This window comes from Mercurialis annua, linkage group LG6 (assembly GCF_937616625.2).
Source record: "Mercurialis annua linkage group LG6, ddMerAnnu1.2, whole genome shotgun sequence".
Lineage (NCBI taxonomy): Eukaryota > Viridiplantae > Streptophyta > Magnoliopsida > Malpighiales > Euphorbiaceae > Mercurialis > Mercurialis annua.
Window position 1 is genome coordinate 38,213,894 of NC_065575.1, and position 279,443 is coordinate 38,493,336.

A 279,443-nucleotide genomic window follows, 5' to 3' on the forward strand; every position below is an offset into this window, starting at 1 on the left:
GATTTCTATTTAAAATTAAATTCTTAACTAATTATACTAGAATCAAATTCCTACTCAAAATTAAACTATTTATACTTTCAATTCACTAATTTAAATATATAAATTATCGAAAGCTAATAGAATAATTTTGCATGTTCACCCCCTTACCAAATATAGAGTTGTTATAGATTATAGATAGATTAATTACACAAAAATAATTTACATTCTATCTAGATAAATTGGATCCATTTAGAGACTTAAAAAAAATTATAAATCATCAATAAAGCATGATGGATAAGAGAGCATTTTTTGCATTCACATCTTTAGATAGAGACAGCAAAACCAAACTGAATGGTTTTCTGTTAAGGAAATTAGAGCAAAAAATAAATATTTTTGGACAAAAAAAAAAGTAACAAATGACCAGCAGAAACAGCCTCACGCATTATGAACAAATGAAATACATAAGTAATGGAAGCATAGGGTGCTCCAAATAATACACTAAGTAATAATTTTATCTTGTCCCACGGCATATTTGCATCAGAGTAGTAGACATACAGAGCGGACGGAGAGGAAGAACTAATGGCTTGGAGTGTCGCCACCAGCTGGTCCTGGCCGGGTATTTAAGAGGGGCTGTAGAGCTTTCACAACTATACTCATGTTTGGCCGGAAGTCTGCTTCGTATTGCACGCACAAGGCAGCAACAGCTGCCATCTGCAAGTTAAGCATAAATAAGGTTAAACATAGCATCTTCACCAAACCTTGTATTTGGCCACATGAAATCACATGGCTTCTTTAAATTCATAATATCTCACAGCTAATCAAAAGGTGAAGTTTCATGCTTAACAAAAGAAGAAAAGAAAAATGAATGTGCAAGTGTTGGAGACAGTAGTGCCAATGTCGACAAATGCAGAATTCCTAATAAAATTTTACTTCTTGAAAGTAAATTATAGAAATAATGAACAAATATAGCTAAAAGAAGGAAAGGTCAAACCTTCGCAACTGCCTTAGGCGGGTAATCCCCTTGAAGTCTTGCATCAACACACTGCCTAACCTTGTCCTCACTAAGTTTTGGTGTAGCCTAAGAAATTCCAAAATACAATTACCAGTCAAAGACTGAGAAAAGACACACCTATATTTTAGAAGTCCCTAACAGGGAAAACTGAAATAAATTAGTACCCATGTCACAAGGCTCTGCTGCCCTCTAGGTAATGTATGGTCAACAGGTTTTCGCCCAGTCAGAAGCTCAAGTAGGACAACGCCAAAACTGTATACATCACTCTTTGCATTCAACTGTCCAGTCATTGCATATCTGCCAAAGCAAAAGCGCAAACGTTCAATGCAAGCAATCTCACATCAAGCCTTTTAAGGCAAATGCTCAATTTGATTCCGGAGAAACAAGATAACAAAGTCAAGCTTATAATCTACCAAACCTTAACTGTAGACAAAACGGAAGGCACAATTTAATTTCCTTATATCATAGTTTCCACTTTCCAAAAATCAAATGGAGCCCCTATTAATTTCACACTCAAAGCAGTTACTCATAAATAACCACAAAAATAAATGTCAGATATTTGATATCCAAAGCACATGAAGCTATTGAGCCAAAACATTTGATTGTCCTATTTTCATATCAGGGTCGGGGCTTTCATAAGATTGTTTAGATTCCAACATTCGCAGTCTTAGACTTTTGGAGATCAGATTGCAGATTGTTAATTGCATTGACAGCAAAATTATGTTGGGAAATAGGTTTATTAATCTATGCATTTATTCCCTAATGATTGTTCTAAATCAGTAACAGCAAAGTCAACAATAACTTACTCAGGAGCATGATAACCAAATGTTCCCAAAACACGGGTAGAGTGAAGACGTGCTGCCATATCTGGAGCTTGATTTGATAAATCAAAATCTGCAATTTTTGCAACATCATCATCAAAAATCAGAACATTGCTGGATTTGATATCACGATGAATAATATGCGGATCAGCCTTTTCATGCAAGTATTCAAGGCCTTTTGCAGCCCCAACAGCAATTTTCACTCGCTGCTGCCAAGAAAGAACTGGACCAGGCTGTGCTCCTTTAACACCTTTTCTTCCTGCAGTAACAAGTCATTGACATTTAAATTAGACATATAGTATGAACCACTTTCACAAAATTTTACAGCATTAAATTGTCCAATTAGAAGAAAAACCAGAAATACCATGTAGAATATCATGAAGAGATCCATTGGAAGCGAATTCATAGGCAAGTATACGAGTATTTCCATCAACACAATAACCAAGCAATTGTACAAAATTTTCATGCTTTAGTCGTGATACCATGGAAACCTACCAATACACAAAAACTTGAAAAGTGAACACAAGAATATTAAGAAGAAATGAAGAATCAATTATCGGCAGACATAACAATTTTAGTCTTCAACATACCTGCGCCAAGAACTCATCATCAGGCTGTTTGCTTGCATCTAATTTTTTGATGGCTGCAGTTCGCTCACTTTTAAGAGTACCATAATATACTCTTCCATATGAGCCCTCTCCAATAAGAGCATTTGTCCCAAAATTATCTGTGACTTCCTTTAACTCATCCACTGAGATGGAAGGGACCTCAATAGGCTGAATTTTAACAGCTGGAGCCTTATGTGCCGTGTCTGATTGATGATAGCCGCCCATATTCCCTGCAAGGAAATAATAAATTCAGAATAGGGACAAATAAACAGAGTACAAAGCAACCCAATTGCACATTTTAATCTAAAAGCAGTCTCAACAGCATTAATAAAGACTTTGTTCATTGAACATATTCAACAATACAATTCAAAAACATATGAAGTAAAAAACCAAACTGAAAAATACGTTTTGATTTGACCAGTTCAGTTAGGATGGTACCTGCTGCACTTTTAACAGGATACGGGCCTCCATTATCAGCGGCTTTATGCATGTCATCTTCATCACAGCAGCCAAAGCAGCCCATGGTTCAAATCCTTAGGAATACCCTCCCAATTTTCTTCTCTCTGGAAATAGAAAAGCACCCATATTACCTCCTCTAAGTATCACAACACAGAACTCAACAGGGAGACTGGACACATTATAGACGAAACGAGCTAGCCACTAGAAACTTATCACTAAACACTAATTTACAAAGCAACCCTTAGTCTTACAGTCCATGTTCCTCCAGTCTACTAAATTTTGGGTTCAATCAATGAGATACAAACAATTTTAATTCAATTAACAACTTTGTAATACAAATAAACCCCGTTCGGGCTCAGATACAATAGTTCATGTAGTTTGAGCTGCAAATTTAACAAAATTATCAGCTAAATATGTTCTACAGTAACAGATTCCAATCATTTCCAGATCAAAACAACAATCAACACAGAATCAAAGTACAAATCATTGAGCTACAATTTTAATTACTAGTAAACTGAAACCAAACCAAACTAATCAAAAGTAAAACACGTAATTTCAATTAAAAAGTATGGATCCACACATGAAAATTGACGGCGGTGGTTCGGTTTTCAGACGAGTGTTAGATCTGAGACGGCCGGCCGGTGGAGTGCGCAGGATAAGGAGAATTGGAGTTTGGTTTGACTTGAAAGCTTAAAGTGAATTAAGCGTTGGATTAATTTTGATTAGTGGTTTGTTGTTGCCAGCCAGACTAGACTTGGGCTGTTTCATGTAGTCTTGATTTTTCTAAGGGATTTATTGCGTGTGTTTCGTGAGAAGGAAATGGGACTGCGTGGCGCTAACTGATTGGTTGTTTTTGGTTGGAAACAGTCCAGGATTAAAGAAGACCGTTGACTTGTTTGCAGTTGGTGAACTCAGGTGAAATTTCTCATTGCTTTCTTGAAACTTAGAATTAAAATTCAACTGTTGAATTTTAGTTATGGTTAATATTACTAATTGTTATGATATGAATTTAAATTTCAGTTTTTAAGGCGCTGTTAAAATTACAATTGTAAGTTTCATTTTATAAAATTTGGGTAAAATCTATATATACGGATTCCCTCGGTCATTTTTATTGTATTAATTTAATTTAATTAAATTTTTTTAACCTATATCATTCATTTTGTAATGAATGGTATAAATGTAATAAACATGGCCCATAATGTTCAAATAAATATGAGTAAATACTAATTCAAAATTTATTTTAACATCTGAAGACAAATTTAAAAAGGATGTCTTAAAATTTTATTATGCTAAATTTAAAATGTTGTATTTAAATCTATCAAACAAGAAACTTTAAAATTTTACATGTAAATAATCCATCTTTCATCAGAATTGGACTAAAATTGGTATTTATAAAAAAACTAACTTTTTTTAGTGTTTATATTTTTTTTTAATTAGAAACTTTTGTGCATTTTGGCTTTGTCCTGCTTTCCAATCCAGAAAGAAGAGTTATGTCGTTTTGCTAGCAGAAATTACGCATCAATGCCCACAAATACACATTTTTTATTGCACCGAATTGAATTTGTACTTTTCCTTTGGGTACTGAAGTTGCACTACCCAGTGAGGTGAGCAATCCACTTCTACAGGTGAAAAGCAAATCAAACCAAATTAATATTTTAGTTTTTTAAAAATAAATTACTTTATTTTTAAGAGAAATTAAAGTAAATTAAGAAAACTTAATCAAACTAACTAGTCATTTTAATTCACTTTAATTTTTCAGCTTAATTAAATTCAAACTATATTATTTTAACTCAATTCAGTTTAGTTTACTTTATAAAAAATATATACTTTTAAACATCAAGGAGGCAATTTAAAAGAAACTTCATATACATTTGACTATATATTACCCTCCCTACATAAAGCTATGCCCCTTCAATGAGAGTGAAGAGACTTATTATATTTTTTGAAGAAAAAAAATCAAATTGACTTCAACTACTAATTATTTTTGAGGTCAACATGTTAAGATAAAAAAAGAGTGAAATTTAACTTCTTTTTCCCATTACTCTTATGGAGAAATTTTTAGTAAACCGAGTCTATCATGTCATCCGTAGACTAAGAGCATCTCCAACAATGCTCTATATTTTAAAGAGCATTTTTAACTAAATAGAGAGCATCTTTAACAATAGAGAGTGCAAATTTAAAATAAACACAATGGACTCTTTAAATTTATCTATTTTTAATTATTTGAATTTCCCTTTTTTTTAAAAAAAAAATTCATAATTTCACTTACCCTCTTATTTTCTCCATATGCTGTTCATTCCCTTTCTCAACAGAAAACCTTACACAATTTTTTTAAAAAAATATAATATCTTACAATCAAAAGTAGAGCAGCATGGATATTGTGCCAAAAGAAAACTATTAAACTAAACCTCAAATCATATGTTTATGTAGGCATTTCAAATCTACAAGGAAACGATGGTTAAATATCTTATGAGTAAAATAAAATGAGGATACCTATATAATATCAAATGAATGCCTATAAGCTAATTAAAGTGCATCCATTTTGCATTTTAAAGCTTTTTCTTGTTAGATTATGATCCTATGCTATTAAAATCGCTGCTGCTGAAATAGATGGCAAATGCATTGATTCTGAGATGTACCTTTGATTATAGTCAATATATGAATCTTACAGTTCTTGAAACCAAAAGCCCCGATGAACATTCGTTCCTGAAGTTAATAATAAAGTAATGATAAAATTATTCTACAATCCAGTGTGTAATACCAGAAGTTCCATTATTTGAATTATTAGAATCACATGATTACTAGCACTATTATCTCCTCCATTTTTACAGCAATAGACAAACACGTCATTGATAAAAAAATAAACCCAGTCGTTAAAACTAGGTATAACTAAACTTTTGGTGTCTCAACTTTTTAAAATATGACATTTTGGTGTCTAAACTAAAATTTATCACAAAGAGGTAAGCTAACTTGTTTAAAAATTACTAGTTAGTGTTTATTGCCGGTTTCTAGCAGGTAGCCATTAAAGACGTGGGGTATGTGGCAGGTATCATTTTACACGTGGGCAATTTAATTAAAACACAAAATGACGTGGATTTTAGGGGTTGGGTAATTTGAAAATGACAAAAGAAACCCTTGCAACGGTAAAAAAATTTAGGGTAAATATCAGACATTCATAATTCTTTCTCAGCCAATTCTTCTTGTGGTGAAGCTCTTCTTCTACCTCTGCAATTCTTCACTTTCTTGTTACCTCAAAAAATGGAGCTTTGTTATTGTGACAGAAGAACCATAGAGAGAACTTCATGGACGAATAAAAATCCGGGTCGGAAGTTCATGACATGTGAGATGGGAGATTGCAGCTACTTCAGATGGATGGATGATGAGATGTGCGAGAGAGCTACTCGAATTATACCTGGATTGCTAAGAAAGATTGGAAGATTGGAAGCTGAACTTGCCAGTAGCTGGAAAAGGGAGAAATTTTTATGGGCTTGGGCAATTTTTTCTATTCTTGTTCTTATATTTAAGTGATCTGTATTGTGGTGTGTTGAAGTATGTAGTATTGTTAGATTTGTGAAATGTGTTGAACTATGTAGTATTTTGGGTGTATCAGATTTTGTTTGCTGAAATTAATGGAAATTTGCTTTGTGTAACTGTTTTTGGTATAAGTGTTTGATGAAATGTCTGAATGAGATTATGTTAGCAATAAACAGATTTCGAAGAATTAACAATGTAATGCGTGGAAAAAAAGGTACAAAAAGTCATACAACAAAATCAAATTACTCACATAATTCATTTAACAACTGCAGTTTCACATTTGAAATAATAAGTAGTGAAGTTTAATACAAAAGAAGAATGACATTTGCTGTTTGTAAGCAGTCACAACAAAATCAAAATACCTGGACATATACCCAAGGTAAGCAAAAAACTTAGCAACAACCTAAGCTAGATAAAATGGTTCAATACATAATCAAGCAATGGAGTCTTCTGGCAAAGTATCTGGAGGTGGTTTAGACCTGGTACACTCTTCAGCAGTCACAGTTGGGTTTGAAGCACTTTTTTTTGACTTCTTGTTGACTCTTGTTGCTGCAGAAGCATGTCTTTTAGTTTGTGTACTTTTCTGTGATGCTTCACTTGTAGTTGCAGCTTGTTTACCCCATTTCTTAAATGCCAGATTTCTGTTAGTCATGAAAAGAGGCTCAGGTTCACCTCCAACCCTTTTCACTCCTTCCTTATAAGTTACCCTTTGACTGGTTGTTTTTGGCTGCAAAGACATATACATTTTGCACATAATAAGTCAAGTACAGCAACAAAACACAAAAAGTTAAAGCAAATAAGTAACAATAAACAAGATAATTACATTTTGCACATAAGTGTTTGTGTGAAAGTCATTGTATACCCCATATCCCCTGGCAGGCTGTGTATGTATTCCTGGAATATAAGTTGGAGTCTTCCTCTGAAATGTTTTCACATGTTTGCCAAAATCTCTAGGAGTGATGGTTGGATTGGTCTGTGATGCTTCATCAGGGTGTGGCCTATTTCCTGCTCTCACAAACTGCAAAATAAAGAGTCCATATCAATAACACATAAAAAAGGTATAAACTACCAATTAAGCACCAAAAACAACTTACAGGTAACTTGTCAACCCTAGAGGGTAAGGTAGGTTCTGATGCACCAGTTCCTTGTGTTTGAGCCCCTGTATTACAGTCTACTGCCCCTGTACCAGATTCTTGAGCCCATGTACCAGCTTCTTGAGCCCCTGTACCAGCTTCTTGAGCCCCTGTACCAGATACTTGAGCCCCTGTATCTTGTCTTTGAGGGCATTTTTTCCTGTTATGACCCTTCCCAAAACAGACTTGGCATGTCATCACCCTACCCTTTCTAGACAATTTAAACCCACTGGATCTCTCACCCTCTTCTTTTCTTCTATTTTTGGCAGGTCTACCAGGCATTTTTTTATATGGAGGGGGCTGAGGTGGGTCATAAGGACTCTTGTTCCAAAACTTCCTACCATTCATGGGTTGCATCATATACATATAAGCCTTCAAATAAGTTTCCTTTGTAAACCACTGATCAATGTAGTTGTAAGGTGTGATGTTGGGTTTGTCCAAGTACTCTATGGCACATACTGCATGAGGGCAAGGTATCCCTGTCAAGTCAAACTGCCTACAAGCACATGTCCTAGTTTTCAAATTAACAATATATGTGTCTCCTAGGTGGCCTATTTCAAACCCATCCTCTCCATTCCACAATACCTCACATGCCTCACTCTGAACTTTGCTGTCATGTAGCTTCTTCCTAATTCTATTCCCAAAGTTTCCTATCCAATTAGATGCCAAGTCTCTATTAGTATGCAGCCTATTCATAACCAAAGACCTTATGTCCTCTAACATAGAAATAACATTTTTTGTCCTAGCTTCTATGATTTTCCCATTAAATGCTTCTATCAAGTTATTGTCTACAATGTCACACTTTACCTCAGTTGTAAAGTATGCTCTGCACCAATGCCTTGGATGTGTCACTAGCATGTCATCAAACCCCTTCTGTGTAAGAGCTCTCATTGCCTCCATGTTTTTGTCAAAATCTGGCATATTAGAGGATTTTGCACACCTCCACCACAACTTCTGCAGATCTTCTCTTCTTCCATTTTTCTTCTTCCAGTTGGCATATAAGTGTCTGGCACAACACCTATGCTCAGCTCTAGGCAGCAAATCAGCAACTGAGTCCAGCAGTCCCTACATATAAGCATATCAACACAAATAAGCATATAACACAAATAAGCATACAAAACAATCAGTAAGTCAAAGGTTAGAATGAGTACCTTTTGTTGGTCTGTGATAATGCACCATCCTGCCCCAGTACCCAATTCAAGACCATCAGCAAGCAATCTGATAAACCAATCCCATGTCTCCCTCCTTTCTGTGTCTACTAAAGCCCATGCCACAGGAAACATTTGATTGTTTCCATCCCTCCCAACAGCAGCTAAAATTTCTCCTTTGACAAGGCCTTTCAAAAAGCAACCATCCAGCCCAATCACCCTTCTACACCCATGCAGCATTCCTTTCTTCAAGCAATCAAAAGAAATAAACAGCCTCTTGAAAACTGGTGGAGACTCTGGCAAAGGTCTTTCAACCTTCATTAATGCTGTGCTTCCAGGATTAGACCTAATAATCTCCCCAAGATAGTCCCATAGCACAGCAAATTCTGCCTTAATCTCACCTTCCTGTAATATCTGAGCTTGAGAAACAGCCCTTGAAACCTTGGTCAAACTCATGTCTAGCTTAAGATCTGTCTTGATAAGGGATTTTAAGTCAACTAACCTCATGTGACCTATACACTTGTACTTATTCAGGTAATTCTTAGCCAACCACTTGGTTCCAACTCTCCTATTCTTGAATGTCACCAAACAGGTATGGTTTGGATTGTAAGTTTTCACTAAGAAAGCTTTGGTTTCTGTTTCTTCTGATGCATATATGTTCCAAGGACAAGAAGCTCTAGCACATCTAGCTCTAACTTCTGTTCTAGTGTTTCTGACAAGCTTCAATTCTCTTCTCTCTTGGATTGAAAATTTAGTAAGGGCCTCCTTAAACTGTGCTGGTCCAGTCAGTTTCATACCCAATGAGAATGATAACTTAGCTGCATTGCTCTTGAACACAGGATATGCAGATCTTCTTCTCTGTGCATGATCACCATCTTCCTCATCTGTGGTCACTGGACTATAACATTCTTCTTCTGAATCTGAATCCCAGTAGTCAGTTTCATTTCCAGTTTCCTGGTCTGCTACTTGATCCTCAGCTGCTGCTTGAACTGATGGTTCCCCCTCTGAATTGGTGTTATTTGCTTTAATTTTATCATAAATCTCCTTCTTCTTGTTCTTGAACTCCCTTAGCTTTGCTCTAGAATCTACTAACTCTTCATCACCACTGGACATAAAAGCACAGTCCACAATCTCCTCGTCAGAAGGCTCATCATATTCCACATTTTCAACATTCTCATCATCTCCAATTGCTTCACCATCTCCTACTACCTCTTCATTCTCCTCTAATCTAATAGTTGAGCCAACTTCATGGTGTTCATTCTCAGTATTAATACCCTCATTAATAGGTCCAACCTCCACATCTACAAGCCTTATCTCTTCTGCTTGGCTTCCCTCTTTGTAAATGTCATTTATGCCCTCATCATTAGGTACATTACCTATACTACCCTCTGGTCCCCCACCCTCTGGTCCCCCTTCCTCGTGATGCTCAATGTAAACCTCTATACCTTTATGCTTAAATAATAAGCTTTCCATGTCAACAAATGACCATGAACTCACCAGCCTCAACCCATGTGCCAAAGATCTGCCAGGATACCTAAAGTGCATCTTGTTCATTTTTTTTTCCTCTAACACTGTCTGTGCAACATCAGTCAACCACTCAAGAGAGAATATTCCAAAATCTACATCCACATGCCACAATTTTCCCCCAACATAACCCTTTTCACTACCCTTCAAGTCCCCAACAAAATGACCCCCAAAGTTAAGATCAACAACACCCCTACCACTGAAAAATAAAAAAGCAATTCAATATAAAATTACTGTAAATGGGTTTTAAAATACATATATTCACACATTTTCCAATCCCATTCGAATAAAACAACTATAAACACAAACACTAACATTTTTTAATTCAGAAATTCTTTAAACTACATATAAAATCTACATACCTCGTCATTATAGGAGACAACTCATACAAGAACAAGAAATTGTTCCCAAAACGCGCACAACAATTCTTCTAAGAACCCAGAAAACGCGGTTTAGTTCCTGTTCAATCTTCGTTCTTCTTCAATTTTTTGGTTCAATTCAGACAGTAATTTTAACCTAATTTTCACTTCAATTTTTTACTCAATCAGAACGCAGTCCCGTTTCAATAGTTTAGGGGTATAAGAGGTCATTTACAAGGTCATGTGTTTGTCACATGTCTCCATAAAACGAAAAATAAAAATTACAATTCCATGTCATCTATTTTTCTCTGCAACTAAAAGCCACGTCGTGCTCCAGGTCACCTATTCTGTCAGAAACCGGCACAATACACTAACTAGTAATTTTTAAACAAGTTAGCTTACCTCTTTGTGATAAATTTTAGTTTAGACACCAAAATGTCATATTTTAAAAAGTTGAGACACCAAAAGTTTAGTTATACCTTAAAACTAGCCCAAGATTGATCTTCTACAATTTGAATTTATTTTCTCAAATAACATTTCTACATAATCCTCATCATCATTAACACTGTCTCTTAAATCAATGAACACGTCCAAATCATCATCATTTTTTTCTTGTTCTTCTTCTAATTCAAGACAAGTTTCATTTTCCTGATAAAGAAAAGAGATTAATCAATTCTCCACAATATAATAAGCTAGAAAAAGAGAAAGTTGATGATGCAATTTCTTCACTAGTATCTATCTTGCAGTCTATGTTCTCAGAAAATCTGTTTTATTTTCATTTTTATCAAGAAAAGAAACTTATTTTTTTATTTTATTTTTTGTAAAATTGTCCTCAGCAAGTTTGCGTTTTTGAAGTATTAACTGTATACAATTATCAAGAATAAAGAACTGAATTTAAATAATCAATACGCAGTTGTACACAATTTTTTTTAAAGTATTCAACTGTACATTTATGGAGAATAAAAATTTGGAACTTGAATAATTAAGAAATGGAAAATTCTTACCTAAATCCGGTCTATAAATTTTCCATACATCCATCCAATGAGATGTTAGAAAATCTAACATAATTTTCTCTCTTTTCTTATTATTTTCTTTTTCTTCTTATTTCTCTAGCACCTTATTGGATAGGTCCATAAATTTTCCATGAACCGGGTCTAGATAAGAATTACCCGAAAGATATAACTGAAATTTAAACTATTTTCTCCTACAAATAAGGAAATTGGAGAAAAGGGTGATAAATACACGTGTGTTTTTAAATTAGAGAGTTGGTTTGGCACTCTACATGTGGAGAGCCAAACTCACTCTTTATTTTTATTTTTGAAAATAAAGAGTCCATTGGAGGAACATTTCGTGATTGGACTCTTTAAAATAGAGAGTTTTAGATATTTGAAGAGTCCATTGGAGATGCTCTAAGTCATTCATAATCCAACATCTCATTAAAATAATGGCATAATTGTGTAATAAATGCATCCAAATTTTAATGGTGATATTACGATATTACCATCATTTTAATGAGGTATTGCATTATGAGTGACTTAGTTTACGGATGGCGTAGTAGACTCTCTCTACCTAACAATTTCTCCTTAAGTTTCTTTTACTAGAGATATTTCTTTCCTAAATCTATTTTGTGATGGGTGATCAATGGCAGTCATTTATTAAAAAATAAAATATTTTTAAGGATAGTAGATTTTTTATTTCATAGTAAAAAATCAATTTAGATAAAAATAATTTCTTAGCTTGTAAATATGAATAAAAGTTTTCAGAATATCAACCATCATTTGATTTAACTTGAATATGTTTAGATAATAGATTAAATACTCCTTATCCTAAAATAAATAAATAAAATTCCTTCCATCCCAAAATAAGCACATTAAAAAATATGACTATTCTAGTTATAATATTGTAATTTTCCAACCCTAATTATTATTAAGTGTGGCCTTAAAAAAATTAAATAAAAAATTTATGATTGTCAAAATCAATAGTTTATAGTCATTAATTGGTTAAAAATCAACAAATGAGTTTTCCAATAGGAACAAAAGTAAATTAAAAGATACATATACTTATTATTTTGGAATAGATAAAAATAGTAAACAAGACTACTATTTTGAAGGTTACCACGCTCTCATGAGCGCAGTTGAGGGTTAACCTACTGCAGGCAGACCTCTCAAACAGGTTACCGACCCCATATACCCAGGAGGTAGCTTTGACCCCTTGGGACTTGCTGTTGATCTTGAGGCATTCGCAGAGCTTAACGGGAAATAGATCAAGAACGAGCAGATTGCCGTGTTCTCCATGTTCAGTTTCTTTGTTCAAGCAATGGTGACCAGTAAGATACCTCTGTAGAACCTTGTTGATCATCTTGTCGACCCTGTAAACAACAATGCCTGGTCTTTTCCACTAATTTTGTTCCCGGAAAGTGAGCTAGCTATAAAATAGTTTATATAGCTATCGATACTCAGATGTAGCAAGATTCTACGTTACTGACACAAATCAATTAAATTGAATGGTGACTGCATTCCAAAAAATTGGAGTTTCTACAATTACTACTCTGTTACACAAAAAATAAAAGAAAATTGGACGAACTGACAAATTTTCCAGTACCGATGGCATCTCCACCATCCAGCACTAAGATACAAAAAATTCGACCATTTGCATTCCTCTCCCAGCCACCACAATTTCATATTGGTTCCTGCATAACATACAGAATTCATAAGTAGAACAATTCTATTATTCACGTAATGTTATGGTAAAATGCCCGTGAACTACTGTTAGCGAAAAGGTATGCTTCAGATGCTAACCTTTCACGGGCTCTGACATGTAATGATTCTGGCTCTGGAACACTGATGATCAAATGAGTTTGCTTGGTCAATATACATTGTTCCTTGAGAAGCCAGCATCGGATACGCTGATCAAGCCCCGTGGAGAACACCCATGTGCCATCCGTCCAAACACCTTCATCAAATTGAAAATGAATTATTGGAAACTGAATTCAGTAAAAATATCAAAATATTAGCACTCTACATACACAATTTTTGACTCTGCTTTGAACTTTACCTTTTATGGCAGAGCTATGAGCTGACAGTATTCTGTCATGATATGACAATCTGATTCCATACTTCTTGATCTGGCATTCATGGTAAGGACTAGAATTCTTCATTCTTTCAGAATTTGTAAGTACATTTATGTTTTTTGGAATGGCAGTCTCAGATTCTTGTTGGGTTGAAAATGACTTTTCGAATTTGAGACAGTGAAGGGCTTGATCATCACCCCCACTAATAACATTAAACAAAAAACCAGAGTCAGAATTTCTCGAGTCAGAAACGTGGAGACAATTCACACCGGATTGGTGGACATTACTGAAAACATGTAAAGGCTGTATTTCCAATATCTCGGGCATGAGATCAACATTATTCACTTCTTGCTCCGGGGAAACATTATGCGAACTTTGAGAAGAAAAGTTTCTGCAGCTGTCAGTGTCACTAATATGGTTTTCCGAATTGTCGCTACTAATCTTTTCAGATTTAGGAGAAACTAAATCGCCAACTGGTTTTTTCCTAGTCCGGCAATGATTTAATGATTTCCACCATCGTCCACCTTGACTTCCTCTTCCAGTGCGTGGCCTTGTCTGACAATTTATGAGCTTGCCTATGTCGATGACTGACAACTGTCTTACAAAAGACTCAATATTCTCTGTCAGATCCCAAAATGCAATGCTTCCATCAGTTGCACCACTTATCACAATGTATGCATTTCCGGTCCAAGCGCTTTCTGTGAATAAAGTATAAAATAAGAAATCAACAACCCCATGCAAGGTAAACAATGACATCAATTTATCAAAATATGAAATTGTGATGACACAGCCTAAAGTCTGTAGTTCTGACAGATTAAACGGTTCAAATAAACAAACCTCCAGAAAGCAGATGGGCAGGAATAACGACATGCTGCAATGCCAAAACTGGCGAGGATAGAGGAACCAAAAAAGCAACATCAAACCTGCAAACAAGTAGGGGAAAAAAACGGAGTAAATTACAGATGGTGAATAAGACAACTGCAATAATTTTCTCTGAGTGCATTACATAGATAGTTCAAAAGTACCATAACCGATGTGGTAAAATAAGAGCTCGTAATGCAAGTGTAGCATCTGAACAAGCAACAACAATGAAACAGACTGTCAACCTGCAAGGGAGAAAGCAATTAGAAGTTTTTATATCTTTAACTGCATAAAATAAGTTCTGATAGATAAATTTATTCTTTAACAAAAGTTAACAAATATTCCCATCTTACCTGGAACCAGCACTCACAAGAAAAACAGTGACTGCCAGGTATCTCCAGTCATCTTCATCTTTATCATCAAGGCGACCTTTTGACTCTCTGTCTCTATTTTCTTGCAAAAGAGACCTAGATTCTACATCATTTTCCGAACTAGCAGTATTATCAGTATCTTTTATTTTCCTACTACTACAACTTTTGGCGGGCATATCAGTGGTAAGCCACTTAAATGACACCGATGGGGAAGAACCCATGGAATGCATGTTTCCGTTTTCATTGTCATCTTGATTAGCCGATGGGTTTCCTTTCTTATTTAGCCTCCTATCTCTCAGCAACCATGATGTTAGAACCCGCTTTGCACCAACCGAGATCAGTAACAATAGATTCTCATTATCTTCTTCAAAAGCATGTTGTTTGTTTCTCCCATCAGAAAAATTGGTTGTAAAAGAAGGAATTATGTGCGTCTTTGACACAAAGCATAGTGATCTCACTGCTGATCCACCCACATGCTCCCCAAGCAATATCGATGTTGTCCAGCTCTCTGATCCAGGTTCATACCTATACCCATGAGTCATCACAAAATAAATTACTCAAGTGGAGGAACAAAAACAGTTGTCAACTTGTTGAGATAAAAGAACAAAATGTGGGTGAATAAATGATAGTTGGAAGAAGCAGCAGTGAGAGAGAGGATGAAACTAAGGATCAGACTAATTCAAAACATGATACAAATATGCCGTAGACATAAAAATGTGACAGCTCTTTTCCGGCCATCACAAATTATCAAGCAGAAACGAAACCAATAATCTCTGAGGGAAGTTATTTGCTTCTAAGTATAATTGGCTGCTAGTAATTGTGTACCTAGTCAATCTGACAGTTCCATCTTCACACCCAGTAGCAATCCAACTAGAATTATCAGAAAGGCAATCCTTCCCATTTTCTTTAACAGCGGCATCATCAGATATAAAGCATAAGGAATGGAGCTCTCTCCCATGAAACTGAATATGCAAATGCTGGGGAAATATCTTCCTCTGACTTTGCGGTTTCCGTTGTCGATGAATATATATTATCTCATCCTTACATGAGAAAAACAACAGTGGAAAATTGAGCAAAAAATATAGAAGATAACAAACATAATGGTGTCTTTATGTATTGCCATGCCTATCATATGGAGGCATTTTCATATTAAATAGAAGATGCGTTTAAGTTAAAGAAACGAAATAGGAGGATACCAATCCCATTAGTCATTGTCACAGCAAATTTTCCTTTAGCTGCAATTGGCCACAAAATTAATTGATCGAGCTTTCCAAAAGTGACCATTATTTCATAATTTCTTTCTAATTATTACTATAAGAATATCTAATAAAAAGAAAATGATTGCAGATAGGTACTTGTTCCTAAGATAAGCTTCATGGAAGACTCGAGCTATGCCTTGTAACATGCATGTTAACATAGTGCTAATGATCCACTGTTTAAGCCTTTAAAGCGTCTTTTAAAGTTAGTTTCAGATGGAAAAGAGTCCAGTTAAAACAAGAAATGGGAGAAACCAAACCTTAACATATGCAAAACAAGCATCCATCTCAGGCACCTCACCAAGATAATAAGAATGAGGCCGTCGCCATCCACCACATGGAATTTGAAGAACCTATTATCAAGTTCAAGAAAACACTCAGATGCCAAGAACTATCACATGCAATGCAACCTCTCTATTATAGCATGGCGAATAGAAACTATAAAGAGACATTGATTACCTTGGCCTCAGTTGTTAAGTTAAAGATTATGAAATCTGTTGATGCAAACCCAATTGCATAGCCAGAGTTTACTGAATCGGAAGGGGAGGTATTATTGCCAGAAAATGATTCTATCAAACTCAATTCTTTCACTTGTTTCATTCCTGTAAACTCGAAACTTTTTTGATCTTGGTCATATTCAAAAAAGCATATGCAACCATCTCCTCCAATCTGAGCAAAGACCCAAAATAGAAAACAATTTTATAGTATGAGTCCTTGTGTTGTATTTTTATGTCCATTTGCACATAAGGGAACATGCATGTATGAATGCATGCCATTACTTAAAAGCTATGCGGTGCTGAATTCTAGGGGGAAAAGGAAACAGACAAGCAGTTTCTGTTTCTCATAGAGCGCATAATACTGTTTCCCTTTGAGATGATAATTCGATATGCTAGATCCCTAATGGTTATATTTTTTTTTTCTTCCGGTGACAATGAAGTAAGAACATACTGCTTCCAGTAAAATAGAGAATTATAATTACATAACATAAAACAAACTTTTGACATACCGAGCACATGTCAATCTCATTAGAACTTGAGTTAGATATAATGATGCTGGAGACACTTGATATTCCGTGGGCGCCTTTAAAGTAATTCAGTGGAGGTATTATTTTTGGTTCAGTGGGTGAGTCCAGCAACAAGCTTTTTGTTAGAGCAAAAAGAGCAAGATTACCACGTAGATCCCCACAAACCAGAACCTGAAAGATTTCAATCATAATGAGCATTAAGGTTAAAAAAAAGAAAAAAAAAGGAGATCCACGATCAATATGCACTTATCATTTTGAGCTCAAGAAGCAGATGGAGTTACATTTTGACTTCACATGATCATAATATGAAATACACTCTTTACCCTTTTATGCTCATTAACATAAACCTAGATTGTGTACTTTAAAGCATTTCACACTGATCGTTACACACTTGAAAGTCAAGTCATCTCAGCTTCGCTAGATAACATTAGAAATACAAAAAGAGTGTGTGAGAGAGAGACCTCCTTACTAGAAGATGCATCTATACACATTATGCGATTTCCAAAACATGATGTGAATTCTGCTACAAGAGACACATCAAAAGTTCTGGCAGATGTGTGAGAAACAGAGAGTGAAGCATCGTGTAACTTCCACATCTTTAAAATTCCTTTAGGATCAGCAGTAAAAATAAACCTGCAGATCAGAGACTAATAATCATCAATTTCCTTTCAGTTAGATGGTGGACCTAGAATACGATATATATTGGTTAATAGTGCTAGGTATATAATTTTAGAATGGCATGATAGGAAAACATCAAAAGAATAAATGTCAATCAGTTGCATAAAACAAATTAATGGATCACACTATCAAGGGAATTAGGTGGAAAAAGCAAAGATCTGGATGTTTTAATAATTGTAAGAAAAATACTCCACCCCACAGCATATGGGATGACAGAAAGAAAACCTGAGACATATTAGGCATTGCTATTATAATAGTCATAAGGAATACTAGAATAGCGCATACCTATATCCCAACGCCTTGCACCAATAGGTCCCCAACAGTTGTCTCTCTTTTCCAGCTGACCAGGTAAAAGTGAAGTCCGCATCAGGAGTACAAGCATTGCCAGTAACTCTAACAATTGTCAGATTTCCTTTACCATCTGCTAAAGCAACCCAGTCATCAACACTGCACGAATTACTGGGCAAGGTTTTGGACAGCAAATCCATACAAACAATTGGTACTTTTTCATCAACCTGGGCAAGTTTAGTCCATTTCACATCCTGTGTCTGGAACAATTTGGCATGATAAAGATATCCATGGTTTGTGGCAACATAAAGACTATCTTCACATGTGAAATGCAAGCAACGTATATATTCACTTTTACTGCGACAATAAAAGGCCAAGATTCATGTTAAATATCCATATTAGCAAAGAGTTTAACACGTAATGGAAACATCAAAAGGCAACGATGAACAACCAGGAATTGAGGTGTATAAAGAAGAGTAAACTAACATTGGTTGGGTTTGACAACAGAGATGTTCTAACACCCCCAACTAATACATAGTCAGCATCTATTTTAATGAAAATTCAACCATTTTACTTAGGCTTATTAAAAGACTAACTATGTGAGATGGTCTGAAACATATATACCAGTGGGTGCAAAGATTCCATCTGTCTACTGTTACTGTTACAAAAGGAAAATGAGTAAGAGATACATCTAGAAAGATTCCCCCCACCCCCAATCATCATTTTGCTACTCTTATATCCATTTATTATAAGTTAAAGTACGTGCTGTGTTAACGAGAAAGAATGTTTTAGTTGGCAATGAGCAACTTCAGAAATTATCATGGAGGAAGCTACGATTATTAACTGGAATTACCTGTCCATGCGTCCAGTATGTTCATAGGACTTTGGAATTTGACTAGTAAATATCTCTATTCTGTCAATGAACTGTTCTCTTTCGTTTTGTTCTCCCAAGGTTTGGGGCAAAGAAGCAGGCAGTTGATGCACTTTAATTGCAGAGTCAAATCCCGCAGTAATGAGAAGTGAAGAATTCGGGTCATACAAACATCTCCACACACCTCGTCCTCTGAACATTATGAGTCCACAATCAATTAATAGAAATTAAATTACGTTACATTTTGAAATATTAAAAAGAAGAATTTGACCTCCTAGGCTCCTACATTATGTTCATAGTTAGCTTGGTAATTGCAATCATAGATATGCCTATACAATGCATTTTACTTCTCGTTTTCAAGTTAATAATCCACAAGAAAACCAAAATCCAAACATTAGCTAACAATCAAGACAATTGCAGTTATAGTTCCCATGAGCAAAAGAATAGTAAGAAACAAGAACTTGGTCACCAATACAAATAGAGAAAATTACTCTCACTCTCACCTTTTTGATGTTAGGTGTGACATATTGTTTCTCTCTAAATTTTTAAAAAAATCATTGGTTTCCCCCAGCTTTAGGTACTAGATAACTGAAATTTCATTCGTAAAGGAGATTTCAGTTACATGGAGCTAAAATATCCTGACGAAACAAAATTTTCTAAAATTCTGGAGCAATAATTTTGACATAACTTCAAGAGGATAATAGTAATTTATCATACCAATATTGATCAAGTGCAGGATCAGAATTAACAAAGAACTAATGACTTTGGTGATGACATTAAGGATCATTACATTAGTAGGCCAAAAATGAAAGGATCACCTGCTGTAAGACCCGTTATGGTAAGCAAGTGTTGAACAATGAAAGTATAATACACCTCCAACATGATTATGGTGATAATTAAATTTTTTAGATAGATGTATAGACATATGATATTACATAGAATTCATAATGAATATATTAGGAAGAAAATAGAAGTAGCTCCCTCTGAGGAAAGGTATATTAAAATAGTTCAGACATATAAGACCTAATGAAGAGCGTGTTAGAAAAGTTATTAGCATAAATATAAGAAAGATGAGAGGTAGAATTAATTAACTTGGGAAATAATGATTCAAGATGGTTTAAAATTTGTCAAAATTGTGCGGATTGAAAGTAAAAAAAAAATCTACATAACAAATCCCAATTAACTTTGGAATTTGAATTAAGTTGAGTTGAATTTAATTGACTATAATACAAATATATAAATAAAAAGGCTAAACATGTTAGATTTTATGCAAATAAATATTCAAACTATAAATAAAGACTATGCTTTAAAGCAAGAAAGAAGCAGAAACCTAGTTGTAACTTACATATGCTCCTTAATCATCTTGAGCTGCTTACCATCCAACCCCCATACACGGCATGTACAATCTTCACCAGCAGTGACAATTAACTGAGAGAAAACATGATGCAAAGAGAGTCATCAACAAATTAAACATTCATGTCCAAAATGGAGAGGAAAAATAATATAGAAAATTACTGAAAGGCGATAAATAAATTTACACCGATGTCAAGAAAAAAAATCGATAGTAAAGGTGGAGCATTTGTTAATGAAACATGCATCTACTAATTCTTATATGGAGGTCTTCCTCTAGCTTCCATGAAAGGTACTTGCTGAAGTTTTGTATCCCAACCTAACTAAACAATAGAATTAACCTTGAAGAGGACTTTTTAACACAATAAGAGACATATATCCATATAAAAAGAAGAAGCTAACTAAATCTATCAAACTTACAGAATCAAAGATACAGCAGTCCCAAACCCTAGCAGTATGCCCAAATAAAATAGTGCTACCAGTCTCCATCACTTGGCTATCAGATTCTTTTTTCTCAGCTTCAACTGCCCAGATACGAGCACTGTGCCAATCAGGGAACTGTATAATTGAATTTAATCATTCCAAAACGATATATAAAAGCATAATTAGATAACTTTTTCACCTGCGATCGTCAGAGACCGAAACCAGTTTTGATCCATCAGAAGACCATACTATGCGAAATATTGAACCTTCATGTCCAATGAGTCTACCTATATTGGCTGCTTTATACCGCTGACAATGGAGCTGGACTGAGTCGGAACATTGATTGTCTAAATTCATATCATCTTTCAAGGAACTTGCCAAAGGTAAAGCACCGTCATGGGGAAGGACTTTCCAAATACTGATCTGTCCTAATCCAAATAAAACCAAACACGTCCCTCAAACGATTCCATCAAACACAGCAATGCAATTCAAATGCACGACTGGTATGCGACAAATGATAAAAGTTCTAATATATTGAGAAGAAGCATAATCCCGTTACAAGGAAATATTCATCACCTCATTAAAAATGGTGCCAGAAGCAATTCGCAGAGCTTCGAGATTATCGCCCCACAGCCGCATGGAATACAAAAGGCACTTTTCTGCAGTGTTTCAAAGTAACGAGATCTATAAGGGTTATAGAAAAAAAGAAACACAACGAGCATACTGTTAAACTACTCAAAACATACCTGGAGACTCGACTTGAATAATCAAACTAGACAATGAAATATCCCAAATAGAAACTGAGTTATCACTGCATCCAATGGCAATGCAATGGCCTTTCTTGTCACTCTGCAACCAAACAGTAACTATAGTTTAGATTCTAAACAATGTAAGAACTATAATTTTGAGTGAAAATTCAGTAAAAAGGGGCAATATTACCTTCAAGAAAGAAGCATCCAAGACCCAATGATTAAACTTAGGCAAGGAATGAACTAAACTTAACTCCACGCATTTATTATTATTTTGGGAAATAATTAAGTTAAACAATTTCACTCTTTTTTCACCAAACACAACTACATTAAAATCAATCCTTGAAAAATTCGATCCTTCTAGTTTTTCAACGGATTGACAAGTAATTCCATGCACACGAACGCCTTCAAACACTTGAAACGACTCTATAATCTTCACCTCTTCCAAATTATAAAGCAAAATCTGCGACCCTGTGCCTGTTTCAAACGTGATATTTAATCCATAAACAGCAATGGGAGCTAAACAAGTAAGTAACAAATTAACACTGTGAAAGAGCTTACCGGCGAGTAGATAAGGAAGAGAAGAGAAGTGAACCGGTAAGGGAACAAAACACAGAGCCGATATTTCGCCGAGATACTGTCCACTTTTTAGCCGCCATTGTTGCTGCTCCGCCATGGCTGCTGCTACTTGCAAACAGCCGCAAAAATTTGTGTTTAAAGTGGAGGAGGCTTGATGGGCCAAATGGGTAAGAGTTGGAAATTAGTGGGCCGGTTTCAAACCCGAAAAGGAAAAATAATATTTCGAGTTCGACATATTATCATTAATTTGAACAAAAGTTGCGTGTTTATCCGTTTGCTGCTTGATTTTGTTGTTCTAATTCTCTGATAGAATGGGGAAGACGAGCTTATTCAAGGACGAATTTACTTTTGGTAAGTAATAATTTCTCTTATGAACTGCTTCTTTATAAATGAATCAATGAATTATAACAGTCTTTAATTGCAGAGCAAAGAGCTGAAGAATCTGCTGATATTATTGCCAAATATCCAGACCGTGTTCCTGTAAGCTTATCTTTGCTACTCAACTCTCGTCACTAGTTTTGAATCCTTTTCGCGGCCTATAATTTGGCGACATGGCTTTTTGTGGCGAGAGAATTTCTTTTGTCGCTAATGTCTTATTTACTTTGAGAGTTATGAGAATTTTGGGTGTCTTGCAGGTAATTGTTGAGAGGTATTCCAGAACTGACCTTCCTGAAATGGATAAGAAAAAGTAAGTTTAATTTCTTTCATCAATTTTTATTATTTAATTGATGATACTAAAAACACTAGATTATTTGTTTGATTGTTAATTTAGTGGTACTAGTTACTTTACTGATAGAATTAATAAAGAAAAATTATTTGTTTGCTTTCCAAGATATGAGTTATATTCGTATAGTTAAACTACTGAAATTCATAAGAAAGTCGGATGTCCTTTGAGCGAATAGCGAAACTCACAGCTGAGTTTTTGAAGCTGGAGGTTTCGATAAAAGAATGGGTATTCAGGAGCTTATTTGTATTCATATCTGAGAACGAGATGTGAATGATACAAGTAGTTCGAACATCATAGTAGGTTACTTTGGGTATCTCTCGTGTATTTTGAAGTAGGTTTTGATTTCAAAAGTACTGGATGATGAAGTTTTTCAGATGCATTACAAGTTCTTAAGTATTAAATAGTAGAAAAAAGATAGATTACAACATCAGACCAATATTACCTACTAACTATACTAGGTTTAGCCAATTCGCGTGTAATTCATGAGAGTTTCAACTTTGTGCGACTGAAAAGAACAAATAACTAAGGACATACTATGTTATCATTAGTTATAGAATCTTTTCATTCATGACTCATGGCATTTGTATCATATCATGAATCCGTCCTTATAATCTTCATGGAGTTTGGATGCAACCGCGTTATTCCTCGCCACAAACAAGAGTTGTAAATAAAATTATTTGGTCCCCGCATGTTTCTAAGAAAAATGGAGTTTGGATGCAATCTTTGGTGCATTTGATATTTGAATTTGGTGATCTAAGTTTGATGCAAAGCTTATGATTGTTATAGATATCTGGTTCCTGGAGATATGTCGGTTGGACAATTCATACATGTTTTGAGCACAAGGCTTCGAATGACACCCGGAATAGCTCTTTTTGTATTTGTTGACAATACCTTGCCCCAGACAGGTAAATTTGATATGATACAATTTACCTTTGACATTCTTTTGGATCAACTATTTACTAGATTATTGCATGTCTGGTCATCTGCAGCTACTCTAATGAATTCTGTTTACGAATCCTTCAAGGACGACGATGGATTTCTATACATGTGTTACAGCAGTGAGAAAACCTTTGGGCATGATAGCGATTTTTACCTGTAACGTTTCAATGATGTTGTTGTACAGTCATGGAATTATCTGTTAACAGTATTGATTTGTGAATGGAGTCATGCTTCAATAATGATAAATGCGTGCGTATACGATTGCCTTATAAAAGAAATGAGAGTCTAATTCTAGAGTCTAATTCTAATGTGCATATGCAACACAACGCATTCTATTTGCAATTGAAAGAATATACTCTCCATCAAATTCGTCATGTCTTATTTATAATTGGGTGATTTTTCACTTTCACAAGTTCAAAATATTATCCATATAACCAAAAAGGACAGAATTCAGATTACTCATTCAGAGAGTGCGTTCTGCAGAGGTTGCTGCTTCAGAATTCTCATTTTGCTTCAGCCCCAATATCTACTATGGCATTGAACTCAAGTAAAAGACAATTAAGCAATACAATATTTCTGCAATGTAGACAAAATAAAACTACCCATATTCTTCTTTTCACGTATAGCTTTTATGAACACTAGGACCAAGGGGCTAACCCATACCCACCTGAAGCAGGATTTCAAAAAATCTTTGAACAAAAAAGAGCAAAAAAGTTTGTAATTCATCAACCTGAGTAAACTGATATTTGGTGATGCCACATATTTGCTAGCAAACCAATAGAGAATCTTCCATCTGTTGAAGCTTAAAATATCACGGCCTCATTTCTCAATACACCATCAAACAAAATCATCAATTACGGAAATAGTTTGTGACCTCCCCCTTTCCGCCAAACTCCGCGAACAGGTAAACCTTCACCTGGGTTATTGTTACCACCTGAGCGGTCAACAGCTGAGCTGGGATCAGGATCAGGATCGGGTCCAGAGTTTTTGAGATCCAAAAGGGCCGCCATGGAGCCATCACCAAGTCTCACCCTTTGAAATTTTGATGTTTTCTTTCGTTGCTTATTCACGCCGCCTCCATCCCTAACATTCTGATTGGATCCACTCCCATCAGATGTAGAATCATTTTGGCTTCTCAACTCAACTTGTCTCTCACCGGCTGTCACATGCACCTTTCCCTTAGTACCACGGTATCCGTCCTTCGAAAGCACCTCAACATCTTCATTTGAGGACTTGTAATTTGGCTGCAGTGTCCGAACAGCGCTGATAATGCTATCTGCCAATCTATCGCTTGAACTACTACTACCTTCCCCATCTATCCTTTTGCCTTTCCTCGTGCTGTTATTATCTTTAGAATGGTCGCTGCCACGACCCACACCATTCTTCTGCACATCATTGCTTCTCAAACTAGCATTGTAAGCGTCAACTAGCTCTTTTTGCTTACGAGGATCAGGACAAAGTCTAGCCAGCTCAAGAACAAGATGGGACAGGCCATAATCTTGTACAAAATGTAGGTAATTTTCAGTGTCAATTGAACCCTGACGATATTGTGCAGATACTTCTTTGAAAAAAGCATATTTATCCTCATCTTGGTCAAAAGCAGCCCGTATCTTTTCCACCAATGATTTGTTTGCAGTATGAACATCGTCCACTTTCAGCAAGACCTGGTTACTCGGAGGCATCTTGCGAATTTGAGAGGCAGAAACTGGAGGAAATTCAGAAATAGATGGTTTTGATGATCCAGCGTCAGAAAGATTAGGGGCTGATGCAGAATGGGCAATTTTATTGGTGTTTCCCAATATACCTGGAGAACTATTAGAGAGATGTCCATGAACTACAGGTCGTGTCTGAGCTTGTGACTGAATAGAACTTGCATAACCAGAAAGGATAGGTACAACAGCAGGACTTCGTGAAACCAAAGGTGCAGGAACGAGATTAGGCCTAGACTGCACTGAACTACCAGATGCATTTCCACGTCTGGGTGCCGTCCATGGCTGAGCTGAACTGGAAGTAGTTGGAGTTCTCGTTTTCCGTCGCAGATGTGCAGCCATTGTGTTATTCGACATCACTTCCGACTCATGTTTGGCCTGTTGACTATTGTTGGTATTCATGAGGAGAGGAGGAAAGGAAGATTCTTGCAAAGGCCTGGACCCATGCCCCAAGGCTTGAAGATATCTTGAAGGAGCATCAGAATCGGTTGTAGTTAATGATTCAAAAGGCTGAACTAAGGGATCAAAATCATTTGCATCGTCATAATCAGAGATTAGTTGTGCGCTGGATGATGAGGATGGACCATGGGAAGCACCTTCTGAATGAGATGTTTCCATACTTGCTTGTATAGCTGTAGAAAGTTGATTATCATATTGATCTCGTTGTGACGTCCTTCCTCTTCCTCGTCGATGATCTTGTTCAATATTTCGCCGAAATTGAAAACTAGTTGGTATCTGATTATACAATCATCGACAAGAAACAATTAGTCAAAAAGCAGAGTGTTTTTTCTTTTCTTTTTTTGAATTCAAGCAGAGTTTAAAAGAAAAAAAAACAAGGTTGAGCATTGAAGCAAAAATAGTAAGCTATCAACCAAAAAGGCAAGAAAGCAGTAAAATGAAACAAATACATTATGGGAAATTAATCATGTCCTCAAAAATGCTAGAATTAGAAAAAGCAAACATGCCTGAAGAGCAGCACTACGCTTAGCACGAGACATACGCCCTGCATGCTCCATAGTATTGTGTCGCTGAACGATAAACAAAAGCAGAAGTCAACAGCTTGAACTGATAAAGTGAGCAACTAAAGAATTTAAATAGACAGTCTACATCCACAAAGATTCACAAGCAGAGATCAGAGATCATACAATATTTACAACATTCAAATAATGAGAAAATCACCTTCATTTCTGCTTCAGCTTGAAAGACAACAAACTTTTTAGCAAGACAAGCCTCGTCCTCGCATAGGAAATGCTCCCGGCGAAAGTGAATCTAGAAACCAATTAATTTCATTTGTTTAGATAAAATATTCTTGATTCCATATCATTTCTAAAGTAGTCGAAATGCCATAATCATACAATTGAATAAACTGTGTAACAAAAGTGAATATAAAACAAAAGCAAATTGTACCTCAAGGTCATCATAATTCTTGTAATACTCGTATTGTCCAGGATGCTGCCTGTACATATTGCACAATTTTGTTGAGTTTATCCAGCATCTTCAATGCCTTTTGAACATTAAATCATAACAAACTATAGTATCCATTACCTTTGGCATATATGACATGTAAAATGTTCAGTAGACATATGAGAATACAGCTCATTATCACCATAGAATGGTGTCTTGCAGAATTCACACATGGGATGCCCAGCGAATCCACCTCTCTCGCTTTCACTACCATCGACTTCAGAATCACCTGTTCTCGTATGCTGATTCAACTGAGCTCTAGTATATAGCTTTTGCTCACATATGAATATCTATTAACATTAAACGGAACAAAATAGGAAGGGTCATAAAACCAAAATAAAACTAAGCATGAAGCAATAAAAAAAGGAACATAATCTGAGTTTGGGGAGGTTAGGAAGGTGTATAAACCTTGTGGTGCAAGCTAGGTAGCATGGACACATGGAAAACGGGAGACTTGGACACGGATATGGCGAAACAGTGTTATTTTAAGGTTTATGAAACGGGACACGTTGATTGAACAAAGTGTTTGTGCTACCTAGGGTGTAAGTGCAAGTGTGTAACTGTATATAAGGAAGTGCTGTTCACAGACTAAGTTACCGATTGATTGTGGACAATGCAGTAACAACTAACAAGTTTTAAGCTTAGTGAACCTTCTTATATCTCAGTCTACTTAAATTACAAAACCAATTAATGCGAATTCAAAATCAAAGAAAATGCAGATTATACCTTCCGTCCTTCCAAACAGAGACTACACATAAGCAACTTATGTTGATGAAACAAATGACCTTTTAACTGCTCTATATTCCTAAACCTCGCTCGACGCTTCGGCCCATCTGTCGTCCCCTCATCCTCCATCTTGTCACACACACTGCATGAAAGCCTGCACATGGCTTTTATCATTCTATACTGATCCAAATCATCAAAAAAGGCTTGCGAATCCTCATGATACCAGTAAGAACCAACTCGACCTTCCCTCGGTTCAGATGGTAAAACAGCAAAGTCACTGATTGTCCTTGTATAATCTCCTAAAGCCTACACACATTCAAATCAAAAGATAAGACAATTATAGAAATTTAGCATAAATTGGCAAAAGAAGAAGAAAATTAACCTTGGTGATGAAAATAACGGGGGATTCGGTTTTGCAGATACAGCAGGAATTGTCACCGCAGATGAAGCGGAGGCGAATGACGCAGGTGGAGCAGACGTCGCGATGGCCACAAGCGCCGTAAGCAACCCATTCTAGAGTATCGGCACACACCGCGCAACTGTCGTCCATGTCTTGAAATTGATTGGTTGATTGAAGAGCAGATGTGATCAGATAGAGAAATGGATGGGTGATTGGTTAATTGGAAGGTCTAGGGTTTAGTCTCTACAGAGAAGAAATTAAATTATGAGAATTGGGGACGGAGAGAGGAGAAACGTTTTTTTGTTTTCAATTTTGGGCCGTCTCTCTAACTTGTGGAGCTTTTCGAATTCCTCTAGTCTTCTGCTTCATTTGCGATTTGATTTCATGTTTATAATTTATTATATTATAATATAACTAAAACAAACAAAAACAACAATAAAAAATTAATAATAATCTCCTTCATCTCAATGTTTTGTATTTGTGGTGTACTTCTTTACTTAAATGTTGGCAAAATAAATAGATTAATCTGTATATAAATCAAATAAAAATTGGATTATAAATTTACAATTGGACTCATATTGCTAAATATAGAAACCCTAATTCTTAAATTAATTAAAAATTATAAAAATACATTCAATTACATTTTAAATAATTGTACATTAGAAATAAATAACAACAATAAAAAAATTATAATGATTGATGAAAAAAATTGTCATTATAATTTAAGAAGTAACTAATCATATTTGGATTAAAAACAAACATTGGGGTTATAGGATTTTAGCCTAATTTTTAAAAAATATTTGAGATTAATTTTTTTAAGAGTACCAAATTTTAATTTTTTTTATGGAACTGAATTTAAATTTGTTGATCACTAACTGGTATTTTAATAAAATCTGATTAAAAAAAGCTGATGTGAAATTGGAATACGAATGTCGTCGTCTCTTAATAAATATCATGTCCATATTCCAAGTGCTTTTCATTTCAGCAGCAATGTTTATGACCTAATTTCATTAAATAATTATTTGGTGATCAACAAACCAAAATTTAATAAACCTAAAATATAAATTAATTTCAGTTTTTTAAATTAGACCAAAATTCAATACTAATTTTAATTTTCAAAAGAAAAGCATGGTCAAAATATTGGTTCCAAAACTTTAATATGCATTTTACCAAATGTCAAAGTATGGTTAAACTTGGCGAACAAGCATAGAAGCCAAATAATTGTTTAATCAATTTTTCATTTAATATTCAAGATAGAACGTGTGTAAAGAATAATATAATATGCCTCTTCAATCCAACAATGCATGTGATGCAAAGCAGTTTTCCATAAACAAAGCTTGGCCCAGTCATCTACACCACATTACATTACATGTTCTTATCTCTTAAGACACGGTGAGTTTGTAGTCAGGACGCAACAATGGGATCTAACAATTTTATTTTCTCACTCGCATCAGGGCTTAGGCTATGAACACACAATTTAAAATGGCAGCCACATTCAGTTAAGTTAGTCAATTTCACAAACAGCTTGTCTGCAATACAAAAACCTTTACTAGTTAACAAACATGAAATTTTGCTTGGATCACAGGAATTTTGTTTCTTTTTAGACATGAAGTTAATCAAATATCTTTTTTATTTCCAACTATTGTTCAAAATCAAACAGTGCTGCATAAATAATAAATATTCCAGTCCACACAACGAACAAAACAAATTACAAACACAAACAGCAAATGAACTGCATCACTACTCAGTAACGTTTAGCCATGTTAAATCATTGAACTCCCCGGTGCGTTTCTCCTCATCCAGAATTTCATCCGCATCATGTATATCACTAGCACCAACATTTGCTGCAAGCATAATCATCCTGCTTTGCAGCTGCGGCTTGTTTGCTGAGCGCAATTGCAGCACCCTCTTCTCCGGTCCCATCAGCCTCTCCCCTGCTCGACGAAGCAGCTCATTCCCTGGATGCCACGCCGGCGTACCATTCTCATAACCGTTCCACGTCAGCCTCGTCAGTTCACTCCCATCCAACCTGCACATAAACACATCTCCATACGGCTGGATTTGACGTGGAACCGCCACTGGCTCAGCACTTAACCCGCCTAAGTTGGACGCGAACAAAAGCCACTCTCCATTGTCAGTAAAACCCGGGTGGGTTGTTCTCTCCATCCACTCCCTCTCCGAATCACTCAGCAATTCTGATCCTTCCAAGTGAACTCTCTTCAAATCAGAACCGTCCGGTTTCACCAAATACATACTAAACGGATTAGAATGATCCGGTTTATGCCTATTCGAAGTGAAGGCTATCAAGTCTCCTTTAGGTGACCAGCAAGGCATAGTATCACTACATGCTCCCTCCGTTATTTGACGGATACTACCGTTAAACTCGCCCTCAACGGCGTCCATTATGTATAGATTCTTATGACCGTTCCGGCCTGACCGGAACACGATAGACTTACCGTCAAGTGAACAAGCCGGGAAAGCATTGTTACCTGACTCTTCTCTTGTCAGCATCTTAACATCACATGGGATTTCGGTTCGATCAGGCGTGAGATGGGACAAATCAAAGGAGACACGAGCAATCTGCACCGTTCGATCAACCGGTGCAAAGACAGGACCCAGAGTAGTATAGATAACGTTATTCTCTGTCGGACTCCATGAAGTGTAGAAAGCTGTACGGCTTCTGGGGAGTAAAGTCCATCGCTTTGAACCGTCTGATGTAACGATGTGTAAGCCTTGACTTAAACCGGCATTAAAGGCTATGTAATTACCATCTGGAGAAAACGAGGCGAATGAACCGTGGAGTCTCAGCAAACTAATATTCTCCACCGGAGATTTAACCGGTTCGAGATTTGGAATCGTGGTTTCTCCTGAAGCTTCTTCGCCTCTAAACCGGTGGTACCCAATAAAGGACGAGTCGTCAGAAACAAACGGGTTGAAATGCTGGAAATTTGGGTTGACTGGCAAACTAACCGGGTGAAAAGTGTTCGAATCAAGATCGAATATTTCGATATGTCTGTAAACCGACCCAGGCCGTCTAGTGGCGACGACGATTCGTTTACCATCGTGCATAGCAGCAGGAGTTAAACAGTTGACACCCGGTGGAGTAATCCGAACCGGAGTACACGGAAACTGGGACAGATCATCCAAATTCTCCGGTAATTTAACCTGAAAAATGCTCCAAAACCCATCCTCAGCCTTCCGATGGAAATAAACGGTAGAATCACCGGACCAAGACGGCCAACCACCCAGTTCACAGACAACAACCCGTTTCTCCGGGTGGGCTTCTTCGAACACAACAATATCCGTAGTAAGATCCTGAAATTTAACATCCCAGATGCGAGATCCATAAGAAGCAACGGCGAAAAACTTGCCGCTGCGAGAAATAGCTGGACTATAATCAACGACGCCATACGGGGTTAAACGAGTAATTTTCCCATCGTTCAGATCTGTAGCGTAGAGAGCGTTCCAGCTCTTGACAAGCTTATCTTGCTTCTCATGAGCAGAGATGTAGTAGACACGGTTGTTCTTGAAGATCGGACGGTCGTGAAAGAGGCTTTCCGGCGGAGTTGGAAGCTGCTGGGGTTCTTCACCGGGTTTGGATAGGTAAATAGCAGGGAAGCAAGATCGTTCGGAGATGTAAACGACGGAGAGATTGTCGTCGGCGAATTGGGCGTTGAAGTTGAGGGATATGCCGTCGGTGAGACGGACTTCGTCGGAGTTGGATAAAGTGGAGATATCGGAGGGTAGTTTGACGGCGTAAACGTCGAAGCCGTAGGATTGACGGCCGACTGTGGTGAAGACGATGGTGCCTTTGGGTAGATTCATTGTGATTGTGTTATTGAGATTAGAAGTGAGACGCGACTGTGGGTTTTTAAGAGAGATGGTGCAATCTTATTGGTACAGGTGGCTGAATGAAACCGTGTGGAATTGAGACACGTAGCTCTAACTTCAGCTTATCATTTTCTGTTTTTTTATTTGCCAGTGTTAATAAAAACTTTTATGGAAACAATACAATATTTTAATCAATTATATAATATTATTAATACTTTTTTTTATGTCGGTAGTCTATTTCTCTGGTGTTGTAAATGATAGCACATTCTGGATGTGAATAACGTGGAAATGTGAAAAGAATCAATTTTTCAATTTTTTATTTGCATTCATTAATTTCTATATTCTGCTTTTAGACCGTTGGATGGATGTTTACAAAAATGGTTTAAATTATTTATTATTATGACGTGTTTCCTCCTCATGTTTGAATTGAATTTTCTTCATAAAATTTATACCAGTTTAAAATAATTATTCATTTCATTAGTTTTATACAGTTAATATTTTAAATTTTAAATTTATTTCTATTTTTTTTATCATATTTGTAATAAATATTATGATTAATTTACTTTTTAAAAATAATAACAATAAAAAGTGATCTTAAAATAAATTAATAAATTAATTTTAAAAATTATAATTTTCTAAACTAAATATTTAATTTTAATAAAAACAATAAACAACTAAATTGACACAGAAAGCGCATAACTATAAATTAAACGCAATATGTTTTTCAAGGATAGCAATAATATTTACACAATAGACGGCTAAAAATGGATTGTTAGTCTATTTCACAAAAATAAATATCCTAAAAAAATAATTAATTTATAAAATTAATTATTTAAATTTATATCTCAATTAAATTATAGTTAAAAATTTAAAATAAAAAAATATGCACTGATTATTACTATAGGTTAAGAATATATAAATATCTAATTATTATAATAAATAAATACCTATTTTTTTATAATGACGTAATTTGATAAAATAGACATATAATAGCACATTTTTCTATTTATAGTAGGAACTTATAACTTGAGATACTATTTTAGTCCAGTATATTCAGTCGACCGTCTAATAATTAATATATATGGTAAATTAAAAATTTATTAATTATTAAAATTACTAATTTAGTAAACTTAAGGCATAATATTGAAGTTGGTTCTATAAAATTTTATTAATTATTAATTTATTAAATATCAATTATTAGACAATCTACTTTCTAAATTCTTCGTCCCGTTTATAAAAAAATAATGTTTTTATTCATTAATTAAAATGACAATAATTTTTATGTTTTTAATTTATAAATGATGATTTAGATGAATTGTCGTTAATATTTAAGGAGAAAAATAAATAAATAAATTATATTTAAAATGACACTAAAATCATCAGATGAACTTCTTAAATGATACATAGAGAGTACATGGTCTGATTTGACTGGTTTATCATTGATATTTTAGTCCAAACCAATTATACTGGTTTGGTAAATTTTCAAACCAAAATCAAACCACACACATTATAAACCAGCAAAATTAGTTTGGTTTGATTTGATAATTTTTTCTTTAAAACTATTTTGAATCATCATCAAAAAATTATATATGTATCTAAGATAAAAAAAATATAAAAATATAAAAATATTTATTCATCATAAAAATAAATGTTATATTTATATAACAAACTATAATAGTGACTAATAAATAAATAAAAAATTATAAATTTTTTATAATATAAATTTTTATATTTTATTAATATAATATCTTAATATTATAGAAATATAACATTATAAATATATAAATAGTTGTTTTATTATATGATATTTAAATATATTATTTTGTCAAGTACACTTTTAAAAAATAGTGACAGAAATTTTATTTTTAAATTAATATTTATAAGTTTAATAAAAATATGTATGTATGTGTATATATTGGTTTGGTTTGGTTTATACTTGTTTATAATTTTTGAAACCGCAAACCATGTCAGTAATTATTTTTTTTATATTTTCTAAATTAAAATCAAACCAACAATCTTCTAAACCGTAATATTTAGTTGGTTTGGTTTGATTTGGTTGATTTGAATTTTTTCTGTACAACCTTAAATTGATACATGCAAATTTAGATAGGACTATTTTTAAACGTAAAAAAAAAAAAGGAAGGCAAAATTAATGCTCACTTTAGTCTTTGAGATGGGATCAAAAAAATAAATAAGTCCCTGAGATCGAAGTTGACTCAATTATCATTTGGAAATTGTCTAAAGTGGTTCATAATGCACCAAACGCTAACTATATTAGTTTTTTTCCCTCTAGGTCTTTAAGAAAAAATTCAAAAACATCTTTAATATTTAATATTTAAAATACTTACCAATTTTATATTTTTAATATTTTTAATCATTTTCACTTTTTTCTTCATTTAAATATATAAAATTAAATAATATTTAAATTTAAAAATATTTATTAAAACAATCAAAACTCAATTACATACTCTGAAACCTAATTAAACACGTCGAAATCGAATTAAACAAATAGAAATTCAATTAAACCAATCAAAATTCAATGTAAACCTAATTAAATCAACTAAAATAAAAATAAAAATTTCGTAAAACACTACCAATTTTTTCTCCAAATCTATTCTGAAACGACCCAATATTTTTTTGCACCGCCTTCTACCGACCGCCGAAAAAAATTATGGCGGTCTTCGCCGACGGTTCTTCTATGGAAGAACATATATGTTAAACAAATTTTTCAAATACGGGCTTCGTATAAATGTATGAAAATTGCTCACTAAATGTCGAATGTAGAATTTGTTAGCGAACTCGACCCATTCTTCTCTTCGCAGAGTATATATAATGTCGCGATGCCGATCAAATATGATATACATCTTTCGATCACCCAATATGTGCCTCTGAACACAAGTCAAAAAATACATCCAGCTTTCTGAGCTTTGTTTTTCCACTAGGGCAAAAGCGAGCGGCATGATGTGGTTGTTTCCATCCATTGCACTCGCAATCAACAACAACATTTTATATTTTCCAAATAATAATGTCCCATTAATGAGAGGACAGACTTGCAATATGGAAAGCCCTCGACCATAGGCTCGTAAGTCAAAAACATCCGCTTGAACTTTTTGAAATCAGGATCAACTTCTCCATTTCGCACGACAGGAGTACCTATGTATAACACATAATTTAATCATATGTAATTTTTCATTCTCGAAAGAAAATAGAAATAGACATTTTTTTAATAGTTCGTTAAACGATCATTTGTACCTTTAGCGTGCCACAATGTTCCCAGATCAGTAAGGGTCATATTAGCCATAAAGTTGCAGACCTCTTTAAAAGAGTCGTCCCATTTTCCGAACATGTTTGCGATGACCTTTTCCTTAGCATACCAAATCGACGATGAACTCTGTAATTATGCAAAATCTCAGCTTGAAGGGTTTTCACCCTTATATCATGCTGCTCTACCAATTGCGTCCGGATATGTTCTGCAATTATTTTGGATTTCAACTTCTTGTGGTCTTTGGAGGCAAATTGAGGAGTACATGTGTGACGGTCGTTATATTTTGTTAATTTCCACTCCCCGGTTCTTTTCAATTGCGTTGCCAACAACCTCCAATTGCAAATGACGCTGCTCCGGCATACCAAAACTATTGTTGTAAGAGTTGTACGATAAATTTTATGCTCCTTTTATTATAACATTGAATACTTGGTTGCAAAAGTCTGTACATCATATCTCGAAGTGAAAATAATCCCTTTTTCATATTCTTTCCCAACTTTCCAAATTTTATTTTTTCAGATTACGGATTCGTATTCACCTACATTTCATCGACATTTGCATGCATGTAGTCAAACTGAGGCCGATACTATGTATTTTGATCCTTGTCAATTACTGCATCAGCCTCAGGCCCCTCATCATCCTTTGCAGCCTTAGCATCCTCCCTATTCTCATTACCGTTGTCGTCGTCATCCTCGTTGTCATCAGTGCCGACCCCCATAGTGGTGAGGTTCTTCCTCTTATTCACCAATATTAATCACCAGGCTTATCTAGGTTAATATTATTAATCACTTCAATAACTTGATTGTCCATATTATACTTTACGTACAACTCTATAAATTGCATTCCGCGAGTCCCCGCAGCATTACAAAGCATGGCATACATATGCTCATCAGTCGTCATATGATATGTAAATTAACTAACAATTTGATTGTCTACAATTCGGGATACTCGTAAATAAATCTTTGTAATCTCAACTTCAGCCCTCAAACCAATAGTCCTTCTAACTATGTTTTCCAACTCTATATAATTCATTTGATTACTCAATTAAACTTTTCTTATGTAAACCCAAATGGTACTCTACCCTACCCGGAGTGTTCATTATTATACCATCCCAAGGAATCAATAACAACGGTATTATTCTCGTCATCATCCCTACATTAAAAAATTTGTCTAACACATATTTTACGACATTTAATTTCTAATATTTATATTTTTGCATTTAATATCTAATTCGTAATTTTCTGACACAAATTTTTAACATTTAGAATCTAACATTTTTCTAAACATTTAAAATCTAACATTTTTCTAAAATTAAAAATCTAACATTTTTCTAAAATCTAATCCGACATTTATAAAATTAAAATCTAACATTTTAGTTAAAATTAAAATCTAATATTTAAAATTTAAAATTTATAATATTTTTAACATTTTTTAAATTAAAAACTAACATTTTTCTAAATATTCAATATTTTTCTAATATTGAAAAATAAAAATCTAATTCATATTTTTAACATTTAAAATCTAACATTTTTCTAAATTCTAATCCAACTATTTTAAATTAAAATCTAACATTTTTCTAAAATCTAAGCCAACTTTTTTAAATTAAAATTTAACATTTAAAATATATAATATTATTTTCACATTCTTTTAATCAGTGATAGATACTGAATCCTATCATAAGTGCAATGGAGCCGAATCGCATGAGATCAGTCCTCCGAGACGATATCAGACTCTCGGGTTAAGCCGGATAAAACCAGCAACCGAGTCCATGAGATTCGCTTTGACCAGAATAGTAAGTCAAATCACGAAAATAAGGCCGAATCCCTCGAAGACTCGGACAAAGCGCATCGACCAAGGGATTCGCCCAAACGATAAGATTCATGAAAATCTTTTCTATTTGGATACAATCTCCAACTTAGGAAGATAAACTTGTTTAGTAAGATATTCCTGAATAAAACTTACACCCGAATAGAAAACTACATTCCTATTCAGGATCAAACCTTACTAAATAGGAATCATTTCCCTATCATTCAGCTACTATATAAAGAGTTTGAGGTATACTTAAACACACAATTACATTCATATACTAAAAAATGCTGCTTAAAGCCTAAAGTGACTTTAGCATGGGAGAATTAATCGGACCACCACCGTCCAGTTAACTTCTACCCTGTTTTGCAGGTTAATCCACCAGATCAGAAAACAGACTCCATTAATTAGATACTAACATTTTTTTAAATATTCAAAATTTGTCTAATATTGAAAAATAAAAATCTGATTTATATTTTTTAATATTAAAATTTAACATTTATTTAATATTTGAAATTTATAACATTAAATTTTTTATAAATAAAACAATTTAATTCTAATAACAAATTTCTCTAATTATTTATTTTCTAACATTTATAATAATTTAATAACTAAATTTTATGATAAATAAAAAAACAAAACTTACCTCTAGTTCCCGTTAGCTATATAGGAATAAATAAAAATCCTCCGTCAAACTTCTTTTCCAAAATTATATATTTTAACCTGTCCATATGTATAAAAAAAGTATTCATAAATTATATCAATATTTCAAAAAAAAAAAGTTACCTATCTAGATAAACTTCCCCACCACTTTAGAATGAGGAGATTAACCCCATCCCATCCCTTCTCAGTTCTTTCTATTTTTCTTTTAGCTTAACCTATTTAGAGGCCCCTGCACTTTATATTTCTTTTCCATAGATTTTTATATTTTATTTTTATATTATCTGATCCTTTTACTTATCTATTTTCGATTTTCAGATCTTTTTTGAGTTTTTTTCAGTCCCTTTATTTACAGTTTTTATTTCCTCCAGTCCCTCTATTTATAATATTTTCTTCCTCCAGTCACACAAAAGGACTGAAAAAAACTTAAAAAGAACCTGAAAATAAAAAATAGGTAAGTAGAATGACCAGATAATACAAAAATGAAGTATAAGGATCTATGGAAAAAAATATAAAGTACAATGGCCTTTAAATGAGTTTAGCCTTTTCTTTTCTTTCCTTCTCTCTATCTAATTTTTTTTTTTTCGTTCTCACTAAGACTGAAATTTCTTTTTTTGTTATATAGACTCCAATTCGGAGAACACTTATGTGAATTGGGTGACAGAAAATAAATCTATCATGTTACAGAAAATCCTTGACCGATTCCTATAACGGGATTAAAGCAATTTACAAAATATTTTCTGCGAATTGCTTTAATGCACATCTGTCTTCACACTGGCATGCTAGTGTGGAAGACAAACGCAATTTGCATAATACTTATGCGAATTGCGCCTTTTTTTCATGCAAATTACATAAGTGTCATGCAAATGACATAAAAAAAACAACACTAATTGAAAATTTTGAATTTATTATGCATAAAATTGAGAAAAGAAATTAAAAGAGAAACAAATAAAAAATTAATCCCATAACTAAAATTAATAAGGATAAAATAAAAGAAGAAGTAGCTAGAAGATGAAACGAATTTAAAATGACAGCTGGCGCTGTTAAATGTTGTCTCTAATCAATAAATATCATATTAATTAATAATATTTTAATTAGAATTAAATACACTTTATTGATTGGATGCAATATTTAATAGCACCACGTGTCACACATGTCATAGATAGTTCATAATCCTATATGGCGAATTAGGTTCATAATGAATAAAAGATAAATGTTGTTGCATTAAACTTTCCAGGAGTTTGCTGATTAAGTTTTGCTTTTACATTAAAAAAAACTTTTGCTTTTAAAAAAGTGACCGTTAATTTATTGACTAAACCTATTTTAAAGTCTTTAAACTATACGGTTTTGGTTCATTAGATCCCTCAACTTTTATTTGACTTCTTCAAGTTCCTAAACTTCCATTTTTTTATTTTATCAGATCCTTTAATTTTTATTTGGCTTTCTCAGATTGTTAAATTTTCATTTTTTGATTTATTAGGTCCTTAAACTTTTGCTTTTTTATTTCATTAAGTCCTTAAATGGATCTCTTTTAAGGACCTAATGAATCAAAAAAACAAAAGTTTAGGGATCTGAGGAAACCAAATAGAAATTGAGGGATCTAATGAACCATGAAATGAAAGTTTAGGTATTTGAAAAAGCCAAATAGAAATTGAGGAATCTGATGAACCAAAATTGTATAGTTTAGGGACCTCGGATTTAGCCTAATTTATTTATTAATTATATCATGGAAATGGTTTGCTGTGTATATATCAATGAAATAGGCTCTTGAGTGTTCCAGTTTATGTGTGATGCTTAATTAGTCATTTCTCATTAGATTATAATAATAAAGTAATTAAAAGATATTAGTGGGGATCTTAATGCATACCTGAATCTGATTAGGTTTGCTGCATATCTGTTCCAACACCAATCTATTATTACGTAGCCAGTGACCTCACCCAAGATACAGACAACTATAAAGATGTCAATGGAACCAAATCTTGAAAATAGACTAACGTGAAATAGTATTATAAAATATTTATTTTTTAATTAAAAATAGTAATTAACTCTTTAAATTTTCAGTAATGAGCATCTACAAAAGACTCTCAAAAATTATCAAACTTATTATTTCAAAAAGTTCGGCAATAAAATGAGAGGTGGGTTAAAAATGAAGGTTATATAGCACTATTCAGGAAAATGCTATTTAATCAATCATTTTATACCTTATTCATCGTCCCTCCTTATGTGGCAATATTTAATTCGTCCAATTTCCTCCAAAAATATATATCTTAAAAACAACTTTTAATAAATCCACTAACTTGTTGCCACGTCAGGTGTGTTAAAGAAGATGGGTCAAAAATGAAGGTTATATAGCACTAAGTCTATTTCAGAGTGATGTGCTATTTAATATGTGAATCAGGACAAATCTGGCTGTCAGGTGGCTCTCTAATAGTCTAGATATACAAAAAAATAGCTGGAAGATAAAAATGAACTACAAATTGCAAAAATAGAAAAGATTGAAATTTGTTTCATAACATTTTGAACATTGAGTTAAATTGCTAAAAAAATAAAACGTTGAGATTTGTTTGCAAATACTCCTTAATCTTACAAAGGTTCTATCAATTTTTAAGTGGCGGATAAACAAAACTCATATTTTTTCTATAGTGTTGATCGATATATTATTTTCAATCGCGACAATCTCTCTCAAAATTTTATATTTTCAAATGGGTTAATTCTGTAAAAAAATCACGACCTTTATAAGAAATTTTATTTTAATCACGACATTTAAAAATTGACATTTAAAGGCACGACTTTTTATTTTGTTTTAAATCTATTACCAAAGTAAAATTCAGTGTATTTTTTCTAACTAAAAATTCCTATCCATACATAATCTAACTGAAGGATAATAATATTTAATGTCGATCTATAATTTGGGATCTTTCATTAATGATTTAATGAAGAACTAAGTCAACAAAAATACACTTAAATGGTAGATTTGAAAAAAAAATGAAAGGTCATGATTTTATATGATAATTTTTAAAGATCGTGATTAAAATGAAATTTCGTATAAATATTTTGAATTTTATAAAATTAACCCTATTTAAATCTATCTCGACTTAGAGCACTTAAACTGCTAGATTCTCCCTCTCAAAACAAACATTTTGTTAAGTTGTTCTTGTATCCAATAATTTCGCCTTTGAATTACAATTTTCATTATTGAAAACTAATTTTGAAAGCCAAATTTGCTTTAATACAAATTGTTGTGACCAAATTACTAAGTGTAATAAAATAAAACCCACAATCTAGCGGTTTACTATCCAACACTTATACCATTTGAGATATATTTATTAGTGTTAATTCTAAATTGAGATATTTAATTTTGAATTTGATCCAACAAATAATATTGTAGCAAAATAAACAAATAATATAAAATTTTACATAGTTTGACAATTATGTTTGCATCTATGGAAAAAATTAAAATATTCACTGATAATTAAATTGACTAAAAGAAAATAAATAAAAAATCACTAAATATAGAATTAGAATCTATATGTAATGAAATATGTCATTTGAAGAAAACACTCATTGGTTAAACCTTCTAAAAAAGTTAGTCCAAAAGTGTTATTAACAAAAAAAAAAAACAACAAAGACACCTTACATTTTATATATCCACCATTAACTTTGAAAGCTAATAACATAAACATATATAGTGAATAAGATTCTAATATATAAAATTTAGGGTTAGTTATATATAAAATTATCACCTTTATACGAAATCTCAAAAATAACAATACTTTAAAACAAAACGAGTCAATTCAGAGCATCACCTTTCATTTTTTTTTAAAAACAATATGAATATATTTTTAAGTAAAATTTTGCTGACTTAGACACCCAATGCGAGTGCCATGTGTCATATCACATCAACAAAAATGTCACTAAAAATATACCCATGATGTTTTTGAAAATAAATGAAAGGTGGTTTTCTGAATTGCTACGTTTTAAAGATCGTGTTTTTTTTTTGCAATTTCGTATAAAGGTGATGATTTTATAATGTAATTAACTCTAAAATTTAAAATATCATTTTTAATTATTATATACTTTTTAATTAACCAATCAAATGTTTTTAACAATAAAATTATCATAATTTCAAATATCTTCCAAGGCACATAACATGAGTCTATCTCGTGAATAAATTTTTTTTTTTTGAGAAGATCTCGTGAATAAAATTTGCTATATAGAATTAAGAATATTATTTTCAAGTGGGATGTACTTTATATTTGACCAAATTAAAATAGAACGGTCGATTACTCACAAAAATATTGCGAACACTAAATTTAGATTTAAAGTAATTATGATGGATCATTTTTAAATAAATTTGTAATTTTTTTAACAAAATTTAAATATAGAGAAAGTAAAAGAAAAATGCAAACCCAATTATTTAAAGATGCATGTTCCTTCCACAAAATTCTACAAAACATGACATGAACATCTCATTTTCAACTCAGATTCGATTGTTTTTTCTAATAAAATACAGAAATTTGATTAAAATTCTATCATGCAATCACTTTTTTATCTGTCATAATATTATACTCACTTCTCTCTAGCAGGAGTTATGAAAGAAAAAATAAAATTAGAACGTGTGTTAGCCACACTAGAAAATGAGGCATTACTATTTTTCACGACATATAAAAATGTAGTTGGGACATATCAAATACAAACATCATCACATTATTATTATTATTACATTACACATGTCTACGCTTTGACAACAACCTCTACATACAGCAATCCTTCTCATCCGATGGATCATAACGTATCCAAAACGGATCATCAAACTTCCCAGTAAGCTCATCCTCGTCAGCTTCCTCCAATGACAAACTAAGCAACTCCACCTCATTCCCTGGATGCCACGCTGGCGTTCCATTCTCATATCCATTCCACGTCAGCCTCCTCACTCCACTCCCATCCAACCTGCAGATAAACAAATCTCCATACGGCTGAAAATTATGTGGCACCGACACTGGATCTGCTGTCACACACGCCAGGTTGGCAGTAAACAGAAGCCACTCCCCATCTTTGCTAAAACACACGTGGTTTATCCTCTCCAGCTTATCTTTATCTGCCTCACTCAGCCACTCTGATCCTTCCAGCTGGATCCTCTTCAAATCAGAGCCGTCCGGTCTTACCACGTAGATGCTAAACGGAACAGGACTATCTGTCTTATGCCTATTGGAAGAAAACGCTATCAAATCTCCTTTTGGTGACCAGCTAGGCATTGTGTCAGTCCATGGTCCATCCGTTAGCTGACGTATGTTCCCGTCATGCTCTCCGTTAACGGCGTCGGTTATGTACAGATTCTTATGACCATTCCGGCCAGATCGAAACACAATAGACTTACCGTCCGGCGAGCATGATGAGAAGGCGTTGTTACCTGTGTCCTCTCTCGTTAACATTTTAACTTCAATTGGGATTTCATTACGGTCAGATTTGAGATCAGATGGATTGAATGTTATCCGTGCAATCTGAACCGTTGCTTCAACCGGAGCAAAGAAAGGACCTAACGTTGCGAAGATGACGTTATTATCGGTCGGACTCCATGACGTGTAGAAAGCTATACGGTCTTTGATTAACGTCCATCGTTTTGAACCGTTTGATTTTACGATTTTGACGCCTCGGTTGGACTCATTGAAATCGGGGACGTATGCTATTAAATCGCCGGTTGATGAAAAAGAGGGAAATGAACCGTTGAGTCTCTTTAAAGTCAGATCACGAATCGGCGACTTAATCGGCTCAAAATTACGAATGGTGGTTTCCCCATGAGCGGATTTACCTTTAAATCGGTGGTATCCGATGGACAACGAATCTTGAGAAACAAACGGGTTATAATGATTGAAACTCGGGTTGAGCGACTCAGTCACCGGAGAAAAGGTCTGGGATTCAAGATCAAACATCTCAATATGCCTAAACTTGCTGTTACGCCGACGAGTGGCGACGACAATTCGTTTACCATCATGCATAGCAGCAGGAGTAAAACAGTGAACACACGGCGGAGTAACTCGAACAGGAGCGGTTGGAAAGCCGGAAAAATCATCCGTATCAGCCGGGAATTTAACTTGAAAAATACTCCAATATCCATCATCGGCTTGGTGATGGAAGAAAACAGTGGAGTCACCGGACCAAGACGGCCAACCACCTTTTTCACAAAGAACAACTCGCTTATTCGGGTCGGATTCTTTAAACACAACAATATCCGTGTGAAGCGTCAGAAAATCACCTCCCCAAGGACGAGATCCGTAAGAAGCAACGGCGATATACTTCCCGGAATGAGAAATAGCTGGACTGAAATCAACGACACCGGGAGGGGTCAAACGAGTAATATTTTTATCTCCTAGATCAGTGGAATAAAGAGCAGTCCAGCTTTTGAAAAGCTGACCCGGGTATTCATGGGCTGAGATGTAATAGAGACGGTTGTTTTTCACGACGGGCCGGTCGTGGAAAAGGCTTTCAGGTGGAGACGGTAGCTGTTGGGGTTTGGAATGTTGCGGACCCGAAAGAAAAATTGCAGGGTAACCGGTTCTTTCGGATATGAAAACGATTGAATCGTTATTGTTGTGAGATGGGCTGAATTGGGCGTTGAAGTTGATGGATATGCCATCGGTGAGGAGGGTCTCGTCGGAGACGGTGAGTTTGGAGGTGTCGAACTCAGGGTTAAGTTTGATGGAGTAAACGTCGAAGCCGTAGTCGGGGCGTTGAACGGTGGAGAAAACGACGGTGCCTTTGGGACTACTCATTGGATGTGAATTCTTGTTTCTGATTCAAAAAATTTGGATGTGAAATTGGAATGGATATGGCAGTGAAGTAGCAAGATTTAGAGTTTGCAAAAATGATGGATTGTTTCTTAAAGAGTAACGGTCGGTTGTGTCCAGAAGGAGAAAGAAGATGACGTGTCCTCGTGACTTGTAAGATTGCAACACGTGGCTTTGTATATTTGTTTTTTGACTTTTTCTTGTGCTCCTTTTGTCGGGAATATGGGTAAATTTGTAAATTTATTATGTATCACACATGTGAAACGAATCAAAATCTTCAAATCTGATTTTCTTTTTGCCACATAAAATGTTACACGTGTCACTTTGTTTGAGAGGAAGGAAAATTGAAATTGGTTTAGCACCAAACAGTCACCAATTGTTAGTTCGATATGTGATGTTTTCGGTTGAGTAATTTTACTTTATACGAGTTTTGATGTCAAGTTGCTAGATGGCATATAACAGGATATTAGATCTATTACTACGTGTGGCATTTAAATAAAATATTTACGATTTCGATACTAGACGGCTAAGAAGTTCGAAAATTTCGACCAAATTACATGTCCCGTTTCGGAAACATTTTAAGAAGGCAGAAGATACAAAAAAATTCTCGACTTTTTCTCAAAAATACAGATCAACCTTTTTACTTTTTTGGACACAATTAAGTTCTAATATTTTTAAAATTGAACAATTAAACCCTTATTATTTTAAAATCAAATAAATAAACCAATTTTGTTTACTTTTGGGACATTTACCCTCTCAAATTTTCGGTAAATATTTTAAACATTAAATATTTTTTTTTGAATTTTTTTTCTATATGATAATGAAAGACATGTCAGCCATTAACGAGTGTTTCTAATGATGTTAGATGAAAGAAGTTATTTGTTGTATTTGAAAACAAAAAGGGCTTAATTATAACCCAAAAAAGTAAAAGGGCTCTCTTGTATTTTTGTGAAAACTACGAGGATTTTTTTGTACTTTTTGCCTTTTAAAAACAAAAAACTCTTAAAAACTCTTAAAAACTCATAAAGAAATATTTGAGGCTATTTTCATAAATATAAATAATTATATTACTATTAAAAAAAAACCTAAAAAGTCCTCAACTAATAATCTTTTTAAATCAATTACCCATAAATTTTACTATTTACTTTATCCACAACAAAACTTATCTTCTTATTTTTATTGGATTTAGCTATTTTTGATTTATTTTATTAATTGGCATAAATATATAAATAAAATTTAATATATATATAATATTTTATAATTTTTAATATTAAAAATATATACCTATATTTTTTTATTATTTACATATTTTCTCAATGTTTTGTGTCTTTCATTTTAAAAAAAATTGTTCCCAGTTTCGTGTCGTTTCTGTTTCTCGTTTCCGAGCTAGACGGCTTATACTCCCTCTCTTCCGCCTATCTTTCCCTTCTATTCTAATTAATTGAAGGCATATTCTCAAAATCTCATTTTAGTAAGAAAATAAAAGTCCATTATATTTACCTATAAAAAGGGTAACACTTTTGTTTTACACACATACGTATATTATTATTCAAATATTTAATACACTTTTACTAACTTAAAAATTAGAGTGGAATTTGGATCCAAAAACTCAAGTTCATCTACCTTTTATCTATATTAGTTCATTCGTTGAGTTCTACTTGACAACCTACGAAACTTCACACTCATATCGGACTCTAAACCATCTTTTAAATCCATCATTTAACGTCGTATGTGAAAACACAAATTAAAATACTAAATGTTGAAAAAAAAATGGTTGAAACATTTGATATTCCACTACCGGGCTTTGAAGAAACACCACTCACACTCCCGAAAACTAATGAAAAAACACCTGAATGACATGGCGTATATGTTGTTAGGAGCAAAAGATGCAACAACAATGAAATGGTAGAAAAAAATCACAACATTAGGAAAGGATTGAGTAGGCGTTCTTGAAAACCTAGCACTCTAACGTTTGACCTAGCGGAGAGTTCGGCACATTTAATGGGTCTCTCAAGATAGAAGGAGAGAGAAAAAGGTTACAAGGTCAAAAAAGCTAATGGTAGATCAAGGCAGCATGGTGAAGGTAGTCACATGGACAACATACAAACGCATGGGAGGGATGAAGATGCGATTACGAATGAACACTACCACAAAGATTGGCGTAGTTACCATACAACCATCGAGGGGAGTAGAATTGGTAAGAGAATTCATGGACAAAGAAAGAATAACCCAAAAGGTCAAAATAATGTTTCACGTGGAGGATATGAAGCTGCTGTATTGTAATACCCCGTAAAATTAAAGGATTAAATTATTCCACGTAAGGAATAATTTATAGGACCGGGAGAACGTAAATTAAATTTAAGGATAAATTTAATTTACAGTATCTCCGGAAATATAAAATAGTTATAGAAGTTAAAATATAAAAATTGGATATTTATATTTTAACTAACGGGAAATAAGAAATGCTTATAAATTAAAATAGGGTAATTTATAAGTCCCGTGTGAATATTTTTGGAGTCAATATTCACAAAATATTTTTAGAAAGTTACCCCTAAAATTTTATAGAATTTGGAGATAGAAATTTTATTAAGTGGGTCTAATTTAGCCCTAATAAATCTTTAAGGATTTATTAAAAATAAAATATAAGTCCCGTGAGAATAAAAATTATGTTTTTATTCTAATTACGAATTATGGAATTCGTGGTTAAAATTTCATAAAAAGTGGAGTTCGTTGTCCGTTTTAGTTACGGACGAATATTTAAGAATTTGGGTTAAAGTAACGCGCGAATACCTAGGGACTAGTTTGGAATTTAACCAAACTATATATATAAACATTTCATTTGAAATGTTCATAAGTTTCAGAAACCTAAAACTTAGGTTTTGTATTCAGAGTGCGGCGACGACTTCGGACGACGGTAGGTTCGACGGTTTCGATCCAATTTCTCGTTTCTAACTCAAATTTCTTCGGTAATCCATTAATAATCGAAGTTATAACCGTTATTTTGAATTTGGATATATAGGAAATGGATTATATTCGAATATATAACGGTTACCGTATCGAATCGAACGTATACGTAATGATTTTACGTTCCGATAGTGAAAATGGATAGATTGGCATTTGTATATGTGTTTAGGATCGGAAAAATGGGTTTAGCTCGACGGAAATCGGCCCGGGAACGGAGTTCCCGTGGCTGTGCGGCACAGCCAGTGTGCGTTGCACAGTGACTGTGCGGACGCACAGCCAGGCTGTGCGCACGCACAGCCCGACTGTGCGAGCGCACAGTCTCTATGAGACTGTGCGACCGCACAGTCACCTGTGCGGACGCACAGGGACACTGTGCGGGCGCACAGTGTCCTGTGCGGGCGCACAGGGCCTCGCGCCAGCGCGTGTTTCCGACGTGCTTTCGCACGTCGGGTTCCGAACCAATGAGTTTTGAACAATTTTGAACGGTACGTTCAATAAGGACTAAAAAGAACTTGGACGTTTAAGGAAGTTCGATTAATTAAAACTTAGAAATGTTTTAATTAGGTCCTCTATTAATCAAAATGATTAATAGCTAGAGGACTATGAGTTGAGATTAAAAATGAGTATAGACTAGATATGTTATATGTTTAGTAATGTCAATAGAGAGTCTACTCTTTAGAGTTAGAATTCTTGTTTCGATTGTGTTTAATAATATTTTTCTAACTAGATCCGACGAGCAAGCAAGCTACCGGACCAGGAGAGTAGAGGGTGAACGAGAACTGTTTTGTGGATAACGGTTTTGTGAGTTCGCATATTTACTTTTGAATATTGATGCCAAAACATTTATAACTAAAAATGTGTTTGAAATTGCATTGCATAGAGTCGATTTGAAACCAATATATAGATCCACTGGAACGTGCTATCTATTGGGCAACAATAGAACTGTGTGATCACCGGTATTAATAAAACATTGCATTGCATACTAGTTGGGTTCTTTGGCCAGATGCTTGCAAAGCGGCCAAGACCTAACAGGTTATCCTGGGGAGCCAGTAATTTAATTTACGGCCCAGCAAACCTTACACAGAGATAAGATGATTGTGACAATGTGAGTTCACATTTCATCCTGTGTTAAACAAGAGAGCACGAACTGTGACATTAGTCACAGTTAACCAAATGGGGTTTCTCTTAGGGTTTCATTTGGATCGGTTATTTGGCTGCACAAAGTGTGTTTACATGCGATTTCTGCTTTTATTAATATGCTTGAGTAACTATGTGAATTCACTCATATTTGACCCCCGTTGATTTCCCTTTTCACAGGTAAATGATATTTTGACGTGACAAGACTTCCAAATCTTTTTCTGGAAGTTGTAACTAAATAAAGGTCACTCTAGAGCTGCAGAGTAGTTCTAGCTCCGAACAGTAGTTCAATTGTAAATGCTTAAACTCTGATATGAAACTACTGTGAGTATCATTTTGGGACAAAAGCATGTTTTTATAAAAAGGGCTTTTGCCAGTTGTTTATAAGAAACCTGGTTTTGATAAAAGCTTTGTGATTAATTAAGTGGCATGCTTAAACCAGTACTTGACATGATAACTGGTTTGCACCGCTGACATTGTTTTTGGGCAGGGTTGTGTCAAGGTGTGTGCAGTATACATGTATTACCCTGAGTCCAAAAATGCGATGGCATGGTTTTGATTACACGTTTAATTGAAGGTTTTCAAATACTTGCGAAAAGAAATTGAAACCTTTTATGTTTTCAAAACGCGAAAAGTTTTTACTGTTTTTCCTAGGCTTGCTACGGGTTTCGGAACAATCATTCCCATTCCCTAGCGCCGGTCTCGACACGAGTTTCTAAGCGGAAATCGGGTCGTGACAAAGTTGGTATCAGAGCAATGTTGTAGAACTGGAATGTCTACAGTAACATTGCCGATACTCGAATAGTAGAGTCTAAGGAACTACTGCAGCAATAGGATTTGAGTCATGTCCTTGATATGTCATCATTTAATTGTGAAATATTCAGCTTTTCCTTAGGTTGTGAATTTAGAATGTGTTGGATATGAGTTATATATTGTGATACGCATGAGCACGTGAGGTGTGACCATTGAGATGGTTATATGTGTTCATGTTGGATTTGTATTTGTTGTTCTTCATTTGATTGCAGTGTGGTTTGATTTGGTTAGGATGGCTGACCAAAGGCAAACTCGTGGTCGAGCTGCGATGATACGAGATGCACCTGAAGAGGCTCATGATGAGTCGTCTGTGCATATAGGGCAACATGAACCGGCCAACGTAGCAGGTAGAGGCCGTGGGCGTGGTAGACCTAGAGGTAGAGCTAGAGGTCAAGCTGTGGAGGAACAGGAACCAGTTCAGGCTCCTGGGATACCACAACAACCTAACGCGCCAGGCTTCGACTTTAATCAGTTCTTAGCTGGAGTTGCAGCTATGCAGGCTAACCAAGTGGAGAATCAGGCTATGCATAGGGAGCAACTATTGCAACAACAACAGCGTGTTGGTGCAAATGTCGATAGAGACAGTGTTTTGGCTTATATGCGGCTCAAACCAACAGAATTTGATGGTTCAGGCGATGCATTGGATTTTCTTGAGGAAGTTGAGCGTAATGCTAGACGTTTACAGGCTGACGAGAGACAGTCAATCTTGTTAGTTGAAATGTCAATGAAAGGACCAGCAAAAGATTGGTTTCGACGTATGATTCAACCTACGATGAATCAAATGACCTGGGCAGAGTTTGTTAATCGGTACAGAGAATTTTATCTGCCATTTTCTGTGACCGAGAGTTATCGTGATCAATTGCTGAATTTGAGAAGAGGAAATAGGTCAGTACAAGAATATGTGACGGAATTCACTAGGTTGGGAAGATTTGCACCTGATTTGATGGCTGATCCAGCAAGGGCGAATGCGAGTTTTATCAAGGGTTTAGGACCCGAGTTTATTAGCCTTGTTTCTGATGTGAACCGAGATTTGATCCAGTTGATAGACAGTGCACGTCAAATGGAAACTTCGTTGGTACAGTTTGGCAGAATTGTAAATTCTACTGCACCAGTGTCGACAAGGAGTGATCAAGTTGGTGCGACAGCCAATACACAAATGTGGTTTAATCCAAGTGGTTTTACTGGACCGCGACGTAAAAATTTTAAAGGGAAGAGTAATAAGCGTTTCAATACCCCTGGAGCTAGTTCAAGTGGACGTAGCTCAGGAAGTTCTGGAGTTTTAACTCCATATTGCCAGAATTGTCGGAGGAGACACTATGGAGTGTGTCACCTTGCTCCAGGAGCGTGCTTTGTTTGTGGCCAACCAGGCCATTATGCAAGACAATGTCCGATGTCAGGAGCACAAGGGTCTGCTGCCAGTGTTGCTCAACCTTTTCAGCAGCAGCGGAGACCTATGTTTCCGGCGGCATCTGGGCAAGGTTAAACTGGTAGTACATTTACTAGCCAGAGAGGAAGAGGTTTTGGTAATAATCGAGGTGGAGGAAGAAATGGTGGAGGAAGAGGTACTGGTCAGAACTCTCAAGCGGAGGGGAGTCAAGCCAGGGTGTTTGCACTAAATCCACAAGAGGCTCAAGCCTCTAATGCAGTTGTGCAAGGTATTTTTACTATAGCTTCCATGGATGCTTTAGTATTATTTGATCCGGGTGCAACACATTCATTTGTTTCACCGAGTTTTGCGATTAAGATGGGAAAGCAACCCGCTTACTTGCAAAATCCATTATCAGTAGCCACGCCAATGGGTGAAAGTATGGATGCGGACATAGTTTATTCGTCTTGTCCTGTGAATGTTCAAGGACGAGAGTTGCTTGCCGATCTAATTTTGCTAGAAGTACTAGCATTTGATGTTATATTAGGTATGGATTGGTTAGCTCGACATTATGCGAGTGTGGATTGTCGTGAGAAGTTAGTGACATTCAATACCCCTGGAATTGAGGTGGTTTCACTTCAAAGTGAAAAATTAAAATCCACTGCTAGCATAATCTCAGCTATGAAAGCTCAACGAATGATGAGAAAAGGATGTCAAGCATTCTTGGCTATTGTGTTGGATACAGAGAAAGCTCAAGGAACTGTACAGAATGTACCGGTGGTAATGGAGTATCCAGATGTTTTTCCAGACGAATTACCGGGATTACCACCAGATAGAGAGATAGAGTTTTGTATTGAGTTAACTCCTGGTACCAAACCGATATCAATACCTCCTTATCGAATGGCGCCAGCAGAGTTAAAGGAACTGAAAGATCAACTAGAGGAACTACTTAGTTGTGGTTTTATCAGACCAAGTGTTTCACCATGGGGAGCACCTGTTTTATTTGTTAAAAAGAAGGACAGATCATTTCGGCTCTGTATAGATTACAGACAGCTGAACAAAGTTACAATCAAGAACAAGTACCCATTGCCAAGGATTGATGATTTGTTCGATCAACTGCAAGGAGCAAGGTACTTTTCTAAGATTGACTTGCGATCAGGATACCATCAGTTAAAGATCCGAGAGGATGATGTTTCGAAAACTGCTTTTAGGACTCGGTATGGTCACTACGAGTTCCTAGTTATGTCATTTGGATTGACAAACGCACCAGCGGCTTTCATGGATTTGATGAATAGGATATTCAAACCCTTCTTGGATCAGTTTGTAATTGTTTTCATTGATGATATTTTGATCTACTCGCGTACGGAGGAGGAGCATGCACATCATTTGCGCATAGTTCTTCAGACATTGAGGGAGCATCAGTTATACGCCAAGTTTTCAAAGTGTGAATTTTGGTTAGAAGAAGTGGCATTTTTGGGACATGTTGTGTCTCAAAATGGAATCAAAGTAGATCCAAAGAAGATTGAAGCAGTTGTGGAATGGAAACGACCAACTTCGGTGACTGAAATTCGTAGTTTCCTTGGTTTAACAGGATACTACAGAAGATTTGTGCAAGATTTCTCAAAAATCTCTGCACCATTGACGAAGTTAACTCAGAAAAATGCAAAGTATGAATGGACAGAGAAATGCGATAACAGTTTTCAGAAACTGAAGGAGTGTCTAACGACAGCTCCAGTGCTAGCATTACCTGAAGGTATTGAAGGATTCACTGTTTACTGTGATGCTTCAAGAGTTGGTTTAGGATGTGTTCTAATGCAACATGGACGAGTAATAGCTTACGCTTCACGCCAACTGAAAAAGCATGAAGTGAACTATCCTACTCATGACCTGGAATTAGCAGCAGTAATTTTTGCATTGAAAATCTGGAGACATTACTTGTACGGTGCAACGTGTGAGATATTCACAGATCATAAAAGTTTGAGGTATATCTTTGATCAACGTGAATTGAATCTCAGACAGAGAAGGTGGCTAGAGTTGCTTAAAGATTATGATTGCACTATACAGTATCATCCGGGTAAAGCTAATGTGGTATCTGATGCGTTAAGCCGAAAGTCTGCAGGAAGTTTAGCACACGTTACAACAGAGTGGCGAAGGCCATTGATCAAAGAGATCTATACGATGTTCAGTCAGAACATTAGGTTTGAAATTTCTTATCTTGGAAGCTTGATAGCCCAATTAAGTGTGCGACCAACTCTAATCGACAGGATTAGGGAACTACAAGGTGAAGATCCTCAACTAAAGCGTGTCATGGAGGAGGTAGAGAAAGGAAAGTGTCAAGACTTCAGTGTTGTTAACGGAACACTGAAGTATGGTACCAGATTATGTGTACCAGATATTGAAAATTTAAGGCAGAGGATCATGGAGGAAACCCATGGATCAACTTATAGTATTCATCCAGGTTCTACCAAGATGTATAGAGATATTAAGGAGATGTATTGGTGGAACGGAATGAAGCGAGATATTGCAGAGTTTGTAGCAAGGTGTCCAGTGTGTCAGCAAGTTAAGCTTGAACACCAAAGGCCATATGGATTTTTACAACCCCTACCCATACCAGAGTGGAAGTGGGAGAGGATTACAATGGACTTTGTGGTTGGATTGCCTAAGACGCAGAAAGGTTTTGATTCTATATGGGTTATAGTGGATCGTCTGACGAAGTCGGCCCACTTTATACCTATTAAGATATCATATACTGCGGCGAAATTGGCACAAGTATATATTGACAAGATAGTCAGTTTACATGGAATTCCCGTGTCAATAGTTTCAGATAGAGGTTCAGTATTTACCTCTAGATTTTGGGGAAGTTTGCAAGAAGCGATGGGAACGCGGTTAGATTTTAGTACCGCATTTCATCCGCAAACTGATGGACAGTCTGAAAGGACTATTCAGACTTTGGAAGATATGCTTCGACTGTGTGTACTGGATTTTGGAGGTAGCTGGGATGTGTATTTGCCATTAGTAGAGTTCTCATACAACAACAGCTATCATTCCAGTATCGAGATGGCTCCATATGAGGCATTATACGGTCGTAAGTGTCGATCTCCTATCTGTTGGGAGGAAGTAGGAGAAAGAAAATTGACAGGAGCAGAGATTATCCAAATTACCTCAGAGAAGGTACCATTAATTAAGCAGCGATTGGAAACTGCTTTTAGTCGCCAGAAAAGTTATGCAGATTCAAAGAGAAAAGAGATAGAATTTCAAGTTGGTGACTATGTCTTTCTGAAAGTATCACCAATGAAGGGTGTTATTCGTTTTGGAAAGAGAGGCAAGTTATCTCCAAGGTATGTGGGACCTTATGAGATTATAGAGCGCATCGGAGCGGTAGCATATAAATTAGATTTACCGCCAGATATGTCACAAGTTCATCCGGTGTTTCACATATCGATGCTGCGAAAATATATCGCAGATCCTTCTCATGTGATTCAACCACAAACTGTAGAGGTTAATGAGGAACTTTCTTATGAAGAGCAGCCTGTTGAGATAGTAGATACTCAACTACGGAAACTTCGTACTAAGGAGATTCCTATGGTGAAAGTGATGTGGAGAAATCATTCTGTAGAGGAGTGTACGTGGGAGACGGAGGTGGATATGCGTCAGCGATATCCTTACCTGTTTTTACAAGGTACGTAGTTCTTATTGAAATTCGAGGACGAATTTTAATAAGGTGGGGAGAATGTAATACCCCGTAAAATTAAAGGATTAAATTATTCCACGTAAGGAATAATTTATAGGACCGGGAGAACGTAAATTAAATTTAAGGATAAATTTAATTTACAGTATCTCCGGAAATATAAAATAGTTATAGAAGTTAAAATATAAAAATTGGATATTTATATTTTAACTAACGGGAAATAAGAAATGCTTATAAATTAAAATAGGGTAATTTATAAGTCTCGTGTGAATATTTTTGGAGTCAATATTCACAAAATATTTTTAGAAAGTTACCCCTAAAATTTTATAGAATTTGGAGATAGAAATTTTATTAAGTGGGTCTAATTTAGCCCTAATAAATCTTTAAGGATTTATTAAAAATAAAATATAAGTCCCGTGAGAATAAAAATTATGTTTTTATTCTTATTACGAATTATGGAATTCGTGGTTAAAATTTCATAAAATGTGGAGTTCGTTGTCCGTTTTAGTTACGGACGAATATTTAAGAATTTGGGTTAAAGTAACGCGCGAATACCTAGGGACTAGTTTGGAATTTAACCAAACTATATATATAAACATTTCATTTGAAATGTTCATAAGTTTCAGAAACCTAAAACTTAGGTTTTGTATTCAGAGTGCGGCGACGACTTCGGACGACGGTAGGTTCGACGGTTTCGATCCAATTTCTCGTTTCTAACTCAAATTTCTTCGGTAATCCATTAATAATCGAAGTTATAACCGTTATTTTGAATTTGGATATATAGGAAATGGATTATATTCGAATATATAACGGTTACCGTATCGAATCGAACGTATACGTAATGATTTTACGTTCCGATAGTGAAAATGGATAGATTGGCATTTGTATATGTGTTTAGGATCGGAAAAATGGGTTTAGCTCGACGGAAATCGGCCCGGGAACGGAGTTCCCGTGGCTGTGCGGCACAGCCACTGTGCGTTGCACAGTGACTGTGCGGACGCACAGCCAGGCTGTGCGGACGCACAGCCTAGGCTGTGCGCACGCACAGCCCGACTGTGCGAGCGCACAGTCTCTATGAGACTGTGCGGACGCACAGGGACACTGTCCCTGTGCGGGCGCACAGTGTCCTGTGCGGGCGCACAGGGCCTCGCGCCAGCGCGTGTTTCCGACGTGCTTTCGCACGTCGGGTTCCGAACCAATGAGTTTTGAACAATTTTGAACGGTACGTTCAATAAGGACTAAAAAGAACTTGGACGTTTAAGGAAGTTCGATTAATTAAAACTTAGAAATGTTTTAATTAGGTCCTCTATTAATCAAAATGATTAATAGCTAGAGGACTATGAGTTGAGATTAAAAATGAGTATAGACTAGATATGTTATATGTTTAGTAATGTCAATAGAGAGTCTACTCTTTAGAGTTAGAATTCTTGTTTCGATTGTGTTTAATAATATTTTTCTAACTAGATCCGACGAGCAAGCAAGCTACCGGACCAGGAGAGTAGAGGGTGAACGAGAACTATTTTGTGGATAACGGTTTTGTGAGTTCGCATATTTACTTTTGAATATTGATGCCAAAACATTTATAACTAAAAATGTGTTTGAAATTGCATTGCATAGAGTCGATTTGAAACCAATATATAGATCCACTGGAACGTGCTATCTATTGGGCAACAATAGAACTGTGTGATCACCGGTATTAATAAAACATTGCATTGCATACTAGTTGGGTTCTTTGGCCAGATGCTTGCAAAGCGGCCAAGACCTAACAGGTTATCCTGGGGAGCCAGTAATTTAATTTACGGCCCAGCAAACCTTACACAGAGATAAGATGATTGTGACAATGTGAGTTCACATTTCATCCTGTGTTAAACAAGAGAGCACGAACTGTGACATTAGTCACAGTTAACCAAATGGGGTTTCTCTTAGGGTTTCATTTGGATCGGTTATTTGGCTGCACAAAGTGTGTTTACATGCGATTTCTGCTTTTATTAATATGCTTGAGTAACTATGTGAATTCACTCATATTTGACCCCCGTTGATTTCCCTTTTCACAGGTAAATGATATTTTGACGTGACAAGACTTCCAAATCTTTTTCTGGAAGTTGTAACTAAATAAAGGTCACTCTAGAGCTGCAGAGTAGTTCTAGCTCCGAACAGTAGTTCAATTGTAAATGCTTAAACTCTGATATGAAACTACTGTGAGTATCATTTTGGGACAAAAGCATGTTTTTATAAAAAGGGCTTTTGCCAGTTGTTTATAAGAAACCTGGTTTTGATAAAAGCTTTGTGATTAATTAAGTGGCATGCTTAAACCAGTACTTGACATGATAACTGGTTTGCACCGCTGGCATTGTTTTTGGGCAGGGTTGTGTCAAGGTGTGTGCAGTATACATGTATTACCCTGAGTCCAAAAATGCGATGGCATGGTTTTGATTACACGTTTAATTGAAGGTTTTCAAATACTTGCGAAAAGAAATTGAAACCTTTTATGTTTTCAAAACGCGAAAAGTTTTTACTGTTTTTCCTAGGCTTGCTACGGGTTTCGGAACAATCATTCCCATTCCCTAGCGCCGGTCTCGACACGAGTTTCTAAGCGGAAATCGGGTCGTGACATGTATAACGTCATATGAGGACATCCCTTCCTTTATATGTTAGAAGTGGAAGCCTGCATTAGATAATATAATATGAAATTCCCAACTCCGACCAAAATGGAGATAGTGAAAGGAGACCCACGCGCAACAGAAGCATGTTACGACAATAAATTATATCAAAGAAATACTTAACCTAACATGTGATGAGCCCAAGAGGGAGCCAGTAGGAGATATAGAAGCGGTGAAAGTCGTTGAAGGAAATTGGTAAAAGTGATAACTACCACATAAAAAACAACACATAAACAGATAAAAAAACCACTAAGGCATGTTTGGTTCATGGAATAGGTGCGGAATGGAATAGCTATTCCGTATAGAATAACAATTCCTTACTTTGGTTCATGGAATAGATATTCCATAGAATTGCTATTCCATGATTTTGTGGAATAAGTACTCCTCTCACAAAACTAAATAATGGCTATTCCATTCTCTATGGAATAGCTATTCTTTTCCATGCTATTACATTTCATGAACCAAACATGGCCTAAATGAATACAATGTTACTTTTGCCAATAAAGCATCGGAAATCAGGGAAATAGACCCGAAAATAGCTTGTCATGAACTTAATGTAACCCAACAATATAGCCGGTCCAGTTGAAAAAATGGCAGTTTCTTCCGAGGACAGACATAAAGCAGTTGCAAAAGAAATAGCAAAGTTAAAGGCAACAATCGTCAAAGATGTCAAATATCCTATATGGCTAGCTAATGTGGTGCTGGTAAAAAGACCCAATGAAAAAAATATTGCATGTGTGTGGGTTTCACAGACCTTAAAAAAGCATGTCCTAAAGATTGTTTTTTGTTACCAAACATCGATCAGCTGGTGGATGCCACAATTTGTTATCAATTGTATAGGTTCGTTCATATGACGCAATTATTACACAATAATTGAGGAATCAATTTCTTAAAACTCTCCCTTCTTTCTTTAAAATTTGCTCTTCCTTCTCTATAAAAACCTTCTCTTCATCTTGATCTTATAGAGGGTGGGAGAAGGTGATATACGCTCTTAACCGAAAAATCATCTTCTCTCTGTTCATATTATTACTTATCTCTACAGTATTTTTTTATATTGATGTTTTTTAGATTTTTAATCTATAAATCTTTTTAAATCTAGAATTTTATTAAGTCTTTTTATAGTTTTAGTTGAATTTTCTTGATAATCTAAGATGTTGTTAGGATAGAAATTTACCCTTTTAGATTTTTTTTTAAAATAAACATCGAAAAATATAAAATTTTAACAGATCTAGCGGTTTGAAGATAACTTTTGAATCTATATTGAAAATGAGACTTTAAAAATTTGAAACTTCAAGAATCAAGCGGTTTTAAGATTATAGTCTAAGTATTTTGAAATATTTATATATATTAGTAAACTTTTAATGGTTAAAAAACCCTATTTGATGATTGTATTAAACAACTCTCATTATTATTCTAGAAATAGTTCTTTCATATTGTTGAGAAATTATCCATTTATATAATTTTTATTATTATCAATGAAAGTTTTAACCGTTGAGAAAAAGAAAGACAAACATATGAAGAACTCAATGTAATGCATATATTTCAACATTATAGATATTACTCTTTATAATAAAGAGTAATTTTTTTGTTGATAAAGAGGATCTTAAATATGAAGGCGATAATAGATTATAGAGACTAACATGTACAAATTGTAGTTTTTTTTATCATTCGGAGATGAATTTTAACATTTGTGAGAGAATTTGATCTCACGAATAGGGATGAACACAGTTGGATTCGGCTTGGTTCGGTTGGTTGTAACTGAACTAGACCATCTCTATAAAAATCAAAACCAAATTTCGCTAATTAAGTTTACGGTTCTTTCGGTTCGTTGCACAAAAATAACGGTTTTAACCGATTCTGATCGGTCAATTCACCAATTTAAAAAACATAAACTTTTAATTACAAATCTAAATAAGGAGATATATCACTATATATATGGATTTAATTACAAATCTAAATCAGAAGATATATCACTACATATATGATTCTAATTATAAATCTAAATCAAGAGATATGTTACTGATGGATCCGGTAAAAATCGTCATATCTTTCGGGTCGCTCCAAGTCCATCTTTCTTTGGGTTGCTCCATAATAATTTTTATATATAGTGAACTCTGAGTTATGTCTTACAAGACAAATAAGATCAGATAGGATTTCAGACTCTTGATTTGAAATCTACTCTGAAGTTTAAGTTAGTATCAACTCATATAGAAAGATACTATACAAAAAAGGTAATGAAACTTAACTTACTATACTAATAGGTTGGCTTACCCGATATATAGAATTGTTGAGTTAGCTTCCTTATAAACTAAAAATCTAAAATACCCTAAACACACTAACATCCTAAAAATAATAAATATAAAGACCAAATGGTCAAAAAAGGCCAAACTTTTCATAAAAGTTTCACAAATGTCCAAACCTTTCCATTTCATCATATTTGTCCCGTAACATATGATTTTATTTTAATTATGTCCAATTATGTAATTTTACTCATCTGGCGCCTACGTGGCGCTGATGCGTGTATAGTTGGACAAAATTGAAAAAAAATCATGTGTTTCAAGACAAATTGGATAAAATTGAAAGGTTTGAACTTTTATGAAACTTTCATGAAAGGTTTGGCCTTTTTGATCATTTGGCCAAATATAAAAAACCATAAATATAAAAAACCACCCGCAATAACTAATCATTGTCGTCGCCATCATCCACCGTCACTAAAGCTCATTGCTGCTACTCACCATCAATAAAGATTCGACGGAAGACTATCCACCGCTGGTCCCTTAGTCTCTAGGAAAATCCAGCTGGATTCATCTAGATACGAATACTGTAATACCCCAAAATAAGTAATTAGCTAATTGGACTACGTGTCCAATTTGGACTCGCCAAGAGGCGTTATCGGAAAGTCTTTCGATAAAATAAAGATAAATAAGTTTTAGTAAGTCGATTTTGGAAAAGATAATAGCGAAGAAATTAATAATACATTCCAATTCTGAAGTTAGAATTGGAATTAAAAGGAAAAATGTCAAGAAAAGCTCAAAATACAGGGACCAAAGTGGTAATTTAGCCACTTTGTGCCGAAAATAGAAATTTGTAGGTTTTGACGGGAAAGTATTAATACCGAGTTTCGTATTATTTATTGGGTATAAATAATACGTATAAGTTATTATAAAAGAAGTTAACGGTTTAGCTATGGACTAAATCGTACGATTGAAAAGTTTAAAAGATAAATGATAATAAATAAAAAGAAGAAGGACTAAAGTGGTATATTAGCCAGATTATATAAGGTTATGATTGTGAATCATAATCAGAGAAGGATCGAGAGAAATGGAGAGATTATCGACGATACCGTCGTTTCGCCGCCGTTTCGCCGTTCGACGTCCGATTCAAGTGATTTTTGCGGCGATTTCTTCAGAATTGAATACTATACGGATCCCAAACTTCGTTTTGAGGTAAAGGTTTGAGTATTTTGCTGAAAATTGGAAGTTATGGTGGTTTTAGTTAAAAATTAAGAATTTAACGTTTTTGAATCGGTTTCGACGTTTTGAAGAAAGTAAAATATGGGTGTTATAGATGTAAGTGTTTATCATGCATGTGAAAGGTCGTAAATCGCCGAAACGCCCGGAAAATAGGTTTTCTGGGGCAATGCGTGAACTGCACTCGGTGTGCGATCGCACATCGAAGTGTGCGAACGCACACTTGCAGTGTGCGAACGCACACTGAAGTGTACGAACGCACACAGTGAGTCCGCAGGGACCTAATTGGGCTTTTAGCCCTAGTTGAACGGGATTGTAATATTTTTGAATATTATACCCTAAAAATAATTAAGGACCCCGATAATTCGAAAAATAAAGTTTTAGCTCGACGTTTTACGCGAGCAGCGATAACGAAAAACGTTAAGGATATTATACGTTTTTCGAATACGAGAAACAGAGTCCGAGATATTGTGATTATGATAAAGGAATATCGAGATTACGAATAACGTTAAAAATGAAACTAGACCCTAGAACTTAAAAGTATTGTACGCATTAAAGTACGAGGTGCACGTCTAATCATTAAACAAATTGTCAGACGTGTCAGCGAATAGTGGGGTCAGTAGACGCGGACTAGCGAGAGCGTACTATCAGATCGACCACATCACTACTTGGATATCGGTCACTATGAGTTGTATTTTACTTTCGTGTATTATATATTAAAGTTATTTTATATATATAATTAAACTGTTTATCGCATCGCATGATATATGGTTTGAGTAAATAATAGATGTTTCTATAAATTTTATAAATGAGAACTAGTATGCGATCCGAAGAAACTAGCTACCTATTGGGTGTCAATAGGCTGTGTGATCACCAGTAATGGGTCAGTCTAGTGTGTTTGCATTTGAGGAACGATGAGATATGTATGATATGATATGAATTCGATACGAGAGTGAACTCGGCTACGGTGTAGTCTGGAAGTCCCCGTATCTAGTGGGCTGAGCCCACCAGTGAGTTGGACTCACAACTGGAAATTTATGATTGGGTTGAACGATATATGATTATTCAAGAAATGTGTCGCATGCTAGGATATTAGTTTGGTATGGATCAAATACCTGTTTATATATTTTATATTATTGTTTTCTTGAGATGCGATGTTATATTTTTATATTAATACCGTTAGTAACTTGCAAGCTCACTCAGTATTTCCCAAAATACTGACTCCCTCACAGTGTTTTATTTCAGGTGATCGGAGTCGGATCAGACAGACCATCTCCTTTGTGTTGGAAGTCTTCTGACTTGCACAAAGTGCGAGTCCTTAGAGCTGTAGTAGTCAGTAAGTGTCAAAATAGGATTTATGATTTGATTTCAAACGGTATTTAAAATGTGAATTCTGATATAAATTTTATAAATAAGTTGTTTAGAAAGATGGCGTTTATCCGCTTGAATTCAATACCAATTGCCGTGAGTGGAATTGGTGATGTTTGTGATCAGAAACAGGGCGGTGCTGGATATGAGATATCGCTCGGTAAGACCCTGGTTTCTAAGAATTGTTTCGCGAATGTTTCAGAAAAGGAATACGATATTTTAATAATTGAATTATATTATTTAAAAAAGATTTCTGATAATGTATTACATATAATAATATGTTTCAATCGCAAAAAATTTACAGTGATTTTACGCTTGCTACGGGTTCCGGAGCTACCACTCCCATTCCCTAGCGCCGGTCGCGGCTCAATAATTTGGGTCGTGACAAATACATACCTTATTCTAGAAATGAAAATACGTCTTTGTCTCGGACGAATCCAATTGGGTTTGTCAGAAAAGAAGTTGGGTTCGTCTAAAGACGAACCATACCATCGTCTAAAGACGAACCATACCATCGTCTGGAAACGAAGATGTCTCTTAGTTTGAGACAAAGACGTCTCTTTGTCTTCGTCTCAGACGAACCGATCATGGATCTTCGTTATAGAGGCATGAGAATGTTAGAGATGAGAAGGCTAGAGTCGAGGAGGAGCGGCGACACATGTAAGGGAGGTGGTGGCAGAGAGAGGTGCGGTGGCAGCTGCATATTAGATTTAATTTTTTTTCTAACTTATGGGTTTTAATTGAGGGTATTTTAGGTATTTATAGTTTCTTTAAGAAATTTAGAGTGTTTTTGATGGCGTGACACTGACTGTGTGATATATGTACCATCTAAAAATGAAATTTAGGACGTAGTGACAAAAGGCTCAAAGTCAAGTTCAATTGGTAAAAATAAGCCGTTTTTTATTAACGGAGAAACATGAAGTCGTAATTGAGATATAAAAATGTAAAAGATCAAGTGAGATTTGGAGTAAACATTAAGGTCTATTTTGTACATTTTTTCCTTTCAAATTGAATATTTAGCTACAACTAAAATATACTTATAACAAATAGACTAAAATTAATAATTTTAAAAGTTTTGGTTTGAATTTAAACCTTTAAAAATATATTTTATATATAACTTAAATATAAAAAAATAAAAAATGATTATTTTTGTATTTATAAGTTATTTTAGATATTTGTTTGATATTCTGACATTTAATTTAAATTTAAATAATAAATATTCAAAAAATGATAATTTATTAAACTATATGAATTTAATACTACAATTTTTTGAACAAGAATTTAATACTACATAAAACATACATATATATATTTATGATATATATACTGAAAATAACCTTATAAAATATTTTTTTTTATTGTGGAAGCTATGCTATAGAGCAAAAATAATCTTAAAAAAAGAATTGTATAAATTTAAAAGTGCAGTCACTTTTTACTTTATGTCCATTAAATTTTAAGTCATTTTTATAGTGTTTAACCGCATAGTAATCTAACATTTAATATGAATTTTATTTTTAGTTACTGTGATTAAACAAATTGTTATTTTTAGGGTGGCGATATTTCCGGATCAACTTTTTATAGGGTTAGGGCAGTTTTTTAGTTTTGGACCTTACTACCCCTTTAATGATTATGCATCTGTTTTCCTGTTTTGATTATTTTTTTCATTCCAAAATTAGGCTTATTTAATAGGAAACAAAACACTTAAATCTTAAAATAATTTTTTTCATATTGATTTCTATTTTTAACTGAATTAAATCCTTTGATAAACTTAGAAAATTAATTTTACAATAGAAGGCACATAGTAAAAATAAATTAAAATAACAAATTCTGTATACAAATGAAAAACACATATTTTATGGGTTCCAAATTTTTTTAATCTTTTATAATTTGATGTTACAAAACTGCTTGAAAAATAAAAATCACAATTTAATATTTGATTTGAACAAATTGACTCAGAGTTACAATGAGAATAGAAACATGTGAGCATTTGAGATCAATGGGAAAAATAATACAGTATGTTAGAAGATGTATCAGATTTTAAAAGAGTAACCTTAACATACACGGCCGCTATGATGAATTCATGTTCCGTCAAAAAAAATTGATTTTACAGCTTTTTCGAAAGAATTTGGTTCAATTACATGGAAAAATTATTTGATTCGGTTAAAATAAGAAATCAATATGGAAAAATTATTTCAAGATTTATAGTGTTTTGTTTCCTATTAAATAAGAATAATATAATAATAAAAAAAATAAAAAAAGTTAGATGCCTAATTATTAAAAGAATAATACAGTCCAAAACTAAAAAACTGCTCTGATTCTATAAAAAATTGATCTGAAATCGCCATCCTATTTTTGTAGCTTGATTTGCACGTATTAAACTTCCATTATCATATTGAGAAGATCTCTTAGGCAAGACTACGACTGCTATCATACGGAGGACTACTGCATTCGTATCATTTGAAAACATTACCCATCTTTTGTTTATTAGAATAATGCAGATCGAGACTAACATGGTAAATTACTAATGAACAGCAAATTTTTGGACTTCAAAATTAATTATATTCAAAGGTAATATTCATAAATTTGCATTTTTTTTCTTGTAATTAGATCTCCAAAATAAATAAAAAATGACGGGAATTTTCATTATTCAATAGTTAACCATGGTGGATCATTAAACTGGCCGGTAAGCTTATCCCCAGCATCTTGTTCCACAGACAAACTTTTAGTGACCAGAGCTGACCGGTGACTCACCATCAATGGTCTATCTCCGACGTCGTATTGCTCACTCCCTGGGTAGTACCACGCTGGAGTACCATTCTCAAAGCCATTCCACGTCAGCCTTCTCAAGCCACTCCCATCCAACTTAGCCACATACAAATCTCCATACGGCTGCATCTGACGTGGCAGCGACACCGGCTCAGCACTCAAGCTCCCTAAGTTAGCCGTAAACAAAAGCCACTCACCATCTCCACTAAAACACACGTGGTTTATCCTCTCTATCCTTTCCCTTTCATCCTCGCTCAACTTCTCCGTTCCCTCCAACCGGATCCTCTTCAGATCAGACCCGTCGGGTTTTACTACGTAGATGCTAAACGGGTTAGCATGACCCGGATTATGCCTATTTGAAGAAAAAGCTATCAAGTCTCCTTTAGGAGACCAGCTAGGCATAGTATCAATCCATGGCCCCTCCGTTATTTGACGTACGTTGCCGTTGAACTCGCCTTCCACGGCGTCAATTATGTACAGATTCTTATGGCCATTCCGGCCAGACCGGAATACAATCGATTTACCATCCGGTGAGCAGGACGAGAAGGCGTTGTTACCGGAGTCTTCTCCGGTTAGCATCTTAACCTCGCATGGAATTTGATCAAGACCCGACTTGAGATCCGATGGGTCAAATATTACCCGAGCAATCTGGACTGTTTTATCAACCGGGGCAAACCCAGGTCCTAGAGTTGTATAGATAACATTTTTCTCCGTTGGACTCCATGAAGTGTGGAAAGCTACACGGTCTCTGGGGAGTAGAGTCCACCGCTTAGAACCGTCTGATTTAACGATGTGTAAACCTTGACTTACGCCGGCGTTGAAAGCTATAAAATCACCGTCAGGGGAGAATGAAGGAAATGATCCGTTGATTCTCAGCATATGTAGATCGTTTTCCGGAGATATAACCGGTTCGATATTAGGAATGCTGGTTTGTCCACTAGCTGACTCCCCTCTAAACCGGTGGTACCCAATATACATAGAATCTGGAGAAACAAACGGGTTATAGTGATGGAAACTCGGGTTCACTAACTCAGTTACCGGATAAAAAGTATTTGAAGCAACATCAAATATTTCAATATGCCTCTGATCCTTCCCACGCCGTCTCGTAGCAACAACAATTCTTTCAGTGTTATGCATAGCAGCCGGAGTGAAGCAGTGAACACCCGGCGGAGTAATTCGAACCGGAGCAATTGGAAACCCAGAAAAATCATCCATATTTTCCGGGAGTTTGACTTGGAAAATGCTCCACCAGCCATCATCAGCCTTGCGATGAAAATAAACGGTGGTATCGCCGGACCAAGAAGGCCATCCGCCTCTTTCACAAATAACAACTCGTTTATCGGACTCAGACTCTTTGAAAACAACAATATCAGTATAAAGATCCTGAAACTCACCGTCCCAAGGGCGAGATCCATAAGATGCAACGGCAATATAATTCCCCGAAAGAGAGACAGCAGGGCTGAAGTCAACGGCACTGTTAGGAGTCAAACGAGTAACGCCGTTATGATCGTTATTTAGATCGGTTACGTAAAGAGCGTTCCAGCTTTTGAAAAGCTGATCTGGCTTTTCATGAGCAGAGATAAAGTAGAGGCGGTTGTTCTTGATTATGGGGCGGTCGTGGAAGAGGCTTTCAGGTGCAAATGGGAGCTCTTGAGGTTTGGGAAGGTCTGGTCTGGTGAGGAAAACTGTGGGGAGACCATTTCTTTCGGATATGTAAACAATGGATTGGTTTTGGTGAGAAGTGAATTGGGCATTGAAGTTGAGGGATATGCCGTCCGTGAGGCGGTGTTCATCGGAGTTGGAGAGATTGGAAGTGTTAAGATTGGAAGGGAGTTTGACGGAGAAAACGTCGAAGCCATAATTTTGACGGCCGACGGTGGTGAAGACAATTGTGCCTCCTGGAGAATGAATTAGGTTTGGAGTTTTTTGGGTGGATATGGAAGAAGAACTGAGAGAGGAGGCACGCAAGTTCCAGAACTTGGAAACGACACTGTATCGATGTCGTAGTGGGACATGCTTATGGGGTAAGTTGATAAGAGGGAGAGTGAGATTACGAATTAACATAATTTTTTTGAATTGCGTTTTTGGACTTGCTAGGTGTTGTGCTTTTATTTTATTTTCACTTACTCAGGAAACCGAAAGCAAAAATTAGAAAGCATGACTGTTTGTGTTGCGTTGTCCTCACAGTCATGGTTGATGATTTTATTTATTTTTTTGAAAAAATATCTGCTGCAAGTCTAGATAGTTTCTCAAAACAGCACACACTTAAATTGATTCTTGTCGTGATGTTTACATGGTTGGACCACTAACTTGGAGCGTAAGCCCTATCTATGATGGTGCAGCAGCATGGGCTTGGTGTTCTTCACGAAAGCCGACATCATTAATTTTGTTTAAATCAACATCATGACTTTTAGAAAATCAAAAATAAATACATTTAAGATTCAAAACAAACATAACCAAAAATAGTCTTTACTACAATTATAAATATTTTAATAATATAATTCTAAAATTAAATTTGATAAATGAGATAAAACTAACAAAACTTGATTCTTTAAAAAATACTATGCACCAAACAAGCTTGAGACATAATAAAAAAATTGCTGAAACAACAATTTGCACATGAACAGTAACAATCCGAACAAATCAGTAAGAATCAGAATAGATGATCGGCCAAAAAATCATCAAAACCACACTAAAATACAAACATATCTTTCTAATAAAAATAAATATTCCCTCCGTTCCATTTTAATTTAACAAATTTTTTATTTTAAATGTCTCATTCTATTTGATAACTTCTATTTATAGAATACTTTTCACTATTTTTCTTCTTTTACCCTCCTCAATTAATGCATTTTTAAAACATATTTTTTAAAAGTGGTGAAGTATTTTGTCACGACCCAAATTATTGAGCCGCGACCGGCGCTAGGGAACGGGAGTGCTAGCTCCGGGACCCGTAGCAAGCCTAAAATCACTGTAAATTTTTCGCGATTAAAACATATTATTGTATATAATACATTATCAGAAATCTTCTTTAACTAATATAATTTAATTATTAAAATATTGTATTCATTTTCTGAAAACATTCGCGAAACAATTCTTAAAAACCAGGGTCTTACCAAGCGATATCTCATATCCAGCACCGCCCTGTTTCTGATCACAAACATCACCAATTCCATTCACGACAATTGGTATCAAATTCAAACGGATAAACGCCGTCTTTCTAAACAACTCACTTATAAAATTTATATCAGAGTTCACATTTTAAATACCGTTTGAAATCAAATCATAAATCTTATTTTGACATCTATTAACTACTGCAGCTCTAAGGACTCGTACTTTGTGCAAGTCAGAAGACTTCCAACACAAAGGAGATGGTATGTCTGATCCGACTCCGATCACCTGAAATAAACACTGTGAGGAGCTCAATATTTTGGGAAATACTGAGTGAGCTTGCAAGTTACTAACGGTATTAATATAAAAAAATATAACATCGCATCTTAAGAAGACGATAATATAAAACATATAAACAGGTATTTGATCCGTATGAAACTAATATCCAAGCATGCGACACATCTCTCTAATAATTATATATCGTTCAACCCAATCATAAATCTCAAGTTGTGAGTCCAATTCACTGGTGGGCCCAGCCCACTAGATACAGGGACTTCCAGGCTACACCGTAGCCGAGTTCACTCTCGTATCGAATTCATATACCCAATCGTAAATTTCATAATCATCATCAGCTCCCAGATGTGTCACATCATTTCTCAAATGCAAACACACTAGACTGACTCAATACTGGTGATCACACAGCCTATTGACACCCAATAGGTAGCTAGTTTCTTCGGATCGCATACTAGTTCTCGAATATAGAAATTAAGTAAACATATAACATTGCAATCAATTATATATAATGCGATGCGTGTAAACAATATATATATGAGATGATAACAAAAATATCCTAAAATAGCCCCTAGATTTCACGCGCTGTTTTTTATTTAACATCAATTACATCAGCACTAATATTATACAAAAAAATTTCATCACCACGTGAATGGTGACGTCAGTAGCCGGATGCTGACGCGTTGTGCACCGGCTCTTTACTGATCCGCGCGTGTTTGTATCAATATTTCTTTTTTGTTTTTCTTTTGATAAAACAAAACACTTATTTGAGCCCAGGTCCAAATAAAACCAACAAAATGAGTCTGACATATTATTTGGGCTAAAAACCTTTGAATCTGACATATTATTTGGGCCAAAAACCTTTCTATTTAGTTATTCTATATGTCATAATATTTTTTAAAAATGTCACAAATTTATAAAACAAAAATAGTAAAAATAATATTAAAATACATCCATGGAATATAAATATAATATAAAATTCACATCTTTGATACATATTATATACAACTCAAAAATATACTGGATACGGTTCAAACAATATTTAAAAAACATCTCATAGTCGTATCAAATACATATTTATTATATATTATGTATTAAAAAATGTATATATTAGATATAAATTATATTCGATGATGTATCAATGAAAAACAATATTGATACAAGATACACTCTTAATACATTTTTAAAATTATTCATATAAAATAATACATCAAAGATACATAGATAATACATCTATGAAACACTATTGAAAACAGAAGATATACATCCTTGATAAATATAATCCACAACTCAAAGAAATATCAAATATAGCTCGAACATATCAAAAAAAATATGTATAAAGAAATACAAGAAATAAAACTTAAAAAATGGTTTGAACGATCACATATATATCAGATGTACCAAATATGTACCAGAGATGTATTGAATATGTATCGAAGATGTATAAATTTTAATAATCCTCTATTTATAACAAAAATTACAATATGATAATAAATGTATCAGAGATGTATTAAATATTTATCGGAGATGTATTAAGTATCAATCATAAATGTATCTGTTATATTAGTACAATAAATATACACGAGATGTATCAAATATATACATGAGATGTATCAAATATGTATGAAAAATATATATATAATAATACGAATCAAATTAACTAAAATCTTCAAAATATAAAAACAAACCAATTAAATTAGTCGGTTAATTCAATTAATGTATCTTATACGTATCTATTATGTATAAATTATGTATCAGGGATGGATGTAATAATATTAATCAAATTAAGAATGTATCCATCATGTATAAATTATGTATCATCAATGTATCTATTAAGTCTATTTTAAAAAAGAATATTTATCGTGTATAAATTATGTATCGGATATCGATCAAATATATATAAAAATATATATACAATACATGTAATAAAATTTCAAACAATTAAATATATATCAGAAATTTATTAAATATGTATTAGAAATGTATCAAATATATATCGGAAATGTAGTTATATTATACAATAAATGTATCAGAGATATATCAAATATGTATAGGAGATGTATGTAATAATATTAATCAAATTATCTAAAATCTTCAAAATATAAAAACGAACAAATCGAAATAATCACTTAATTCAATTAATGTATCAAATGTGTATGTATCATGTATAAATTATGTATCGACGGTGTATCTTTAATATCAATTATAATAAATGTATCAAATATGTATCGTATATGTATCTGTTATATAAAATTTAACAATAGTCTATTAGATATATTTTTTCAAATTCTTTACTATATGTTTGACTATTTTTTAATTTTTTGTACCTAAATTAATTTTTTTAATTTAAAATAATTATTTTAATAGCTATAATAAATTTATATAATAATATCTATATGATAATTTTGATTTCACATCAAATAAATATAGAATGCATTGGCTTTAAAATATAAATTCAATTTACATACATTAATCTGCATGAGCAAAGCCTAATAAGAATTTTGTAATGTTCAAAAGAAATGAACAGATTTAGACAGCTGAACAATTATTCTAGCTGAAATGTTGTTGGAAAGGTATTAAATTTCTTTAAGACTGCAAATTGCTCTTTGACTTCACTTTCTTCTTCCTTCTCTCATCTTCACCCTCTTACTATACCTCACTCTGCAACCTAACCTTAAAAAGAACCTTGTTATCTCTTTTTCATGGCCTTCCAATATTTGATTAATTTAATTCATGTGAAATTAAAATTAAAATAAAAAATAAGAAACAAAATCAGAGACAGTTCTCATGACCTGCCCACCGATGAACCCCTACCAAATTGACATACTAGAAAAAGGTCAAGTTGAGCCATTGCCGGGAACTCCGCGTTCGGCGCCGATGCGGCATTGATAGACCGACTTTCGAACCTGGAGTTAGTATCAAGTCACACGATAATGGTGGTGACCCATCTCAGCAAAATTTACCCAGACCTGTCATCGCCGATTACAAGCAACTGCCGTCGCCTCCTCTGAATCTGCCACTTCTTCTTCAACAGCCGTTGTTGTTCCCTCCTTTTGTTGTCTGATGTTGAATATGTCGTATTGTAGTGATGTGATTTGTTGCTGCCGGTGATGTTTGCTGCCGGTGAGATGGCGAGGGTGACTTTTGTTGTTGCCGGTGGAGAGGAGAACTGATGCAGTATATACAATTTCAGGACACGTGTAGGCATAGAAGAGAAAGCGTGGTGATGAAAATAAACGAAGAAAAGCGATAATTTAGTAATAAAAATGGTGTATATGTAAACCTCATAAGAAAAATTGTACCGCATGAAAACTGGGATCAATTTTAGCCCTTTTCTGTAATTTTCTCTATATATATTTATATAAAATAACTTTAATATTTAATACACGAAAGTAAAGTGCAACTCACAGTGACCGCTATCCCAAAATTGCATTATCGTCAATTCATCACGTAGGTTCCATGTGTCATTCAATCTCGTAGCTATTTGTAATACCCCAAAATAATCAAAAAGGTAAACTATTATAGCAGTTTGTAAGAATACGATTGAACAAGGTATTTAAGGAAGGTATATGAAAATTCGAGGACGAATTTTTATAAGGGGGAAGAATGTAATACCCCAAAATAATTAATTAGCTAATTGGAAAACGTGTCCAGTCTGGATTCGACAGGGTGACGTTATCAGAAAGTTTTCAGATAAAATTTAGATAAATAAATTTTAGTAGGTCGGTTTCAGGGAGTTATTTATGAAGAAATTAAGGTTGCAGTTCAATTCTAAAGTTAGAATTGAAATTAAAAGGAAAAATGTTAAGAAAAGTCTAAAATAAAGTATAGGGACCAAAGTGACAATTTAGCCACTTTATGTCGAAAATGGAAATTTGAAGGATTCGACAGGAAAATGGTAATATCAAGTTTGTATTATTTATTGGATATAAATAATACGTATAAGTTATAATAAAAGAATTTATCGATTTAGTTATGGACTAAATCGTACAAAAGAAAAGTTTAAATGATAAATGATAATAAATAAAAAGAGCAAGGACCAAAGTGAGCATTTAACCTTAATATATAAGGATTGAAATATGAAGAAAGGAGAATCAGAAGGGTGATCTCCAGAAGCTTCAAACGCCGATTACGATCGTTTCGCCGCCGTTTCGCCGTTCGACGTCCGATTCGAGCGATTCAAGCGGCGATCTCTTCAGAATCGAAAGCCCTATCGTTTCCGAACATCAAATCAAGGTAAATCTTCAAAAATTTTGGTTAGAAATAAAAAGGGGCTGTTTTAGGTATATAGAATATTAGGATCGAATTTAACGTTTTTGAAGTATTATAGCGTTTTAATGAAAACCGAGATGCGGGTTTTGTATAGTTGAATGTATAGCACGTCGGGATGGCTGAAAAGCCCCGGAAAACGATTTTCCGGAGGCTGTTAAGGGTGTGCGTTCGCACACATTGAGTGTGCGTTCGCACACTCCTTAAAAATTAGGGTGTGCGTTCGCACACTCGTCAGATTCAAAATTCCAACGGTCAGTTTATAGATTTGCCTCTTAGGAACGCCTCTGTCAAATTTCATCTTGATCCAACGGTTTAATTGGGAGAGATCGTCGTTTTACTAAACAGTGTCAGTGCGCAGGCAGCACCTGCGCATTGTCCTGAAAACTACTTGAAACTTCATCGGAATGAAACTAAACCCTAAAGTTTGAAAGTATCATACGTATAGGAATGCAATTAAGAGATATATCAAGTATCTCGACTAAGTTTTAGGACACGATCAAAGTTAAAAGACGTATTTAGAATAAGATCGTGATAACCTAAGTTTACAACTTAGGATTTCGGTACTAAGTTTACGTTTATGAATTAAACGTACAGGTAATTTGGATAAGTAACGGACGTACCGACGAGCTACCAGACCGACAAGTTGGAATAGCTACAAGATCGAATAACGCATGGAACCTGCATGACAAATTGATAACATTGCAGTAGATTGGATAGCAGTCACTGTGAGTACATTTTAATTACTCGTTAATATTCATAAAGTCGCGTATTTTCATACACGGACGACTATATGAATACTTATATGTTTAATAATATGTTTGAAAAAGTACATGTATGTATGTTTTGAAAATGATTACTTTCCGTACTGCGTTATTTTAAGAATAACATAAATAGATGAAAAGAACATATATATTTAAAATACTGGGAAAGGGGTTAAGCAATATGCAAGTATCGAACCATATATAAAGTAGAAAAGTATAGTACATTCCTATATGTACTATTATTCATATGTTATAAAGAAACATAGTACGTCCCCGTACGTACTTTTAATTATAACGAATAACCATACGTGCGTGTGTTATAGATGTATGATTGTAGATTGGAATGTGCATGTCATGATCCATAAAGGATCAATATAACAGAACGGAAAATAGAATTAAATAATAAACGTAAAACGAGAATTTGTACGATGGTACAACCAAATATAAGAACTGAGATACAAGGTTGATCTCGGTAGAGGTATCCCGAGACCTGTATTTACCCATTATCGATAATAGTCCTCGGGACTCATATAAAGATAAAATCAAGCATAATATATATATCGAGAATCAACATGAGACAAGAACAATAATGAAGATATGATATAAGACACATCGGTTGGCGTGGCTATCGATGTCAGATGATTAAAGACACATCGGTTGGCTTTGCTATCGATGTCAGATATTAAAAACACATCGGTTGGCTTTGCTATCGATGTCAGATATGTAAAACACATCGGTTGGCGTGGCTATCGATGTCAGATGATTAAAAACACATCGATTGGCTTTGCTATCGATGTCAGAAAGATAAAGTCAGAGAAACTTAATGAGAAGAATAAAGACAATCAAAATTATAACAGTAAACAAAATATGTTAAGTATATACGTAGTATAAACGTACGTAAGACATAAGAATGAGGCAAAGATATTAATTACGTCTATAACATGAATGCTTAGTTTATGATACATACATGACCTATAAAGGTACGAGTGAGTATACATAGTAAGATCGTATGAAGTATGATTCAAAAAGAATATGTTCTATATAAAGAGGTTTTCAAACGTTTTCACTCTTTATGTAATATTGCTTGTAATTAAATGTATTCACTTAGTTTTATACTGACCCCGTTGTTACTCCAATTTTTACAGGTTGAGTTAGGTACGGTATGGAGAACGAAGCTTCCGAAATTTTTAATTCTCGGAAGTAGTACGAGTCATGAGACTAGGTTCTCATTCTAGCAAGTCCGCAGTAGTTTAGAATAGTCAGACTCTATTTGTAAAGCGCTTTACTCTGAGGTGTATTTCAAACAGGGGTCGTGTATATTTTGATATTATTATGATATACGAAATATAATTTATTTTGCGAAAAATTAGTACGTATTTTCAGGCTTGCTACGGGTTTTGGAGCTACCACTCCCATTCCCTAGCGCCGGTTGCGACTCATAAATTTGGGTGTGACACTATTCCAGTGCGTCAGCCTGGTAGTTCGTCGATACATCCATTTCCTATTCAAATTACTCGTACGTTTAATTCATAAACGTAAACTTAATTCTAGAACCCTAAGTTATAAACTTAGGTTAACACGATCTTATTCTAAAACGTCCTTTAACTTTGATCGTTAACTAATACTTAGTCGAGATACTTATTATATCTCTTTTTAATTTATCGGGGTCCTTAAACGTTTTTAGGATCTAATATTGAAAATATCGAAATCCCATTTCTTTAAGGCTAAAAGTCCAATTTAGTCCCTCATGAACCCGCTGCGCGCCCGCACAGGGTGGTGTGCGTTCGCACACCTTGGGTGTGCGTTCGCACACCATCACTGGTGTGCGTTCGCACACCACGGGAGTGCGATCACACACCACGTGTGATCCGCACGCAGCCCCCAGAAACGTCGTTTCCGGCTTCCCGTTGTGCTATCACTCGCCATACACGTATAAAACCTCATTTCCTTCAAAACCCGTAACTTCGTTTTTCCAAAAAACGCTAAAACCGGGTTTAAATCGATAAATTTCTATTTTATACTAAAACCATCCTTTAAATTCGAATTTATTACCAAACATCAAGATATTTACCTCAAAATGATACTTAGGATCGATAGAGGACGAGATTCTGAAGAAATCGCCGCGAAAATCACTCGATTCGGACGTCGAACGGCGAAACGGCGGCGAAACGACGGTATCGCTCGTTTTTAGCTTCTGGAGCTTTCTTTCTTCCTCTAATCACTCTTCATTCATCTTTCTCTTCTTTATATATTTCGGTTAAAGTGCCACTTTGATCCTTGTTCTTTCTATTTGTTGCAAATTATATTTCAAACTTTTCTTTCGCACGATTTAGTCCATAGCTAAATCGATAAACTCTTCTATTATAACTTATACGTATTATTTATATCCAATAAATAATACGAAGCTCGATATTAATACTTTCCCGTCAAAATCTACAAATTTCCATTTTCGACACAAAGTGGCTAAATTACCACTTTGGTCCCTGTACCTTATTTTGTACCTTTCTTGACATTTTTCCTCTTAAATCCAACTCGAACTTTTGAAATTGAAATATATTATTAAATTCCTCGCGTATAATCCTTTCCAAAATCGACCTACTTAAAATTTATTTATCTTTATATTTTTTTTTTGGAAAACTTTCCGATAACGCCTCTCGGGCGAGTCCAAACTGGACACGTGGTCCAGTTAGCTAATTAATTATTTTGGGGTATTACACATTTAATGTAATATGAAGATATAAAAATAAAGTTACTAATTTTTTTAAACAATGTGTCATGAGAATTTTATCAATTAGAATAAGACAAAGGGAGTATTATTTTTCAATAAAATAAAAAAATAGATACTTCTTTTGTCCCATAAAAATAAAAAAACTTGTCATTTTTTTATCTCATAAAAATAGAAACAATAGTCACATTTATTGTCAATTTTAGATAAAATTATTAAACTACCCTCATAGTTTTATTATATGAGTATTAAATGTACCGGCTTTCTAGTGACTCACTCTTAAAAGCTTTAAAGAGAAGAGAATCAATTTTTGCACTCCACTAGCTTATAATTGCACTCCAAACTTTTATCAAAGTACTAATATACCCCTTCATTGTTTTTATCCTTTTATTTTGTCTGACCCGTCAATTATTATTTGTTTTCCAATTTATATTCTTTGGAGCCGTTTTATTTATACTTTTATATCTTTCCTGTCAACTGATAAACAATCTAATATATTAATATGTATTTTATAATATAGTTTAAAATTTAAATTTTTTAAGTTTAAGTGTTATGTTAAACTTTTTATTACAAATTAGTCAATTTATACTTGATTTAATATAATTTTTTTATAGCTATAGATGATTTTAATTTATCATCATTTATTCACGACAAATTCTATGTATACTGATTATTAAATACTTTCATGTCTATTGACATATTATGAAGTCCATCAAAATCTTAAACTTACTAACACAAGTTTTTATACTAAATTTAGTAGCTAAATCAAAATAGTAGTAATAATAAAAATAATTCATACATTTTTAATACTAAATTACAATTTTAAATTAAAATATTAAAATAAAATATTTAATTAAATTAAATTAGTGATATAAATGACATACATATATTTAGGTCATCGTAAAAGAAATAATTTTTGTTGTAGGTGTTTCTAATCTAAACTCATTTTTATATTTTGAAAAAATAATTAACGAAATAATTAACTTTAGATTCCTAAAACAAAAGTTTAAAATTATATAAAAGTGTGAATATTAAGTATTGGAGTGCATAAATCGCTACCCTAAAAAGAATTAAAATACTATTTTTTTTATCGTTATTAGAAAGAAAGAGTATAAATTTGAATGAATGAAGACAATGATTTTTCAATTAGAAACCGAAGATCACCATCCATTAAATTGAAACTGAAGGTGATTAAAAATAAATTGTTGAAAATATAAATCCACTATTAATAAATTTGAAAGACAAAGTAGGTATGAAAAAGAAGCTCATTTAGGCTTGCTTGCTCGATTTTACTAAATCGATTTCGAGTTCGAGTTAATTTCGAATAACTCACGAGTAGCTCAACTGGTCTATATCTCGACTCACACAGATACAAGTATAATTAATCAATTTGAAAGATTAAATGGATAAAGACATTTCTATTTTGTTAATTTTGACCAAATTGCAAGTATGTTTTCATTTACCAAAACTAGAGTAATATATTAAGGAAAAATCGAAATACATGGGAATTGCGAATATGCTACTTGACTTGACAAGTTTCATAAGCATATTTCTTTCTTTATTTGATTTATTTATAAGCAAATCAAAAATCACATATCACACCTTATCCAAAGTGGATCATCAGTCTTCCCGGTTAGCTTATCTTCATCCTCTTCATTCAAACACAAATCACCCAAATCCAGCTCACCACCTGTGTGCCACGCCGGCGTGCCATTCTCGTAGCCATTCCACGTCAGCCTCCTTAACCCACTGCCATCCAGCCTCACCACAAATAAATCCCCATACGGCTGAAAATGATTGGGCAACGACACTGGCTCAGCTGTCACACTCCCTACGTTTCCGGCAAACAAAAGCCACTCTCCATCTCTACTAAAACACACGTGGTTCAATCTCTCTCTGTCAGCATCATTCGATCCTTCTGGTCCGGCCACGTGGATTCTCTTCAAATCAGAGCCGTCAGGTTTGACTACGTATATGCTAAACGCTTCAACATTATTCGGAATATGCCTGTTCGATGAGAACACTATCAAATCTCCTTTTGCAGACCAGCTAGGCATTGTGTCAATCCATGGCCCATCCGTTAGCTGACGTATGCTGCCGTTAAACTCACCGTCAAAAGCGTCCATAATATACAGATTCTTATAGCCATTCCGGCCAGACCGGAACACAAGAGTTTTCCCGTCCGGTGAGCATGATGCGAAGGCGTTATTACCTGTGTCTTCTCTTGTCAACATTTTTACATCACATGGGATTTCGTTGCTGTCGGGCTTTAGATCAGATGGATCGAAGGTGACGCGTGCAATCTGAACCGCTGTTTTGGCTTGCTCAAATATTGGACCGACAGATGTATAGATGACGTGTTTCTCTGTTGGACTCCATGAGTTGTAGAAGGCTACACGGTCTTTGATTAGAGTCCATCGGTTGGAACCGTTGGATTTCATGATCTTTAAACCTCCATTTGAATTGATAAAATCAGGATTGTAGGCGATTAAATCACCGGCTGGAGAAAACGAGGGAAATGATCCGTTGAGTCGCAGCATTCGTAAATCTTTGATCGGAGATTTAACTGGTTCGAGGTTGCGAACCGTGGTCTCTCCAGGTCTTGATTCACCTCTAAAACGATGGTACCCGAGAACCAGAAAATCGGAAGAAACAAACGGATTATAGTGGTGAAAACTCGGGTTGAGTAAATCAGTAACTGGATAAAATGTGCTTGAACCAACGTCAAATATCTCAATGTGTCTGTAATTCTTGTTACGTCGTCTCGTCGCAACAGCGATTCGTTTGCCATCCTGAAATGCTGCCGGGGTGAAGCAGTGAACACCGGGTGGAGTAACTCGAACTGGAGTGTTCAGAAACCCGGAAATATCATTCAAATTATCCGGGAATTTGACCTGAAAAATGCTCCACCAGCCATCATCAGCTTGGCGGTGGAAATAAATGATGGAATCACCTGACCAGGAAGGCCAGCCACCTCTTTCACAAACAACAACTCGCTTCTCAGGATCAGATGCTTTAAAAGCAACAATGTCCGTCTTCAGCTCGTGAAATTCACCTTCCCAAGGACGAGATCCATAAGATGCAACAGCAATGTATTCGCCGCTACGAGAAACAGCAGGACTGAAGTCGACAACTCCACGGGGTGTCAAACGAGTAATGTCTTTCCCGTTTGAATCATTAAGATGGAGATGACAGGAGTAAAGAGCAGACCAGCTTTTAAAAAGCTGATCTGGATTTTCATGAGCTGAAATGAAGTAGAGTCTGTCATCTTTTACGACTGGACGATCATGGAAAATACTTTCCGTTACAAGTGATAGCTGCTCAGGTGTGGAGAGTTCAGGCTTGGATAAGTAAATAGCTGGACAGCCTAATCTTTCAGATATGAAAACAATGGATTGAGTTTGATCTTGGTCTTGTTGGTGGGTATTAATGAATTGGGCATTGTAGTTGATAGATACACCATCGGTAAGACGGTGTTCATCAGAGTTGGAGAAGTTGAAATCAGAGGAGAGTTTGATAGAGAAAACGTCGAAACCATAGGTTGGGCGGGCAACGGTGGTAAAGAGGACGGTGCCGCTGGGATTATCCATTTATGTGTAGTATGTAGCTAGTGAGTTTACAGAATGAGTGAAAACTAAAACAATGGGATGGCATATAAAGAAAAAGGTTGGTGGGAGAGGATAGATTGAAATGCATACGTATGAGATTACGACTTCTTCTTTTTTGACTTATATGGCCATAAACATACAATTTATGAACTTGGCGAGGAAAATCAGATAATGATGCTGAGTGGAAAGATAGATAGTCCTCGTGTTTAAAATAAACAAATTGTTCCAGTCCTGTGCCTTGCTTGGCAAGTAGTAAACTTGAACTATTTAACATGGAAAAGTCACCAATTGATATCTTATCATTGAAAAAACAAAATTGATTACCATTAACCCATTCTTTAGAATATGAGTTGTTAGTAAATCAACATGAATTATCAGAAATGTTAAACACATAGGACAGAGGATAGAAACATTATTAACTCACGGGCGCTTGGCGATCAATAAATGGTTTTCAGGAGAGATTACTGCTGGGACATATTTCACTAGCGCTGCGTCTAATCCACACTCTTTAACCCACATCATTCTTCCCATGTCAATTATCTGCTTACACATGAACCCCAAGATGGCCCTTTCAACTGCTTTCATATTTTTTACTATGCCTTCAACTCCATTTGCATTTTGATCGCATTGCTCTCCCTCCCTGTAAAAATAAAAAGGCAAAACACAAATAACAGACGATCATACACCTGTGAGTGAAAACATAGCCGCGTCTTGTTCCAATTACTCGGTACATCAGAATTTTGAAAATAATTAATTCACTTAAATGATAGAACCGGAATATTACATCGATTGCAGATGCAATATGCCATCTGTAGAGAGATCAGAACCATGGTCGGCGTCCACTGCCCAGCTGGTGAACCAAGTAATTGCATGAAATTCTTCCTTTGTGATCCCTAATTCAGTTATGAATTTTTTATCTGCAAATTGGCCAAGATTTTATGGTCAGCAACAAAACACATAACTTCACGAGCATTGCAGAAGCGTATATTTAGGTAAAAAATATAACAAGTACTTATATAATGCTTCCACTGGCACAGATGATGGCAACATGTTGCTATAGCAAGGCCCTTCAACGAAGCATTGCCACTAAACTGGTCCACCTTATATTCACTAGATTGCTTCGGCAGACAACATCTCAAAGTCAAATCTACAAAGTAAACATAATAAAAAAGACAAATGGGATAATGACTTATCAGTTTTTTTCCATGAAAGATCAGTAATTTCAAGCTGTGACGAAGGTTATTTGAATAAAACTCGATATTTGAGCAAAGTTAATTTCAATAGCGTTGAGCTCACCAGTAGCAGGACCGCAGAGGTGTTTTCCAATAGCTAGATAAGGAACTCCTTGCAAGGACTCGACGCCATTCAAGTTCAAATCCTCAACTACAAATACAGAAGCAGAATCTTACAATGCAATATGAGGTAATAAATAAATAAAATATCTTTCCCACAATTATAGCCTGTAAATGTAGCATGCCTTATAAAAATAAAAAGAACATGAAATAAATTTACTAAATCCCTGGTCCAAAGTTAACAAAAAGAGAGAAGAGGCAAAAAACGAAAAGGAAGCTCAAAAAATGGAATCAGAGAGACCATTTTCAGCATCAGGATTTTGAGAAACCTTACTATCGATTCTCAAACGCTCTAATATCAAGTTCTCTTTTTGTCGCAAGGATCGATCAGCCTAAAAGTGACAATAGCATGAAAATGAACATTGTATAAATCAAAAAACAATCAAGTTCCAATACAGTTAATGAAATCATTAACTTTTGATTCTACAAATCTGTAAGTAATTCTGACTACAACCTATAGAGAATGCGACCATAAATAAAATGAAACTAACCTTAAATTTGTATGATTTTCTCTCAACTAGATAAACCCTTTTAATCCCATAACAATCTGCAAGCATCTGTGTCAGGTACCCTCTCCCTGCTCCAAATTCAACAACCGCAGGGACAGGATCGAGAATGTCACCATCAGATTCTTCATTTCTACAAGAACCATTCAACACCCCAAAATCCTCCAAGTTTCCAATAATCGACGCTTGTTGCTTGACATGTTTCTCTTGAAACGGTAATTTACTGCACCGAAAAAGTAACTCATTTTCACAATCCAATTCCACCAAACCTACAGAAAACATAACAGAACAGAATACGCAATTTTCGAATATACCTATCGATTTCTCTCTTAATCCACATATTACAAGCTTCAGGGAACTTTGTAGAATCCACAATATTATTACACAACGAATCATGAAGAGACGCGATCTTCTCAATCAATTTATTAAAGTCAGTTACCGTCAGGCTATAAACAGCACTCCTCTTCATTTCAGAGGTGATAACATCATGATCGTCTCCGACCTTGTCGACCGCATTAATCCCTTTCTGAAAGAACGGTTGAAGGGACAGTGATTGCTTTTGTTTCAATAGAGGACATACTTTTAAATGTGCTTCAAGATTTTCTTTAAGAACAGAACTGCACCAAAAATCACAAGCTTGAAACAAAGAGTGACACAGAAAACTAGTGCACAGCAGTTGAGTAGAGAGTATGCTTACTGAGAAGGATCGATAGGGCAAGGGGACCAGTCTCCATTGCACCTTGGCATGTGATTGCCGCAGAAGCTGAAGCAAGTTCAAAATAAAAATGGAGATTAGAGACTGAATACAATGAGAGAAGCGAGGTTAAAATGGTTACCCTGAATCACTGAGTTGCGAATTCGAACAGAACCGATTCTTTTTCGGAAGCCAGAACTTGCAACGGTGATCTTCCATCGTTGGATTGATCGGTAACGGAGAAGTTTGAAACCCTAGTAGAATTTCTGCAGTTCAGTTTGTTTGGATACCAGGGGTTTTGCGCTCAGGACAGGGATAATCGTATCCGTCAATCGCGTTATGGTTCAACTCGTTTTTTCTTCATTTAATTTTTTAAAAATAAAATTTATTTTTATAAGGTAATTCGATAATTTGATTGAAATTTATTTATTGATTTTAAATTTATTTAAAATAATCATTAGATCTGAAAAATGTTTATCAAAGTCACTTTTACACCTTCCACTCATTATTACATTATTACTAATAAATTAAAATTTTGTATTTCTATATTTTTCTTTATTTTTATAATATTATTAACTATCACCATACTATTATATGTATATAACTACATAGAAATGATATATGTCATATGTATTATTTTTAAATTATTTATTTATAATTTTAATTATATATTTTTTTTAAATGAAACTTCAAACTTAATTTCATGATATAGTTAGTTAAAACAGTTAAATTTTTTTAATGACAAAAGTTATCAACAAATTATTAAATTTAGAATCTAAAATGTCAGTATTATTTATTCATCTTTTAAAATTTAATATTTGATTTTTTTCAAATTTAATTTAAAATTATCAAAATAAATATATTATCAACTGATAATTAATCTTAAATTTCTTTCCAGAATTATAAGGTTTTGTCTAACACTGAATTAAACGAATTGCACAAAGCATTTTAATTGAAATTGTAACTTGTGAATTGTGATATTGTCAATTATTAGGCTATTTGTTTAGATGAAATGAGCTAGTTTGGAATATTCTTATAAGTAACTATGTACATTAATAAGCCTTCAGCTAACAAATAATTTGTTCCTTCTTCCTTACACTTGGTATTATTCCTAATCCTTTTGTTTTAATTACTTCAAGGCAAATTTAAGTAGGTGCAATTTTAGACACATTTGGTAGTTGGTAACTACAATTGTATTAGTACTAATATTATCGTATAAATGATTATATAAAGTTTGTTAATTAGACACAAAGCAAACTACTAATCAAGACTATTTCTGTTAATGAATGCTAAAAACTCAGTAAAATGCCATAAACTGCTACTATAAGAAAGTGATTGAGGATCGAAGAGCTTGTGACTACAATATATATATTCAAAGTTAGAAAACTTCACCATGCAGCTGTAATGTTTAACCATTTTTGGGGGTTAATGACAAAAAAAATACTGTGTGAACACTTAGAATTAATTATGATATTTTTGGGTGCAAATACCGCCCATGTCCGTAGTCATTGCCTCAATTAATTCGGACCGAGCTAGATAGGATCAGTTCAGGTGCGAAAGCTTTCTTGTAAAGCTTTTATTGTTGTTCTCTTGTTAAAGGCATAAGAGTCTTTGTCACTCCATCCCAATTTCGCTATAGTTAGAATTTTGAATTTTTCATTGTGTATAAAATATTTATTTTTAAATTGAATCTTCAATTGTACTTTCTTAAATATATTATTTGTAAAAGTTTAATTTACTCATTGGAGGTGGTTGACCATGAATCCAGGCTAAACAAAATATTTCCTATATAATTGAAAAGTTCATTATTTTTACATTCAAATACAATTTTTCAATAACGACAAGCCAATCCTCCATGTTTCTCCACCTATAAATCACTAACATTTACCACCAAAATTTTCTCCATCTCCAATCATTCAGTAGTAATTGACTCCACCATATACAACTATTATACTTGAGGAAATCATACAATGCCTTGTTGCATTATTTTGCTTCTTCTTTGCTCATTCTTTACCACTGTGTCACCCAATCCAGCCCTTAATGTTGGATTCTATGGCTCCTCTTGTCCTTTAGCAGAAGTAATAGTCAGAAAAGCAGTGAACCAAGCCATATTTCAGAATCCTGGCATTGGTGCTGGCCTCATCAGAATGTATTTCCATGATTGTTTCGTCAGGGTATATCAATCTACAATCTCCTATATTATACCGAAACTTGTCGAATTTTACATTCCAACATTTGGTTTTCGTTTCCATAAATGCTTGTAGAAAATGTCATTTCGCGGTTTCAGTTTCAGCATTTTCGTCTCCGTGCTATACAAATGTTGATTGCTATGAACTTGTCCATTTCTTTTTCAGGGCTGTGATGCATCTATTCTGCTAGAATCCACACCAGGAAGACCATCAGAAAGAGATCATCCTGTGAACAAGCGTAGCATGCGAGGATTCGAGGCTATCAACGAAGCCAAGTCCGCAATTGAAGCCATATGTCCAAACACAGTGTCATGTGCAGACATTCTTGCATTCGCAGCCCGTGATAGCTCCTCCAGGCTCGGAGGCATTACCTACGCGGTACCAGCAGGTCGCCGCGACGGAACCATCTCAAACTTAAATGAAGTCAATTTGCCATCACCGTTCAGCACAGCTGACCAAAATGCTCAAATTTTCAATCAAAAAGGACTGACCACTGAAGAAATGGTGACACTATCAGGAGCACATTCAGTTGGAATTGCACATTGTACTGCAATTTCTAATAGGCTGTACAATTACAATAACACCCATGACCAAGATCCTTCATTAGATCCACAATTTGCAGCATTTTTGAAGACCAAATGCCCATTAACATCCAGTAATAATGATTCCTCTGTAGGACTTGATAGTATTTCGCCGAGCCGTTTAGACAATTGTTACTACGCTGATTTAATGAAGCACCGCGGATTATTTACGTCGGACCAGACATTATTCAGTAGTCCTTTGACACAAAAAATGGTGATAGACAATGCATGGTATGGTTCAACCTGGGCTGCTAAATTTGCTAAGGCTATGGTCCATTTGGGTTCAATAGATGTTCTTACAGGAGAACAAGGAGAAATAAGAAGACAATGTAGTCTTGTGAACTAAATTTTACTGAGCAAAGGGTAAACTCAGATCTCCAAACTTGTGCTTCGGTGTTAAATAAATTATTATTCTTTTACTATTTTAGCAATTGGGTTTTAAAACTTGTGTTTCGAAATCAAATGAGTTGTTTTAATTTTTAAATCCTAAAACTTGTATCTCAAAATCAAATAACCTCTAATTTGTATACCTCAAACACGTGATTTATTGGACTAGATACAAATTTAGAAATCTAATTGTCTAAGATCATATGCAAGGATAGTCATCAAAATGGAAATTGATAATTCCCCATCTCCAAAAAAATCGTCTAAATGCACCTTCCTTCTCCCATGAAGGATTTTTTCCTTCACCATTTCACTTTTAAATTATAATAATGGGATTAATTTATAATTTGACACTTATAGTTTGTGGTTGTATTTAATTGATTGTTTACTTATTAAATAATTATAGAGTAGTTTTACATGTAATAATATTAAAATATATTTTTCATATATTTTTCATAATAAAAGCATTAAAATTAACATAAAAATATTACATAACTATTTTTACGAAATAATAACATAAAAACTTTACATAAATATTATTGCGAGACAATTAACTAAAAATATTACATAATTAATTTTACGAGACAATTATTATAAAAAAGTTACATGGATAATTTTACGATATAGTAACCTAAAAACAAAACATATTATTATATTACATAATAAAGAACTAGAACACATCTTATATCAATAATCTGGTAGATTGGTATCAGACTACTAATATTAATAAAATAGTCACTAAAAGTGTTTGAATTAGAAGATAATTGTTGAGCTCTTTTTTGAAATATTCGTATGTGTTTGGTTTCACGTGTATTTAGATCAACAACTGAATTCAAGTCCATCATCAAATTCTATTTTTTTCCCTAAATTCTTTGAGGGCCATATTTGTGGTATTACTTTTCATGTATATGCCTCTGTCTGACTGATTTTTCTTCAGCATCTTCATTAATTATTTATTATCTTCTTTGATGGATTGAGGACTTTTATAACTTCCTCATCCTTTTTTCCATTCAATTTTGATTTCTTCAACCTGATAGGTCGTTCAGCTGATGAATTATCCGCGCCATCATCATTTAAATTCATAGAAGATTTTGACAAACCTGGAGATCCCGTAGGATAGTCAGAATAGGATTGTTCGGCTCTGATGATACAAATTTTGTACTTTTCTTACAAATATTTTTAAAATTTTCAAAATCCTTCATGATATTCCAAACATGATCAAATTTAAAATCCATATTGTAGTCGGAGTCTTGCATAAAATATCAGATTAATAATTTTTTTTTAAAAAAATATAAAATTAATTTTCAATTTTTTTTTTAAATTAAAATATAAAATTACATTTTAAATACTTATAATATCTTCATTTGATGCTTCACTGGAATTCATTGCTTTGATTTGTCTCATGACCTACGCATTTAGCTTATAGTCACTTATCGTCCTTGATTTTCAGGCTTTTATCATTGACCTTTCTAACTTTTAATTTGGCCCCGTGAACCCCTAAATTTTAATTTAGGAGCCAGTAACATCATTCCGTCTAATTTTGTCTAACATCATTAATGTTCGGTGACATGGCACTTAAAAAAAAATTAAACACAATCCATATTATCTAACACACCAAAATTCTCTTAAGTCTCAAAGGGTTCATCCCTTTCCAAGGATTTATCTCTTTCCAAAAGATATAAACACCAAGTGAATATTTTTCTCTAAGGATTTATCCTTTTCTCTTTTTTTTTTCACAACATTGCCGCCGCCGCTGTCGCAACTACTTCTCCTCAACAATAAAAATTGGTCCTGCCGGCCCATCAACAACGGTTTGTCGACGAGCAGACTGTCCGCTGTTTGCTCGTGCAAATAAGTTTTAAATAGAAAAAATTACAAAAACTCAAAAAATGGTTAAAATACGCTCTTCTGATTCTTTTGTTCTAGTATCTACAAATTTTTCACTGAATATCTAAAAATTTTCGCTTTATATATTCACGAATTAGAGTTGTATTAACAATGTATTTTTTAAAATATCAAATATGTATAGAAAATAAATACATAAAATGTGGAAAGATTTTCATTTTTAAAGTAAACTCAGAATGTTTTTGAATTAGAGTATACTTTTAAAAATTAAGCGATTTTTTGAGATAATTTTGTGGTTAATCCTTTAAAATGAGGTAGATTAGGTAATTTTGTCATGATCACATACCATCTCCGTCCAATCACTTATAGAACAAGAAGGCCAGGGATTGAACATCTCAGTTGAGAAGCCCAGCCCATAATACACCGAGGGATTAATTCGTAATTGTAGTAACGCATCACCTATATCAAAACCCTAAATCCCCCTCCTTATCAACAAACCCCCGCACATTTCTTCCAAACCCTAGCCGAAAATTTTCTCAAAAAGCTCTCTGCATCAGTCGCCAAAGATGCAGATCTTCGTGAAAACCCTAACGGGTAAGACCATAACCCTAGAGGTAGAATCCTCAGACACTATCGACAATGTGAAAACGAAGATCCAAGACAAGGAAGGAATCCCACCAGACCAGCAACGTCTCATCTTCGCCGGAAAGCAGCTCGAGGATGGTCGCACGCTCGCCGACTACAACATCCAGAAGGAGTCGACTCTTCACCTGGTGCTCCGACTGAGGGGAGGGGCGAAGAAGAGGAAGAAGAAGACTTACACCAAGCCCAAGAAGATCAAGCACAAGAAGAAGAAGGTGAAGCTTCCGGTTCTGCAGTTTTACAAGGTGGATGATAGCGGCAAAGTGCAGCGTCTGAGGAAGGAGTGTCCGAATGCCGAGTGCGGTCCCGGTACTTTTATGGCTAATCATTTTGATAGGCATTACTGTGGTAAGTGTGGTCTTACCTATGTTTATCAGAAGGCTGGCGGTGATTGATTTAATCGTCGGTATGCACTGAGGCCGATAAACAAGCTTTTATAATTTTATCAAGTTTTGGAGTTACTGTTATGTGTTTGATTTTGTTGGACCTAGTATTATAATTTTATGTTGGGACAATATGTTTTAATTTTGGATGGTAGTTATCAATTCTGAAGTTTAATTTATAATTAGTTTTATCTTATATCTATTTTTGTGCTTTTGTTGTTTGGCTTGTTAATTGGGTTTAGACTTAACTGTAAGTAGTGTTGTCTGCATAATTTCATTGTTGTGACGATGTGAATGTATGTTGAATTCTGTTTTTGGGAGTTCTTATTTTGTTTTCGCCGATGAAGATGTTTTGTGTATCAATGAAGGGTTGATTTATGCTCTTTAGGATTGTATCACATTGAATTTTTTGCATCGATGATCTGAAGTCTTGTGTAATGGGATTAACCATTTATGTAATTTAGGTATACCACTTATGTGATTGTTCAATGCAGTGTGATTGATTCCTCTTGGTATGTTGAGTTTAATTGTTACAATTTATCTTTTGCTTTGAAATGATTTTGATTTTGAGTTGTGCTTCTCTTGCTTATGTATATTAGTAGCTCCTGAGTCAGCATGCAATTAATAATGTATTCAGCGGGTCTATACTTGCTATAAGACATTTTTCTTTAGCTTTGTGCTTTAATATCCCGTAACACAATTTCTTTTATTGATTCCACCATTTCTGAAATGTTTTGCCCAAGTAAGGAATTATTTATTTTTGCTTTCTGTTCCGCCATCTTTACTGTCCGGCTTGTTGCTTTCTAGATGGATATCATTTTTTTTTAATCTTTCCCCTCCTCAATTTGATTGTGAAGTGTAATAGATGTCATATGGTCCGGTCAATCTCCTAATGTTCCTTTTTTAATCTAAATCTCAAGCTTTAATTGCATGTTATGCTGTCTTGTCTCTATTGCTCTTGAAATGCAGCTCTGACAAGGATCTGGATATGTGTCCACTTTTAAGGTTCTACCCATCACTGTATTTGGGGTCTGATTAATGAATTGTTAGAAATGACTAGTTGTACAAGTTCGGCTTGTACCCTTTGTACTCTTAGCAAAGCTATAATTTGTTTGCATTAGAATAAACATTTCTGTGTTGGCAAGCGATTATGCTCTAGTTTATCAATTCTTATGTTGTATTTGATTGATTGATCGTGTGGTATTTGATGGATTTGATTGATCATTGGGGGGATTTATGTTGTGTTTGATTGATCGGTGGTGCGGTATTTAATTGATTTTATTGATTTGATCTATCAGCTGTATGGTATCTTGATTTATTATTTCAAAGCGTACAATAAAATCAAAGCTAGTATTTTGTTTTTGCCCAAAGTACTTTTCATAGTGTAAGAGTATCTAAATATTCATTGGAGCAAAAACAGTGTTGCTATTAAGCACTTAAAATGGTTGGACACTTTTGCATCCTCTTCGAAATTTATACAAAGCCACAATTTAAAGGGAAGGTTGAGCACTATTATATACTATCAACATTCAGAACCAGTCGGTTATCTGAGCCAATTCTAAGAATGATAAATTAGTATAGCCTCACAAAGCTATATGGAAACGGTTTAGATATGTGAATTGCAGCCAGAAGAAAATAGCTGTATATTTAGCAAAAATCATTATTTTTGCTGTATGTTGCGGTTACAATATATGAGATAATCTCATTAGGGTATTGAGCAAAATCTGAAGATGGAAGAAACAATATTTGAGCTGAGTCACATTATGCTTACCACTTAAAACCACAAGCATGAATCACCCATTGGAACACAATATAGAGGCAGCTCCACAGCACAAAATATGTGAGCCGGAACCAAGAAAAGAGCTGAAAACAAAACCTGTTAATACACTTGAACTACAAGGCTATTCAATCAGCTATCCAGCAGAAGGAAAACTGCATTCAGAGAGTCCATGCATCCCATCAGCTGGGACAAACAAATCAGTTGTAAAATTCATCATTTGTTACAGTCATTCATCCATTAATGAATGGATAGTTTCAAAGGTATAATGAACAAGTCTATGTTATTTACTGATAAACCACAGTTTCACTTTTCATTTCATCACAGTGCACTTCCGAAACTTGTCAGGAGCTATATTTCGGCGTTCCATTTTTGTTTATGTAATCAAGTTGGCAAATTCCGTATGGGCGATGTGCATATAGTTTGAGATCAGATGAAGACAGTAGACTCACCACATCCAGTTGAAGATGTGTAAAATGGGACAAAAACACACCAAATCATCAGTTAGAATGACAGCACCTGCACAAGTCTGATATAAACATAGAATAATAACCTTACAGTTAGCTTTAATCAGACTTTAGAAAAGCAAGATTTCAGGAAATGGTTTTACTTACTTAATAATATAGCCATCAACATGGACTAACCTGATAAATAGCCTGCATAACATTCCCCAACATTACCTTAAATGCATCTTCACCATACTGATTCTGCAGCTTGGCAGATTCTTCCATATCCCTTCTCAGAAACTCAGCAACTTTCCCATTTTCAGATCTTGAAAATACCCAACATCCATATCCAGAAATCACAGTGGCAAGTCATGGTAAAGAGTAAAATTCACATCTAAATCACCAAAATAAAAACTCTTATTGAGATAGAATTAGATGAACGTACCGCAAAATACAGCATTACTAAAGCAAATGTCCATCTGCACATCAATTTAAAAGTAAAACATAAAGTTAGGAACCATTCATTTTGAGTATACTAGTGATGATGAGCAATAAAAAATTTATCTTACTGAGTGTAAAAGTAATAGGCAAAAGCTCCATCATTGGCTATAATCTCATAGAGCATAGTTGTTAAGTAATGAAATTTTTATGTAGACTCAGTTTACCACGTTATCCGTAGACCAAACTAATCATATCATAACACTTCATTAAAATGAGAATGTTTTTGTAATTTCATTTGTTATTTGCATACACTTTTGAATAATGATATTACAAGAATACCCTCATTTTAATGAGGTGTTATGATATGATCGGTTTAGTCCACGGATGACGTGATAAACTGAGTCTATCTAAAAATTTATCTGTTAAGCAAACAAAAGCACAGACTCTGAAGAAAAGAAGCCAAAAAGTATTAAGGAATCTCCAACATGAAGCAAATATATATTTAAAAAGTTGACTCAGCAATATATTTTTGAGATATCAAATATAGATAATATATGTATGTATCCTTTTATAAAATATATATATACATAAAACGTAGATTTTGTTTTTATAGTATTTAGGTAAAAGTAATTTTTTTGGATTTGAAGCGCATTTTTAAAAAGGTCTAATGTCTTAAAAAAAATCACGGCCTTTCATCTCCTTTTCAATCCTATTCTGACGTTGAAAATTAGTCAATTTTACCCTATTTTGTATTTTTTCATTTCAATTGTACCCTGGAACATAAAATTGACCTTTTTTTATTTAGCAAAAATTCAAAAAAAATTCTCTCAATTAACCCTTTTTTCATTAGATTAACTTTATATATTAAATTGACCATTGTTGAAGAATTTTTTTGAACTTTTGTCAAATAAATAAAGGTCAATTCTATACTTCAGGCTACAATTGAAATGAAAAAAATACTAAATATGATAAAATTAACAAATTTTCAACGTCAGGGTAGGATTGAAAAGAGAATGAAAGGTCGGATTTTTTTTAAGGCATTAAGCCTTTTCAAAATTAAGTGACTTTTTGGGTAGTTTTATGGTTTACTCTAGAAAAATGTGAATATGCCCTTAATATTAAGGTTCATGAACCAAATTGGTGAGAAATAAAGATGGAATGACATTAAAAAGTGGCTGGATTTAAAAAGTGGTTTAAACATATTAAAAAGAAGTTAGTTTTATTCTAGATTATGATTAACTTTGGTTATATGAGATATAAGGCATGTAAGGTTACATGGTATATAATGTTTTGTTTGAAAATATTTTAGTTTCAAGTTGAAGGTAATATATTTAAGTGTACTTTGGGTGCTACTTGTCAAGTGTTGGCAAGCTTATTTGGTTTTGTTGCTTCTTTGTTTATGACATTATTAAGTTAGGGAATGAGTTTTTATTTCAAATGGCTTTGAGTTTTATTTAAGGATTGATTTAAGATTTTGGTTTTCACTTTGGTTTATGGTTGGATCGGGTTAGATTTGTGTCGTCCGACATGTTGTGTTGCGCTAAACTTCACTTAAGGCTAACACACTACTTTGAAAAATCTATTGATTTTAAATAAAGTATTTAAGATGTGAAAGGACTTTAGTTTTGTTTTAAAGATAAGAACTCAGCTAAACTTAATTTGCCTAACTTGTTATTTGGTTTGAATGAAATACTTTGAATATACATTGGTTATACTTTGTTTACCTTGGTTGTACTTTGTTTGTGTTCTGAGATTCTAGTCTTATGTGGTGTCTAGTATTCTTAGAGTTAGAGGATGTTCGGATTTTAATTTATATAATGTTTTAGACCCACTAACTGCTCGTGCTTCGGAGTCTACGCAGAGTTAGCTGTTTGCCAAGATTCACGTGGATAAGCAAGCAGTGAGTTTATAGTGTTATTTACCGAGTTAATAAGTATCGCAATTTATTTTAGTATATCAACTGTTTTTAATGATTATGGATCTGGATTGAAACGAGCTACTCGATAGACGAGTATTGAGACTGTGTGCATCGGTAAGTACTTTGGGATTGGCTGACCAATGTCTGGCCTACTTTGGGAATTAATGTGGATTTGTTCCCATCTACTTTGGAATATACTTTGGACTTATATTTTGGGATTTCATTTCGATACTATATTTCCATAATCGAATATATAGTAGTATAAAAGGATTTGTTTTAATGATTTTAAACTTAATAAATGTAAATAGCATTATGAACTCATCTCACTATAACTGACCCCGTTGTTTTCCCATTTTTCCAGGCTTATGATTTTGAGAGCGTTGGTCATCTCCGATTCTTTGTTTCCTCGAAGGTCTTTTTATGTTATTAGACTAGTCAACTGTTTTACCTCTTATACCACAGTAGAACCAGTACAGTGTTTGATTGTCATACTTTGCTTTGTCGTAGTGGTACGACTTTTATGTTATCATACTTTGGCATGTTACATTGAATTATTATATATGAGGCATGTTTCGTAGTTTCAGATTGTTATCAAATGAATATATTAGAACTGCTATATAAACAGCTAAACATAAGTTGGAGTCTCGGTTTCCCCCGAGCAGTGGTTTTCTTGCAGGTTTATATGGTTATAAATTTATCCGTGAGGCTTGCTACGGATTTTGGTACGACCATACCTATACCCTAGCGCCGATCGCGATCCATGAAATTGGATCGTGACGGCAGGCTTCCGTTCAACGAGGGGTACAAGAGTAACGAAATAGAAGTTCCAAGCACTTGTAAACGTTAAATCGAAGTAAGAGGACCCAATGAAAAAATGAAGAGTAGAGGGATCTGAGGATGAATTTGGTCTAAAAGAAATTTAAGGTTTTATTCTTTGATACAATAAAAAGTGAAAAGAATATTTTATGAATATAAGAGTTCACTGCTCATATATATGTATATATATATATATATACAAGCTTGCTTTTACTTTTATTCTTCTAATAGAATTAAAATTTATAATACAATTTCCAAATAAGAAATTTTTAGGTAAATTCAGTCTATCACATCATCTGTGGACTAAACCTATCATATTATGACACGTCATTAAAAATGGCACTATCGTAATATTAATATTCAAAAGTGTAAATATTTAATAAATAAAATTACAATAGTGCCACTATTTTAATGACATGTCATAATATGATAGGTTAGTACGCAGATGATGTGATAGACCGAGTCTATCTAAGAATCTCTCTTCCAAATACATGTCGTTTAGCACTACGCAAAGTTTGAGGAACTAATGAATAATAATGCTTAAAAGGTAAATAGCATTCAAATTAGAGTTATAAGGGTTAATTCCTAAAAAAATCACGAACTTTACACGAAATTTCATTTTAATCATGACCTTTAAAAGTTGCCATTTAAAGGCACGAACTTTCATTCTGTTTCAAATCTATCATTTCAGTGTATTTTTGTTGACTAAATTCTTCAATAAAACATTAATGAAAGACCCAAATTATAAATCGACATTAAATCTTATTATCTTTTAGTTAGAGTATATAGGATTAGGAATTTTTGGTTCGATAAAATACACCGGATTTTACTTTGGCGATAGATTTGAAACAAAATGAAAGTTCGTGCCTTTAAATGACAACTTTTAAAGTTCATGATTAAAATGAAACTTCGTGTAAAGTTCGTGATTTTATTTGGAATTAACCCGAGTTATAAACGAGTTGGGTTACTCAATATCGTCTCGAAAAAAACTCGAGAACGTCTCAAAAATATCAAATCAAGCTCGAATTACTCGAGCCGAGCTCGAGTATGAATTACTACTAAGGCTCGTGAGGCTCGCGAGCTTAAACGAGCTTGTTATTAAAAAATAATAATAATTTTATTATAATTATATTAGTTTTTTATATTTTTAAATTTAGGTGTGTATCATATAAATGGGTTGAATTGCTTATTACATATTGAATATAATTATTTTAATTTTATTAAATTTAAGTCGAGCTCGACCTCGAGCTCCAGTAGTTCGAATATTGTTCGAGCTCGAACTCGAACTTAAGAATTTAAGCATGTTCGAGCTCGATCCTGTAAACCACAATCGAGCTCGAGTTCGAGCTTGGCTAACTCGGACTCGACTCGGCCCGTTTACACTCCTAATCCAAAGGCAATGTTAGCGGAAATTAAATGCACATTGTTCAATAGAAGTTCAAAATTATACAAGGATGTTTTAAAGAAAATAAATATATTATTGTAAATCAAGCTTAAAATGTTATGCATATAATTAAATTTGAGATCGACATAAAACATGCTACTACCCTATTTATAAGATGCACCATGGTATCTTCTAGCTCCTAATAAAGTCGTTTTCCAAAAAATTTAATCAGCCAATTATCAACAACACAAACTCAAAAAAAATAACTCTAAATTTCTCAATCTTAGTAATAAATGTGAATGGTTTGATCACTAATCTTGTGATATCATGTATATATTCATGTGTATATTGGTTAGATTCAACGATTACCATAACCTCAGGATGTAACCTTAGTACTCAAAGCATCATAATTGTGTGACCACCATAAATTATTGGGTGTATGTTTCTTTTTAAGCAATATTGAGTGTGTTTATTGGTTGTTATTTATCATATAACAGATAGAATTTAGATTGAAATGCTTATTATTGTTCTGCAATGCATTTCAAATTTTTAAATAAGTTCTCTTTTATTTGTTGCTAATTACATAAAATATGTTTTGTGGCCTTATATTGCTCACTAAAGAGTTACCTGTACATATAATGTTTATAAATTATCGTAATTTTTTTTATTTAAAAAAACAAAGGATTTTTTTTTAAAAAACAAATTGGACATACATGTAGTATGAGATAAAAAAAATTGAATAAATAATCATTTAGCTACTTTTTTTTGAAAAAAATAAATAACTAAAAAATATTGTCCGGCTTCCGCCCCCTTAAACAATTTTCCTGTCGCCATGTGACCAGCTAATGTCTTTCTTTCAGAATATGAATTTCCAATCTACTACATATTTTTCCCACGGCCTTTTCCTTACACCAAAATATTTGCTTGATTGTTTTGAGATTCTTTTCGGGTTCCTAAAAAAGATGGAGGCACAATTTTCATTCTTTACTTCTTTAATGTATTATGTTTGCTTATTATATAAAAAGTTAATTATTCAATTCTTTTGTACGTTTAGTTATGAAATTGTAATTCCTTATTCGATTTTTCCATGGAGTATGTTTATGTTAGTCATTCGTTGTTTAACTTTATATATGTGTAGTTGAAAGGATAAGATAAACTTATTTTATCAGAAGAACATCATTGTGAGATTACAGAAAGCATGCGCTTAAAGATAGAGTATATATAGAGAGTATAATGACTAAGTATAATAATATTTTTTCAATTAAACTTGTTGTTAAGCTAAATTTCTAATTCGAATGACATTTCCTTTTCATCAATATGTCTTTATTATATTATCTTGTATTTCTTTCGGCATTTGTTAATGTTTTTTTTTTCATTATTTTTCCAGTAATTTTATTTATATGTTCTTTTAAAATTCAAGCAAAGTGTTGTTTAATAAATCAATCTAGAAATAATGGTTTTCTCATATAATTTCTTTTACGATATTACTTTTTTACACCATACGAGTTTTTTTTCATGAATTTAATCATAAAATTATTTAATTTTGTTCTATATTAATGAAGTTTGATTCCATTCACTATGTATGAGAGAGAAGAAGGTTGCACAGTGTTTGATGTTAGATAACTCTTCATATTATGTGAAGATGATGACTCGTTCCATATAACGAGGCAAAATTTGTTAAAAGACTAGTATGGTTAAAATGTTTAGTAAAATATTTAGTTCTCTTTCTATCTCTAAACGTCAACTCGTTTGTACTGCTGACGTTTTATACCTATTAAAGTAATATTTTTTGTGGTCTTATATTGCTAACTAAGAGTTACCTATATTTTTTTAAAATTATCGTAAATATTGTTTCTGTAAGTTAAAGAAACTAAGGATTTTTCTTAAAAATAAATTGGACATGCATGTAGTATAAGATAAAAAATAGAATAAAAAGTCATTTAGCTAAAAAAGAAAAATCAATAAATAGTGTCCGGCTTTCGCCCCCTTAAACAATTTTTTTGCCTCTATGTTATCAGCCAATGTCTTTATTTAGAATATGAATTACTAATCTCTGCTGTATATCTTTTCCATGACCTTCATCTTACTCCAAAATATTTACTTAATTGCTTTGACATCTTTTTCAAGTTCTTAAAAAATAATGGAGCCGCACTTTCCATTCTTCACTTCTTTAATATATAATGTTTGCTTACTATATAAAAGAGTTGATTATTCAATTCTTTTGTACGTTTAGATTATGAAACTGTAATTTCTTATTTGCTTTTTTCATAAAATATGTTTATGTTAGTCATTCGTTGTTTACTTTAAAAATGTGTAATTGGAAGGAGAAGATGAACCTATTTCATCAGAAGAACATCATTATGAGAGTACAAAAGCATACGCTTAAAAATAGAATATAATAATTGAGCATAGTATTATTTGTTCAATTAAATTTGTCGTTACTGATAACTTAACTAAATTTCTAATCCGAATAACATTTCCTTTTCGTCAATTTCTCTTTATTATCTTGTATCTCTTTCCGCATTTATTAATATTTTTTCATTATTTTTCTAGTAATTTTGTTCTTGGTTTTTTCTAAAATTCAAGTAGAGTGTTGTTTAATGTATCAATTTAGAAATAATTTATATAATGTTGTTTTGCAATGTTAATCCTTTTAAAATTATATGATTTTCTTATCATGAATTTTATTCTATTGACGAAGTTTATTTTTATTCGTTGTGTATGAGAGAGAAGAAGGTTGCACAATGTTTGACGCTGAAACTCATCATTTTATGCACAAACTAGTATATACTATATTTTGGTCGGTTCGATTTTCTTAGATTTTTCAAATAAAAAACCAAAACCGAACCGAAAATAGTTAAAACCAAACCGAACCTATAATTTCAGTTTGATACGGTTTTTTAATTTTGGCCAATTTTTGCACATCGCTAGTTATTGTTGATAATGTTCGGTGGGAGAATCAGCAACTATTGAGATTTCAAGCAATATGGGGTACTGAAGTCCACACTGAGTTTGATAATGAAGAAGAACACAATGTTTTTATGTTTATTTTTAAATATAAAATTAAAGTAGTATATAAATATAAAATACTTATATCAAATTTAGTTGTTCATTATTTTTATCATTCAATAATTAAAGTTAAACTAATATATATTTGTTAAGGTAGTAAGAATTAGAACGAGCTATTTGAATGACACTAAACAAAGTGGAAGATATATCATAAACAATAACAACTTCTTCAACAGTGTCGTCAAATAAAGAAGCGGAGCCAGGGGTGGCGAAGGTAGGCAGCCGCCCCTCCTCTGCCGAAAATAGTACCCATAAATGGTATCCATAAACATCTCGGTCTTTTTTCTGTTCTCAATATTTCAATTTTGTTGAGCAAGTAAAATGTTAGCTTAATTTCTTAAAAAAAACTCCATCTTGCACTTTTTTTCGTTAATGTCCTGATCTTTTAAAAAAACCATTTATACCCAATTTTTGGTTTTTATGTTTCATCCCTACCCAAAAGCATTAAATTGTATTCTTTTCATTTGGAAAAGAGTTTAAAACATACTTTTTTCTATTTTAAAAAATACAAATAAACCCTTAAACTTAAAAAATAATCAAATACATCCAAATAATTAAAAAAAATTTAAAAAAATATTATTATTTAATTTTTTTGTCGGAAATATTTTTTTAAAAAAATTAAAAAATAAAAACAATTAAAAAAATTAAAAAAAAATCGGAAATACTTTTGAAAAAAATTAAAAAAAATTATTATTATTTTAATTTTTTTTGAAGAAGATGGTATTTTTGTACTATTAATAACATTAATATCTAATTAATATATAAGTTATAAATAAAGGATTGTTTTAAACTCTTTTTCAAATGAAAAAAGTACAATTTAATTTTTTTTGGGTAGAGATAAAATAAAAAAACTTAAAATTGGGTACAAATGGTGTTTTTACAAAGTCAACATATAAACGAAAAAAGAATGCAAGATGGGGCTTTTTTTAAGGAATTAAGCCTAAAATGTTAGGTTCATATAGGTTAGGGAGAGGTTTATTATATTATTAGGCATCTTTTATTCAAGTTCGAAGAGATGACTCCAGAATGACGCTTACTCAAATAAAGAGGCTGTCTCAACTTACTGCTCATAATATTCGATGAGAGGATTGACAGTTATTGAGATAAGGAGTAATACGGGATACTGAAGCCTTACACTGGGTTTGATAATGAAGAAGAACACAGAGCATTCTTTTTATACAAGATAATAATAAAAAGAACAAAATGCTTTTGAGTTGATTATAATTAAAATATAAAAGTAAATTAGTATTAATATATAATAATATACTTATATCAGATTTAGTAATTTTTTTATGATTAGTAATTAAAGTTATACTAATAGGTATTTGTTAGGGATATTTTTCTATATGCCTATTTTGTTTTTAAATCCAGATTTGTGCCTATTAAAAAAACATATAAGATTTATACCTTTTTTCTTTTGGATCCATTCATGGTTTCAATTGATGTATGGATTTTCTTACAATTTTTAATAAAATAAAGGGTCAATGCGTCCCCTGAACTTGCGACACAAAATAATTTATTTCAATTGTACCCTTTTGAACAATCAACCGCAAAATTCTTCATTTTTAGATCAAAATTATCCCATCATTTATATTTTTATTGTAAAAAATAAGTATAAGATAATTTTATTGCAATAATTAAAAAATTCTCTAATTTTTTTCTGTATCCTTTACCTCCAATTTATATTTCACGAGTTCTAAAAATACGATTATGGGACAATCTGATCTTAAAATGAAGAGTTTTGAGATTAGTTATTCAAAAAAATACAAATTGTATTAAATAACTTTGTGTTATAATTTTAAGGAGCGAATTGATCTTTTGTTCATTTTTAATATCTTATGCGTCACTTCAACATATAATCAAGAGGAAATTACACCATTTATCAAAAAAAAAATGAAAATAATTACAAAACTATATGTTGACTTTTTTCATTTACAAAAATATTAATAATATTTATAAAAGTACAAAAAATAAAAAATAATATCAAACATACGGTGTATACTGTGGGTATAATATCAGTATACTAAAAACTAACATTATATCAACATTATATTAATATTATACCCAAATTATACCAACATTATACATACTGAAATTTTATTAATATTAAATAAAAATTTACCAAAATTACATCAAATCGTTTACTAAAAATTAAATTAATAATATACCAAAATTATACCAACAGTATACCAAGAGTGTACACATCAAAATATACTGAAATTATATTATTACATCAACATTACAACACATCACATGCTAAATATTAACCTAACAATATACTAAAATTATACCAACAATATACAAATTCTCTAGTTCACTACCAACTATAGTGAAAAGTACATATAAAAAAAATATACATGTTATCAACTAGAAAATATATATAAAAATTTATAATCGATATACCGAAAATATACTGAAATTATACCAATAATAAACAAAAAATTATATTTAAATTATCTGATTTATAATTTTAATATTCTAAAATTATACCATAATTATACCAATAATAAACGAAAAATTATTTTTAAATTATCTAATTTATAGTTTTAATATTCTAAAATTATACCATAATTATACCGACATTATACAAATCGTACTTTTGTAATTAATTTTTATTTTTTGGTACTTTTGTAATTAATTTTAAATCAGTCGTATTTTTGTAAATAAAAAAAGTTTACAGGTATTTTTGTAAATATTTTTAAAATTTTAGGTATTTTTGTTATCGTCCCTATAATCAATTGTCTGACAACCACTATTTGTAATGGACAAATGTGTTTATAAGCCTTCACACTTCTGCTCAAAAGTCTTTAAAATTACAACTTAAATTTAATTAGATTTAGGCCTTAAAATTATAAAAATATAGAAATCAAACATTAATACCAACACCGTCAACTACTTTGTTTACTAATTTATTATGCTAACAGTGAAATCCACTCAAATTTAAAATAAATTGTTAAACGACACATAAATTAAATTTATATTGTTTAAATACATTGAAAAATTTATAAAAAATAATTTATTAAAATCAAAATCAATTAAAACTAATCTTTCCAACTTGGAAAAAATTTAAAGTCCTTTTATGCAAAATTTTAATCAATTAATAATAATTTATAAAATTGGAATAAAATTATATCCATTGGAGTGTAAAATTCATATCAAAAAGAATTTCATAATTTCAGTATCTATTCAAGGAGTTATACATGTTTTAGTGAGGCTTGTTCGGATTGAAATCACACATGAACCTATAAAATGGTGTGGCATTTTACGGTGTTAAAAAGATTGAACCAGATTAAACTCAAAGATTAAAAGTTGTAGTAAATACTCTAAAAAATTTATATTATCAAGAATGATTCAATTTGGAGTTGTATAGCTCAAGATAGGGAAGAAACACCATAATAGTAAATGTCTGATAGATACATAAATCAAAATAGTAAACCTAAAATAACTAATTCAAATGATTCCACATATTTTATTACCTCCAATTCTTGATTGAAACTTAAAACTTTTATAATTAATGTTTAGTTCTGAAATTAGCTTTGAAATTTAGCTATGTCCTTCATCTTCTTCTTTGTTCTGGATTTTAGGTTTAGTTAATGAAAATGTAAAAGAGGTGACGTTTAACTTATTCTTAAGAAAATATCATATGTAAAAACAATTAGGTGATTTGTACATACATAATTACAGAAATGAATAATATTTTATTTAGTACTTGAATAATTTTATAAGTTCAATTTAAACCTTAAAATTCCAATACATTTCAAACAAACCAAATTAATCTAGTTTACCGACGAACTTCAGCTCCAATTGAGCCCTATCTATTCTCAAACTAATCAATTGACGTGTTAATTAGACTATCATATTAATGAATGATAAAGAATTTAAATGGTAAGAGTAGATTATGAATGTGATAAAAGATCATTGTGACTATTGCAATAAAGATAGATATTTGTTTAACAGATGGCTATAAACAAGACTATCTTACCTCCTCTTATCGATGTTTGTTTACCAGATGGCTATAAACATCTAATGCATCATACTAGACATACATCTTTGAATCCAAATATTTTACTTACAGATGTCTTATATGTACCAAATACGTCAATATTTTTTTTCAGATGAATCATAATGTGTCAATATATACATTGTATATCTGATACTAAATCTATAATGTGACAAGTTATACACTGTAAATTTGACATTTAATTAGTATAAAACTTTTTTTGAGGGAGAATTTGTATATGTATTAGCATAAGAGATACTAACATTTTAATCATTGTCTAATACAGAATGCTCTGATATAGTAGTTGTTAAATGCACAATATATTCCAACAGCTAAATTATTGACAATCTGCTTTTATAAAAAAAAAATGATTGTTGTTAAATGCATATTATATCTATTTTTTAAAATGAAAAATGACAAAGTGGGACTGCATGCTAATAGCTATCATTCCCAATATAAATTCCTTAGTACTAGTTTTTAAATGAGCTAATTTTATCTTTAGTCAGTTTATCTTCTCTAGATTACATTTTCTCTACGGTATGTTTACATGAGCTAGTTTTGAATAGAGACAAAAAATATTTACAAACCAAATTTTTTTGGTCGCGTAGTGGTAGTGCCTCGGTGGAAGCCTGCCATCGAAACTTGTTGCTGCTGCTTGGACCTCTTTGGTTCAAATATTAGTAATAGTATCTAACATCTAGCTTTCAAACCGAAAATACCCAATTCTTTAAGAGATTTTATGAAGAACTTTTGAAGAAGAGTCTTCTTCTATAAGTGTGATAATTATCGGCTTTGTGCTAGAATTTATTTAATTACCTCCAATATTTCATCATCCATATTGGATTTGAATAAAATTGTCATTATTGTTACTAAATCACTTTCTATCAAAACAAGTGTACTTTATGTTACCATTTCATTTCACCAAGAGACTTTAAAAGCACAATCACATATTCGTAGAATTGATTGTTGTGATCATTGTTAATGCATGCAAATTGATCCTCATACAAAACTTGATTGTCATGCAAATGCGTCTTAATAATTTCTAGTTAGTTAATCATGGAAAATATTGCCATAACATAAATGTGTGTATCATATTTTGATAGGTAACTATTCTATTTTGTACCCATTTTAAGAAAAAAATAAAATGTATACTTAACTTTTATTTATCCTTATTAATGATGTTTTATACATTTAATATACAATTTTATTAAAGCCATTAAAATGAAAAATCCAAAAATTATTCCATGAATTAGCTCAGAAAGAATACTTTAAACCATACTCTTCCTTTTCTCTTCAATATTGAACTAAAATGTATTAGGGGTGGGCAAGATAATTTGTAAACTAGTTCATAATAGTATGGTTTTTAAAATTAAAAATCTAACCTCAAATTTTAAACGGTTAATCATTAAATCGATTAATCATTTAAAACAGTTTAGTTTTTTAATTGAGTTAATTACATATAAAATCACCACCTTTACACGAATTTCCAAAAATAACACGACCTTTAAAACGTGTCAATTCAGGGCATAACCTTTCTTTTTTTTTCAAAAACAATATGAGCACGTTTTTAGATAAAATTTTGCTGACTTGGACACCCAATGGGAGCGCCACGTGTCATGCCACGTCAGCAAAAACGCCACTAAAAATGTGCTCATGTTGTTTTTGTAAAGAAATGAAAGGTGGTGCCCTGAATTGCCACGTTTTAAAGGTCGTGTTATTTTTGAAATTTCGTGTAAAAGTGGTGATTTTATATGTAATTAACCCTTTTTAATTTTATGATTTTAACCACATAACCGTTAAAAAAATTATACTAAAAAAAGATAAATTTTATAAAAGAAATTAAATTTTAGACATAGTCTAATAAAAAAAACTTTAGTTCCATTCTATTTAATTGTTCTAACAAACAAAGAAAAAGCTATATAAATATAAAATATGTATAGTAAAAAAAATTAAACTATTTTTTGAAGAATATAAATAAGATTATAATTTATAAAAATATATATTATTTATAAACCGGTTAATAAGGATATTTAAAATTTTGAATCCTAAACCTAACCCTTCAACCATAAAAATTTAAATTTAAACCTAAATTAAGTTTATGAACTGATTAATTATATTTTTCGGTTTGATTTTTAAACCTAAATTAAATTTATGAACCGATCAACTATAATTTTTGGTCTGATTTTTCGGTTTCTGTCCTGTTAATCTATTTCACCAGTTCTCTTTGCCCATCCCTAAGTTGCATTGGTATATTCAGTTTTGGGTGTATTAAATTGGAAAGTTGAGTTATTAGCTTAGTTTTATAAAGTACTCCCTCATTTTTTATTTAGTTGTCCATTTAGTTAAAATTATACATATTAAGATAATAAATGTTTTGTCTTAAATTATAAAAATAAATACTGATATAACCTTCTTAATTAATAAGGGTAATTCCATTCAGCCCGAAATTTTATGGACACAAAATGTCCCGAAATGTTTTTTTTTGCAAATAAGGTCTCGAATGAATTTACATCTTACAAATAAATCCTTTTCATTTATAATTTAGTAATTACTCTTTTTTGGAAATAAAAAATTTAACATAAATAGGTAAAGACTTTGTCATAAATTGATCTTTTATTTATTATAGGAAGAATAATTAATGGCTTCATTAATATATTAGTTGGTCATTAAAATTAATTAGATTAGTGAGTTTTATAAAATTAAAAAATAATAAATAGTATTTAAAAAGAATACACATTTAATTTATATATAATTCCATATCATTTTTTATATCAATAATAATTTATATTATTTTTTTATATGACATTTATATTGATTATTTTGCATTTTTTAAGTTTTATATTATTTTTTCAGTTTTATATTAATAATTATAGATAAAAATATAAATATAAATTTAAAACTAATATATAAAAAATGATATTATATTTAATAATTAATTTTGTATTTTTAGTTTTAAATTATATTAAATTTTGTTATAATTTTTTGATTCTCTTAACACATTCCACAATTTAATACGAAATATAATATAAGTAAAATCAACAAATAAAAAAATTATTCTATAAAATTTGAAGAAAATTGTATGATGCATGCATACAATTTGATAGTTGGACTATATTTTTTTTAAATTTAAATTATTAAATTATATTCACTTTAAAAATATTTATGAAAATAATACTATTTATTAGAGAATTTTGTACTATTAATCTGTCAAAATTTATATAGTTAATTTTTTTCAATCTAATTAAAATAATAACTTTTTTTAGCATGAAGTTAAAATTTAAAGAGGACGTATTTGATGCAACAATAATAATAAGATATATTTTTTTAGTAGCAAAATTGTCATTATCTACTAAGGGTATGTAAAAAACCGATAAAACAAATTATTTGAATCGAATATCGAAAAATAAAACCGGAAAATATGTTTAATCAACGGATCGAGTTGAGACCGAATTATACTAAACTCAAACTCAAACTCAAATGTGTTATACAAGTTTTAAATCAAGCTCGAATGAGTTTAAATTTTCAAGTTCAAATTTAAACTTGAAAATAAAAACTATTATTAGTAATTATACATTTATTTTTTTATTATAAAACATAAATTATATTTTTTTTGATGATTATGTACTTAAATTTAGAGATATTAAAAATTGAGAATCACGAGTTTCTCGAGTTGATCTCGAACAACTCATATATCGTTTGAGCTCGACATAAAACTTGTATAACATAATGAAACTCAAAACTTTGAATTGAGTTTTTGCGTATTTCGAACTCAACCTGACGTATTTATACTCCTAATTTGAATAGCCATATTGGCTTGATCGTTGATTTTGTATTTTATTTTTTCTTTTGTTTTTTTAAATTCATCATCGACGAAATATCCGGCCAATTTTTTTTGACTAGGACACCAAAATCTTATGTGGCATAACACATGGGACGAAATATCCGACCAACTTGAACTCGAATGTATTATACAAGTTTGAACTCAAACTAGAACAAGTTTAAATTTTTAAGTTCAAACTCGAGTTCATATAACATCCCGAGAGGTAGAACTTGAATACATAATCTCGATCAAACTCAATTTGATTTGAACAAAAAAAATAAACAATCTCGATCTAACCAAAATATCTATAGAAATAAAATAAAATTGTCCAAATAATTTATTTTACCTAATATTATGCTTTTAATTATAAATTTTGATATACTCAAATAAATATAGAACAAAGGGTCAACGCGCCCCCTGAACTTGTGACACAGGGTCGTCTAACCCAATTTATACTTTTTTGAGCAACTAACCCCAAAACTACATTTTTGGGTCAAATAACCCCATAATTTATATTTTTATTTTAAAAAATGGATTTAAGATAATTATATCGCAACAATTAAGGAAGTATCTAATTACTTTTTGCATCGCTCACCTCCGATTTGTATTTTACGCGTTTTAAAAATACAATTATGGGGTTATTTGACCCAAAAATGAAGAGTTTTGGGGTTAGTTGCTCAAAAAAGTATAAATTGGGTTAGATGACCCCGTATCACAAGTTTAGAAGGCGCGTTGACCCTTTGCTCAATAAATATAAATGCATTGATAAATATAAAACTTACTCTAAACCCTAATACCCTAAACCCTAAACCCTAAACTCCAAACCCCAAAACCCTAAACCCTAAGATTCTAAATTTAAATAAATATAAAAGTATGTATAATTTAATTCATTATGAATTTAATTTTTTAATTTTCTCACCTTTTTTAAATTATTTCTTTCTTTCTTTAACGTTTCCATATTAAAACTAATATAATCAATTGAAAGATTGTATATTAATATAAAATATTTAATATTTGGTAATAAATACCTTAATTATTAATTAAGGTAAAAATAGAAAATTTGTAATTAAATCAAATGCATTGATGGGTTAATTGACTTATTTGTAATTAGCTAATAGTAGCAAGTTGACATTTTTTATATGTATTTTCAATTAATGACAATTCCGTATAAGGCTATATATTTAATAAAAATTGGTATACTTTCTACGCTTGAATCACTAAGTATTTTTTTTTGTTCATAATGTCTCAAAGAACTCCAACCAAAATTAATTATTAAATATAATATCATTTTTATATATTAATTTTAAATTTATATTTATATTTTTTGTCTATAATTATTAATATAAAACTTAATAAAATGATATAAAACTTAATAAAATGCAAAATAATCAATAAAATGTCATATAAAAAAATAATACTCCCTCCGTCCCAAAACAATAGTCCACTTTTTTTATTTTTTTGTTCTCAAAACAATAGTCTACTTTCCTTGTAAATCACAATTAAGAGTGTTTATTTTCCATATTACCCTTATTTAATGTGTATCATTTATTACTATTAGCCTATAGTCATATCATTTAATAAGGGTATGATAGGAAAAATGAAGATAAATTTGTGAAAAGTTAGAGTATTAATTGTATTTCTTAAACTGTGTGAAAAGGAGAAAGTAGACTATTGTTTTGGGACGGAGAGAGTATAAATTATTACTGATATAAAAAATGATATGGAATTATATATAAATTATTAAAATGTGTATTCTTTTTAAATACTAATTATTATTTTTTAATTTTATAAAACTCATTAATCTAATGAATTATAATGATCAAATAATATATTAATGAAGTCATTAATTGCTCTTTTTATAATAAATAAAAGAGCAATTTATGACAAAATCTTTACCTATTTATATTAAATTTCTTATTTCCAAAAATAATAATTACCAAATCATAAATGAAAAGGAATTATTTGTAAGATGTAAATTCATTCAAGATCTTATTTGCAAAAAAAAACATTTCGGGCCATTTTGTGTCCAAAAATTGTCGGGCCATTTAGCATTGCCCAATTAATAAATGCTGTATATTGACTCAAAGAATCATTTATTAAGAAGGGTTATATTTGGAAGATAATAGTTAAAGTAACAGTGAAATACTAAATGTACAAGTAAATAAAGACAAGTATATTTATGTAATTTAATGATTTTTTCATCTCTTAATTTTTATTACATAACGATAACGTATATTGGCCGTTTCTATAGTTACTTTGTGTTTAATTTACTTACCTACTTTACTATTGGATGAACGTCATTACAGTTCATCTAATAGAAATAAGTGAAGTAATATTTATTTTTTAAAAACAAAATAATTATAGACCTTTATTAAATGGCGAATTATATTATTTTATTTTTTCCTACGATTTGGCTTTTTCAGTTGTTATATAGGCACGACGATTTCTTGACATTACAGAACTAATGGTGGCGCGGATGGACTAGGACTACGAATAGCAATGGAGGGGTCATTGATTTCAGACCACTGATGATAAAGATGCTAGAGTAGTCTTAGTTGATATTCTCGATCTAGTTTCAAATTTTTAAAAATTAGATTTTAATTGGATGGCCCATTCGGTGGTTAAAAAAGCTCTTGTGGATGACTGCTTTGCAGTTCTCATCATTTACTTCTGAAACGGCTTACTCATTAGTGTTGGGAAGTCATTTTCTCTCTCTCTCTGTATATATATATATATATATATATATATATATTTCAATTAATGAAATTTAATCTTGAAAAAAAAAACTAGTACGCAATCCTCATTTTGCTTCGGGATTGACAGATAATCAATTAATAAATGCTTGGTATGCTCTAATTAATGATTCTATAGTATCTTGAAAAAATTGTATGTTTGGCTATTCTGGTGGTTGTAAATATTGATTACAAAACTTATTTGGATTCATAATGCAAAATAAAGTAGAATTCAATATATACATAGTGAGAAAAAATATATTTACTAATCCAAAAAATACTCAATGATCGAAATTAAAAATATTCTTACATCATAAATTTTATATAATTTAACAATGATACGCATATCATCAGAACGCATTTAAATTCCATTTAAAAAAATACATCAAAAAAATAAAAAATAAAAGAGGACCTCTTGTGTAGAGAATGAAGTCAGATTCTATAGTTAAGTTTTAAATTTCATGTTATAATTGCAAAACAGGCTAAAAATTATGATATTCTTTACATTTAACCTAATTATATATTAACTACATACATTCATTAAGTTAAATTTTTCAATGTTGAAAATTAAAAAAGTAATTTTCAAGAAGAGCAAAGACCGTTTGTTGCACATTGTCACCGTCTCACAGACTCACCGTTGATCAATTAAATTTTATAAAAAAACAGAGCAAAGCAAAGAACAACATAATGATTCAAAACCCAACTGTCAAAACTACCAGTCCAATGTTCAAGTCACCACCTAAACCATATTCTTTAACTAATTAACAACTCCTAGCACTCTATGTTGTTGATCAATTTTCAATGTTTTAAATTAACACAATGGCGCTGATGATCAACTGGTACGATTACATTTGTTTTGGTATTGTAGCAGTGTCCTTTATTTGCTCTTTATGGGTGGTTTGGAGGAGGGAATTTGCTATGGCTAGAAATGATTTTCATGTGCAGCTGTGGAGCAGTTGTTGCAAAGAGGTTCACCCTGCTTGGCTCTTGGTTACTCGATTGATCTCCTTTGTTGCCACGGCTGGGTTTCTGTTGTGGGATCTTCGAGACTGGTGTACTTTAATCTTCACATACTACACTGAGTATGTTCTCTCTTTTTATTTTTCCTTTGGTGCTTCTGCCAGCAACTTACAGCAGAAAATAGAACGTAATCGTTTTTGCTAATTTACACGTATTTTCTCCTGGCTGCAATTCACGTACCGTGTTATGGGATATATGCATTCATAGTCAAAAGTAAAAATACAATTTTCTCTAAATGGTCTCCATGTACCTTTGCGAGGACATACTAATTTGATATTCTTAGAATTGGCTACCAATAGAACTGTGGTTCAATATTTTGATACATAGAGAAGTGGGCGTTCATTCGTTCAATTTGGTTTTGAGTGCATTTACAAAGGGGATTAAAAAGAGTATTCAACTATTTACATTGTTCAATAGCAACAATGCACAGTAATGTTAATAGGTTTTGATTTCATTATCAATTTAACAACACAACAAAAGCCAATAACCTACTTAAATGCACAGTAATGTTAATCCTAATGCCCACAAATTAAAGCTTTACTGAGAGTAAAAAGGTATAAGCTAAAGTTATGCAAAACTAAAGACTAATGTCATACAGTAACTACGGAACTCGTCGAATACGTTTTCAGTAGCATGCTGACTCAGGAAATGCTGATATATAACCAAAATAAGCAATAATCAAAATCATAACCAAACCAAAAGAGAATTTGCAAGAATTAGAATCAGGATTAAAATCGGCACATCAGTAGAAATCGATCACATCCCATAAAGCAATCAAAGAACTAAATTCAATATGATACAATCCTATAGAACATAAATGTACCCTGCATTAATACACAAAACATACTGATCCATGAAAACAAATCAAAAACTCCCTGCAACAGAATTCAACATACATTCGCACAATAAGGATGATTAAATTATGCAGAAAAGACTACTTACAGTTATGTCTAAATCCAATTAACAAGCCAAACAACAAAAGGACAAAAATAGATATAAGATAAAACAACTAATTATAAATTAAACTTCAGAGTTGATAACTACCATCCAAAATTAAAAGATATTATGGGTCTATTAACTCTGTTTTGTAGAACAGTTTCAGTATTGAAGTAAGGAAAAATCAGGGTCAATATCAGTTTTGAGCATGAATAATATAAAACGAGGGTTAAAGCTCTTTAAACGAATGCACATTCAATCATAATACTTTCTTGGTCCTTAGGCTAACCAAATGCAACTGATAAAATGTTTATCTAAGCTAGTAATTTTTAAATGCAACAGATAAATCTAAGCTAGTAATATTTACATACCAATTTTTCTTTGGTCGTCTCTAAATTATTTACAGACCAAGTGTTTTCGGTCTTAAATAAGTGGAAGTGCCTTGACGGAAGCCTGGCATTGAAACCTGCTGCTGCTGCTTCGACCTCTTTGCCTTGTCTCTTTCTTTGGTTGCCCTCTCCCCGTCAGCTTGCTCCTTTCTCAAATTTTCCATTTCCTCTTCCATGGCGGTTTTCTCATCTTTCAGTTTTTTCTTGTGCTCCAACAACGATCTATCTGAACCCTTCACAGAGAAAAACATCGGTCCCTGTTCCGCCAACCACTGCGGCTCCACTGCAGTAGCACACTGCATGTACTCCTTTGTCGTCAATATCAATTCATGATACACCACATACTCTGGAGTGCAACCTAAACCATAAAGCGCACTGCTAGGGTGTAGATGACATGGCATTCCGTTTCTACAGTTCACGTATTCTCCCACACCTTTCAGTCTCGCTGCATTATGGAAGTATGCAGAACATATGGCTTTTCGTATAATGTCCCACTCATACCCGCAAGAAGTCAATGGGATTTTCAAAGTTTTCAGAATATCCAGCAGCTGGGATCTAACTTCTCTTGCCTTTCGTAGTCCTTTGACATGCAGAAAATGATCATTACACCAATCTCCGCGAAATTGGTGCTCTTTCCACTGCAAATAAACGTTGAGCAGAGTCAAGTGATCAGATTCCGGAACAAAAAACTTCTCCCTGGCTGCATCACTCTCCTCCGCCCTATCTTTGGGCCGGAAAAAGACCGAGGGCACTGAAAGCATTGACACAATCGTCAAAACCTCATTTAAACATCCTAGTTCTTCACCCATCAAGAGCATCTTAGCCAGTGGAGGGTCCAATGGGAACTGTACCATTTTCCAGCCAAGATCAGTTAGGCCTCCAACATTGTTAAGAGCGCCCAAAACCCACAACTGATACATTGAATTAAGGATGTTGTCCTGCGGAGGTGGATCCATGAAATCGAAATCAAGCAAGTTATCAATTTTGAGAGACTTCAGCAACAAAACCACGTTCCCGAGATTGCTCCTCTGGATTTCAGGCACTGGACTGGGCAGCATTTCGTTTAGGTATGCGCTCTCCGTATAAAGCCTATAGCATGTGCCAGGACCAGTTCTGCCAGCACGTCCAGCACGCTGATCTGCGGAAGCACGGCTAGCAGGAAAGACTTGAAGAGCATCCATACCCATCCTCGGATTGTACACTTTCATTTTACCATACCCAGTGTCGATCACATACAAAATTCCATCAACAGTCAAAGAAGTCTCGGCGATGTTGGTGGCGACGATGCATTTCCGTGCCCCATCTTCCGCCTTTTGAAATATCTTCGCTTGCAAATCAGCTGGAAGTTGGGAGTACATCGGTAGTATCAAGAGTTTAGGAACTGCTTTCTTTGCGGAAGAGATAAGTTGTTCTATGCGCTCAGCGAGGGCATAACAAGCCGCTTCAATCTCATCTTGGCCAGTCATGAATATAAGAATGTCACCTGGAGGACTGGTAATGTGGATGCTCATGGCTTGCTTCACTGCAGCTTCTGCATAATCTTCACACGGAGTTTTGCTGTACAACGTATTTACAGGAAATGTTCTCCCAGGAATGTGGAAGATCGGAACACTGCAGCACATCCAGAGGAAGATTATAATCGTATTTAAATAGAGATGCAGCCTTAATTTGAAAGCAAAGGGAAAAAGAAAATTACCTTCCAAAGAAATTTGAAAATTTCTCGGCATTCAAAGTTGCAGATGTCACAATAAGCTTAAAGTCACGACGCCGAGAAACCACCTTTTTTAAAATCCCAAACAGCACGTCTGTGCTCAACGATCTCTCATGAGCTTCATCCATGACTATGACCCTGCAACAATCATATTCAATGAAGCTAAGTACTCATCCGCGGGAAATATAAGCAAACATTAAAAAAAAAAAAAAAACGTACCGGTATTTGTCGAGATCAGAATCTTTCAAAGTTTCCCGCAAAAGCACTCCATCTGTCATATACTGCACAGTTGAGCAAAGAGAGTTAGAATTTGAGCCCCTTCATTGGATTAAGCATGATAAATAATGAAGAGGAAAAAATATTAATGGTGCACTTATATATTATGAAAATCATATCTTAGCCAGTTGCGAATCAATTATATCAAGAATCCTATTCTCAGATCATCAATATTACTATCCTAGTGCAACTCTAATCATTTCAAAGCTTTCTAATGCTTTTATCTCTGGAACAAAAGCTCATAATTTTTCTTCATTATTATTCTTCTACAGAAAAATCATTTAGGGAAGAGAATGCAAAAACAGCATCACTGCATATAGCAGATTCAGCACTACAGGCATACTTATCCAGAAGTACAGAAATAACACTGCATATGTGTGTGCTAGCAAAGATTAAGAAAATCACCCACCTTAATTATAGTGTTTGGCCCAGTGACATCCTCAAAACGAATAGCATAACCGACTTTATCCCCCAATTCAGTTTCCATCTCTTCGCTAACTCTTTTTGCTACGCTCATGGCCGCTACACGCCTTGGTTGGGTGCACCCCACTATGCCGTTGTTTGTATACCCATCTTCATAGAGATACTGTCAACAAAAGCAACATGTTAACCTCTTAGCTTGTGGGCTGCCTATACACCAACTTGCAAACCTAGAAAATGATAAAATAGAGGATGTGCAAACCTGGGTCAGTTGAGTTGTCTTTCCTGAACCAGTTTCTCCCACAACAACAACAACCTGATTTTCACGAATCACCTGTGATTGCATAACAAGAAACAGAATGAGCAACATAGGGCCGGAAGAATAAAATAAATAAATAAAGGCAGAAGATTAGCAAAAGATGAGCCAAACCTGCAACAGATCATCTCGTACTGAATATATGGGAAGATACTGGCGCTGCTCAGCAATGGTTTTTGACTTTGCAAAATGACTCACAGCTTCCTCCTTCTTCAAGTGGTGTGAGAATTTTGCATCTTCCCTAAAATCAACTTCACCGTCTTTGCCGACAGTAGCGGTATCAGCATCAATCTGTTCAGGCGTCTGCTCAAGACCTAGAATATCACCAAGTTTGGAGCCAGCAAGCTCCCAAAAGCGTTGGCGCGACTTACTCATACTCTGTTTGTCACGAATTTCTCTAACCAGAGTAGATGTTTGACGAGAAATAATGGCCATATCGGAGGTGGGATCTTTAATTGGCATGATAGGGTCGGCTTGTTTGGTAAAAACAAGTCTACCGTCCAGGAAAGGAGGCTTTGTATCTATGAAAACAGATGAAAAAAGGTTGAACATAAGCAAAGGGGAACCAAATCACGTAGCGCAGTTTATGAATGAAATGACAAGTACAAGGTTGGCATAATCTTACCATGAACAAGAAGGACGACGGAGGGTTCTTCTTGGTGATCAGAGTCAGTCTGGAGGAGTTCGGTACCCCGCACAGCTCCTGAGCTGAGTAGCTGCTGATCCTCCCACAGACAATTATCAGCAGAAAGATCTCTATTTCGAACCTGTAAAAAAATGGCAATTGTGGTGTATAAGTCAGTCAGATATTCACATTGTATCAACAGACCATGCTCACATTGTGCATAGATAATCATAAACCAAAAGTACATTACCCCTAATGATCGTGAACTTTTAGACTTGGCTGAGGCATTGCAACTAGAACTAGAGGCTGACCGTCCAGAAGCACGTATAGGAACCGGAGAAGGAGCAATGTGATCCCAAGCATATCGTCTTCTCTTCGTCGAACTCTCCTTCAAATTAAAAAAAAAAACTAGCGTTAGTTACAACCTTATATAACAACAAATTCACAAATCAACAAGTAATCTAAGATTATACCTCGACCCAGCCCGAACGATCCCTCTTTTTGAGTCCCCGTCCCCAATCGAGGTGCGTGCCGGGAAGCGAAATCATAATCCCTAAATTATTTGTTGATTGATAACCAACAAAACTAATTATTTCACTCCTTTTCTTCTTCACTCTACACTTATATGTCTGCAGTCTGTACTGTACTATATATATATAAGCACCGATGGGGGCAGACAAATTTACCAAACACTCCCTATAAATTTATTATAATAGCAGGCTTTTTGGTCATTACAATAACTAATTAAATACTAGTATTAGGATAACGAAATACTGTTCTAATAAGGAAATACTGTTAGAATCTTAGAATCTGATTAAGAAAATTGCTAACCCTTATGTATATGGGGTTGGTGTACTAAATTCCAAAGAATTTTCACTTTTTTAATCCATTAGTATAGCTATACTGCTCATTTACTAAAATAACCCTTAAAATACTTAATTAGAAGCTGTAATTTATCTTTTTAACTACACTGAAAATAACTATTTAATTGGTATCAAAGTTATGAAGCAATTAGAATATAAAATAAGGTATACTATCGTTACTATACTAAATAAGCAATTAGAATACAAAATAAGCTAAACTATTGTACCACCTATATTAAATAAGGTAAACTGTTACTTTTTTTTACCTTTGTTTCCTTTCTTTAAAATCACAACTTAGGTTCATTGTGATATGGACATTATCATTGTAATTGATAAAAAATATTTACACTTATATCCTTTTTTACTTTTTAATGTAATATATAATTATAAAATTAAATTATTAATTAAAAAATTAATTATGTTGATAACTAAAGTTAGAATTTGACTAAGATATTTTTTTTAATAATTTCTTATTTTACCATTATTTAATAATACTAGTTTCGCATTACGTGCTATGCACGTGGCTCGTAACGTAACTTCTCAATGAACATATTAGTAAATCTATTATAATTATATCAATTTTGTATTTATAATTAATATTAAATTAGTTAAGACTTTTTGTAAAAGTAAATTTAATATATTCGGTTATTAAATTTTTTCCATACTGAATTTATTCTTCTTTTCATTTTATAATAATCATAATTAAATAATTAACTTAATTTTATTAATAATATCGTTAAAAATAATAAAATAGAAATTTAAATTATAATATATTGACCAAATACAGTATTTTAATCAAACTAAAAAATAGGTATTTCTACTAATTTGGAGACAATTTAGTTATTGTTTACATACTAAAAATTAAATTGGAGATAATTTAGCTACCTATTCTAATTAGGATTCTAATTACAATAGTGATTAATTAAACAACTAATTAGTTAATGACCATAAAACCTTTATTTATTAGTAAATAAAAAGGATTATTCAGTAAATTTGCATGTCTCCCCCCATCCGTGCTTTTATATATAATATAGATTTACTTTAAACTAATATATAATTAAAAATTTGATTTTTAATTAATTTCATAGCAGAAAATAATTCCAATAATAATTGTTAATTACTTTGCATTATTCTATTGAAAATTAAATATTGATTAATTGATATTAAATTTTCAGCGTATTAAAACTTTGGATATAATATGAAAAGGAGTACTTGAAAGTTGAAACATGTAATTTTAAGATGAAACAAACAAATTTAATCCAACAAAGACTCTCATTAATTCAATATTTAAATATACATAAAATATAATGGTATTATTATAATAAATCTATTATGTAATAAATTATAAATAAATGTCATTTACGTCAATTAATTTTAAAAATAACAAAATTGAAATCTTATATTTATTTTTTAATAAAATATTCCAATTAATTTAATATTAATTGTAAATAAAATAAATTTATATAACTATAATTAATTTAATTAACGATATAAATTGACGACACGTTAGATGCTTTTCTCTCCCTATTCTCTATTTATTAAACCCCTAATTATTTTTCTATTGAATTTCACTTTTTTATATTTAGACATTTCCAATTCCCACCCACATCAAAAAAATCAACGAGTCAACACAACACGCAGGAACTAGAGTTAGCTTAGAATGAATCGAAAAATAAGTGATCACCACAAGAATTAGTATATATATGCCTTGCAGGAATGAGCATAGAAACCGAGGGATTAATAAAAGTATTTGAAATAGTTTCAAATAATTTACAAAGGATTCAAAGAGTTTAGAAAAGTTTCAAACGGTTTCCAAAGACATATTTAAACAGTCTCCATAACATTTTCTAAAAACAATTTCAAAAAGTTTATAAAGATTTAAAAAAATTTACAAAGGTTTCAAACAGTTTCAAACAAATTACAATTTTTTTAAAACAGTTATAAATATTTTTAAAATACAGTTAATTAAAGGGTTTCAGACAGTTTAAAAAAAATTGAAACAGTTCCAAACAGATTTTAAAAACATAAATTGCAACTTTTATCTAAAATAGTTTAAAAAACAGTTTCAAACAATTTATAATGGTTGCAAACATATGAACAAAATTATCAATATAAAAAAAATATTAACATATAAAAAAAATAAAAAGAGGAAGAAGAAGATCCGAAATAAGAGGATAAGGTGGTGGCATGGCAGAATCGTCACTTCAACTCCTTTGAGACAGATAAGGTTGAATTTTAAAACTGAGATATTGAGTGCAAATAAATTTACAATTAAAGTCTTTTCTATGAATTCCTCGTAATTTTATAATTTTAAAAAAAAATTATGATACCATGAAATAATGATAGTCTATGAATATTAGTTCCCCTATCAACGTCTGAAATCTCAATGCATCGGCCACAATTAAAAAATGCCAAATTCCTGCCAATATAAAATTATTCTGCCAACTAGTATATACATCTTCTATAATTACTTTTTAATTTTAACAAATTAGATGTTATTTTATCCATTTTTCAAGTAACTTGTAATACCCCAAATTATTTAATTATTTAATTGGACCACGTGTCCAGTTTGGATTTGCCAGAGTGGCAAAATCGGAAAGTTTTCCGATAAATAAGTTTTAGTAGGTTGGTTTTGGAAAATTAATTATGAGAAAATTAAGGTTATATTTCAATTGTAAAGTTAGAATTGGAATTAAAAGGAAAAAATGTCAAGAAAAGTCCAAAATAAAGTACAGGGACCAAAGTGGTAATTTAGCCACTTTATGTCGAAAATGGAACTTTTGGATTTTGACGGGAAAGTATTAATATCGGGTTTCGTATTTTTTATTGGATATAAATAATTCGTATAAGTTATAATAAAAGGATTTATCGATTTAGTTATGGACTAAATCGTATAAAAGAAACGTTTAAACGATAAATGGTAAGAAACAAAAAGGACAAGGACTAAAATGGCACTTTAGCCAAATGATATAAGAAAGAAAGATATGAATCAGAGAGGGAGCAGAAGGATCGAGAGAAATGGAGGAAAATATCGACGATACCGTCGTTTCGCCGCCGTTTCGCCGTTCGACGTCCGATTCGAGTGATTTTCGCGGCGATTTCTTCAGAATCGAAGCCTCTATCAACCCTAAGCATCAAATCAAGGTAATAGGTCGGTTTTTATCTTGAAAATGATGAGTTTATGGCTGTTTTGGTGAGATTACGTTTTAGGATTGAATTTGACGTTTTTGAGGTTATTATTGCGTTTTTGAAGAAACCGAGATATGGGTATTGAGTGTGGGTGTGTGAAACACGTCGGGGTTGTGGCGAAACCCCGGAAAACTTGATTTCCGGGGCTGTGCACGTGGTGCACGACCGTGCACCACGGGTGCACGAACGTGTACTAAAAGTACACGAACGTGCACCTAGCAAGGTACACGATCGTGTACCTAAAGTACACGAACGTGCACTTTTCATGGTGCACGAACGTGTACTATAAGTACACGGACGTGTACCCCTGAGGTGCACGAACGTGTACTTGATTGCACGATCGTGTACCTACCGAAGGGCACGCCCGTGCACCCTGACTCGTCTCCATGCGTATGCAAGCTGTAAATGACCTAGGTGTTTGACGTTTTGAATAATTAGACTCTAAAGGACGGGTTTCGAACTTGGAGAATTGTTAATCTCGAGATTAGCTCGACGTTTTAGATAAATAATAATAATGGAAACGTCAAGGACGTTAAGCGATTCTCAATTATGAGAAATAGTATTCGCTAAGTCGTTTATACGACTAAAGTTATTGAATACGTAAATAAGTATAAAAAATGAAACTAAATCCTAAAACTTAAAAGTGTTATACGTACAAGAATGCGAGAATCACGTCTAACTATTAATGATTTATCAGACGTGTCAGCGAGTAGTGGAGTCAGTAGAAGCGGACTAGTGAGAGCGTACTATCAGATCGATCATATCATTTCTTGGATTGCGGTCACTGTGAGTTGTACTTTTACTTTCATGTATTAAAACTATTTGATATATATATATATACTGTTTTCACGCATCGCACTATATATAATTGATTGAAACGTTATATGTTTATTTAATTTATATATATGAGAACTAGTATGTGATCCGAAGAAACTAGCTACCTATTGGGTGTCAATAGGCTGTGTGATCACCAGTATCGAGTCAGTCTAGTATGTTTGCATTTGAGAAATGATGTGACTCAGCTGGGAGCTGATGATGATTATGAAAATTACGACTGGGTTTATGATTTCGATACGAGTGAGCACTCGGCTACGGTGTAGCCTGGAGTCCCCGTATCTAGTGGCTGGGCCACCAGCGAGTTGGACTCGCGATTGATATTTACGATTGGGTTGAATGATAATGATTATTCGAGATATGTGTCGCATGCTAGGATATTAGTTTCACACGGATCAAATACATGTTTATATGTTTTATATTAATATTTTCTTGAGATGCGATGCTATGTTTCTATATTAATACTGTTAGTAAATGTCAACTCACTCAGTATTTTCCCAAATACTGACCCCTCACCTTTAATGTCTTTCAGGTGCTTAGTTTGTGGACCTAGCTAGAGGCCGATTTTGAAGTCCAGAAGTCAGCTGTGTATGTATAGTTTCTGACTTCTGTGAATGCTGCAGTAGTGGTCCCGCGTTGACAGAGTCGTAGTCTAGACAACAGTACATTTTGATTGTACATAATACTTGCTGTCTTGTTTATATTTATGTTTCATTCACGGCACCAGATGCCGGTGATATGTTGGATACACTAACTGATGGATATAGTACCGCGAGGCCAGTTCGTACAGGGTACGGTAACTAGAGCCCGCGAGGTTTTGAACAGTTAGTGTAAATAATGGTTTATGTGTTATATATGTATATTGGCTTCCGTTGTTTACCGTTGTTTGTTTATTATTTGCGAAAAATTAATAGTGATTTAAGGCTTGCTACGGGTTCCGGAGCTACCACTCCCGTTCCCTAGCGCCGGTTGCGGCTCAATATTTTGGGTCGTGACATAACTACAAAATAGCCATCAAATGTATTCAAGTAAAATATTACTATAAAGTCATTTTTTATTTTAATAACTATTAATAACTTAAGAAATTATCCAATAATTATATATATGTATTATGTGTTTCAGTAAAATGTGGTAAACTATCGTTACAGATGGATACCGAATCCTATTTTAAGTACAATGGAGCCGAGTTACAGCAGATCCATTCTAAGATGATACCAGACTCCCGTCCAAAGGGTCAAACCAGACAAAACAGGCGGCCAAATTTTTTTTTATTGCATTTTGAAGTTTAGGATCAAATTTTTTTATAAGAGAAATTTTATTAATGAAAGCAAAAATGCAAGGACTTCAATAAAGTAAGTCATTTGTTATATGTCTTCAGATTCTTTAAAACTTATGTTCGACAATCAATAAAAGTAACCATTCAAGTTTGATTTTGCTACCTTTTCTCTATAAATTCTTTCAGATCTGGCGAATGTATTTAAAGTGTCGCGACCGGAAATCTCGAGCCGCGACCGGCGCTAGAAAATGGGAGTGGTAGCTTCGAAACCCGTAGCAAGCCTAAAATGATTATAAATTTTTCGCGAATAAATTGATAAAACAAAACCATAATCATATACAAAAACATTTTCATGAAAGTCTTTCCATTCTTGACGTACACAAACATCTAGTTCGAAACCGGAAGACATTACATAGGAACCTGGGTCTTATAGTGCGATTTTCACATCCAACACAGCCCGTTCCACCTTTAACAAAAGGTTTAAAAGCGCAGTTTCAAAATCTATCATACATATTAGAGTATAGTTTATATATTCAAAACCGTTTGAGAAACCGTTACAAGTTTATTAGGACTCGACTACTGCAGCACTACTGATTCTGTACAAACTCCGAACTTCTGGAATAAGCATAGAAGTCTGTCACATCCTTTACTATGACCCTAAAATGAAACACTGTGAGGGGGTCAGTATTTGGGAAATATTGAGTGAGTTTACGTTTACTAATTGTGTTATGTAAAATAACATCGCATTTAAAACAAAATATATATATATATATATATATATATATGAACATAGTATATATCAAGTATTAGATCCAATTGAAACCTTAATCTTAAACTCATACTATTTCCTATCTGTATCCTACTCATATTGTATCCATTCATATTTTATTAAATCATTTTAATCCGAGTGGTACGGTCACGAGATAGTTCGACTGAGTTAACCGCTACCACGTGGCATAGTCCCGGGATAGTTCAACCGAGTTACTCATGCCACTGCTTAATCCCAAGGTGTGAGTCCCGAGATAGTTTACCGAGTTACTCACTAGATATGGGTCCCGAGATAGTTCCACCGAGTTAACCTCGTATCTATCACACATAATCCTCCTCATTCCCAAACATAGTCATCATGTAACGAGCTCATATCAAACATTTTCAAATACAAACATCTATCGACACTAATTCTATGATTGACTCGGACACTGGTGATCACACAGCCTATTACCGCCCAATAGGTAGCTCATTTCCTTGGATTATTATACTAGTTTTATTTTATAATAAATAAACATTCAATAAGAAATAATAATCATTATGAATAATAATACTTTATGCGATGCATTTATAATAATGATAATTAAAAGGCTTAATTATCAGAAAATACCAAACCTTTGCGGGATGTTTCAAATTTAGCCAAACCTTTTAAAATCACCAAATTTAACCATTTTCCACATATTATGTACCTTTTTCAGCCTTTAGCGAATCAAACCGGATTTGCTGCCCTCGTGCCATCCCAGTCAGCGCTGATTCATTAAAACGCTGTCGCATTGCAGATGAAATGGCACATGTCTGATTACCTAACCGAACTCGGTCTGAACCAGCAGCTAACCGAGCTCACCCTAACCCATGAAACGAAACGCTGCTTTTTGTTCTAACCCTAAAACTCAACTTCCTTTTCCTTCTTCGACATTTCATCTTCTCACTCTCTTCTCAAACCTAAAATACCTCTGAAAGAAAAAAAAAACCCTAATTTGTCAAACATAAACTCTCTTAATCAAAACAACTAAAGATGTCGTCGATTTCTAATACATCTTCTGCCATGGACAATGCAACTGAAGCATTTCTCAGTTATCCTCCTACCAAGATTCGAGGTAATTGTAAGCATGGAAGACTCTATCTTTACACCTCGTGGACGAAGGTGAACCCTGGAAGGAGGTTCTGGAGATGCTCCAAGTACAAGGTTAGTGATAATAATTTTTTTTTAAATTGCTTTAAGGTTCTGGAAAATTAGGGGTTTCGTAAATTAGGAAAAATGTTGGGTGTATGGTATGATTGTGTTATTACTTTCTATTTGTGCGAGTAAAAGCAGTATTGTTCTATTGTTCAATTGTAATTTATATTTTGCTGTATGTTAGGGTTTAGGAAAATGTGGTAACTTTGTATTCTGTTTCTGTGGTATGAATTGTGCTAAGTATTAGGGTATTTTCTGCATGGTTTCTTTATTTTGTTTAGAATTACGGTATAGAATTGGTGTATAGGGTGTAAAATTGCTGCTTTAACTGTTTTGTGAGAAGTGCTCTAAATTAATGTTTTGTTGGCGCAGTCGGATGATTGCGGTGCGTTCCGATGGTATGACGATGAGCCTACGGCAGATCAATATATGAAGTTTTGGTTCTTGCTGGATAGGAACCAAATGCTCACTGAGCAGGTGCATAAACAGGAGGTTCTGATTGCAGAGAAGGAAAAACAAATTGCTGAGCTGGAGGCGGCAAAAGGATCCGCATTACTAATGTTTGAGAAGCTAATTGAAGATCGAGACATGCTGATTGAAGAGAACCAGAGGCTGAAGGCTGATGACGAAGGTTCACAGAGTTGTGGCAGGTTTTGCAAGATGATGCTAGTGTTTATTTGTTTTTATGCCCTTTACTTATTTATGGTTCCATCATCTAGTAATGGGGATGATTTTTTGAGCTTGCCTTAGTGAAGGTTTTGGTTTCTGTTGTAGGTAAAGACATTGAAGCTTGAAGTGGGATGTAGGTTGTCTGTAGTTTGTTTATAGGAAGTATGTAGTATTTTGAAGCTAATGTAATCTTTTGGCTTATTTAACTTATCCCAAAAACTTATGATGATTATGTATTATTTTGTGAAATGACTTAGGGTCAATCTTGTAACCGAACTATGACGGGTTATCAGTCAGTTTATGTAATCTATATGACTTGTATTATTTCTCTTTATTTTGCTATTTGACATTTTTCTGAATGTTCAAAATTTGTCTAGATTGTCACTTATTCTTTTTAGAAGAAAAGAACATTAATCTCAATAGTAGAAGCTTAGTAGGTCAATACCTAAACATGTTCAACAATATGAGAAAATTATTACAGATATTGTAACTAATGTAATTTGTAACAAATAGCATAAGCAATTCATATAAATTAACCTTATATACTTCAAAATAAAAAAAAGGTAGTGTAAATAACTTAACTAACCAAAAAGAGCTTGTTCTATTTACAAGTTCTATTTAAACCAAACGTAGCTTGTTTTTACAAGCTCCGCCTATACAAAAAGTAGCTTGTCAATAATTAATTACAAGCATTTACACTAACATACTATGTGTATGAGTTAGTGATCCCAAAAACATTAAGTATCATCATAGCTTGTTAATGTTTAACTACAAGCATTTACAAAAGCAAAAAAGAGGCCATTTTCATCAGCTTCCCTTAGATGTTGTGGTGCTTGAACATGGTGCACCCTTTGATATGTTACTGCTTCCGGGGGGCCTCCCTCTACCTCTCTTCGGGGCTGTCAATGCATCTTTTGTAGCATTGGATCCGTAAACATAGTTTACCTTGTCCTTATACGCTGACTGCACAAAAACAAAGGCTAACCATGAAAGGCAGTAGAGGCTAATAAACAGTTACTAAACATGGCTAATAAACAGCAAAAAAAAGGCTAAAACAAAGTCTAAACATATAGCAAACAAGACTAGTAAACAGCAAAAGAAGGCTAAAATTCCACACCCTGGCACAAACATCAACCAAATTCACGAGACCATTAGGAAATTCAGAATTCTATCATTTAATAAGCTCAGAAGAAAAGGAAACTACAATAGTGTATATACCCTAAATAATAAGTTAAAATTAAAAATTCAGAAAGCAACTTACTCTTGTGTATATACTTCCAGATTCAGTCATTATTCTCATACCTACGCCTTTTCTAACCTGTAATTGAAAGAATCTAAATCAATCAAGCATGATATACACAACATAACATAAGCTCATATGCAGAAAATACATACAGTTTGAAAACTAACCTGGCGAACTTCTCTTGCAGTTTGTGCCTTAAGGATAGCACTTGCAATAATAGACTCATTACTTTGACTTGGCTGAGAAATGATCCCTGGTGCTGCAGATGACTGACTTGAAATAACACTATTTTTTGTTCGCTTTCTCAAACTTTTAGGTGCAGAAGCTTGGGTGTCAGGAGCCTTCCCTTTTCCCTTCGCTGATGTGGCAGAAGCTTTTTCTTTAGTATTAGTAGCAGAAGCGACGTTCTTTCCTCTGTTCTTTAATGGCCTACCCGGTCGACCCTTCATATAACATCATGTGAAAAACATCAAATACAATAATCAGAATCAATAAACATCATGGGGTGTATCAAAAAATCAGTTCCTAATAGAAACAGCATCAATCTTGTGAGAAATTTAACAAGCATCAGCTAATTGACAACTAATAAGTGTAAGCTGAGAAAATCATAGAATGTTATGGAAAATGCCATCTTCACATGAATCAACTTATGGTGCTCTTTCAGTAACTACCCAAACGACAACGTATAATAACAGTTAAACTACCAAAATCAGCTCAAAAATGTATTTCCTAATTACCCGGGAAAAAAACAGAATTCCTCAAACAATCAATAAACATCATGGGGTGTATCAAAAATACAAAAACATATGTAATATCATACCTTTCGTGGCATTGGAGCTGGATCCTTGTCAATATTAGGGCATCCCCTAATGTTGTGACCTTCTTTGCGACAGTGCTTGCAAGTCATTACCATTCCACTCCTGGGTTTGGGGTCCTCATCGGCATCTCTCTTTCGTTTTTTCTTTGGTCGGCCCGACATTTTCCTATACGGAGGCGGTATTATAGGAAACCCTTCCACTTTTGGCCACATGTTGGGGCCATTAATAGGCTGGAGAGAGAACTCATACGCCTTCAAATAATGTTCTCTTTTGTAACAGTGATCGACATAGTCCACCGCATTGTGTCGCATGAAATTGATGCAAGAGAGTGCGTGACAGCACGGTATGCCGGTCAACTGCCAAGCTATGCAGGAGCATGTTCTGCTCGTGAGATCAACGACAAACTGATTTTCAAAAAACTTCACTTGAAATGATCCCTTTGCAGGTGTCACATCGCAGTGCCTTGTGAGCTTCTGATTCTTTTCTACCTTCTGCCTAATTCTAGGACATAAATCCTCATGATGCTTCACCATCATCTGATTCTTTGTATACATTCGTTCCATCAATGTTGTTCGAATCTCTTCGAGCATATGGATGGCTTGCAACTGTCGCGCCTTGACGATGTATCCGTTGAAGGTCTCCACCAGATTACCGGTTATCGCATCGCACAATGGCCTCAATCTCACAAATGCTTTGCAAAAAACAGTTGGACCCTGTTTTAAGAAGTCTGAATGTGCAAATGGACTTTCCTTTTCTAACAATTTCAAGTGCGCCTCATACTCCGACTTATTCGTAGCATTCACCACATTCCAGAAAATTCTTTTCAACTCGGGTCCCTTATGATTTTTCTTCCAATTGGCGTATATATGTCGAGCACAGTTCCTATGTTCTGCAAAAGGGACCCTTTTGCGAATAGCATTTGCCAATCCCTGTGACATTAGGTAATAGTTAATGACACCAAATTCACTACCAGGTAATAATGCACACAGAAACAGTAATAACAGATAATAGCAAAAAAAAGTAGTCATGAATTTGAAATGTAAGATTTGAACCACAAATTTTAAATCTAATTCCATATATCTAAACACACTCTAAAAAGCAATTACAATCGTGAAAAACCATTTTATGCATATTTTAGTCATTAAATCAAATAAACAGTGAAAAATTTGCATAACTTGATTAGAGGAAAAGAAAGAAAGTGATAGCAGAAGGTTTTGATCATGGAAATATATAATCCATTTGAATTTGCATTTGAAAATTTGAACTCTATTTGAACTCTATTTAAAAATGGTAAGAACACGGATTTTTGCTTAAGATCAATACTAAATTATAATCAAATTTGACAGAATAAAGGAATTGAAAACATGCATGCATACAAATAGAGCACTGTTCAAATTCAAAATATAATGCAATTAAAAACAAACTTCAGTACAGGTTAAGAAATGACCTTTTGTTGGTCACTAACAAATGTCAGCCCCAATCCATCGTCATAGCCCAAGTCATCCATCAAGTACTCGATAAACCAAGTCCATGTTTCTTCGTTTTCAGCTTCGACTATGGCCCAGGCGACCGGGAACATCTGATTATTGCCGTCACGTGCAACCGCACTGAGTAGAGCTCCGACAACTAAGGTTTTCAAAAAACATCCGTCGACACAAAGAATAGGTCTACACCCATTCTTAAAACCCTTCTTTAGGCCCGAAAAACCTACGTAATACCTCTAAAACACTGGAGCCCCATTGTCTGGATTGTGAATGAAAAAAAACCTAAACAGGCCCTCCGTATCAACCCTCTTCAGCTCAGCATCATATGATGTAAACTGCGCGTAGTGGGTTTCCAGGGACCCCCGAATAAGCTGCAAAGCTAAATCCCTTGCTCGGTAACAGGTCGACCGCGAGACAGTGAGACCGTTGTACTTATCTTTAACATCAAGCATCATTTCAGCCGGGACATACATTGGGTTTCTACGAAACCGCTGAATGAATTCCTTTGCAATCCACTCTGATGTAGCTTGCCTATTAGTCATGGCTCTGGGACAAGTATGGTTTTTCGACACCCTTCTTATCTGAAAGGTCTTCTCACCACCAATCTTCGATGCATAGAGCCTCCAACTACAATCTCCACTACAAACAGCCTCTAACCTTGTTTTAGCACTCCTAACCCAGCCCACATTGTGTCCATTCAGCAATGCCCACTGTTGGACAGCACTCCTCAATTGATCTCTTGTCGTAAAACGCATATTGACCACAAATTTCAGTTCCTCGTGGTTGCTCTTAGGATTATAAAAAATCGGCCTACGTTTCCGTTTTACCCTAATCTCTAGATCACCCTCGTCACTACTTGATGGTGTGACTAACCCATTGTCACTTTCCGCATAATCACTCCCATTTTTTTCAGCTTCTTCGGTATTTGTATCTCCACAACATGTAGCCCAGTCGTCCTGATCATCATTACAAATTCCACCCGGGGCAGCTAACATGTCATCTAAGCCTAACCCGTTAATTGCATCTACGGCCGCGGTGCGAAAATTTCGATTACTCTCCCTAGCAGTAATGCACTCTTCGTCAGACTCATTGCCACCATTGATTTCGTCGTCTTCGTCATCAGTTCCTTGTTCGCTGTCAGCCATGTACCTTATTTCTTCGTCATCAATTCTTCGTTCGTTGTCAGCCTTGTTCGCTGCCTGCATAATTACCTCATCCTCCAAATTCACATCTTCAACAGGGGCATCATCCTCCACGTAGGACTGCACTATTGCCGTATCCTCCAAATTTGCATCTTCGACAGCCGCATCATCCTCCAAATATGTATCATCCTCTAAGTGTACATGTTCCTCTACACTTGCATTGTCAGACTCAACACCTCCTTTAGACTCAACATCTCCTTCTGTTTCTGGTAGAGGCTTCTCACTTGGTTGAGCTTTACACTCTATAAACATTTTTCCAAAACCGATGCTTTGAGCTTCGATCCAAAATTGTTTGACCTCAGCATCGTTGTTCAACATTGTTAATGCGTCCCATTCTTGTCTTGATTTAAACTCTCGGCTTGGTTTGTACACACCTATTCTGCTTACGAGTCCATGTCCCATTTCTTTAACCCTTGCCACTATACCACCATGGGTTAATCCTTCATTACAGTACCAGGACGATTGCACGGAGTGACCGCTGTTGTATTTCCATCTTACTGGTATAGTATCAGTCATATCGACATCAACCCATACTTCCACCGAAGCTCTGAAAATTAAACAATAAACATTATTAACCGGAGTTTTTTCTATCCTCAGTTCTCAAAACACATAAAATACCAATAATAACAGCAGCAATAGCTTCAACTCTCATGTTAATCACAACCTAATCATGACACTAGCAAAAAAATTTGAAATCAAAACTGAAAAATAAATAATCGTAAATAATCGGCAACTGGCATTTATGTTCCCTGAAAACCACGGTACAAAATAATGTACAGTAAATTCAAAGAATGTAAAACACAGTTCAACTAATAGCATGCCACAGCTATAAACATAAATTAACCTATTCAGCAACATTTTAGCAAACTATTGCACATTCTAAACATAGTGGGTTCCATAAATTTGTCAAACCAAATGAACCATCTAGCATAGTTAGAGCTTAACATAAAATGAATTCACTAAGCAAGAACAATTCTATAAGTTACAATAAAATAACATACGAAATCACAATAATTAGCACAGCAAAAAACCTACATTAAATACTGATAATTAACATACAGTGGCAAATTCACATTGAATATATAATTGAAAAATTCAAATAAACAAAAATTAAAAACTATCTCAAGCAGAACAGTTCATATAAGGAAGCTCATTCGACATGATCTACGATTATTTAGATGATGATTGCAAACAAAAACCCTAAAATAATCGGCAAACCTAAACAGTGTTCAAAACCCCTAATTTTAGAACGCCTAACAACATAAACCCTAATTTTGAAATCAAAACTGAAAATAAAATTTAATCACAAAAATAAAACTAATTCTTACAGACAAGCGAGATTATTTAAAAAATGGAAACCCAAAATCAAAATTGCTTAAAAACCCTAATGCTAAAATCCCTATTCAAGCGAGGGTAATAAAATTCAATTACTTACATGTAATTCTTCGGTTTTCCAGACGCCATCTATGTGCACAGAAACGAGGAATAATTATTCAAAAACTGACTTGTTCATTGCATTTGTTTGAGATATTAAGGTTTTCTTTTCTTTCAGAGGTAATATTTTAGGTTAGAGAAGAGGAGATTGAGAAGATGAAATGTCGAAGAGGAAAAGAGAAACTGAGTTTGGGGGGAAAAATTGAAACGCAGCGTTTTCTCCTTCTGAATTAGAACAAAACGCAGCGTTTCATTTCATGGGTTAGGGTGAGCTCGGTTAGCTGCTGGTTCAGACCGAGTTCGGTTAGTTAATCAGACATGTGCCATTTCATCTGCAATGCGACAGCGTTTTAATGAGTCAGCGCTGACTGGGATGACACGAGGGCAGCAAATCCGGTTTGATTCGCTAAAGGCTGAAAAAGGTACATAATATGTGGAAAATGGTTAAATTTGGTGATTTTAAAAAGTTTGGCTAAATTTGAAACATCCCGCAAAGGTTTGGTATTTTTTGGTAATTAAGCCTAATTAAAATAAATAGCTTTTATTAATAACACACAAAAGTAAATTGTAAACTCACCACTTGCTATCTAAAATCTTCTAGAACTAATAAAGCAATATCGTTCGTCACGTTCCGTGTTCCGTTATTAGTCGCCTCGGCGAGTCGACAAAAATTCGATAATAACCTAAATTATTAACATTCTAACTATAGCTAAATATACAAAATATAATTTTTAGCCAACTTCGGCTATCGAAACCGCTCATTTGAAACAGTACGACTTCTAAAAAAACTTTCCATTCTTAAAGTTTAGAATGTTTCCTACAACATTTGTTTAGGTCTCGGACTGAGATTAGCACCCGAAGGTATCGGAAATCAGCTCAGAAATTATTTCCTTAAAGCTGATTACAAGTGCAGGGCAGACTGCATAATAAAATGTCCAGTCCAAAATGAACATCTTAGGTTCCTATTGTGCAGAAACGTATACTTAGACATATTTAGATAACATCCTTAAGTTTATGTACCAACAACGGAACTCAATTTGGAGTTATATACCTCGAGATACGGCCTTCGCAACAGGGCTATTTTGTAGAATAGATTTCTGCAAAACGTCCTATTAGTTTGCGTAAACTTATCTCGTAACTCAAAATCTTTCTGTACCTAAGACCTTATAAATTAAATCATAAACCATTGTCTTAGCCTAGGGACATATACATTTGAACATTTACCATGCCAAATTTCAATTAAATAACTTGACTTAAGAACGTCGAACTATATCCTTACCTCGACCCGTTGCTCGTCGAGCTTAACCAACGACGAATGCTTCTGTTCTCGACATGTGAGGATTTCCCACGAAGCTCCTTAGGTATACATTCCTCTTCCTACTAGGACAGGGCATGGCTGTTCGAAAGCCTTTTCGAACCTAGGAAACAAAACGCTCAACGTTCATCATCGCCAAACAAACATTCAAACACACAAACCCGACATATTACCGAAATCACTTAGTTCTCGTCCAATTTTAATCATTCAAAATTTCAAAATTTTCAGACACAATACTTCTTACATATCAGCCCTAACTTATCAATAATTCAACCATCAAAGCTCATAATTCATGGCTTTTATCAAGAATCATCAACATAATTAACACACAAAATTCATTCATGATTGCCGAAACTTACCTTCAATTTCTCATCCAAATTTATCACTTAAATTCAATACATTTCGGCCATGACCTATCTTAAATATATCAACCTTAATTACTCATAATTCCATCATCAAAATATCAAATTCAAAACTTCTAAACATCAAGAATCATCAAATACATATTCAACCATGAATTCATGAAATTGCCGAAAATGAGCCATTTACTCATCAATTTCGTCCAAATTCAGCAAACAAAAACTGGAATTGATGCTTACTTTGAGTAGAGGATTGAGTCCTGAATCCATAGCCACCAAAATCGTCCAATTTGGTCGAGAAACGAGCTCCGTAGTTCGATTTTGCCAAAAACGCTCCAATCCCCATCTCTTCTTCTCTTCTCCATTTTTTTCTTTCTTTTTCTTTCAATGAATAATGGATGTGAGATAAATATGGGGATATGATTGAGTCAACACCTTCTTTGGTAAGTTTTGGATTAAAATCCATTTTAATCCTTGAAGTTGTCACCTCCTTACTTTTAAATCCATAACTTTTCTTTCGTCCAATTTAGTGCACCGAACACTAAACCTTTTAGGTCCGATTAATTCTATATTTTTTATTACCAAATAAATAATATTAGTCTCATATCAACTTCATTTTCTAATAATTTTATTTTGGCAATTTTTGCCAAAAACACTCAAATTTTCATTTTGAGCTAACTTGCACTTTTTCGTCCAATATTTCATTTTAATGATTATCGATAACCACTTTATCGATATTATCTTCTTATCTTAAGAAAATAGATTAAAACACAACTTCCTTTGGAAGTTTGTGGTTAAAAGTCCAATTTAATCCTTAAAGTTGCTAATTTGCACTTTAACTCAACTTCTCACTTAACCAACTTGCTTAACTTTAACAATGTCCAAAAATTATGAAACTTTTCCATAATTTCTTAAAAACATTTCACGGACCTTGACATGAAATTCATTAGCTCGGGACTTATACTTTATTTTATTTTAATTACTCTGCCTTCCCTTTAGTCCCGCTAATAATCACTCCGAATAATAATTTTCGCTTAAAAATTATTATTCCGCGATCCAATTAATATATTTATTCTGACAACACTTCTCATTTTGATTCTCATCCCCGATCACCTTATCCCAACTTTCGGACAAGTGGCACGTCCTAATATCTTTAAAGTATCTTAACAGCTTACGGGGTATTACATAAAGTGTTTCTCCCTCGGCTTCTTTTCTATCCTAATCCATCTGATCCATTGAATGGAGAAGCTATTGCACTTATGATGTGTGATAAACCAAAAATAAACTCAATTGATCTGTTTGATTGTCGAACATAAGTTTTAAAGAATCTAAAGACATATGACAAATGACTTACTTTTATTGAAATCCTTGCATTTTTGTTTTCATTAATAAAATTTCTCTTATAAAAAAATTTGATCCTAAACTTCAAAATGCAATGGTTGCTTGTTGTTAAGGGCGAAATTTTTTGATCCTAAACTTCAAAATGCAATGCAATGGTTGCAATGATCCTTGCATTTTTCTCTTATAAAAAAAAATTTGGCCGCTTGTTTCGTCTGGTTTGATCCTTTGGGCAGGAGTCTGGTATCATCTGAGAATGGATCTGCTGCGACTCGGCTCCATTGTACTTAAAATAAGATTCGGTATCCATCTGTAACGATAGTTTACCACATTTTACTAAAACACATATTACACACACACACATATATATATATATATATATATATATATATATATATATATATATATATAATTATTTGATAATTTATTAAGTTATTAATAATAATTAAAATAAAAAATGACTTTATAGTACTCCCTCCGTCACAAATTGATAGACAGTTTAAGACAAACACAAGTATTAAGAAATTTAGTAAATCTATGTAAAATGAGTAATTTTATGAAAATATACCACACTTACCCTTATTTAATGCAGTGTTGACTATGCATTTTAGTGGTGTTGGCTTTATTTTTAATGTAATATAGTACTCTCTCCGTCCCACTTTAGAAGTCCCATTTGACTTTACACACAGATTAAGAAAACATTAATTATTTTTGTCTTTTCATGTTTTTTCATGTTTTGCCCCTATTAATGATAGTGGAATTTTCCATAGAGTTCTTTTAAGATAACTAAAATAAGGGTAAAATAGGGTATTTAATGCAAAAATATTCTAAAAATAGTAATGGGACTTTTTAAATGGGACATCCCAAAATAGAATATGAGACTTCTTAAACGGGACGAAGGGAGTATAATAATGAAGGTATCCATGCCATTTTATTATTTTAGCAATAAATGACTGCCTATAATTTGGGACAAAAAAACTTAGAATAGTGCCTATCAATTTGGGACGGAGGGAGTAATATTTTACTTGCATACATTTGATGGCTATTTTGTATTTACTTTATTTTTATTTACTTTATCAATTTATTGTTAGATGAAAATAATTTTATCAAACGGTGAAAAATGGATAAAATAACATCTAATTTGTTAAAATTAAAAAGTAATTATAGAAGATGTATATACTAGTTGGCAGAATAATTTTATATTGGCAGGAATAATTCTAAAACGTCGAGCTAATCTCGAGATTAACAATTCTCCAAGTTCGAAACCTGTCCTTTAGAGTCTAATTATTCAAAACGTCAAACACCTAGGTCATTTATAGCTTGCATACGCATGGAGACGAGTCAGGGTGCACGGGCGTGCCCTTCGGTAGGTACACGATCGTGCAATCAAGTACACGTTCGTGCACCTCAGGGGTACACGTCCGTGTACTTATAGTACACGTTCGTGCACCATGAAAAGTGCACATTCGTGTACTTTAGGTACACGATCGTGTACCTTGCTAGGTGCACGTTCGTGTACCTTGCTAGGTGCACGTTCGTGTACTTTTAGTACACGTTCGTGCACCCGTGGTGCACGGTCGTGCACCACGTGCACAGCCCCGGAAATCAAGTTTTCCGGGGTTTCGCCACAACCCCGACGTGTTTCACACACCCACACTCAATACCCATATCTCGGTTTCTTCAAAAACGCCATAATAACCTCAAAAACGTCAAATTCAATCCTAAAACGTAATCTCACCAAAACAGCCATAAACTCATCATTTTCAAGCTAAAAACCGACCTATTACCTTGATTTGATGCTTAGGGTTGATAGAGGCTTCGATTCTGAAGAAATCGCCGCGAAAATCACTCGAATCGGACGTCGAACGGCGAAACGACGGTACCGTCGATATTTTCCTCCATTTCTCTCGATCCTTCTGCTCCCTCTCTGATTCATATCTTTCTTTCTTATATCATTTGGCTAAAGTGCCATTTTAGTCCTTGTCCTTTTTGTTTCTTACCATTTATCGTTTAAACGTTTCTTTTATACGATTTAGTCCATAACTAAATCGATAAATCCTTTTATTATAACTTATACGAATTATTTATATCCAATAAATAATACGAAACCCGATATTAATACTTTCCCGTCAAAATCCAAAAGTTCCATTTTCGACACAAAGTGGCTAAATTACCACTTTGGTCCCTGTACTTTATTTTGGACTTTTCTTGACATTTTTTCCTTTTAATTCCAATTCTAACTTTACAATTGAAATATAACCTTAATTTTCTCATAATTAATTTTCCAAAACCAACCTACTAAAACTTATTTATCGGAAAACTTTCCGATTTTGCCACTCTGACAAATCCAAACTGGACACGTGGTCCAATTAAATAATTAAATAATTTGGGGTATTACAAGTTACTTGAAAAATGGATAAAATAACATCTACTTTGTTAAAATTAAAAAGTAATTATAGAAGATGTATATACTAGTTGGCAGAATAATTTTATATTGGCAGGAATTTGACATTTTTTAATTGTGGCCGATGCATTGAGATTTCAGACGTTGATAGGGGAACTAATATTCATAGACTATCATTATTTCATGGTATCATAATTTTTTTTTTAAATTATAAAATTACGAGGAATTCATAGAAAAGACTTTAATTGTAAATTTATTTGCACTCAATATCTCAGTTTTAAAATTCAACCTTATCTGTCTCAAAGGAGTTGAAGTGACGATTCTGCCATGCCACCACCTTATCCTCTTATTTCAGATCTTCTTCTTCCTCTTTTTATTTTTTTTATATGTTAATATTTTTTTTATATTGATAATTTTGTTCATATGTTTGCAACCATTATAAATTGTTTGAAACTGTTTTTTAAACTATTTTAGATAAAAGTTGCAATTTATGTTTTTAAAATCTGTTTGGAACTGTTTCAATTTTTTTTAAACTGTCTGAAACCCTTTAATTAACTGTATTTTAAAAATATTTATAACTGTTTTAAAAAAATTGTAATTTGTTTGAAACTGTTTGAAACCTTTGTAAATTTTTTTAAATCTTTATAAACTTTTTGAAATTGTTTTTAGAAAATGTTATGGAGACTGTTTAAATATGTCTTTGGAAACCGTTTGAAACTTTTCTAAACTCTTTGAATCCTTTGTAAATTATTTGAAACTATTTCAAATACTTTTATTAATCCCTCGGTTTCTATGCTCATTCCTGCAAGGCATATATATACTAATTCTTGTGGTGATCACTTATTTTTCGATTCATTCTAAGCTAACTCTAGTTCCTGCGTGTTGTGTTGACTCGTTGATTTTTTTGATGTGGGTGGGAATTGGAAATGTCTAAATATAAAAAAGTGAAATTCAATAGAAAAATAATTAGGGGTTTAATAAATAGAGAATAGGGAGAGAAAAGCATCTAACGTGTCGTCAATTTATATCGTTAATTAAATTAATTATAGTTATATAAATTTATTTTATTTACAATTAATATTAAATTAATTGGAATATTTTATTAAAAAATAAATATAAGATTTCAATTTTGTTATTTTTAAAATTAATTGACGTAAATGACATTTATTTATAATTTATTACATAATAGATTTATTATAATAATACCATTATATTTTATGTATATTTAAATATTGAATTAATGAGAGTCTTTGTTGGATTAAATTTGTTTGTTTCATCTTAAAATTACATGTTTCAACTTTCAAGTACTCCTTTTCATATTATATCCAAAGTTTTAATACGCTGAAAATTTAATATCAATTAATCAATATTTAATTTTCAATAGAATAATGCAAAGTAATTAACAATTATTATTGGAATTATTTTCTGCTATGAAATTAATTAAAAATCAAATTTTTAATTATATATTAGTTTAAAGTAAATCTATATTATATATAAAAGCACGGATGGGGGGAGACATGCAAATTTACTGAATAATCCTTTTTATTTACTAATAAATAAAGGTTTTATGGTCATTAACTAATTAGTTGTTTAATTAATCACTATTGTAATTAGAATCCTAATTAGAATAGGTAGCTAAATTATCTCCAATTTAATTTTTAGTATGTAAACAATAACTAAATTGTCTCCAAATTAGTAGAAATACCTATTTTTTAGTTTGATTAAAATACTGTATTTGGTCAATATATTATAATTTAAATTTCTATTTTATTATTTTTAACGATATTATTAATAAAATTAAGTTAATTATTTAATTATGATTATTATAAAATGAAAAGAAGAATAAATTCAGTATGGAAAAAATTTAATAACCGAATATATTAAATTTACTTTTACAAAAAGTCTTAACTAATTTAATATTAATTATAAATACAAAATTGATATAATTATAATAGATTTACTAATATGTTCATTGAGAAGTTACGTTACGAGCCACGTGCATAGCACGTAATGCGAAACTAGTATTATTAAATAATGGTAAAATAAGAAATTATTAAAAAAAATATCTTAGTCAAATTCTAACTTTAGTTATCAACATAATTAATTTTTTAATTAATAATTTAATTTTATAATTATATATTACATTAAAAAGTAAAAAAGGATATAAGTGTAAATATTTTTTATCAATTACAATGATAATGTCCATATCACAATGAACCTAAGTTGTGATTTTAAAGAAAGGAAACAAAGGTAAAAAAAAGTAACAGTTTACCTTATTTAATATAGGTGGTACAATAGTTTAGCTTATTTTGTATTCTAATTGCTTATTTAGTATAGTAACGATAGTATACCTTATTTTATATTCTAATTGCTTCATAACTTTGATACCAATTAAATAGTTATTTTCAGTGTAGTTAAAAAGATAAATTACAGCTTCTAATTAAGTATTTTAAGGGTTATTTTAGTAAATGAGCAGTATAGCTATACTAATGGATTAAAAAAGTGAAAATTCTTTGGAATTTAGTACACCAACCCCATATACATAAGGGTTAGCAATTTTCTTAATCAGATTCTAAGATTCTAACAGTATTTCCTTATTAGAACAGTATTTCGTTATCCTAATACTAGTATTTAATTAGTTATTGTAATGACCAAAAAGCCTGCTATTATAATAAATTTATAGGGAGTGTTTGGTAAATTTGTCTGCCCCCATCGGTGCTTATATATATATAGTACAGTACAGACTGCAGACATATAAGTGTAGAGTGAAGAAGAAAAGGAGTGAAATAATTAGTTTTGTTGGTTATCAATCAACAAATAATTTAGGGATTATGATTTCGCTTCCCGGCACGCACCTCGATTGGGGACGGGGACTCAAAAAGAGGGATCGTTCGGGCTGGGTCGAGGTATAATCTTAGATTACTTGTTGATTTGTGAATTTGTTGTTATATAAGGTTGTAACTAACGCTAGTTTTTTTTTTTAATTTGAAGGAGAGTTCGACGAAGAGAAGACGATATGCTTGGGATCACATTGCTCCTTCTCCGGTTCCTATACGTGCTTCTGGACGGTCAGCCTCTAGTTCTAGTTGCAATGCCTCAGCCAAGTCTAAAAGTTCACGATCATTAGGGGTAATGTACTTTTGGTTTATGATTATCTATGCACAATGTGAGCATGGTCTGTTGATACAATGTGAATATCTGACTGACTTATACACCACAATTGCCATTTTTTTACAGGTTCGAAATAGAGATCTTTCTGCTGATAATTGTCTGTGGGAGGATCAGCAGCTACTCAGCTCAGGAGCTGTGCGGGGTACCGAACTCCTCCAGACTGACTCTGATCACCAAGAAGAACCCTCCGTCGTCCTTCTTGTTCATGGTAAGATTATGCCAACCTTGTACTTGTCATTTCATTCATAAACTGCGCTACGTGATTTGGTTCCCCTTTGCTTATGTTCAACCTTTTTTCATCTGTTTTCATAGATACAAAGCCTCCTTTCCTGGACGGTAGACTTGTTTTTACCAAACAAGCCGACCCTATCATGCCAATTAAAGATCCCACCTCCGATATGGCCATTATTTCTCGTCAAACATCTACTCTGGTTAGAGAAATTCGTGACAAACAGAGTATGAGTAAGTCGCGCCAACGCTTTTGGGAGCTTGCTGGCTCCAAACTTGGTGATATTCTAGGTCTTGAGCAGACGCCTGAACAGATTGATGCTGATACCGCTACTGTCGGCAAAGACGGTGAAGTTGATTTTAGGGAAGATGCAAAATTCTCACACCACTTGAAGAAGGAGGAAGCTGTGAGTCATTTTGCAAAGTCAAAAACCATTGCTGAGCAGCGCCAGTATCTTCCCATATATTCAGTACGAGATGATCTGTTGCAGGTTTGGCTCATCTTTTGCTAATCTTCTGCCTTTATTTATTTATTTTATTCTTCCGGCCCTATGTTGCTCATTCTGTTTCTTGTTATGCAATCACAGGTGATTCGTGAAAATCAGGTTGTTGTTGTTGTGGGAGAAACTGGTTCAGGAAAGACAACTCAACTGACCCAGGTTTGCACATCCTCTATTTTATCATTTTCTAGGTTTGCAAGTTGGTGTATAGGCAGCCCACAAGCTAAGAGGTTAACATGTTGCTTTTGTTGACAGTATCTCTATGAAGATGGGTATACAAACAACGGCATAGTGGGGTGCACCCAACCAAGGCGTGTAGCGGCCATGAGCGTAGCAAAAAGAGTTAGCGAAGAGATGGAAACTGAATTGGGGGATAAAGTCGGTTATGCTATTCGTTTTGAGGATGTCACTGGGCCAAACACTATAATTAAGGTGGGTGATTTTCTTAATCTTTGCTAGCACACACATATGCAGTGTTATTTCTGTACTTCTGGATAAGTATGCCTGTAGTGCTGAATCTGCTATATGCAGTGATGCTGTTTTTGCATTCTCTTCCCTAAATGATTTTTCTGTAGAAGAATAATAATGAAGAAAAATTATGAGCTTTTGTTCCAGAGATAAAAGCATTAGAAAGCTTTGAAATGATTAGAGTTGCACTAGGATAGTAATATTGATGATCTGAGAATAGGATTCTTGATATAATTGATTCGCAACTGGCTAAGATATGATTTTCATAATATATAAGTGCACCATTAATATTTTTTCCTCTTCATTATTTATCATGCTTAATCCAATGAAGGGGCTCAAATTCTAACTCTCTTTGCTCAACTGTGCAGTATATGACAGATGGAGTGCTTTTGCGGGAAACTTTGAAAGATTCTGATCTCGACAAATACCGGTACGTTTTTTTTTTTTTTTTAATGTTTGCTTATATTTCCCGCGGATGAGTACTTAGCTTCATTGAATATGATTGTTGCAGGGTCATAGTCATGGATGAAGCTCATGAGAGATCGTTGAGCACAGACGTGCTGTTTGGGATTTTAAAAAAGGTGGTTTCTCGGCGTCGTGACTTTAAGCTTATTGTGACATCTGCAACTTTGAATGCCGAGAAATTTTCAAATTTCTTTGGAAGGTAATTTTCTTTTTCCCTTTGCTTTCAAATTAAGGCTGCATCTCTATTTAAATACGATTATAATCTTCCTCTGGATGTGCTGCAGTGTTCCGATCTTCCACATTCCTGGGAGAACATTTCCTGTAAATACGTTGTACAGCAAAACTCCGTGTGAAGATTATGCAGAAGCTGCAGTGAAGCAAGCCATGAGCATCCACATTACCAGTCCTCCAGGTGACATTCTTATATTCATGACTGGCCAAGATGAGATTGAAGCGGCTTGTTATGCCCTCGCTGAGCGCATAGAACAACTTATCTCTTCCGCAAAGAAAGCAGTTCCTAAACTCTTGATACTACCGATGTACTCCCAACTTCCAGCTGATTTGCAAGCGAAGATATTTCAAAAGGCGGAAGATGGGGCACGGAAATGCATCGTCGCCACCAACATCGCCGAGACTTCTTTGACTGTTGATGGAATTTTGTATGTGATCGACACTGGGTATGGTAAAATGAAAGTGTACAATCCGAGGATGGGTATGGACGCTCTTCAAGTCTTTCCTGCTAGCCGTGCTTCCGCAGATCAGCGTGCTGGACGTGCTGGCAGAACTGGTCCTGGCACATGCTATAGGCTTTATACGGAGAGCGCATACCTAAACGAAATGCTGCCCAGTCCAGTGCCTGAAATCCAGAGGAGCAATCTCGGGAACGTGGTTTTGTTGCTGAAGTCTCTCAAAATTGATAACTTGCTTGATTTCGATTTCATGGATCCACCTCCGCAGGACAACATCCTTAATTCAATGTATCAGTTGTGGGTTTTGGGCGCTCTTAACAATGTTGGAGGCCTAACTGATCTTGGCTGGAAAATGGTACAGTTCCCATTGGACCCTCCACTGGCTAAGATGCTCTTGATGGGTGAAGAACTAGGATGTTTAAATGAGGTTTTGACGATTGTGTCAATGCTTTCAGTGCCCTCGGTCTTTTTCCGGCCCAAAGATAGGGCGGAGGAGAGTGATGCAGCCAGGGAGAAGTTTTTTGTTCCGGAATCTGATCACTTGACTCTGCTCAACGTTTATTTGCAGTGGAAAGAGCACCAATTTCGCGGAGATTGGTGTAATGATCATTTTCTGCATGTCAAAGGACTACGAAAGGCAAGAGAAGTTAGATCCCAGCTGCTGGATATTCTGAAAACTTTGAAAATCCCATTGACTTCTTGCGGGTATGAGTGGGACATTATACGAAAAGCCATATGTTCTGCATACTTCCATAATGCAGCGAGACTGAAAGGTGTGGGAGAATACGTGAACTGTAGAAACGGAATGCCATGTCATCTACACCCTAGCAGTGCGCTTTATGGTTTAGGTTGCACTCCAGAGTATGTGGTGTATCATGAATTGATATTGACGACAAAGGAGTACATGCAGTGTGCTACTGCAGTGGAGCCGCAGTGGTTGGCGGAACAGGGACCGATGTTTTTCTCTGTGAAGGGTTCAGATAGATCGTTGTTGGAGCACAAGAAAAAACTGAAAGATGAGAAAACCGCCATGGAAGAGGAAATGGAAAATTTGAGAAAGGAGCAAGCTGACGGGGAGAGGGCAACCAAAGAAAGAGACACGGCAAAGAGGTCGAAGCAGCAGCAGCAGGTTTCAATGCCAGGCTTCCGTCAAGGCACTTCCACTTATTTAAGACCGAAAACACTTGGTCTGTAAATAATTTAGAGACGACCAAAGAAAAATTGGTATGTAAATATTACTAGCTTAGATTTATCTGTTGCATTTAAAAATTACTAGCTTAGATAAACATTTTATCAGTTGCATTTGGTTAGCCTAAGGACCAAGAAAGTATTATGATTGAATGTGCATTCGTTTAAAGAGCTTTAACCCTTGTTTTATATTATTCATGCTCAAAACTGATATTGACCCTGATTTTTCCTTACTTCAATACTGAAACTGTTCTACAAAACAGAGTTAATAGACCCATAATATCTTTTAATTTTGGATGGTAGTTATCAACTCTGAAGTTTAATTTATAATTAGTTGTTTTATCTTATATCTATTTTTGTCCTTTTGTTGTTTGGCTTGTTAATTGGATTTAGACATAACTGTAAGTAGTCTTTTCTGCATAATTTAATCATCCTTATTGTGCGAATGTATGTTGAATTCTGTTGCAGGGAGTTTTTGATTTGTTTTCATGGATCAGTATGTTTTGTGTATTAATGCAGGGTACATTTATGTTCTTAGGATTGTATCATATTGAATTTAGTTCTTTGATTGCTTTATGTGATGTGATCGATTCCTACTGATGTGTCGATTTTAATCCTGATTCTAATTCTTGCAAATTCTCTTTTGGTTTGGTTATGATTTTGATTATTGCTTATTTTGGTTATATATCAGCATTTCCTGAGTCAGCATGCTACTGAAAACGTATTCGACGAGTTCCGCACTTACTGTATGACATTAGTCTTTAGTTTTGCATAACTTTAGCTTATACCTTTTTACTCTCAGTAAAGCTTTAATTTGTGGGCATTAGGATTAACGTTACTGTGCATTTAAGTCGGTTATTGGCTTTTGTTGTGTTGTTTGATTGATAATGAAATCAAAACCTATAACACGTGTGCTTCAAGTACCGCAGATGGTAAAATAGTATGATAAATCTCCGACAAATGCAGCATAATCATGGGAGTAAAGCATTGTAGCTATTGAACAATGTAAATGGTTGGATACTTTCTTTATGTATCAAAATATGGAACCACAGTTCTAATGGTAGCCAATTCTAAGAATATCAAATTAGTATGTCCTCACAAAGGTACATGGAGACCATTTAGAGAAAACTGTATTTTTACTTTTGACTATCAATGCATATATCCCATAACACGGTACGTGAATTGCAGCCAGGAGAAAATACCTGTAAATTAGCAAAAACGATTAGGTTCTATTTTCTGCTGTAAGTTGCTGGGTTACCGTAATATCAATAAAGAAGGCGTAAACAGTATTACCATATAGGAGCCCATGGTGTGTCAAGGTCAAGGAACGGATATGGCCACCTGTGATATGCGATAATCTCATCAATGTATGTTGAGCAAAATCCGAAGATGAAAGAAAAAAGATCTGAGCTCAGCCAAACATTATGCTTACCAAGTAAAACCACAAGCATGAATCACCCATTGGAACACAATATAGAGGCAGCTCCACAGCACAAAATATGCGAGCCGGAACCAAGGAAAGGGCTGAGAACGATAGATGTCAATACAATTACACGGAGTCTGCTAATATAATCCAAAACGGCTTAGTGGTGAGACTTACAAGGCTATTCAAACCGCTATCCAGCAGAAGAAAAACTGCATTCAGAGAGTGCATGCATCCCATCAGCTGGCACAAACAAATCAGTTGTAAAATTCGTCATTTGTTACAGCCATTCAATCTTACATATGAATAGTTCCAAAGGTATTGTGATCAAATCTATTTTTATTTACATATAGACCAAAGTTTCACTTTTCTTTTCATCACTGTACTTCCAAAAGTTGACGAGTGCTATATTTCTGCATTTATTTATGGAAACGCTTCTATTTTTGTTGAAAATTTACGTTTTCATGCAACATAAATGTAATCAAGATGTAAAATTCAGTACGAGTGATATGGTTCGAAATCAGATAAGCATAGTAGACTCACCACATTCAGTTCAAGATGTGTAAATGGGACTAAAACACACCAAAAAACGACGTCTGTTAGGATGACAGCACCTGCACAAGTCTGTTATAAACATAAAATCACCTGACAAAATAGTTCTAATCAGACTTAACTAATAACATACCCATAAACATGGACTAACCTGATAAATAGCCTGCATAGCATATCCCCAAAATCCGCATCTTACCCTAAATGCACCTTCACCATATTGATTCTGCAGCTTCAGAAATCCTTCCTCCCCATTGGTAATTGCAGAATCTTCCAAATTCCTTTTCAGAAACTCCGCGATTTCACCATTTTCGGTTCTTGAAAATACGAAACATCCATATCCAGAAATCACAATGGCAAGCTACAATAAGATTAAAAATGACACATCTAATTCCCCAAAATAAAAATTCTCATATACACAGAGTTAGTTGAACGTACCGAAAAATACAGCATTACTAAAGCAAATGTCCATCTGCACATCAATTTTAAAGTAAAACATTAATGTTTACATTAATATCAATCAATTGCTATAATGCAATTATAAAAAATAATCTTACTGAGTGTAAAAATAAAAGGCAAAAGCTCCATCAATTGCTATAATCTCATAGAGCATTGGTGTTAGGCAAATAAAAGCACACACTCTGAAGAAGAGAAGCCAAAGAGGATTAAGGAATCTCCAACATGGCTTCCACAGATTATGGAAGTATAAAGGCTCTGTTTTTACATTCTTGATTGTGTAAAATGAGAAAAAAGCTGGGCCCATTATCATCAAAGCGGAGATTGGAACTTGCCATTGGAGCCAGAATACAATACCCTCCTCCATCTTCTTCCACTTTAGGCATTGATGGAGTCGGGTAAAATAAAATTGTCCATTTTTTTGAGCTTCTTTCAAAGTTGAGAGATGGGGACAGTGGGTAGCTATTAGTTATAATGGTTGACTTCGATCAATTGGGTTTCGGTTTGATTCTAATGGGCTTTCTTTGATCGGGTTTTCTAGCTATTCTTAAGTAGCAATTTGCCCCTTCAACTTGTAAGTAATGAACAATTAACATATAAATTAATTTTATTGGCAAATCAGTACACGAACTTGGTGAATATGGGCAATTAGCCTATTTTGACAAATTAACTTACAAATTAAGGAGGCAAATTGTCAATTTAAGAGACAATTAACTTACAAATTGAAGGGGCAAATTGCCTATAATTACCAAGTTCGTGTACTGATTTGCACATAAAATTAATTTATATATTAATTGCCCATTGCTTACAAGTTGAGGGGACATATTGCCACTTAAATCCTCTACTTTCATATTCCCTCTCACTCTATTGTATTCAATTTTTCCCAACACAAATGGCAATTATGTCGCAAAAATAGCAATATAAATGGCAGTTGATTATAAAAATCTTTAAGTATAAAGACACATCATGTATAATTTCTTGATTATTTTACGACAAATATACGATATTTTTAGTGATGACAACGGTTATCCATCTGTAATTTGTCTGAATTTAGAATGAATATATCGCTATTTATCGATGTAAAGATCCGTCCGAAATTCATCCGAATTTACCAAGGCGAAAAAATGAAAACTTTATTCTAATTATAAATACAAGTACCCGACGAATACAAGAAGTCTATTAATACTACATTGCACCTTAAATGAGTCCATTTCCTAACATTACTAGTTGGAACATGCTATTGAGAGGCAAAAGCACCAAAGGAAAAATAAAAAGAAAAAGAAGATACTCAGTGTAGTAGATGAAGATTAAGGCGCCCCAGTCTCGAAGATCCCACAACAGAAACCCAGCCATGACAACAAAGGAGATCAACCGAGTAACTAGGAGCCAAGCAGGGTGAACCTCTTTGCAACAACTGCTCCACAGCTGCACATGAACATCATTTCTAGCCATACCAAATTCCCTCCTCCAAACCACCCATAAAGAGCAAATAAAGGACACTGCTACAATACCAAAACAAATGTAATCATACCAGTTGATCATCAGCGCCATTGTATCAATTTAAAACAATGAAAATTTGTAATCAACATAGAGTGCTAGGAGTTTTTAATTAGTTAAAGAATATGGCTTAGGTAGAAACTTGAACATTGGACTGGTAGTTTTGACAGTTGGGTTTTGAATCATTATGTTGTTCTTTGCTTTGCTCTGTTTTTTTTATAAAATTTAATTGATCAACGGTGAGTCTGTGAGAATGTGCAACAAACGGTCTTTGCTCTTCTTGAAAATTTTACATTTTTCAATTTTCAACATTGACAAAAGTAACTTAATGAATGTATGTAGTTAATATATAATTAGGTTAAATGTAAAGAATATCATAATTTTTAGCCTGTTTTGCAATTATAACATGAAATTTAAAACTTAACTATACAATATGACTTCATTCTCTACACAAGAGGTCCTCTTTTATTTTTTATTTTTTTGATGTATTTTTTTAAATGGAATTTAGATGCGTTCTGATGATATGCGTATCATTGTTAAATTATATAAAATTTATGATGTAAGAATATTTTAAATTTGGATCATTGAATAACTTTTGGATCAGTGAATTTCTTTTCCAGTATGTTTATATATTGAATTCTACTTTATTTTGCATTATCAATCCAAATAAGTTTTATAATCAATATTTGCAACCACCGGAATAGCTAAACGTACAATTTTTTTCAAGCCACTATAGAATCATTAATTAAAGCATACCAAGCATTTATTAATTGATTATCTGTCAATCCCGAAGCAAAGTGAGAGTTGCATACTACTTCTTTCGTCCCGTTTAAGGAGGGATATATTTCAATTTTTGTTGTCCCACTTAAGAAGGCCAATTCATGATTTTTGTGTCATTTAATTCTCTCTCATACCCTCATTTTCTCTTTCTATAATTAAAGTTAATACTCTACACACAAATTATAAGACAATAATTAATAGGGATAAAATCAGAAAAACCAAGAGTAATTATTACTCCCTCCGTCGCACAAAAATATGTCACCTTTCTATTTTGGACGTCCCAAATTATAGGCCACCTTCTATTTTTGGTTAATAATTTTAAATCTAAAAGTCTTACTTACCCCTAATAAATGTACATTATTATATTCAACTTAATTAATTGTTCCATGTTCTAATATGGTATAAATGTCATTTTTTAATACCAATGCAAAATACACTAATTCAAAAATTAGTCATCAATACATTATTTATTTATTTTAAAAAATATTAAAGGCTAAAAATGGAAAAGTATACAAATAAACTAATTTTAACTAATCTAACTATTTTTTTCTTAATTCCAGTGTTTGTCCAAACGGCCTATCTTTGTGGGATGGAGGGAGCATTTTCTTAATCTATGTGCATAAGGGTTATGTCCCTTCTTAAATGAGACGGAGGGAGTAGTTACTATATAAAACTAAGCTAATAACTCAACTTCCTAATTTAATACACCCAAAACTGAATATATCAATGCATATTAGGGATGGGCAAAGAGAACTGGTGAAATCGAGTAAAAGAACATAAACCGAAAATCAGACCAGTAAACATAATTAATCGGTTCATAAATTTAATTTAGGTTTAAAAATTAAACCGAAAAATATAGTTCATCGGTTCATAAATTTAATTTAGATTTAAATTTAAATTTTTATGAATGATGGTTTAGGTTTAGGATTTAAAATTTTAAATTAATCCTTGTTAACCGGTTTATAAATAATACATATTTTTATAAATTATAATTCTATATATATTTCTTCAAAAAATAGTATAAATTTTTATTTTTTTATTATACATAATTTGTATTTATATAACCTTTTCTTTGTTTGTTAGAACAATTAAATAGAATGGAACTAAAGTTTTTTTATTAGACTATGTTTAAAATTTTATTTTATAAAATTTATCTTTTTTTTGTATAATTTTTTTAATGGTTATATGGTTAAAAACTACAAAATTAAAAAACTAAATCATTTTAAATGGTTAACCGATATTAAGGTTAACCGTTTAAAATTTAAGGTTTAGATTTTTAATTTTAAAAATTATACTATTATGGACTGGTTTATAAATTATCTTGCCCACCACTAATACATTTTAGTTAAATATTGAAGAGAAAAGGAAGAGAATGGTTTAAAGTATTCTTTATGAGCTAATTCATGGAAAAAAATTCGGATTTTTTTATTTTAAATGCTTTAATAAAATTGTATATTAAATGTATAAAACATCATTAATAAGGATAAATAAAAAATATACAGTCGACCCTCTAATAGTTAATATTCTATAAATTAACAATTCTAATAATTAATAGAAAATTGAGAGAACCAACTTCGTTCCACGACAAATAATTAATAATTCTATTATTTAATAATTAATAAAATTTAAAAAATATTCTACATGAATATTAATTATTAAAGAGATTTTTTTAAAGAAATATATAACAATTAATGATTTATTTAAGACAATATTAACCTTAATTCATAAAGTGGAAGTTAAAATACCATCAAATTATGATTTTCTTATCTTTTGAGAAATTTTAAAAAAAGTTATTAGATAAACAAATTAAAATAAGTAAAGTATCTCTAGTATAAAAAATATTAAAAATTATTTTATTTTATGAATACAACTTCTTAATAATTATTTTTTGGTTTGATATCAATTGATATTTTTTAAATTGAATATAAAATTATTTCTTTTAAATTGAGTAATTGTAAAGTGTATTTAGTTAGTTTTTTATTATGTTTTAAAATATTTTTTATAATTTTTTTATACAAATTTAATAAATTAATAATTTTAATAATTAATAAATTTTTGATCCACCATGTGTATTAATTATCAGAGGGTCAACTGTATATACATTTTTTTTCTTCTTAAAATGGGTACAAAATAGAATAGTTACCTATAAAAATATGATACAAACATTTATGTTATGGCAATATTTTCCATGATTAACTAACTAGAAATTATTAAGACGCATTTGCAGGCTAATAATCATCGACGGTCCTCGACTTTTACCCTAAACTTCCCTAAACTCCCTATACTTTCAAAAGCTTCCCTAAACCCCCCAACCTTTGTGGCGGCGCTTATTCACGGTCCTTATAGACAAAAATACCCTTACAAAAAAAAAATTGGCGGCTGGCGGCGCCACGTCATCTGACATATGTCAGAAAATATTTAAAAGCCCAAAATACCCTGAAATAAGTCAATCAAACCAAAACCTAACCAAACTAATAAAACCACGCTCAATTTAATCTAACTATTTTCATTCAAACCAACCACGCTCAACCCGATCAACCGCCAGCCCGCCGCCCGCCGCCGCCCGCCACCCGCCGCCACCCGCCGGTCATCTTCCCCACTGTTCTTGAGAACAAATCTGTTCTCAAGAACAGAGATCTGTTCTCTGTTCTTGAGAACAGATCTGTTCTCAAGAACACGCTCTCAAGAACAGAGTCTGTTCTTGAGAACAGATCTGTTCTCAAGAACAGACTCTGTTCTTGAGAACAGATCGTTCTCAAGAACAGATTGTTCGTTCTTGAGAACGATCTGTTCTCAAGAACGAACAATCTGTTCTTGAGAACAGATTTTGGAGATGATGACCGGTGGGCGGCGGACGGCGGAGGGCGGCGGAGGCGGACAGTTGATCGGAATGGGTTTAATTAAGTGTGGTTGGTTTGAATGAGAATGATTAGATTTAATTGAGTATGGTTTGATTAGTTTGGTTAGGTTTTGGTTTGATTGGCTTATTTCAGGGGTATTTTAGGCTTTTAAATTTTTTTGAATTTTTTCTGACATGTCAGATGACGTGGCGCCGCCAGCCGCCAAATTTATTTTTTTTTGTAAGGGTGTTTTTGTCCATAAGGACCGTGAATGGCGCGGCCACAAAGGTTGGGGGGTTTAGGGAAGTTTTTGAAAGTATAGGGGGTTTAGGGAAGTTTAGGGTAAAAGTCGAGGACCGTCGATGATTATTAGCCCGCATTTGCATGACAATCAAGTTTTGTATGATGGTCAATTTGCATGCATTAATAATGATCACAACAATCAATTCTACGACCATGTGATTGTGCTTTTAAAGTTTCTTGTGAAATGAGATGGTAACATAAAGTACACTTGTGTTTTGATAGAAAGTGATTTAATACTAATAATGAAAATTTTATTCAAATCCAATATGGATGATGAAATATTGGAGGTAATTAAATAAATTCTAGCGCAAAGCTGATAGTTATCACACTTATGAAAGAAGACTCTTCTCCGAAAGCTCTTTGTAAAATTCTTTCGGAAGATTGTGTATTTTCAGTTTGAAAGTTAGATGTTAGAATTTGTTATCGTTATTAATATTTAGGTCAAAGATGTCAAAGCAACAGCAACAACTTTCAGTGGCAGGCTTCCACCGAGAAAATCATGTAAACAATACCATAGAGAAAATCAGTGTTTTAAAAATCAAACCGGTGGCCAAACCGGTGAGGCCACCGGTTTCCGGTTGAACCGGTTCAATGATCGGTTCAATCGGTTTAATAAATTTAAAAAAAATTAAAAAAAATTCTGATTCACCGGTTTTATACCGGTTCAATCCGGTCTGATCCGGTTCAACATCTGGTTTTTTATCGGTTCATTTCGGTTCAACCGGTCCAGCCCGTTCCAACTAAAAGATCCGGTTTTTTACAGTTTCAAACTGGACCACTGGCTGATTCGCGGTTCAACCGGTCCGACCGACCGGTCCGACCGACCGGTCCGGTCCGGTTTTTAAAACACTGGAGAAAATATAAGGGTAGTGATTTATGCACTCCATATCTTTATATTCCCGCTCTAAATTCTTTTACAAGACTAATGTACCCTTGTATAGCCCAGTCAGGTAATTCAATTCAATGCAACAAAATACAAGTCTATAATTTTAGTTATAAAGCATCCAAATGTATAATTTCTTATTTATTTCTTCATAATTTTTATATTCAAGTTCATATAAATTCAAAATTATAACTTTTACTATGGAAATAATACTTTTTCTTAATATTTATAATTAATTTAAATAACTTATTTTAAATATATTTAGTTTTACTGATTATTAATGTAACATTAATTTTACTTAATAGTTTTAACAAAGAAGACCTATATTTACAACAAATAAAAAATAAATTAATTATTAATATGCAAAGATGGTTTTTCTTTTAATTATCTTTACTTGGTACTTTTCATAGCCAGATAATTTATTAGGAAAAGTGAATCATAAAAAAAGAACTCTAATCGACCATTTCATCATACCGGCCAGGTTGGAATTTTAAAAAATCAAAAAAAAAAATCAAAAAAATTTACGTCTTCAATCAGCTCCGACCTAGGCGGGCGCTCGGTCCGACTGTGAGTAGCTCCACCATAGATACTTTTAAATTTCAATTTTAAAATGTAAATTATTATTTTTGATTTTTTTTTGAATTTTGATTTTTTTTTGAATTTATTGTCATTACTATTTTATTATTATTTTAAATTTGTTGTTGTAGCTTATTGTTTTGTTTAATTAATTTTTTTAGAATAATGATAAGAACAACTTCATATAGCATTACCTTTTAACATTAACATATTAAACAAAAATTATATTTTTATAATTGTTTAAACAATACTTTAATTGTATCATTTAGTATCACATGTGAAGTTTAGTTAAAATATATTAATTAATATTTGACTTTAATATTTAGATATAGTTTAATATTAGAAAATTTGTATGTTATGTATTATTATCGCTCAAATTAGCTACTAAATGTATTATAAGCACTATTGCTATATAATAATTCACGAGTTTTATAAGGTATAACAATATAAACATAATTATTTTTTATAATCAATATTATATAATTTTAAATGATTTATAGAAAACTTATATGTTAAGTAAAATAAATTAATGAATTTTATATGATAAAAAGTTTCAAGACAGAAAAAATTAAACTTAAAAATTACAATTTACTAAATACTATTAATAATTAAACTATAAAATAATAATATAGTAGCTCAGTGTTAACAAATTTGATAACCTAGCAATACTTCTCAACAACTCACGAGAAGAATGGTAAATTTAGATATGAGGGTTCGAAAGAATACTATAATATTTAAATCTATAACTTATTTGTGTTTGAGTTTAGGGCCAACAAAATGAAAAGAGGAGCATTATTCCTTGAGAAAATTAGACTGTACACTGGAAAGGCCTAAAATAATTCCAATAATACGGCCCGACCATTCCACTCCTGAAAATACTGTACACTTCATCTGCTTTAATTTTTCTGTTTTTATTTTACGTTTTTTTGGTGAAAAACGTTGAGATATACGAAATCAAAACTTCGTTTCTTAATCATCCATTCTAATCTCTCAGCAAGCAGCAATGTTCTTTCTTTTTTCTCCTAATTAATTCTATTGCTCTTTTTCAGTGACCTTCTTCTGCCATTACCGTCACCAAATGCTCCTCCACAGCCGCCGCTTGGATTTGGGAGATTATGGTGGATGTAGTTGGGAGTTTTATGATTTTTTACAAAATGGGTTGGTTCATTTGTTTGTGGTTTGTGGGCGTATGGATTATGCTCGTAAGGTGTTTGATATGTGTTGTAGTGATCGTGATGTGATTATTTGGATTGCTTTGATTAATGGGTATGTGAAATCTGGTCAAATTTTGATTGCACAGTGACTGTTCGATAAAATGCCTGAGAGAAACTCTATTTTTTGGAATGCCATGATTTTTAGAATTTTTGGGTATGTTCAAATTGGCTTGATTTCTGGGATTTTTGGGATTCGAGCGTATGCTAAGTTTGTTGGATTGTACTGTAAATTGAAGAGAAGAAGCAGTAGATTTAGTGTTTCTTCTTGTTATTAACTAAAAATAAATTAATTAAATCGTTAGTAAATTGTTAGTGAAACGTTATTAAACTAATAGTAAAAAATTATTAGTAAACTAATAGTAAATTAATTAATAATTTATTTTTATTTTATAATTCAAAAAATAAATTAAAAGTAAATTTATAAAACTTATAGTAAACTACTACTAGTAATCTGTTAGTGAACTAATAGTAATTTTTTTTGTTCTTACTAAGTGTTGCTAAAACATATAGAATTGTAATTGAGGAATTAAGCTCTGTAAGTAAGATTATTTATATTATTTTCTATTTATGAATTTCAGGAGTCTGATTTATTATTCAGTAAAACGATAGTAAACTGTTAGTAAATGGTTAATAAATATAACTATACTTTATATTTAATAAATTAGCTATAATTTTTAGTAAAACTAATAAACTGTTAGTAAACATATGATAAATTAACTTATTTTTTAGTAAACTGATAGTAAACGATTAATGAATTAACTATACGGTTAAAAAATAAATTAATAGTAAATTTGATTTTTAAGTAAACTGTTAGTAAACAATTAGTAAATTGATAGTAAATTTTTTGTTAGTAAACCGATAGGAGATTTACCGTATTTTTATAAATAAAAACCGTTAGTAAACTGTTAGTAAACTTTTTGTTTGTAAACCGTTGGTAAACTGTTAGTAACCCGATAGTAAACTTACTGGTTTTTAAAAAATAAAAAACCGTATTTTCAACTCAAAAAGTGTAATTTCGCAACTTTTAAAAGTCAAACCGTAAAAATCAACCCAAGCTGGTCAAACCGTATTTTTCAAAATATTTATACACAGTATGAGTATTTTTGAAAAACTCTCTTATTCCTTCCTCCAAACCACCCATAAAGAGAAAATAAAGGACAAAGGCATGTGCGTCGGTCGGTTCGGTGAATCAAACCGGAAAAATCAAAACCGAAAATAGGCCAAAATTTAAAACTGTATCCGTTCCGAAATAGACTAAAAACCGAAATTGAATCGAACCAAAAAATTCGATTCAGTTTGATTTGGTTTGGCTCGGTTAAAAACCGATTTTTTTTTATTTTTTTCCAGTTTTTTAATATAAAAAATTAAAAATATTAATTAAAATTTATATATGTTATTTATATATTTTATCTATTATAATATATTTATTAACTTATATATTACATATTATTAAAAAATAAATATTAAAAAACTATAAATAAACATATAAACTTTAATTTTTTCAAAAAAAAATAAAAATAATTTGTCATTCGGTTTATAAAAACCTAAAACAAAATTGAAAACTGAATATCAAATTTTTTGTTTGACAAAAACCAAATTAAACCGTTTTAACCAAAAAACCGAACTAATATGAAAATTTCGGTTTAATTTTTCGGTTCAATTCGGTTTTTGTACACCCCTAAAGGACACTGCTACGATACCAAAACAAATGTAATCATACCAGTACATCATCAGCGGCATTGTATCAATTTAAAACAATGAAAATTTGTAATCAACATAGACTGCTAGGAGTTTTTAATTAGTTAAAGAATATGGTTTAGGTAGAAACTTGGACATTGGACTGGTAGTTTTGATAGTTGGGTTTTGAAGTTCTTTGCTTTGCTCTGTCCTGTTTAAAATGTGATTGATCAACGGTGAGTCTGTGAGAATGTGCAACAAACGGTCTTTGCTCTTCTTCAAAATTTTACATTTTTCAATTTTCAACATTGAGAAAAGTAACTTAATGAATGTATGTAGTTAATATATAATTAGGTTAAATGTAAAGAATATCATAATTTTTAGCTTGTTTTGCAATTATAACATGAAATTTAAAACTTAACTATATAATATGGGAATTATTAATTTTTTTTCAATTCAGAACAACGAGCTATTTTTCGATGCAAAATATATTTTATTCTGGCAACCACATCTGTAATGTATGTTAAAGTTTATTTTTTTTTAAAAGCTTTTTGATGAGAATAAAAAGAATGATAAGTTGAAGACTAGAAAAGAATAAAAAATGAATAATTATGCCTTAAAAGAACTGAAATTTAAACTTTCGGTTTAAAGTTCAATAACAAAGGAACACCTCACTGTTCTCTCTATGAAATGTTGAAGTGGGATAATCTCATGTCGGTTATATGCGTAAATAAATATATGTTTATACATTAAATGGATATCTCTAATTGATATCAATTGATTTTAAGATGTAATCTAAAATGGTTTCGGAGTCTCCTCCATTCACGCAATTTGAAATCTTAATCTGCCTCGACCTACACAATGCATGAAGCGGATATATAACATTATGCGTGAGGGGGAGTGGTGAAGTGAGATAATCGCACATTAGTTGTATGTTTAAATGGACACATATATCAACTGAACCTCTTTCACTTGATATACCAATTGATTTTAAGACAGAATCTAACGAGAAATTCTTTCCATCACAATTCTTCAATAAAGTTCTTCTTAAGACCAATGATTTTTTCCATTTAATCAGAAAATAACCTCCCCCTCCTCTATATACATTTTTATTAAGGGTTTTTTTGCAATAAAAAAGAATCCAAATCTTTTGTGCTTGTAGCGACTAAGCACGATGTATAAAACTTGGCGGAAGTCCATCTTTTTATTTTTTAACATTTTCTAACTCCAATACATTGTTCTTTCACTAATGATGTTGTTTTGGTGGATTTAATAAATAGAACAATACCAGATTATGACTTTGGGCTATAAAATGTCAAAAAATGAAAGACATAGCTTTTATATGCCATAAAAATTTAAACGTTGTGCTTAAAAATCGCTACAACTTGAAGTATGTTTGAATTTCGTGTGCAAATAACACTTTTATCTAATTGTTTCATCAATGAATTTTTCATTATGAAGTTTTCTATCTTTTTGCATATGTTATAGAAACTTCTATAGTTAGTTGATTTTTTTTATAATGAGGAAAGAAGGAGCGCTTATGAAAAAAATTTAATTTAATCTTAACATAATGTTAGCTAGCGTTTATCCCATTAATTGTGTTGTAGCTCACTAGTTAGTTTATTGATTTTATAGGTTTGCATGTGAAGATACTTAGTTTAATTAAAAAATTTATAGTTATTTTTTTTTTTGAATTTTCATGGTGTAGATTTTTGGTTGATTAAATTTTTTGAAGGAGATATCTATTAGGCGCTAGCGAATATTGTGACTCGTCTTTTAAATTGGGTAGCACGTTTTATGTTCAATATCAAATTTTTTAAAATCGCTACAAATGTGAAATATGGTGGAGCATATAAAATTTTAAGTTTTTTTTTTCCAAAGATATAAAATTTTAAGTTTGATCAAGTATAATATCTTTATTATCTTAAAAAATCCTGATATATTTATTTTATATTCAAATCTGATATTCTCTAAAGATATAATTTGAGCTTTTATTGAACATGTGCATTTAATTGCCAACATTGTATTTGGACGCTTATTTACCTTTTAAGCATTGTAAATGTTCATTAGTTCCTCAAACTTTGTGTAGTGCTAAAAGACATGTATTTGGGGATTGGATTAGTTGCTCTATTAGAAAAATAAAAATAAAAACAAACTTGTAGTATAAGAAATTAATGTTAGCTATAGCCCAGATGTTTCTGTGCAATCAGATTTCTGCACATACTTATGATTTTGAAGATTCTTAAGCGCCACCGCACAGAGCTGCCATCGTTGCACTTGCACCATGCTCCAATAATAAACTACCTCTTTTAAATTCTATATCAATCAGTTAAAACTTAAAACTTTGTAGTATATCTTTGAAAAATAAATAAATTTTTTTCGGCTTGGAAATGTTAATATTTTTCTTTTATAGTAAAAAATAATTATCATTACAACTTCTCATGAGTCATGACGCAGACAAAATAATTTTTTTTAACAAGTAATGCAGAATTTAACAATTTTTTAAGTGGAAAATCATTTGTTGTCGTCTATATATTTAGAATTGGCCTAATTACTTAAAAAAACCTCACCTTAAAATATTTTTTCATTTATACCCTGACCTAGGAAAAAGTTCAATTTAGTGCTTTAGGATAGAGTTGAAAACGAAAAATCAAAAAAATGGTACAAATAAACTTTTTCCTAGGTCATGGTATAAACGAAAAAATATTATAAGATGGGGTTTTTTTTAAGTAATTAGATCTTTAGAATTGACCACAATCAACTTGCATTTTAACCAACTAGATATCCCAAATATGTGACCAAGCTTGTATAGTTGTATCGTTATTGAGTCCCACAATTCAACCAATAATACTGCCTAATTAGACATGACATTTAGCTTTAAAGTTCATCTAAATATTTTCAGAATCAAATAGAAAGCTCTCGAGTTTCCAATAATAAAATAAAGTGTAAAAGTATGGCAAAGCAGAATAGAAGGAAAACGCACATGGAATTTGCTGATAACAAGGTTGACTTAAACATATAACATCACTTTAATAATCTCTAATTAATCCACACAATTAATTAAAACACCAGTTTAACCATTTTTAACCACAGTGTAACCTCCATCAACAACCAAATTATGTCCACTGATATACCCCGATTCATCCGAAGCCAAAAACAAAGCACTCTCTGCTATATCTTTCGCCTTCAATGCAACCCCTTTCAAGTTCCCTAAATTCGAACAGTTTTGTTCAACTTCACTCGGTTTCATATTATACGCATCACAACTCATCGGCGTCCCGACACCAAATGGAGAGACACAGTTAACCCTAATCCCATAATGCCCTAACTCGCCACAAGCTGTTCTCACCAACCCAACAATCGCATGCTTCGACGCCGTATAAGCATGCGGCCCAGTTCCGCCAACCGACGACGCAACACTCGCCGTGCAAATGATCGATCCCCGGATGTTTTTCGCCACCATTGCGCGGGCGGCGTGTTTGATAGTGGCCGCCACACCTCGTACGTTGGTCGCCATAGTGTTGTCGAGACCTGAAATGTCGAGGTCGAGGATTCCTGTCAATGGGCCTAATATTCCGGCATTGCTGAATAGAATATCGAGTTTTCCGAATTTTTCTACGGTGAAGTTCACTGTCTGTTCTACTTGTTTCTCGTCTCTTACATCACAGTGATGATAAACTACTTTGTTTCCGTTTATTGAGTTCACGACTCGTTCGCCTAGCTCGTCTTGGACATCGGCTGCAACAACGCAAGCCCCGTGCTCGATGAACAGCCTCACTGCTTGCTCGCCGATACCGCTGGCTGCACCTGTTATCAGCGCCACCTTACCCTCCAACCTAGTAAAATGCTAAAAATCAGTACAAGAAAATGAAATATTCTCAGATAAAAGAAAAATCTTAATTACCTTGGTTTAGACATTGGTGTAAGAGAGTTAATTTGAAGTAGTGCTCTCTTGCTCAAACTTTTATAAAGGAGTTGGATCTGATTCTGCTGTCTGTTTATATAAGTTTTTGTGCCCTCATTAAATATTGCAGGCTTTATTTGGCTTTTTATTAAATTTCAAAGCTCGAGATAGTTATCCTATACTCCCTCTATTTTTTTTAGTTGTCACTTTAGATAAATGTATTTTTCCATCAATAGTTGTCCATTTAAAGATTTAAGATGATTTTAATCTTTATTTTCCAAATTTACCCATGCCTAATAAATGACTCTATATTTTACTTTATAAAATATTTATTAATTAATGGGGTTATATTAGTATTTTTCTTTATAATTTAAGATAAAATGAGCATTGTCTTGATATGTGTAATTTTTTCTAAATGGACAACTAAATAGTATATTAGACTAATGCTTTTCTCATGTCCATAATATTTATTTGAACAAAGGATCAATTTACCCTCTCAATTTGGCACGAAATATCAAATAAGTCAATATCGCCGCTTTTGACACAAACAGACCCAAAATTTACATTTTCGTTTCAAACAAACCCACAACTTGCATTTTTATATCAAAAAGACTCCTCTGACACAAAAAAGAGAGTGAGTATAATAACTAATTACAATTTTTAAACTCATTAATTCTAATTTAATACTAACTAAACACAATTAACACCCTATGTACACTAATTAAAATTAATTAAATCTAACCTAACCTATCGAAAACCACCACCATATAGACCGCTTTTGTCCGACTGTATCACACCCACCGTTTCCGTTCATTGTTCATCCCTAAAAAGGACGAACGAGCTTCCTAAAAAGGATTAACAATTCATCCTTTTTAGAGATATACACAATGTTTTCAGTTCATCCCTAAAAGGGATGAACAGTAGTGAAGGCAAACGTAGATAGGAGCGGAGGCGTACGGTGGTGGAAGTGGAGGCGGGCGGATGAAGAACCGTGTCGGGAAAAGAAAAAGAAGGAGGAAAGAAGAAGAAGAGGAGGGAAGAAAAAAGAAAAAAATCCCTTTGTTTTTATTAAAAAAATAAATAATTATTAAATTTTAAAATTATAAAGATATAATTAAAAGTTAAATACTATCAAAAATTAATCTAGGAGATAAATAAAATATTGAGAGTTTTTTTAAACTTTTTCCATCTTTTTAAGGAGAGCGTAGCTCACTTGATTGAGTGAGAGTGGGGGAGGAATTTTTTAATACAAAAACGCAGTTTATTTGTTGCAAAAGCGGCAAAAAATAAATCATTTGATACTTCGTGCCAAGTTGAGGGGGTGAATTGATCCTTTATTCATATTTATTGCATTTAAAAATTATTTTAATTTATAATATTTATCATTTTAAAATTGTAATAAAGTATTTTTAGCTATATATTTCTACAAGTTAGCCCTAGTCTTTGGCAAAAAAAAATTACAAGTTAACCCTAGCAATAAATAATTTAATATAATTAAAAGGATTAGTCAAACGTAAAAAATATACTAATATAGATAATTTAATAAAAGCATATACAAATGAAATCTTTTAATATATATATATATATATATATATATATATATATAAAATACGACAAATGTTATGAACCGAAAGGAATATCATTTAAAAAAATTAAATGAGTATTTATTGCCATTTCTTAATTTATCAATAAATAATTTTATAAAATTTAAAAAGTTAATTAAATATAAAAATGAAAATGATAAATATGAATAATTTAATTAAAATATATATAAATTAAAATATGTTTATTATGTTCTTACTTTATGTGAAATAGTGTAATGGATAAATATTATGGACGAGGGAGTAACAATTTTCCTTCTTTTGCTGGCGCAAAATTTTGCAGCTCTCTCTCCCAAAATGTAGCACATCAATTTCTCTTTATAGAAGTGAGACCAATTATTAATTTATGCATTAAGTTGCCTTCTTTATCTAATTAGGCAGATTCAGGTTTTAGAAAATGTAGAGTAATTTATTTTTGAGTAAAAAGTCAACATGATCCTTTAGTTTATGAACCAGATTCATATAAATCAATCTTCATTTATTTAAAAATTTACTTTATAATTTTCCAAAATAAAATTAATTACATTAAAAGCAATTGTAAATAAATTTTTATTTAATACCTTATACCAATTTTAGCATATTTTTGTTTAACCATAAATGAACCGTGTTAGCCTTTATAAATTTTGAGTGTGCTAAAATTATACCGTAATTTTTGTAATTTTGGATTTTAAGTAAACAATTGTGATGATTTCAAAAGGATTAAAATGCTTTGGATTCTTAATTTTTCTATAGATAGAATTTAAAATTCTAAAAGATGACTAGTGTAAATGAAAAGTGCGATTGAAATTGAAATAAATAAAATTCCAGTAAGAAAATAATAGTTCTAATGTTGTTGAATTCTAAAAACTTTAAAATTGTTTATTTTCATCTGGGAGTTTTTGTCTTGAATTAATTGATTGTCCGAATTTTGCCCTCGTTAAATATTGCAGGCTTTGTTTGGCTTTTTATTGAATTTCAAAGCTCGAGATAATTATCCTATATTGGACTAATAATTTTCCAATGTCCATAATATTTATTACTTTAAAGTTGCAAAAAACTATTTATTAAATTTTTTGCAAGTTTAACCCTAGCAATAAATAATTTAGTATAATTAAAAAGGTTAGTCCAACGTAAAAAAAATATTAATATAAACAATTTAATAAAAATATATATAAATAAAGACAATATATATAAAACGGTCAAATGCGAAAATATTATGAACCGAAAGAAATATCATTTTAAAAATTCTATTGTCATTTTTTAAATTTGTCAATAAATAATTTAATAAAATTAAAAAATTATTAAATATAAAAATAATAATAGTTTATATAAATAATTTAACTAAAATATTTATTATATTATTTTATGTGAAATAGTGTAAATGGATAAATATTATGGACGAGGGAGTAACAATTTTCTTTTTTTTGCTAGCGCAGATAAATTTTGCAGTTATTTTTCCCAAAATGTCGCACATGTTTCCAAATTTGAGGTGATCCACTCCCTTTTTCTTGGTTTAGAAACTGTAGAGTAATTTATTTTTGAGTAAAAAGTCGGATATTAAACAAACTAGGTCACAAAATTTGAACAAGATTATAGAAAAGTCATTAAATGGACTTTTGTCATAAAGGTGATACTAAAATTAACAATTTATTACAACAGAAAGTTACTCGCATGAAACTCACCGTTTAAATGACATGTCTCGCGGAATTTGTCCACATCATACAGGTCTCATATGCCACGACAGACGAATTTATTATTAGTTTAATAAAAAAATTAGTGATCATTTTAGACTCTTTACATTAATAATTAAATTTACTTTAATATTAGTTTAATTATTAGTTTTCAACATTATTTAAAACTAAACTAAAATTCTAACTAATTTAATCAAATCAAATTTAACCTAAACTTAATAAATCAAAATTGGTCATCTTTTCAGGTAGGAGTTCGGCGACAGCGCTGCATCACCAAGAACGGCGACAGATGCAGATCCTCTCTGGCTAGCAACAACAACTTTCCTTTCTAAACCGGCGACAAGTGCACTTGTAGATCCAAGAACGGTGGCGGAAGCCCATCTCTCAAAAACCAAACACAGTCGTTGAAATTATTAAGACCCAAAACGTCGTCGCCACAACATTTTAAAGCGGGTAAACCATGAGCTTCGATGAACCCAACTGTTCAGAGATTTTATATGTAGATATAATAATTTTAATAATTTTCAGTAACTACAGTTATCAAACAGACTTATTTAATTCAGCACTTAAAAAGATCAGCAATTATTATTTTTAGCACTTAATTTTCAGTTTTATCAAACCACTACTAGAAAAAAGCCTATTAGCGACGGATAATTCCGTCGCTAATGACCCGATTTCCGTCGCTAAGACGGAATGGCGACGGACGCCGTCCATCGCCACAGGAATGGTCGCAAAAGAATTTTGCGACCATTCTTCAATTCCGTGGCAACATTATTCGTCGCTAATTTTGCCATAGCCGTCGCTATTTGTCAACCGGATGAGACCGATTCTGAGACAAATTAGCGACGGCTTTATAATAAAATAGCGACGGATATATCCGTCGCTAAGTGTACCAGTTTTGAGACAAAAATGGCACACTTAGCGATAGATAAATCCGTCGCTATTTTATTGAATTTGCGACAGATTACAATCCGTCGCTACACATGCCAGTTTTGTCTCAAAAATAGGCACAAATAGCGACGAAAATTTATGTCGCTATTTGTTGAATTCTGTCGCCAATTGCACTGTTTTTTTGGCAGAATTTTGCGGTTCGCAGCCGATTTTTCCGTTTATTCCTGTCGTTTTACACCTATTAAATACAGTAACGTTAATGCGTTCATAAATCACAATAAATTGAAACAAATACTGAATATATATATATATATATATATATATATATATATATATATATATATATATATATATATATATAAGTAATATTGGAGTATACATATAACATCTGAAAGAAAAAACCCACAATTTGTTCGAAAAATAAACTAGGACAAAACTACAAATCTGTAGTGTCGTCGCCGTCTGGCGGGGGAGGGGAGAACTGTGGTCGATACTCTGCAGGAAGAGTAGGCATCATCCTCGCGACCTCCTCACGGATAAGATAAGCTGGGCCATGCTTTCCTGCTGCTCATGTCGCGCAGCCGCCAGCTGCTCCGCCAACTCCTGTCTCTGCTTCTCTGCTAGCCTCTGCTCAACCTCCCGCAGACCCTCTTGAATGCCGGCCTGAACACGGCGATCGATCTCCTCTTCTGTCTGCTGCGACGTCCTGGAAGAGCTGCCTCGCTGCGTCCTGCTGCTCGGGCCTGCAATAAGTTAACGCCACCTTAGTGACACAGGAAGTTTATTTATTTTTAATGGCACTTTTCATTTACACAAGTCATCTTTTAAAATTTTAGACTCTCTATAGAAAATTTAAGAATTCAAAGCACTTTAAGTTCTTTTGAAATCATCACAATAACTAAAATACAAAATTACGAAAATTGCAGTATAATTTTGACACGCTCAAATTCATGAAGGCCAACTCGGTTTATTTATGGTTAAACAAAATATGTTAAAATTGGTATAAGACCTGGAGAAGAAATGAAGAATCATAGAATATAGGCCAAAAGACAAGTCGGAAACTTTGGAGCATGCTTTGAGAGATTATTCTCAAGTGCGCGGGTTATGGTCTCTTTCTCCATTGGCTCTACGGGTTGATGGTCAAGCTATTTTATCGGTTGAAGAATGGATTATTTCTTTGATTGAGCTGTTACCAATCGAAGGATTTCGATGCTTCTGTGTTTATGGACAATTTGGAATGATAGAAATAATATGGTGCATGGTAATATCAGATGGGATGCTTCAATGTTAGGCGAGCAGTGGGAGAAATTCGAGGACTAACAGCAAGATCCTAACACGATCTGGAATCCACCTTCCGAGGGATGGCTGAAATTAACTCAGATGCTTCTTTTTCATCTGATGGACAAAAAACAGGAGGAGCATCCATCGTTCGTGATTATGAAGGAAGAGTATTATTGCATGGATTCAAGATGTTTGAAGGTGTTACTGATGTGGAAATTGCTGAATTGTTGGCAATGAGGCTCGGAATGGATTTGGCGTTGAATATTAAATCTAACAATTTTTACTTTGTATCGGATGCCCAATTGGCTATAAATCGTTTCTCTCAAATTGAGGACTTGTTTGATTACGGCCAACTTATTGCAGAAGACATTTTAATGTTAGGTAATCAATTAGACAATTGCGGTTTTGGGGTATGTTCATAGAACCGGAAATGTGTTAGCTTATAGTTTAGCTAAATGGGGACTACAACAAGGTGTTGATTTTGTTTTAGATAGAGTTATTCTTAATCGTTGAAATGTTGTAATTTCTTATTTTATAATTCAATAAAATCATCCCCGCTTCCTCTAAAAAAATATGTGAAAAAATATTGCAGTTTAGACTTTGATAAACATTTAAAAAGATAATATTAATTTTTACAGTAAGTAGAAAAGAGAAAACTATGATAAAGAAAAAATAACATATACAGAAAAAAAGTAAAATTGGGATTATCATTAAAAATGAAAATAAAAGTGAAATATGAAAAGATTATTTAGATAAAATTGAAAAGATATATTTAGATAAACTGCAATATATTTTTTAGTAAAAATAAATAAATATGTGAAATATGAAAAGATTATTTAGATAAAATTGAAAATTAAGTGATTTTTTAAAATAATTTCGTGGTTAACTCGTATAAAATTATGATAAATTAAAATCATTTTAGAGTTTATGCTAAATATATGTCCATTCAATTATTTAGGTACATTCTAAGTCGACAAATTCAATTTTATAACTCGTCTCTCTCTAAAGAAAAATTATTGCGTGCAATTGTTGCGCCATGTTATTCGTGCAACAAATCAACGGTGCATTAGTCATGTGGAAAAATTAATAATTAAAAGATTCTCTATCACAAATATTCATTGTTGTAAATATGATGACACAACTCATGCATGAGATAAACACTCCTCTCTAAATCTCTTCTTCCAAGTCCTAATCGGATTTTTCCAATTTTGCCCTCTCTCATCTCATGAGAGGTGACTTTTTGGTCAAGATTTAGCTAAACATTACCTCCTCACTCTCTAGATTCTTTATTTCTCAACAAATAAATGATCTCTATTTTATATTTATGTCTTTAGTTTTTTTTTCTCCCTCTATAGTTTCATCTACTCTGTATAGACTTTTTATTCATCTCAAATGGATTGTTTCTTCTTAAATAGGGAGCTCCGCAAAGATATTTTCTCTTAATTTCTATATAAAATCTTAACATTTATAATTTGAATTTTTGAGTTCTTCAAAACCGTTTGGTGGTTTTTCGTTTAGCAGCCAATCAAAACAAATGTACCGGAAAAATTTAAATTTTCTTGTGCTTCCATTTGTAAGATTAGTTTATAAATCTAATTTTTACAGTTTGATTGTTACTCCCGATAATTATGCCATTTTAGGATTTTTTTTGTTGTAATTTTTGGATTTATAAATTTATATCCATTTACCTAGATTTATTTGGCCGACAATTTCACTTATTGTAATTTTTTTAATTCTGTTTATTGTTATATTCGAGACTCTCGTAGCTGTTCTAATTTTAGATGAAACCATCTTCTGACAAAAATAAATTACTTAGGTAAAATATACAGATTGGCCTGTGTGGTCGAAACCCATGAATATTTACTGCCTTGTGGATTGCGTCTCGCTTAGACTTCTAAGGTCAATAAAAATGATACAAAAAAGACATGATCATTAACTCCTTTAAAATAAAAAAATACATATAAGCCATTGTGGTAAAAAAAATCATAACATTTAACCTCTTATAGTCTAAAATGAATATAACTTTTTTTAAATGTAAAATAATTATTTTGATTATTACAAAATTATTGTAAATTAATTATAATCACTTTTTTTACTTAGTATAGTTTTAAATAATAAATTTTATTAAATTTTCTTAGTGTGATTAAATAAAAAAAATATGCTAAGTAATGGTGAGTTTTTTTTTAAACTAAGAAGTATACTAACTATATATAACTTTTTATCAATAAATAAAAATAATTCAAACAGATAAAAAATTATAAAATTAGCTACTAGAGATTTTTAGAGCTGATTTTTAGAGAGTTTATTTATTACATGTTTTATTTAATAGTCAAAATAATTAATTATTTTTATAAATTTTATGCAAATTTTTATAATTGTTATTTGTTTGAATAATCATTAATTTAGAATAATTTTATAATAATCAATATTATTATTTTATCTTTGGAAAAAAGTTGTACTCATTTTAGACTATAAGATGTTAAATGTTCTGATTTTTGGCTTATATGTACTTTTTACTTAAAAGAAATAGAATTTTTAATGAAGTTAACATTCAGCTCCTGTTTGTACTATTTTTTACAACCATAAGAACCTAAATGAGACGCAATCCATCACAAATGTCTAAGGCACCGTTTGGATTGATGGATTCTAAGCGATGGATTCTAAACAATCCATGAATTTGGAAAAAATCTATCGTTTGCCTAGAAAAAAAATAATAGAACCATGAATTTATAAATTTCCTCATTTTCTACAATCCATCATTTTTTAGGGTTTTGATTTCCCACCATTTTTTATAGATGATGGATTGTTATACTATTTATTATTTTCCATAAATAATATAAAAAATCCATTGATTTTATATTCAATCCAAACAATGGAATTTTAAAATCTATGGATTTAAATTCCATTGATTTAAAATCCATCGATTTTGCTAAAATCCATCGATTTTAAAAACCCTCAATCCAAACGGTGCCTAAATATTTTTAGACTCCGACCACATGAGTCAAGCTGTACCTTTTGCCAATTATTTAAAATACAAGACATTCAATAATTTCATGTTACCTTTTTAAGTACTTTAAAATTTATAAAATTAAATAAAATTCATTATCTGAAATTCTATTCTTATAGTTGCAAATCCATAAAATTAGTGGACAAATAATTGCTGTTCAGTTCTACTTTGAAAGTGAAAATATTTCAGTTTAATTTTGGTACAAACCAAACCAAATTTTTCTCTAAAAATAATCTGTGTGTAAATAATATTGAACAAGCAGAGCAAATGCATTCCTTTAGCATGAAATAATTGCTGCACCTTTTGTGTCAATGGAGAAACATAAAGAACAGAAAGATCCATCATGTGCGAGTCATGCACCTATTTCAGCAGCTCGTGCCCACTCGATAGTTGAACCAACGAAAGCATCCATCGGAATTCGGATTGATACATTTCTTGAAGAGGACCATCCTGAGGCAAAAGATTGCGCATATTGTCGGACGCAAGGATCACAGCGCTCACTGCTCTAACCAGAAGAGCCTGTAGAGCTATTCTCAATAAATTCCTAGCCCCTTCCATGTCTTGTCTGTCTAATGCTTCAATTGCAGGAACTACAGTATGTTCCATTGTTGCTCTATCTGGCAGCACAACCTCAAATCCCCGTAACCCGCAAAAACTGATGTTAGATTACGCATATGTTACAGGGAAATGGTCATCCGCTTAGATCACACCTATGTTATACGGTTACGGAAATGCTGAAATAGGAAATGACATTTTTACTATAATATAATAGATTATAAATATAAAGTTTTTGAGTTTCAAAAGTATTTCTGGAAACAGGAACATAAAACCCGACAACATAGGTAGGATCACACTCGACAAATCCCTGCAACCCCGCGAAAACTGACATTAGACTACGCATGTTACACAGAAATGGTCATCGGCTTGGACCACCCCTATGTTACACGTACGGAAACAGAAACGTTGATACAATAAACGTCGAAATAGAAAATACAGGGAAACCACATTTGTTATTAGACTCGATTGTGAATATAAAGTTTTGGAATTTCAAAAGTGTTTCTAGAAACGGAAACGAACGACGAGACATGTCTATTACCAGTTCATCCCCCGAGTTGAGACCGATCATTCAGATAGATGCTGGTAAACTAATGAGTTCAGATATTAATGAACTCTCATAGAACTTGACAAGCTACGGCTGGGATCATATCCATAATTAAGACAGAGGAAGCGATCACACCTCATTCTGCATTTTCTCCTGATAGAATCCAGCTGTCAAAGTGGCATTGGTCGCCAGCACGCCGATCCGCAAAGGACTCTCGGCCTCAAGAGGCTTAAGCTTAACCTCTTTTAGTTCCTAAGCAACACAATCACCCATATGAAGAAAATTAACATAACAATCTTTAGAAACCTCATCATGCCATGAATGCGAAAAATGACAAGGCATTACCACGCATCGAGCTCCGGATCTTTCGAGAATAACCCTTTTACTCTTTAGATTCTTCACAATATATCCTTTCAAGAAAAACCCTAATATATCCTCACTAATTATAGTAGAGTGTCTTGAAAAGAAATACAAATAACATTAAGAGCTTTTTTACATAAATAACCAAAATTGAGTAAGAAATTATTTTTATAAGATTCCATATTAGACATTTCAAAACTACCATACACAGAAGAATTTATTACTTTTATATCTTACATATAAATAGAACCCTAATAATACAGACCCTCATAATTACAATTTTTTTTTCCTCAAATTTATCTCTCCTTTCTCTCTCAACTCATCTTTCACACAATTCTCATATCTGTTCTTCGCACTGTTCCGCCTCCGTCGTTCCATCTCCATCGTTTCGTCTTCCTCTCGCCGTCATCTTTCTTTCATCGTTTGGATTTCAGATCAGAATTTTATTATTCTTTTTTTTTTTCATTTTCAGATATGTAATTTGTTTATTTTTACTGTTTTTTTTTTCACTATTAAACATGTGTAAAGATAATCTTTAAAGAATCTAATACTCATTTCATGTTATATAGAATAATTTTATGATTTTATGGAATAAAATTCTGTTATTTCTGCATTTTTCTTGTGTTTTGTTATATTTAAGCATTTTTTATTCTGCAACTCGATTTGTTGATGATGGTTGATTGCTAAATTATTATAATGTTCCACTGTTGTTGACTTTATGCTGATATTATGTTGATATCAATTGAAATTGTTTTGATTTTAAAATTGACAAATAAAATAATATTGTTTATGAAATAAACTAAAAAATTTAAATTAAACTGAGACTAGATAATGATATATTAATATTGGGAAAAAAGACAAATAATAATGTTGAATTATTATAAAGTTACAGTGTTGATACTGTGTTGATTTTCGTTTGGTATTTTGTTGATTTTATCATTGGTGAAGAAGACAATAATAATGTTAGATTATTGTAATGTTACAATGTTGATTTCATGTTGATATTTTGTTGATATTATGTTGATATTTGGAAAAAAAACCACATTATATGTGAAATAAAAAAAAATTAAATTGAAATAATGTTTAAAAATAAAAATTAGTGTAAAAAAAGACTAGAAATTTTAAATTAGTTAGTTTATTACATATTGTTGATCTTGTGTTGATTTTGTGTTGATATTAAAACTGACAAAAAACATAACAGTAAAAGAAATAAAAAAATAAAATTAAAATATGTGATAAATATTAAGTATAGAAATATAATGGTGAAATAAAAAATTAAAAATGATGAAAGAAATTGTTGAAAAATGAAAGTTAATATAAAAAGTAAATTGTTTTCAAAAGTAGTATAAAAAAAAAAAGTTGGTATAAAATGTCAAAATTTAAAAGAGGTATTAAAAAAATAAAGTTGGAGAAAAATCAAAGTATTTCATATAAAAAGCCCTAACATTAATAAGAAAAAGTTACTACAATATTTTTATTTACAACAAGCGTGATGTTTTTCTATTCTTTTTTAACCTATGACCTTAGTAGAAGTTGTCAAATGTTTATACCTTTTGAGCTATAACTCATTGGTAAGTACTTATTTTTTTTTAATATCCATTTTTATTATAAATTGTCTATTAAATTAGGACGTGAGAATATTGAATAAGAATATATACATTATTATTTTAAGTTGTTTTAATTTAATTAATTATATTAAGCTAAAATTAACTTGTATTAACAAACTCTTTTTCTCCTCTTTCCCATTATAAAAAAAATAGGTGCTAAATTTTTAATTTAAATTATTAAATTGGTTATTAAACACCACATTACTAGTAAAACTTAACTAACTAAATAGTGATGCAAATGGCTTAAAATTTATAAATTTTAGTGAAATTCTAATTGAAACAATAAATAAAAATACATTTTGGTTCAACCAATAAACTATAACTTAAATATTTATGCGTGTTGGACAACATACTATTAGAATTGTGGATCATCGATTCTTCCCACGAACACTAAAATACACACTCATCCCCACCATGTTTTAGTTCACATATCTGTTTGAAAAGATAATTGAGCAATGCCAATTTTTTTGTATTTGGTTTGAGAAGAACTTAACAATAAAAAGGGATTCAATTTATGAAATAATAGGTCCTATGAGTACTTTTTCATGTACATGGGAAAGATTGAACTAAATGAATAGAAATTTATCAAACCCAATTCAAACTTGATTAAAATTTGTTTTACAAGTATTGGTTTAAATTAGATAAATTAATTGAATACTCAAAAATTTGACTTGATTCCATTATGTGTGTTTCTACACCTCATGAAAAATCCACTAATCTTTAATTATAAAATTCATATATATAAGACTTAATCACCAAAAAATAATTAGATCTTTACGAGTTACGTCAGTTATATCCAAACCTTTAAAAATCGGCTCATTTAGCCAATTTTGAAATATTCGGTTTTTTTATAGCCATTGACAAACCAAACCCGTTTTTATGCCATGTAATCATCCATATGGCTGCCATCTCAGCAAAAAAGATTGATTTAAGCTGACGTAACATCTCCTATACAAACCAAACCACACATTGATCTGACCGAAACCAAACCTAAAATCTAAATTTTTCAACTTCCACCACCTCAACCACCAGCGCTGCCACCTGCCCAGACGAACTTCGTCTGGGAACCACGACGGTCATCTAGCTCGACCTTTTCATTCAGCTTGTTCTAATTCATTTTCTTGTTGGGTTTCTTTCCGTTATGCTCATTAGCAAAATCTGGCAAATGTTTGCCTCTTTTATCTTTAGAATTCATCTTTGTAGATAATGACGACGATTTCTTATCAATTTCCTATTGCAAGATTTTTTTACTCAAATTTTTTATATTTTTAGACCCATTACTTGATGGATCAGTCACAATCACTACCCTTCTAAGTTGATCATTTGATTTTGGTTGATCTTTCGTTCATTTAAATAAAGTTTTGCCCTTTTTTAACTTGAATGATGCAATTAACAGTGACCCATTTTCTAAATCTGAAAACAAAATTGCCCAGATCTTGATTTCTTGTTTTCTTTCCACTAGCTCGCATAATTATCTATCAAAATCATAAACAAAACATGCAATGACTCATAACCATCATCAAAAGGTAAAATGAAAGTTAACAACTTTGGATCACGCTATCATACATAAACAAATAAACTTTAGCAATCGGAATTCGAATCCCATAGAACAGACTAGTCTTCTACAAGAAGCGCTGGATGGTGGAGGTTGAGGAGGTTGAAAGAGGAGATCAGGAGAGGGACAAGTAAAAGAGTGTGAAGTGGCGTATCAGTATGGATTTTAGGTTTTGGTCGGGTCAAATTGTTAGTTCAGTGTGTGGTTTGGTTTGTTTAGAGAATTTTTTACTGAGATGGCAGCCATGTGGATTATTACATGGCATAAAAACCGGTTTTAATCGCCAATGGCTACAAAAGAAACTAAATATCTCAAAATTGGCTAAATGAACCAATTTTTAAAGGTTTGGGTATAACTGACATGATTAAGCCTTTATATAAATATAAACCATTATAAATCCAAATCTATGACAGTTGAAACTAGAAACGGGGCTCCTTAGAAAGCACTGCAATTCTAAACTCCATGCTTCATTCATACTTTAAATATTAAATTCTTAAAGATCTTTTTTTTAAACTTCTTAAAGATCTTTTTAATCCCTAAATTCCATCTTTTCAGTTTTCTTGTTTAACTTATATTATCTCCTGTCTAACTTACAAAAATGATATAAAAAACAAGTTATAGCTCAAGCACACAACACCAGTATCTGCTGGAATAGTTTGCTTCGAATTTTCCGCTCAAGCATCCAAATTCCTACATCCTTCAGTCTCTTGAAGTTATGACAAGCAATCCCAATGCACCAATAAGAATGTACTGCAACCAAAAACAGAGGTAACAATTCTGACAACGTTGTCTTTTATCGTAAGATTCGAACGAAATGAGAGAGACCTAAATATGATTTCAACTCAAGGGTAAAAAAACATAGCACGAACTGGCGATTGCACACAAAGTAAAAGGATGTTTAGGAGTATCGTTAAGGAATGATCCAAACCTTGATAATTGGCTTTTCAGTCATAATAATAGTCACCCAACCAACATAAGGTAAGAACCTGGAGATAAATTAGAAAAAAGAGAGAATTTTAGCATCACAGGATAAAATGGCCACCTACTCACCTATTCCTAAAATTGTAAGTAAAAGACAGAGATTGCGGGATAATATTTTACCCAACAGCTCTGCCCATGATATGGTGACGCTGCAGCCAGAGTTGCCCTTGAGCATACAAAAGCCTGTCGTCCCCGTAATTGTTATCTCCTGAAGCATTGAGATGATAGTAAGTGAGTATCAACATAGTTAACAAAAGCAACAGACAACCATAAATTCTGATGACTTTGATAACATGTTTGAAACAGCAAAATAATAGTGAATATGTGATTGCATTGCAATTGCAAGAAACTTGGTCAATAATAGTCTTCGATCAAGAAGCTGGCACCTTTTGTAAGGACATCAACTTCCCCAGTATCTTCCCTTTCGTGGACCTGTACAGCAATTAAATGCCAAGAATTATTGAAGGATGAGGGAACAATTATTAACGCAAATTACACCAACTGTAACAAGGGAGGGCCTTAAATTTCCCGAACAGCCAGTCCCCATTCTCAAGAATGAAAACTTGAGCTCAAAAGCTGAAGAAGGGTGTGCCAAAATGCTAACCCATCTTAAGCCTTAATCCCAGGTTGATTGGGGTCAGCTATATAGAATCTTCTCTTTCAATTCGCACGAATTTGTGCCACATCTTCAAAAAGATCTAAAACTTTTAATCATAACGAACCACTCTCCTTCAGATTTACTTAGGTCTATCTCTACCTCTCTTTCCTACATCTACTCTAATCTTGATGTCTTTTCTGTCTAGTACACTTAATATAGATTCTATCTATCCTCGTATGCCTACACATTCATCTTAATATTTTTGCCTATGCCAAAATGCTAAATATCCAAGAAAAAAATTCGTAAACCATCTCTACACCCCTTTCTCCCTCCTTCTGGTCTTGTTACTTCTAGATTAAGGGCACCTGCTCATCCGATTAGAAATTTGGACAGAGGCAGCATGTCGTGAGGGGAGTGTATACCTTGATCACACGGTGAACGATTGGAATCTCACGGCCCTGATCAACAGAATAGAATACTTTAGAATGCGAAATATGATGAAAAGAGCATTATAAAATGACATACTAGAAGATTTTCATGGGGGAAAGAGAACAGGCAATGCTACTATAAAATAAAGATGCACACGGGAAATCGGTAGAGCTTGAAAAAATACAAGATAAAGCAAAGCGACCCAAGTGGATCCCGTTATTTATGCATAGTCTAGGTATTAAGAATAATTAGAGCTTACAGCTAACTTCAATTTAGCACATTTTTAAAAGCACAGAAAATTTGCCCTACTACTCATGTCCTAAATATAAGTACACATCAAGGATTAGGTTTTTCTATAAAGTCATCAATCAACCATCAATTTTATGCTCCTTTGTCAACAATCATATACAAAAAGTTTATGCAGGCGTCTATATAATTCAACAATGCAAAATCATATATTTTCTTGATGTCAATACATACTGATAGAAATGCATAAAACGAGATAAATAATTACGGAAGGCCACAACTTAATTCCAATTCTAAGACATGGAGAGCAAAAAATGAAAACACAGGAAAAAATAAACAACGCGCACAAACCCAAATACATAGTTAAGCATAAAAAACAGAAAAGGAAGCTTACATCAACATTAAAAACAACAATCTCCCCTGTGCGAATAGGCTCTTTACCCATGTGCAGAAACAAAATATCCCCCTGCAAATAAAATGAAAAATAGTATTGGCTTTTCAAAAACGTCAAAAGCCTCTAGGATGAAAAGTAAGGGAAACATACGTAGATAAATATTGTAAAAACTAATCAGTAAAAACAACTAAACAAAATTGAGCTAAAACTAATCTGGTCCGAAATAACAAAGTCATCTAATCTGCTCACCCTCTTGAAGCCAGGTTCCATACTGCCAGATAGAACAACCACCACAGGTGACTCACTACCCGTTACACACATCAATGCTTTCCAAATGATTAGTGCAGATGTAACAATCATACCTGAAAGCAGAAAGATAATGGTTCAAAAAAGATCATCACTCTAGCAGATGCTGAGGCCACAAAAGAAGTCACAAAATTTCTAACGCCCATGTATACTCTATATTGTCAAAGTAAAGCATACCCATTGATCAATGCACTATCTTGACTATATCTTCATATCCCATTCAACCCACAAATGTAAAAAAATTCATTCAGTACTTTCATCAAACAGATACACGCCTATTGCTAAAACCTTAGCTATGCATTCATGATGATGAGGTAACTTCAAACAATCAATTCCAATAAAACCTTTGTTAAAATACCTAATTTTGAATACGGAAATACACATTCAATCATGACCAAAATTCGCCAGATTTTAGAGATCAACATTTGTTTTAGCCTAATTCGAACAGAATCCAATTAGAATAGAGAATTAGAGACTAACCGAGACTAACGGCCTGAGTGAGGAGCTGCCGCATCTGAATGGATCTGATAGAATCCACACTCTCTCTCATCCATTCCATTTTCGATTCTCGCTTCTGTTTCTCTCGTTTCTTTTTTTCTCTTGCTTTTCTCTTTATTTCTTCATTACGTAGGGTTACTTTGTTAGGTTAATAAAAATATAATTAATATGATTAAGATAATACTTTTTACATATATTTATTAAATTACTTTGGATATATTATTTTCATCTCTTAATTTTTATTGTTATATTGTCACATTTAATTTTAGATAAAAAATACTATGAAAACAAATTTTTATTTTTACTGTAGCAACAACAGTTTATTTTAGGCCAAAATGTGTTTTGAAATTAAATTTTTGTGAGTATCAATTACGACCAAAGCTGTCTATCGAGGGCTCCATAAAGCTTATAGCATTTCTACTCCCGTTTCAATTTATATAATTATGTGTAACTTAAAAAAATTGAAAATATTTTTAATTTTATTTTTTAAACCCAAGTGTTTGTGTGTTTTATCAATTGTGGTCTCGTCATTGAAACGAGCCACAAAGGCTTTCAAACTCTTTCCGACTTTTGAAAACACTTACTCAAATTAGTAGATCTTTTCTTTCTCTAGATGATCGGGTCAAAGTGAGTTTTGAATGCCCTGACTAGTTCCTCGTAACTATGTATATAACCCTCTTTCAGGTTTTGGTACAACTTCTGTGCAGCCCCCCTCAAGGTAGTGGGGAAAATTTTGCACACTGAGGCATCTGAGATACTCTGGACTCTCATAGTAACTTGAAAATATTTTAAATGGTCCATTGGATCCGACTTTCCATCATATTTATCCAGTGGGAAAAATTTACATTATATGAAAAAGGTTCATCCAGGATGACTCTGAATATCAGGCTACCAATTTCGATTAACCCAACGCGAGGGGATTCACCCTCGTTCCTTTTTTGCTTTTCAAGCTCTGTCCGGATCTGACGGGTTATGTCATCATTTAGCGTTTTCTTCCATCGAGAATCAAGTTCTTATTTATGTATACTTTCTGCTAGTTCTTTCTTCATCAGTCGAGAAAGAGGTGCCTCGGTACGTGCTTCATGCTGAGGATCCACCACCAGTTATGGTACAGTTCTTCCCGAAGGTAAGGTATTGTTTCCAGGAGAAACCGACCTATTTCTATCATCAATATTTGGGACATCACGCTTACTCCTTTTAATTGGAGGCCAAAGATCATAGTTGTAACTGTTCCTGGTTGAGAGATGGCTTGCATTGCAGGATAGTATTGTGCCAACAAAGTCTGATGTACTTGTTACACAAACTGCATCTGCCTTGCCAAGATGCAAAATACTCTATAAACTCCTAAACTTGCAAAATGGTTGGGTGAACCACCGCTGAGTCACAGTAGTGGTGGTAGCCTCAGTAGGGTACGTAAGATTTGTGGGTGGAAGCATGTTATGCAAAAAAACTGTTTGTTAGCTGAGCTGACAAATTATGTTATGCCTCGAGTTATGTGTCAGATGTGTGCAACGCATAGGATGTTCTCGTGTGTTGGAGAATTTTTTGTGGTCTCTTCTAGTTGGTTAGGCACGCATATTATCCGAAATATGATAGTTCGGTCATCTTCAAGTAAGTATATGGCTACTTTAAAATGGTTTCTGACTTACATATCTTGGATGAGCCAACAGACAGGGATGCATATTCTAGTCTTCGGACCAGCTGCATTCTTATCTCGATAAATATATATGAAGTATGTCAGTTATTATTTGATTGAATGACTTTACATATCGGTGAGGTTACTTCGCCCCTATGCTGTGTTATCACTACTTTATTAGATATGAAAATCAAGTCGGGGAATAAATGTTAAAAAATGCAAATGTTTCTCCTTTTTAAATTTTTTTTCTAAAAATCTCCAAAATAAAATTGAATTTTTGGCCTAATTTTTCCTTTTAAAGAAACCCTAAAAATAATTTAGATTACAAAAAAAAAAAGAAAATTAGAAAAAACACTCCATTTTTTAAAAATAATAGTAATTTTTATTTAAATAAAAAAAAGATAGAGAAAATATCTCATATTTTTAGCACTTTAATTTTCTTTACTCTAAGGTCTTTTTTTATTATAATAATAATTATTTTTTATTATTTTTTACTCTAAATATTTTTTTCACTTTTACAAATTTTCTCATATTTTTCGTTTTCATTTATATCTCTTTGTCTCTCTCTATCTTTCTTCTTCTCCATTTTCTTCTTTCTCTTCATTTATTTTTCTTCTTCTTTATCACTCTGTCACAGTTCCTTCAACGATCCCTCATCGCTCCGCCTTCACTCTGCTGTCGATTCGTCGTTCTTCCACATTTAATTTTAGCAATTTTTTTCTTAACTCACGGTGATTATTACGATTTATTTTAACTCTCAGATCTAAAAACATTGTTCTTGAATTTTTATTTCAGTTTAAAATCTAAAAATCTGCATTAAAATGATTTTATGATGAAAAACAATTTTCTGAAAAAAAAAACGATTTTCTGCAGAAAAACAATTTTCTACAGAAAACAGCGTCTGATTATCATATCTGTATCACTATGACATTATCATATCAGTATCATAATAGTGCACTGAAAAACGATTTTCTGTCCAGAAAAGTGCTTAATTATCATTTCAATATCATTAACGTTAGCATATATGTATGATAATTATCATATAAACATCATAACATTATACAATTGATTATAATGTGATACAATTATGATTATAATGTGATACAATTATGATTATAATGTGATACAGTAATGATAATAGATAAATAACGTTATGATAACAGTATGATGATAGTATGATAAATTTTATGATAATAATACGATACTGTTTGATAATAATAATATGATACGGTTATATGATATAGTTAATGATCAAGTACGTTATGATATTGTTATGATAAAGTACGTCATGATAATGTTATGATAATATTTTATGATATTGTTAAGGGTTAATTACATATAAAATCATGGCCGTTGCAACAAGTTTCAAAAATAACATTACCTTTAAAACGTGTCAATTATAGACACCACCTTTCATTTTTTTTTTATTTCATCATGGGCATATTTTTTGGTGAAATTTTGCTGACTTGGACAGCCGATGGGTCTGCCACGTGACATGCCACGTCAGCAAAAATGCCACTAAAAATCGGCGATATTATTTTTGAAAAAAACAATTAAAGGTGGTGTTTATAATTGACACGTTTCAAAGGTTATGTTATTTTTGAAACTTGGCGCAAAATTCATGATTTTATATGTAATTAACCCTATTGTTAATGATAAAGTATATTATGATAATGTTTATAAAAACAGGTTATGATAATGTTAAAAATAATAATATGATAAAGTATGAAAAAAAATTACAGAAAAATTATAATACCGAGATGATAGCGTCACCGACAATTATATTATAACAGAGTAAAATTATAATTATTTTAATATTCAGAGTAAAAATATAAATCTGAAGAAAAAAAAAACATAAGGTATCTTTTATAACTTTTTCTTGTTGAGATAAAAAAAAGTGTAAATATTTTTATTTTTTTAGATAAATTTATAAATCTCGCTTACAAAAATGAAACAGTCTCCATAATCAGTCATCCATAATATTAAATAAATAATATTCGAATTTACAAAGGGCTATAACTATAATGATCTTCATGTTCAACTATTTAAAAAGTTTATCTCTACAATTTTGTGCTCTCACTTCATCTTTTAGAGGGTGGGAGAAGATAATTTTTCCCGTTAGCCAGAAAATCATCTTCTCTCCGCCCATATTACTAACTACTATAGATCTACTTGTTTTAGTTCAATAAGCCTTAATTTACAGTCGTAGTTTTTAATTTGGTTCTTGTTATATTTTTTGTTGGAATAAAATTTAAGGTCTTTTATATCTCATTTACTTAGATTTTTTAGTTCTCATAAGAAATTTTAGTGTTTGTTTGAGTTTTAATTTGCTTGTGGATCTAAAAAATTAAAAAGGTATGGATATATCTCTTTAAAGTTTAAATGAGATCGAAGCTCGAAAATAGTAAATTTCAACGGATCAAGCGGATTGAATTGAAAATCGAAAAGAAAGATATTGAAACACCTTCTCAACAAGAAATTTGGGGCCTTTTAAAGTCTATCTTTGAACTCATTAGCCCAACAGTAATTAAGACAAGAAAGCTCAAGTTACCGATTCTACCCCTTGTCTATCTCCACATGATTGGACGATAACAGGCAAAACCATGGCCCACAACCAAACCAGCAAACCATTGGTCTGTCCAATTACATAGTAACAGCGAAGTGAAACTAAAACAAAAGACTGCAAGAAATGTGATATCTGCTGCTACAGTTGAGGTGTCCGTCCCTTCTATCTCTCTCTGCGCACTAACTGATGTTCAGTTTGATGATGTCTGCAACAGCTATTTCATTTAGTTCAACTCTAACCAACCCAACCCAATTATCCACTAACAAACTCTTATTCACTTCCATACCCATACCCAAAACTCCATCATTATCTAATAATACCAATAAATCTGTCTGCTTCAAAATCCACTACGGAGGATTGTCCAAACGAAATGGGTTTAAACCCGTTTTGAGTCCTGTAATGGAGTGGCAGGACTGCACGTAATAAAGATCATCTCTTTTTGAATTTCTATTGTCTTGGTATCTGGTAGTGTGTTTTTCTTGTGATTATTGAATTGAAATGCAGGGTTAAAATGGAAATTGATGTGCCGGTTTCTGTTGCTTACAACTGTTATCTTGATCGTGAGTCAATTGCTCGTTGGATGCCCTTTATTTCTTCAGTCAAGGTCTGCAACGATTCCTTTTGTTAATTATGAACATTGTTATGCTTATTCAATTATAGATGGGCATTTAGCTGATAATGGTACCTTCAAATTTGTGCATATAGATGTCTTGAATTGAATTTGGTTTGGTAGGTACTTGAAGATAAGCCTGACCTGTCAAGATGGTCTCTCAAGTATGAAGCATTTGGTCGAGATATTGAATACTCTTGGCTTGCTAGAAATATGCAGGTTGGTACCACTAGTCCTTTCATTTTGCTGCTGTTTCAGTTGTCAAAGTTTACATGCGTTATATGATTACGTTTTTGCAGCCAATCCCGAACCAGAAAATTCATTGGAGATCGCTTGAAGGGCTTCCTAACAGGTATTAGGATAAAGCATTGTTGGTCTTCATCTATGTTGCAAGAAAATGCAAATGCTAAACCGGATAATGTTGAAATGGGAAATGAAAAACCCACATTTCTTACAATAATAGGTTATAAATATGAACTTTTGGAAATTCGTTAGTGTTTCCAAAAGCTAAACGAAATGTTAACATGTAGGACTCGACAAGTTTCCGTGCAATAAATATTTGCTTTTGTTGTTTATCTTGACTGGTTTGCACTGGTGATGGTGTCAAACACTGTTTTTGGTATTAACATGGATATAATGTGAATCTATTAAGATGGACCTACATGTTTCAAAATCTAATGCAATCATCCATGAACATACCTGATGAACGATTAAATTTGTAAGTCATTGTTTGATATATTTTTAAATGATAGCAAACTATCTAAACAACTGTTCTTCTTTTATGGCAGAGGTGCTGTTCGATTCTTTCCCAAAGGTCCTCAATCATGTATAGTTGAAGTAAGGCATCTTTATACAATGTTTCATCACATGTTCTGTTAATTTTTCTTGAAAATTCTGTTTTAACAGCTTGATTATAAACCACATTTTTTATCCTATAGATTTCACGTTTAGAGATCTAGTTGATATTACATAGTATTGCTCGGTGTTGTACAGAAATGAAACAGCTGAAATGGAAAATGGTGAAATAACAATTTTTCTTTAAGAATATGTTGTAAACAAAAAGTTATAAAATTTCAAAAGTGTTCTCGTAAACGCAAATGAACTGCCTAAATGTACGACATAAGTCTCTGTGCAACATATGTACTGATAGGTCCATTCAATATCTTCTTGCTTCTTATTAACCCTCCAAAACATACTTTGTGCTTTAATTGGTTTGAAGTTCATATCTGTTTAATCACTCACAATGTTGTTAATTCTTTTCAGCTTACTGTTTCATATGAGGTTCCTCAGCTTTTGGTTCCAGTAGCATCAGTAAGCTTTCTTACCTTCATAAGTAGATATCTTTTACCACTATGAGAAGGACCATCTATTTGCATATAGCATAAAGAAGAAGAAAAACTGAGAATAATAGTACTGCAGTATATCAAATGGAATGAAGTGACGAGCCGTTTCATCTCATGTTATGTGTTCATCTCGCAGGCGCTGAAACCGTTTCTCGAGGGATTACTTAAAAACGGTCTGGAAAGATTTGCAACATTTGCAAGAAGCTCTAAAGCAGATTGAGCCCTCTTTTCCCAACCAGGGTGACCAACCATACTTGGAAATTTACAGAAACAATTGTTAAACTATTATGACAATGTGGAAAGAATAGGAATGAATAGTTCTGAAACTTTCAACTGTACTGGATATCTATAATCTGAAATGTGAAATATTTAATCAATATAATTTGTTCAATCCTATTAGCATCTATCTGATATGATATTCCAGGCTTATCCTACAAGGCTGGCTTGTTTTCTTCTCTGCACTCAAAAGAGTAAATAATAGTCTTTTATTTATTTAAAAGTGAGTACTCATTATCCCTGATGACTCGGAAGAACACCACTCAAATGATATGCCACTAATATTTTTCAACATATATCCATTCAAACTAAGCAGAAACAGCAGTCTTTTGAGAAATAATTACTGAAAAGAAAAAGTGGATATAAGCTAGCCGCCAAGGAAAATAGTGTATGGGAACCAAAATCAAGATCATTTAGTCCGATTCAATTATTATTGCATTAAAATAAACAAGTCATTAAGAAATACAAGGCACAAAAAATGCATTATTCCAATTATATTTACACAGTACACAACTCAAAATGGAATGTGTGAACCGCAACCATACTGCACTTTCAAAATAAAAAGAAATCCCCCATAAGGGATTGTAAATATATAATACATGAAAATCTCAGTACCAACACCACCATATGCCCGCCAGTTATGTACACCCACCCACCCTCCCGAGTGCTGTCTGAAAAATCAGCACCTACAAAAATGAAAGCTGCTTTTTCTAGCATCAAACTGAAGCAGCTAAAACAGTTAATTCCCTGTCAGAAACAGAAATTATTTAAGATATTAACTTATTTACATTCAGCGGTTGGCATTGCTATCCAACAAGTTTCTCAAGCTACATAAGGCTTCTGCGGAGAGGCTACAGCACCTCTGTCTCCGTTGCCTAGATGGAGATGGTTCCTGATGATCAAATGAGGAGAAGCACACAATGACGACAGTAAGATTGTCGAATGTGTTGCGGCGCAATGCCTCCATAACAAGGTCCCTCGCACATTGATCTGGGTCGTCATGCCGCCGCAGTCCACGGCGGACGAGGCTTACAGCATGCTGACTTGACATGACATCCCAAATGCCATCACAACCGATTATGAGAAACTCGTCATCCTCTGTTAGAACCACCTGACGGAACTCTGGATCTGCAATCAGAGGCGACGGAGTACCACGAGGACATTTCATGTCCCAATCTCCAAGTGCTCTAGATACTGATAGAACTCCGTTAAGATATCCATCGTCAATGTACCCTCCCAACTCTTCAACGCGCCTTCTTTCTGCTGGATAAACAGGCCTGTGGTCTTGAGACATATCTATTGCCTCTCCTTTACGAGAGAGAACAGCTCGACAGTCACCAGCATTAGCCACCATTAATAGCCTGGAACAGGAAAACAGGGTAAGGACGCTACACAAATTACCAAATAATGTCAAATCAATAGCACAACTTCACCAAATGAAATTACATAACTAAGGCTCCTAAAAAGTGCTCATCAACTTCCATTATACTATCAATCAGAGATGTCATAGAAGTTCTAAAACAAAAATGTACATAGCAGACACGAGTAGCCACAATTTTTTTTTTTTTGTATATACCAGGCATGATCAAGCTAAAGAAACAACATAAGATTTTATTGTCCAGTGACACCTTCTCACGGAAACACACACAATTGGCAATTGCATATTAGAAGACGAGATGATAAAACAAATTGTCCTTAATATAGTAAAGGAGATAGGGGACTCTCAAACATTATGATCTTAAACATAAACTGAAGAGAAGCTTCGATTAAACAGCAAATATTACCTTCCAAATATAAAGGCTGTGAGTGCAGTTGTCCCAGAAGAACTGCTCACACTGCTGTCATCAGCCAAAGATAGGTCAGCTAGAAGAAACGATTTCTGAAGAGAATTCTCAACTTCTTCCAAGAAGATATTATCAACTTCATGTGCTTGGGGAAATTTAACATCTTCAAAGAAAAGTCTCATTGCATTTTTTCTAACATAAGCTGCCGCTTCAGGTCCTCCATGACCATCAAAAACCTGCAACGATATCCAAAATCTCAATCAATTAAATAACAGAAATTAAGGGACTGAACAATTATTAGAATTATAAGCTGGTTAGACGAGTTACCCCATAAAAAGCACTTGGCTTGGGAAACTTGAAAAGGGAGCCCATATGTGTAGACAAATCATCTATCCGTATATGCTCATCTTCCATATATCTTCGCGGCCCTATGTCGGAAAAGCTACCAGAACGAATGCTGGGAACAAACTGCACAGTTGGAAGCTCCAGAGTCACATCTGGGATTTCCTCAGCAGATTTACAATCCTACAAAGAGTAGACATAGATTTTACTTTCGAGTTATAATACATAAAGGAGAAACTAGAGACATCAAATGAAAGTTAAACATTCAACCACAACCAGCAAAGAGTGTTTCTTTTCAGACAATTTCTTCAACATAAATTACGACTAAAATCTCTAGTTTGAACATCATGATGACAGTAGTCAAATAGTTTATTATTAACAGTGTTATTATAATTACAAGTTTTTCAAATTTAAGCAGCTAAATGAGAAAAAAAGGTCACAAAAATAAAACAGATCAATTAAACAGTAGAAAAAAAAAACTTGACTTTGCATGCTAAGTAAAAATTCTCTGAAATCAGAAATCATGTATAACCAAAAGCAGACATAAAAACATGCAGATCTTTTAGTCAATCATTCAACATATGATCCAAACACAACAAAAATAAAACTCAATCTACAAAATCAAACAGAAATATGAACATCCAAGTAACACAAAATTACTTAAATTAAAAGCTCTCAAATTTCATGGAATTAACCAAAACCCATATCACAAATCATAAAATTTCAAACAATAAAAGCATCACACACAAGCAAACCAAAATTCAACAAAGAAACCAAGACAAAACTCACCACAACTGGAGGAGCAGGCAAATCAGCAAGAACAGGATCAGAAACCAGAGCTTGATTTAACTTCCGGGGAGAAACACTAACAACTTCATCAATCTCACGAACAACAGAAACGTTTGCTTTACCAAAATACTGAACATCCAAACCAATAACGTTTTGTGGACACACCATCTCAACAGCTTCGGCCACCATTTTTCATTTACTAAACAGCCAACAATATCAAACTTTTTCTCTCAATCTCTTAAAAAGATCCAATCTTTAATCTCAAACACACAAACCCACCAGATATTTTCTTTTTTCTTTTGTTTTCTTTGTGAATTTTCTCGCACTTTCTTTGTTGTTGTATTCGCTTTGAAACGATCAAATATTGAGGCAGGTGGCTTTTACTTTTTTATATAGGATTCAGACCAGTAACCGGTGGCTTCCGGTAATGTTTGTTAGGTAGTTGGGCACGTGTCAGTTCTCGCGCCTTATATGGTTTCTTACAGAAAATCTGAAAGAACCGGGAAATTCTAGCACGCAATTGCGTCGAGCTTTGCTTTACGGACACGTGACAGTTTTCTTGTAAGGTTCCACGCCACGCGTGACCTTTGATCCATCGGGAAGGTTGCATATTTCTAAATGACCAAAGTGTCCTTATTTTAGCTGTTTATATGGATTTGTTGCCGCGTTGACTTTTGCCAATATGCGACTGTATTAGTCTATGGAGTAATTATTAAATATTCATGAAATAAATAGAATATTTTTATTAAAAATATGAATTCAAATATTTAAAATACAACTAGAAATATATTTTTATATGACAAAACTATATAAAATAAAAACATTTTTTTATCATGGAATGGAAAAAGTATAATCTAAAAAAATTCAATTATTAAAAATTTAGATATATGTTTTACCAAACACTGTAAAATGAATAAATAATCAGTTTACCCTTTTAATTTAGCACCACATATCAAAAAAGTCCAAAACTGTATAATTTATATTCTAAAATTGTCCAAACTGAATAACATAGAACCTTAATTAAAAAGTAAATTCTATAAATATTATAATTTATTCTAATTAATCATAATAAAATACTAATTATGATTAATTAAACTCTAATTAATCTATGAACTTTTTTTAAAAAATTATTTTTTTTTATTTCCGACGAAAAAAACTCTTCCTCCCCATAGGAGAAGAGGAGTTGCTGCTCCTCCGGTCTGTTTTGGAGTTCAATGAGGGACGATCTGTTTCTTGTCTTTATGAGGAACAGATCGCTCCCCGTTTTTGCATAGAGCATCTGCTCCTCACCGGAGTAGTTATCTCCTCTTCTCAGGCGAGGAGGAGTTTCTCGCCTGAGAACGAAAAAAATTATTTTTTTAATTTTTTTACAGAAATACAAAGTATGAAAATTAATTTGATATATAAAATTTTTAAATTAAAGATTAAATTGTTTTTTTAATTATTATATATTAATTAAAAAATTAAAAAAAGTAAGGCCATTTTAAATTTTTTATCATTAAAAATTACTTTGGACAAGAAAATTATCATCAAAACTGGAAAGTGTGTTTCACTTTTTTAGTTGAAAGTGGGAGATGGAGTTATAAGCACGTTTTGATAAGTTTAGGATATAAGTGATATAGATTTTTTATTTTGATACTTTATGTCAAGTTCAGGGATTTAACTGATCCTTTGTTAATGAGGCGCTAAAATTTAAAAGTGATTTAGCACGCGGCTACAGTCCAGTGTGAACAGCTAGGATGGAATCAGGGCCCACTCCAATCTGATTTCAACGGTGAGGATGCATGTAGCGCTCTCCTAATTATTACAGCAATTTCTTTTCAATTATTTTCTTCTATAACAATAATTAAAACTTTCTAGCTCAAAGAAACAATAATTAAAACTTTTCTTTTTCTGTTTTACGCTCCAACACGATGGAACTAATAATTTCGTATGTTTAGTAAACAAAAAATAAAATAACAGTTCAAGAACTTCCACTTCTACAAATACCAAATTTACCTCAAAATTAAGAATTATTAATACAAATTAAAAGAAAAAATTGTAATAAAATTAAGGCCTAATGTCTTAAAAAACCCCCGACCTTTTAGCCCCTTTTCAATCATACCCTGACGTTGAAAATTTGTCAATTTTACCCTATTTTGCATTTTTGTGTTTCAATTGTACCCTGAAAAATTAAATTAACGTCTTTTGCGTTTGGAAATTTGTTTAAAACATTCTCCATGTCTCGCATATATTGATTGTATATTTTTAAAATTTATTTAAATTTAGTTAAATTAATTAAGAATTTAAATTAGTGTTAATTTGATTATGGTTTTTAGTTAGTTTTTAAAAATAAAGGACTTATTTGTACTTTTTTGAATAAAAAGAATTTAATTTCATGTTTAGACTTAATTAATTGAATGATTTCATCATTTAAGTAAAAAAATTAACAAAAATTAAAATATTGGGGTACAATTGAAAACGGAAAATTTAAAAGTGGGTAAAATTGACAAATTTTCAACGTCGGGGTGGAATTGAAAAAAAGTTTAAAGGTGAGAGGTTTTTGAGTGATTAGGCCTAAAATTAACAGTTCAACAACATATATGCAGCCGTAGCTTAAAATAATGATGTACGGTACTGCCGAAGTATTTTCTTATGTGTGGAATATAGACGCGTTCCAGAAATTCAAAAAAATTAAAGCCACTAGTTTTTTTTAAAGCGTTGAATAAATGTTCAACTGACTCTTGTTTTCTTATTTTAATACATATATGTTAGATCAACTGCTATGTGATAGGCCAATTCCCAACCAATCCAAATCAAGCTCTTTTTTTATTCATAATATAGCAGAAATTACAAAAACATACTTCAAATTGTTTTGAAAAAACACATAATCCTTCTTAGTTTTTTTACCACTTAAGCCCTTAATATTTTAAATGGCGCAAATAAATTCCCACGCCTGAAAAAAAAATCACATGAATAACTATATATGTGAAGGGTTAAATGTTTAAAAAATAAATTAAAAGAGCTCTAGTGATTTTTTCAAAAATTTAAAAATATTAAAGATCTACAAATGGTAAAAAAAACTAAAATGATTTATATACTGCTTCCAAATAATTTGAGAGGTATTTTTATACCTTTAGCCAAAACTAATACCTCTATCAATAGTGTTTGAATCAATGAATTAAGAAGCACGGAAACTTCGACAAAGTTGCGTTTCCCGTTTCAGAAACGTTTTGGAAACCGGAAATTCTGGGACACCCGTACGAAATGTTTCGGGCCGTTTCTGTAAATAATAAAATTAAAATTTATAAAAAATTTAAAATTATTACCCACAAATAAAAAAATATAACTAGTTATCCATAAATTTTACATTTGCATTGCCTACAATACATCAAATATACTTATTTGTGTTGAATTATATTACTCCCTCCGTCCCACTCTAATTGACAAAATATGGAGTTTTTGGTGTCCCATTCTAATTGACAAAACTAACATAACTATAATTTTTTCCTTTAACTTTCCATCTTTAACCTCATTTAAATTTAAACTTTTTACGGGAAAATGGTGAATATTTAATGAGAATTTGACTAATATACTAATAGCATTAATTAGCTCCATTATCAATAAAGGGGTATATAAGTAACTATCTATGTCATTTATTAGTTTGTATTGGTTATTGTAATTTAGTTATTTTGTCAATTAGAGTGGGACGGAGGGAGTATATTTTTTATATATTTATAAAATTTTAAATATTTAATATATTAAAATGAATTATTTTATTAATTATCATAAATATTTAAATAATTATTTTTATAAATATATCCCTACAGTTTTGTTATTTACACGTTTTCCCCACGTTTCGTGTCCTTCATTTTAAAAAACTTTTATTTCCCCGTGTCCGTTTCGTATCGTTTCCGTGCTACCTAGATTAAAATTCATCTAATAGCCAAATTGGTGCGGTTACCGAATACCTATTAGTAACTGGTTTAATTAATTAAGTATAAAATGATTATATTTATATCTTATAAATATATAGTAGAATATAGTTATATGTTTAAAATTTTAAAATAAAATTCTTATTAGCAATTATGAATTAACAACTAATTATAATAAAAAGAATAAAAGTTTATATAGCTTAACTTAGAGGTGTCAAAATATGGATCATGACACTAATCTGATTCATCAAATATCGTAAACTTGATAAGAATTAAGAATTCAAGTTAAAACGTTTATTAATTATCGAACCCTATTTAATGAGTAATCCGAAAACATTGCATGAAACATTAGAAAATAAAATTTGAAAGACATTAGCTAGTTGTGGATTGATAAAAAGAAGAAAACTCGTGACGCATGGTCAGACACAAGATGATTTGTAAGAAGAAATTAAAGAACATTAGTATGGCAAGAAGAAAGGAATTAGACAAGCTAATAATAGTGCATAACACTGCTGCATTAAGATAAGATGATGGCTTAATGATATGTTCAATTTGTTTAGAGGAAATTGAATTAACGTAGTCCACTAACGAGTTTGTTGGTCCGACTAGCCAATGCACTTACTTTCTCAAGTCGGTCGCAGAAATTGACACCGACTCTTCTCTAATCTTCTCCACTATTGATGTCAAAAACACAATGAAAGCTAAAATGACAATGACAGAGACATGAAATGGTTAATGATTTACTATATGTATAGATTCCACTCGTTATTTATTAGAGTAGATTAAGTTAGTTCGAGATTGAAACTAGGCCTGAAAAAAAAAAGATTAAGAAAGAATAAAATAAATACCTCGAGCCAATATTCGGACATCAAATATTACCGCGCGATTGTTCGAGGGTTGTGTGACTGTTTGTCGCAATGTGAAGAAATTGGTCGGCTAATTATTTGTGCGCGTTTCAATTCAATATCAGCGGATTTATAAAAAGTAAATAGTCAATTCAATCTCTGAATTAATTACTCGGGATCAAATAATTCATTCCAGGGCAATTAAAGACAATATTTTAATTAAAATATTTAATCTCGAATCACAGATAGAAAAAAAGACCAGATCGATCCTTTACTCGTCTTATAAAAGCAACTCAATCCGAGCGTAGAGAATATATTAGAAAGTTGTAAAGAATTAAACCACTTTGGAATTGGACATCGTTTACGTACTGGACTTCTTAGTCCTGAAAAGTTGTAGTATACAGTTGGCTTGAGGCACCCAATAATTATGGTGGTCGGTGACCCAATGCTTCTAGACCAATTTTGAGAAGTGCCACAACAGATTACCAACACAAAGAGCCATGTCTAACTTTCCATTCTCTAGGAATGGCCATGTCCTTTTATGATGCCACGTGGTTGTTCAATAATTGGTTAACCAAACAAGTCCTTTTCATCTCTTTTTTTCTCCTTGGGATTGTGATGCACCGAAGTATTATTTCAAATTCACTCATAGGAAGCTTCTCAAAACACCGATCGTAAACCAATGAGTTACAATAACTCAAATGCTATAAGGATTAATTACATATGAAATTATAATTTTAATAAATTTTTTTATTTATTTACATTCTTTAAAAAATTAAATAAAACCACCACCTTTCATTTTTTTTATAAATTTATCACCGATGAAAAATCCGGCGTCTTTTTCCTCTCAAATAAATGCTCTAATCTGACTAATGTTCTAATTAACACAAAAAATACTTTCATCTTATTCTTCTATTGTTGATTCTGGTTGTCAAGTCAATGAATATACACCGAATTTTCACATTCGTGATAGATTTGCAAAAAAAATAAAAGGTGATGATTTTATTTGACACTTTTTAAAGGATGTGATTAAAATGAAAAAACGTGTAAAGGTAATGATTTTATGTTATAAACTCTACACGGTAAAACTCTTGAAATTCAAATTCTTCCACAAGTATTTTTTTTAATTATTAAAAAAACATCAAATGGAAAATAATTTCTCTATGAATCAAAGTTTATATTAGTAATTTATTTGTAAAAAAAAATACTATAAGTTGAACATTGATGTTAATTGTAGGTGTTAATGAAAAAAATTTGAGTTTTAAAATATATTGAAGACAAAAAAAAGTAAAACGAGATAGTATCTTTATAAATTGAAAAGTTAAACGAGTATTGTTTATAAAAAAAAAAGTTTGTATTGTTATAAATATTTTACTCTTTTTTAATATAGGGGTAAATTCCCCTAAAAACTTTGGTACATTTGTGGGCTTTTATCTGTCACATTTGCAATTGCGAGCAACTGCAAAATGGAACAATGTTGGGCCAATGGGCTTAACTGTTTTTTTTAATATCATTTATTTTTGGTAGTATACATATTTACAATTAATAACACTAATTTAGTTAGAATTAGTAATATTAGGGTAAAAATATTTGATAATTAATTTAATAAAATTAATTAATTTATAAATTTTAGGGTTTAATTAATTTTTAAATTATTGGTGTATTTATTAAAATTAATCACATTTTGATATTTAATTTTTTTTATATATTTTTAATTAAAATTGATAATCATACTTTAAAACCAATTTAAACTTATAATTACAATTTTTAGTAGGGGTGGGCAAAAAAACCGATCAAACCGATTAACCGAACCGAAACCGGAAAACCGAACCAGAAAATGTGGTTAACCGGTCCAACGGTTTAGGTTTAGGTTTTTGATTTTTAATTTTCATGGTTAATGGTTTAGGTTTAGGTTTTGGATTTCTAAAAACCGTGGTTAATCGGTTAACCGGTTTATATATATAATATATATTCATATATTTTTAATAATTAATAAGGTATATTTTATGATCTATAAAATAATATGGATTTTATAATATACACAATAAAATCTAAATATAAAAATATATTGATAGATATTTTATTTAGGAATATTTCTATATTTTAGGAGAATTTATATGTAAAAATATTTTGAAAGAAATTTGTTTTCCTTATTAAAATATTTACTTAACAGAAATAGGAATATTTAAGTATATAGATAGCAGAAAGTGGACGTGAACAACACCACAAACAATTCAAAAAATACAAACCTAGCTTTAATGTTACTTATAAATTATTTGTAAATAATAATAGTTTTAAATATTTGCATTGACTTAACTATTCATAAGATAGTTTAGATTTATATTTTTAATATAATTTGAATTTCTATGGTTTTTTTTGTTTGCTAAAAAATTAAATAGAATTAAAATTTTATCTTTTTTTGTCTTTAATTTTTCTAATGGTTATATGGTTAAAAACCGCAAAACCGAAAAACCGAACCGTTTTTGATGGTTAACCGATTTACCGGTTAACCGTTTAAAATTTTAGGTTTAGGTTTTTAATTTTAAAAACCGTATTATAATGGACCGGTTTACAAATCACCCTCATGGACCGGTTAACCGGTCCATGCCCACCCCTAATTTTTAGGTATATATATTTTAGGCCTAATGTTTTAAAAAACCCCGATTTAGACAGTTTATGAGACAGTTTCTATGTCAGGACCCATTTTTATAGATCGCGACTGACGCTAGGGTATGAGTATGGTTGTACCAAAACTCGTAGCAAGCCTTGCAGATAACCTTAAATACAAATAAACCTGCAAGAAAATCACTGCTCAGAGGCAACCGAGACTCCAACCTAAGTCTAGCAGTTTATACCAGTGTATTAAAAACCAAACCGGACCGGTCGGTCGGACCGGTTGAACCGCGAACCGGCCAAAGGTCCGATCTGAAAAGGCAAAAAACCGGATCTTTTGGTTTGACCGGATTGGACCGGGTTGAACCGGTATGAACTGGTAAAAAACAGGATGTTGAATCGGATTGGACCGGTAAAAAACCGGTGAACCAAAAAATTCAAATTTTTTTAAATTTATTAAACCGGTTAAACCGGTTGAACCGGAAACCGGTGGCCTCACCGGTTTGGCCACCGGTTCGGTTTTTAAAACACTGGTTTATACAACAGTTTCTAATATCATAACTTGAAATAATCCAAAATTGGAAATCATGCTTCATATTTAAATAATCCAACATAACGTACCAAAGTATAGTAATATAAAAGTCGTACCACTATGACAAATCAAAGTATAATAATAATAGAGACAACTAATTCTAATGCGGTCTAAGAGTTTTAAACAATAGACTAGTTTTATTAACATAAAAAGGTATCTGAGGAATCAAAGAATCGGAGATGACCAACGCTCTCAAAATCATAAGTCTGGAAAAATTGGGAAAACAACGGGATCAGATATACTGAGATGAGTTCATAATGCTATTTACATTTATTAAGTTTAAAACTTTTAAAACAAATCCTTTTATACTAATATATATTCGATTATAAAAAAACAGTATTTTAAATGAAATCTCAAAGTAATATCCCAAACTATTATCCAAAGTAAATGGGAACAAATCCACATCAATTTTCAAAGTAGGCCAGACATTGGTCAGCCAATCCTCAAGTACTTACCGGTGCACACAGTCTCGATACTCACCTATCGAGTAGCTCGTTTCAATTCAAATCCACAATTGCTTAAAACAGTTCATAAAACATTTGATATACTAAAATAATGTGCGGTCTTAATAAAGCGGTAAATAACACTATAAACTCATTGTTTGCTTGTCCACGTGAATCTTGGCAAACAGTTAACCCTGCGTACACTCCGAAGCACGAGCAGTCGACGGGTCTAAAATACTATACAAGTTAAAATCCGAACAACTCTTAACTCTAAGAATATTATACACCACATAGGACTAGCATTTTAAATTAAACACAACCAAATAACAACCAATGTATATCCAAAGTATTACATTCCAATGACAAATTAGGCAAATTAATTTTAGGCGTGTTCTTATCTTTCAAAATGAAACCAAAATTTTAAATACTTAAATAATCTTTTCAAAGCAATAATAGTTCTCAAAGTAGTGTGTTAGCCTTATTATAATATAGCTTAACACAACATGTCGGGCGACACAAGTCTAACCCGACCCATCCTTACCAAAGTGAAACCCAAAATTTAAACCAAACCTTAAATAAATCAAGTTAATTGAAATAAGAACTCGTTCCCTAATTTAATAATGCCATAAACAAATAAACTTGTTAACACTTAGCAAGTAAAACTCAATGTGCATTTAAATTTATCACCTCAAATAGAATCAATAAGATTCAACATCTTTCAAGTATCAATTTGAAGCTAAAATAGTTCAACCAAAACCTTATATAACATACAACACCTTATATGTCTTAAATTGTTTAATTCAAATTCCATCACAACCTAGAATAAACTAACATCCTTTTGATAAATTTTAAACAATTTAATAACAATTTCCAGCCCTTAGTAACATGATCTAAACCACCTCAGATAGGAATTTACAAAGTCAAAATATTGGTCAATTATACCAATCAATATCCACCAAAGTAATCTTTCAAATACTAGAATCTTTCTTTATAAATAATTTTTAGCAACACGATTCTTTTTAAAACAACAATATAATTCAATTAAGACCATATTTAACATATGTCCGATCCTTAAATAGTTACCTCAATTCACCCAATGTGTAAATCGTTAACAAACAACCTTTTAATCTTTTAAAAAGGATTTCCAGATTTTAGTTTTGACACCAAAACAAAATTTTATCTCAAAAGTTTAATCTAGTTGATTCATTAAATCATTTAAATAATCTAACCAAACAACCCAAAGTATTGTTAAGCATCTAACAATCTAAGATCAAATTTTAAAATATTTCCAGATTTTTAAACAACAATCAAAACAATTTTATAACCTAAAATCTTTAGCAATTTGATAAGTCTATCAATTGTAACATCCAATCCAAACCACCCAAAGTACACATGAAATCAAAGAGACTTATATAGCATCAAATCAAGATTTCTAGTATTTATAAATCATAGAAACACAGAAAATAAAATCAAGCCTCCCAAAGTATTGAACTAACACATCAACTAGCAATCTCTACAAACCATAACAAGGGCTTAGAGCCACTAACCTTTTGAAATAGATTAAAAACAATCAAAGGAAGAAAACCCAAAAATATATCCAAAATCAGCCTAGAGATTGAGAAAGTGGAAAGGATTGAGCACGAAATATAAACTAATGGATTTAATCATGAAACCAATGTTAGAACACTTACCGAAGATTCAAAATTGAAGGGAAATGATGGAAGAATGGCCCAAGATAGAGCCTCAGTCGAATTAGGGTTTTTAGAGAAGTTAAAAGTGTTTTAAATCTGATTTAGGTCGAGTTAAGGTGGTATTTATAGAAAATCAGCGAACTAAACAGTGTACGCATCACGCCCGTTACAGCCATATCGCGCCCGTGATATATGTCGTGCCCGCGACACTCCTCCCACCACGCCCGCGAAACGCTACTGCCTATGATGAAAAATTGAGATTTTGAAATTGAAATCGAAATCATTTCAAACTCCGAGACTACTCCTAATACATCTTAAAACATATATAAAAAGGTTTCAAACCTTCGAAACGTGAATCTAAGTAGTCGAACCACTCAAACGAATCCAAAGTACTGTTTAGGCTTAACGGAACAAGTCAGAAAAATACAGGGTGTTAAATTCTAAAAGAGTTTTTAGTAATAACAAACAACATTTAAAAATAGTTTTTAAAATAGTTTCTAAAATAATTTCAAACTATTTCAAATGAATTCAAATGGTATTTAAAAATATAATTTACATTTTTTTCTAAAAACAATTTCTATTCGTTTCAAATGGAGTTTTTAAAAAACGTATACATTATATTTTTATAAATTTGGAAAGTAGGAACAAAAATATTTAAATAAAAGGATATAAAATAAAGTTTTAAAATCATAATATTTTTTTGTAAATTATGTTAAAAATCAAGCATTTTTTACAGATTTCCATGATAAGTTCCACCATAGAGTTATGGGCTTTGATTCATCAAGCCCATTAGCCCTTTTCTTTCAATAATAATAGCCCATCACGTCTTTACAACAATATTATCTATTTTTCTTAAACTAAAATATAATCATATTTGTTTCTGAAGATTGTCAAAGAAACTTTGCAAGCAGATTTTGTTGTCCTCTTTAAATAAATGCATATAAAAAGATAAAATATTTTAAAAATTTAATGTCAATTTAAAAAAAAAATACAATTTCTATTTTTTTTAGAAAATAAATTTTTTAATTCTTAAACATACTTATTAATCTAAAAATATGAATTTGGTTTACTAACGGTATACTAATAGGTTACTAACAATATACTAAAAATTAATTAATTATAAATTTATTAGCAGTTTATTCACGGTTCAGTTATGGTATCCTAAAAATAAAATTATTAATTTTTTAAAAAAGTACAGTTTGCTTAAAACACACAATTCAAGCTTACCAACGGTTTATTAACGATATATTCAAAATAAAGTTTATAATAAATTTACCAACGGTTAATCCAACGTTTACTGACAGTGTATTAAAAATAAAATTATTAGTGTACCATTAGTAAACCACTGGTTAACCAACAAACCATTACAGATATACAAAGTGAAAAAAATGATATTGAAAAATCAAGAACATCATCGCAAAACAGACAATGATTTATCCAAGGTTAATCATTGGTTAACCAACACCCAGTGGCGAATACACATTAGGAAAAAGGTGGCAACTTTACCATTTTTATATAAAAAGTTGCACTAAAATTTGCACTAATTAGGCTCGTTTACATACATCAAATTACTTTTTAATGTAATTTGAACCCTTATTTTTTAATTTGATGATAAACTATAAAATTTGACCGCTTTAAAAATAATTTCTAACTTCGCTCATGCCAATTTCCAAAACATTACAGATATACAAGTGAAAAAACACAAGAAAAAACATAAAAAATCAAGAGGATCATTATAGAACAGTCGTCGCCTCCATCGAAAAAGCACAAAACATCAACCTCTCCAGCTCCGACGAAGTTGGACCCCTTTTCAAAAAACAACGTCTCTTTTTTTTCAAAAGGGACAGCCGCTCTTCATCTTCATATTTGATTTATATCCGATTCAGATTTGACTGAAAACGGACAAGACAGGTTTGTGGCGATGGTGTGCGACAGCGGAAGGATTGCGACGGGATCGGCTTGCAAAAAGGCAGCGACGAGGTACAGAAAGCTACTGGCGTAGATGAGGCAACGACGAGCTGGATCATCGCTGGAAAGAAGAACGACGGCTAGGAAAAGATAAAGAATTGAAAGGCGGAAAAAATGAGAAAAGATAAAGATTTGAGAAATGAGATTAGGGTTAGAAGTGGCTAGGATTTTGATTGTAGAATAAAACATAATAAAAAAACCCAAAAATCAAAAATAAAAAACCTAAAAAGAAAAAAAAGAAAAAAAAACTGTATTATTCAAACACGAAAACATCAATTGTATTCATGAGAATATTTTGATAAATTCCGTTTTTTATGTAATTAAGTCATATTTTTTTAGTTATTCTTATGTAAGTCTTTGGTTCAGTTCTACAGCAAAAATGATTTTATTTTACGCTTAATCACCAAAAACCGCCCCACTTTTAACCCCTTTTCAGTTGCATTCTGACGTTGCAATTTTATCAGCTGCACCCTAATTCACACCTTTGGATTTCAATTTCACCTCAAAATCAAACTGGACTCTTTTTCACTCGGAAAAAAAATCATAAAAACCCTTTTAAAATACTCGTTTGAACTCTTTTCCACACAAAAAGTTAAAAATGGATGACTTATTTTAACTTTTTTCAAATGGAGAAGAGATCAATTTAGTACTTGAGGGTGGAATTGAAAACCAAAGGTGCGAATTAGGGTGTAGCTGACAAAATTGCAACGTCAGGATGCATTTGAAAAGGGACTAAAAGGTGGTTTTTTTTGTGATTAAGCTTTTATTTTATATAAATTTTATTTTTGAATAATTTTTTGTATATAAATAAAATATTAATTTTATTTTAAATAAAATAATATAAATTGAATATTATATTCTGTTTAATTTTTTTTTATATATATATAAACACACTTATATATACTTATATGTATATATTTCTTTTATTAAAATATTTCACTAGTCTTTCTAAAATTTTATCTTTATTGTTTTGTATAATATTTGTGGATTTGTTTTATTTAAAGATTTATATTACTTTTTTTATTATATGTTTCTCTTTCATTTTTGCTTTTCAAAATCTATAAATTTTCTCTCTTAAAATTTATAAATTTTCTCTCTCAATTTAATTTTATAAATTTTCTCTCTCTAAAATTTCACATATTAAAATAAAATTAAAATTTGTGAATATTTGTTTTTAAATTTTTTACTTTTAAATTTATAATTTCCAACTCTTTAAATTTATGAGTTTTTTCCTCTCGAAAATTTACATCTCAAAAGTTATAGAGTTTTCTCTCGAAAACAATTTTTCAGTAAGACAAATTTGAACTCTCTCTCGAAAAGTTATATCTCAAAATTTGTAGAGTTTTTACTCTTAACCATTTTTTCAATAAAAATTTTAATTTTTTAATTTTGAGTTTTTTCTCTTGATGGATACACGAATCACTTAGACATATTAGTCATTAGATGGACCGGTCACTAGACCTAAAACCAAACCCACAATTGATAAGATCAGGATTACAGCTAGATTGATTTCTGAATCCCTACAAACCAAAGATCAAGTATGTATTCTAATATGATACAAAACCCTATATAGGTCCGAACCAAAGTATGAACCCTAATTTTCATTCTTTTTAACTATCTCAATTATCTTCAATCACAAAATATTTGACTTAGATATCAGAATATAGTCAAAAGAAATCAGTCAGACTCATTCTAACTTGTCACTTTAATTTTAGGTCAACGAAAAAGATCAAACAGACCGTTGAAGAACCATCATCACTCTAAAATTTAATTCTGGATTGCTAAACACCGCCCCTTTTTACTTAGCACCGCACAACCACATTACATATTTGCCCTTTTCACTTTTTGAATAGAAAACCAACTCATAAACAAAAAAACTAAATCCTCTCAACTCATTCAACTATATCCAAATTCATATTTTACGAAAATGTCGGATTCCGAACGAGATGAAAATCGACAACCTCCGGTAAGTTTTTTTTTTTAAATTTCGATTTTTTTTTAAAACGCTTAATTAAAGAGACGTCGTGATTTCACGTCCCCTCTTCCGGAGGGGACGTGAAATCACACGTTCCCTCCGGAAGAGGGAACGTGGATTTCCCACGTTCCCCCTTCCGGAGGGGATGCCGGATGTTCACGTCCCCTCCGGAAGGGGGGACGTGGATTTCCCACAATTTTTTTCGCCTCGCCACTCAGCCCACTCATCTGACGGTATCCTTCAGGATACACAGTTAGAGCATGGTTGTGTGTACTCGAAATACCAGGATCTGTAAGTATAAACCATGCAGTCTTTCCTAATTTGACAATAATTTTAAATTTGCACTTACACGCTTTTGTCTTCGTATTTTTCCGTACAAAGGAATCAGAATCTGTGAATGAACCTCTGTAACGCTCACCCCGAGCACATCGCAGAAGCTTCTTTTTCCCCTCGTTCTTATGTGACGAAATGACTAATTCAAATCCAATCTTTATAGCAGTACTCTTAACCCAAGTAATTGCTTCAACATCACTATCAAACCCATGGTCTAGCTTAAACCAATCGCTGTAATCAATTCCGTCACCGCCATAATCTTCTAAATGAACCTGCAAAACATAAATATTTACGTTTAACAAATCGTAATAATATGTAATAAAAAGTCGTAATAATATGCAATAAAAAATCACTGTAATTATTAAAAAAATTATTTTAACGTTTTTTTTATAGCAGTACTTAATTTCCGGCCGCGACGTTTCGGTCGCGGTCGGAAAAGGGGGACGCCGGCGTCCTCTCCAGAGGAAGGGACGCCCAAAATTGGCGTCCCCTCTAGAGGAGGGGACATTGGTTTTCACGTCCTCTCCTCCGGAGAGAACGGCGGACTCCAGCGTCCCCTCCTCTGGAGAGGACGTGAAACGCAATCGTCCCCCTTCAAAAAATTTAAATTTAAATTTAAAAAAACTAATTTTTACCTCGGAAAAGCCGGAAAAACTTGTTTCCGAACGTCGGTACTCGTTTTCCGACGAATTATACTCGTTATCCGTCATTTACTCGACTTTTTACGTATATGTTCGAGTGTGTTCGAATGACTTGAGAGAACTCATTTTTTTAAAATTTTGCCAGAGAGGCAGAAATGTCTTTCACCTGTGCGGTGTTAAGTAAAAGCGGGCGGCGAATAGCAAAACCCATTTAATTTCTATATCGGCGTCAATCTTGCGTCGTGGCGTCAACATTTAAACTTTTGTAACGTTCAACATGACAGTGCATTGGTGATAGTGTTTTAATGTGTTAAAGATACATTTCGAAAACAATTCAAATACATTAGTGTTCATGTTAGGACAATTCTTATTATGAGCATATTATTAAAGAAATAAACTTCATATATATTATTCTAATCAAATATTAAGATCAATTATTTATTAAAAAAAATCAGCAAATGTTGATTTCATTTAAAAAAAATATGCCATTTATACCTATATTTGTAATGCTCTAAAACTTTATTTTTTTTTAAAAGAAGGATTGGCCAAGGCCTAGAAACTAGGTAGTAGCTTTATACATCCGAGGTAAAGAAACTCCGGCTATGTCATCCGTAAGAATCCTAGAAACTCCTGGAACCACATTATCATAAACAACCAACCCTAGTTCAATAAAATTACATTTCATTCAATTAAAAAAGCATCAAAAATCTGGTAACGCATGATATGCTTATAAATCATGACAAAATAAAATAAATTAGTACTTTTAAGATGGTCGTATTAAGTGGGTGTTGACTAAAGTTTGAATTGAATTATATTTGAAAGAAGATTAAATCAAAGTCTGGGGTCCATTAATCACTGCCATTCAACAACAAAGCATATCTAACAATGATGTCTTCAACATTTGCTATCTCACTTCTCTGAATTCTATCAAACTTTCGTTGCAACAACTTTACCTTTTCTTTCCGTTGTGTCTGTCCTTGTTTTATTGTTTAAGAGCTTTCTGTAGTAGTAGTAATAACAACCTCTGGATAAGGGTGGCCAGAGTTTCGGTTCGGAACCGCCGGTTTACAGTTTCATAAAAACTATAATTGATTCAAAGCCATATTTTAAATTTTGTAAAAATAGATTTAAATGATGAAATATGGACCTTACTAAATGAATATACAATCTTTCGGACATAACTCAAATTTTAATTTCTTTTAGCAGCATAACATGTACCTTCTCCATTTTGTTTAACAAGGGTCATGTGTTTTATGCATATGATATGGGTTAAGAAAGTAATAATAAATACTTTCTTTATTCTGTTTTTTTATTTATACACATATAAAAAAATTTAATTATTTTGTTCTTATTAATTGTGTTTTAAAATTATACATATTATTAATTGTTTTGTAATATGTTTAACCATTAAAATAAATAAAATGTTAAAAAAAATTATGCTAAGTAAAATAAAATGAGACTTCTTGAAAATACAAAATGAATGATATATAGACCTTTTAAATGGAATGAAAGGAGTATTATTTAACTCATTTTTATCTCTATAAATGGAAAATTTTAAAAATCGTCCTTGAAGTTATAATTATTAATTTTTAAAAAAAGAATAAAATAGAAATGTTTATATAAAATGATTTTAAAAACATAAAATGGGCTCTTAAAACGGAACATCTAAAAATAAATAAATATTCTTTTCTAAATGTCTGGCAGAAGTGCAACTTTTATTCTATCAAAATAATTAATCATTTTAATTTTAAGCACACAAAAAGTAGTTTTTAAAAAGTGTTATCAAAATTGATAATATATTTAAAATTAAATACTATTAAGATCACAAAGTATGAAAATTTATCTTAATTTCAATCACATTTGTCGTATAATATCATTGACATTTATTTATAAACCCATTTCCAACTTTAAGACTCAAAATTTATGAAAGTTTAGTAAAATTTGGTAATTAATACAGAATCTAAATTTTGTAGAATTAAAATATTTGAACAATGGCTGTCCTAATAAAGGACAGTCTTGATTCAAACTTTTGTTGAGAAGGAAGAACAATGTAGGTCCCAACAAACGTTGAACGGTCAAAAAGAAACAGAAATTTAAAAAATAAAAAAATGAAAAAAAAAAGATTAAAAAATTAAATATTTTGGAATTAGTGTTTGACTGTCCCATTCTCTTTCTAAAATTTCCTCAAAATCAAAACAGCCACACCCACCTAACCAAACCCAAAAAGCTACTTCAAACCCACTTTTCTCCTTCCCCTTCTCTCTCTAACATTATTCATACACACAAAATATCATTCTTCAAGCTCCCATCTTTAGTAATGGATAATTTCATTTCTGCTGTTTGTTTGCACCATCTGTAAGTTTTTTTAGTTGGTTTCTTAAATTTCTAATCTTTTGCTTAATTGAGCAGTTTATGAAGCTGGTCTTCTACTTTTTAGCTATGAACTCTGTATCTGTTTTATTTTGTTGTTTGTTAATTTATTTTTTTAATTTCTCCCTCTGGCCAGTTGATGTATATTTTCTTGGTTTTTATATTTTGTTGGAGTAGTTTTTTTTTATTACTATTTTTGGGGTTTGGATATAAATTATAATGTGTTTAGTGCATTTAGTTATTTAATGGATCCGTTTAGGAAAATCTATTTTAAAGGAATTTAATCTCGCTGTGTTGTGTATTTGGTTGTCTGTATATATAACTGAGAAAACAGAAAAAACTGAGCTCAACCGAGCAAATCTTGAGCTTTTTGTATCTCTAGTTACTCCACAAAAAAAGAAACTGTCTTTATTTTCTTCTAGGTAACTTGGTATTTTCCCTCTCTTGGGTCATTAATTTACCGCGGGTGCATTTTTACTGGAAGAAATTCACCTATTGGTAGTGATATTATCATACAGGATCTTAGTATTTTTGTTTACATTATGAGGGAACCACATTTCGCCTATGTTTGTGTTTAGTTATGTTTGTAATATTTTCTTTTTTGTCGTTCCGGAGGTAACGATTAATATCAATTTACTGTATGCAGGTAAATTGTTAATTCTGTACCGGAGTTATAAAGTGAATTTGCTTTGGGAGTATTAGTGTTTTCTTTCTTTGTTTTTGCACAAATGGCTTCTGTGAGTGTTGCACCGGCTTCTGGAATACGAGATCCAGCTGCGAATACGGCTGGTGTCGATAAGCTGCCAGATGAGATGAATGACATGAAAATTAGGGACGACAAGGTATGTAATTTATTTAAACCCTCCCCTCATTAAACTATTACCATTAGTCACCGCTTGTTGTTGTTGTCTTAGTATCTCATGTAAAGATGTTAAATGTTGTACAGGAAATGGAAGCAACTGTCGTTGTTGATGGAAATGGAACGGAGACTGGTCATATAATTGTCACAACTATTGGTGGCAAGAATGGTCAGCCAAAACAGGTACAAGTGTTATGACCTCTGTTACCTAGGTTTATTTGCTTGTATTTTCGATGACACTTATCGCGCTTTCATGTTGCAGACAATAAGCTATATGGCTGAGCGTGTTGTTGGGCATGGATCTTTTGGAGTAGTGTTCCAGGTCAGTTCTCTCATATAAGTGCTTATTTGCAGGCTTATTTTCGGCCGATTATAATATGATCTTTTTAAGTGTCATTTGGACAAGGTTCCTAATTTTCTTCTATGCTTTGCTTTGGACTGCAGGCTAAGTGCTTAGAGACCGGTGAAACTGTTGCTATTAAAAAGGTTCTACAAGATAAAAGGTACAAGAACAGAGAGCTGCAAACCATGCGCCTGCTAGACCACCCTAATGTAGTGTCTTTGAAACACTGCTTCTTTTCAACAACTGAAAAAGACGAGCTTTACCTTAACCTAGTACTTGAGTATGTACCTGAGACTGTCCACCGGGTGATCAAACACTACAACAAGATGGGCCAAAGAATGCCATTGATATATGTCAAACTTTATTCCTATCAGGTAAAGTCACAAATGATTATCTGATTATGGATCAACATTGCTCAATTGCAAGAATTTGTTCCGTGTGCTTGTTTTGCTCTCTTGTTTTCCCTTATCAGTGAATCAGTATATTACAAGCCTTCCTAATGTGTGCTCTTATCTAACACTTTAACATCTGGTCTACAGATTTGCAGAGCTCTTTCCTACATTCACAATGGTATTGGAGTATGTCATAGAGACATAAAGCCTCAAAACTTGTTGGTAAGTTGAAAACCATACCTATGTTTTGGTATATATTTCTTTTACTGCTGTCTTCAAAGATGAAGTTTTCTGTTTTCCCTATAGTGTATCAACCTTGCTATGTTATATTTTGCGTTATGCTCATTTTTATCTGTTCTGTAATAGGTCAACCCACATACCCACCAGCTGAAACTCTGCGACTTTGGAAGTGCAAAAGTCTTGGTATGTTTCTATTTCTAAAATTGGTCCCTTCTTATTGCTATAGATTCGATTAAATGTATACTTATTATGATTTTCTGTTCTTGAAGGTGAAAGGAGAACCCAACATATCCTATATTTGTTCTAGGTACTATCGAGCACCTGAACTAATATTTGGTGCCACTGAGTACACCACAGCCATTGACATATGGTCTGCTGGATGTGTTCTAGCTGAACTGCTACTTGGACAGGTTGGTACCTTTCCTATACACGGGTTTTTCTCCATTTTCTGGCATTACTATTGAATCTAACTAATGTAATATTTCAATTGATGACAGCCTCTCTTTCCCGGTGAGAGTGGAGTGGACCAGCTTGTTGAAATTATCAAGGTACAAACTGTTTGTGAAAACTTTTACTTGTTCAAGGTGGCAGATAATCCGAATTTAACCATTGATGTCCGAGTTTGGAAGTGGAAGCAATTGTAGCTTTTTATTAATTTCTTTGCTTATGGACCTTAATATTTTGGATGAGTTTCTAATTGCTTTATGTTGTCATTTTTTTCACACTGAAACATCCAAAGTTTCTTTTACCTCCAAGTGTATTTTCTGTCTTTTTTTACAATAACATACAATTTTTTTTTCTTTCAGGTTTTGGGTACCCCAACAAGGGAAGAAATTAAGTGCATGAATCCTAACTACACAGAATTCAAATTTCCACAAATTAAAGCTCATCCATGGCATAAGGTACTTGGCGATATAATCTGTGGTTTTTCTGCAATTTGATAACCTATTTTCAATACAACTTATTCATATATATTAATCCTCATATTATTTTGTCCAGATATTCCATAAGCGCATGCCTCCTGAAGCTGTGGACCTTGTTTCAAGATTATTGCAATACTCTCCAAATCTTCGATGTACATCTGTAAGTACATATTTTGTGCTAGCTGCCCAAGTTGAAATCATTTCCAAAGGCTTTTTACATTTACAAGGCACCTTTTTTCCTACCGCACTGATGTAAAACAAATCCGTTGCATTAAAAACAAAGATTGCTCATCTATGTAATGCTTGTGATTTTTCTTTGTTCATTAGGTAATTCTGTATTTGTTTAAGGCATATAATTTAGTTTCCATATATCTTAAGTAAAAAATCTCGTATTTCATTTGCGACTTCACTCCTTTGCATTAAAATCTTACCATTTAGCTTTGTGCTGTATGCTGTTTAGAGGTTAACTTTCAGTTCTGCTATTGTCTTTCATTGTTGTGCTTCTATCTTTTAATTTTTTTCAACTAATTTTGTTTTTTATTCTCTCCCTGAAGTTGGAAGCTTTAATCCATCCATTCTTTGACGAATTACGGGACCCGAGCACTCGCTTGCCAAATGGACGATTCCTTCCGCCACTTTTCAACTTTAGGCCTCATGGTAAGAGCCTTTCTTCAAAATTGTTCTACCTCTACACACTCACACTCAAATGCACCTTTCGTAATTGTTATTAATGTCTATTATTTGTGTGTTCAGAACTGAAGGGAGTACCGGCTGAAGTGTTGGTAAAACTAATCCCAGAGCACGCAAGAAAGCAGTGCGCCTTCCTTGGTTTATGATGTGGCGTGGTTCTTCGTAGTTAGTCTGCTGCTCGCAGAAGAAATTATATGCTGTAGAAAATTAGCTAGTTTCACGTGATCGAATTGAAGCCGCGTTATTACGTACCCCTGTTCATTTATTCCTTATTAGAATTAAATATTATTTTGTTGTTGTTTCATCTTCTACCTCCTTGTAGAGAGCAGACAAAAAAAGAAGGTTCTGCTTAAGTCTTATCGAATATGCTGACCGGTACTTTTCATTTGAGACAATCACAACATTTATTCAATCAATTATATAGTACTCCTGACTATTCAATGTTAGTATGAGTTTGTATTAATGTATATGTTCTCCTGTTCCATATTTGATACATGTTGAAGTTTCATTTTCAGCTTCAGCTATGAACTTATGTTTGCGCTGAAAGTCTTGTGGGTGTGTTACTAAAAGGTCATTATACGGTTTACCGCTCGAACAGCTGCTTGAGATGATAAAATTATCGTCGGAATCTAATCTTAATGGGGGGCATCAGGTTATGGAGATTGTAGCTTTCTTGGCTTTAGGCTGAAATTTTATGGGCGAAGAGCTAGTCGAGCCTTTTTTTCCTTTTAGACCAAAATGCTCACAAGCCATGCGTGGATTGCAAGCCAATGATATATAAAATAGACCATGGCAACATTCTGCTACTAAATAATAATGGCAATGTATCTTTGTTGAGCCACTCACTTGTTGGAAAAAAGGAACTTTTAGCCTAGCCCTTGTCTTAAAATAATTCACCATGCCTTGCTTTTTGCACGGATATTTACCGAGTTCTATATTTTGACGTTTTGTTTTCACTTTTAGAAATTTTCAAGAAACTATTTTTTATTTTTTTTATAATATATTTCTGTAGAACAATTTTGTTTCAATGTTTTTCCGTTTTAATGTTAAGTGTTTTCGTGCAACATACGTTGGTGCAATTAATATAATTTTTTTAAGTCTTATGTTTGGACGTTCCATTTTCATTTCTAAAAATACTTTTGAAACTACTGAACTTTATGTTTACAACTTTTTACTTTCTGTTCTGATCAAATTGAAAAGGTTTTGTATGCACATCGTTAAGAAAATTCTATAAATATTATGTTGTAACATTGAAACCGATTGTTAAATCTTTGGTACCAATTGTCGTGACCAGTTCTTGACCGGATTGGTATGCGCAGCGGAATCAAAAATCATTCGGTAGGTATTTAATTATGGATTTGATCAACAAACAATAATATAGCAAAATAAATAAATAACACAAGAGATTTACGTGGTTCTGCTTTAAAGCGTACATCCACGGGCGAAAGATTCGAGCCATCCACTAATCATCAAAAGGAGTACAAAATTGGTGGAGAATCACCAAATAGAGAACATCTCTAATAAATATGCACCCACAAAGTGTTTAACTCTCTACAAGAAGTAACCCAAAAGGGTAAGAATTAACTTATATTTCTCACATCACACACACCCCATTTTCCCCTTATTCACATCAATGTCTACATTGTGTGTTCGGTTTGGTGTATTCTAAAAGGTGAACAAGGTAGTGTATTTATAGTGAGTAAATAATCTATATGGCATTAGGAATATTAATGCTAATTGGATTTATACTTCCTAACTACCCAATGACAACAAAGTTATCATTCTCCCAAATACTTCATTAATTAGAATCCTAATACAAATTGAAATTAGAATTCTAGGCATATTCCAACATATTGAATATATTTATACCCTCATGTTATATTAAACATATTTCTTGGAAATAATAAATACAGAAAATTAATAAAATTCTAAAAAAAATTATCAATAAAAATGTGACTCAAAAAAAGAAATTGTATCAAAATAGATTGGAATAGAGGGAGTGTAAAAAAACGTTATGTCCAAATATTTCTATTTCCGTGTAATATAGGTCTAATATGAAAAAGTATTCTTGAAACATTTTCTATTAGATAGTTGTGCCTATTTAAAGAAGATACCTATTTCACAATAATCATTACTTTTTCCTAATTTAAGGACAAAATGTAAAATGATTGGAATTTGCAGCACTAAGATTAAACTGAAGAATGAAGTAAAAAGATAATGTAGACAATAGTGGAGGAACAGAAGAAGATAACGGCTAAGATCTTCAATGATCAAAGTAGGTGCTGATCCATGTTTGATCACAGTACCACTTAAAAAAGAGTTTGTAACATAGAAAAAAATGAAAATGACCGACGAGCTATAACTCAAATTGTATAAACGTTAGGCAGCAAACTATTAGGTCGTGGGATCAATTCTTCCCACAAACGCTCTCTTTCTCCAATTATCAAAAAAAGAAAAATATAAAAAAAGGAGCAGTTTCTGAACTTGTGATTCATGATCAAATAACTCATCTGTCGGCTTAATTAAAGACAATACCATTAAAAACAAAATTGGGTCATCCAAGTTGTGAACTTGTTCATACTAAATAATATCCTTGACCTAAATATAGAAAAAGGTACTGAAATCAAAATGGTTGAGAGTGAGTTATTTAACCCCGAGTCACAAGTTTATGAACCGAATTAAGTATTTAATCTAGAAAAAACTATCCAACATGTATAAGACGTGGAATCCATACTGCATTTACTATAAAATACTCAGAAACTCTGAAAAATGGTGCTAAAGGAGATCTGGTCTGAATTAATCTATCTGATAAAACATTAAGTTTAGGAACAAGAACAGTCCTTATGTTCAGTTTTGATGAAAACAAGGAAAAAGCAAGTTAAGTGTCAACTATGCATAGATCTACCACTTTATCTGCTTATGTCCATATAAACTCTAAGCTGAAATATTGAAATGTTTCTGATAAAATAGGCATTGATGATCAATCTTTTAGTGGAAGCTGCAATCAGATTCATTACAAGCAAGTGATGAACATCATTAGCTACCACCGAAAGAAGGACCAGAAAATTCCTGACCAGACATTTTTGCACTGATAAATATCTGGTCGGTTATACAATATATGTCTGAAAGTCTCTAAAGTGGAAATTTCAATTGCAAGGCAAGACATCTTATTAGTTCTTCTCATGTAATAACTTAATTCCCCGTGCACCGAAAACTTTTTCGTGCTAAATAGTCGAAAACTGAAACGTTTAGAGAAATTTTGTTACAGAATCATGATTAGTAGATTGTAGATTATGAGTTAAACCAGGATGATACTGATGGAGGAATAAAATATTGATGAGAGTGGAGAAATAACAGAATGGGGACCGATGAAAGTGAAAGTTATGGGAAGAACATGGGGGGCTTATACTGTTATTCCCTTTACCTTTTTCCAGAACTAGCATATGCACACTCCACCTTCACTATAACACAAATTTAAATTAAATAAAAACAACGCCTATATGGAATTTGGTCGGTTCCCGCCACCAAAAACTATATTGTAAAAAAGGAATATACAAAAAGCAAAGATGCAGATGTTTTAGAATTCCACTATGAATATCTTATTATATAAATATGGGGATTCAGGCTTTCTGATACTGCATGCATTCCACAACAAAAACCTAGTTCAACTTCAGTCTCTTTCTAGTAACTTGCTCTCTATAGTGTTCTTATTACAGGTTTTCACTTGAACATCACTTCATCACTGCCCACTTGCTTGTTTCTTGATTCTTTCTGTTTTTCTTTTTTCAACTTCCGATATCTTTGGGCGAATTCTTTATCCGATATATATATAGATTGACATTTGATAGAGACAAAGGGAAGTTGAACTGGAATTGTTAGGGAAAAAGGAAGTGTAATTAGGATCAGGATTATACATTCTTTAAGCTGTAACTTATGCTAAAAATGGGGTTATCTGGTCTGCCTTTATTTGTATTCGGTTTTTCTTTGATGTTCTTGATTATTTGCAATGTTGAAGCTCGGTGGCATCATCATTATCATCATCATCATACAAAGCATAAGCACAGCCACTACCATTCTCATAAAATTTCCACTATTTCAGCTCCACCTGAGAGTTCTGATCCTCCATTTTCTCCACCTGACAGTTCTGATCCTCCATATTCTCCACCTGATATTGCTGATTCTCCCTTCTTTCCTCCTGAGCCTGCTGATTCTCCATACTTTCCACCTGAGCCTGCTGATCCACCATCTTCTCCGCCTCATGCAGCTGCTAATCCTCCATCTTCTCCGCCTCATGCTGCTGCTAATCCTCCATCTTCTCTGCCTGATGTACCTGCTAATCCTCCATCTTCTCCGCCTTATGTACCTGCTAATCCTCCATCTTCTCCGCCTGATGTGCCTACCAATCCTCCACCTTCTCCGCCAGAGACTTCTAATCTTCCTCCAGCTCCAGCTCCATCACCTGAGCCTGGTAGTTCTTTTGAAGATGATGAGGATTCTGGAACACTAAATGTGCGGAGATTTGGAGCTGTTGGTGATGGGAAAACAGATGATACAGATGCATTCAAGATGGCATGGGAAACAGCCTGCAATCAGAATGATACTACTGTCATTCTTGTTCCTCGCCGCTTCAAATTCATGATCCAATCTACCATTTTCACAGGTCCTTGTCAAGCTGGTATAGTGTTTCAGCTTGATGGGACTATCATGCCTCCTGACGGACCAGAGTCTTGGCCGCAAAAGAACAGTAAGCGACAATGGCTCGTCTTTTACAGAATCAATCAACTGTCAATGGTAGGTGGGGGTACCATAGATGGAAGAGGAAACAAATGGTGGGATCTTCCTTGCAAACCCCACAAGGTAATTATAAAGATGTTTAATTAAAACTTCTTCAAGTTTGGTTTAATTCGATTAGTACTAACATTTCATAAATTTCATGTAATGGTATAGGGCATCAATGGAACCACATTGCCTGGACCATGTGACAGTCCAATCGTAAGTTTGCTAAATTTTTCCTTTTTTATAGTATATGCTAATTAATTTACGTAGGGAACTGAAGAAACTATGATTTAATTATGCAGGCAATACGATTCTTTATGAGCTCGAATTTAACTGTGAAAGGACTTAGAATCAAAGATAGCCCACAATTCAACTTCAGATTTGACAATTGCATCAATGTTCATATAAACTCCATTCACATCACTGCTCCTGCTCTTAGTCCTAACACCGATGGAATTCACATTGAGAACACCAACAATGTCCAAATTTATGATTCAGTCATCTCCAACGGTGATGATTGTGTATCGATCGGGTCGGGCTGTTATGATGTGGACATAAGGAACATCACTTGCGGACCAAGTCATGGAATCAGGTACTTGATTGAAATTTTAGAACCTGATCGAATTTGGGGTTAAAATGTTTTACGGTTATTAAAAATAAAAATTCAGTTATCAAAATATAATAAATAAATTAATGGTAATCGTTTTATAAAATCATTATAGTTCAGCAACCGCAGAAAACTTTAGCCCTTGAATATGCCTCTTACTATAAGTTACAACTAATTAGCAACTTAACTGATAATTTTATAAAAAACTACTTGTCAGCATTGGAAGTCTAGGAAACCGCAATTCGCGAGCCTGCGTATCGAACATAACAGTTCGAGACTCGGTGATCAAAGTTTCAGATAACGGAGTAAGAATCAAGACATGGCAAGGCGGATCAGGAGCAGTAACAGGAATTACATTCAGCAATATCCACATGGACAATGTCAAAAATCCAATAATCATCGACCAATTTTACTGCTCGACAAAAGAATGCAGTAACCAAACATCAGCCGTTTATGTATCCGACATTTTGTACGAAAATATAAAAGGAACGTACAATATTCGAAGCCCGCCGATGCATTTCGGGTGCAGTGATTCAGTTCCTTGCACCAATTTGACACTTTCTGATGTTGAGCTTCTTCCTGCTCAAGGAAATTTAGTATTGGACCCATTTTGTTGGAATGCTTATGGAGATTTGGAGACACTCACAATTCCACCAGTTTCTTGCTTGATGGAGGGTACTCCTGATTCTCTATTAAATAATGCTATAGATTTATGTTGATTATTTTATCTTAATTAAACTATAATGTAAAGTGAGTTTTTAGTATGTAGGTACATAATTGAAAGATAATTCATGTAATACTATATGGTGAGTCCAATTATGTAATGATTGTGGAATGGTATATTTTAGTCACCTATTCCTATTATGAATAAACTGTCTAGGTTTGTCCATTTTTTTTTATTTTTCTATAATTTTACTACATAAAAGATTTACTTATAATGGGGGAACTGTTGCTGAATGTAATAAAATCTATTAATTTTTTTTCCTTTGGTTGAAATAAGAGGCACTAATAGTCTAAGATTGGGTAGCCGTTGAGGCAAGAAAGATTGCATAAGAGATCTTTTCCTCCTTTACCTTCCTGTGGGCATCTAGATTTAATTTACGAATAATCCAGACAAAATACATCTCCTCGAAAGATTTTTGTGATCGCCAAATATCATGACAGATACCCTAAGCTGCTGTTAAGGAACACATTCCTGAGTTTACAGATTGGGTTATTTGGATGGCATCTTCTTCGAAAACCGCATACTCATAAATTTATTATTGTTTTATATAATATTACGACTTTTTTGAAATTATTACTGTTAAACTAATGTTATCCTTTATTAGTTACCATTGACAAATGTATAGAAAATGTGTTAGAGATAATACTACTAGTTGACGGCTTGAGTTTCTGAGTGAACTAATTATTTGATATGGTATCGAACTTAAGATCAAAAGATTCAGTGTTCGATCTTTGGCATCTCATTAGCTTTGATAAATATACAAAGTAAAATGAGTTCATATTTATTCACGCTTGAACTCTAATAGGTATTATTCGCATGTTAGAATGTAGAAATAGTACTATTGTTGAATTTTAAACTTACAAGTTACATGCAACTACGGAAATTAAAGTTTAATATCGAGAATTACAAGGATTCAACAAGATGGCTTCATTTTCTTTTTGGTGAGGCTATTAATATGTAAATAGATTTTTTTTTTTTTGCATTAAAATTGTTTTGTTTGATTATGAATGATGCAAACACCAAACAGTGAGAAAACTAGAGTCAAAGAATAGGTGAGGCAAGATATATAAGTAATGTAAGAAATAATTGCTTTCCAATTAAATGAAAAGTAGAATATTCCGACCTTTATACAAATGTCAAAAATTAAAGAATGGGACAAAAACTATTTTAAGATAAAAAAGAGAGACAGAAAGCATACCAGAACTAATTAACCCTACCGCAGGTACATATTTTAGAATATACAGAGAAGAATAAAAAAAAGTGTGAGTGAAGTTTGAGGGTAGCTGTGGATGGCTTTAGATAGCACTAAGATTGGTAATGGGTGGGTGAGTGACCACCTTTTCCTCAGCATCTCTTGCATGCGCAAAGGCTACAATACAAGGATGATGATCATCACAAATATTGCAGCTGCAACAAAGTGAAGTTGAAGTTAAATTTGTTACTGTAATTTTTTCATTTCTGGTGGGGTTTTTACTTTATCAAATGATAGTACGAATGACATCTTGATGGACTTTTTTTATTTTGTTTTTGTAACTAAACAATAATATTTATAAACCAAACGACATGTTGTTCGATATTATCTTGGTTTATTTGGACGTCAAACTTTTTAAAAAAATTATTCAATTTTTTTAAAAATAATTACTCGGTACTCGTCGAAAGATAGAGCGACCGTCCCAGCGCGTCTGACCAAACAGGCCTCTGGACATAGCTGCAGGGGGCTAAAATCCTGTGGCCACCCACCAGATTCACCTTTTGAATCTTTCTTCTTTGTTTATTCAATAATTATGACCAAGAATTGCAGTTGGTGGAGTTTGCAATATTCTTTTTTCTTGGCTGTTATGTGCTTCAAGAGACTCCACTTCAATTAAAAACGCAAACGAAAAGCAATCAAACAAAAACAAAATCAAAACAAGCATAACATGACATATTTTTTTTGTCTAACCCCGACTTCATATATGTTTATTCAGTTCAATTTATTTCATAATTCTATAAATGTTATGGATTTTATATGAGTATGGTCCACGAAAATATAGACTGCGAAAGTATTTACTAAGATAAAAAAGAAGAAGAAGATCAATTAAATGCAATATCTAGATAAACATGTTTTTATAATATAGTAATGAATATTTAATCAATGGACAAATTGAATAAACACTAACCTAATCTCCCAATATGCAATTCAGTTGCCGTACTGATCGTTCTGGACTCCTTAGTGCTGCTCCTAGATAAGCTTGCTTAATATAAATACTATTTTTTTTAAGTTAGATTAAGTAAAATATACATTTAAAAAGTATGAAAAGAGAACTTCAATAAGATAATAAAAATTTATATTTAAATTCTTCCATCGTATTGATAAATGTTTTTGAATATGTAACTCGCTGATATATCCACTCTATTCAATAGTTGTTTTAAACCACAAAGACACAAATAGACTATTTGATTTTTGAATGAGTTTAGTTGAAAAATATTTTTTAAAAAAATCTCACTAATAATAATTTAGATTTCCGCTTCAGTAATATATCTATAAAAAGTATAATAAGACCCATAAATAATAAGGGAAATTCTAATCTATATCTGATCCATGAATTTTTCATGTACATATCCAATAAGATTAATCAATAGTTTGGTAAGTTTAAAGAAAAAAGGAAAAGAAAGTTATTGGTTTGTTTTAGGGCTGAATAGTATTATAGTACTACTTTTCAACTTTAACAGGAAGTTCGATATGTTTAACGATAAAAATCAGCGTTTTAAAGAACGAACATATATGGTCGACTGTAATTAAAAGTTAGTACGGTTTGATTTTTTTTCTTCTAAAAGCGAGAATCACATTGTTCAACCTTTTTTAACCGAAAACATTGCAATAACTGCAAACTATTGAACTAATTAAACTATACAATTCATTTGATTTTTTATTTATTAATTAGAATATATTCAATTACTAGTTTTTTATATATTTAATAGTTAAATATTTTTATTTTAAAATATTTAAATTTGTTTTAAAAGAAATATATTTTATGTAATTGATTGAACTTGTAGAACCAATGAGTGAAATGGTTAAATATGACTTGATGGCTATATTGATTTGATTTTTAAAACACAGGATGTAAACATAATTGAAGATCTTTCTTAAATAGGATAAGTATTTATTATCAGAGTTAATTTTATAAAAAATTTATGATCTTTACAAAAAATTTATTTTAATCACGACGCTTAAAAGTTGTCATATAAAATCATGATCTTTCATATGTTTTCAAATCTATTATTTCAGTATATTTTTGTTCACTAAATTTTTCACTAAAAAATTAATGAAAGACCAAAATTATAAATCGACACCAAACATTATTATTTTTTGGCTTAATTCCTTAAAAAAACCCTCACCTTGTACTTTTTCTTCGTTTATACCCTGACCTTGTAAAAATACCATTTGTACCCAATTTTGAGTTTTTATGTTTCATCCCTACCCAAAAGCATTAAATTGTACTTTTTTCATTTGGAAAAGTGTTTAAAACATACTTTTTTCTATTTTAAAAAATACAAATAAATCCTTAAACTTAAAAAATAATCAAATACATCCAAATTATTAATTAATTTTTTTAATTTTATAAAATAATAAAAAAATTATTATTATTTTTAATTTTTTTCGGAAATATTTTTTAAAAAAATTAAAAAAATTTAAAAAATTCGGAAATACTTTTGAAAAAAAATAAAAAAAATTAATATTATTTTTAATTTTTTTGAAGAAGATGATATTTTGTACTATTAATAACATTAATATCTAATTAGTATATAAGTTAAAAATGAAGAATTGTTTTAAACTCTTTTCCAAATGAAAAGAGTACAATTTAATGCTTTTGGGTAGAGATGAAACATAAAAACTCAAAATTGGGGTACAAATAGTGTTTTTACAAGATCAGGGTATAAACGAAAAAAAATGCAAGGTGGGATTTTTTTAAGGAATTAAGCCTTATTTTTTAGTTAGAGTATGTAGTATTAGGAATTTTTAATCATAAAAAATAACCAAATTTTATTTTGTTGATAGATTTGAAATAAAATGAAAGGTTGTGCCTTTAATTGCCAATTTTTAAAAGTCGTATTAAAATAAAATTTCATGTAAATGTCGTGATTTTTTATATAATTAACCGTTATTATTATCATGACTAGTATAGATATATAGTTTCACTAGAAATGGAAAATAATTGCCCAACCTAAGCACCCAATTCAACACCTCCAAAAAAATATAGTCCATTTTTATCAAAAACAATTTGGATAATTTTTGACTCAATCTATTTTAGCCAAAATATTTTGATCAAGATAATTTTCTGAAAATGATCCAATGGATAAAATTGGGTTCAATGATATATTTTAAATTTAAAAGTATTTGAATTTTTTTAGAATAATAAATAAATATTAAATTTCAAAAACAAAATTCAAAAGTTGTGCCAACCTAAAAAATAATTATTTTTCAAATTATTTTTCAAAAAATAATTTTTTCAAAATAATTTTTTTTCAAAATAATTTTTTTTGAAAAAAATAATTCGATTTGATTTATTTATTTTGAATTTTTCATCCCGGATATGTATTTCAAGTATGTCATCTTCTATTTAGAGGTTTTTAGGCTTTAGTGACCCAATCCAATCTAAAACTGTCCAAAAAGTTATAATCCAAGATTGTCCAATCCAACCTAACGTTAGATTAAAAATCAACCTTTCTTTTCTCTCTAAACAAACCCTGCCGCTAAGAGTTTCTTTTTATTTTTTCTCCGGCTTTCGTTAATAGTTTGATTTTCTTTGTTAACGGTAGTCATCCCTTTATTTATGTTATTTTAATTCCATAGAATATAATAAATAGCGATTCTTTTTCATTTTTTTGTTGATGGATTAAAAATCTATCAACGAAGCGCAATTCAATTTCCAAGAAGCGAAGATAGATTGAAGATCTTTCAACAACAAAATAAAATCGTTTATTAGCTATATTAGTTTTATTTATTTTTCATTATTTGTCTGTTTTTCAAATGTTTTATTTTTTCCTTTTTTATGAAAAGTTTGTTATTCTTTTTTTTTTAAAGGTTTGATGTCTCTTTTTTAGTTATCAAGTGGTGATTGAATGGAATGCTGTGAGTTTGTGAGTGATTGCAGAAATTTGATTAAAAAGTGATCGAAGAGTGCACTTATCTAGCGAAACAGTTAATAATTTATTTTTATTTTTGTAAGTAAGATCTGCGAATTAGGAGCATATTGTCTGTTCCATGTCAGGTCATCGGGTTTAATTTTCGAATTATCTTAATTTCTTACAAATGTAACTGTTTCATATTCGATTTAATAAGATTTGATGATTTAAAAAAAAAGTTGTCCAATCCAAATAAGCCTATCTAAAAAAAAAACTCATTTGCCACCTTTAAGTTTCACAATATATATAGGATAGATTAGGGCTGTACAGAAAATAATTAAACCAATCAAGTCAAACCAATTCAAACAAAGCAAACCAAATTAAATATTACAGTTTAGAAGATTGTTGGTTTGATTTTGGTTTGAAAAATAGAAAAAAAATAATTACTGGCCTAATTTACGGTTTCATAAACCAATATAAATCAAACCAAATATAAACACACACACACACACACACACACACACACACACACACACACACACACACACACACACACACACATATATATATATATATATATATATATATATATATATATATTAAAATATAAAAATTATAATTTAAAACTAAAATTTATATCATTATTTTTTAAGATTGTACTAGACAAAATAATATATTTAAATATCATCTAATGAAATAACTATTTATATATTTATTATCAATCAATAAATACTATATTTTTATAATATTAAGATATTATTTTAATAAAATATAAAATAATTATAATTTTTTTATTTAATAGTCATTATTATAGTTTGTTATGTAAATATAACCTTTATTTTTATAATGAATAAATATTTTTAATATTTTTAAATTTTTTTTATTTTAGATGATAAAAAAATAATTTTTTGATGATGGTTTAAACTGATTTCAAAGAAAAAATTATCAAATCAAACCAAATCAATTTTGCTGGTTTATAATGTTTGTGGTTCGATTTCGGTTTGAAATTTTTCCAAACCAGTATAATTGGTTAAAATATCAATGATAAACCAGTCAAACCAAACCACTTAGGATAGATATAGTTAGGGGTGTGCACGGTTCGGTTCGGTTTGGTTTGGAGTGCACTTTGCCATAACCGAACCAAACCACCCCTAAATAATAAGAACCAAACCACCCACTTCGGTCAACGGTTTTTTCGGTTCGGTACACCGAAATTTCGGTTTTAACCGACCGAACCGCACCGTTTAACCGAAATTCCAAAAGCATCAAATTCAAAAAAAGAGAAATTAAAAGCTAAAATAAAAACAGATATTTTAAATGAAAAATACAAATTCTAGAACCATATACCAAATCAACAAGAATCATCTCAACAAATTAAAAAACAAAGTTAATATATAAAACTGCAAAAAAAAGAATAATTACTTTTTTCTTTACGATTACAGATTTAAAATTAAAAAAGATATTCTAAATAAAAATTCCACGCCGGCCGGAGATCATGAAGCGGAAGCCCTTATCATTGACGGCTAGCCAATCTACACTGATCATCATCACTGCCGACACCGACCAAATGATGAAGCAGCAGCCTTCATCCGAAACTTGATTACCCGTCCATGTCGCACCAATTTACAAGAAAGATGAAAAATGAAGAATGAAGTTTTTGATGTGATTTAAGGTTTGATAAAGAAAGATAAAAGGGGAGAAAGGAAATAAGAAGAGGAAATAAGATAAGAGAGTGAGGGTGAGAAGATGTGAGGCGGCAGTGAATTGTGAAGGGTTAGGGTTTTTAGGTTAAAAGGGTGTATATATACTATTCTCTAAAAATGACTAAAATGGCCTTTATTTATTAGTTCGGTTTTTTCGGTTCGGTTCGGTAACCGAACACTAAAACCAAACCGAAACCGAAAACCGCAAATTTTATAAATCTTAAACCAAACCAAACCGTTTTAACCATTTATTTTTCGGTTTGGTGTTTTTCGGTTCGGTTTGACTCGGTTTTTCGGTTCGACTCGGTTTTTGCTCACCCCTAGATATAGTTTCACAATGCCTTTAGAAAGAAAGTTTAGACTAGTAAAATATTTTGTTTATTGTATTAAAAAGAAGTCAATAATAGAAAAATAAAATTATTTCTAGGAGAATTAGACAACTCAACTATCAAATATCTCTCTAAAATTCTCTCTCTCTAAAATCCTCTCCCTTCTCTCTAAAAACACAAAACTAAACTATTTTTAAGAGGTAGAGGTGGCCACGGTTCACAACCTGGCGGTTCCGATTTGAAATCGTCGGATCACGGTTCAAAAAAAATGAAACCCGCCTGGAACCGTCTAAGTGGCGATTCCATGCCGGTTCAGAACCGGGCAGTTCCGGGTTATAGGTGGTTCAAAAAAAAATTGAAAGTAAATTTAAAATTTAATTTTAAAAAATTATAATTTTAAAATAAAATAACATATGAAGATAATATTGCACGAAAACAATTGAATAACATAAATTACAAAAATAATGTTGACAAAAAAAATTTAAGTAAAACAAATATAATATATATATATATATATATATATATATATATATATATATATATATATATATATATATATATATATATTAAAATAAATTATTTTTTTATCGACGGAGTCGACCCTTAAACCGCCGGTTCCGACCCTGAATTGCCGGTGCACGGTTCAAAAAATTTGGAACCGGCCCGGAACCGATGTGTCCACGGTTCTGGGCTAGTTTTAATCCGGTTCTGGGCTGGTTTTATTCCGGTTCCGAATTTGACCGGTTCTGGGCCGGTTCCGGACCGATTCACGGACTGACCCGACCCATGACTAACTCTATTTGAGGGGTGTTTATCATGCATTGGTTGTCCATGTCATATATACAACAAGTCGTTGAGCATTTGCGATAGGAAATATTTTAATTATTACTTAACTTTTTTACTATTAATTTTTACGCACAGCTAACGCACCATTGGTTTGTTGCCCGAATGAACGGTTGCGTGGAATTTTTTTTTCATTTTGAGGAGGTGATTTTGGCTTATTTTTAGCCGGAAAACCACCTCCTCCACTCTCTTTTTTTTTTACTCAATAAGATCTATTTAGTGGCTTTATGAGAATTTTTCATTTTTTGAGCTCTTTTATTTTAGAAATTTGAAAAAACTATTTGTTTAGAGATGGTGGTTTTTTTTCTCTTTGAGTTGGTTGTAAAGATCTTAAACCGATTAAGGTTGTTGGAATCCTTATCTGGATTTACAATACTCAACTTAAAATGTAGAATAAATAGAAGTATTATAATTAGTTTATCTTTAGAGATTTGAAGAAACTAATTTATTTTTAGAGGGGGTGGTTTTTTCTTTTTGGACTTGAAAATCACCTCTAGAGTTGGGATCTTAAAATCTTGTAATTTGTTTGTTTTTTTCAATCTAAAGTTTGTTTTATTGGATCTAAAGATAGAGTCACGTACTAATCGAACGGAATTATAGTTAATTTCCCGCACGCACGGAACTATGTTCATCGTTGAGAGCCGAGTTGGCTACCTTTCGTGAATTCGGCTTGATTATTTTCAATTCGATTAATTTTTATGCTTGTATCTTTGTATCTTCGTATTTATATTGTTTTGTTTGATAGATTAAAGTTTGAATAGTTTGCAAGTCCATAAGGTTGGTTTTATAACTTTCTTATTTGTAATTTAATCTCTTAAATGAATGAATCTTTGATGAGAAAAATATCAACAATGAAATCTTTCATCCATCAACCCTGAATTGATTTTGTGAGTTGTGCAAGTTGTTTTTTCCAGAAAGGTAATTGTGCAAGTTATGAAACTAAATATCTGCAGATTCCTTTGAATATATAACATATATTAGTAGATGGAATTTCACTGAACAATACATATCTGTCTTTATACTCAATTGAAGACCACATCCCAACCAAAAGAATATAGAGGTTAATAAAATTCAACCTCATAATACCAAATTGAATGCACAAATGTGCAAACCTAGCTAAACTTTTCCTATTTTGCATACAAAGAGACCCAGTCTTAACATCTGTAATCAGCTCTAAAATCTCGACTGCTACAGAGACCGGCATAATCATATTTCAAGGGTTAGTTAATTCTTCGTCTGCAAAATCAACAAAACAAGCTTTAGCTATAAGCGCTGACATAACATTACGATTTCCGGCTATGTTTGGTTCATGAAATGGGATCGACATGGAATAGAATAGTTATTCCTACGAAATGGAATAATCCATTCTTTATCTTTTAAGAGAATATGTATTCCACAAAATTATGGGATAACAATTCCATGAAGTTACTATTTCATGAATCAAAGTGAGGAATAACTATTCTATATGGATTAACTATTAGATTTAAAACCAATTTCATGAACCAAGAATAGCCTACGGAAAAAGTCGTAAGGTAGAATATAATGCAGTTTATTGAGATAACTTACTCGAGCTTTCATCCTGCTGATCCTCCTTCGGATGATGCTCCATGCATTTCAGGAGAAATTTAAAGGTCTCAATCTCGCATGGGATAGTGATCCCGCCACAATGATCAAACCCGAACTCCTCTTCAACCTTTTCTAGCAAAACTTTGAACAGAGAATGGCTTAGGTAGCTAGTCGGGATAATAAACCTTCGCAGCTCTGGCCCTACATAAACCGCTAGATACCCTTTCGGGACATCAGGTGGCGGTCCAGGACTGTGGCAGCTCTCCTCATCCGAATCACAAGAATTCTTAAGCCCTGTTAGCCTTTTACTGATCTGTGGTGAAATACCTGCAGGCTGAGGATTACTAGTTTCCCCTTCAGGTTCCTCTGCCCTTGAGCCAATTGTAACAGATTGCCACTTTCGGAGAATTTCTTTTAGCCTTACAATCTGCCTGATTCCCATCACCTTGCTGCCACCATGGTCATCCATTGCCTAAATATTTTACCACAATAGAAAAAACAAAATCCCGGAAGCAAATTCAGTGGTTGCTGATCCCGGACATACAAGTCGCATTAGATCATGCTCTACTGAGAATCTGGGATGATGTGCCTAGTAAAAGCAAACCATGAAAAAAACATAAGGATTACAAACCAGATATTGGAAAATCCCTTGTCTGAAAAATCTGAAAGTGCAAAGTTTAGTAACATTGAATTCTATCTTTCATTCTAGTGTTTGAATAGCTTATATAGTTACTATAATCTAATTCATCCTTTGTAGAAAAGATAATGGTCTTTTTTCTGGTTACGAGGATTCAGTCTCCCGAGCAGAAGTCCAGGATTACTATTAAACCCCAGGATGTGGACGGTTTGCAAGGCCACTTGCAAATTCGGACTATAATAGCCAGCAGTCTAGTCCCAACCATGCCAAATTTTTTTTTGAAAAACATGTAGCGGAGTTTGAACCCGTGATTATAGTGCCCACATAGATGAGACTCGGACCACTAGACCAAACCTATACCGACAAATAATGACTTTTTGAAAGAGAAGATATCATTAACATGTAAACTTTGACATAATTTTGCAAAAACTGAATCCAATTGAATTCCTAAACACAATTGATCATTCAAATCTTGGAAAGCCAAATCACCATAATACCTTTAGATTTGCATGCATGTTGGTTAGCTATTTGCGAAAGAAAGAATGGGATGAATAAGAATAGAAAAGCGAACAGATCAAGAAAAATTTGATCTTTGGATCCATCAAGCAAATCAAAATGACATAACATATCATAATTTTCTAAAAGATGCAATCTTTAAAAACATAAAATAGAAAGGAAAAACAAAACAAATTACCGGAGTCGTAATTAGGTGGCGGTTTACCTACAGAAAAATGCCATGGGGAGCTTGGCAGGTAAAATTGCATTGAGAGGGTGGAGAAGATGAACAATAAACTGTTTTTGGTTCAGTTTTTTACACCTCTAATTATCAATACCAAATATAGCATGTTTGGAGATTTTGATACAAATACTGATTTCATTCTATTATAATATTGATTTAAGCAGCAATTTGCCCCCTCAACTTGTAAACAATGGGCAATTAATATATAAATTAATTTTGTGGGCAAATTAGTCATGAACTTGCTGATTATGGGCAATTAGCCCCATTTTTAAAAATTAGCTTAAAATTTGATGGGACAAATTGCCAATTGAGAGACAAATAACTTACAAGTTTAGGGGGCAAATTAACAAAATGAGACAAATTGCTCATAATATGAAAGTTCATGACTAATTTGTCCTCAAAATTAATTTATGTGTTAATTGCCATTACTTACAAGTTGAGGGGGCAAAATAAATTTTATAATATTGGCTTAATGAAACGTTTGACCTCTTAACTTATAATCATTTATCTATCTGATTTATAAAGTTTTTATTTAATCCATTACAGACTTGTGGAAAAATACTTGTGTAAACCTGGTTCGCCAAATAGAATTACGAACTATCTATTGAATGTATGACACGTGGTTGTTAAATAGTTGTTATTTTTTTTTAATCTTTGAATTTTAGAATTTTATGAATGTTTAAGTGAACTACTAAATACCGCCCTTCAATTACTAGATATCATCCTTTTTTTTTACCTAAATACCATTTTACCTTTTTCTAATTTTAAAACTCATATTCAAATCCTCTCAACTCAGATTCAAACACGAATACACATATATTAATTTTTATATTAATTTTTTTATCAACAAAATACACATATTATTTTAAGTACATATATATTATTTTTTATATTAATTTTTTTATGAAAAAAGTACATTTATATTATTTTTATGTACAGATTATAGGCTATTTTATTTAATTTAAAAAAATATCGTTTAATCTCAAAATGTTTTTCGTTTAGTTTTAAAAAAAATCGTTTAATTTCAAAAGTGTTTTTCCTTTAATTTCAATTTTTTTTTTGAGTAATGATATATAACCTTCCTCTTTAACCCACCTTACTTAAACCACCTGACGCGGCTATTAAATTGTGGGTGCATTTAATGATGTTTTTTTAAGATATACATTTTTGGAGGAGAATTGAACGAATTAAATACTGCCACGTAAGGTGGGTTAAATAAGGTAGTACAAAATGATGGGTTAAATAGTATATTTCTAACCTTTTTTTCGAAAAATTAAGGAATTTTCCCGAAAAACGTCTCCCAAGGTGGAGACTTCCCCCGAAGAATGCGATATAATAAAATGGTCTATAATTTGAGATTACATTATGCATAAAGTCAAAAATATTACAATATGTTTATGAAATAATTTATTTTATTTAAATAATTAAACAATTTATATTTATATACTTTTAGATTTGCTATGTGAATTTGAGAAGGAAAATCAACTTTACTTCCAAAAGGGCATAAAATATAGTAGTAATTGGAAATGATTCAACACTATTGACAATTGCTATTAAATGAACATCAATATCATTCAAAGAATAAATAACATTGACCATTTAGAAGTAAATTTTATTTTATTCACATAATTTTTTTATCCCAAATATTAAACTGATAAAATACATTTAAATAAATAAGTACGTAATTGAATGTTTCCAAAAACCGTAGGAAAGGAAGCAACCTAGAAAGTGCATTAGTTGAGATCAAAAAATAAAATAAAAGTGCATTAGATTACTGTAGTTTTTCTCTCTAGCAGAGTTTCTAAACGTACTACACCACTTATGGAAAGCTCAAAAAAGAAGAGAAAACTGATAATTTCCGGTGATCCTCATCCACCGGAAGAGGAAGATGACATTGAAAAGGCAAAGATGGACACATTCTTTGCTCTAATCGAAGGCTTTAGAGAGGCTCGTGATCACTTGTTAATGAGCTCCGGCGCAACACTGAAGCAGGAGATCAGAAAGCTTGACCGGCGGGAAGAGACTGTTACAGTTTGGAAACCATGTTTTGAAGCTGAAGATTTCTTGGAGGAAGCTTCGAAGGCCAAAAATCATGCAGTGGAAGGTTCTCAAAAAGATGAAGATATTGCAGAGAAAGAAGAGAGCAAAGATGGCTTAGACTTGAGGCTTTCACTTTAGAATAGCATCTTATTTATGTTAAATTTTTCGAAAATCTGAGTCAAACTCTTCTGATCAGAGAGGTGGTTGAGCTACATGACTCTGTGATGGATCTGTTAGTCCGGTGCATATTGAGCAGGTGAAATAGTAAATTTGGTCGAATTATCATGATTGTTGTATTGATTAGTGTAGTATCATGTAGATCGATCTAAACGAAGTTAAAAGGTTATGATATTCACTAAAATAAAAGTTAAAAAGGTTATACTATATGATTAGAAATTATAATATTTATTATATGTTTTATGAGAGTAAATTTGAGTTAGAAATAATAATTTAGTTTATTAATATTTCAAAAACTAAAAGTTAATCTATTAATATATTGATGCCGATGTGGATGCGGAATTGAATTTTTTTTGGAGAAAATGAATCGAAAAGCTGGATAGCGGCAGCTTCGCAATTCTGCCAAATTTGAAGGTGCGCGACTAAGGCAATTTTTGCGCCTAATTTCATTGGAAACATGCCGAAAATCGAAACATGTCAGTTTTGCTCACGACGAACGTTGCTTTTGGACCAAATTAAATCTCTTGGACCACCAAAAATACGATTTATGGTTTATGCTTTTTAATTTACAATTTTGTTTAATGTTTCTTTTTTAATTCCGATTAAGGTTTCAAGCTTTTAGGGATTTATATGTAAGTTTAAAACTCTTGTGAGTTTTGATATTTAGAACGACTTGCATTTACTTTTCAATTTCAGTATGCAATTGAATCAACAAACATGATGCCTAATTCTTAGTATTGTACGAATCAATAGGTTTTGAAAGCTATTTGTTGGCATTAGTTTTTTTTATCAACAATTTATAGATTTATCTTGTTTATTCTTACTTTTGTTACGTCAGTTAGTATAAAGAGCAGCTGGTTTCGATCCATGTCGTCGAGGAGACAACAACGTGTAGATTATGTGCATGAACTTGATCAAATGAGACAAGCCAAACAACGCCTCAAACAGATGGACTAACGGATGGATCAAATGATGGAGCAAATGTTGGAACTGGTGGGCGTGCTGTTGGGTAACCAAAATAGATCTAATAAGTTGCCTAACAGAAGGAATAATTCGCTACTAAGGATTTCATGCACATGGAGAAAACGGGGATGACGATTACTATGAGGAGGTTCCCATAAAGACGAAAGAGGGTGTTTGTGGAGGATGATAGGAGGCGGGGCAAAAAAGAAAAATAAATGATGTTATTAGCCCTTATAAAAAGAAAAAACTTGAGAACCTCTTGCACACTCGTGTCACGTCAAGGTATTACAAAAGAAAAAACTTCAAATCTTATTTAATTTATTGTAATCGATTATTTAAGACCGGTATTCCCACGGAAATACAAGAATTTCATGAAACCCTAAAGCCATAGGACTTTCTTGATTGGCTAGCTGGCACAATGGAGGAAATTCTTGAATGAAAGGTTTTGTTGTTGTTTCAGTGGCAACCAGATTGCGTGATAGGTCGACGACATGATTGCAATAATTAAAATTGACGAGGGGGAGGGAAGGTGTTGGTAGGCCAAAACTGAAAAGTCGACTTCATCTTTTAAAGATTTTAAATTTAATAGGGAGACTATTTATCAACTCGATGTCAGCATATTACCAAAAACTAGGTTGGTTAATCTATATCGTAGTTTTTTTTTTTTGAATTCATCAAATAACATTAAATCAAATCTGAAACAGTTACATTTGTAAGAAATTTGGAAAATTAAAAAATAAACCTGATGATCTGACATGAAACAGACTATTTTGCTAACATGAGTTATCTGATTCGTAGATTTACTTACGAAAATAAAACTAAATTATGAGTTGTTTCGCTAATTAAATGCAGCCCTCGATCAAATTTCTACAACGCTCCTTGTTTGATTTTTGAAATCAGAAACTACATCCATAATATCTGATGTAACCACCATCCGACAAACTTTTTTTAAAAAAGGACAACAAATCTTTCATAAGAAAAGCCAACAAACCTTTCACATATAAAAAACAACAAACATAAAAAAAACTACTATATGCCATAAACCATCTTTATTGTTGAAGGTCTTCAATCTATCTTTAATTTTTCAGCGCTTTATTGATAAATTTTAATCCATCAAAAATAAAAAAAAAAGTTATTTATTAATATATGAAATTAAAGCAATATATAAAAGAGATGGCATGGCTAATAGAAAAATTGAACCATTGACGACAAACAAAAAAATAATAAACAAACTATTGCCATTATGTTTTTTTAGAGAGAAACAATAAAGAAAGTATGCATTTGTTTTCATTATTATTAACAAGTATATATCCAATTGAGGTAAAAATATAAAGTTAAAAAAATCATGAGCTATTATTTTTTAATTTTTTTATATTAAAATAAAAAATATAAATTTTTTTTTAGATAATTACGTAAACTTTCCATTTAATAATAAATGAGAGAGAGAGAAAAAGACAGTATAAGAGGGGAAAAAGAAAAAAGACCACATGGGTTAGAGTCTTAAAGATAAAGAGGAACCCATGGATGGGACCATAATTGTACTTTAAGGACTAAAATGTGCATTCTGAATTATTGTTCATAAAATCGGATTTTTCTAATTTTATGAAATACCGGATTCTACTGGTTTAACCCAGTTTCTAATTGGTTAATTACTTTAGGGACTTTTGCATCTAACCGGATTAGATAGTTGACTCGTTTCCGAGTAATCTGGTTCGACCGGTCACTCCAATTTAATTTTAAAAACAAGGATACACACTCTTATATTCCACTAGTTAAAATAAAAGACAATAATAAAATGTCATTATAAATTTATCATTAAAATTAAAAACAGAACTTTATGGTAAAAAAGAACTCGAAAAAGGACACTTATAATGAAACTGTTTTCATTAAATTTTCAAAAAAATTATTAGCTTTTGTGAATGTAGGCATGGCAGAAATTCTGTAAATTTTTATAATTTTGAATTTTTAATCGAGCGATTTGTGATGATTACAAAAGGATCTAAATTTCTACATATAGAAGTTTTAAAAATCTTTTATTATTGTTTAATCTTCTTGCTTTTATCACTAACCGCTATCTCGCTTCCTTCCGTGTCCGTATTTCTATTATTCCTCCGCCGCTTACAATAAACCAACTCCAGTATTGTTATTTTAATAAAGAAACAATTGCAATATGCTGATAAGGGAAAAAATTGTTGGAATATTAATATTTGTTTTTGTATTAGTGTTTGAATTTGTAGTCAGTTAATAAGACTCCTAGTCAAATGGAGTATCTAGACTAAGACCTAGTCTTTAGCATAGAATCACGATATCTTTTAGTTGAAAGACGTGAGCTAAATAATAGCAATTTCAGTTTTATGTAAGGCTATTTATACAGCCACAATCTTTTGTTTTCATTATCAAGCAAAGTTTGCAATATCAATAAAGTCTGAATTCATTGTGATCTTATCTTGTTCTACATTTGGTATCAGAGCCTCATCAAAAAGGCCTGATCTGAGAAACAGAAAAGGAGAGAAAGATAGAGAGTTTAGGAAAGTAAACACGAGAGAGAAAAGCTGTGAGAATGACAGAAAGTAGTAGTAGCAGCAAATTTGTGCAACCAGCGATTCCCAAATTTGATGGCTTCTATGAGCATTGGGCGAAGCTGATGGAGAACTTCCTGCGATCTAAAGAGATGTGGAGCATGGTCGAGGATGGTGTGGTTGTTGGTCCACAAAACCGGGAGCCAACTGATGAGGAGGCAAAAACAATTGCAGAGCAGCAGTTGAAGGACAGGAAGGTGAAGAATTATCTCTATCAAGCCATTGATAGAGAAATCATGGAGACAATACTGAATGATGACACCTCAAAGCAAATTTGGGATTCAATGAAGCAAAAGTTCAAAGGTTCAACCAGAGTGAAGAGAGCTCAGCTTCAAACTTTGAAGACTGAGTTCGAGGTACTGAAGATGAAAGAGGGAGAATCTGTCAATGCATACTTTGGACGTGCTCTGTCCATAGCAAAGCGGATGAAAGCCTGTGGAGAGATTGTGAAAGAAAATGACATTACTGGAAAAATTTTGAGGTCTCTTGTGCCAAAATTCAACTACGTTGTGTGCTCCATTGAGGAGTCTAATAATGTGGAAACTCTAACAGTTGATGAACTTCAAAGTAGTCTTCTTATTCATGAGCAAAGAATGAAGGGTTCAAATGAGGAAGAGCAGGCACTGAAGGTGACACATGAGGAGCGTTATGAAAGAGGCAGAGGTAGAGGCACAATGAGAGGCCGAGGAAGAGGTAGAGGCAGACAATTTACAAGCAGGGCTGCGGTGGAATGCTACAGGTGTCATAATCTGGGACACTATCAGTATGAGTGCCCAACCTGGGAGAAAAGAGTGAATTATGCAGAATTTAACGAAGAGGAAGAGATGCTGCTAATGGCGCAAGTAGATTCCCATCAAAACAAGAAAGAAGGAGTATGGTTTCTTGATTCCGGATGCTCAAATCATATGTCCGGAAACAAGGAATGGTTTATGCAGCTGGATGAAAGCTTCAGGCACTCGGTCAAGCTTGGAAACAACTCAAAGTTAGAAGTAATGGGAAAGGGAAACATCAGATTGGAGTTTGGAGGAAGCACTCAAATTGTAAGTGACGTATTTTTTATTCCTGAATTATGCAATAATTTACTGAGTATTGGGCAGCTGCAAGATCGAGGCATCACAATTGTAATTAAGCATGGAGTTTGCAAACTATATCATCCGAGCAGGGGCTGCATAATGGAGAGTTTGATGACCACGAACAGAATGTTCCTTGTGATAACAAACATTCTTATATCAACGCCTACATGCTTCAATGCAAACGTTGATGATCTTGGTGAAATATGGCATAAAAGGTTTGGTCACTTGAGCTATAAGAATCTGGTGTTGTTACATAACAAGAATTTGGTTCGAGGGCTTCCAAAATTGAGTGCTTCATCAAAAGTTTGTACAAGCTGCATGGTGGGAAAACAACATCGAGAAGTTATCCCTAAGAAAAGCATGTGGAGAGCCAAACAACAGCTGCAACTTATTCACTCGGATATATGTGGTCCAATCTCTCCCGAGTCACATGGCAACAAGAGGTACATACTGACATTCATTGATGATTTCAGTCGAAAACTTTGGGTTTATTTTTTAAATGAGAAAAGTGAAGCTTTTACCACGTTCAAAGATTTTAAAACTATGGCAGAGAAGGAGACTAGTTTGGCATTATGTTGTTTAAGAACAGATAGAGGAGGAGAATTCAATTCAAATGAATTTTTAAACTTCTGTAAAGCTCAAGGAATCAAGCGACAATTGACGACAGCTTATACACCTCAACAAAATGGAGTCGCTGAGCGCAAGAATCGCACAATTATGAACATGGTACGTTGCATATTAGAAGAGAAGAGGTTGCCCAAGACGTTCTGGCCTGAAGCCGCGAGATGGACATGTCATGTACTCAACAGAAGTCCCACATCTGCTGTAAAAGACATGACGCCAGAAGAATGTTGGAGTGGATTCAAGCCTAGCGTCGAACACTTTAAAGTGTTTGGATGTGTGGGGAATGTTCATGTACCAGATGCTAGAAGACTCAAACTTGATGCTAGAAGCCAGAAGCAGGTGTTCATTGGATATAGTGAGGAGTCAAAAGGGTATAAAATGATAAACCCTTTAACAATGAAGGCAACGATCAGTCGAGATGTAATCTTTGAAGAAGATGGCTGCTGGAATTGGGGGAGGACAGATGCTGAATTAAAAAGTGATGTACTTGACTGGGGAGAAGTTTATGAGGAAGAACTTGAGGAATTAGACGAGAATCAAGATGAAAGTACCACGAGGGAAGCGGAAGAAGATAACACAGCTGCTGATTCTTCTTCAAATGAAGCGGTAACTCCACCAACTTTGGAGAGGAGAGCAAGAAGAATTCCAACTTACCTTCAGGACTACATAAGTGGAGGAGAATTATCAGAAGATGAGGTACAAAATTTTCTTATGTTTATGTCTACTGATGATCCAATTTATTATGAAGAAGCAGTGAAGAAGAAAAATTGGAGAGATGCCATGGATGTGGAGATAGCAGCAATAAGGAAGAACCAGACCTGGGAGCTAGTTCAAGCTCCTTTAGAAGCAAAAATAATTGGTGTAAAGTGGGTCTACAGAACAAAGCTGAATGAAAATGGTGAAGTTAGCAAGTGCAAAGCTCGCTTGGTGGCCAAAGGTTATGCGCAGGAGAAAGGTGTAGACTACGATGAGGTTTTTGCCCCAGTTGCAAGATGGGATACCATCCGAATGGTGATAGCTCTGGCAGCAAGAAATGGCTGGAAACTCTATCAATTGGATGTCAAAAGTGCGTTTTTGCACGGAGAGCTGCATGAGAATGTATATGTATCACAACCGCAGGGATATGAAGAAAAAGGGGAGGAGAGCAAAGTTTACAAGCTGAAAAAGGCACTTTACGGGTTGAAGCAAGCTCCGAGAGCATGGTTCAGCAGGATCGAAAGCTACTTTGTCAATGAAGGTTTCGAAAGGAGCTGTTATGAACACACTTTGTTCATTAAAGAGGAGGAAGAAAAAATATTGATTGTAAGTCTTTATGTTGATGATCTTATTTTCACTAGTAATGATCTTATCATGATGCAAGGTTTCAAAAGTTCTATGAAAAAAGAATTTGAGATGACTGATTTAGGCGAAATGAAGTACTTTCTGGGAGTTGAAGTGTGTCAAAATGCGAGAGGAATACATATAAGCCAGAAGAAGTATGCAGGAGAAGTTCTTGAGAGATTCGGCATGGGAAATTGTAATGGAGTGAAAAATCCCATAGTTCCTGGAAGTGTCAAGTTGTCAAAAGAAGAGGAAGGAAAGCAAGCTGATGGAACTCTTTTCAAGCAAATGGTGGGGAGTTTGATGTATATGACAGCAACCAGGCCCGACTTAATGTATTCTGTGTGTCTTATTAGTCGGTTCATGTCCAATCCGAAGGAAGTACACATTCTTGCAGCCAAAAGAATCTTAAGGTACATCAAGTCAACAATTGATCTTGGCATCTTCTATGGGAAAGGATGCGAGGATGAGTTAGTAGCCTACACGGACAGTGATTATGCTGGTGATATAGATGACCGGAAGAGTACTTCAGGCTATGTATTCATGTTAAGTGGTGGAGCTGTTGCATGGGCATCCAAGAAGCAGCCAGTGGTTACTCTTTCTACAACAGAGGCTGAATACGTAGCTGCTGCATCATGTGCTTGTCAGTGTATTTGGATGCAACACATCTTAAAACAAGTTAAAGGTACTCAATCAGATTGTATTACAATGTTTTGTGATAATTCTTCTACCATTAAGCTTGCCAAGAATCCTGTTTTTCATGGGAGAAGTAAGCACATTGACGTGAGGTTTCATTTTCTGAGAAATCTAACTAAAGATGGAGTTGTTGATATGGAGTTTTGTGGAACAAATGATCAGCTTGCAGACATAATGACCAAGCCATTGAAGTTAGAGCAGTTTGAGAAATTTAGGAAGCAGCTAGGAGTACAGGCAGCAGATGATTAAACTAAAATGCATTATGCATGTTTAGTTTAGGGGAGGAAATTGTTGGAATATTAATATTTGTTTTTGTATTAGTGTTTGAATTTGTAGTCAGTTAATAAGACTCCTAGTCAAATGGAGTATCTAGACTAAGACCTAGTCTTTAGCATAGAATCACGATATCTTTTAGTTGAAAGACGTGAGCTAAATAATAGCAATTTCAGTTTTATGTAAGGCTATTTATATAGCCACAATCTTTTGTTTTCATTATCAAGCAAAGTTTGCAATATCAATAAAGTCTGAATTCATTGTGATCTTATCTTGTTCTACAAAAATTTAGATCTTCGGCTTTTGAGTTTCTTAAATTTTTGAGTTCATAAACTAGCCCGTGTAAATCTTTTGAGCTTTTATACGTTTATTTTTTAATTTAGACATAAATATAAATAGAAAGAGTAATATCAAAAATCATCAATTACTGTGCTATTTAATGATTAATTTTTTCATTTAATAACGTCACATATTACATGTTTAATAAAAAACGTTAATTCTATTTGATTGATTAAGTTAATCTCAAACTTTTTTTATTTCAGTATAAAACTCAATTAATTAAGCAAATCAACTCGACTTTTTTAAAGTCTTTTAAAAACAACAATTGCTCGAAGAGGATTACGTTTTGAGTTTTACGACTCTTTTAAAGTCAATTGATGCGCACTAGGCCAAGAACTCCAAGACTCGTTAAGCATCGCAAACGCAAGATACGCAGCCTCAGCTGACGTCATGTACCCTACGTCAGCAGCCACCTGACATTACATGTGTGTATGTTGTCCTAACCACCTTAATTTCTTCATCCTACGTATTTATGATGACGTCTCGCTAATTTCCATCCTTTACCTAATCTTTGGGTAATTATCACTAACACTCCCCAAATTTTATTTTCTTTCTCCGACCATTATGAAGTTTAAAATGCATCACAACTGTTTTTGTATTTTAAATTTATATTTCAACTCTAATTTTTTTAACACTGTCAAATATTGCTAAAATGATATGCCTTCATAGTCCGGGTCATTAAAATTACTCCTTCCGTTCCTCAAAAAAAAAAAAAAAACTCCTATCCGTCCTACTATATAAATAGAAAAAGATAGATATTTTTTTGTTTCATAAAGATAAAAAGAATAACCACATTTATTTGTTAATTTAGAATAAAATTATCGAGCTACCCTCAGAATTTCATTAAATGAGCATTAAATGTAGTAGTTCTGTAATAACTCATTCTTAAAAACTTTAAAATGTACTGTACAAATAATTTAATATATTAACCATATTTAATGAGTTTTTTGATTCTTGTAAAAACACTATCCTTATTTATTTTTATAAAAGAGAGGCAGTATTCAATTACTAAATTGCTTGTTGAATATCAAGTCACAACTCACACTAGTAAAATTTGTCAGTGTTCAAAAAATTGACATCACGGACGGCTGGAATACATTTTAGAGTTTAAACACGGTTGGAATACGCTTTATACTTGAAGGACGGATGGTATATAAATTTGAAGTACAGAGACGATTGAGATACGTTTTAAACTTTAGGGACGGTAGGAATAGAGAGAATAAAGTTGGTGGGCCGTTAATGAAAATTACCCCCCTAATCTTTCATTTCTTTTTTACTACGTTACTTAAGATGCTGCTTAATTATAGCCAACGGGGCATTTTCGTCTTCCTACAAATCTTGAAAATCACAACCCCCAGCCCTTCTATAAATCGCCGGCTTTCAAGAATATACAAGACTGAACCATCATCTCATCAAAAAAAAGACTGAACCATCAAGAAAATTCTTCGCCAGAAAAACAAAAAATCATCAAGAAAATCAATTATTTTCTCTCGATTTTAATTTATCTTCTGGTAATGGGGAATGAGAAAGCTAAGGGAAATATTCGCAATGCTGATGAAGATGATGAACAAGAAGATCAAAAAGTGGAGAAGTTTTTTGCCCTAATCAGGAACTTTCAAGAAGCTCGCAACAGAAGAAAAAATGAAGTAGAAGAAGAGAAAAGGAGACATAAGAAGGTTAAAAGAGTAAATAAAATTGAAGAACAAAAACCCAGTTGGGTTCCTAAATTTGAATTGGAAGATTTTGCGCAGGAATTTCAATTTAAAAGACCTCCTTTGATTTTCCCACGTTCATGTATTCAGAAAGAGGAAAATAAAGAAAAAGTCAAAAAAGATGAATTAGATCTTGATTTGAGCTTGTAATGTACTATTTACATGTTTTTCAGCTGTTTAATTAACAAGGATATAACTGATAATGGCTATTAATTTTTGTTCTTCGTTTGTGTATATTTTGTTTAGAATTATTTAATAGTGCAACAAAATAAATAATTTTTTTTTTATCAACATTCATTTAAAAAGATTTGAACTTTTTGATTTTTTTGTTTATAGCTAAATTTTGTAGTGGACAATGTTAGTCTATTTTTGAATTTCAATTTCAGTTGTAGTTATTTGTTCAAATTGGAATGAAAAAAATTTAAATATACTCCTCTTATTGTTTCATTTTTTTTTTGACAATTAAAATAATTTTTCATTAATATCAAGTCAGTGTAAATATTTTAAAAGAGTATACTGTTTCTAATAACCGGACATAGATTAAGAAGTAAAGTGTTGTTCGCAAATCGTCTTACAAAATCAATATCAATATTACATAACTGCTCTATCATTATAAGAATTCATCACTGTTTAACAAAACACTCACCAAAAACTTCATAAAAAACAACAAATAAACCTTTCGATATAAAAAGGACAACAAAACTTTCAAAAAGTAAGACAATCACCATAACAAAAAGTATAAAAAAGCAAAAAAAAAAAAAACTAATATAACCTCTAAACAATTTCATTTTCAGTTTTGAAAAGATCTTAATTTATCTCTAATTTTTAATTTGAATATATATTGATATAATGTGCCTCGTCGGTAAATTTACCAACAAAATAAAAAAGATGAAAAAGAAGTCAGCTATTTATTTTATTATATGTAAATAAAGCAACAAAGAAATGGCTATCACCAACAGCAAGAGTAAACTATTGACGGCAGTCGAAGGAAAAAATAAAAAGAGAACTCTTGATGGGTAGGTTTTCAATTTGAGAGGAGAAAGAAGAGAGATGTGTTTCATATTATTTTATTTTGCTTCATATTAGTCTATTTTATTTTATCAAAAAATTTAAACATGAAGAGCATGTTTGAATTTTATTTTTCATATGATTACAATTATTGAAATTGAAAATAGAAAATTTAATTAAAATTAACAATTTTAAAAATTTGAGATAAAAGGTGAATATTTTTTTAATGATTAAACTAAATAAATGATATCATAATTGACATTCCGTTTAAGTCATCATTTAATTAATTAAGAATGACATGCCACCTAATTAAGTTTGCCAGAAAATTGAAATTATTAACATGATGATTCTCTGCCAAAATTAAAGGTTAGCACTTTAAGTGAGATGATAAAAGGACCTCTCGGTCAATTAAAATGCTACCTTATTGAGAAGAGAGAGCGAATAGTTTCATATGGGTAGACAAAAAATTAACATAACCCATCAATTTGTAGTCCTCTTGGTTTGTCTGGTTGGTGGGTTGGTATATTATCAATTGCGACGACTAAATTTATAAATTTTTGTGAAATTTATGTAAACCAAACATATATAAAACTAAATTATTTTTTAAATTTAATTTTCTATGCATATATTGCGACGAAATTTTTAATAATAATTCTTTTTCGAAGTTAGACTATATTTTTAAAATTTGATCGCAAATAAAAGTTTGAATTTTGATAAAGTACAATTTAGAGTTTTAGATTTTTTTTGACAAATAGTACTTTTCAAATAGAAATATAATTATAAAAATTAAAAGATAAAATCTATTTTAAGGTTCTTGTACTTTTTTTCTTTTATTTCATTTTTAGGAGTTTTTGCTTTTTTATCCTTTTACTTTCGAAAACGGTTTTATGAAGTCTTTCTGTTTACAAAAGTGCAAAAATGTGGTGCACTCTCCATTAATACAAGAACCAAGTAAAATTATTTTTAAAAATATAGAAATCAAATAAAAAAAACAAAAGAGTTCATAATATCAGTGTTTTAAAAATCTGACCTGTCAAACAGGAATCCAGCCAGTGGTCCGATTTTAAAAAACAAAAAAAATCTGAAAATCCAGTTGCATCGGTTTGGACCAGATTGAATCGGACAAAACGGTCATAAAATCGATTGGACGCTGTCAAACCGGATGAAGAGAATTAGAAGAAAAATCTAAAATCCCTAGATATTTTTTTTTTCCAAAATTTAATTGAACGGTTGAACTGATGGTTTCACCAATTCAGCCAACGGTTCAATTTTTAAAGGCTTAAATGCATATTTGACATGAACTTTTATTTTTATACAAATACATGAACTTTCAAAATATTGCAATGATGAAACAGACACCGTTTTATATTCAAAACGGCACCGTTTTAGATATAAAATGACACCGTGTTGAATGAAAATACGCAATCGTGTTACATAATTGCTAAATTGAAAAGTTCATGTTAAATATGTCAAAATTAAAAATTCATATTAAATATCACACGCAAAAATTGGTGATTTTTAATGCATTTACGCCATTTTTAAAACACTGCATAAAAATGTTGTCAAAAGAAATAAATATGCTTAGGAATGAAATAAAAAATAGAAAATACGGAGTCCCTAAGACAAATTTTTCCAAATTTAAAAGTTGACCGTAATTGAAAAAAGACTTAAGCTTTTGGATTTTAAAAGTAATTTTACCTATAATTAATAATAAAATCTTAAATTCATGTTAACTCTAAAAAATTTAAGTATTTTTCTAAATGCAACTCTTGCGCATTGAAAAGAATTGGCTTAAATGTACAAAAAATCGGCAACTTTCGCGTGTTTTTGGTATTTAGATGAACTTTTAATTTTGACATACAAATGCATAGACTTTCAAAATTTTACAATAATGACACCGACACCATTTTAGGTGTAAAACGGTGTCGTTTGGATGTAAAACGACACCGTTTTAAATGAAAAAAACGCAAACGTGATATATTATTGCAAAATTGAAAAGTTTATGTTAAGTATGCCAAAATTAAAAATTCATGTTAGATACTAAAAATAGGCCTAATCACTCAAAAACCCCTCACCTTTAAACTTTTTTTCAATTCTACCCCGACGTTGAAAATTTGTCAATTTTACCCACTTTTGAATTTTCCGTTTTCAATTGTACCCCAATATTTTAATTTTTGTTAATTTTTTTACTTAAATGATGAAATCATTCAATTAATTAAGTCTAAACATGAAATTAAATTCTTTTTTATTCAAAAAAGTACAAATAAGTCCTTTATTTTTAAAAACTAACTAAAAGCCATAATCAAATTAACACTAATTTAAATTCTTAATTAATTTAACTAAATTTAAATAAATTTTAAAAATATACAATTAATATATGCGATACATGTAGAATGTTTTAAACAAATTTCCAAACGCAAAAGACGTTAATTTAATTTTTCAGGGTACAATTGAAACACAAAAATGCAAAATAGGGTAAAATTGACAAATTTGCAACGTCAGGGTATGATTGAAAAGGGGCTAAAAGGTCGGGGTTTTTTAAGACATTAGGCCCTAAAAATATGTCAAAGTTGGTGATTTTTAATGCATTTAAGCCAAAAGAATTTGAAGGATTACGGCATATGTTGCATGTAAGTGTTTAGAATGACATTAACCTTTCACATTTTACCTGATTCGCTTTTGATTATCTATAGCCCTCTAGTAAGGGACAAATCCATATTAAGGCGTGGGTAAGTTAGATTTCGATTGCCATTAGAAATTTTCAAGTGAAAAGGATATACTAATATATAGTGAAATCAGAGTTAAACGAAGATAAATTTAAAATATTGAAAAATTAGAGATGAACTAAAATTGAAATGTGGACTGAAAAGAAATTACAGTTCTGTCACTACCTTTCATAAGATGTTGGTCTTTTTACGAGTCATTCGCATTTAATGTGTTTTCAGTATGATGGACTATGATCCCACGCCTTAAAAAGCAGCGATGAAAATCATGGTATGTCCAAATGTGTAACTTTTAGGCTAAACTAAATTTTGGGTCTTTAAAATATACGATTTTAATTTAACAAATTTTTCAACTTCTATTTGGTTACTTCGGATTCTTATACTTTTATCTTTTGGGTTGTTAGTTTTTAAACTTTCGTTTTTTTATTTTATCGATTCTTAAATTTTCATTTATTGATTTATTGAATCTTTAAATAAACCTCCATTTCAGAACCTAATGAATCCAAAAACAAAAATTTAGAGACCTGGAAAAGGCAAATATAAACTGAGGGATGTGATAAATTAAAATAGTATAGTTAAAAATCTCATAATGGATTTATCCTAATCTTTTGAGCTAAATTGCAAGATAAGTGGTCAAAGAATTTAAAAGTTGCCTAAATCGCTTGAAAATTCAAAATCCTTAATATTTAAGGGCCGTTTGTTTCGTCAAAAAAGAAGGGGAAAATGAAAATGGGAATGAATAATTTCTATTATTTGTATTTATTTTATCTAAAATCACTAGATAATGGGAATGAGATTACTCCTTCAATGGGAATCGCCCATTTTCTCCTACTCTCATGGAAAAGAACTTTTCATTCCCATAAAAATCAAAATTTAACTAATATTTTAATAGTAAATAATAATATAAAATTATTATTAAAAAAATTGAAAAAAAACTACACAGTTTTATCAATTTCCATTTCTATACTAATTTATTAAATCAAACAAAATATGAAAATAATCATTTTCATTTCCATTCTCATTCCGATTCCTAAAGTTGAACCAAACAACTCCTTAGTTCACATGTCCATTGTGATTGTGTTGTAAAAGAGTCTCTTATTATTTTGGTGATTATTAATTTTTAATAATTTAAAAAGACAACCAATTCTCATGTTTTTGTATTTTTTATATTTTATTTACTTGATTCATGGTATAACTTATTTCTTTAATTAGTTTCTATATTTTTCACTTTTTTATTTATTTAATCTTGTATTTCTGTTTTCGTTTAAACTTTTTGTAAATTTATTATTTACTTAGTTTTGGGTAATAGACACTAGGAGTATCCAAACTTTTACTATACTTCATTTTGATTATTAAATATTATTTTATTTTTATTTTGGTTACTAAATTTTAATTTCTTTTAATTTGGTTACTAAACTTTTTAATTTTGGTTACTAGACTTTGATTTCTTTTCAATTTGGTGCCAAATTTCAGTTTTCTTTTCAATTTGGGTACCAAATTCAGTTGTCATATCATTTTTTTTGTTCTAAAAACCTCAATTAAAACAATTTTAGAGTTTAGTAATTAAAATGAAAAAAATAAAGATATGTAATGAAAATGAAATATAGCGATAGTTTGAGTATTTTTAATGTCTATTATCCACTTAGTTCTTTATATAATTTTATTTTTTATTTACTTTGCCCTCAACTATTTTTTTAGTGACTAAAATATTGTAAAATGTGATTATAAAGGGATCAAATAAATAAAAATTAGAAGTGTTAAATTTAATTGAAAAACAAAATAGATTAAAAATTAAATAAATAAAAAGTACAAGAACATGAGCTTTTGAATATGGGAACTAATAGGATAGTGGGATCCACAAATGTGTTGCTTGCCTTGTGAGTCTCGTGTTTCATTTTTCCCAAACGAGGCAGTAGTCAAGTTCTAATAATGGCGTACGCCTGAATATTTTCTGAAATAAGATAAAGAACAAATTAAATAGTTGCTTGTGGTTAAGATTTGCTTCTCACACAATCCCCGAGTTACTCTTGCTGGTTTTAAACAGTATTTTAAAAACTAAACCGGTAACTGAACTGCTAAAAAACCCAATTTCCGGTTCAACCGGTTGAGTGACTTGTTACAAATTACTCTATGCAACTGTGCTATATCCAAATAGGAGAAAATAAAGAAAGAATATGGGCTGTTCTTCTAAGATCCAAATAGACTTAAGTAGTAATTTGCCCCCTCAATTTATACGTAATGGATAATTAATATATAAATTAACTTTATGGGCAAATTAATCATAAATTTGTATATTATGGACAATTAGCCCCATTTTGGCAATTTACCCCCCTAAACTTATAAGTTATTTGTCGCTCAATTGGCAATTTGTCCCATCAAATTTTAAACTAATTTTTCAAAATGGGGCTAATTACCCATAATCAGCAAGTTCATGACTAATTTGCCCACAAAGTTAATTTATATGTTAATTGTCCATTGCTTATAAGTTGAGGGGGTAAATTGCTACTTACGTCGACCCAAATACATCTCTTAAATTCTTTTTACTTTTAAATATTAGGATATCAAACTCCATAAGTCACTGAGTTATTCCAATATTACAGGAAGGGTACTAAATTTAAAATCGTTAAAATATAATTACTAAGTTATCGAATTATTTTTCAGGGAGGTCACCGTCTTAACAGAAGGTCATTAAATTTATCGCAAATTACAAAATGGGTACTGAGTGATACCATTTTATTAAAAAATGATACTGTTTATACACCTTTTTGTAATTATGGCATATGACACGTAGGATAAAACGCAAAATGTTTAGTGCGTTTTGCCTCGAGTGATATCCCGTGAAATAATTTGATAACTTAGAGACCATTTTTTAACGATTTAAAACTTAGTACCCTTTCTGTAATATTGGAATAATTCAGTGACCTGGGGATTAATATCCTAAATATTACACTTCACCAAACTCTAATTTAACATCACTTTAACTAAAAGTCTAACTTCTTCTATTCTCCCGCAGCCATATCTGCCTCCATCTTCATATCTCTAATTAGCAAAATTCTCTCAACAATATATAATATTTGGTTTGTTCTTTTATTAATTGAAGCATATAATAGGTCTATAGACATCAATTTCAGCTGCGTTTTCTCATTTTGCTGGTTTGATTTTAATCTGCAAAATCTATTTCAAATGGGTTTTATTTTTCTTTGATTTTGCTGAACAAAAGAAAGGCTTTAATCTTTATCCAAAATCTAAAATATTTTTTTAATTTAAAATAAAAAAGAGTTTATCTCATTTTGTTGAATAGAATATAGTCCATATTTGGTTCATGAAATGGAATAACGTGAAATATAATAGCTATTCTATAAAGAATGGAATAACTATTCTTTAGTTTTTGAGAGGAGTAATTATTCCACAAAATCATAGAATAGCAATTCTTTGGAATACCTATTCCATGAACCAAAGTAAAGAATTGTCATTCTATACGGAATAGCTATTCCATTCCGCACCTATTCCATGAACCAAACATGGCCATAAAGTTTCAATCTGAATATGAGATTAAAAGAACCTGTTATCTTCTCTCTCTTTGTCGTTCTAAAATTATGCTAAAAATTAACAACTGGGCGGTTTGTAAAAATTGGGCGGTTCGGCGGTTCGATCCGATGGGTTAATGACAATTGTGTGTCTCATTTGCTAATTATTTCTCAAATTACCCCCAAAAATTAATAAATTCCCATTTAGTGCCTTACAGACTGTGGAACAGTTCCGCGGTTTGTGTAAACCGCGGAACAGTTCTGCGGTCTGACTTACGTGGCTCCTCGCTGGCCAGTCAGGGAGGAGCCACATGGGCAAAGCAAACCGCGGAACACTTTCGCGGTTTGCTTTGTCCAAAGTGGCAACCCGCGGAAGTGTTATCCCGGGTTGCTTTATGTGCAGCCAGGGAATTTGATTCCCTGGCTGCACTGATTGGGAGAAAATTCTCCCAATCATTTGATTTATTTTTACTGATAGGGAGAAAAACCTCCCAATCATTTTAAAAAAATTAAATTAATATTTTATTTATTTAAAAATGAAAAAAAATCACTAGTTGAAATTTTTTACGTTTTAATTGTTGAATTTTTTAAATTTAAAACGTTTAAATTAGTTAATTTTTTTAACATTCTACAAAAATAAATTTATAAAATACTACAAGATAATTATATTAACAAGTATTCAAATATAATTTATACTTTATAACAATAACATATTTAATAAACAAAAAATTACAAATAAAAAAAATTACAACATCAGATAATAATGTTCAAAGTACAAAAAAAAATCACCGAGGAGTCCTATCGTCATATCTGCTAGTGACCGGGAGGTTCGAGCGCAAGTTGTTTATGTTACGGTTCGCCCGACGTGCTGTACTAATGGTGAGGTAACGTCGACCTGGGCGACCATCACCATCTCCCCCTCCTGCATCGGCGTTCTCGTCGTCGTCTCCGTCGTCACCCTGCTGGTCCTCGGGAATGGCCGTACTCGTCGTGGCTGGTGGCGGGGTAACAAATTCTTCTTGTTGCCGGAACATCATATCCTCCATGCTGTCTAGACCTAACCAACTGCTACCATATGACAGAAAGTCTGTAGTCCCAGGTGTCTCTGGAAGTTCCTGTGAAGCTGGAAAGTCCTGTGTACCCTGTGTAGGCTGATCCCACTGCACCTGAAAAGGAGGCACCGTAGGTGGTACATAAGCAGGCGGTGTGGAATAAAAGGTGAAGAAGGTCCTGATGGCACTGGATATGAATATGATCCCTGAAAATAGTGATGTGCCGAATCCCCGTAAAATTGGCCAGATGAAGAAGGAGGACCCGATGAAAAGGGTGGCGGTGCAGAGCTGGACCCCGCGTAATAGTAATGTCCTCTAAAAGGATGAAAAACCACTGGGGGAGGCATAGGATCGGTCGGACGCTGAGGTGGTGCAGGGGGATGACGCCGCTCTCGCCGTCGATGTCGCAGTGTAGTCGGATATATCGGCGCATCAGGTATGACTGGTAGTCGATGCTACGGTATAGAAGGCTCGATAGGGGGCGATGTAACATCACGGCGGTCCTCTCTAGTGCCTCTCTGTGTGCTGGCTGCGAACCGCCGAAGCTCAGTGTCAACAGGAGCATCCCTACGTACACGCTCCACAAAATCGGCCTGCAAATAAAGATATAATACGTTAAAAAAAGTAGGACATTAACCCACAATCTGACATTGATAAATTAATTGAAAAACATATAATTTAAGAAAATACCTGTGCTCCGAGCTCAGCGCCCTGTTGTGTGATCCAGCGACGCGTGACATACCGAAACCAATCCATATACTCGGAATGGTAATGAGGTGGATCCTAGAGAGGCTGTCCTGAAATTACAAACCGGAGCCTGTCGTCCCACACACGAATGTAGTAGAGTGTGTCTGGATCCAAGATGAGCTGCTCTTCAGGGTAAGGGTGTGTAGTGAGTGGTCCTGAAGTGGGGCGTCTGGAATACCCTGTTGCAATCTGAACTGCTGCAGAACTCTGTCTGCCTGGTGCCACTCCACAATATGAAAATAGATAAGTGGGACCGTGGCCCGCCAAAAAGTGCGCCCATCCAAACAATACGTTGGGAGAGTGTCCAACATATTATCAGTGTACGGCTGCCAGATTAACTGCATGTATAAAATATAAGATATTTAGTATTAAAACATTCCCACAATAAGCTATTTAACATACGAGATAATAAACCGAAACATAATTTCTTACATCTTCGTAGCGAGACGTGTCAAGCCGAACACGGATGTCAGGCAGCGAGTGTCGGGCCGCACGGCTGGCATTTCTCCGGCCTCCCCATCTGTTATTCAAGAACAACAACACATTAACAGTCAAATTTTATGAAATAGAATAAAATTAAAAAATATTAAACAACAGTAAAACACACATGTCGTCCAGTGGTAGATGTGGTGAAATAGTGGGGTCGACAAGAGCGGGAGCAATAACTCTAAGTCGGTCCAATACCCACAACTGCAGTATCCACAACGCCCCGCCCATGTTGCGGCGATTCGCAGACCGCAACGAACATAGGCAAAGCTCGCGATATAAGTAAGCCAGTGTCGCCGATCCCCAGCTGTAGGTCCGAACTGCCGCCAAGTCCTCTAAAAGTGGAAGAATCTGTAACGAAGTCTTTTCACTACCGAGGTCAGTGAAGCACAATCCTGTGATAGCGAGCAAGAGATACGCCCGTGTGTACCGATGGACAAGCTCGTCAGTCGCCTGGTCTGGTAACGCACTGAAGTGGGGGGAACTCTCTAGGATCTAAGAAGTCCGGACTGTGGAATTTGCAGGATTAACAGGATATCTGCTCGCAGGAATCCCCAAAACCCTCTCTGCCACTGCAGCCCAATCATGTACAATACCCGCTGTAACAGCATGACCGTCTACTGGTAGTCCGGTCTGAATGGCCACGTCCTCTAGGGTAACAGTGCACTCTCTGCCGGGTAAGTGAAAAGTGTGGGTCTCCGGCCTCCACCTCTCCACAAGGGTTGTGATCAACTGCATGTCGACGCTGTAGTGACACATAGTAAAACAGCCTGCAAAGCCAGTAGGCTCGATCATCAACCGAATACGGTGGTCCAACTTAGCGAACGGAAGAACGGCGCTCCTTCTAGTCGTACAGCTAGTGCGAGACAGAAATCCCTCGTCAGATCCCTGAAAAAAATAAACATTAAGTTAGTTCAAAAATTAAATTAAGTTGCAAACGTAACTGTTGAAAGTAACATTAAGATGCAAACGTAAGTTACCGTGCCATCCCAGACATCCTGAGAGATATGATCATGCTGTAAAAAAGTAGCGCCGGTCTTTCAGGACCCGGCTGCATGTGATCGTGAGCAGCTGTCATGGCTGCAACTTTTTCAATACAAATTATTAAACAATTAAATCATAATAATATCAAACAATTGTTTACAAATAATATCAAACAATTAATTAAAAATAACTTCATCAATTAAACCGTCAAGTAAAAGTGTTACAAGAGTTTGTTATTTAAACTGAATAACTAAACAAACACAAAATAGAATGAGCTGCCAGATTTTCAATTTTAATAGAACACAAATGGAATTACAACATCCTTAGTACATGATAAATGGAAACAGAAATCCTCACATCACTGAACTCTAGAAGGACATGAACTAAGGTTATGGCCATATGTAAGACATCTTCTACAGTAGTTGCTATTCCGCTTGTCTCTAAATGTCTGGTCCATTTCATTTCGACGCCTACTCTCAACCGGCCTACCCTTCTTTCTCATCCACTGTCTGTTAGGAACAAATGGAATTTCAGTGGAATTAATCCAACGCTTTCGATTCCATAAGGGTTCAAATGAAATAGAGCTCCACGCTAAGATTCCATACTCGCATTTGTAATACCATGAAATATAGTCACGGTAGTTCTCTCCGTATTGGTTGCAGGCAGCTATCGCATGGGAGCACGGAATTTTCCACTGTTGAAATTTTCCACAGGTGCATGTCCCATCCAGTAGACGAACTTGCTGTGTATTGCCACCCTTATGTCTTACATTGTCGCACTGGGTCAAGACATTGAATACCTTCTGTGCCACGTTGAATTGTGAAGCCGTATGAGTCCTTAACTTATTTTCCCAAATCTCAATTCTGTGTGCACAGACTGGAGACCACATGAAACCGGATGCCAACCACATTTTATAGTCGTTCACATGCTTAATAAATACGGAGTTGACCTTGTTAAATATTGCTTCCAACATGGCTGTGATAGGGAGCCCCTGAATGTTCTTTAACATTGCATTGACCGACTCAGCGTAGTTTGTTGTCATCACACCATGCCGCATTCCAGACGTGTCGCCGCTCATGCTCCATTTTGTAATATCAAGGCGGTTAAGATACGCAAAACCCTCAGGTGAATCTGCCTCTATCAATGACATGTACCGATCTCTTTTATGCTCTTGGTATGCGCGTCCTACACGTCGATTAAACCGTCAATATTTTCCCATCAACCAAAAATTTATTTATTATATTAAATGACAAGAAAATTACCAGCTTTTTCAGCAAGCTTTTTGAGATATTTTTTCTTGAAGGCGTTGTGGAAGTTGCTCACTAGGTGTCTAATACACCACTTGTGGGTATCACCCGCCCACTCAGGCCCCTCCATGGCACTCATAATACCGGAGCCGCGATCAGATATGATACACACCTTTCGCTCACCCAAAACATACCTCTTAAACATCGTCATGAAATACCTCCAGAATGCGGCAGTTTCCGACTTCACAATAGCAAAAGCTATCGGCATGATGTGATTGTTCCCTTCAATTGCAGAATCAATCAGCAAAGTCATTTCGTATTTTTCATATGTGTGGGTGCCGTCGATGTACACCACAGGTTTGCAATACTGAAAACCCTTCACCACTGGCTCGTAAGTCCAAAACATATGCTTGAAAGTTATGAATTGTGGATTGTTTTCAATTGGTGTACCTGTACATACACCGTTATTAATAATTATTAAATCGGAAATATTTTTAATAGTCGAAATTTTTAAAAAATTACCGGTAGCATGCTAGACTGTCCTGGAATTAGCAACGGTGACATTCGTCATAAAATTGCAAATCTCCTTAAAAGAGTCGTCCCATTATCCGAACATGTTTGCAATGGCCTTTTCCTTGGCATACCAAGTTTTTTGATATCCAGGCGTAACTCACAATTTTTGAAAAATCCCCTCTCAAAGCGTTTTAATCCTAATGTCACGTTGCAGTTTCAATTGCGTGTCGATGTGTTCAGCTATCTGTCGCGCTCTTAAATTGCGATGGTTGTTGAGCAAAAAGCACAACTTGTAATAATCCGGAAGTCGGAATCGATCCCACGAGGAGTGAATCTAGAGCGATTGATGAGAATGAACTTTAGTTGCGATTCAATTCGTTTAGCGAAACACGAATGGTTGAAGTTCAAGTAAGATTAACACTAAATAGGCACTAAACAACTAAACAATTAAACTAATAATTCAAGCAACTATAATAAGAACGAGTTTAATCAATAAGTAAAAGATGTCTAGGGGTTGAAATCATTCATAGGTCATGCATACATAGTAATGGATGAATTGGTATCTAGCAAGGGCCGAGTTGTACCTAGCGCACCGTTCCCGCTCTCTCGAGCCTCTAAGAACGACAAAATCAATCATCAAGTAATCAATTAATGCCTAACTCACTCTCGTGATACTAAACAAAACCAATTACCCAACATCAATTAATCAACAAACTCAAGGTCACCTAAATCCTAATCCACTCTCGTGGTATTACAATCTAGGCTTCTAATTCCAAAGTCTATTCACCTAACCATTTCTCAATGAGTCAAGCAAACACTAAGTCATGCATTAGATAGATAGGCTAACACAAGCATTAGGAACTAAAATTAGAATAAGCATTTAACCAATCAAACATACTATTTAACATAACAAGAAGGAAATCATCTCAACCCCCAAACATGGGGGATTAGTTACACATACCAAGAGCTAAATTAACAAAATGATAAATGGAAGGCATGGTTAAAGAGTACTTACAAGGAGATGAAAAACCCACAAATAATAGTTGTAATAGAAAATAAAACTTGTTCATTCAATGAAACTTCAAAGATCTCAACAGTGGTGAAAATATTAAAATCTGGAAATTCTATTGAAGAAGAAGACTAAAATTTAGGGATTTCTAAAATTAGGAGAAGATTCAAAAGTACACTAATAAAATAAAGTATAGTGAAATCTTCTATACCTAAAATAGAGATAAGGATGCTTATATAGTACTTACAAAAGAAGGAAAAAGACAAACATTCATTTACACATTTGTTGGGCCCAAAATAACAAATTAATAAAGCCTTGTTGCATCTTGAAATAAGATTTCCCCATTCCAGCAAGCCCAAGCTCGAATAGAGCTCCTTGGGCTAAATGAGGAGCCCGATTCGAGCTGCCATTTTCTGCTCCGGATCTCGATCTTCAAACCTTCGTAACTCGGTGTAGAAATGTCTGATTGAGTCGATTTTTGAACCGTTGGAAAGCTTAGGACGTCTACTTTAACTTTCATGAAGATCACGAGTTCATTTGAGGCTTCTAACTAGTCCACATTGGTCAATTAGTGCCCAGGGGTCAGCTTTTCAGATTTGCAAATGAGCTTCCGCATCGCTTTTGTCGTCTTTTCCAACTTTTGCACCAAAATGCTTCCGCAATGCTCCTAAGTACCTGAAATACTAAAACACGTAATAAGGCATTCGAAATACCATAAAACCGTGATAAAACGTTAATAAAGCATGCGGAAACGACACTAAAGATAGGAGTAAAATACTCCTATCAAACCTCCTCACACTAAATCTTTGCTTGTCCCCAAGCAAGAAATGAACTTAGGCAAATCAAACGATAACTAACCATGGTGATCTCGAACAAGTATCAACAAATGAACTCCTATTCAACAATGGCTCAAATGATATTGTCTAAAGTCAACAACCGCTAATGATGCACACAAGAGATGAAGGCACTTTTAATGACAAAATATGATGACAATTAGACTACACTTGCATTGGCTTAAGGTTCTTGTTGAACAAATCAAGTCATTAAGATCATCTAAGGGACATGCACTACTTGGTCAAATGATAAGAGGACAATCAAGGCATAGCAAACATAGGCATCAATTAAAAGCATATTAATTCTCACAAGATTCACTCTAACACACAAGTGTTTGGGGTGCACACGATTAGGCTAAAAAAAAAAACTAATTCACCATAGGCTTGCTTTTAGTCCGATTCTCCCCTACTTAGTTCGGTAATCAATTGCTATCATATGATCTTTTGAATGGGTTGTAACTTGGCTAGGGGTTAGGGGGGTAGGTAAAGAAAGATAATTTTGGCTACAAAAATTTTGACTTGACAACTAGATATTTGTTCACATTTATTTGTCTAACTTGGAATTTTCTTGCGCATTAGAACTTCATCTTGATTTTCATGCCTTTTATTCAACCTTTCTTTTTACTCTTTTTTTTTCTTTTTTTTTTCTTGATCTTTCTTTATTCTTTCTTTATTTTGCTTTTTTTTCTTTTTTTTAGGCACATAATTACTTCTTTGTTCATGCTTTTCCTATTCTTCAAGTTAGACAAACTTCTTAATAGTTAAGAGTCATTCAAGTCAATTTTTGGGGTATTTTCAAAGGGTAATTTGTTGAAGGGATGGTGTGTTAACATGTGTTACAATTTGAAAGAAATGGTTTAAGGCTCAAAGGGGTGACCTAGTGGTAAGGGTAGGCTTTTTAAGTGGTCTTAAACAAAATGGTGATCCTAATGCCATAATCATTTAGCAATCGACACTCAACTATATAGTCTTAAATGGACATCAAGCAAGTTCTAGGAATATAGCTACACAACACACAAGAATTATAATCAAGGCTCAACATTTTAGAAAAGAATGTTGTGTTATGCACTAATTTAATTCCTATGTTCTCATGCCAATCATGCCCAATTTTATTCACAAATGACCCAAAATTTTCAAAAATTTGCACATCATGCATCCATATCCCAAAACAACTATCATGCTCACAATTGTTTTCACCAAAGAATATTTTCACCCAATTTTCATCAAAATTTGTCACATAAAAGTATTTTCATCAATCAATCATCCTTGGAAGTTGCTCAAATTAGACAAAAACACATTCATGCCATTAAAGATCGGGAGATGTCACAAGTTGATAAATTTCCAAATTCCGCCACAATCACAAACACTCAAAACATTCACTATCATGCTTAGAACAAAGATTTAGTGGAGGTGACTCAACAACTAGACTACTAACACAAACTAAAACAACAAAGTAAAATAAAACACACTAAAGCATAAAACAAGATAAATTTCAACTAACGACATACAATTGACTAATCCTCCTCACACTATTTCGAACTTAGTCCCTAAGTAAGAAATATAAAGAAAAATTGTATGAGTTGAGTTAGAGAAATGCAAATCTTGTTTTAGTCGAATTTCGGTGGTTCGGGCGATGGAGTTAGAGATGGATAAGCCGGCGCCCCCGGGGCATTGAAATAGTCACGCAATTTTTCCTCGTGGAGCCTTTGTCGATCATGAAGCCTCGTCATGGGATATTCCATACGTGCCCACATCTTGCGTTGATCCTCCATGAATCGGAGTTGGGCGGCTTCAAAGTCATTCCTTGTATCCACATTAGGAGCGGGGGGCTCCCATTGACGCCCTCCGGTAATGCTCCTCCTTCGGCGCTTGTTCCGGCCGCATGTTTGTCTTTCCTCCTCACCGGCTCTTTAGCTCGCCTCGGCTCTACCTCTTGCCTTGGTGATGCGCGCAACCTAGGCGGAATTGGTTCGCCGGGATGTCCTTCCACCCAATTATCGTGCTTGTACTTTCCCACAACTCTTTCCTTCCTCACATACCCTCCAATACTCAAGTGATCCATGTCTATCATTCGTGGCGGTTGAATTTGATACTTGCTTTCATCAAACTCCGGATCTTTTCGTGCCAAAAAGAACACCAACCATCCAAATCCTTTCTTCTTTTGAGCTTTAGGCTCCTCTTGAAGCAACTTCATCAACCGATACGCCAAATGCACTTGCTTCTCTCGTTCCGTTGAGTGATTCAAAGCTTGCAAAAGGAACAAATCCGACCGTGCTACTTTGGGATGCTCATGGCGTCCATAGAAGGTGTAGCCGTACCACTTAAGCAAGATTATGGTGGCAATATCCCGAACCTCTTTCAACTTGGAAAAGTGTGAGTCGTAGCTTGGTTTCCCCGATGCCTTGTTCCATATCACGTTTGCATCAAAATCACCCTTATGCGACAATTCTTTCATTCCTAAGTCGGTTAACCCAAAATCTTGATACAAGTTGATCATGGAATATTCCCGCTCCTTGCCGTCCTACCGAAAGGTAATAGAAGTGTCGGTGGTGGCCTCAAGTGTAGTGAAGAATTCGTATGTGAGCGCTTCGCATTTCTCATGCGGTATCCTTATCAACTTATCAAGAAAAAGGAATTGAATGAGATCATCCAACTTCTCATGAATGCCCAATTTTTCCATAGTCATCCAACAAATTTCATACGCATCGGTGACACCCAATTCCTTAAGCTTCTCATAGCGTTCACCCTCACTAACCAAGCGGATTTCGAAGGGTGCCTTGTATTTCCGTGAGAGAGCCCCGAAATTGGTTGTTTTCTTCGCAGAACGGATAGGTTGTGGTGGTAGCTCCTCTTGAAATTCTTGCTCACTAGGAGGTATGGATTTTTTCTTGGAGGCTCGGCTTGCTCTTGTATTCCGGGACATTGTAGAGGAAGGAAAAGGGTGTTTGGAAGTGTGTTTAGTTTTGAGTTTGGCTTGAGTATGGTGGAGATAGAGCTTGGAGAATATTTGCTAGAAGAAAGATAATGGAGTTCTTGGCTATGGAGTTTTGGATAATTGTGGAAAACAATTTGGAGAAGAAGAAGTGTTGGAGTTCTTTTTGTGGTAAGATTTGATAAATAGGAGAAGAGGGGTGGAGATCTTGCCATGTCATTGATCTTTGTGAATTGTTTTTCTCTTTGGAAGGCCAAGATGCTTCCACCTCATCAATCCAAGACTTGTAAAACCCCACCAATAGGAACATTTCAAGAAAAGAAGGAAAAAAAAATTGCTCCCCCTTTTAATGAGGTGTAGCTCGAATCGAGCTACACCCATTAATGTGTAGCTCGAATCGAGCTACACTTTTCTCAAAGGTAGCTCGAATCGAGCTCTCCTTTTTCCAAGGAGAGCTCGATTCGAGCTCCCCTATACAAGGGGAGTTCGATTCGAGCTCCACTATACAAGGGGAGTTTGATTCGTTTCCGCTTTTCTTTTTCCTTTTTTTGTTTTTCGCCACACCTACGCACCAAAACCAAACACACCGGCGTTATCTCGAACAAAAAGACATAAAACTAACAAAAAAACAATATCTAAACAATCTAAAAAAGGTAAAACAACAACAAAAACATTAAATCGAACCTCTTGGGAATGCCTCCCAAGTGCGCTTGTTTAAAGTCGAAAGCTCGACCGTCTCACGGTGGATTCATGTAAGAAGCACGGAAACTTCGATAAAATTGCGTCTCCCGTTTCGGAAACGTTTCGGAAACCGGAAACTTTTGGACACCCGTACGAAACATTTCGGGCCGTTTCCGTAAATAATAAAAATTAAAAATTTGTAAAAAAATTAAAATTATTACCCACAAATAATTTTTTTTTACTAGTTACCCATAAATTTTACATTCGCATTGCCCACAATACATCAAATATACTTATTTGTGTTGAATTATATTATATTTTTTTATATATTTATAAAATTTTAAATATTAGTATATTAAAATGAATTATTTTGTTAATTATCATAAATATTTTTATAATATTTTTATAAATATATCCCTATATTTTTGTTATTTGCACGTTTCCCCCACGTTTCGTGTCCTTCATTTTGAAAAGATTTCGTTTCCCCGTGTCCGTTTCGTATCGTTTCCGTTTCCCGTTTCCGTTTCCGTGCTACATAGTTAGGAGTTGTGAAAGATATCTCATCTTCCACCCGATTCGTCAAGGGTCCAAGATATGGTTTGCACCGGTGGCCATTAACCTTGAAAGTTTCACCCTTGGAATTCTCCAATTCCACCGCACCGTGATTCGCCACATTCCGGATTTTGAATGGGCCACTCCAACGAGATTTCAATTTACCCGGAAACAACCGCAAGCGTGAATTGTAAAGAAGTACAAACGAACCAACCTCTAAGACCTTTGGAGAGATGTGAGCATCATGCCATCGCTTCGTTTTCTCCTTATAAAGCTTGGCGTTCTCATATGCCATGAAGCGAAATTCATCTAACTCATTCAATTGAAGTAACCGCTTCTCTCCCGCCTTCTTGAAGTCAAAGTTCAACTTCTTAATAGCCCAATACGCTCTATGCTCAAGCTCTAGAGGAAGGTGACACGCCTTCCCATAGACAATACGGAACGGAGACATCCCAAGTGGAGTTTTGTAGGCCGTCCTATACGCCCACAATGCATCATCTAATTTCAAAGACCAATCTTTCCGGGATCCATTCACCGTCTTCTCTAGAATTCTTTTCAATTCACGGTTCGAAACCTCAACTTGGCCACTCGTTTGGGGGTGATAAGGTGTGGCGACCCGGTGATGCACATTGTACTTCCTCATAAGAGCTTGAAATTGCCGATTGCAAAAATGCAAACCGCCATCACTAATTACCACTCTAGGGGTCCCAAACCGATTCACTAGCCGCTTAAGAAAGCTCAACACCACTTTAGCATCATTAGTGGGTAAAGCCTCCGCTTCTACCCATTTTGAAACATAATCCACACATACCAAAATGTATTGGTTTTTGAATGAAACCGGAAAAGGCCCCATGAAATCTATACCCCATACATCAAATATCTCCACTGCATCTCGTCTCTTTTTGAGATGTTGCCTACACGTTGACACCGATCACAATGGTCCACAAATTCTTTGGCATCACGAAATAAGGTTGGCCAAAAGAACCCGCTCTCAAGCACTCTAGCGGCGGTTCTCGCCGAACCATAATGTCCAGTCTCATGACATGAACTCAAAATGGGCATCATTTCCCCCAAGGCCACACATCGTCTCAACATTCCATCCCCACATATTTTAAACAAGAAAGGTTCATCCCACAAGTACCTTTTAACATCGGATAAGAACTTCTTCCTTTTGTGGGATGTCAAGTCCGGAGGCATGACTCCCGATGAGAGGTAATTTGCAAAATCGGCATACCATGGTGTTTCCACTTCCCGAATCATCATAAGCGTTTCATCCGGAAACCGCTCATTGATCTCCACACCAATAGGGATTGGTTCCGGAATTTCAAATCTCGAAAGGTGGTCCGCTACCACATTCTCCGTACCTTTCTTGTCTCGGATTTCTATATCAAATTCTTGCATTGGAAGGATCCATCGAATAAGCCTAGGCTTTGCGTCTTGTTTAGTGAAAAGGTATCTCAAAGCGGCATGATCGGTATAGATTATGGACTTTGATCCAAGCAAGTATTGCCGGAACTTGTCCAAGGCAAACACTACCGCCAACATCTCCTTTTCGGTAGTGGTGTAGTTGAGTTGCGCGCCCGCCATAGTCCGACTAGCATAATAGATCACATGCACCCGCTTATCTTTTCTTTGCCCCAACACGCAACCCAATGCTTGGTCGCTAGCGTCACACATTAGCTCAAAAGGCAAACTCCAATCCGGAGATGATATAATGGGAGCGGTCACAAGTGCCTCCTTTAGCTTCTCAAAAGCATCTTGACATTCCCTTGTGAAGTCAAACGGCGCATCTTTGACTAACAAACTTATCAAAGGTCGTGCAATAGACGAAAAATCCTTAATGAATCGCCGGTAAAAACCCGCGTGGCCCAAAAATGCCCGAACTCCTTTGACCGTAGTCAGAGCGACTAATTTTTCAATAACCGCCGTCTTTGCCCTATCCACTTCAATTCCCGCCTCCGATATCCTATGCCCGAGTACAATGCCTTCATCCACCATGAAGTGGCACTTTTCCCAATTTAGCACCAAATTAGTCTCCACACATCATTGATGAGAATGAACTTTAGTTGCGATTCAATTCGTTTAGCGAAACACGAATGGGATCGATTCCGACTTCCGGATTATTACAAGTTGTGCTTTTTGCTCAACAAGTTTTTGGCGCCGTTGCCGGGGCGACTTCTTTGACTCGTCTTCGAGATTAATCTTATGCATCACAATTTGCGGACTTATTCCTCGAATGTCGGAGATTTGCCAACCCATTGCTAACATGTGCTCTTTCACTACTTGCACAACCTTCCTTTCTTGATCCTTAGAGAGCTTGTTTGAGATGATTATCGGCAAGGTCTCATTCTCCCCAATAAAAGTATACCGGAGGTGTGGCGGAAGCGGCTTCATTTCAACCTTCGGGGGCAACTCCGAAGATGGTGGAGTCACACCATTGCTCTTGTTTAAACTTTCCGGCTTCGGTTCATCCTCTCTAGTATATTATTCATCCCCCGACTCGGAATGAAACGGAACTTGAGAGATTTGTTGAGGACAAATTTCTACCCTCTTTGCTTCGTTCAATAATTGCACATTCTCCCGGAGTTGCTCTTCCACAATCTCATCAATCACATCAATCCTCATGCAATCCTCCTCCTCGATGGTACCCCGCATGACTTTCTTCATATCAAACTCAACCGATTCCTCGTCAATCCGCAAGGTCAATTTGCCACCATGCACATCAATTAAATCCCTTCCGGTGTTCATGAAGGGTCGCCCCAAGATCATTGGGCACTCCTTATCAACCGCATAGTCCAATATAAAAAAATCAACGAGGAAGATAAATTTATCTACCTTGACAAGCACATCCTCAACAATCCCAAACAGCCTTTTTAACGAATGATCCGCTAGTTGGAGTACCATCGAGGTGCTTTTCACGGGTTGATCTCCATAAAGCGTCCTGAAAAGAGTTAAAGGCATAAGATTGATGCTAGCACCTAGATCACATAAGCAATTAATGGAACTCATGTTTCCTATAGTGCAAGGTATAGAGAAACTCCCTGGGTCCTTCAACTTAGCCGGTAGATCATTCAAGATGATTGAGCTACACACTTCCAGAATAGGAACCGTTGCACCGCTATCCCAACTCCGTTTGTTGGTAATGATGTCCTTCAAGAACTTGGCATATTGCGGCATCTCCCGGAGTGCATCCGCCAAGCTAATATTGATTTGCAATTTCTTGAAAATCTCAAGGAACTTATGAAACTTTTCGTTCCCTTGAGCTTTCCTTAACCGGCTTGGGAACGGAACCGGTGGTACAAACGGCGGCGGCGGTGGTGGTCTTACATAAGGCTCTTCAACTTCAATAACCACTTCCTCACAATCCCTTGGTAACTCTTGACTTGAGCTTGCTATATCAACAACAACTTAAGGCTCATCCTCCTCAACAACTTGTTTCTTTCCATTGGCTTTCTCAAGATTTCTCCCGCTTCGGAGCTCTACCGCCTTAACATGCTCTCTAGGGTTGTTCTCCGTAGTAGATGGCAACCCTCCTTGAGGTCTTCCTTGAAGCGAAATGGCCATTTGAGAAATTTGAGTTTCCAAATGATGGATAGTAGAAGCTTGATTCTTCTCCCTTTGCTCCATTTTTTCTAGCTTCTCTAGTACCTTAGAAAGCACATTTCCCTCATCCGTATTCTTTTGTGGTTGGAATCCCGGAAGGTGTTGAAGTCTACCACCATAGTTGTTTCCTTGCCCTTGTTGGTTGTGATAAGGACCTTGATAAGGACCTTGTTGTTGGGGCCTATTTCCTCCTTGGAAACTAGGACCCACTTGTTGATTTGCTTGCACATTGCCTTGGCCCTCTTGATTCCTCCATCCGAAGTTAGGATGGTTTCTCCAACCCGGATTATAAGTATTCGAGTAAGGATCATTCCCTTGGCGTTGACCTCCAACATAATTCACTTGTTCGCTCCACGCTTGACCCGTGGCATAGCACTCACTACTTCCATGATTGAAATCCCCACAATGCTCACAACCTACTTGGACATACGCAACCGGAGCATTCCGTGGGGCCACTTGCTTCTTCAAGGCATCAACTTGACTTTGCAAAGAGGCATTCGTAGCTTTCATCGCTTCAAACTCCTTGGATTGGTCAAGTGTCATTAATTTCTTTTGAGCCGGTGGTCTTCTCCTTTCCGAGGACCAAGTGCTACTAACCATAGCCAATTTCTCAATCAACTCATTAGCCTCATCAAGCGTCTTTTGCATCAAAGAACCTCTCGCGGCCGAATCAATGGTAGATCTTGTAATCTCACCCAAACCATTGTAGAATATTTGAAGCACATGCTCCCTTACAAGTCGATGATGAGGTACGTGCCTTTGGAGATCCTTGAACCTCTCCCAAGTTTCATAGAGAGATTCCCCCTCATATTGGTAATAATCAATGATGTCCTTTGTCAACTTTGCGGTTTTCCCCATTGGAAAGTACTTGTGAAGGAAAGCTTGAGCAAGATCCCGCCAATTGTGGATTGATGCATTAGGTAATGACCGAAGCCACAAGCTTGCCTTATCTCTTAGTGAGAATGGAAACATCCGAAGCTTAATTTGATCGGAGGTGACATTATGGAGCTTGAATGTGTCCAACACTCCCAAGAACTTGGCTATGTGTTCATTCGGATCCTCACTTGCTAACCCAAAGAATTGGCACCGATTCTCTAGGAGTTGAATCGTGCTAGGCTTGATTTCAAAAGTAACCGCGGTGACCGGTCTTGCAAAGCACCCATAGGTGGCATTATCCACATCCGGGAGGAAGAAATCCCCCAAAGTTTGTCTTTGTGCTTGATGGCCTTGAACTTGAGGGTGATTGTCCCCTTGGTGCTCTTGCCGATTTCTCTCATCGAGTGGAGGAGGCGGATGTTGCCTCACTCCATCGTCTTGAGGGTGATATTGCTCCTCCTCATAATTATCTTCCCCATGTTCCATGATAACGGGTCTACGATTCTCCCTTCTCACACTTCTCTCAAATCTCCCGAGGTTGTCTTGGAACGGTTCTAGCGGAAGATTGGCCCTTCGTGTATTGTGCATACACTATAGTTGATCTCCTACACAAACCACAACAAACAAACCACGCGTAAATCCGGAAAGAAGCAAAAACAACAAAAGTGATAAAAACAGAAAATAGAGCTAACTCGACCAAACAATAACTAATTTCAATCAATCAATAAACACTCAACACTCCCCGGCAACGGCGCCAAAAACTTGTTGAGCAAAAAGCACAACTTGTAATAATCCGGAAGTCGGAATCGATCCCACGAGGAGTGAATCTAGAGCGATTGATGAGAATGAACTTTAGTTGCGATTCAATTCGTTTAGCGAAACACGAATGGTTGAAGTTCAAGTAAGATTAACACTAAATAGGCACTAAACAACTAAACAATTAAACTAACAATTCAAGCAACTATAATAAGAACGAGTTTAATCAATAAGTAAAAGATGTCTAGGGGTTGAAATCATTCCTAGGTCATGCATACATAGTAATGGATGAATTGGTATCTAGCAAGGGCCGAGTTGTACCTAGCGCACCGTTCCCGCTCTCTCGAGCCTCTAAGAACGACAAAATCAATCATCAAGTAATCAATTAATGCCTAACTCACTCTCGTGATACTAAACAAAACCAATTACCCAACATCAATTAATCAACAAACTCAAGGTCACCTAAATCCTAATCCACTCTCGTGGTATTACAATCTAGGCTTCTAATTCCAAAGTCTATTCACCTAACCATTTTTCAATGAGTCAAGCAAACACTAAATCATGCATTAGATAGCTAGGCTAACACAAGCATTAGGAACTAGAATTAGAACAAGCATTTAACCAATCAAACATACTATTTAACATAACAAGAAGGAAATCATCTCAACCCCCAAACATGGGGGATTAGTTACACATACCAAGAGCTAAATTAACAAAATGATAAATGGAAGGCATGGTTAAAGAGTACTTACAAGGAGATGAAAAACCCACAAATAATAGTTGTAATAGAAAATAAAACTTGTTCATTCAATGAAGCTTCAAAGATCTCAACAATGGTGGAAATATAAAAATCTGGAAATTTTATTGAAGAAGAAGACTAAAATTTAGGGATTTCTAAAATTAGGAGAAGATTCAAAAGTACACTAATAGAATAAAGTCTAGGGAAATCTTCTATACCTAAAATAGAGATAAGGATGCTTATATAGTACTTACAAAAGAAGGAAAAAGACAAACATTCATTTACACATTTGTTGGGCCCAAAATAACAAATTAATAAAGCCTTGTTGCATTTTGAAATAAGATTTCCCCATTCCAGCAAGTCCAAGCTCGAATAGAGCTCCTTGGGCTAAATGAGGAGCCCGATTCGAGCTGCCATTTTCTGCTCCGGATCTCGATCTTCAAACCTTCGTAACTCGGTGTAAAAATGTCCGATTAAGTCGATTCTTGAACCGTTGGAAAGCTTAGGACGTCTACTTTAACTTTCATGAAGATCACGAGTTCATTTGAGGCTTCTAGCTAGTCCACATTGGTCAATTAGTGCCCAGGGGTCAGCTTTTCAGATTTGCAAATGAGCTTCCGCATCGCTTTTGTCGTCTTTTCCAACTTTTGCACCAAAATGCTTCCGCAATGCTCCTAAGTACCTGAAATACTAAAACACGTAATAAGGCATTTGAAATACCATAAAACCGTGATAAAACGTTAATAAAGCATGCGGAAACGACACTAAAGATAGGAGTAAAATACTCCTATCAATGGTCTTGGTTCATTGATTGGCCGCTGCATTGGTGGGGGCCGTTATATCTTGTTATCATCCAATCTGTCTCGCCTTTTAAAAGCGACGCACGCAACCTCCAATTGCAAGTGTCATTGTTCACACACACAAGAACTACTGTTTTACCAGTTGTTCGACTGCTCTTGTATTCTTTATTAGCTGCAATGTGATAACTCGTCGTGCATGTCTGGACAGCATACGTCGAACTAAAAACCATCCCCAATTCAAACTCTTTTCTAGCTTCCCATATTGCATTTTCTTTAGGCCACAGATTCATATTGACACGCATGTCGTCAACATTCTGATGCGTGTACTCATGAGGAAGGCGCGACTCAAAATGATCTGTATTTTGTTCTGACTCACCACCGACATTCTCACTATGGGTGCCATCTCCATTCTCACCACCGATGTCATCATCCTCGTTGTCATCAGCAACGGCCCCGTAGAAATGTTCTTCCTACTCATCTTCATCACTAAAATCATCACCATCGTCTACATCCGCACAGTCGTCTACATCCGCACAGTCGTCTTCATCCGCACAGTCGTCTACATCCTCAAACTCTGCACGTACTTAAGACAACGGATTGTACACAATATAAAACTCAGGTACCCTCATTTGTGGCGTCCGCGAAACATTACGCCACATTGCTTCCATGTGAACATCTGTCTCCATAGGAAAACCATCATATTTTTGAAATCTTCCATGTTCATCGAACCGAGGCACTCGTAGATAAATCTTCACTATCTCATCAGCATCGTTCAGCCCAATTACCCTTCTAATTACGACTTGTAGTTGTGCAAAATTCACTACACTCGTCAGCTCAACCAGTTCTGATTTACCGGAAACATAATCAACTCCACCCGGAGTCGATAATATTATACCATCCCAATAAATTTTTAGGGCTAGCAGCTCATTTGTCGTCATTACTACATTAAAAAAATATAATTTTAACTACATTTTTAGGGCTGGCAGCTCATTTTTCAAAATTAATCGTACTAAATTTATCAAATAATTAAAAAGAGGGTTATTCTCATTTAAAATATAATTCGAATATTCTACATGTCAAATTCAAATTTTTAATAATTAGCCGATTTAAATGTAAATTCAAATTTTTTATATTAACTTTTTTCACAAAGTTACAGTTATAAAAAAATTATATTTTCTCTAAATACTGTTAAAAACAAATACTTATTTTTATATTTAATTTTTTAGTATTCCGAATCTATTTATATAATATAAAACATAAATTTTAATATTTTCACTAATTCCAACCTAATTTAAAAATATTTTAAAAATTTCATATATTTGATTTTCTAATTTTAATTTACTCTATTTTACATTTATATAAATTTTATACACATTATTCTAATTTCATTTACACATTAATCTAATTTATTTTATAATACATATTTTCAAAAAAATTAACTAAATCTAACTATATTTATTTAACTAACTACATTTCAAACATTATTTTAATCTAACTACATTTCAAACATCATTTAAATCTAACTACATTCAATAATTAAAAATAACATATCAATAAATTTAAAAGACTCACCCGATAATTCCGCCAAAAAATGATATTCTGCGCCAAAATATAATATTCCGCCACGAAAAATAATATTCCACCACGAAAACCAACTCCGCAAAATCTTCTCCACAATAATAATTGTTGTCGAGTGAAACTAAATCTTTTCTACAATAATACCCCCGATTTAATAAATTTCTCTCTACATTTATCTCTGTACTTCATCTCTCTAGATTTTTTTTTATTTCTTTGGAGAGTGAGTGAGAAAGGGGGAACGGTTCCCCCTTATATAGTGGTTGCAGACCGCAGAAATCTTCCGCGGTCTGCAACCACCTGGTCAAAGGGAATTTATTCCCTGTCAGAGGGAATAAATTCCCTCTGTAAACCGCGGAAGTGTTTCACGCACTTCCGCGATTTACGCCAACGTGGCTCCACCTGCGTCCAGATGGAGCCACGTCTGCAGACCGCGGAACACTTCCGCGGTTTGCAGTAAGTCGCGGAAGTGTTCCGCGGTCTATAGGTGACAAATTAAGAAAAATTGTTAATTGGGGGCTAATTTAAGAAATTTTACTAATTTTATAGATAAACATGTCATTAATCCCGATCAGACTATGCCACCTTTTTCCAGTTCACTGGATCTCCGGTTCGTATATGCTATTCTGACCGAATGGGGTTCCAATTTACGGTTGAACCAGCCGGTCCGGTCTGGTTTTTAAAACACAGGTTTTAAAGAGAAAAAAGAAGGCTTAATTATCAAAAAAACCCTTCACATTTCAGTCTCTTTTCAATTGCACTCTAAGGTTATAATTTTGTCTAATTCATCCATGTTCGCACCTTTGGTTTCCAATTCCACCTTGAAAATTAAATTGGACTCTTTTCAAATCGGAAAAAATTCATAAAAATCCGTATAATGTATTAATTTCAACTCTTTCCACACAAAAAGTTAAAAATGAATAACATAAAAGTGCGAATTTGGTGAATTGGATGAAATTGCAACGTCGCGTGAAACTGAAAATAGGCTAAAAGGTGGGGTTTATTTGATGATTAAGCCGATAAAAGAAAGGGTCTAATTACATAAACACTATCCACGTCGAAGTTTTTTAATGGGTACAATATATAAATTTAACCTATGTACATAATAACATCAAAATTTATATCTTTTAATTATTATTTTATTAATTATTTAAATTGCTCTTATTAAATGTTCAAATTATTATTAGCACTAAATAAAAAAATAATAATTTAATTTTTTATTGTGTTAAAAAATAAAAGTTAATTTAATTTTAGAAAGTAAACATTAACTCAGAGAAATAAAGCTAATTTTAATAATTTTAATTAAATTATTAAAATGATATTTTATACCGATGGTTTTCATTTTTTTAAGTAATGTAACAACATTACACTTAGAGGTGTAAATGGACGCCGATCCCGACATATGTCAACTTTGAATTTGAGGTTGTTATACAAGCTTACAGGCCAGAGTTTGTTTCTTCCATTTTCAGAGGAGACATATAAGGCGGAAGTCTGAATGAATTTCTATTTTCTTATAAAAATTTAAGCCGCCTTCAATATATTTAATAAATTAATTTTGACATGTCTTAAAAAATGACCTTGTTTATGATATATAGTCTAATATTTATATTATATTTATTTTGATAAAGTGATCACTAATATAATTTCATAAAAATAGGATATTAAACTTAAAAAATTATAATTTTTTAATTAATTTGATTTTATATCCTTGTTGTTAATTAAAATATTTTAAAAAATATTAATTAATTTGCATCAACATCTTGTATTGTATTGATTAATAGATTATATACTTCTTAAAAATATATAATTATAAAATAAATTTAGGTTTTTATCACTACTAGAAACTTGATTTTTGTGACGGATTTTAGTGATGGTTCTAAAATCAGTTGTTAAATTTTCATTACGACGGATTTTAAATTCGTCGCTAAATCCCCCAAAAAAGAAGGCGGACACAATCCCTTTAAAAAAAATAAACAGATCTATAATAATCTCTTTACAAAAAATTTAAATTATTAAAAAAGAATTAAAAAATTACAAAACTACAAAAAATCTAAAAACAATATCGAAGAATTCATTAGAAGAAAATTGGCGACAAGAAAATCAACGGAAAAACCATAGCGATGAGAAATTCACCGAAAAATACAACAGCGAGAGTCACGACGAGAAATTCATCAGAAGACGCTCGACAGCGAATTAGAAAGAAGTGAAGTGCGACGAAAGTAGATGAAGAGAAGAAAAAGTTGAAAGAAGTAGAGATAGAGAAAAACAGAAAGGAGAATTTTGAGAAAAAGAGAGGTAGAGAAAGAAAAAGAGAAGTGCGGCTGTGTGAAAATTATGATCTAAAACGAGTGAAGCTTTCTAAATATAGTAGAATATTCTTTTAAATATGTTTGTGATTAGAATAGCGAGGATAATTATAAAAAAAAAATGATAAAAAAATGTGTAAAATTTAAAAGTCAGATATATTAAAAATAATTCCTATATAAATACAAATAGAAATAGAGCATTTTTGACAAATTTTATTAGAACTTCAGATACTTGTCATATTGGGGCAATGTTAAGGAGTCCACACTCCACTCTCAAAGATATGTTAGCACTTGCAAATACTAGTTTTGTCTGGGCTTTGAACCATGCACATACTTCAGCTAACTGACTTATAACGCCATATCTCGTTGAACACCCCATACACTTAAGGCCATTTTCAATAACACACTATTTTTTTTTATTTTAGTGTAACAATTATCTCCTATAATATTTTATTTTTAATTTTATTATAGTGTATTTTATTTTTAGAGCCATTATATTATAGTGTACTTTAAAATATAGTACTATTGGAGACGAATTCTATTTTACTTTTGGTTTTTATTTTATTATAAATTTTATTATTAAATATTTATTAGTTTTTGTTACAATCTAATGCAAATAAGCATGTTCAATTTAGTCAGAAATTTAAATATGTAGTATTAAAAAAAATAGACGTGCATTAATTAACTCAATATTTTATAAAAAGAGTCTATTTAATGTTTTTTTTCTTTTGGCTTAATAAATATAGTTATTTTATATATTTAAAGATTGAACACATTTAGAAAATATATTATTAAATACGGATATACTTAATTCATTTGTGTAAGCATAAAATATTTAAATATTTTGTTGGATAGGAATATATTAAAAATATTCCTTGTGTGTAAGTATAAAATATTTAAATATTTTGTTGGTTAGGAATATATTAAAAATATTCCTTTAGTGTAAAAAATAGAGTCAGCTATTGAAGATGAAACACTATAGCAGTGTAGTTTTAGTGTGAAACTCACGCTATTTTTCCTAACAACTAAAATTGGGTGGTAGACAAAAAGAATAGAGAAAATTACAAAAATAATAATTTAAAAGGGCAAAAAATTATAAAAATACATATTTTTAAAATTTTATATTTAATACATAAAATTTACAAAAATATGAAATAAATTTTCACTTTCACGTATTGTATCAAAGATGTATACTTTTTATAGAAAAAAAAGTAGGTAAATTATGTAAATATTTTTAACTTTTAGATAAAATTAATTTTTTTTCCATTAAGTACGTATATTTGTAAATTAAATGATATTTAGATAATTTTAAAGTTCTCCCCAGAAAATATAAGCTTTTGTCGTTTTAATGTCTTAACATACAACTGAATCTTTACTTTTATTGTTTTATGTAAAAAAGCTTAACTGAATTTTGTTAAACAACTTGACACCTATTTTTAAACGGTTTGATACCTCAGTTTTAATTCTATTAAACGATTTGGTCCCCCTAATTAACAAAAGGGTCTCAAAACTAAGGGATCATTAAGTAGATTCTAAAACAAAGAATATCAGACTGTTAATCATAATATACCTCAAGAATTTCAGCGTAATTTGCTTTAAATTTATTTACCTAGTCCTTTTTCAAGTTTATATTGTAGGTCATTTGCAATGTGTTGAGTTGGGTGAACATTAAAATTCTGTCTCACGTGCGTTTCACTTAATGCACGCTCATTCTTTGTACAAAAAAAAAAGATCTATAAATTCAAACAAATTAAATACAAGAACTAAATAAAAATAATTTTTTTAAAAAAAAACAGATAAATAATTTTTTAAATATACAACCAGCTAAAAGTAGGTCTGGGCAATGCAGAAACATTAGAGTTCTTACACGAATAGTGTTTAAAATGGGGCAACCATTGATAATTAGGTATATGTCTAATTAGACCATATTGATGATCTGATCACTAATTAAAGGTGCACAAATTTTATATTTTCATTTCATTTCGGCTACTATCTATGTCAAATCTATATAGTACAGAAATAGAAATAATAAAACATATTCATAGAAAAAAAATACTATAACATATTATATTGAAACAAGAAGCAACAAGATACATTTTTTTTGGCAAAAAATAAGTAATTATATAAAGTAGAGTCTTGAAATTTTAAAATTTTAAAAATGCTTCCGAAAATGAAAATAGAATATTAAAACGTATATTCCGGAGAAGTTATCGGTACAATGTAGCATCGAATGAATCACTTACTGTTAAAAGAAAATGATGAATTTGAACTATGGTCAACTATATTGTCAAGTCGCGACTCAAACATGAAGGGTTGGGAATTAAAGGTTGAAGCTATAAAAAGGCATTAATTTGGTGTTGGAATGTCACTGAAATTTGAAAGACAAAAAGATAGTTCAATTATTAGAATATGACTGAACCTCACACAACACAAAGGATAATAATGAATAACTATCATATCAGTCCATTTTTTGCAATTGTGAATTTGTAGGTCCTATAAAGTATAATACATTTTCTTATTTTTCTATCTACTTATTCCAAAATACAATTCTGACCACAACTTTTGTAATTATTTACAGTCAGCTAATTTTTTTTTAAAAAAAAAACATTTTTTTCATCAAACTTCTGTTTGTGTTTTGCTGTTCAAGAGTTGACCTATCTTTTGATTGTAATGATAAAAGAGAAAAAACAAAAAACAAAAGAGATGATTGATACAAAACAGTTTGTGAATTGTGATGTAAGAGCAATCTTATGAGTCAAATCGTGCAGTACACTCCACTCAATGCACATTCGGTCTAGTGGCGGAGCCAAGAATTTTACTAGAGAGGGGAAAAATTTATTTAGCCAAACTATTTGTCATTCCATTTTGTTATATACCAAACAATATATGGCTTAATACATAGTTTGACCCCTGAATTTGTACCCTTTTACCCATCTAACCCCCAAACTTAACGTCTCACCTATCGAACCCCTGAACTTGTTAAATAACCCGATTTGACCCCCGAACTTGATAAATACGTAAACATTGAACCCCTCCGTACACAATTTCTTCTAGAATGTTTCAAGTGACATGTGGACACGAAGGGTTCAATATTTACATATTTATCAAGTTCAGGGGTTAAATCGGATTATTTAACAAGTTCAGAGGTTCGATAGGTGAGACGTTAAGTTTAGAAGTTAGATGGGTAAAAAGGTACAAGTTCAGGGGTCAAACTATGTATTAAGCCAACAATATATTGTTCAATTATTTTTTACTTTTTTTTTTGGGTCGGACGACATATCATTTGATCCAATTATAAAAAAACCATCATTCAACCTTGTTTTAAATTTTTAAAATATTATTGGTTGTATTGATTTTTTTTTCTATTTACATATGTTTTCTTTTACAATTAATTTTTGTATTATTAAATATATATATAACTAGCAGAGATTAATAATATATTTGAACTTCGTTAGATAAAAGAAAGTTTAAAGTAATCTTTTTATAATAGTAAAGGGTGAAATAAACTTGTATTATAGTTAAAGGGTGAAAAAACTTTTATAATAGTTAAAGGATGAAATAAACTTATTATAATTAATAGTTAAAGGTTGAAATAAACAAAATTATAATAGTGAATGTACTAAAATAAACCTCTTACCAATTCAACCCTTTCTTTTATTTTTTTCTTCTTTTAAACGGTCTCTCTTTTTGATCCTTGACACTTCGACGGTCAGGGACCGTTCTCACGAGCTCGCCATCCATTGGCTCCGCCTTTGGGCAATGCGTCCAAAGACCGAGAGAGGGCCTATTTGAAACTTAACTTACAAGCTGTCGCCTTAAATTAATCGCATATATACAGAATTTAGGGCTGTTTTACTATTGGAAATATTATATTATGGGCCCCTGAATGTATATTATAAGAGTTCAGTCACCAAAATAACTGATTTGAAAAAATTCAAACCGACTAATATAGTTTTCCTTTATTATATACTGACTCGACACATAAGAGAATATGCTGATGTCTGTACTTTATGAGAGGAAAAAAATGTTTTATTTTTAGAATAATTAGAATTTTCCTACTTTAGATGCTTTTCTGAAAAAGAGCAGCAACAACCTTTAATTGAAGAAACATGAACAAGTTACTCTTGAATTGAGCAATATACATTATTAGTAGTATTTATTGAAGGGTTTTTGATTCAGATATTATTGTTAGAATAAAGTCCTATTTATTAGGGACACTTATTTGTATTTGACGTAGTCTTTGTTTCTGTTAACACTTAGCTATGTTTTAGCTAAAGTGGCTTGATTTCATATTTTCTGTTATGATTGTGTTTTGTATGGCTATATAAGCCAAAGTCATTATCAATAAAACTCAAGTCATTGAAATCCAGTTTGTTGTATACTTATTCTTTATTTCAGAGCAAAGTTCTCAACAATCTGGTATCAGAGCTCTCATTGGGCCTGAGAAATTAAAGCAGCAGCTTAGAAAATGACACAAAGGATGGTTACTGACAGCTTCATACAGCCGGCTATTCCTCGCTTTGATGGTCACTATGACCATTGGAGCATGCTAATGGAGAACTTTCTACGTTCTAAGGAATATTGGGATATGGTGGATCCAGGCTATGTTGAACAAGGAAATGAAGCATCGCAGTCGGAGGCACAAAGAAAGAAGAATGAGGAGACAAAGTTGAAAGATCTGAAAGTGAAAAACTATCTCTTTCAGGCAATTGACCGTACAGTTCTTGACACAATTCTAAGAAAAGATACAGCTAAAGAAATATGGGATGCCATGAAAAAGAAATATGAAGGAAATGCAAGGGTTAAGAGATCTCATCTTCAAGCTCTCCGCAGAGAATTTGAAACTCTTGACATGAGGAATGGTGAAGGCGTGACAGAGTACTTTTCAAGAGTCATGACAGTGGCGAACAAGATGCGAACTTATGGAGAGGATATGCAAGATGTTAAAGTGGTAGAAAAAATTCTACGCTCTTTATCTGAGAAGTTTAACTATGTTGTTTGTTCTATCGAGGAATCAAAAGATATTGATGCTCTCACTATTGATGAGTTACAAAGCTCATTAATAGTACATGAACAAAAATTTCAGAGGCATCATGGAGAGGAGCAGGCTTTGAAAGTGACGTATGATGGAGGAAGAGGACGTGGTCGTGGCCGTTTTTTCTACGGAGGAAGAGGAAGAGGGAGAGGCCGAGCAAGTTTCAATAGGGAGACAGTGGAGTGTTACAAATGTCATAAACTTGGACATTTTCAATATGAATGTTCTGAAAATAAAGAAGCAAACTATGCAGAATATGGCGGAGAGGATGAAATGCTTCTGATGGCTTATGCGGAGCTGAATGGAATTCAGAAGGAAGATGCATGGTTTCTTGATTCAGGCTGCTCTAATCACATGTGTGGTGACCGAGCTATGTTCAGCGAACTTGATGATGGATTTCGGCACTCAGTAAAACTCGGGAATAACACAAAGATGAACGTGACGGGAAAGGGGAATGTGAAATTATTTCTGAATGGAGTCAGTCATGTTATTACTGAAGTATATTACATTCCTGAGTTGAGAAATAATCTTTTGAGCATAGGACAGCTGCAGGAGAAAGGCTTGGCTATTTTAATCAAAGAAGGAAAGTGTAAGATTTTTCATCCAGAGAGGGGCCTGATTATTCAAACAAATATGAGTACCAACAGAATGTTTATCTTACTAACTCAATCACAAGCTTCTTCTCCAAAGCAAATTGATCAATGCTTTCATTTGAAAGATGATAGTCTAACTCATCTTTGGCATAGAAGATACGGGCATCTCAGCTACAAAGGTTTGCGAACCTTGGTGAATAAAGACATGGTACACGGACTTCCTCCACTGGCCGCCTCAAATGAGACGTGCACTCACTGTATCAACGGGAAACAACATCGTGATCCTATTTCAAAGAAGACTAACTGGAGAGCATCTCAGAAATTAGAACTCATTCATGCGGATATTTGCGGCCCAATCACCCCTGCCTCTAATAGCAATAAGAGGTACATTTTGTTATTTATTGATGATTATAGCAGAAAAGCTTGGGTGTATTTACTGTTAGAAAAATCAGAGGCTTTTAATTCTTTTAAATGTTTTAAGGCCATGGTTGAGAAAGAAACAGGGCTATTTATTAAGTGCCTACGCACTGATAGAGGAGGCGAATTCAATTCAAATGAGTTCAATGATTTCTGTAAACAAAGTGGAATAAGGAGGCAGCTGACAACCGCTTATACGCCGCAGCAAAACGGTGTGGCAGAACGGAAGAACAGAACTATCATGAACATGGTGCGATCAATGCTATCTGACAAAAGCATTCCAAAAACCTTTTGGCCAGAAGCAATAAATTGGACTATCTATGTCCTAAATAGATGTCCAACATTGGCGGTCAAAGATGTTACACCAGAGGAGGCTTGGAGTGGATTGAAGCCATCGGTAGAACATTTTCGAGTTTTCGGCTGTTTAGCACATGTCCATGTTCCAGAAGCAAGGAGGACAAAACTTGATAATAGAAGTATTACTTGTGTGTTATTGGGGGTTAGTGAGGAATCAAAAGGTTATAGATTATTTGATCCTATTGCTAAAAGGGTCATTGTAAGTAAAGATGTAATTTTTGAAGAAGGGGAACAATGGAGTTGGGATCAGAGTCTTAAAAAATATATTGTAGCAGATCTAGAATGGGGTGAGGATGAAGAAGAGGTGAGTGAAAATGAGAATGAAGGGGTGAGTGAAAATGAGAATGAAGAAGAGGTGAGTGAAAATGTGAACAGAGAAGAGGTAAATAGAGGAGATAGCTCTAGTGAGGGTGAGGAGAGAGTAAGAAGACCTCCTGGTTGGATGAGTGATTATGTTAGTGGAGAAGGTCTATCTGAGGATGAGGTTCATATGGCTCAAGTGGTTTCAGATGATCCATTACACTTTGAGGAAGCAGTGAAAAGTGCAACTTGGAGATTGGCTATGGACAACGAAATTAAATCCATTGAGAAGAACAAAACATGGAGTCTTACGGAGCTTCCAGTTGGAGCAAAAAAGATTGGTGTAAAGTGGGTTTACAAAACCAAGTACGACGAACATGGAAAGATCGATAAGCACAAAGCACGTTTGGTCGCAAAGGGATATTCGCAACAACATGGAATAGACTACACTGAAGTTTTTGCACCGGTAGCAAGGATGGATACGGTTAGGATGATCATCGCTTTAGCCGCACAAAAGGAGTGGGAGATTTTTCAGCTGGATGTTAAATCAGCTTTTCTCCATGGTGAAATTAGTGAAGATGTTTACGTAGAGCAACCAAGAGGATATGAAAAAATGGGCAATGAAAATCTGGTCTGCAAATTACACAAAGCTTTATATGGATTGAAACAAGCTCCACGAGCTTGGTTTAGTCGGATTGAAGCACACTTCATCAAAGAAGGCTTTCAAAGGTGCGACAGCGAGCAAACTCTGTTTACAAAGAAAAGTAAGGAAGAAAAAGTTATCATTGTAAGTGTTTATGTTGATGACTTAATTTTTACTGGTGATGATGAAGTTATGATGTCTGAATTTAAAAGTTCTATGTTGAAAGAGTTTGACATGTCTGATTTGGGAAAGATGCGATTCTTTCTTGGAATTGAGGTGTTGCAAAAATCTGATGGTATTTTTATATGCCAAAGGAAATATGCTGCAGAAATTTTGAAGAGGTTTGGCATGATTGAAAGTAATTCAGTAGGAAGTCCAATTGTTCCTGGTTTTAAAGTAAGCAAAGATGAAGATGGAGTCTCTGTTGATGAAACTTACTACAAACAACTAATTGGTAGTTTAATGTATCTCACTGTCACAAGGCCTGATATGATGTTTGTCACGTGTCTCATAAGTAGATATATGGCAAAACCAAAGGAGATTCATCTACAAGCAGTTAAGAGAGTGCTACGGTATTTAAAAGGAACTGTGAGTTATGGAATTCACTATAAAAAGGAAGGAGATGGAGAGTTGTTGGCATTTACTGATAGTGACTACGCCGGAGATATGGATGACAGGAAGAGTACATCTGGATATGTATTTTTGATGAGTTCAGGGGCTGTTTCATGGTGTTCCAAAAAGCAGCCAATTGTAACATTATCCACCACAGAAGCTGAGTTTGTAGCAGCTGCAGTTTGTGCTTGTCAAGGGATTTGGATGAAAAGAATTTTGAAGGAAATGGGATACTTTAATGAAGGTTGTATTACTGTGATGTGCGACAACAGCTCGACTATCAAGCTATCTAAAAATCCTGTTATGCACGGTCGAAGTAAGCATATTGATGTGAGGTTTCATTTTCTAAGGAATCTTACGAAGGAAGGTGAACTTGAATTAGTTCATTGTGGCAGCCAAGATCAAGTGGCTGACATAATGACTAAACCATTGAAACTTGAAGTTTTTCAGAAGCTTAGAAAGATGTTGGGTGTTTGTGAGGTTCCTGCATAAACTAATTGTTAAACGACATTTAGTTTAAGGGAGGGAATGAAGGGTTTTTGATTCAGATATTATTGTTAGAATAAAGTCCTATTTATTAGGGACACTTATTTGTATTTGACGTAGTCTTTGTTTCTGTTAACACTTAGCTATGTTTTAGCTAAAGTGGCTTGATTTCATATTTTCTGTTATGATTGTGTTTTGTATGGCTATATAAGCCAAAGTCATTATCAATAAAACTCAAGTCATTGAAATCCAGTTTGTTGTATACTTATTCTTTATTTCAGAGCAAAGTTCTCAACATTTATTAAGATACAAATTTGCTCTAAAATATACTCTAAGAGCATTAAAGAACCAACATTTTACACAAATTCCAACCGAAAACAACACACTGAAAGCAAATAAAGCAATCCAAAAGCTAACGCATTGACAGACAGATACCATACTTTTGTGCACAACTTAATTATTTTTGTGCAGAACTTGAAGGACTTTTCCCAAGCTTAGACAGCGGCGTTTTCGGACTCTTCGCCCCTCTGCCGTTTGCTTTCGGACTTCTTTCCTCTCTTAGCTCACTTACTCTCGGACTGTATGAGTACGAAAGACGAGGACTTTGGAGGCTTTTCGGATCATTTGCAGGCGTTGTTCCAGTTGAGCTTGTGATTTTAGGACTGCTCACACGCCTGAACTCTCCGCGACTTCGAGTTATTACCTCGTCTAATATCTCCCCGTCTCCTGCCTCCGCAGCCCCTGCTCCTAGCTCCGATCCCTGCAAACATTGAGTTATAAGTTATGAGTCTTATGACTATTTCAACCATTTTATAAAATGTATTTTTCAAATAAAAAATTGAACAATTTGATCCGTCTATTTAGCGAAATGAGACAAATATATTTAAGATGTATTTGTTCCGATGTGTATTGTGTGGATTTACTTGATTAGTGTAGGAAAAAGATATTCCACAACTTTGATTGAACTATAATTTAGATATAATAGTAATGAATTTGCAAAATTGATGGATCGGAATATCCAAATATTTTTTAGGTTCAAAGTTATGCATAGAAAAATCATTTTGCCCAATTTTAGTTTTGATAAGAGATATCTTACTGTTGCAAGATTGTACGGCAAAGCTGGTGCCTCTTCAAACTCTGCTGCGTCCAAGTCTTGAAGATGTGCTCCTTTGAAGAATTTTGGAAGAAAGTATTGTCTTACCGGAACTAAAAGCATAATCATCAACGGAAACATTACGCCGGCTATCGGAATCCAAGTTAACCCAAAACAAATCAGCAGATAAACTGTTTGAAATATGGTGAACATTGCAATTGTTTTGAAAGGCACTGTTTCCACAAATGTCGCATGATACTCTTCAAGAACCCTGCCAAAACAAAATACATTTCAGCATTTTACTTCCGTTTTCTGAAACGCTTCTGAAATTACGAAACTTTATATTTAAAACATAATCTAATTACTTACTTGTATCGTCTGCTGGGTGCGGTGAACAGGAGTAAAATTCGTTCCCAGAATTGATTTCCAGGCAAACTTTCAATAGCCATGAATGCAAAATAACCCCAGAGAACTGAAGTTGGGATCCTTTTAAGTAAAGGCATAGCTGCAACACATCCTCCGACCATTGTAGCTTGAAGTAAGTTACTGACACGCTGTTCTTTAACCTCGACAGGTAATAAATCATCGATCTCCTTCTCGATATCGAACACTGTCTCGTCGACTGGAGCATCTATATGACCGGTGCATGAAGCTGCTTGGATTGTTGATTCTTTAAATTCTTTTAAGCCCTGCTCCAGATTTTTTAGGATAGTGCATGATTAAAATCAAGAAGTTGAGAAATAGTTCACAGAAAAATTCTTAGATGAACCAACTCCACCACGTATGATTATGACCCATCCACTTCAAATATAACACGTGACATAACTTTTTACAACTACCAATTGATAAAAACCATACTAATTTGGTAGTCATAAAAATTACATCACGTGTTGTATTATAAGTGGATGGTTCATAATCCTATATAGTGGACTTTGGTTCACCTTAAAATTGGGATGTAGTTGTCGTACTTCAGATGGCTGTTGGTAGATCAGTGGAGTTTGCATTTGCCGATAAGCTTCTTGCATATTTCCGTATAATTGTCCTAAGCTAGCATTCTTTCTTAAGCTTTGTCGAGCTGTGGCAACTAGTCGATTTCGAAGCAGCTGCATTTTATCATGAAAATGATCGATGTTGCTAGAGAACTATATTGCACGGAAACAGAAATGCTGAAAATGAATACGAAATGTAGAACTCGAACAAATTTGTATAATTTACCTGATGCTTGAGGGTGGCCAAATTCTTTGTATGCATTGGAGATTGTGGGATGACTCCATTTGATGGAGGAATTCCAAGAAGTCCACAGAGTAAAGTCTGAAACCAATAAGAATCTTTAAATTAAGATTAATTTTCCAAATTTTAATAAATAAAATGAAATCAAATTAATCAAGAGAAATGTTTGATACCAAAAATCCCAAAAGAAGCAAGTCGTAGTGGTAAGAAGAAGGCTTCCTCAAATTAAACTCTTTCTGCTGAGCAAGTTGAGAAGCTACACTATGATCAAAGTAGTAAAGCACAGCGATCATTGTCGCCGGAATAAAAGCTCCGATTATATAGAAAATTGGAACATTTGGCATGTCCTGTGATTATTAGTTAATTAAACATTAGTAATCTGCAGGTTATTATTGGAAAATTATAGCAGTACATATGAAGCAAATTACATGCCTTAATGACAGTCCAATTGTCATATGCACCAGGGGACCACGGATTGGGGCTGAAAAGGCGGCGAGGAATACGTTCAGGAACATTTCCGGCTGGAATATAGGAAACACCGGTCCATACTAGTACCATGAGGGGCACACCATAATCTGCTATCAAGCTTCTAAGCCACCCTGTCAAACCAAAACAATATACTATTTTTATGCATATTCTAAAAGTGAGGAATTAAGAATCAGAAAGTTTTGCTACAAACCGGTCCCATATCGCCAGGATCTTGCCTTTCTGCTTTTCAATGCAGTGGTCAGTAAGCCAAAAGACAGAACCAACGCAAACATTCCGTTTGCAAATCTCCATGAAGGTATAAACGCGATCAGTGTTCGATCTTCCCTTGGTGGAATGCGAAATTCATCCACAAGTCCCTTAAAAATTAAACAAAGGCAATTCATCAAAAAATTTCTCATTTTGCAGACTATACATATGGTCTACTATATTTTAAAATTTTAAATAGTCCTACTGTAATAGCTTGCTGCATGAAAAGCATTGCGATGAGCAAACCAAACAACTCTCCGGCCACACGCGTAAACCTATTGATGATGGAACATGCTCCTAGAACAGCCAACAAGAACAGCAAGAGTGCGGTCCAGACGCATACCCTGAAATATCACACCAGTTAATTTTTTGTCAAGAACCTAATCAAACAAGAGTTATATATAATATAATCCAAGATTCGGGTAGCTCACCAGCCGGTCCACGCCAGAAATAGATCACGGCCTAAATCAGGTCGCTCTTTGACAAAGTTGAACATAAATGTATACATAATGACAGTGGGCTCTGCAACTCCTAAAATCAGTAGAGGTTGACCTCCAATGATGGAGTGAATAATCCCACATACTGCAGTAGATGCCAAGGTTTGAACCGCTGTAATAACTCCATCTGCAACAATAAAAAATACATATAGGTTCCATTTTTTTCAATTTCTTTATAAAAAATGTTGGGAACTGAGGAAAAAAGTATATGCTAGTGTGACTTGATCCTGGAATATCAATCTAAAAAGTAAAGAAGAATATTCAAAGAACACTTGAAAATTCCTAATACCAGTATTTCGCTCGAGCTGTTCGCCAAATGAAATTACAGGAATGGCTGAAGCAAAGAATATGTAAGTGGTGGGAGCCAGAATCCTGATAAGAAATAAAAACTCAACAGTGAACAAACTGAGGACTAAAATCTGGAGGAAAAAAAATCAATGAGTTGACCAATTTTATAGAACCTGAATCCTGCTCTGAAACCACCAGTCCAATCTTGCTTGTAACACTGCAATCTTCCCCGAAGATCATTCTTGATACCGCGGAAAGGGACGAATGTCTCCTCCATGGATTTATCAGAATGACAGATCAGGAGTTAAAAAATATTTCCAATTCCTTTGTGCAATCTGCAAAAAGGTGAGGAATGGTACCCTTTACGGGATCGAAGAATTTTCCATTGAGACACGGTTGGTCTACTACTGTGGTAAAAATTTACATAATGTTTCGATGTAAGGTCAAAGTTTAGAAGGGAGTTAGATCAGAATCAAATGGAAATGCATATCAGGATTGACAAGAAAAGAAGAGTTTAATGAGTTGTAAAGTGTGATTAATCATTAATTGACAATTAAAGAGGAGATTGTTCTTGTTGGTGGCAATGTGATGGCTCTTGCTAAAATGGCAAGCTTCCATATATATAGTAGCAAAGAAATAAAGATGGAGGGAGGGTAGATTTGTGCAGACAGCAATGCGAGTCAATATAGGAACAATTGAGTCTGAATTTTACTGTAACAATGTCTTCTTGCTTAGGAATTTTAACTTATTGTTGATTTAGGAGACGCAAAACTCTAATCCTAAATTTTAAACGGCTGAATATAGGAAAACGTCTTATCAACTCATATGTGTCTTAGATATGTCGAAGTCAGTTTGTCCATAAAATAAAATAAAAATAAAGAACTGAGAGTTGAACCATAAACAATATTGATAATATTTTTTTGAAAGTAGATAAATATTGTGCATCATTACTATATTTTAATCAATTCATAGAAAGTTTTTCCAAATTAAAAATATTATATATTATTTTTTTATACTTTAATCAATTGAAAATATTATATACTCTATCCAACCTTTTTTTTATTCACTTGTATTGAATTTTACGGATTAGTTTTTTTTTTTTTGAATTCATCGGATCTCATTAAATTGAATATGAAACAGTTACATTTGTAAGAAATTCGGGATAATTTGAAAATTAAACCCGATGACCTGACATGGAACAGACAACATGCTGCCTGATTCGCAGACCTTACTTACGAAAATAAAAATAAATTACTAACTGTTTCGCGAATTAAGTGCAGTCTTCAATCACTCTTCGTTCGAACTTCTCCAAACACCCACAAACTCACAGCATCCGATTCAATTAACACTTGATATAACTCCTTCTAAAAAAGAGACAACAACTCCTTCTAAAAAAGAGACAACAAACCTTTCACATAGAAAGGACAACAAACTTTTCATAAAAAAGACAAAATAATACATTCAAAAAAAAAAGAAAAACAATAAAAAATGAATAAAACTAGTATAGCTCATAGACGAATCCATTTTGTTACTGAAAGATCTTCAATCTATCGTCGATTCTTGATAATTGAATTGCGCTTCGTGATAAATTTTAATCCGTCAGAAAAATGAAAAAGAATTGGCTATTTATTATATTCTATGAAATTCAAATAACATAAACAAAAGGGGTGGCTACCGTCAATAGAAAAATTAAGCCATTGACGGCTGCCGAAGAAAAAAATAAGAAAAAAACTCTAGGCGGCTAGGGTTTATTAGAGAGAAAAGAGAAGAGAAGACGGCTATTTTTTTACGGATTAGTTATTTTTTATAGTATTATCAATACCGCCTCTTTTGCTATTGACTATTTCCTAACGATATGATACATCATGCATTATATTAATTATGCCATCTTCATTAATTACATCTCTTAGAATATTATACATAGTCTATACAAAAAAAAAACATTTTGGTTTTACAAGGTATTTATGAGGATCATATCGTATAGATTATAGACTCCAATAATAATTTCTTATACCCCTTAAATGTAATATTTTAAATGAGAAAGTAATAATTTTTTTTTGGAGTAACCGTGATGCATGTGGGGCCATAATGCTTATTAGGCTAGAGCTGAGATGGAGCCCTCCATGACACGTAGCCTTTATTTTAACCAATGAAATTCAATATGAGTCAACTATTGCTCATGTTAATAATGTTATAAAGAAAATGAAGTTTCTTTCCCCGAAATCAGAATAATATTTTCAAAAAGTTATAATTACATGTCATCTATTAAATCCATGTCATCCATTCCGTTTCATTTTAACGGGACAGAGTAACAGAGAGTTCTATTTGGAAAGTTTTAAAACCTTGAGGGTTACTTTGTAGACAAACTTTCTTTAGGGTTTAATTTGTCCAATACTCAATAAATTGGGGTACTTTTTAGTAGTTTCCCTTTTTTAATAAATTTTTGCTACTCCAACTAATACAGCACACTTAATATATGAAAAATAGGTCTACTTGAGTATCTTCTCCGCTTCTCTATTATTTGTAAAAAGAACTCAGAGATTGGCACCGGTGTACATATATTTAAAATATACTAGTTTCGCATTACGTGCTATGCACGAGGCTCGTAAAGTAACTCGTCAATGTATATATTAGTAAATTTATATAATTATATTAATTTTTTATTTATAATTAATATTAAATTAGTTAATAATTTTTATAAAATATATTCAGTTATTAAATTTTTTTCCATACTGAATTTATTCTTCTTTTGATTTTATAATAATTAAAATTAAATAATTAATTTAATTTTATTAATAACATCTTTAAAAATAATAAGATAAAAATTTAAATAATAATATATTGACCAAATACAGTATTTTAATTTTGTAGTTAAATCAACTAAAAGATAGGTATTCCTACTAATTTGGAAACAATTTAGTTATTTTTTACATACTAGTTTCGCATTACGTGCTATGCACGTGGCTCGTAACATAACTTGTCAATGAACATATTAGTAAATTTATTATAATTATATCAATTTTTTATTTATAATTAATATTAAATTAGTTAAGAATTTTTGTAAAAATAAATATAATATATTCGGTTATTAAAATTTTTTTCCATTCTGAATTTATTCTTCTTTTGGTTTTATAATAACCATAATTAAATAATTAATTTAATTTTATTAATAATATCTTTAAAAATAATAAAATAGAAATTTAAATAATAATATATTGACCAATACATTATTTTAATTTTGTAGTTCAATCAAACTAAAAGATAGGTATTCCTACTAATTTGGAGACAATTTAGTTATTTTTTACATATTAAATTGGAGATAATTTAACTACCTATTCTAATTAGGACTTTAATTACAATAGTAATTAATTAAATAACTAATTAGTTAATGACTATAAAACCTTTATTTAGTAGTAAACTGAAAAGGGTTATTCAGTAAATTTGCCTGTCCCCCCCCCCATCCGTGCTTTTATCAGTAAATTTGCCTGTCCCCCCCCCCCCATCCGTGCTTTTATATATAGTATAGATTAAAAACTAAATTGGAGATAATTTAGCTACCTATTCTAATTAGGACTTTAATTATAATAGTGATTAATTAAATAACTAATTAGTTGATGACTATAAAACTTTTATTTAGTAATAAACTGAAAAGGATTATACAATAAATTTGCTTGTCCCCCCATCCGTGCTTTTATATATAGTAAGTATAAGTATAAGTATAGATTAAGGATTTTCTATTTTTTTAATTACATGTTGTTGGATGTAAAGCATAAAATTACAAATATGTAACAAAAAGTTTAGAGCAAATATGGAACCAATTAAGTAGTACAAAATTTAAATATATTAAAATTAGACTTTGAATTCAAACTTTATGAATAAAACAAACTATGTTTCAAAAAAAAGCTCTAAATAGTTAAATAATTGAGTATTAGAATCAAATATTAGGTTAGAATATTATTGAGAGTTATGTAAAAGACATAATTATTTGATTACACAGCATAAAAATTATTGTCATGAAAGCCTATTTCTGTGCTCACTTTATATTTTATAAATAATTCAACTTTAAAAATGGACGGTGCTCAATTGTATTATTATTAGACTAAGATAGATTCTAATTCAAATTATTTTTAAAAAAATTCAAAAATACACACCAGCATTTATAGTGAACCTAGAGCTTAAAAACGATTAAGTTCGGACTGTCGAAAAATCAAAAGCTGTATCCGGGCTGAAACGAAATTCTGATTTCGCCGCTATGCGTATTAAAATAGGACAGCTGTAAATTGTTTGATTAAAAATATTAGGTTGCAAATTACGGTGAAAGCAACCAGTAATCTGCTGCACAGGCTGCCAAATTCAAATGCATTGGATGTTAAAAAAGATGATCTCAGCCTTTCATGTATGATAATGAAACAAGTTGACTTTTTAAAAGAATGGCATCGAAATGCAATTGATTTCATAGGTTATTATATAAATATATTAATGTTGTTTGAGTTCCAATTGGTCTGAACTAAACCCTAGCTAAGCAACAATACTATTACATAATCGATCTAAAGAAGTTTCATTAATATTAAAATATGGCTCCCATGTGCTTAAACAACTCATCATTTTGGCTCTAATTCCCTTCTACCTTACTGCTAAATAATATAGTTTAGACTTTAGAATATAAAACTTCTATACATCGCCAACCATGGACATTAATTTCTTCTTTATTCCTACTTTCCTTAAAAGGAATAGTTTATTTAAATTTTAGTTTAATAAATTAATTTGCTTGCTGTGATATATTGGACAGAGAGTGGGAAGCAATGCATTAATTTGTGATATTTTTGACTCATTTCACCTCTTTATCTTCATAATTTTCAATAATACAAATGCAGGGTCAAAAACCCTACCGCATTCTAACCGGAACTTCAAACGGTCTTTTCTCTCTCCTCTTTCACCAAATAGTTAATATAAGAAAATTATTTTTTGGAAAAATCCGTTGTCGTTATGAAAACTCAAAATATAGTTGTTAAAAAATTTTAATAACAAAAAATGTGGCTGTGCATGTTAGCGTAATGTAATGTTTTTCATAATAACTTTTTTTAGTATTGGTCGTTGTTATATATTTTACAAAATCTATAGGATTGGTTGTTAAAAGAAATTAATAAATATAAAAAGTCGTCATTAAAACATTATAATATAATTATTATTTTAATATTTTTTATAATTTTAATATTTTTTATTTATTTTTATTTTTATAATTAAAATAAAATTATTATTAAAATTTAAACTTTTGCATTGATATATTACGATAAAGTAAAAAATTAAGTTACTCATTTTCGATGTGGAATTTTAAATTTTACTTCTTTCTTTTAGCAACGAAACCATTTGTCGTTGTGAAATGGTAATATTTAAAAACGACACAAATTAAATAGTT

The 279,443-nt window shown here is 33.0% G+C and overlaps 27 protein-coding genes, 1 long non-coding RNA gene, 1 other non-coding gene and 1 pseudogene across 33 annotated transcripts; 11 read left to right on the top strand and 19 right to left on the bottom strand.

The window, feature by feature from the left end:
- Nucleotides 1–270: 270 nt before the first annotated feature.
- LOC126687429 (pto-interacting protein 1-like) lies at nucleotides 271–3,621 on the bottom strand. The gene is made up of 8 exons (XM_050381991.2): nucleotides 3,460–3,621; nucleotides 2,859–2,983; nucleotides 2,403–2,650; nucleotides 2,177–2,303; nucleotides 1,798–2,071; nucleotides 1,156–1,288; nucleotides 971–1,057; nucleotides 271–690 (listed from the first exon to the last, which is right to left on the bottom strand). The coding sequence occupies exons 2-8, from the start codon at nucleotides 2,941–2,943 to the stop codon at nucleotides 556–558; spliced, it is 1,089 nt and encodes a 362-aa protein (XP_050237948.1). The 5' UTR covers nucleotides 2,944–2,983; nucleotides 3,460–3,621; the 3' UTR covers nucleotides 271–555.
- Nucleotides 3,622–6,694: 3,073 nt separating this feature from the next.
- On the bottom strand, nucleotides 6,695–11,044 carry LOC126688214 (uncharacterized). The gene is made up of 5 exons (XM_050382837.2): nucleotides 10,581–11,044; nucleotides 8,698–10,417; nucleotides 7,508–8,611; nucleotides 7,237–7,431; nucleotides 6,695–7,140 (listed from the first exon to the last, which is right to left on the bottom strand). Exons 1-5 carry the CDS (start codon nucleotides 10,586–10,588, stop codon nucleotides 6,847–6,849), a joined length of 3,321 nt encoding a protein of 1,106 aa, XP_050238794.1. The 5' UTR covers nucleotides 10,589–11,044; the 3' UTR covers nucleotides 6,695–6,846.
- A 2,027-nt stretch (nucleotides 11,045–13,071) lies between these two features.
- LOC126688213 (uncharacterized) lies at nucleotides 13,072–22,254 on the bottom strand. 4 transcript variants are annotated; one of them, XM_050382834.2, is made up of 20 exons: nucleotides 22,080–22,239; nucleotides 21,709–21,995; nucleotides 21,516–21,618; nucleotides 21,346–21,428; nucleotides 20,969–21,192; nucleotides 20,767–20,887; nucleotides 20,342–20,424; nucleotides 18,979–19,188; nucleotides 18,123–18,482; nucleotides 17,621–17,792; nucleotides 17,142–17,330; nucleotides 16,595–16,804; nucleotides 16,396–16,488; nucleotides 15,705–15,919; nucleotides 14,862–15,404; nucleotides 14,673–14,753; nucleotides 14,485–14,570; nucleotides 13,632–14,345; nucleotides 13,376–13,529; nucleotides 13,072–13,266 (listed from the first exon to the last, which is right to left on the bottom strand). In XM_050382834.2, exons 1-20 carry the CDS (start codon nucleotides 22,192–22,194, stop codon nucleotides 13,203–13,205), a joined length of 4,107 nt encoding a protein of 1,368 aa, XP_050238791.1. In that variant the 5' UTR covers nucleotides 22,195–22,239; the 3' UTR covers nucleotides 13,072–13,202. The 4 variants fall into 4 exon arrangements, 3 of the variants coding, with proteins under 3 accessions (XP_050238791.1, XP_055962170.1, XP_050238793.1); XR_008790950.1 differs by lacking the exon at nucleotides 13,072–13,266 and having other exon boundaries at nucleotides 13,429–13,529; nucleotides 13,632–13,849; nucleotides 13,935–14,345; nucleotides 22,080–22,254; XM_056106195.1 differs by lacking the exons at nucleotides 21,516–21,618; nucleotides 21,709–21,995; nucleotides 22,080–22,239 and having other exon boundaries at nucleotides 20,969–21,197; nucleotides 21,346–21,402.
- An 81-nt stretch (nucleotides 22,255–22,335) lies between these two features.
- On the top strand, nucleotides 22,336–24,057 carry LOC126688216 (autophagy-related protein 8i-like). The gene is made up of 5 exons (XM_050382840.2): nucleotides 22,336–22,448; nucleotides 22,522–22,577; nucleotides 22,733–22,785; nucleotides 23,611–23,729; nucleotides 23,814–24,057. Exons 1-5 carry the CDS (start codon nucleotides 22,409–22,411, stop codon nucleotides 23,921–23,923), a joined length of 378 nt encoding a protein of 125 aa, XP_050238797.1. The 5' UTR covers nucleotides 22,336–22,408; the 3' UTR covers nucleotides 23,924–24,057.
- A 64-nt stretch (nucleotides 24,058–24,121) lies between these two features.
- LOC126688215 (E3 ubiquitin-protein ligase HEL2) lies at nucleotides 24,122–28,441 on the bottom strand. Its single transcript, XM_050382839.2, has 7 exons — nucleotides 28,045–28,441; nucleotides 27,663–27,968; nucleotides 27,018–27,226; nucleotides 26,880–26,928; nucleotides 26,652–26,741; nucleotides 26,438–26,500; nucleotides 24,122–26,207 (listed from the first exon to the last, which is right to left on the bottom strand). Exons 1-7 carry the CDS (start codon nucleotides 28,210–28,212, stop codon nucleotides 24,618–24,620), a joined length of 2,475 nt encoding a protein of 824 aa, XP_050238796.1. The 5' UTR covers nucleotides 28,213–28,441; the 3' UTR covers nucleotides 24,122–24,617.
- A 1,233-nt stretch (nucleotides 28,442–29,674) lies between these two features.
- LOC126687050 (uncharacterized) lies at nucleotides 29,675–31,933 on the bottom strand. The gene has a single exon (XM_050381401.2). It carries the CDS (start codon nucleotides 31,885–31,887, stop codon nucleotides 29,803–29,805), a length of 2,085 nt encoding a protein of 694 aa, XP_050237358.1. The 5' UTR covers nucleotides 31,888–31,933; the 3' UTR covers nucleotides 29,675–29,802.
- A 10,297-nt stretch (nucleotides 31,934–42,230) lies between these two features.
- Nucleotides 42,231–44,484, bottom strand: LOC126686474 (uncharacterized). Its single transcript, XM_050380529.1, has one exon. It carries the CDS (start codon nucleotides 44,389–44,391, stop codon nucleotides 42,376–42,378), a length of 2,016 nt encoding a protein of 671 aa, XP_050236486.1. The 5' UTR covers nucleotides 44,392–44,484; the 3' UTR covers nucleotides 42,231–42,375.
- Nucleotides 44,485–46,462: 1,978 nt separating this feature from the next.
- LOC126687841 (uncharacterized) lies at nucleotides 46,463–54,373 on the top strand. The gene is made up of 8 exons (XM_050382397.1): nucleotides 46,463–46,603; nucleotides 48,998–49,059; nucleotides 49,552–50,740; nucleotides 50,828–52,552; nucleotides 52,706–53,335; nucleotides 53,505–53,571; nucleotides 53,676–53,771; nucleotides 53,853–54,373. The coding sequence occupies exons 1-8, from the start codon at nucleotides 46,463–46,465 to the stop codon at nucleotides 54,371–54,373; spliced, it is 4,431 nt and encodes a 1,476-aa protein (XP_050238354.1).
- Nucleotides 54,374–64,489: 10,116 nt separating this feature from the next.
- LOC126686473 (uncharacterized) lies at nucleotides 64,490–66,816 on the bottom strand. The gene has a single exon (XM_050380528.2). It carries the CDS (start codon nucleotides 66,700–66,702, stop codon nucleotides 64,516–64,518), a length of 2,187 nt encoding a protein of 728 aa, XP_050236485.1. The 5' UTR covers nucleotides 66,703–66,816; the 3' UTR covers nucleotides 64,490–64,515.
- A 10,362-nt stretch (nucleotides 66,817–77,178) lies between these two features.
- Nucleotides 77,179–79,589, bottom strand: LOC126686475 (uncharacterized). Its single transcript, XM_050380530.2, has one exon. The coding sequence runs from the start codon at nucleotides 79,386–79,388 to the stop codon at nucleotides 77,388–77,390; it is 2,001 nt and encodes a 666-aa protein (XP_050236487.1). The 5' UTR covers nucleotides 79,389–79,589; the 3' UTR covers nucleotides 77,179–77,387.
- A 98-nt stretch (nucleotides 79,590–79,687) lies between these two features.
- LOC126686476 (tRNA:m(4)X modification enzyme TRM13) lies at nucleotides 79,688–82,292 on the bottom strand. Its single transcript, XM_050380531.2, has 9 exons — nucleotides 82,101–82,292; nucleotides 81,962–82,027; nucleotides 81,579–81,881; nucleotides 81,250–81,487; nucleotides 81,033–81,090; nucleotides 80,703–80,789; nucleotides 80,419–80,553; nucleotides 80,191–80,323; nucleotides 79,688–80,046 (listed from the first exon to the last, which is right to left on the bottom strand). Exons 1-9 carry the CDS (start codon nucleotides 82,175–82,177, stop codon nucleotides 79,827–79,829), a joined length of 1,317 nt encoding a protein of 438 aa, XP_050236488.1. The 5' UTR covers nucleotides 82,178–82,292; the 3' UTR covers nucleotides 79,688–79,826.
- A 1,595-nt stretch (nucleotides 82,293–83,887) lies between these two features.
- On the top strand, nucleotides 83,888–85,118 carry LOC126686478 (peroxidase 5-like). The gene is made up of 2 exons (XM_050380532.2): nucleotides 83,888–84,132; nucleotides 84,313–85,118. The coding sequence occupies exons 1-2, from the start codon at nucleotides 83,929–83,931 to the stop codon at nucleotides 85,072–85,074; spliced, it is 966 nt and encodes a 321-aa protein (XP_050236489.1). The 5' UTR covers nucleotides 83,888–83,928; the 3' UTR covers nucleotides 85,075–85,118.
- A 2,316-nt stretch (nucleotides 85,119–87,434) lies between these two features.
- LOC126686480 (ubiquitin-40S ribosomal protein S27a) lies at nucleotides 87,435–88,178 on the top strand. The gene has a single exon (XM_050380534.2). It carries the CDS (start codon nucleotides 87,524–87,526, stop codon nucleotides 87,992–87,994), a length of 471 nt encoding a protein of 156 aa, XP_050236491.1. The 5' UTR covers nucleotides 87,435–87,523; the 3' UTR covers nucleotides 87,995–88,178.
- A 2,161-nt stretch (nucleotides 88,179–90,339) lies between these two features.
- Nucleotides 90,340–90,832, bottom strand: LOC130015660 (uncharacterized). The gene is made up of 3 exons (XR_008790977.1): nucleotides 90,775–90,832; nucleotides 90,651–90,684; nucleotides 90,340–90,530 (listed from the first exon to the last, which is right to left on the bottom strand). It is a non-coding gene; the product is annotated as an uncharacterized LOC130015660 (long non-coding RNA).
- Nucleotides 90,833–110,570: 19,738 nt separating this feature from the next.
- On the bottom strand, nucleotides 110,571–114,708 carry LOC126686471 (pre-mRNA-splicing factor ATP-dependent RNA helicase DEAH7-like). Its single transcript, XM_050380526.2, has 9 exons — nucleotides 114,552–114,708; nucleotides 114,329–114,466; nucleotides 114,079–114,220; nucleotides 113,568–113,974; nucleotides 113,400–113,471; nucleotides 113,127–113,303; nucleotides 112,661–112,722; nucleotides 112,427–112,579; nucleotides 110,571–112,341 (listed from the first exon to the last, which is right to left on the bottom strand). The coding sequence occupies exons 1-9, from the start codon at nucleotides 114,624–114,626 to the stop codon at nucleotides 110,742–110,744; spliced, it is 2,826 nt and encodes a 941-aa protein (XP_050236483.1). The 5' UTR covers nucleotides 114,627–114,708; the 3' UTR covers nucleotides 110,571–110,741.
- Nucleotides 114,709–137,200: 22,492 nt separating this feature from the next.
- LOC126686472 (pre-mRNA-splicing factor ATP-dependent RNA helicase DEAH7-like) lies at nucleotides 137,201–141,338 on the top strand. The gene is made up of 9 exons (XM_050380527.2): nucleotides 137,201–137,357; nucleotides 137,443–137,580; nucleotides 137,689–137,830; nucleotides 137,935–138,341; nucleotides 138,438–138,509; nucleotides 138,606–138,782; nucleotides 139,187–139,248; nucleotides 139,330–139,482; nucleotides 139,568–141,338. Exons 1-9 carry the CDS (start codon nucleotides 137,283–137,285, stop codon nucleotides 141,165–141,167), a joined length of 2,826 nt encoding a protein of 941 aa, XP_050236484.1. The 5' UTR covers nucleotides 137,201–137,282; the 3' UTR covers nucleotides 141,168–141,338.
- Nucleotides 141,339–142,156: 818 nt separating this feature from the next.
- Nucleotides 142,157–144,057, bottom strand: LOC126686479 (uncharacterized). Its single transcript, XM_050380533.2, has 8 exons — nucleotides 143,690–144,057; nucleotides 143,571–143,604; nucleotides 143,287–143,493; nucleotides 143,127–143,207; nucleotides 142,761–142,826; nucleotides 142,593–142,684; nucleotides 142,454–142,501; nucleotides 142,157–142,362 (listed from the first exon to the last, which is right to left on the bottom strand). Exons 1-8 carry the CDS (start codon nucleotides 143,953–143,955, stop codon nucleotides 142,245–142,247), a joined length of 912 nt encoding a protein of 303 aa, XP_050236490.1. The 5' UTR covers nucleotides 143,956–144,057; the 3' UTR covers nucleotides 142,157–142,244.
- Nucleotides 144,058–144,695: 638 nt separating this feature from the next.
- On the bottom strand, nucleotides 144,696–145,329 carry LOC126686481 (uncharacterized). The gene has a single exon (XM_050380536.2). It carries the CDS (start codon nucleotides 145,137–145,139, stop codon nucleotides 144,786–144,788), a length of 354 nt encoding a protein of 117 aa, XP_050236493.1. The 5' UTR covers nucleotides 145,140–145,329; the 3' UTR covers nucleotides 144,696–144,785.
- A 10,996-nt stretch (nucleotides 145,330–156,325) lies between these two features.
- On the bottom strand, nucleotides 156,326–157,370 carry LOC126686110 (short-chain dehydrogenase reductase 3b-like). The gene is made up of 2 exons (XM_050380140.2): nucleotides 157,263–157,370; nucleotides 156,326–157,194 (listed from the first exon to the last, which is right to left on the bottom strand). The coding sequence occupies exons 1-2, from the start codon at nucleotides 157,274–157,276 to the stop codon at nucleotides 156,432–156,434; spliced, it is 777 nt and encodes a 258-aa protein (XP_050236097.1). The 5' UTR covers nucleotides 157,277–157,370; the 3' UTR covers nucleotides 156,326–156,431.
- An 8,525-nt stretch (nucleotides 157,371–165,895) lies between these two features.
- On the bottom strand, nucleotides 165,896–167,558 carry LOC126687842 (uncharacterized; annotated as a pseudogene).
- Nucleotides 167,559–170,782: 3,224 nt separating this feature from the next.
- LOC126653754 (uncharacterized) lies at nucleotides 170,783–173,926 on the bottom strand. The gene is made up of 8 exons (XM_050347693.2): nucleotides 173,771–173,926; nucleotides 173,234–173,346; nucleotides 172,985–173,056; nucleotides 172,338–172,373; nucleotides 171,704–171,749; nucleotides 171,438–171,525; nucleotides 171,265–171,322; nucleotides 170,783–171,086 (listed from the first exon to the last, which is right to left on the bottom strand). The coding sequence occupies exons 1-8, from the start codon at nucleotides 173,847–173,849 to the stop codon at nucleotides 171,036–171,038; spliced, it is 543 nt and encodes a 180-aa protein (XP_050203650.1). The 5' UTR covers nucleotides 173,850–173,926; the 3' UTR covers nucleotides 170,783–171,035.
- A 4,153-nt stretch (nucleotides 173,927–178,079) lies between these two features.
- LOC126686955 (uncharacterized) lies at nucleotides 178,080–180,334 on the top strand. Its single transcript, XM_050381271.2, has 7 exons — nucleotides 178,080–178,409; nucleotides 178,495–178,594; nucleotides 178,724–178,819; nucleotides 178,900–178,952; nucleotides 179,389–179,437; nucleotides 179,864–179,911; nucleotides 180,080–180,334. The coding sequence occupies exons 1-7, from the start codon at nucleotides 178,177–178,179 to the stop codon at nucleotides 180,161–180,163; spliced, it is 663 nt and encodes a 220-aa protein (XP_050237228.1). The 5' UTR covers nucleotides 178,080–178,176; the 3' UTR covers nucleotides 180,164–180,334.
- A 348-nt stretch (nucleotides 180,335–180,682) lies between these two features.
- Nucleotides 180,683–183,503, bottom strand: LOC126686954 (probable protein phosphatase 2C 2). Its single transcript, XM_050381269.1, has 4 exons — nucleotides 183,135–183,503; nucleotides 182,331–182,528; nucleotides 182,004–182,239; nucleotides 180,683–181,580 (listed from the first exon to the last, which is right to left on the bottom strand). The coding sequence occupies exons 1-4, from the start codon at nucleotides 183,321–183,323 to the stop codon at nucleotides 181,010–181,012; spliced, it is 1,194 nt and encodes a 397-aa protein (XP_050237226.1). The 5' UTR covers nucleotides 183,324–183,503; the 3' UTR covers nucleotides 180,683–181,009.
- Nucleotides 183,504–200,335: 16,832 nt separating this feature from the next.
- Nucleotides 200,336–204,412, top strand: LOC126688001 (glycogen synthase kinase-3 homolog MsK-3). Its single transcript, XM_050382557.2, has 13 exons — nucleotides 200,336–200,504; nucleotides 201,166–201,361; nucleotides 201,466–201,561; nucleotides 201,641–201,700; nucleotides 201,823–202,095; nucleotides 202,261–202,335; nucleotides 202,480–202,536; nucleotides 202,623–202,763; nucleotides 202,851–202,901; nucleotides 203,160–203,255; nucleotides 203,353–203,436; nucleotides 203,831–203,933; nucleotides 204,030–204,412. Exons 2-13 carry the CDS (start codon nucleotides 201,248–201,250, stop codon nucleotides 204,110–204,112), a joined length of 1,233 nt encoding a protein of 410 aa, XP_050238514.1. The 5' UTR covers nucleotides 200,336–200,504; nucleotides 201,166–201,247; the 3' UTR covers nucleotides 204,113–204,412.
- A 3,135-nt stretch (nucleotides 204,413–207,547) lies between these two features.
- On the top strand, nucleotides 207,548–210,238 carry LOC126685668 (polygalacturonase At1g48100-like). Its single transcript, XM_050379582.2, has 4 exons — nucleotides 207,548–208,823; nucleotides 208,914–208,958; nucleotides 209,045–209,334; nucleotides 209,567–210,238. Exons 1-4 carry the CDS (start codon nucleotides 207,900–207,902, stop codon nucleotides 210,066–210,068), a joined length of 1,761 nt encoding a protein of 586 aa, XP_050235539.1. The 5' UTR covers nucleotides 207,548–207,899; the 3' UTR covers nucleotides 210,069–210,238.
- An 8,774-nt stretch (nucleotides 210,239–219,012) lies between these two features.
- Nucleotides 219,013–221,092, bottom strand: LOC126686276 (indole-3-acetic acid-induced protein ARG7-like). 2 transcript variants are annotated; one of them, XM_050380314.2, is made up of 3 exons: nucleotides 220,952–221,092; nucleotides 219,621–220,209; nucleotides 219,013–219,290 (listed from the first exon to the last, which is right to left on the bottom strand). In XM_050380314.2, the coding sequence occupies exons 2-3, from the start codon at nucleotides 220,087–220,089 to the stop codon at nucleotides 219,268–219,270; spliced, it is 492 nt and encodes a 163-aa protein (XP_050236271.1). In that variant the 5' UTR covers nucleotides 220,090–220,209; nucleotides 220,952–221,092; the 3' UTR covers nucleotides 219,013–219,267. The 2 variants fall into 2 exon arrangements, with proteins under 2 accessions (XP_050236271.1, XP_050236272.1); XM_050380315.2 differs by having other exon boundaries at nucleotides 220,979–221,089.
- Nucleotides 221,093–222,702: 1,610 nt separating this feature from the next.
- On the top strand, nucleotides 222,703–223,324 carry LOC126688108 (uncharacterized). Its single transcript, XM_050382684.2, has one exon. The coding sequence runs from the start codon at nucleotides 222,818–222,820 to the stop codon at nucleotides 223,172–223,174; it is 357 nt and encodes a 118-aa protein (XP_050238641.1). The 5' UTR covers nucleotides 222,703–222,817; the 3' UTR covers nucleotides 223,175–223,324.
- A 9,140-nt stretch (nucleotides 223,325–232,464) lies between these two features.
- Nucleotides 232,465–233,016, top strand: LOC126653417 (protein NIM1-INTERACTING 1). The gene has a single exon (XM_050347311.2). The coding sequence runs from the start codon at nucleotides 232,595–232,597 to the stop codon at nucleotides 232,940–232,942; it is 348 nt and encodes a 115-aa protein (XP_050203268.1). The 5' UTR covers nucleotides 232,465–232,594; the 3' UTR covers nucleotides 232,943–233,016.
- Nucleotides 233,017–255,424: 22,408 nt separating this feature from the next.
- Nucleotides 255,425–255,532, top strand: LOC126654188 (small nucleolar RNA R71). Its single transcript, XR_007632444.1, has one exon. It is a non-coding gene; the product is annotated as a small nucleolar RNA R71 (small nucleolar RNA).
- A 14,959-nt stretch (nucleotides 255,533–270,491) lies between these two features.
- Nucleotides 270,492–274,704, bottom strand: LOC126687303 (boron transporter 1-like). The gene is made up of 12 exons (XM_050381821.2): nucleotides 274,201–274,704; nucleotides 274,029–274,111; nucleotides 273,674–273,866; nucleotides 273,448–273,586; nucleotides 273,187–273,352; nucleotides 272,940–273,106; nucleotides 272,681–272,854; nucleotides 272,493–272,588; nucleotides 272,246–272,380; nucleotides 271,647–271,966; nucleotides 271,281–271,548; nucleotides 270,492–270,944 (listed from the first exon to the last, which is right to left on the bottom strand). The coding sequence occupies exons 1-12, from the start codon at nucleotides 274,302–274,304 to the stop codon at nucleotides 270,642–270,644; spliced, it is 2,148 nt and encodes a 715-aa protein (XP_050237778.1). The 5' UTR covers nucleotides 274,305–274,704; the 3' UTR covers nucleotides 270,492–270,641.
- Between the last annotated feature and the right edge of the window lie 4,739 nt (nucleotides 274,705–279,443).

What these genes read in the sequence shown, in the direction of transcription:
- LOC126687429 (XM_050381991.2), bottom strand. Translation starts at nt 2,943, where the DNA reads ATGGGCTGCTTTGGCTGCTGTGATGAAGATGACATGCATAAAGCCGCT. An exon ending in ATGATGAGTTCTTGGCGCAG is followed by an intron (nt 2,304 to 2,402) that starts GTATGTTGAAGA and finishes GTGTATTGGTAG; the next exon opens with GTTTCCATGGTATCACGACT. An exon ending in TTTGGTTATCATGCTCCTGA is followed by an intron (nt 1,289 to 1,797) that starts GTAAGTTATTGT and finishes TTGCTTTGGCAG; the next exon opens with ATATGCAATGACTGGACAGT.
- LOC126688214 (XM_050382837.2), bottom strand. An exon ending in TTATCACAGACCAACAAAAG is followed by an intron (nt 8,612 to 8,697) that starts GTACTCATTCTA and finishes GCTTATATGTAG; the next exon opens with GGACTGCTGGACTCAGTTGC. An exon ending in CAAACACTTATGTGCAAAAT is followed by an intron (nt 7,141 to 7,236) that starts GTAATTATCTTG and finishes ATGTCTTTGCAG; the next exon opens with CCAAAAACAACCAGTCAAAG.
- LOC126688213 (XM_050382834.2), bottom strand. Translation starts at nt 22,194, where the DNA reads ATGGCGGAGCAGCAACAATGGCGGCTAAAAAGTGGACAGTATCTCGGC. An exon ending in ACTTAACAACTGAGGCCAAG is followed by an intron (nt 16,489 to 16,594) that starts GTAATCAATGTC and finishes ACTTGATAATAG; the next exon opens with GTTCTTCAAATTCCATGTGG. An exon ending in GGAACTGTCAGATTGACTAG is followed by an intron (nt 15,405 to 15,704) that starts GTACACAATTAC and finishes TCATGGGTATAG; the next exon opens with GTATGAACCTGGATCAGAGA.
- LOC126688216 (XM_050382840.2), top strand. Translation starts at nt 22,409, where the DNA reads ATGGGGAAGACGAGCTTATTCAAGGACGAATTTACTTTTG. An exon ending in CCTGAAATGGATAAGAAAAA is followed by an intron (nt 22,786 to 23,610) that starts GTAAGTTTAATT and finishes TGATTGTTATAG; the next exon opens with ATATCTGGTTCCTGGAGATA. An exon ending in CAATACCTTGCCCCAGACAG is followed by an intron (nt 23,730 to 23,813) that starts GTAAATTTGATA and finishes GGTCATCTGCAG; the next exon opens with CTACTCTAATGAATTCTGTT.
- LOC126688215 (XM_050382839.2), bottom strand. Translation starts at nt 28,212, where the DNA reads ATGGACGACAGTTGCGCGGTGTGTGCCGATACTCTAGAATGGGTTGCT. An exon ending in AGAATTATGATGACCTTGAG is followed by an intron (nt 26,742 to 26,879) that starts GTACAATTTGCT and finishes ATTGGTTTCTAG; the next exon opens with ATTCACTTTCGCCGGGAGCA. An exon ending in AAGCTGAAGCAGAAATGAAG is followed by an intron (nt 26,501 to 26,651) that starts GTGATTTTCTCA and finishes TTTATCGTTCAG; the next exon opens with CGACACAATACTATGGAGCA.
- LOC126687050 (XM_050381401.2), bottom strand. Translation starts at nt 31,887, where the DNA reads ATGAATCTACCCAAAGGCACCATCGTCTTCACCACAGTCGGCCGTCAA.
- LOC126686474 (XM_050380529.1), bottom strand. Translation starts at nt 44,391, where the DNA reads ATGAGTAGTCCCAAAGGCACCGTCGTTTTCTCCACCGTTCAACGCCCC.
- LOC126687841 (XM_050382397.1), top strand. Translation starts at nt 46,463, where the DNA reads ATGGTAGATCAAGGCAGCATGGTGAAGGTAGTCACATGGACAACATAC. An exon ending in GCCAACTGAAAAAGCATGAA is followed by an intron (nt 52,553 to 52,705) that starts GTGAACTATCCT and finishes AATCTCAGACAG; the next exon opens with AGAAGGTGGCTAGAGTTGCT. An exon ending in CAAGAAGCGATGGGAACGCG is followed by an intron (nt 53,572 to 53,675) that starts GTTAGATTTTAG and finishes TGGATTTTGGAG; the next exon opens with GTAGCTGGGATGTGTATTTG.
- LOC126686473 (XM_050380528.2), bottom strand. Translation starts at nt 66,702, where the DNA reads ATGTTAATTCGTAATCTCACTCTCCCTCTTATCAACTTACCCCATAAG.
- LOC126686475 (XM_050380530.2), bottom strand. Translation starts at nt 79,388, where the DNA reads ATGGATAATCCCAGCGGCACCGTCCTCTTTACCACCGTTGCCCGCCCA.
- LOC126686476 (XM_050380531.2), bottom strand. Translation starts at nt 82,177, where the DNA reads ATGGAAGATCACCGTTGCAAGTTCTGGCTTCCGAAAAAGAATCGGTTC. An exon ending in AGAGCGTTTGAGAATCGATA is followed by an intron (nt 80,790 to 81,032) that starts GTAAGGTTTCTC and finishes CTGTATTTGTAG; the next exon opens with TTGAGGATTTGAACTTGAAT. An exon ending in CCAGTGGAAGCATTATATAA is followed by an intron (nt 80,324 to 80,418) that starts GTACTTGTTATA and finishes GCCAATTTGCAG; the next exon opens with ATAAAAAATTCATAACTGAA.
- LOC126686478 (XM_050380532.2), top strand. Translation starts at nt 83,929, where the DNA reads ATGCCTTGTTGCATTATTTTGCTTCTTCTTTGCTCATTCTTTACCACT. An exon ending in TCCATGATTGTTTCGTCAGG is followed by an intron (nt 84,133 to 84,312) that starts GTATATCAATCT and finishes TTTCTTTTTCAG; the next exon opens with GGCTGTGATGCATCTATTCT.
- LOC126686480 (XM_050380534.2), top strand. Translation starts at nt 87,524, where the DNA reads ATGCAGATCTTCGTGAAAACCCTAACGGGTAAGACCATAACCCTAGAG.
- LOC126686471 (XM_050380526.2), bottom strand. Translation starts at nt 114,626, where the DNA reads ATGATTTCGCTTCCCGGCACGCACCTCGATTGGGGACGGGGACTCAAA. An exon ending in AGACAACTCAACTGACCCAG is followed by an intron (nt 113,304 to 113,399) that starts GTTTGCACATCC and finishes TTTTGTTGACAG; the next exon opens with TATCTCTATGAAGATGGGTA. An exon ending in GGCCAAACACTATAATTAAG is followed by an intron (nt 112,723 to 113,126) that starts GTGGGTGATTTT and finishes TCAACTGTGCAG; the next exon opens with TATATGACAGATGGAGTGCT.
- LOC126686472 (XM_050380527.2), top strand. Translation starts at nt 137,283, where the DNA reads ATGATTTCGCTTCCCGGCACGCACCTCGATTGGGGACGGGGACTCAAA. An exon ending in ATCGTTCGGGCTGGGTCGAG is followed by an intron (nt 137,358 to 137,442) that starts GTATAATCTTAG and finishes TTTAATTTGAAG; the next exon opens with GAGAGTTCGACGAAGAGAAG. An exon ending in TACGAGATGATCTGTTGCAG is followed by an intron (nt 138,342 to 138,437) that starts GTTTGGCTCATC and finishes ATGCAATCACAG; the next exon opens with GTGATTCGTGAAAATCAGGT.
- LOC126686479 (XM_050380533.2), bottom strand. Translation starts at nt 143,955, where the DNA reads ATGGAGGAGGGTATTGTATTCTGGCTCCAATGGCAAGTTCCAATCTCC. An exon ending in GCCTTTTATTTTTACACTCA is followed by an intron (nt 143,605 to 143,689) that starts GTAAGATTATTT and finishes ATTGATGTGCAG; the next exon opens with ATGGACATTTGCTTTAGTAA. An exon ending in CTATGCAGGCTATTTATCAG is followed by an intron (nt 143,208 to 143,286) that starts GTTAGTCCATGT and finishes TGTTTATAACAG; the next exon opens with ACTTGTGCAGGTGCTGTCAT.
- LOC126686481 (XM_050380536.2), bottom strand. Translation starts at nt 145,139, where the DNA reads ATGGCGCTGATGATCAACTGGTATGATTACATTTGTTTTGGTATTGTA.
- LOC126653754 (XM_050347693.2), bottom strand. Translation starts at nt 173,849, where the DNA reads ATGGAATGGATGAGAGAGAGTGTGGATTCTATCAGATCCATTCAGATG. An exon ending in TGGAACCTGGCTTCAAGAGG is followed by an intron (nt 173,057 to 173,233) that starts GTGAGCAGATTA and finishes TTTTATTTGCAG; the next exon opens with GGGGATATTTTGTTTCTGCA. An exon ending in TTGTTGTTTTTAATGTTGAT is followed by an intron (nt 172,374 to 172,984) that starts GTAAGCTTCCTT and finishes TCTGTTGATCAG; the next exon opens with GGCCGTGAGATTCCAATCGT.
- LOC126686955 (XM_050381271.2), top strand. Translation starts at nt 178,177, where the DNA reads ATGTTCAGTTTGATGATGTCTGCAACAGCTATTTCATTTAGTTCAACT. An exon ending in GGCTTGCTAGAAATATGCAG is followed by an intron (nt 178,820 to 178,899) that starts GTTGGTACCACT and finishes ACGTTTTTGCAG; the next exon opens with CCAATCCCGAACCAGAAAAT. An exon ending in CTTGAAGGGCTTCCTAACAG is followed by an intron (nt 178,953 to 179,388) that starts GTATTAGGATAA and finishes CTTTTATGGCAG; the next exon opens with AGGTGCTGTTCGATTCTTTC.
- LOC126686954 (XM_050381269.1), bottom strand. Translation starts at nt 183,323, where the DNA reads ATGGTGGCCGAAGCTGTTGAGATGGTGTGTCCACAAAACGTTATTGGT. An exon ending in TGCCTGCTCCTCCAGTTGTG is followed by an intron (nt 182,529 to 183,134) that starts GTGAGTTTTGTC and finishes TACTCTTTGTAG; the next exon opens with GATTGTAAATCTGCTGAGGA. An exon ending in ACAGCCTTTATATTTGGAAG is followed by an intron (nt 181,581 to 182,003) that starts GTAATATTTGCT and finishes TTCCTGTTCCAG; the next exon opens with GCTATTAATGGTGGCTAATG.
- LOC126688001 (XM_050382557.2), top strand. Translation starts at nt 201,248, where the DNA reads ATGGCTTCTGTGAGTGTTGCACCGGCTTCTGGAATACGAGATCCAGCT. An exon ending in TCAAACTTTATTCCTATCAG is followed by an intron (nt 202,096 to 202,260) that starts GTAAAGTCACAA and finishes TCTGGTCTACAG; the next exon opens with ATTTGCAGAGCTCTTTCCTA. An exon ending in AAGCTCATCCATGGCATAAG is followed by an intron (nt 203,256 to 203,352) that starts GTACTTGGCGAT and finishes TATTTTGTCCAG; the next exon opens with ATATTCCATAAGCGCATGCC.
- LOC126685668 (XM_050379582.2), top strand. Translation starts at nt 207,900, where the DNA reads ATGCTAAAAATGGGGTTATCTGGTCTGCCTTTATTTGTATTCGGTTTT. An exon ending in GACCATGTGACAGTCCAATC is followed by an intron (nt 208,959 to 209,044) that starts GTAAGTTTGCTA and finishes TTAATTATGCAG; the next exon opens with GCAATACGATTCTTTATGAG. An exon ending in GGACCAAGTCATGGAATCAG is followed by an intron (nt 209,335 to 209,566) that starts GTACTTGATTGA and finishes ACTACTTGTCAG; the next exon opens with CATTGGAAGTCTAGGAAACC.
- LOC126686276 (XM_050380314.2), bottom strand. Translation starts at nt 220,089, where the DNA reads ATGGATGACCATGGTGGCAGCAAGGTGATGGGAATCAGGCAGATTGTA. An exon ending in TCAGCAGGATGAAAGCTCGA is followed by an intron (nt 219,291 to 219,620) that starts GTAAGTTATCTC and finishes TTGATTTTGCAG; the next exon opens with ACGAAGAATTAACTAACCCT.
- LOC126688108 (XM_050382684.2), top strand. Translation starts at nt 222,818, where the DNA reads ATGGAAAGCTCAAAAAAGAAGAGAAAACTGATAATTTCCGGTGATCCT.
- LOC126653417 (XM_050347311.2), top strand. Translation starts at nt 232,595, where the DNA reads ATGGGGAATGAGAAAGCTAAGGGAAATATTCGCAATGCTGATGAAGAT.
- LOC126687303 (XM_050381821.2), bottom strand. Translation starts at nt 274,304, where the DNA reads ATGGAGGAGACATTCGTCCCTTTCCGCGGTATCAAGAATGATCTTCGG. An exon ending in TGCTTCTTTTGGGATTTTTG is followed by an intron (nt 272,589 to 272,680) that starts GTATCAAACATT and finishes TATTGGTTTCAG; the next exon opens with ACTTTACTCTGTGGACTTCT. An exon ending in TGGCCACCCTCAAGCATCAG is followed by an intron (nt 272,381 to 272,492) that starts GTAAATTATACA and finishes GATAAAATGCAG; the next exon opens with CTGCTTCGAAATCGACTAGT.